Source organism: Helicoverpa zea, chromosome 29 (assembly GCF_022581195.2).
Source record: "Helicoverpa zea isolate HzStark_Cry1AcR chromosome 29, ilHelZeax1.1, whole genome shotgun sequence".
Taxonomy (NCBI): domain Eukaryota; kingdom Metazoa; phylum Arthropoda; class Insecta; order Lepidoptera; family Noctuidae; genus Helicoverpa; species Helicoverpa zea.
The window spans coordinates 3204698-3493055 of NC_061480.1; the positions used below are offsets into that span (position 1 = coordinate 3204698).

The window sequence follows — 288358 nt, forward strand, 5'->3', positions numbered from 1 at the left end:
CAATTACTCAGAGTTGGGTGGACCGATTTTGATGTTTTTAGTTTTATTTTAAAGAATCTATCTCAAAGTTAGTCTAATGTAATTTTCATCAAGATCTTTTAAGCAGTTTTTTAGTTATCATCGGTTAAAATAATCGGTTTGAATAGATCATGACTCCTTTGATAGATCATGACTATCATAACGATTTACGCCAAATGTATGGGGTTTTGGAAATATTCGACATTTTAGTATCCACAATTAACGTAACGTTAGGTTAGGTTAGTAGGTATACACCGTGACTTTTTAGTCGTCTTACAACGGCAGCCTACTTCATGTATCCAATGTAAACGTTCATATTAAAAAAAAAAAGTTATGAGATTTGAATAACTTAAAAAAAAAAAATTCATTAAACCCCAAACATTTAGAGTATGTCGTCACAGTAAAAAAATATCTATCGGATAAGGCGCTTCTGATGACACTAGGTTCAACTCTGTTGGAGTCAGTAAAGGTCCATACAAAATCATTAAACCAATTATCACTCTAACCGGTGATAACTCAAAAGTTGCTAAAAAGATCCCGATGAAAATTATATCGGACTAACGTTGAGACACGTTCTTTGCATTAAAACAAAAAAGAATTATTATTAAAAAAACAAAATACCCGACTGCACACTAAAAAAAGAGTAAAACAAGCCCCACAATAATATTTAATTTATAAATATTGATGGAAAGCATCGCAGGCGGGGACCAACAGAGGCTTATTTATAGTCATTTCGGTTGTGCACCATTTAGCAGAATTTTCGTTGGTGGCGGTCAAGGTGGTCCCCGCCTGCGATGCTTTCCATCAATATTTATAAATTAAATATTATTGTGGGGCTTGTTTTACTCTTTTTTTAGTGTGCAGTCGGGTATTTTGTTTTTTTAATAATAATTCTTTTATTTATAACTTTTTAGCTGTTTTTATTTAACGAAAATGTTGTAGATGTAGAAGACTATGTATATGTAAGTACCATTTTAAATTATTTCGACGACATTTGGCTTTAGATTACGAGTGATGTTACTCCGCAACATAAATTTACCGCCAATCTGGACTGTTGGTAGTGAAGAAGAAAAAGAATTAGGTGAGTCATTACTGCTGAAGACCGTCAACGACGTGTGCCCTTATGCGTGTGCCCGCATTCGGGCTGTATACTCGAGCATATCCCCCTCCGCACCGCGCCGCGCGCCGCATGCCAGGCCACGCCCTATCTTTTTGCTTGCTAACGCATGAGTTGCTTTGCGTTGACGCAGAATTAACATGTTCCCGTGGGAATTTTGAGAAAAAACGTATCCTATATTAATTATTACTCCCGTGATTGAAATGAATCTAATGATACCGCATACATATTTTTTTAAAGGGAAATTTAGAAAAAATATCCCGTGGGACTTTTAGGATAAAATGTATCCTATGACACTCCCGTAATCAAGACAAATCTAACGATACCTCATACATCAAAATCCATCAAGCCGTTTAGGCTACAGGAGGTCACAAAGGAACAGACATACATACATACTTACATACACTCGAAAAACATTACCCTCCTTCTTTGGCAGTCGGGTAAAAATAATCAGAATCGGTCCACGCAACTCCGAGTAATTGGTTAACAAACTTGACGTTTATTGATTATTAAGGATATTAAAATGTCGTGTATTTCCAAAACCCCATACATTTGGAGTAAATCGTTTTGATAATCATGATCTATCGAAGGATGCGCTTCCGATGACACCAGTTTCAAGTCTGTTGGTGGGTGGGGACAGGGTCCATACAAAATCCGGCATTGTCCTTTGGAATCTTAATTAGACCCACTTCCCGGTCTTCGATTTGGATGAAATTTCGCACACGCTCTGAGTTCTGATGACAATACATGACTAGTTTGTTTTTTAGTTTTTTAAACTATTTTTTTTAAGCTATTGCATAGCTTCTATCGCAGGCCTTGAGCGCGGGGACCAAATCCAGAAATTCCGTAACGAAAAAACCTCACGCTCCCCACTCCGACAGGCACGGAGGTGTGGCTTGAAGGCCGTGCATCGTCTAACGTCGTGTCAGTTAATAATTCTGTATCAAAACGAGCTGTTTGAATAAAAATATCAGTTACCTACTTAAATTATTTACTTAATTTAATGGAATTATTTATACGCAGTAGCATTTGTATGTAAAATAATGTTAAATGCTGTGTGTAGGTACTTACGGAGAGGATCACTCGTGTGGCTTGTAACACTATGTATAGTTATTATATTGTATAATAAATAATATGTAAATATACAAATGTTTTTTTATTCGTGTCTATTGAGTCAGGTCTCATCATTCTCCGAGCCCTTTTCTCAACTATGTTCCGGCGACTACGGCAACTATGTGGTCGGCTTCCAGTCTAACCGGATGTAACTGAGTACCAGTGCTTTACAAGTAGCGACTGCCCTATCTGACCTCCTCAACCCAGTTACCCGGGCAACCCAATACCCCTTAGTTAGACAGGTGTCAGACTTACTGGCTTCTAACTAACCGTAACGACTGCCAAGGATGTTCAATGACAGCCGGGACCTACAGTTTAATTAAACGTTCCATCCGACACACGGTTATTGGTGTCTAAGATATACTGGGTGTCCCAAAGTCCTTTGAAATCTAAATTTCGAATAAAATTTAAATGGCGCGCGGGAATGCCATGCGGGGTGCGGGGATAGCATCAACGGTCTTTGGGAATTCATTCGCCATTGAAAGTTTTACCGGAGCGGACCGTGGTTTTTGTGTGCGTGAGTTTTATCACAACAATGATTCGGCCACCATTGAGCGGCGTATCTTTTTATTCCTGTATTAACTGAATTTTTTATGGATGGTAATTTCTTAGCTTTCTTTAAAATGTAGTCTGTAGTCCGCTGTAACGTCGATCTGAGTGTATTTAATGCATTGGAACGCTTACGAATGGATTGAGTGGGATTTTCACGAACTGACTCTTTGCACTACGTCGATGTTGTCTTCCGTCCGTGATGTCCTTGGGCGGCCCGATCGTTGTTTATTCAACAAAATAAAATTGTAGATCCAGTCACCTCGAACTGTTGAACCCAATTTTTAACCGTTTGAACACTGGGACAGTCATTAAACGAGCGCAAATTGCGATACTCTCTTTTACGGCGCGCAATGGTGGCCGAATCATTGATGTGATAAAAATCAAGCACACAAAAACCACGGTCCGCTCCGGTAAAACTTTCAATGGCGAATGAATTCCGAAAGACCGTTGATGCTATCCCCGCACCCCGCATGCCATTCCCGCGCGCCATTTTTTTTTCGGCATTGCAGAAGTTTATTGCAGGTAGGTACAGTTTTTTTTTTTTTATTTATTTATTATTATCAATTATCAACTTACGACTATTATTACAGGAACTTATCCTAATGCAATAGCGTAGACAAATTATAAATAACATTCTAAAAAACTAATCAAAATATAATCATACCTTAAAACTATTTAAATAAATTTTATTCGAAATTTAGATTTCAAAGGACTTATGGGACACCCAGTACTTTAAGGCCTATTCAGAACGGTATTATTTGCTACCGTCTGCGGCAGAGAAAACCCTGTGGGTATGCGGTAATACCTTTACTGTTCAGACCTAAGCGGTGTTCGCTACCACCTGCGGCAGAGAAAACCCAGTGAGTATGCGATAATATTACTGTTCATGTTCGGGATGCATGCTGCTGCTCCCGCGCGGTATGTACCTCCAGCCCCGGTTCTAGGGGGGGCAAGCCGGGGCCCATGCCCCGGGCGGCAAAATCAGGCGGCTGCCTGATTTTAAATCCTACATCACATATTACCATAATATATAGTTACCTACAGGGCCGTCTTAACCTATGGTGCAGGGTATGCGAATAACCCAGCCGCCTCGGTCTCAGGGGCGCCGCGGGACGCCCCACCACCAGGAAATTTCGATGAAATTACACCCGTTTGACAAAGAAGTTCCATTGTATCATGATACTGACAAGCAAAGGTTCTAAAAAAGTCGCCTTCGCTTTCTTTAATTGATCATTTTGATTATTTTCCATTTTTAACATGATCCAAGTGAAAAAATTCTTGCTCGCTACGCTCGCGGCTACTCGTTGCTTGACAATTTACCTACTTACAGCCAATTTCTTCATCAAAAGTGAAAACCAAAGTAATGTCATACAGTAAAAGTAACGCCTCAGGCCTTTGAGGTTTCAGGCCTTTACTCTTCCGTTTTATAAATTAAAGATTTACTCTAGTCTAGCTGGTTTCTCATTCCTATAAATAAATAAAAACCCAAATGTTCACATTTCTCTTTATTTTCTTACAAAAAAACAACTAAATGTAAATTAAAGATAATATTATATTATAATAACTAAAACAGGTATCTATAACCAATACTAACGTTAAAAATCAGTCGTAAATAAATAGGAATATATGTGGTTTTCATCACATAAGTTTGCCGGTCTGAATATAGCGACTTAGTACCTATAATGGTAACTTCAATGTTACGGCCAATGGTCTAACAGCCAAGAGCCTCGAGCAACACCTCAGGAGGCTCTCGTTAGGCGGCTGGATCAAGGGACTGATTCAGAAGGCAGTACTCCTTGATACGGCGCGTATTGTGAGGAGGTTTCTGTCACTGGGACCCTAACCACCGGTACCTTGGACCCTGTGCCCGACATCGGTGGCCATCTATTTTTTAATTTAAATATTTTAAAATGTAAAAATCAATAAACGAACTTCAATATAATCATCATCATCAGCCTTTTTACCGTCCCATTTGTGTGCTGAGGCCTCTTCTCATACAGAGAAGGCTGCAAATCCACTTCCGACTTTTAGTAGGACAGATAAAATAGGACAGATTTTATATACGACGTTCTGACCGACTTTTTGGGCGTATGCGTTGCACTATTGGGTGAGCTCTATTTTTCTCCTACAAAAAATCGGTCACCGATTTATCAGACGTTGGTGGGCAGCCGAAGGAATGAGCGTTAATCACCATATACGACAGGGAGGGAGAGAAAAATTGGCGTGGCGATTTCAAACTTTGAAGTCCTATCGTTGAGTTACTAGTAGCTAACTTCGGACAAGCAGAGCTTGCAGGTCATGCTGAGTTTTATCGTAATGTGTTCAGACACTATAGCCCAGTTTCCATAAACAAGAAATAAATTGTTTTGTCTATAGTAACAACTGATCGTACCAACAAATTACGAACTCGGAACTGTAAATCGCTGGAAAATGTTTTATCGTACGAAAACAATCGGTGTTAAAAAGTTAAAAGTCTAGGTGTTCCTGAGTTAACCAGATGCGACGAGAGGGGAGCTCCCAAATGTGCAGGTTGCTGTCCGCATCACCCGCTGCTATGCGGCAAATACTGCAACATATAAAAAATAAGGGTTATTTTTCAATTTTTTTCAGTAGTTTCGGAACCTTCAGGGCAAACGAAAAACATGTTTAATCTTTTTATATATTTTGTAGGTATAGACTAGCTGTTTCCCCGCGGTTTCCCGCGTCCCGTGGTATCTACTGCCCGTACCGGGATAAAATATATGCCTATGCCTATGTTGGATATTGGTGTAAATATATGCCTATGTTACTCGGGGAGAGTGTAGCTTTCCAACAGTGAAAGAATTTTTCAAATCGGATCAGTTTACGGAGCTTTTTGGGTAAGTACAAACAATTTTTTTTTCTCTTTTTTATATAAGTATATTAGCTTCAGCTCGCGGCTTCGCCCGCGTGGTGTGTTAGTTATGAGTAGCCTATGTGTTAATCCAGGGCATCACCTATGTACATACCAAAGGACAACATTCATTTCGTACCCAAAACTGAAAGTGCCGGCCAGGAGAAAAAAATAGTAGATTCTTGTAGAGAATAATGCCCTGATGATTATTTACTATCACAAGAATTGTCTACAATTAACCCCCAGGCTGCTATTTGACATTGAAAATACCAAAAAATCCCACAATGTTCGGCCCTGGTACATTATCAGAAGGAACATGATGGGTTTAAATCAGTAAGTCTCCTCGGTGTAGCAGGAGGGGGGGACATTTTTTATTCACGGTTCTCACACTTTAAACTCAAATAGCAGTCTGAGGGTTAACCGAAGACGTTCCTTATAATACTTAGTAAAATATCTTCAGGGCATCCTCGACAAGAATCGTACGATATTTTTGCAGGGACAAGGCCTATAGAGGCTGCGGGATTGTTCGAAAGAATTACCGCGGCCCTGGTTTCCCCATGATGGGTTTTAGTCAGTAAGAGTTTGACTTCCCCATAGCGAGACGGGTCATTTGATGACTTCCCAGGTTGGGCAGGAGTCGTTTGAAGGCAGCGGCTGCCTTCTCCAGTTTGGGGCCGTAATGTAATGATCCAAACATTGTGGGATTTTTTGGTATTTTCAAAGTCAAATAGCAGCCTAAGAGTTAATTGTAGACAATTCTTGTAATAGTAAAAAATCTTCAGGGCATTATTCTCTATAAGAATCTACTATTTTTTTCTTCTGGCCGGCACTTTCATTTTTGGGTACAAAATGTTCGAGACTTGAGTGATCTCCTTTAAACCAAATCGGTCCGTTTTTGCGTGAAAGAATGACAAACATATGTACATCAGTACATTTTCACATCACAATATTTGTAGGATAAATAGTTTATAATTCTCCGTCAATACCTTTATTGTTAAAAATGGTGTTATCTCAAATCCTACTCACCCACAATGATTAACCGTAATATTAGTGACAGCACCCCCGGTGCCTGTCAACCCTTCGACCGGTAGCACCCGGCCACTGTTCAAGCTATACACTTGAAGCAGCTGACCCTGAGGCTTGGCGAGCCCTAGGAGCACCACGCACGGGTTATTCGACATCCAGGCGACGCAGGAGATGGGTGAATCGAGGCATATTACCTGGAAGATGATTATATTTAGTCATGTCACGTTTTTAAGATTACTTACCTACGTTCCTAACCGGAAGCCGACCCCAACATAGTTCGAGTTCCCAACGGCTCGGAAAATGATGATATAACTTTTCTAAGGTATAAGTAATTTTTATGTGTATCTTGGACACTAATGATTGAGTAAGGAAAACATCTTCAGGAAATCTGGACTTGTACCGTCGTACCACAAAAACTTAAACGTCTGTTGAACACTTGTCTAAAAATGTGTTGAAATAATCTATGACGTTGAAATAAGGTCTTTTTTGCAGCCACACTATTTTTAGATAAGTGTTCATTAGATGTTTAAGTTATTGTAGAAAGGCTGGTAAAGTATAAAATTGGAAACAGGGACAGTAAAAGAAGTCTGATGATCATCATCATCATAATCTGCCCAGCCAACTATCAACTACATATGTTTGGGTCGGCTTCTAGTCTAACTGCATGCAGCTGAGTACCAGTGTGCCACATGAAGCGACTGCCTCCTCAACCCAGTTACCCGAGCAACCCTGTATCTACCCCTTGCCCTTGCCCTGCCCCTTGGCTTGTTAGGACATTCTAGTTTCTGACTACCATTAAAAACTGCTAAAGATTTCAAATGACAGGCGGGACCCACCAATTTATCGTGCCTTTCGAAATACGGAAAGGTATCCTGAACACAAATGACTGTGTGAAGGTGGAAAAAAACATCTTGAGGAAACCTGGTCTTTAAAATCAGTTACCGTCCCCTAGTATAAATATATTAAATATTTAAGAGTATCAACAAACCTTCAAAGGATTAGGTTGATTAATATCATAAATCCTCAACTCCGAATCAATGGAGGCGGACACGAAAATCCCCGGCTTATGAGAACTGAATGCGACATCGATAACATAAGCCATATGACCTTGGAACACCTCATATACCGGATCCACCGTCTTCGTAGTCCCTACAGGCTGGTAAGTCTTCGTTTTGCAAAGGTAAAACATTCCTGATGAGGCTCCAACGACGAAAATATCATCTGGAACTTTTTGATCGCTTGGCCGTAACGGATAAGTCTTTATGAAGTCAAAACACGTGATATTCGGCGCATTCATGTTCCTAGAACCGTTTATAGCGTAGCAAATAACGTTTTCAAAGACCTTTTGGGTAGCGTTTACCCTCCAAACGTTGACGGTACCATCGCATCCCCCAGAAATGAGGATGTGGTCGGATGCGCCACGTCGTTTACCAGTATTCATAATGTGCATGGTCAGAAATGTATTAGCTAAGGTCGCATCAGCCCAGTAAAGCCAGTTTACTCGAGTAGACCCATGAGCCCCGGCCGGGGATGTCAGCAAAATCGCATCTAAGTTCCTCAAGTTACATAGAATAACTTCGCCTGAAGTTGTGCCGTAAGCAAGTAAGGCTGCCTCAGTAGGATGATACTTCAGCTTAGTAACACAAGTCTTTTCAGCCAAATCTAGGCTTCTTACAAAAGTATCACCCGCCGTGCGTTTCATGGTGAAAATTCTGATTAGACCATCGTCAACGCACCAGCTTTCATGCTGGTTTTTGCCTATAGAAACTGCCACGGAAGTCCCACCGCGATTCCAAGAGATATCTATGACACAACGGGATTCATCACCACCCCCAATGCCGGGCAAATCTGTCAGCTTAATCTCCTGGAAGAGAGTAGCTGTCAACACTTCTTCCTCGTCAGAATCTGAAGAATTATATGGCAATTCATTCTCAGTTTGATCTAGCTGTTCCAACATTTTGGGCACGACTTTTTTTAGAAATTCGTTCAAGCCTGGAGGTGGATATTCTTTTAAAATCTCATCTTGAGCGTTTAAGTCTTCAGCTGTAGCTAAACTCCCAGTTTCCTTGCACTCGTTTGTCTGTGAACCAACTCCGGATTCCTGAAATTCAGTAGTTTGCGTCGAAGAGTTAATTTCTTCGCGTTTACTCAACTTCACGGCGTCAAAACCGACCGCGTCGCCGTCATAACCACTGAGAGTCGACATGTTAACTTTATTTCTAAAAATCAAACGTTAAAAGTGATTTTGGAAAACGTCACGCGTGTTGGTAAACTGTCTTTTGTTGTTTTGTGGCGTTGTCATGGTTACGGTGAGTTTTTTGAGTTGCCAGCGTTGTTTTTTTTTGAAAAGGTCTTGCCTTGGTGGGGTGTAAGGGCTATTTCAGATTAGCTTTTTTTCTGCGCCTTCCTAGGTATGAAATTCGAAGTTTGATAGGTAGTTACTTATTTAACTTAGTAGCCCATAGCCTTTCGTGATAAATGTGTTAACAATGAAATGTTTGAATACGGTACAGTAGTTTCTGAGATTAACGCATTTTTAAACAAACTCTTCAACTTTGTACTTAATATGAGTATAGAATACTAGCTTCCGCCAGCGGCTTCGCCCGCGTGGTGTGTTGATAAAAAGTAGCCTATGTGTTAATCCAGGGTATCACCTATCTACATACCGAATTTAAATCAAATCGGTCCAGCCGTTTTTGCGTGATTGAATAACAAACATACATCCATACATTCTCACAAACTTTCACATTTATAATATAAGTAAGATACACGGGAATCGAACCCGCGTCGCGCAATATTTTATTATTTTATAACGAGCCCGAGGTTTCACCCGCGACCAGTTGGAACTACTGCCTGTACCGGGATCAAATATAATCTAGGTTAGTCACCCGGGGATAATGTAGCTTCCCAACAGTGAAAGAACTTTTCGCAATGGTTTAGTGGTTCCGGAGCGTTTAGATTATAAACAAACAAAAAATCCTCTTTTATAACATTAGATAAGATTGAGTAAATCTAACGTAAATTTTCCATAAAGAAATAAAACAAATATTAAATAAAATATATTGATTTATTAAAAATATCTGAGAATAATAGGTAATACATTTTAGGAAAAAATAACTATAAGCACATATAACACAGTTGTGCAACAAAAGTCCTTAAAAATTAAACTTAAATAATAATTTAAATAAATGATTTTATAATAATACTCATATAAAAGGATTTCACTTATAGCTAGATTGCCATTCGATTTTTTAATACGAAACATAAAAATAAATGCGAATTAAAAATATAAAATTATAAGTAAAATATAGCTTAAAAAGTAATCAAGTCGACCAGTTTTTTATAACATAAAATAAACTTTTTTTTTCCAAAATTATTATCATCATCATTATACACAGTATGCATTTTTTCTCAAATCACAAGTAATTTTACACAATAACAAAATAAAAAAGCAATAAAAACACAAAACGGTAATAAAAATGGCGTTCTACATTAGTTTTTATCAGAAATAGTTCACTTGACGACAATTTTACGACTGAATGAAATATAACAAGACATAAAATATGGGTTAAGTACGAATTTGTTTAAAAACATTGTAATAAGTATAAGGCTAGGCGCTGATTGCAACTTTTCGTCACCGTGACTTTTTGTCACTGTCACCGGCTGTCACCCACGGTGCGCTCACTGAATCTGTTCTTGGGTGACAAATCGCGTTCATTTTTGTATGCCGGCTGAGTGACAAAAAGTCACCAGTGAGCGGACTCCCATTGTAATGTACGTACGTGTACGCGAGTGACTGTCACGTCACTCCGGCATTGCCTGCTGCTGCAACTATTTGTCACCGTCTTATCACGTCACCATAATGAGCGCACTCAGTATAGTTTTCATTGCACTTGACTAAGTGACAAAAAGTCACGGTGACGAAAAGTTGCAATCAGCGCCTAGCCTAATATGACAGTAAAAGTTTCGCGAGGAAAGAAAGATATCGGAGATGACATAAGGCTGGTAGGTCAGGCGCCTTCTTGTAGCTCAAGCAACGTGCGGTAGCCGGGATCACTTACTACAACTAACGAGGCGTTCGGGTGCCTTGTCACATTGCCTGAGTAAAATTGTTACATCCTTTTTATCGTCCGCTGTGCTGCGGCCTCCTCTCACACGGAAAAGGATTGAGCATTAATCACCACGCTTGCTCAATGCGGGTTGCTGATTTCAGACTTTATAGTCCAGGTTTCCTCAAGATGTTTTCCTTCACCTTTTTTTCAGCCATTAGTGTCCAAGATATACTTAGAAAGTACATACAAACTTAGAAAAGTTGCATTGGTACTTGCCTGACCTGGAATCGAACGCACTCATGCTTGAGAGGTTGGTTCTTTAACCACTAGCCTCTTACCTGAGTAAAGGTGAAGGAAAACATCTTGAGGAAACCTGGACTATATAGTCTGAAATCGCCAACCCGCATTGATCAAGCGTGGTGATTAATGCTCAATCCTTCTCCGTGTGAGAGGAGGCCGCAGCCCAATACAAAGCCTGATGATGATGATGATATTAGTAACTAAAATACAACATATTTCAGCCCCGGGTTAATATTCAGTTTTCTAAATAAATGATGATGATGATGATGTCCTCCTAGCCGATTATCGGCTACGACGGCTGTTCTCACGTAAGGAGATTAGCCAACTACGCAGGACATATTATAGTGCACGAGCATTTGCGCAGACACAGGTGCACTCACTATTCCTTAACTCTCATAGCCCGATGGGACGGTAATCCGACACGACCGGAGAGAGATCAGGCGCAGGACCGACATTTACGTGCTCTCCGATGCACGGGTGTATCAATCACCAACTTCCAGGCTCCGGGCTGCTTTGTGAAAGTCTTCTAAAACCCACAAAGCGATTTCGGCCCGACTCGGGAATCGAACCCGAGACCTCGTGCTCAGCAGCCGCACTTGCGACAGCTAGACCAACGAGGCGAGGACGAGATATATAGATTACAAAAAACCGGTCAAGTATAATAAATTAAACTAAGATAAAGTAGGATGTAGAGATATGAGTACTTTTTTCTTTTATTTTGAAATTGACACCAAAAATCTTTTTTTTCAAAAATGTTACAAACAAAATCATTATTCATTATTTAACAATATTTTTGATTGAAGGTGTGAATAACATAATTTATACAAGGGCTCATTGTATGTATTGTTATATATATATATAAAGAAAATGAGAATTAGATCCCTCCTAATAAGATTTTGGTTAAAATTTTAATATTTATAAAAAAAACTTACGATTTTTTTAGAACTAACAGAAGCAACTTACAACTGTAAAATGTTAAAGTTTCAATTATTACTACTTGTCGGCCTACTGGCCTATTAATCAATTTGAATTTGGAGTACTTAAAAAGAAACATATATAAAAATGTGTTGTCTGTGATGTGTCATGTCATTGTGCTTTCATGAAAATGTATTTATAATTTTCTCCTAAATAAATATTATTGTGAATTCTAATGTGTGTTACTCTCTGGGGTGGGAAGAAGCTCTCACCAATATAAAATAAGTAGTAACTTTATTTTTCCGTTTACTTTAGTTCCTATTCGTACTTAATTATTAAAATTTCAAGCAAAATCTCTATTTCTTTCATCTCTTTTTTTTACTTATTTTTGCCTAAGTCTTAAAAAAGCTATTTCAATAATGGCAGTAAGTTTTATATAAAAAAAGTTATATAAATCAAAATTTATATTATTTACTATTGATAAATGTACTGTTAATAAATGATAATTTATCGCACCCATAAATATCAAAAGTATCCATTAAACATTTTAATTATAAAAGCGAAAAAAAATATAGTAAAGGTACGTTTTCAACGACAGTTGCCGACCGCACATGCCGTATCCAAAACGCACCTTAAAACAATTGCTGAAAAAAGTACTCTTACACATCTCTACTATAGTTCGGCCATTCAGAGAATGCGTTCCTGACACGTCGCGATTGAACTGACGACGTAACTTTGCAATGGCGTTGCAGTTACGATAAAAATATTTTTGCTGGTTGTTTACCGTTTTAACAATTGAGGAGCATTAAAACAACATTATTATATCAATAATCAATGAATGTAGTTACGTCGTCAGTTCAATCGCGACGTGTCAGGAACGCATTCTCTGAATGGCCGAACTATAATATATTAATATTAAGGCGACGAATTGGTCAACAATAATTCCATAACCGGCACGCGCATCTAAGGCGCCAAGAGGGGTCGGAGCGTCTGAGCGGGGCGAGGATAACAACACGCGCGCTAGCTTATAACTAAAAGTCGTAAGCGACAAAATGGTTTTGTAATTTTATTATTTAGAAATGATAATTTGATAAAAATTCCTTCTACAATTTTAAAGAGTATGTACAGTTATCGGCACGGATATCGGGCCATGACCTTCACCTGCGCAGAAGCGATTTACTGCCTTATTGCCTTATGCGTACGGGTGCGCAAAGCGATCCCCACTCTTCCGCCGAGAGCCCAATATCCGTGCCGGTATCTGTATATACTCAACTACTAAAAAAGTTAAGAGGCTTAAATCGGTCCCGTTTGCCCATAATATGTGAATCTCTTTTTAAAAAGAGGTATGTTTGATATATTTTTCTCTGTTATAAAAGTTACCTAATCATGTTTTGACGTGTAACAAAATAAGGTTTATATCATGAACTTTCAGGTAACCAAGTTTTGTTTTGATCCGTTTTGTATTTACTGAGAAAAATTGAGATCCTTGGCGCCAAAAATTCCAATTCGTCCTCTTAACTTAAAATAAATGAGAGCACCTAGTTAAATTACAAAAATAATTACACTATTTTGTAATTAAAATAAATATTACAATATCGGGATTATTTGACCACTTTTTAACAATATTCATCAAATCATAATCTCTATAAAACTGGATTTAATTATACCATTTAAATTTCTCGTTCATTACCACCAAAATATGAAGTTTAATCATGATTTAGAACCCAAAGTAATTAATTAAAATCCCTGATATATTGTGTTACATTATCGGTATATAAATAATACCAATTAACTCCCATAAATGGATATTATGAGTTAGTATATTCGGCCACGAAAATCAGCCAGCTGTGCAGGACATATTATTCCTTCACTCTCATGGCGCAATGCGACGACAAGCCGACACCACCGGAGAGAGATCACAAGCACCACCGACAGTAACGTGCTCTCCGGAACAGTTTTAAAAAATCATGATTTACAAGCTTTTTTCACAGATATATATATTCAACCAATACTGACGATTAATGGTCTAAAGTGGATAAAATATAAAATAATAATTATTAAAAGTGTGTTCACAAATAATGATAGGGATTCGAATGGATGCCGAGAGCTGTTATTTAAAAGACTTTCAGTTTGTTAACCGGAAAATAAGTTTCTATAATGCTATGTAGTTTTCTTAACCTAATAATTTTTTACATGTATTTTTGAAAAAAGTTAAAAAAAAAAGAAAAAAATATGTCATTTACTTACTCATTCCTACTCTACAGCAATCGAAAATTAGGAACATATAATTTTTTTTTATACCAAAGAATATTTGTTTTTTTTTTTTTGGAAAAAATAGGCAAAAATCCTCGGCATCATAAAATAAATTAGACTTAATACTAATTATATAAAATAGTTAATTCCATAGCATTATAATATTCTGGCTCGTACCACGCTGCTTTTTCATTTTCTCTTATATTATCCAGCTGAACTTCAGTACCTGAAATTTAAAAAGAAATATATATTAGTTTAGAAGAATTATACAATTTTCTATTGTCATGATATTTAGGTATGGTTAGGAATCGTAACTATGGTCCAAAGTTATATTTTCGTGCAGAGAATTTGAAAGCAAAAAAACGTGTTATAAAATAACTCTCGACAAGCAAACAAACACAATTTTTTTTAGGGATATAATAAAACGAGCGATTAAAAAAACGCTTTGCGACTGATGATGACATACTGTATTAATAACTTGAGCGGTATGAATTTGAGCAAGCGAAAAATTAACTAAACTATTATATTGATTAATAATAAAATCCAGAACGAGCTTACAAAAAGTGAATTGTGGTAAATCCATTTCATATATTAAAATTTTATCCGAGCAGTATATAGTGGCAACTTCAATATTAAGATAGAATCGATTTTTCTAAGTGAGGTTATACATAACGTACTACTAAATAGTTCACTTTGAGCAAAGTTTTGTAAGCTGCTTTATTAATGATTATTGGTTCCTGATATTCTATTTTAAGATGGCAGAATTTTGAAAACGAATCACTGCAAAACCGAGTCGACGTAGTCTTGTCTGCCCTACCCCTAGAGTGCAATTCAAAACCGCGAAGCGCGGAGGGGCGAGGCGGCCTGCGAGCTGAGGCGCAGGTAGTTTTAAAGCTCGCCGACGCGGCTGAGGCGCAAGCCGAAGCTGCGGTGGTGGGACCGCCGGAGCCCCTCAGCGCCGGAGCCGTGACAGAAGCCATGCTTGCTGCATGTTGCATTGTGCTTCCATGCTGCATGCCTGCTTGCATGCTTCGCTTCAATCCCCTTCCCTCGCTCCGCTATCCCCCGCTTACCCCTTGATATCTTAATTATACATTTCCGATTAATATTTAGGGAATGTATAGATTTCCTAGGAAATGTGTCTAATGTAATTAATTTCACACATTTTGTATTCGAAACACTTCATTTAAGATAAAATGCCGCTCAGTATAAAAAATACATTAGCCAAATATTGAAAAAAATGCAGGACGTAACGTTGACACTCAAACAAACATTAAGTCGCTCAAATATTATGAAGCTGCTCATTTTGTATTTTAAGTAACTCAAATTAATGTTTGTAAGATACTATTCTGTTGATTTTTCGTCACTTGCAGTCAGTCGCTCACTTATATAGTAATTATATAACCCAAATTAATTAATTTTGACACCTAAAATTGTAATTCACAGTCACTCGTTTAAATACTATCCTTTTTTTAACCGACTTCCCAAAAAGGAGGAGGTTCTCAATTCGGCCGGTGTGTGTTTTTTTTTTCTATGTATGTACATCGATTACTCCGAGGTTTATAGACCGATTCACGTGATTCTTTTTCTGTTCGACGCGGAATAGCTGCCAGTTGGTCCCATAGTCATCAGGTCAGGATCTGATGATGGAAACCCTGAGAAATCAAGGGCAATCTTCGAAAGTTGTAGGCATACATAGGGTAAAAACTTGACACTCAGGTGTATGCCTGAAAGCACTATTCAAAAGTGAAGGTTTGGAGCTGACCTGATGATGGAGACCAGAGAGGGTCGAGGGAACTCGACAACTGAATATGTATACTACCTCGTGTTTGGGCTTATATTATTTGTATTGACGAGACCTTTGCAACAGTGAGAATTTGGAGCTGACCTGATGATGGAGACCAGAGAAGGTCGAGAGAACTCGACAACTAATTATGTAAAATACCTCGTATTTGGGCTTATATTCTTTGTATTGATGAGAACTTTCCACTTATATGGGTAGTGACAACTATTCGTATCACTGAAAAGCTGTAAATAAAAAACTTAAAAAAAAAAAATTAAACCGACGTCCAAAAACACTAAAAAGTTAAAAAAAAACTAATTAGGTGCATCGGCCTACAAGTCGGTGGCAAAATTAACTTAGTAACATCCATTAGACACCGACTTCTAGGCCGATGCACCTAATTAGTTTTTTTTTTAACTTTTTAGTGTTTTTGGACGTCGGTTTAATTTTTTTGTAAAAAAGTTTTTTATAATAACGGTGTTAGGTATTTTTAGTTTTTAAGTATTTCTTCTTCACTGTAATGTGTGTGTGTTTCTACTATGTAATGCGCTATGCATGCCTATAACTTTCGAAGGTTGCCCTCGATTTCTCAGGGTTCCCATCATCAGATTCTAGACCTGATGACAATGGGACCATTTTGGGAAAGTATACCTTTTCAAACAAAATAAAATTGGTGTAGGTAAACCAGGGAGATACGCACAAACAAAAAAAAACAAACATCCGGAATGAGAACCTCTTTTTTTGGAAGTCGGTAAAAAGTGGGAAGTATATTAGCGAATAAGCAATAACGAATTTATCGAGATTTTTTTACAACATACACTTTGAATCGTAAAGTTATTTACAAGTCTTGCAAAATATCATAGTAGTAGGTATATAAAAACTAACATACACTACTAACTTTATCGTAGTGTATATTTAACAATATCCTGTACCGATGATAAACTGGTGACGTCATATATGTATGTTCATTATTACATGGGTTTTTATCCTAACTACAGGTCTTTCACGAAGTTCCCTCGTCATCTCCCGAGCCTTTTCCCAACTATGTTGGGGTCGGCTTCCAGTCTAACCGCATGCAGCTGAGTACCAGTGTGCCACAAGGAGCGACTGCCCTATCTGACCTTCTCAACCCAGTTATCCGGGCAACCCGATACAACTGGTAAGACTGGTGTCAGACTTACTGGCTTCTGACTACCCGTAACGACTGCCAAGGATGTTCAATGACAGCCGGGACCTACAGTTTAACGTGCCATCCGAAACACAGTCATTGGTGTCCAAGATATACTTAGAAAGTACATACAAACTTAGAAAAGTTGTTTCTCAGTTTAGGTATGTTCTCGCACGATTATATCACGTTTGCCAGAGCCGATTTTGTTGCGGTTACTAGTCATACTTATGAGAAGGTTCCAGGTAAATCATCATCATCATCATCATCAGCCTATCGCAGTCCACTGCTGGACATAGGCCTCTCCAAGTGCACGCCACTGAGATCGATTAAAATCCAGGTACATATTTGAAGTCAATTTTATTTTCTGCATTTTCTTCAAAAGTATATTATCTAAAGTCTACACTATTAACCTGTTCTACATACATATAGTATCGACCTCGCAGTTTTTCTAAAATGATTATTTTAGCGTAAAACAGACTATAACAAGCGTGCTCCACTTTCAGTTAGACTGAAATTTATCTGACAACAGTTTACACGTCTGAGAATCTAAGATTACAAGACTTATGCAAGATTTACATAACATGTTGCTTCCTAGTAAGAGTCTACCTTACAATTTATAATCTGCACTACGGATTACAAAATAGCTGAACTATCGACCCGTCTTCGGCTTCACAGGGGTATCTATATACATATACTATCATCATCTCCCGAGTCTTTTCAAAATTATTTTGGGGTCAGCTTCCAGTCTAACCGGATGTAGCTGAGTATCAGTGTTACAAGGAGCGATTGCCTATCTGACCTCCTCAACCTGGCTACCCGAACAACGCAATACGCCTTGTAAGACTGGTAGTCAGACTCTCTGTACTATTTCTGACTGGTTGTCTGTTAATTTGTAATGATTAACACACAGAAAAATTTTAATCCAAACATCTGAAACGATTTCGTAGTCTACACTAACAAAAACAAATGCAGAAACTTATACAAATAAATATCTGCCCGTATGAGCTATGTACTAACTATTGCGATTTTTAAGAACACTAGCTGTTTTCACGCGGTTTCTCTCGCGTCCCGTGGAAACTACTGCCCGTACCGGGATAAAATATAGCCTATGTTACTCGGGGAGAGTGTAGCGCCCCAACAGTGAAAGATTTTTTCAAATCGAGTCAGTCGTTTCGGAGCCTTTAGGGTACAAACAAACGTAAAATACTTTCCTCTTTATTACTATAGAATTAGATAAATCGACCTACTTAAAACAGTATAGAGTGAAGATAAATAAATAATTAATTCATAGTATTAACTGTAAAACCAGTTTTATTTTTAAAACAAAAAAAATGGTTACCAAGGTTTTGTAGCCAACAGTAGCAGTACTTATCAGTAGTCTATTCTAAATGTATATTTTAAAATTAAAATGAACTCAATACTTTAATGCACTTGTCGTTGAAGTTTATAACTCAAGATCGGTCTCACCTATCCAAACCAAATGTTTAGGCTTTGTTCGGACTATTTAATAGATGGTTTATGTGAAATTTGTAAAAAAATCTTCACTTTTTATTTTAATTTATAAGTAGCAAAAACTGTGTACCGCTAATACTATAAAATTATAAAGAGGAAACATTCTTTTGTTTGTACTCTAAAAAATCCGAAACTACTGAATTGATTTTTAAAAATTCTACCACTGAATGAAAGCTACACTCTTCCCAAGTAACACAGGCTAGATTTTATCCCGGTACGGGCAGTAGTTCCCAAGGTAAGCGGGTGAAAACACCAGATGATGATCAACAATTAATAACGCAATGATACATGACCAAAACAGCCTTAAACCCGACCTCCAAAAGCCAAGGAAATGGCTAGCCAAAATATTTAATTACTAGCTATTAATTCATACGTAACCATACCCACCGAGGCCAGCCGCGAGGCCGGTCGTGATCAAACAATTGACTGCCTACCAATCATTTTATTATCCTCTCTACAAATTATGCGTATGTATCTGATCAAATAAATATGTCGGTCATGGGTCATTGATTTGTTTGTTTTTTTCCGCCTTTTTTTGACGTTGGATAAGGTCCAATTACGGCTTAAAGGTAGAATTCCGTGGGTCGCGACAATAGTCAACCTATGAAAATGTATGGCGCCGCTGCCGAGGTCCGCGACAGTCGGCCGTACGCTTCTCAACATGGTCTAGCGCTTAATAACATCTATAGAATCTTAGTAAAACTAGAATTGAATTGTTTTTTATTTAGTCGGCAAAACTTCCTTTTGTTTTCATTACAATACAAATGCTTTTGAATCAGTATTTGGTAGTATCCTTCTTCATTTCTACTTTTTAAAGATAGTGTCGATTGGTAATCTATTTTCATTATACAGCCACAGCAGCACGTCATCCTCCTCTTCTTCAAGGATATCAATTAGCACTTAGAGGGAACGGACGAACAAAATCGACTAATTTCAAGACAATGCCGCGCGCGGTTTACGAAATTCGTCGGCCGCGCGCGACTGTCGTGGGCCTCGGCAGGGGTGCCATACATTTTCATAGGTTGACTATAGTCGCGCGCGGCCGACGACAGTCGTAGGCCGCGCGCGTCCTACGATGTCGCGATGGACGGAATTCTACCTTAGATCAGGCGCAGGACCGACATTGAAGTGCTCTCCGATGCACGGGTGTATCAATCACCAACTTCCAGGCTCCGGGCTGCTTTGTGAAAGTCTTCTAAAACCCACAAAGCGATTTCGGCCCGATTCGAACTTCGAACCCGAGACCTCGTGCTCAGCAGCCGCACTTGCGACAACTAGACCAACGAGGCAGTTATTATTTTAATATTTAGGGATTATTTGAATATAGGTACTAGCTTTTGAGAGCGGTTTCATTTGCATTCTATAGAAAAAACATTGCATATTCGGATATGAAGAAGCCTATTTTCTTTTGTACATATATAAGCTACAATACTGCCAATTTATATCCAAATTCGTTGAGCAGTTTTTTTTTGCGTGAATAACTAACAAACACACTCATGTTCCCGGGTAACTGGGTTGAGGAGATCAGATAGGCAGTCGCTCCATGTGGCACATTTGACTTCGATAAGCACTGACAAGTAAAATTTTTATTTTAGCTAAAACCTTATCCTAACTATGACAAATACTATACCGAAAACCGCAAAAAAATCGGCCCAGCTAGACGCCAGATTATCGCGCACAAGGATATGCATATACATACAGGCCAAGCTCCTTTTAATGAACTCTTTAAAGGCTAGGCAGATGATGATATTTAATCAAGGTTAAGAGTACAACACAGCAAGTTTAATCTACCAAAGACCCGAATCTACGGGTCACTAAACTCCCTAAATCAAGATCATATTTCTTGACGGATGACTCACGAATTTCTTGAAACAACCAATTTATCATGTTTGGGTATTTCCTTAATATCCCGACTCCCGAGGCATTATAAAAGTGAGGTTAACTTAACGCCGTGTTTCAGAGGGCACTATAAACTGTAGGTCCCAGCTGTCATTGAACATCCTTGGCAGTCGTTACGGGTAGTCAGAAGGCAGTAAGTCTGACAACCAGTCTTACCAAGTGGTATTGGTGTCTATTTATATCAGATAGGTAATGGACGGATAAAGTCAAAAACTACTGAACCTATTAAAAAAAATCTTTCACGGTTAGAAAGCTACACTCTTCCCGAGTAACATAGGCTATATTTTATCCCGGTACGAGCAGTAGTTCCCACGGGACGCGAGTGAAACCGAGGTAAAACGGCTAGTTAAGCACGCATATAGATAGTGTTGTGATCAAAATGCAATAAAATGCATAGGTATGCAGCATGGTATCTGCTATGGGAATGCGAGGGTGCATCGACCGATGCATATCTTTATAGCCTTTGGCACCATAAAACTAGACATTCTGGTATTATGGTGTCTATAGAAATAATAGCTTTTCTACATATTATCTATAAGAAATAGGAAATATATTTTTATTTGTACCCTAAAGGCTCCGAAACTACTGAACTGATTTGACAAAAGTCTTTCACTGTTGGGGCGCTACACTCTTCCCGAGTAACATAGGCTATATTTTATCCCGGTACGGGCAGTAGTGCCCACGGGACGCCAGTGAAACGACGGGAAAACGGCTAGTTTCTATATAAAATGAATCCCTATATTCCTTGGTCACGTCATCACGCGAGACTGGCTGGACCGATTAAGCTTACGCGGTGTCCTGCGTGAGCGACGAACGCGACGCGACGCGACGCAACACGACGCGACGTAATGCGACGCGATGCTATACGCGACAGATGTCCTACGTGATTTTGGTCATTACTTCTCAAATCATGGAGAAGTTGTGTTACAATTTTGCTTGAAAGTTCATATTTAAAGTACAGACAGCAACAATCTTCCAACTTGTTTGTACTAATAAACGATTTCTTTAATATTTATGTTTTTTTTGTCCCACAACAATCAACGCTTCTGAATAGTTCGCGGTGTCGCGTCTGGTCGCCCTCAAAACAAGTACGCGTTACGTCGCGTCTCGCCGCAGACTGTCACATAGGCCGCATGTAGGGAATTCCTTTGAGTTGATCGCGTTCGTCGCGTTCGCAGCGTCGCGTCGCGTCGCGTTCGTCGCTCACGCAGGACACCGCGTTAGAGACGGGAGAAGGAAATAGAATAGTTTTTGTCACCATCCGACTACGGGAAGCAGTTATCTCGGGACGCAGGTGAAACCGCAGGAAGAGGCTGACATTTGACTTTGAGTAGAATCGCAAGAAGCAGGTAGTTAAATCAAAAATTATCGAGCGATTTTAACCATGAGGTTCAAACTAACTATGTATATTTTAAAACTAAAGACGCACACATTAGTATGTGGTGAGAACATTGTACAATGTTGCGTGGTTCTTATAAATATTTATATTTAACTGTAGTTATACCAAACATTCAACGTCTGTAGGCAAGTGCTGTAATACATTAACTATGTAAGAAACATTGTTAAATCTCCCAAAACTTATTCATCATCTGCCGAGCCTTTCCCCAACTATGTTGGGGTCGGCTTCCAGTCTAACCGGATGCAGCTGAGTACCAGTGTGTCACAAGGAGCGATTGCTTATCTGATCTCCTCAACCCAGTTACCCGGGCAACACAATACCCCTTGGAAAGACTGGTGTCAGACTTACTGGCTTCTGACTACCCGTAACGACTGCCAAGGATGTTCAATCTCCCAAAACTATTGGTAAAAAAGTTATAAAATGACGTCCGGCTGTTCTCTCTAAGGAGATCAGCTGCGCTGCTCAGGACATATTATAGTGCACGCACATTAGCTTGGACTGCGGTGCACTCAGTATTCCTTCACTCTCATAGCGCGATGCGACGACAAGCCGACACTACCGGAGAGAGATCACAAGCACGACATTAACGTGCGACACGATGCACGGGTGAATCAATCACCATCTTACAGGCTCTAAGCTGCTCTAAGTTTCTAAAATCGAATCGAACCCAAGACCAGGCCTCTGTCACTCGACGTACTTGCGCGCGATAAATGCCTACCGCTCGCTGGGTTACCGGTAGCCCCACGCGGCTCAGGGCTTTCAACAGTCACACGCGCCGCGCGCGTTCCAATATTTATTATTTTTATTTCGTGGCATGTTATGCAGGTTATGCTGTTGGTTTTTATAAGGTTTTTTAAGCTACCTAACAAACTGATGGATTATTTTGAGGTGTGTTGGTTTATATGCGACTATTGTAAGATTTAGAAACATTTTATATTTATGAACTTATCTAGTAATTCTATTTTTTTTAATAAATTAATACTTATCTACTTTATGATTTTAACAACAGAGATCATTAGGTACTTATTTTACTTTAGATACCTACTTAGTTATATGAACTGTATTGTGAGTTTTGTAGCTCAAAACACATGTCGAGTGTAAGTAGGTATAGTTCTGGTCCAACTTAATGACGACTCGGAACATTACGCGTGTCGCTACGCAGAAACCAATTTTAGGTATGTATCAACACTCCAAAAGCCAGCTCGAAAAATAGTTAGAAACCGCCTTTGATTTTGACGAAAGCTTTACTTAAGTACTTACCTATGCTTACGTATTAGGTAATATTTAGTAATATGTACCCATACTCCATTTTAGTAGGCAATACAATAGTTAACTAAAGAAAAATATTCTTGATATTACTTTTTATTTAAAAACTCAGTTTTAAAAAAGGCTATCTTAAAATAAGCGTAACTTTGTTTTCCTACTTAAATATTAATAAATTGTAAGAAGCAACCCTAAGCACGACCACGGCACGGTTGCGGTCACTGAACTGTGCGCTATCGCATTGGAATAACAATCAAGCGCTCGAGCTTTTAAGGTTCATTTTATAACGCAGCTAGGAATTTGTAGGTAGTTGGGGAACTTGTAGGTGCTTATAACAGTAGGTATGGACTTTTTTGTATGGAGTGATTTATCTGTTACGTAGTAACTATTATATAATCTGTGCCAAGACCTTATAGACAGCAGTTGATATATTCGACAACTAGACCGAGGCGGTTTGTTTGTAGGTAAATAAGTAAATGATGATGAGTCATATTGAGCAATACATTGGTTTAATATTTATATTATTATATGCTTACAATGCCATTAAAATTGCATAACAGTATGCTGAGCCAAGATCTAATTCGATTACTACCTGTGTATTGTGACCTAGAATTTACACATATCATATTAATAGATTTGGTAAAATATCATCATCTCCCGAGCCTTTTCCCAACTATGTTGGGGTCGGCTTCCAGTCTAACCGGACGCAGCTGAGTACCAGTGTGCCACAAGGAGCGACTGCCTATCTGAACTCCTCAACGCAGTTACCCGGGCAACCCAATACCCCTTGGTAAGACTGATTGTCAGGTTTCAGGCTTCTGATTACCCGTAACAACAGCTAAATCAGTTACCGGGATAAAATATAGCCTATGTTACTCGGGAAGAGTGTAGCGCCCCAACAGTGAAAGAATTTTACAAATCGGTTCAGTAGTTTCGGAGCCTTTAGGGACAAACAGATGAATGTTCCCTCTTAATTATATTAGTACAGATATAGATATTTTAGATATATGGTAAATCCCGGAACTTTGATAAAGATAATGTATGAGTAAGTAAATCGTTTTGAAGAGGTATTTCAAAGTGGGTAATCTTCATTTCTATCTATAAGATAATATATCAAAACAAGACCTACATTTTAAGAATATAATATTAAACATGTTAAATTGAAGTTAAGCCAAATCAAAATCAAAAATCGCTTATTCAAAATTAGGCTGCAAAACAGCACTTTTCGAACGTCAGAAATTTACAAAATACAGCCCCCAAAACGCTCACCCTTCACCACTTCCTATGTGTTGTTGCTGGGAAGAAGAAGTGGCGCAACAAACTCCCCAGCAACACATGTCTGTCTGTAGGTTAGAAGAACCTTTCAAAATATACCTATACCGCGTTCGCTCCTAGGATGGGTGACCAACTACATTTTTTATTACGGAAAATCATCAAATGTCGGCTCGGGAGTGTCAGACTCTTACTGACTAAACCCGCCATGTTCCTTCTTAAGCCCGCCATGTACCAGCGCAGCGATAGTGAGCGCGAACAATCCCGCAGTCCCGGCAGGTGACCAACTATATCATGACGAGTTCCTCCGTGTTTCGGAAGGCACGATAAATTGGTCCCGGCTGTCATTTGAACATCTTTGGCGGCTGCCAAAGATGTTCAAATGACAGCCGTGTAATGGCTATTACGGGTAATCAAAAACCAGTAAGTCTGACAACCGGTCTTGCCAAGAAGTATTGAGTTGGTCGGGTAACTGGGTTGAGGAGATCAGATAGGCAGTCGCTCCATGTGGCCTGATGTGGCACACTGGTACTCCGCCGCGTGCGGGTTTACTGATCGAAACATAGTTGGGAAAGGGCTAGGCAGATGATAATATTATCATAGAAGCATGAATCTATAGACAGACGCAACGCATTTTCTTTTCAAAACCAGTTGCTAGCAAAAGTATTTTTACACCTAGAATACAATATTTTAAATTGTTTTTAGTTACAATAAGTGAGGTACGATATATTTTGCACCTGTATAAATAATATGACTTAAGTAAATAATTAGCATAATGTTTGAACGTCATCATTAACTTGCTAAGTAAATAAATATCTTGGCAACTGTTATGTTTATCGAAACTAATATTTTTTGTTGGTATATTAACTGTACAACCAGGTATGTGAACAAAAAAATGGATACTAGTTTTTTTGTGGTCAACCGTAGTAGAAGTAGTATATCAATTTATCATACTTCTATACTAATATATTAAAGTACTAGCTTCCGCCCGCCGCTTCGCCCGCGTAGAGTTCGGTTATATCGCGTTTCCAAAAGAACTCTTCAAAAGTCCGGGATAAAAACTATCCTATGTTCTTTCTCAAGGTCAACTCTATCTCTGTACCAAATTTTATAAAAATCAGTTCAGTGGTTTAGACATGAAAGCGTAACAGACAGACAGAGTTACTTTCGCATTTATAACATTAGTAGGGATTGAGGAATACTTTTCTTCCTCAGACCATTTTTTTCCGATTCCACAAAGTAAATGAAGGTGACAACATCTGAATCCATAACCATCTTTTTAGGAAACCAAAAAAAAGAGCTAACTACAATATTTTAACTCACTTATTTATAAAAAATGCTCAAAAAGATCCTGTTTAGCATCTGACGCCATTTCAATAATGACGGTAGCCGGTGATTTAAGTTTCTGAGAAACGTGCAACACATACATACATGCGCACGACTTGAGAATAACTTTGGAGCTTTGTAAGGAAAATGATCTCGGTACATTTTAACTTTTAATCGATTCAGGGTTAAGCTTATAACAGACTTTAAATCATTATTATTTATAAACGATATTTTTAGTAAAATAATTTCGCATCTGCTAAGCCTTTTCCCAACTATGTTGGGGTCGGCTTCCAGTCTAACCGGATGTAGCTAAGTACCTGTGTGCCACAAGGAGCGACTGCCTATCTGACCCCCTCAACCCAGTTACCCGGGCAACCCAATACCCCTTGGTAAGACTGGTTGTCAAACTTACTGGCTTCTGACTACCCGTAACGACTGCCAAAGATGTTCAAATGGCAGCCGGGACCTACAGTTTAACGTGCCCTCCGGAACACAGTCAAGATATACTTAGAAAGTACATACAAACTTAGAGAAGTTGCGTTGGTACTTGCCTGACCTGGAATTGAACACACACTCATACTTGAGAGGTTGGTTCTTTACCCACTATGCCACCACGACTTTTTCACGAGTATTCGGTAATATACCAATTGAAATCATTATTCGTCGGTAGCAAATCAATCATTGACAATTATTGCATATACATAGAGTTACAAACGCATAGACAAGGAAATGTAAACAATATTATACATTGAGCATGTAGCCAAAAGTATATGCAATGTTTTTAATTCATTACCGTGTTTCTTGTATGGAGATTTGCAATTCAGTTTTTTTTATATGCAAGAAGCTTCTACCGTGTCACACACAAGGGAATTACGTCCCGTATATGGATAAAAAGTAGTCTGTATGTTATTATGATTAAGCTACATTTACAGTGGCGGATTAACGTATAAGCACTACAAGCACGTGCTTGGGGCCCCTGTTCTCCAGGGGCCTCCATCCTCTGCTGGCGTTTCATTTTATACCTACCTACATTTTATCGAGATTCATCCACAATATGTCCGAATTCACAAGGCGCGAGCAGTTCGGGAATGACCCTTCATACACCCCCGCCTCTAAACTTGATTGGACGCAGTGCTGTTGATTGTTGTATGATCGCAGTGAATTTTTTTCAATTGTGCCGTTGTTATAAAATTTTTTTCGGCTTCTACTCATCGTTGGGCAGTTTTAAAAGAATTAATAGGCAACGATAGCGTGTTGAAGTCGCTATCGGACACTCGTTGGCAGTAGCGGCTTTAGGGTAGGGCGCGGTTGGGCGACGGCCCAGGGCGCCGGACATAAGGGGCGCCGCAGGCGCCCCCAACCAATCCTTGATCAGAATTTTACTCCTATTTTTGTTTTAAATTTCATCAAAGATCGCAGCTTACAAGAACTGTATCCAAATGTATGGATAGCATCAGGGCCGCCTTAACCTATGGTGCAGGGTGTGCGAATAACCCGGGCGCCGTGGGCTCAGGGGCGCCGCGGTACGCTCCTCGACCAAGAAATTTCAAATTAATTAATGTATTGTCATACAATGCCGGGCGCGTTAGATACACTACTTTTATGTCCCAAAACTGAAAAATTTTCGCGCTCGCTTCGCTCGCGGTTTCTTTACTTTACCCTTACATTTTTTTTCACATATAGCTACTTTTAATTTAATATCCCACTACACAAAAAAATTCGCGTTCCCTTCGCTCGCGGCTTCTCCACCTCACAGTCGCCTTTTATTATATATGTTAAGGACTTTTAGCGATCTAAATCTCAAAAAAGCTTTTTCGGGCTTGTTTCACTTTATAGTTGTTTTTATTTTTCAATTTTTTTTTGTCTACCCTAGCAAAAAGGTAGCGTCGTTTTTAAGTCCTTTTATTAATAAGAAAGTAACTTCTAGTTTCTATTTATGGTACTACTTTAAGTCCCAAAATTTTAATTCATAGGCGCCAACACCAACAAAGAGTTATCTACGTTTGGGCTACATTTTAAGTCATTTTTGTTTTGAGTTCTAAAATATAACAAAAAAGTTCGCGCTCGCTTCGCGCAATCAGAACCTGTGTCCCCGTGTTTTTGCATTCACCAACCAGCAATAACTTATGTACGATTGGGCTACATTTTACGTAATTTTTGCTTTGACTTGTTGACTATAAAAAAAAATCGGTCACTACGTATGTCTCTGTTTTTCGAATGGGTTTGAATTGCAGTTGGGGGCGCCGTAGAAATCTCGCCCAGGGCGCTAGTAGAGTTAAAGCCGGCACTGCTCGTTGGGAAGCTTTTTTTTTTTTTTTTTTTTATCGACGTAAAATCATCAAATGACCCCTCCCGCTGTGGGTTAGCAGCGGTGAGGGAGTGTCAGACTCTTACTGACTAAAATCGTCGTGTTCCGTCATAGGCCTTTTATGTACCAGGGCCGCGGTATCTCTTTCGAACAACCCGCAGCCCCGGCAGGCCTTGGCCCTGCTGGGCCCCGCTGGGGTTGCTGACGTCTCTTTGAGGAGCGCGTGGAACAACGCGCGCCGTCGACACGGGGTCTCGTTGGGAAGCTCACGCTGTAACTACGAGTGCAATATAACAATCATATCCGAAAATTTTGGGTGATTTAGATCAGTGGTTCTTAACCGGTGGTCCGCGGACCACTGGTGGTCCCCGGAGGCAGTCCAAGTGGTCCGCGAAGCTTTGCTTCGCGACGTTGTTATCGATCTTACGTATATATCGATCTTACTTGTCCAACAGAAAAAATGAAGGTTTGAAATGTAGCCCTTTTACGTGATTTTGGTTCTGAGTCTTAAAAAATAATAAAGATTTCTCGCTCGCTTCGCTCGCGTATTCAGAAACTGTATGTCCTCGTTTTTTCATTTGTCAACAAACAAAAAGTTAAGTACGTTTGGGCTACATTTGACGTAATTTTGGTTCTGAGTTTTAAAAAATAATCAAAATTTCCCGCTCGCTTCGCTCGCGTATTCAGAAACTGTATGTCCTCGCTTTTACATTTGTCAACAAATAAAAAGTTAAGTACGTTTGGGCTACATTTTACGTAATTTTGGTTCTGAGTCTTAAAAATAATTAAAATTTCGCGCTCGCTTCGCTATTTGTAACTACATAGGCGTCGCGCGATTTCTTGTCGGTCAATTTCTTCTACTTTCCATTCCATTTAAGCAATAAAGGGTCTACACAGGCTCAGTGCTTAGGGCCTCGGATACTCTTAATCCGCCACTGTACATTTATATATTATATGAATTGTGTTGCTGGGGAGTTTGTTCCACCACTTCTTCTTCCCAGCAACAACACAGGAAGTGGTGAAGGGCGGGCGTCTTTTGTAAATTTGACGTTCAAAAACTGCTGATTATCAGCCTACTTTGATTAAATGACTTTTGATTTTGATTATGCACATAATAGGTTAGCTACATTATGAGTTTCATCAAAATCCATCCAGTAGTTATTGCGTAAAAGAGTAACAATTTGAAGGTTGTTTAGAAAAACCTTGAAACTTGAGAGGAATTTAAAACTATATCTGTATATTACAGACTAGCTATCTCCCCCGGTTTCAGTCGCATCCCGTGGGAACTACTGCCCGTACCGGGATAAAATATAGCCTATGTTACTCGGGAAGAGTGTAGCTTTCCAACAGTGAAAGAATTTTGCAAATCGGTTCAGTGGTTTCACCGTTTACTAACAAACTGTAAAATGTTTTCTCTTTTATATATTAGCAATATAATATATTATTAAAAATACTCACATTAAGGCATCGTCTGACTTCCTTGAGCACGTATACTGCCCGCTCTGCTCAACCGCTTCCCAATCGTCTGCACATGAAAACCGATATTCTGCAACGCCTCATGATTCAAGATCTTCCTTCCATCGAATATATACGCAGGCTTCATCATCACTTCGTATATCTTCTTAAAATCTAACATCTTAAACTCGTCCCATTCGGTACATAGAACTATAGCATGAGCCCCTGTTACTGCCGAGTATGCGGTATCATGGATTTCAACGTTGCTTTTAACTTTCTCCGGTTCGGATGTTACATATGGGCTTGTGAGCTCGTAGAAAATCTGGTCCGGTTCTACTTTAGGGTCATATATGTGTAGTTTAGCCCCTTCGTCTAATAAAGTTGTTGATACATGAATAGCGGGTGATTCTCTCGTGTCTCCTGTATTTTTCTTGAATGAAAAACCGAGTATGGCTATTTTCTTGTCCGATACCGTGTTGAATAGTGACTCGATGACTTTTCTAGTGAAGCGAGCTTTCTGATAATCATTTAAGTTGAGTACTTGCTGCCAGTAAGCGGCCACTTCAGGCAAATTTAGGCATTCACACAAGTAGATAAGGTTTAAAATGTCTTTCTGGAAGCAACTGCCTCCGAAACCTATTGACGCTTCAAGGAATTTTGGTCCAATACGAGAGTCTCTGCCTACAGCTCTTGCAACCTCTGACACGTCGGCACCGGTAGCCTCACAGACGGCAGATAAAGAGTTAATACTTGATATACGTTGGGCGAGGAATGCATTAGCGGCTAGCTTAGACAGTTCGGAACTCCAAGTGTTGGTGGTAAGTATGTTTTTAGCTGGTATCCAATGCTCGTAAACCCAGCACAGCTCTTTAATAGCCTTCTGACCATCAGCAGTATCTTCACCACCGATTAACACTCTCTCGGCCTCTACCAAGTCAACGATAGCAGTTCCTTCAGCCAAAAACTCAGGGTTAGACAGAATCTGGTACTCGACACCCGGCTTAGTGTTCGCTCTCAATATTTTCATAATAATTTCAGCTGCTTTAACTGGCACCGTACTCTTTTCAACTACAATCTTGTTACTGGTAGCCAAGTCTGCGATCATACGGGCTGCACTTTCAACATATTTTAAGTCTGCAGCCCTGCCTTTGCCGTTTCCAAACGTTTTAGTAGGCGTATTGACTGATATAAATATCAAATCAGCCTCCTGTATACTTTTCGCGATGTCCGTAGAAAAAAAAAGATTCCTACCTCGGCACTGTCGGACCACATCGTCTAACCCGGGCTCGTAGATCGGCAATTTGTCGGAATTCCACTGGTTTATTCTTTCAACACTCTTGTCGCAAACAGTAACTTGAATATTAGGGCATTTCAGGGCTATCACACTACACGTAGGACCGCCGACATATCCAGCTCCCAAGCAACAAATTTTCTCGATAACCATGTTTTTACAGCAAAAAAACTGCTCACAAATGCACCAGCCACACGCTCAGACACCACGGAAGTGATTAACAACGTTCACAATACTCAAAAGCGCGATTTTATCTAATTAAAATACTATGTTTTACTGCTAGATTAGATCGACGATTTTTATCGTTCCACGTCCGTTTGGAGTGGGTTTTGTTAGAGTTTTTGTGATTAACACATGTGGCGACCAAATGTTTGGGCCGTTGGACCGTAATTAAGGCCTGAGCGGCGCTCACAAGCTTTTTATTGTAGCACGAACCGATGTGCAATCGTGAATCGTCAGCCAGCCAATATGCAGACACAAGTCAATGACATTTGCGTAGGGATGGGATACCGTACGTCGCGCGTCGCGTACATACATTCAGAATTCTTAGAATTCCGATATCGTATTGATAAAAAATAAAGTCGTAAAGATTATTTTGATTTAACTGGAGCATTTGATTGTTGCAATAAAATTTAATGGTGCAATAAAGTAAATCTTTTGTGGCTGGTGATTTTGTGTTCAATAGAGTAATTTTTTTGTAATAATTTAAAACAATAGGATGTAATTATTGCTCTTATAAACCTGAATTAAAGTTTTGCAGCTTAAAGCTACGAAATTTGTAAAGCACCAATTGTACATATTATCTCTAAGGCGGCCAACCGTACCGCATTCTGCGGGACCGTCCCGCAATGCTTGACGAAATCCCGTTTTGAAATTATTAGTAAAATAGTCCCGCAAAACCTCGTATGCGTCCCGCATGTCCCGCATCCCTATTTTTCTACCACGCTTCTTCTACACAACACCCACCTGCGCGCACGCTCAACAGTGCAGGAACACAGATTACCTATAATATAATCGTTCTTTTTATTTCTACTGAACTCGTGAGGCCTAATGATTTTGAAAATAAGACATTAGTGCATGCTGTGACACGATATTGGTAGGTTAAATTATAGCTTTTTGCTTACGGTTTTTATTTTATCAGTTCCGACCGATCATTTTTCAATGCCCCCCCCCCCCCCCCTTTTCACGAAAAGTTAAGTCCCGCATTCAGTTTATATTCGATACTAGCCGATTTCCCGTGGTTTCACCCATGTCCCAAGGGAACTTCTGCTCGTACCGGGATAAAATGCAGCTTATGTTACTCGGGAAGATTGTAGCTTTCCAATAGTAAAAATACCTTTTTTAAACTACGTTTTAGCGGCGTTAATGTTTTGTTTTGATATACAAAATAAATTTTACAACAACGTAAATTCTTATCTAACTGAAATAAACGATAAATGCATTTAAACCAGCGATATGCAGCGTCATTTATGATTATCTCATATAATCATTCATCATTATCATCTGGCTAGTCTTTTCCCAACTATATTGGGGTCGGCTTCCAGTCTAAGCTGAGTACCAGTGTGCCACAAGGAGCGACTGCCTATCTGACCTTCTCAACCCGTTACCGGGGCAATCCAAAACTGCTAGGTAAGACTGCTCGACTGGTTGTCAGACTTATTGGGGCCCGATTCTCCTAAGTTAAAAATGTCAAAATTTAATAGAAATCGAATCGCAATAGCAGTTTTAACCATATCGGGCATTCTGCTACTAATATAAGACCAATCGTATTCCAACGACATTAGATTGGTTTGCGATTGGTCTGCTATTTTGGTGATTTTGGTCAATACGGTAGTTTGCTCTACAATCATATTGCAATCGTAAATCATTTGCAGACAAAATGATCCATTATTGAATAACATAGAAGGATAAATCGTTTATTTCAAAGAAAAAATAGCGGAATGCCACATACGCTTCAATCGTAATCGAGTCGGGATTGGATCGCAGTCGAATGTGAATCGTATGTTGCTTAAGTAAAATTAGGAGAATCGGGCCCCTGGCTTCTGACTACGCGTAACTACTGCGAAAGGTGTTTAATGACAGCCATATAATTATTAATATTTAATAATTATTATATAATTTGTGTACATCACTAGCAAATTAGTCAAATTATGTCGAAAGTCCCGTAATAATTTTACCCTAATTTCAGGGAAATTTAAAACACTTTGGATACTATACCGCTTCCACGTTGTGATGACCCTGACAGTTCAAAAGCCCTGCCATGCATAATGCTTGAGAGTAATAGAAAATAAACCAACCAAATCGTTAAAAAAAAATTTTTTCAAAATGTATTCGCTTCGTTTATTACCAAATAAAAAAATCGTGTGAAGAGTAGTAGCCAGCTTTAAATTGGGAATAATCAGTTATGAATTACCTGCTGATTTACGCAATTAATTATAAAGCACTTGGTTTTATTTTTGCTGGATTTTAATAGAAATAACTGCTTCTTATGAGAATAAAGAAGAATATTAAAGAGTTTACTTCCACACATTTATTTATTTATTTATTGCAAAAATGTATACAGTTACAGAAATACATCCTTATCCTAGGTATACATTACCCTGTTAGGGCGCAGCAAATTAACTTAAAACTATCTCAATACAACATATATATATACTGTTTAATTCTTAACTAGACTTACATCTAAAAGGACAATATAGTTATTTATTTACATTATAATTGTGACTTAATAAATAAATACATACATAAATTTTCAAGTCTTACTTTGTAAATTCAATCAAAAGCTTTTTCACGTGTTATTTTAATGAAAACTTATAAAGATATCAATTATTGAAAAAAATTGGTACTTTTTTTAACCAACTTTAAAAAATATATCATTTTTATTTTTACCCCCGATGGGAAGTTGCTTTTCATTTTCTGGCAACCTCTTAAATGTCATGAAAAAATGCAGTCACACATTTACAAAGGTCGCTTTCTATACTTTTAATGATAACGAATTTTATAACATGCTCGTTATCATTGTAATCAAATAAATTAACAATAAAATTTCTTGAAGATAAGTAAAAATTTTGATAATATCTTCACAATGAAACCGAAAGATAATTTTAATTAATAACAGCGAGATTACAAATAAATTGATAGGCATCTTTATAAACGATAACATCATATAGCCATTTCCAATAATCTACTTATCTAATGTTTTGCTAACTAGAGGTAAGAATTTGACATTACTTGTATGGGGCTTATGTCAAAATGCTATCTCTAGTATGTCAAACAATAGATAGATTGAATATTGGGAACCATACTTAAGGAATTGCGAGCGGTACGATATCAAGACATGTTGATTATTATTGTATTATTATAATAGGTAATTGTAGAAAATAGTGTTATAATGAGTGTGTGTAGGACTTGCTTATCTAAAGACAATCTTAATAACATATTTTCGGATAAGAATCTTATAAGTTTACATACACAAAACCTTTTTTTAGTTTGCGGCGTCAAGGTAAACAGCGTTTCTTTGTAAGAGATACATAATCTTTAATAAATGTTACAAATTGACATTCTTAATCTTAAAAAAATATCCAATATCAATATACAAGGAAATGCCTATAGATATGTTATTTAATTTATCAGTGTACAAAATCTGTAAAGAAATATTACTTTTTTCAGATTGAGGAAAACGATGGTTTGTCGCAGTTAATGTGTAATTCGTGTTCAAATATAGTTAACAGTGCATTAAAACTAAGAGAATTAAGTGCAAAATCCGAAGAAATACTCAAAAAAACTATTAAAATTGAATCTGAACTAGAAATTCAACCACAGCCAACAAAAATCGACACCAAACACAAAAATAAAAAGGATATGCAAAATTCAAATAAAGAACTGCAGAGAAAAAATAAAAATAGCCAGCGTGTGCAGCAAAAAGTTTGCACCAAAAGGAGTTTTGATGCGAAAAATGATGATGACTTTAAAGATGAATTTTCAGTCAGAATTGAAGATTTTGAGTCAAGTAATGATTCAGATTTCATGAAAAGCTTTTTAATTGATGATTTAGAATCTATTAACAGTGAAAATGAGCAAAAAGTATGTATAGAAGACTATGAGTCGAGCGATAGTGTTGATGACGATTTTAAAAATATTATTAAAAAGGATAATAAAATTGATTGGGATGTCAAAGAAAAAGGGTTATTAGAGAAGGGGAGGAGGAAACTGTTGTGTAAGGTAGTTTTAATTTTTTGGACTCATATATCATCTGCCTAGCCTTTTCCCAACTATGTTGGGGTCGGCTTCCAGTCTAACCGCATGCAGCTGAGTACCAGTGTGCCACAAGGAGCGACTGCCTATCTGACCTCCTCAACCCAGTTACTAGGACAACCTTGTTAAGACTAGTTACCAGTAATTTTGCTTCTTACTACTGGCAGTGACCGCCAAAGATCAAAGCATTCCATTAGAACTTCTTCCCGTACCAAATCAAAATATAGCCTATGTTACTCGGGAAGAGTGTAGCTTTCCAACAGTGAAAGAATTTTACAAATCGGTTCAGTAGTTTTGTAGAATACACTAACAAAAAAATGTTACCTATTTAGAATGTATAGATAAAGTATATAACTTTATTAGGTACACCAATTTTACATATATTATATTAGTATAGAACACTATAATTTTTATCTATACTAATATTATAAAGCTGAAGAGTTTATTTGTTTGTTTGACCGCGCTAATCTCAGGAACTACTGGTCCGATTTGAAAATTTCTTTCAGTGTTAGATAGCCCATTTATCGAGGAAGGCTATAGGCGACTTTTTATCCAAGTACGGGAAGTAGTTCCCACGGGATGCGGGTGAAACCGCTGGCAGAAGCTAGTAAAGTATATAACTTAATTAGATACTTATACCAATTTTACATATATTATACTAGCCGTTTTTCCGCGGTTTCACCCGCGTCCCGTGGGAACTACTGCCCGTACCGGGATAAAATATAGCCTATGTTACTCGGGGAGAGTGTAGCTTTCGAATGGTGAAAGAATTTTAAAAAACGGTCCAGTAGTTTTTGAGCCTATTCATTACAACCAAACAAACAAAGTTTGAAACTGTAATTTTTATACAAAATATTTTAAATCCTATCTTTCAGGAGCAAGATGCTAAACTGTTGTCTTTAGCCGCAGCTCCTTACAACAGTGAGGGTCCCATCAGATGTACCTTATGTAGTAAAGAGTTAAAGAATTTGCAGAATTTCAAATGCCACGCCAAAACACATTTTGAACCACAAAATACTTGTGAGGTAAGATCGATTTGTAAACTTTTTTCACAAAATTGACGACCTCAATGGCGCAATGGTCACCATGCCGGACTGCCGTACCTGGGGCCCGATTCTCCTAATTTTACTTAAGCGCCATTCGATTCACGTTCGACTGAGATCCAATCACGACTCGATTACGATTGAAGCGTATGTGGCATTCCGCTATTTTTTCTTTGAAATAAACGTTTTTATCCTTTTCTGTCATTCAATAATGAATCATTTTGTCTGCAAATGATTTACGATTGCAATATGATTGTAGAACAAACTACCGTATAGACCAAATGGCAGATCAATCGCAAACCAATCGAATGTCATCGGAATACGATTGGTCTTATATTAGTAGCAGAATGCCCGTTAAGGTTAAAACTGCTATTGCGATTCAATTTCTATTCAATTTTGACATTATTAACGTAGCAGAATCGGGCCCCAGGTATTTAGCCGGTATCAGACAGAAAACTCTAATTGGAATAAGGGCCCGCGTATCGTGTCGCACGTTACTGTCGGATTGTATCTCAGTCGGATGTGAATCGTATGTCGCATGTAAAATTTGTAGAATCGCGCACCTGGCCCCTGATCTTTATAATATGCGTACCTATTATCATTGATTTTCATACTGATTTATGAGCCAAAACAAACTATCGGCCGACTAAAAGTTTGCAGTATGCTCTTAATAATTAAATCCCCTATTTCTTCAGGACTGTGGCAGAAAGTTCGTCAACCCCAGTCATATGAGGTACCACCAGCAACGGGTCCATGGTAAGACGAAACGGCTAGCCTGTTCCCATTGCAGCTACAGAGCCGTGGATCCTATGGCTTTGAGGGTACGTACGTCATCAGACCAGCCTTGTCCCAATTATGTTCAAAGTCAAAAAGTCGGGCCTGTGGGATTGTACGAGTGACCGCGGCGCTGGTACATGGCGGGCTTAAGAAGGAACATGGCGGGTTTAGTCAGTAAGAGTCTGACACTCCCGAGACATTTGATGATTTTCCGTAATAAAAGGCAAAGTCAAAAACGTTTATTGAATTTCGTAGGTAATAGGCTAGTTTTTAGCCACTTCCCGGTCTCCGATTAGGGTGAAATATTGCACACGCTCTGAGTTCTGATGACAATACATATTCAAATTATTATTTTTTATTCAGTAAGATATCGGAGATCCAATCTGTTAGTAACAAATCAAATAGACTTAAACCTATGTTAGTACCATTGACACACAAATTTCTTTTAGCTTTAGTTAATATTTAATAACTAATAACGACCTGGTTCGGTCGACCAGCGCACGTATGATCGGGCTATCTACGCGGGCCGCAATTGAGTGCAGAATACTGTTTCGACTGCCACGCAACATTCGCATCATTGAGGCCGATTTTTTTCGCCATATTGCGTCGAAGTTATCTGTCATAATTAGCTAAGAAACGTCATTATAAATCCAATATGGCGGCGTCCCCAAAATGGCAGACTGGCTGTTTGAAATCCACCCCCATGATATGAGTATCAAATGAAAGGGTTTGTTGTCAGAAATACGAAAAAAGTATAAAATAAAAATATTAGTTTAAAAACACGCTTTTATAAAATTACAAAACAAGTAATTCGGACATTTAGTTTGATGATGCATTTGGTCCAAAAAGAGTAAAGATAACAAAAACGCTCTACGCTTTCTTTCATCAAACTAAATGTCCGAGTTATTTTGTAATTTTTTCATATTGTTTTTAGAACCATATACGCGCAGAACATACAGGAGAAAGACCGTTTGTATGTGATGTATGCGGTGAAAACTTTCGTATGAGAGCTAACATCGCCCAGCATATGAGAATACACGGCGGAGTCAAAAACTTACAGGTAAATAATAATAATACATTCTTTATTTCAGACCAGAGATCCATACAAAACCAGCGGGGCCCAGTAGGGCCAAGGCCTGCCGGGGCTGCGGGATTGTTCGCGCGAGTTACCGCGGCCCTGGTACATACGCGGCCTACGACGGAACACGACGGTTTATAGTCAGTAAGAGTCTGACACTCCCTCACTGCTGCCAACCCACAGCGGGAGGGGTCATTTGATGATTTTTGACGTCGATAAAAAAAAAGATCCATAAAGTGTTTGTAATTTCTTATCCTAATCATCATCTCCCGAGCCTTTTCCTATGTTGGTGTCGGCTTCCAGTCTAACCAGATGCAGCTGAGTACCAGTGTGCCACAAGGAGCGACTGCCTATCTGATCTCCTCAACCCAGTTACCCGGGCAACCTAATACCCCTTGGTTAGACTGGTGTCAGACTTTACTGGCTTCTGACTACTCGTAACGACTGCCAAGGATGTTCAATGACAGCCGGGACCTGCAGTTTAACGTGCCATCCAAACACAGTCATTGGTGTCCGAGATATGCTTAGAAAGTACGTACAAACTTAGAAAAGTTGATTGGAGATTAATATTAAATACGTTTGTATGTTTTGTTTTCAGTGTGAGCGCTGTCCTGCAATGTTCCGAAGTCGGTCAGAACTGACTGGACATCAGAATAGAGTGCATTATATGATATACACGTACCCATGTTACTTGTGCACGGAATCGTAAGTAAATAACTATTTATTTATATACTAGCTATTGTCCGCGGTTTCACCTTATCCTGGTGGTACTTTTTCCCGTACTAGGATAAAATACATATAGCCTATACTGTACTATTTATTTATTTCATTCAGGCATCTAAAATCCATAGAAAATACTATACATAAAAATATAACAATCAATCATATTATATATTTTATATAAACAACTTAAATTATACTCGGGGAAACTCTAGCTTCCTCACAGTGAATTTTTCAAATCAGTCCAGAAGTTCCTAAGATTAGCGCGAACAAACAAACAAATTCTTCAGTTTTATAAGAAAAATACTCTACGTGCTACTTTTTATTCAGATTCGCGAAATAGTACCTGGTAGTCATTGGCACAATCAAGTTTTATATATTGGCGAGCCAAATGATTATTTTATATTTTATTTTTCAGTTACAAAAAGCTGGATTCTGTGAAAAAACATCTTCTGAACATACACGGGGTTCCCAGAGACCAACAGTTACCCATTAAATGTATTAAAAGGCGCCGAAGGTATGTATTGTTTATAATGTATATCGGGTGTTTCGTACCTAATCACATTAAATCCTATCATATATACTTTATGATATTCTACGGCGAATTGTAAAAAAAATAACCTAATCCATTCAGTGGTTTAACCACAGGAGTCATTTTTCGTTTTTATAATTTACAACATCATGTGTAAAGCAGAGATAAAGTTAGGAGTATCGAATGTTTTGATCAGTTGACAGCTGTCAGTTTTCAAGGGAGAATTTATGTTGTTTGTAATGACTGACTCTTATAATGGTGTTCTAATTCTCATTTTTTTTTCTATTTACTTTGTTTTAATTTTTCGTTGTGATTTTATAACTCAAGAATCGTCTCGCCTCATCTTTTCCGAACTATGTTGGTGTCGGCTTCCAGTCTAACCGGATGCAGCTGAGTACCAGTGTGCCACAAGGAGCGACTACCTATCTGATCTCCTCAACCCAGTTACCCGGGCAACCCAATACCCCTTGGTTAGGCTGGTGTCAGACTTTACTGGCTTCTGACTACCCGTAACGACTGCCAAGGATGTTCAATGACAGCCGGGACCTACAGTTTAACGTGCCATCCGAAACACTGTCATTGGTGTCCAAGATATCCTTAGAAAGTACATACAAACTTAGAAAAGTTGCATTGGTACTTGCCTGACCTGGGATCGAACACATTCATACTTGAGAGGTTGATTCTTTACCTACTAGGCCACCACGACTTTTAAAAAAAATATATTTTTTTCTTCTTAATTTCAGAAGCTGTGACAAGAGTGATTGAAACTGAATGAATAAGTAGCTACATATAAATAAAAAGTTGGTTTCTGTGAATAATAATTTGTGCATTTATTTGATCTCTTATAAAAATACAGTCATGTACTCAAATATAAAATACTTTTTATTTTTTTTGTTAACTATGAAAAAATGGCGAAATAAATTATATGTGGGTGTACAAAAATATACAGTTGTTTTTATTACTACTGTAGATAGAATCTTGATTTCAATATAAGTTTGCAGCCGATCTGATACCGGCCAAATATTTGGGGCCCGATTTTGCTAAGTTAATAATGTCAAAATTGAATCGCAATAGCAGTTTTAACCTTATCGGGCATTCTGCTACTTAAAAAAAATGGCGTCCACGGCCGATTTCATTTAAGGAGATCAGCCAGCTGCGCAGGACATATTATAGTGCACGAGCATTTGCACAGACACAGGTACACTCACTATTCCTTCACTCTCATAACCCGATGGGACGGCAATCCGACACCACCGGAGAGAGATCAGGCGCAGGACCGACATTTACGTGCTCTCCGATGCACGGGTGAATCAATCACCAACTTCCAGACTACGGACTGCTTTGTGAAAGTTTAAGAAAACCCACAAAGCCATTTTGGCCCGTCCCGGGAATCGAACCCGAGACCTCGTGCTCAGCAGCCGCGCTTGCGACCACTAGACCAACGAGGCAGTTAAAATTCTGCTACTAATATAAGAACAATCGTATTCCAATGACATTCGATTGGTTTGCGATTGGTCTGCCATTTGGTCTATACGGTAGTTTGCTCTACAATCATATTGCAATCGTAAATCATTTGCAGGCAAAATGATTCATTATTAAATGACAGAAAAGGATAAAACGTTTATTTAAAAGAAAAAAAATTGGTAAAAAAACTTTTAAGTTAAACGGTTTTATATCATAAGTGCACTGAAAAATAAAAAATAAAAAAACAGTTACTTACCTATAAACCTACGTAGGTGGTCCCGGTCATATTAGACTAAAATAAAAACGTGGGGCCCATTCCGTAACTATTGCTGTAATACTTTCTTCTAGCTAGAGGTATAATAGGTGTGGATTGCATCGACTTACTATAATCATAACTGGAGATTTTGACAATCAATAATCAGCCGTAGCGGCTTCATCAGCGAACACCGAGCTCACGATCTACCAAAGTATAAAGATATGCTTTGCCATAAGTAGGATTTCAGAGGGCCCCACGTTTTTATTTTAGTCTAATATGACCGGGACCACCTACGTAGGTTTATAGGTAAGTAACTGTTTTTTTATTTTTTATTTTTCAGTGCACATCCTACTAATATTATAAACGAGAAAGTTTGTATGTATGGATGTTTGTTACTCTTTCACGCAAAAACTACTGAATGGATTTTAATGAAACTTTACAATAATATAGCTTATACATCAGAAAAACACATAGGCTACAATTTGTAAACATATTGTTCGAAATACTAAACCTGCGCAGACGAAGTCGCGGGCACCAGCTAGTAAGATATAAAACCGTTTAACTTAAAAGATTTTTTACCGATTTTTTATTATCTAGTTTTTAGTATTTAATGAAAATGCCTACCGAATATTCTTCATTCTATACATGGGTCAGCAGCGGTGAGGGAGTGCTAGACTCTTACTGACTAAAAACCGTTCTTTTTCGTCGTAGGCCTTTTATGTACCACGACCACGGTAACTCTTTAGGACAATCCCGCAGCCCAGGCAGGCCTTGGCCCTGTTGGGCCCCGTTGGGGTTGCTGACAGTATTCTACTTGAGTAGCCCTTTCATTTGATACCCATATTGAGGGGGTTGTGGAAAAATATGTAATCCGCCATTTTGTACCGGTGGCCATCTTGGATTTAAAATGTTATATTGTATTGTCATCGGAATTAAAGGTGTGTACCAAATTTCAGATCAATCTGACAACAGGAAGGCACTGTCAATTTCTAAATTTGACCCAAGAATGAATAAATAATAAAACAAACGGGGTGAGCTAAATAAAACCGTTTAAAAAATAGCGGAATGCCACATACGCTTCAATTGTAATTGAGTCGGGATTGGATCTCAGTCGAACGTGAATCGAATGGCGCTTAATAGTAGGGGAGGCCTAGAAGGGATTTTGGGATTTACTCAAGCGCGGCAGATTAGTATATAGGGAGGTACCTATTACCCTATTTAACACCTCCACCAAATATAAGCCCTGTATATGCAGCCGCGCGTCTAGAATAAAGGATCAGATTAGTAAAAAAAAAATTATCATCTGACATTCTCCAGCGCGTCAGATTAAGATAGGGTAATTTAGTTATATGCTAAAAAGTGTATATTCCACTAATCTGACAATTTGCGATTGACGATAAGAAGTAGAAAGGTTACAAACTTGTAAAAAAAAACGTCATCTTGACTTTCTCGAGCGCGGCTATTTTTTTTTTATTTTGAAGGGAGTAATTCAACGTTCACGAAAAATATAAAATCTGACGATTCCCGTAAGCCGAAGTAAGGAAAATTAATCGATAAAGTTTAAAGCGTGCAGCTACGTGATGCCGGTATTCTCCTCCCAAGTTTCTATTCCTCTCTCTCTTTTTTCAATTCAATTCATTATAGCAATAAGTGTTAGTACATTTTGGGTCTTAAATAATCTACACTAATATTATAAAGCTGAAGAGTTTTTTTTTGTTTTTGTCTATCGTGACACCGAGAAATGCCGTTTCGTATACTTCGCCTTTTTTATACAGGTCGTGGTGGCCTAGTCATGCGGTTAACATTGGCTCTACTCTGCATAACGTGGTTCACAAATTACGCGCGTAGTGTCGTTTCATCAATGAAAGCAACTGCTATCTCTTTCTATCTGTTCTGCAAGAGTGGCAACTATTATTAGTTTTAATTTGTTTTTATCTATATCTCAGAACGGACAAACATTAGAACAAAGCTGTCATAGTAAATGTTATTCTAGTTGAAAAGACCTATCCAACGATGTATTTGACTTTGCTATTGGTGGGGTTTATCATTATGCCCAATATCCAGTTGGTACAGTACCTATAAGGTTGAAATGCAAAATTATAGTAACAATTATGAACGGGCACAGCAAGTAGTACTTAGAAGACACACTCGTAGTAGCACTTAGATATTCCTTAAAAAACTTGAGATATCAATGGATTATTTAATTTTAACTTTTACACACTTTTTGATCTATATCTCAGGACGGGCAAACGTCAACAAAGCTGTCATATTAAAGGTTGTTCTAGATAAAAGGCCTATACAATGATATGTATGACATTGCTATTGGTGGAGTGTACCAGGTTCCGTATATTTGTGTCCATTGTCCTTTATGTTTTTCATATTTATTTGCTTATAAATAAAAGTTTTGTACTTCAAAGAATACATACTGGTTTATTTACTTGCAATTTTTTCAGTTCTTCAATTTGTTAAAAGGTTTGCAAGAAAACTTTCCATTGTCAGATTAAGCGAATTCCTCCAGATAATCGTCAGATTATAAGATGATTACGTTAAGGGTACATAAATGAACCATATATATCTTAATCTGACACGCTCGAGTATTTCAAAATGGCGATTTTTTTTTGCAATTTCAAATAATGGCCACGGGTTTAGGTCACGTCTAAATCGTCAGATTATTGCATAAGAGACTTCGTTTTGGTTCACTTAACACCTCTTTTGATAATCTGACGCGCTCGATATTTTTTTTTTTTTTTCCCATTTTTAACCCTTACCTACTACCACCCCCACCATGGAAACAGTCAGATTAATATACGTATGTTTTCAAAATGACGTAGGACGTGCATGCTATTAATATCTGACGCGCTCCAGTATGTCCATGCAACTGTTTTTTTTTACATTTTTGAAAGTTTATAGCCGCTCCACCCACCGATGAAAGTGTGTGTATGTCAGGACATTTTTTTCTTCTTATCATCTAAGCTTCGCAATCTAATAGGTCTCATTGACGCTCGAGTCACTCCCGATTTAGCACCCTTGCCTCCCCTACTATAAGTAAAATTAGGAGAATCGGGCCCCTGATCTCTTCTCGGTCGTGTCGGATTGTCGTCCCATCGGGTTATGAGAGTGAAGGAGTAGTGAGTGCACCTGTGTCCAAGCAAATGTGCGTGCACTATAATAGTTCCTGCGCAGCTGACTGATCTCCTTAAATGAGAACAGCCGCCGTGGCGTGGACGCCAATATAACCTATGGATAGACTAGTTTCAGACTTACTGGCTTCTGACTACCCGTAACGACTGCCAAGGATGTTCAATGACAGCCGGGACCTACAGTTTAACGTGCCATCCGAAAAATCTGCAGGTTGCTAAGTAACAAAATGAAAGTCAACTTAAGAACGAATGTTTTATTGTATGTAGTTAGTTAGTCGGCATTGCTGAGAACGGCGCCGCTATAGGCTAAGTCCCAGTATTGTTCTACGCGATGGGACTGGAAATGTGCTCGAGCTTGCTTCTCGATCGCGAATACCTGGAGAAACAAGATATGAGATATACTATTTGTATAAACATAACAGTGTATAGAATTATGCAGGTTATTTTAAAGATAATAACAGAGTAAGCCTCTATATTCGGCCTCTTAGTACAAATATAAAAATAAGACACATTCTCAACATTTGAAATCTAAAATGAAAATCTTTAAAATTGTGTTGCTTAACCTTATGATCGGTGGTTCCACGAGCTCTTCCCACTTTGTCACTCCCCATACTACCTCTCAAAACATAGAGTTACTACCGAGTTGCTACCAGCTGCCATTCGTTGCTACCTAGCTGTTACCAAGTTGCTACCTAGTTGTTACCAAGTTGCTACCTAGTTTTAAAAGTAAAGGTGGTGTACCTTAAACTTGATGTCTCCGAAGGCCCTCTGCTTGACGGTGCCCTCCCAGACGAGGGCGCAGGAGTTGGGCACCTCGCTGCCGTCCGCGTCCTTCACAATGTCTTCTTCCCACTTGATGCGGTGTAGCATCAGTCTGCACATATATGAAATCAAATCAAATCTCTTTATTTTCAGGCTGCTTAGGCCCATAGATATATACCTTAAAGACATATAATATTATACAAACATTTAGAAAGATAGATAGATAGAACTTTTATTCACATTAACAATAAAGTAATTTTTGACGTCGTTAAAAAAAAAAAGCTCTCTCCTACACCGGATCTGCTGGAAGAAATTTCGTATGAAATAAGCTGTGCCTTTGTACTATTTTAAAGATGAAAACTTAGATTCTTTTTTTAAATGTTTTAATTTGTCGGCACTGGTTCTCTTTCCAACACATATTAGGGCTCCTCTTCTTTCTCCTTTTCTTCTGTGGGGGGAAAGCTAGTTAAGTGGTAACCGAAAAACTGTGTGGAAACCGGCTGCCATGGTATGGGCATGTGATGCGGAGGAATGAGAGTCATGCTGTGAGGAAAGTGATGAGTATGAACGTGGACGGATATAGTGGAAGAGGAGGTCCAAAGAAACGATGGATGGATTGTGTGAAAGTCGACATGGTTAGAATGAATGTTACTTGTGAGATGACGGCAGATAGAAGATTATGGAAGGAGAAAACATGCTGCGCCGACCACAAATAAACTTGGGATAAGGGCAGGAGGATGATGATGCTAGTTTAGTTATTACTGCCTCGTTGGTCTAGTGGTCGCAAGCGCGGCTGCTGTGCTCGAGGTCTCGGGTTTCGATTCCCGGGTCGGTCCAAAATCGCTTTGTGGGTTTTCTTAAACTTTCACAAAGCAGCCCGTAGTCTGGAAGTTGGTGATTGATTCACCCGTGCATCGGCGAGCACGTAAATGTCGGTCCTGCGTCTGATCTCTCTCCGGTCGTGTCGGATTGCCGTCCCATCGTGGTATGAGAGTGAAGGAATAGAGAGTGCACCTGTGTCTGCGCAAATGCTCGTGCACTATAATATGTCCTGCGCAGCTGGCTGATCTCCTTAAATGAGGACAGCAGCCGTGGACGCCATTATTATTATTAGTTATTTACAGACCTCTTATACTTGTTGTGCTGCTTGGGGCCTCCCTCGACGACCACGACGCAGCAGCCGCGGTGCAGCGCCACGGTGCCCGTCATGTGCAGCTGACAGGCGTTGGCTTCCACCTTGAACTTCGCTGATGCACACTCGAATAGGTCTTTCACTCTGGGAAGGTGGAAAATATTGTGGAATTAGGCGTTGGTTTGCGGGAATTATCCCTCACGCATATGCATAAAAGAGAAGAATTCACGCTAAATATTTTCCCTAGCATTTAATACAGAGAGTTGCTACCTAATTGCTACCAGCCATCATTGTTAGTACTTTAAAAGCTAATTTATTTTCTCGAGACACTTATCTCAGGAACTACTGGACCGATTAAAAAAAAATCTTTCAGTGTTATAAGCTATAAGCTACATTTATCCGGATACTTGAAGAAGTTCCCATGAGACGCGGGTGAAACCGCTGGCGGAAGCTAGTCAATCCCTACTAATATTATAAATGCGAAAGTAACTCTGTCTGTCTGTCTGTCACGCTTTCACGTCTAAACCACTGAACTGATTTTAATAAAATTCGGTACAAAGATAGAGTTGACCTTGAGAAAGAACAAGGGATAGTTTTCATCCCGGACTTTTGAAGAGTTCTCTTGGAAACGCGATATAACCGAACTCTACGCGAGCGAAGCCGCGGGCGGAAGCTAGTCAATTTAAAATAAAAGTAATTTCACCTGTAAACAGCGACATGTACTCCCATAGATGTATCTTCTCTTATTTTCCTATCCACCTGAAATTAAATAAATAAATACTTTTAAAACCACTAGAAAACACGCTTTTATAAATTTATATAAAACCAAAATATAACTGTGTATACTTAGAAAACTCTTTCAGTGTTAGAAAGCCGAGGAAGGAAAGATAGCGAGGCAGGTAGGTACTCACAATCTTTGTTGTGTTACGTCTCGTAAATATGGTCTCACTACAAAAACTTAAACATCTGTTGAACACTTGTCTAATAAAAAATGTGGCTGCGAAACGGACCTTATTTCAACGTCATAATCAGTTTTTTTTAGACAAATGTTCAACAGACGTTAATATTATTTGCCAATCTAAAATGAGGACTAATAAGAACTACTGTTTTGTAATCCTATCACAACGTCTATGTATTTCAATCTGAAAAACGTATAAAACACAAGAACCAGTAATTTAAATACATACCTTTTCTCTTTTCTGGTCTTTAGTGAGAGCTCTCGCTTTGTTGGCTTCGAGATGCGTTTTCTGTCGCTTCGCTATTTGCTCTCGAACTTTCGCCTCGATAGCGGTCGGGTCTTGCACCGCTTCGGTACCTAGAGCCCTCATTAAATTGGATATCCTGGAAAGAAACAGTTTTATTATTTACCTAGCCTTTTTCTAATCATGTTGGACGTGATAATGATGTCTTATTAGCCGTTTATCGGCCACGGCGGCTGCTCTTATATAAGGAGATCAGCCAGCTGTGTAGGACATATTATAGTGCACAAGCATGTGCGCAGACACAGGTGCACTCACTATTCCTTCACTCTCACGAGAGAGATCACAAGCACCACCGACATTAACGTGCTTAGTAACCAACTACGGGCTACTTTGTGAAAGTTTCTAAAATCCACAAAGCGTTTTCGTCCCGACCCGGGAATCGGACCCGAGACCCCGTACTCAGCAGTCGTGCTTGCGACCACTAGACCAACGAAATGATGATGATGATGATGATCACATACCTTAGTTTAGGCTCCGGAGGTGCTTCTAACCCGAGTCTGACTTTCTCCTGCTCCTCTTTCCATGCCTCCCGACGGCTTTGACGGCGGAGTTTCTTTCTTTCTTTCTTTGTCAGAAACACTGGCATGTATGTCGGTTTTAGAGGTTCCGCTGAAAACAAAAATATAAAATTTAAACAAAGTGAAAGTCAGACAAAGTCATTTTTTTATTTGAAACTAGCTGATCCCGCGAACTTCGTATCGTTCAAACCTTCCCTGGACCTCTACAAACATTTTAAAACCAAAATCAGCTCAATCGGCCCAGCCGTTCTCGAGTTTTAATCAGACTAACGAACAACAATTCATTTTTATTTATATATAGATAGATAGATACGTCTATGAAAGCTCTTTCGATACATCAAGCTAGTTGCAAGGTTCCAAAGAGTTGGTCTCATGGAGAAGAACCGGCAAGAAACTCCCAAATAAAAAGGCAGAAATTCATTTATTCAAAGTAGGCTAAAAATCAGCACTTTTTGAAGGTCAATTTTACAAAAGACAGCTCCCAAGAAATGGTGGAACGATTTTTCAAATTGGCCCTGTAGTTTCGGAACTTTTAAGAAAAAAAAACAACAAACAAACAAAAAAATCCTCTTTATTATTTGGTATAGAAAAACCTAATGTTAATCTTTTTTCTCGTTAACTATTTAAATCAAAAACAATAAACTAAGATTTCCCCAAAGCGTTTCTCGGGAGGATATAATTTTAAGTAGTTAATCTACATAATGTTTATAAATAATAATTTTGCTAACTTAATCTACTCGGTTTTGCTTGGTAAAATATTTTATTACAAAAAATGTGTTAAATGAAAAACCCCTCGACCAATTGTGTCCAAACTTCGCATAAACCATCTGATGATGTACTCCTAGCCGATTATCGGCTACGGCGGCTGTTCTCATTTAAGGAGATCAGCCAGCTGCGCAGGACATATTATAGTGCACGAGCATTTGCGCAGACACAGGTGCTGTCACTATCCTTCACTCTCATAGCCAGATGGGACGACAATCCGACACGACCGGAGAGAGATCAGGCGCAGGACCGACATTTACGTGCTCTCCGATGCATGGGTGTATCACCAATTTCTATCTACTAATAACTTAATAGTCCGAACAAAGCCTAAACATTTGGTTTGGATAGGTGAGACCGATCTTGAGTTATAAAATTACAACAAAAAGTGGCATTCATTTTTACATGTATATGTAAAAATGAATGCCACTTTTTGTATATGTAAAAATGAATGCCACTTTTTGTATATGTAAAAAAATTGGTAAAAAAACTTTTAAGTTAAACGGTTTTATCTTATGTGCACTGAAAACTAAAAAATAAAAAAAGAGTTACTTACCTGTCAACCTACGTAGGTGGTCCCGGTCATATTAGACTAAAATAGAAACGTGGGGCCCATTAACTATAGCTGTAGTACTTTCTTCTAGAGGTATAATAGGTGTGGATTGCATCGACTTACTATAATCGTAACTGGAGATTTTGACAATCAATAATCAGCCGTAGCGGCTTAACCAGCGAACGCCGAGCTCATGATCTACCAGAGTATAAAGATATGCTTTGCCATAGGTAGGATTTCAGAGGGCCCCACGTTTTTATTTTAGTCTAATATGACCGGGACCACCTACGTAGGTTGACAGGTAAGTAACTCTTTTTTTATTTTTTAGTTTTCAGTGCACATAAGATAAAACCGTTTAACTTAAAAGTTTTTTTACCAATTTTTTATTTTCTAGTTTTTAGTATTTAATGATAATGCCTACCGAATATTCTTCTTTCTATATATGGTTCAGCAGCGGTGAGGGAGTGCCAGACTCTTACTGACTAAAAACCGTTGTGTTTCGTCATAGGCCTTTTATGTACCACGACCACGGTCACTCTTTCGGACAATCCCGCAGCCCAGGCAGGCCTTGGCCCTGTTGGGCAACGCTGGGGTTGCTGACAGTATTCTACTTGAGTAGCCCTTTCATTTGATACCCATATTGAGGGGGTTGTAGAAAAATATGTAATCCGCCATTTTGTATCGGCGGCCATATTGGATTTACAATGTTATTGATATTACTATATTGTATTGTCATCGGAATTAAAGGTGTGTACCAAATTTCAGATCAATCTGACAACAGGAAGGTACTTACATTTGAATTACTAAATTTGACCCAAGAATAAATAAAACAAACGGGGTGAGCTAAATAAAACCGTTTAAAAATGAATGCCACTTTTTTCACCCGCATCCCGTGGGAAATACTGCCCGGGATAAAATATAGCCTATGTTACTCGGGAAGAGTGTAGCGCCCCAACAGTGAAAGTATTTTTCAAAACAGTTCTGAGTTTCGGAGCCTTTAGGGTACAAACAAACAAATGTTTCTTCTTTATTATATTAGTATAGCAGTATAGATTAATTGTAGGTCATATTAAATGATAAACTTAGTATAAAATACAGTTGACAGAGATATTTATAATAAGCAAGACCGACTTACAGAAAATATTCATAAAAAAATATTATGTCGTGTTTGAAGTGACAAAATATTGAAAACAGACTACATAAGTGAATATATAAATAAATAGAAAATGTTAATAATATACTTTTCAGTGTATATTTGTGTTACGAGTGCAATTCAAAATGGCGACTATGATCAAAATATTGTGAAAAAACATTTTGACAAAATTAACAGTGAAAATCATTTTTTTAATAACTTAAGAGAAAAAAGATATATTGCTGGATATATAGCAAGTAAAAATACTACAAATTCGAGAAGAAATAATTTATTGAAATCCGTGTCGCCCGGTCAAAACGGATATCAATATACATCCGTAAGTTTAAACAACGGAATTCCTCCCGGTTATAATGGCGCTAACAACCCGGGTAAACCCGGATATAATCAACCAAATGCCGGTTGGCCACCCGTCTACAATTCCACATGGTCTAAAGACGGAACCCCGCAGTATCAATTACAAAAACCAAACGGCGTACCCGGGTATACTTATAACACAACTACGGGCGTCGTTTACGTTAATACTCAGAACTTTACAAGTCAAAATGCATTTAAAACTAACGTGACGGGTCAACCCGGATATAATGGAGCTGTTTACCCTAATCAACCCGGATATAACGTTCCTCAAAGACCAGGCAGCAGCTTGACACCGGGTTATAGCAACGGAACACAACAGCCTGGATATAGTATGCCAGCAAGCGTACCCGGTTATAACGCACCAGGATATAATAACCCAGGAAACATACCCGGGTATGTCACGCCAGGAAACACGCCGGGGTATAATGCGCCTGGATATAACGCACCCGGGTACAAACCACCAGAAAATGTGCCTGGATATAACCCACCGGGGTATAACGCACCAGGATACACACCAGCTTTTAACGCACCCGGGTACAAACCACCAGAAAATGTGCCTGGATATAACCCACCGGGGTATAACGCCCCAGGATACACACCAGCTTTTAACGCTACCGGGTACAAACCACCAGGAAATGTGCCTGGATATAACCCACCAGGTTATAACGCCCCAGGAAACATACCTGGATATGTAACACCAGGCAACAGAACCAGCTATAACGCCCCAGGGAATACGCCCGGATATGTCACTCCAGGAAATACACCCGGATATATTGCACCCGGGTACAAACCACCAGGAAACATACCCGCATATATTGTGCCAGGTTATAACACACCAGGTTTTAACGCAACCGGTTATAAGCCACCAGGAAATGTGCCCGGATATGTCGCTCCGGGAAACATACCTGGATATAACCCACCAGGTTTTAACGCAACCGGTTATCAACCACCAGCCAACACACCCGGATACATCGCACCGGGAAACACACCCGGATATGTTACACCAGGAAGCAGACCTGGATATAACGTAACCGGATATAACGGCCAGAATTCAACGGTAAATAAAAGTAAAGTCGCTATGGACTGCAATATGTTATCTTGCGGTGCTTGTCCGGACGGCACAATTATGTGGGGGGGACAATGTCTTGATGAAAACCAACTTGGGGACAATGAAGAATAAAATATTATATTAGTATAGAAAATCTTTCATTCCTCTTTAACCAACCTCTCAAGTATGACTATGAATTCAGGTCAGGCAAGTAACAATGCAACTTTTCTAAGTTTGTATGTACTTTCTAAGTATATCTTGGACACCAATGACTGTGTTTCGGATGGCACGTTAAACTGTAGGTCCCAGCTGTCATTGAACATCCTTGGCAGTCGTTACGTGTGTAGAAATGTTTTAAAACTGATTTGGTAGTAGTAGAAACTATAGATATATCATTGGAAACGACCTTAGGTTTAGTTATCGGCACGAATCTTGAGCTCTGACCTTCACCTGCGCAGAAGTAATTTATTGGGTCCCTGTTGTGGTATGAAGTGAGGCGCGGGAGCGGGCTAATGCGGTGATTGGCCCGCAGCGCATCGCGTCATAGCCGTCACTCGGGATTGGTTCTTTGTTAATAAATCACTTCTGCGCAGATGTAGGTCAGAGCTCAAGATTCGTGCCGGTAACTGTATTACCGAATTTATATGGGATTGTAGCTGTATTTTATTTTTAAAGCATAAGACAGTTTCATTGAATTAAATTTTATCTACATTTCAGGTCTTGCTTGATAACCTTACAGAAGATAAATTTTAATGCTTTGTACAAATATAGTTTTGTCTGTTAACCTTGATAATTAAGTTCTACAGACTTGCCTAGTAACTATACCCCTCTGAAATTAGGCATAAGCAAAATATCCTGAAGTATTTAGTGACCAATTTCGGACAAGCAAACTTATTTGACGAATTTAAGAACTCAGGAAGATAGTTCTCGCCAAACTTTGACTATCTGATCTCCTCAACCCAGTTACCCGGGCTACCCGATACCACTTTGGAAGACTGGTTGTCAGACTTACTAGCTTCTACCTTCTCCGAAATTGTGTTGCTGGCGAGTTTGTTGCGCCACTTCTTCTTCCCAGCAACAACACATAGGAAGTGGTGAAGGGCGGGCGTTTTAGGGGCTGTCTTTTGTAAACTTGACCTTCAAAAATGACGATTTTCAGGCTACTTTGAATAAATGACTTTTAATCAGTTTATTAAATTAATAATCCCTACTAATATATCAATGCGAAAGTAACTCTGCCTGTCTGTTACGTTTTCACGTCTAAACCACTGAACTGATTTTAATAAAATTTGGCACAGATATAGAGTTGACCTTGAGAAAGAACATACGATAGTTTTTATCCCGGACTTTTGAAGAATTCTCTTGGAAACGCGATATATCCGAACTCTACGCGGGCGAAGCCGCGGGCGGAAGCTAGTCTAAAATAAGTATGTTCAAATGACAGTTTGGACCCAAGAACATACGTGGCCTCTGAAACACAGAGGAACCCGTCATGACAGTTACAGTCTTTTTATCGTCCCACTGCTGGGCTGCGGCCTCCTCTCACACGGAGAAGGATTGAGCGTTAGAGCTCTGCCTCACTGAGACGACATGGCGACGTCGCCGGCTACGTATCCAAGCAGTTAATATTGAAATGTATGGAACCTAACTCACTTGGCGACGGTTCCGTCGCCAAATTGGAAGCGTGGCCACGAGCTACAGTTCCCTACGTGGCTTCTGGCTACTCTGGCAGCTTGGCGACTTTGCCTCGGTTGCCACTCAAATGTACACGGTAACGTGCACCTACCTCACTCAGTCGCCAGTGTGGTCGCCAGTCAACCGCCATTTTGGACGCTTGCTTGAAATATAGTACTTATTTGATTTAAAAGAACTGACTGTCGAGACACCATGGCCACTTGACTTGGTGACCTTCGGATGCCAGAAGCAACCAGACCTGCGTCGCTGGCGACGTCGGCATGGCGTCTTGAGGCAGAGCTCTAAATCACCATCGTCTCTCTCGCCCGTCATGACAACGTCATTTTATTATAAGTATAGATGAGTATATCATGTTTCTATGAAATTCTATAAATAACAACAGTAGGGACTATGGACTGACCGCTTGCAAGAATTTATTTATCACTCTGTAGGTAGGTACTATAAATATAAAGCTGAAGAGTTTGTTTGAACGCACTAATTTCAAAAACTACTGGATCAAAGTCAAAGTCAAAAACGTTTATTGAAACTAGGCTAGTTTTTTTCACGTCAAATAATACAAATTTGAATTTGAAGATCGATTTGAAGAATTGACTAAAAGAGTTATATTTTACTGACTTAAAAGAAAGGAGGTTCTCAGTGACATGTATGTATGCAAGTATGTGCACGATTATCTCATGTTTAGCATGAACCGATTTTGATGCGGTATTCAGCATAGTATTTTTAGCCTTAGGAGAAAGTCGATGGATTATGGGAAAGTCGACATGACATAGAAAGAATGTTACTTGTGAGATGATGGCAGATATAATAGATGGAAGAGGAAAACATGCTGCACCGACCACAAATAAACTTGAAATAAATTTTTTTTCTTGATAAGTACTCCCAAAAGTAAACTTACCGATATCGTCACAAATTATGAACCTTGAATAAATACAATAATAATAAACATTTATACTAGGAATTAATTAAAAACAATGACGTAAGAATTCAGTCAATTGATAACTTTAAAGTTTACTCATATTAATTAACCAGAACTATTGTTTTAGATAAATGTACACACTAGCCGTTTTCCCGCGGTTTCACCCGCGTCCCGTGGGAACTACTGCCCGTACCGGGATAAAATATAGCCTATGTTACTCGGGAAGAGTGTAGCGCCCCAACAGTGAATGAATTTTTCGAATAGATTCTGTATTGTCGGTGCTTTTATGGAACAAACAGACATATGTTTCCTGTTTATTATATTCGTATAGATATACACGTTCATATATATAGTACATAGATTCAGTATAGTATATTTGTCGGCCGGCACACAACCTCTGTCATTGATAAATAATACTACCAAATATTGGTAGAATTGTGAACTCAAAAAACTACCAATTTAAAAAGACAATTTAAAAACATACATGGTTATGTAAAAATTGAGAATATACAAGTGTTTTAAAAACTATATAATTAGTATATTAATGTGTGAATTTTAAGTCGCTCCGTGTAAAACACTGGTACTCAGCTGCATCCGGTTAGACTGGAAGCCGACCTCAACATAGTTGGGGAAAAGCTCGGGAGATGATGGTGATGTGTGAATTTTTAAGAAAATGTGATTCTTAAGAAAGTGGAAATAAACCGTACTTGGTTATCTAAAAAACTTACTGCGTTTATATTGGATAAGCAAAAACTAAAATATAAAGGTGAACGAACTTTCTTAAAAAAAATCAGTGATGTGAAGTGATAAATTAACTATCTTTTAATATACAAAACCAAACCTTAAAACAACACTTTCTTTGTAGTTGGGTAAATACATACGGACTTATAAAAAGTGTAAATAAGAAGTTTGAACACTAATAATAAGTGTTAAAAATAGCTGCGTAGCTATAAAAACGTTGTCAACCAAATATTAGTGAAAAGAGTGTTCAAGAAAACTATTGTGTTATAGTGAACATTCATTTAAAAATAAAACAATAAGAATTCTTTTATGAAACCTACATGCTAAAATATACAGTCGAAAAAGGAGGAAGGTCTCAACTCGTCAAAATCTTTTCTAACTGTCAAAAATGATGTTCCCAATATATTTCGTAGTCGGTCTAATAAACCTATTAGCTCAACAAAAGAACTATGGCATCCAAAATCAGGACCCCAACTTCGATATTCGGGTAAGAAGAAATATACCCGGGTCGACACAAGAATTATTTAACCAACATACCATAGAAAACAGTGGGATAACCAGGGAAAAAAGGTATGCTTACTACAAGAAAACAAGGATTAACAATAACTATTATAATGGCAATAATAATTTAATTAACACGGGAAGCTATGAAAATCAAGGATATAATGAACCTAGGAATAATTATAACGAACTTAGGAACAATTATAATGAACCTAGGAACACGTATAACGGATCTAGTAATCTCAGATACAATATTTTCAATCCAAATTATAATATTCCCTTCAACAATACTAGACGTAACAACACCAACAATATTTCAATAAACAACGGAAATATAAGACCGTATATCCGATCTTATCCGTACGGATATCCGCCGGGTTACGGACCGAACACAACACCCGGATATAACCCAACCGGATATAATCAGAATATTGTAAACACACCACAATTTTACAACTATCAAAATCCAAATGGAAATAACTTCGCCGGATTTTACGGATACAGTTCTAATACACCCGGGTATAACAGAATTGTACCCGGGTATAACGTGCCTTTACCATATACTCCTAACAACACGCCTAGGATTAACAATCGGCCTTGGGAAACTCAATTAGCACCATTTCCGACAACACCAACACCTAATGTTGAAATAAACACTGCTATCAACAACAACAACAACAGATTTCAGCCAACCTACAACAATTTTAACAACATACCAACACCGTACGGACAAAACAATAACTCAGGAAATTACACACCTTTTAATACAACACAAAACAGTGGAATAAATACACCAACATTACCAAATACATATGATACCAACAATTTCAACAACACATTCGTTGATAACACTGTTGGTAACATTTCTGTTACTAATTCAACAGTAACAACAACGGAAAAGATTGTTACTTCTTGTGTTATATGTAATATACCTTGTCCAGCATTCATGAAAAGATTCGGGCGATTTTGTATAAGTGAAGATGAAGAAGAATGATTTTTAGTAATATATCCGTTTTCTCGGTTTCACCCGCGTCCCGTGGAAACTACTGTCCGTACCGGGATAAAATATAGCCTATGTTACTCGGGAAGAGTGTAGCTTTCCAACAGTGAAAGGGTATTTTAAATCGGTCCAGTAGTTTTTGAGTTAATCCATGAAAAACAAACAAAAATATGTTTTTCCTCTCTATACTAAATATTATAACTACAGATAATAAAAAAAAATTGTTTGTTTGTTTATAACTTAAAGGTTAAGAAACTCCTGTACCGATTTAAAAAATCCTTCACTGTTGTAAAGCTACTCTCTCCCCGAGTAACATAGGCTATATTTTATCCCGGTACGGGCAGTAGTTGCCACGGGACGCGGGAAAGAGCTAATATATGTATCAAAATATTTTTTTATTTGACTATAATTCGCTTCGCTAACCTTTTTTAGTTAAATCTAAAACCTAAGGTTAGTATTATAAGCTAAACAACAAATTATAGAAACTGAAAATGTTAAGTTTTACCTACAAGTTCTGATTTTAACTAACAGTACACTATTCTAATATTATAAAGCTGAAGAGTTTGTTTGGACGCACTAATCTCAGAAACGAACCGTTTTGAAAAAATCTTGCACTGTTGGGGCGCTACACTCTTCCCGAGTAACATAGGCTATATTTTATCCCGGTACGGGCAGTCGTTCTCACGGGACGCGGGTGAAACCGAGAGCAAACGTCTAGTTGATTAAAATTACTATATGTTCCACCTGTGCAACGTTATTGCGGAAAAAATTATAACATGTTTTAACCATAGTTTTCCTGTTTCTTGTTATTCATAAGATAATAATTGAACTAATTGTTAAGGTAAAATATGTAAGATATTAATTAAGAGAATAATTACTAAAATATTATTGTAAATAAATTAATTGAATCAATTTTGTGATATTCCTCGTTTTATTTACTTCCTTCAACCATACTAATATTATAATGAGGTTTTTAACTATAAAAATCAGGCTCCGAAACTACTGAAGCGAATTGAAAATTTTTTTTCACTGTTGGAAAGCTGTCACTCTTCCCGAGCAACATAGGCTACACCTACTTTATCCCGGTACGGGCAGTAGTTGCCACGGGACGCGGGTGAAACCGCGAGACGGGAAAACAGCAAGCAAGTCCGTCATTATATAGTCATTATTTCTCTCCAGTAGAAAATAACAGAAATAGACTGCATATTCTTTAATAATATTAATTTTCAAGTAAATTCTAGATCTACCGGCGCTATCGCACCGTGCAAATCTCGTCAAAAATATGGATAAAACGACTACCGTCTGACCTTTATTATCCAGTTACGCGTGTTCCGGCCGCGGCGCCGAACCTAACCTCGCGCGCGTAACCAAACCATAGCGCGAGCTAACTCGACCACAACGACATCTATCGAGCCATGAGACAACTCCGACACGGCGGATTTACCGCCCACTGGTGGCGTTTTGAGGAACTAAAACTTTGTATGGACGATTTGTAGGTAATTTTTAAGTTTTTTTTTTTCATTGATAGAATAATTTTCAGTGTTTTGTTAGTATTTTTTTTATTTGGTTTGTTATTTAATTATAGTAATAAATTATTATTATAAAAAATACTGGTTTATTTGATCTACTTTCTCTAGTGTTAGGTAATTTTATTCAATATTGTTTATTTAATCAAATGGAGAGTTTTTTTTTTCTATGAGTAATTATTTAAATTGTTATTTTAATTACAGAAAATAAATGTTAACTATATTTGACATAATATTTATTTTTCTTATTTATATTTTTTTAGTCACAGAGTATCTCAATTGGCAAAAGGCTATGTTAAAAGCTGAAAAAATATAAATAAATAACAAATTATTACTTGACAAATATGCATTTAAGCAATTTATTAATACATATTATGCATTTTCCCGAATTCCATAGATTTTTTTTTGGATTTTTCGATGTACTGTATAATGTACATATAGTGGGCTGGATATGAAACATCATTCATAATTTATATTATTACGTACAAGCTATTTTTCCGCGGCTTCACCCGCGTCCCGTAGCCGAATGGTGACAAAAACTATCCTAAAACCTTCTCCCGGGTCTAAGTTACCTCCCCTCTAATTTCAGCCAAATCGGTCAAGCCGTTTTCATGTTATGTCGTGACAACGGAAAGCGAGTTTCATTTTTTATATACAACATGTAACTTAATTAACGCACATCCTGAAATTAGTTTGTTCAGAATCGTTTACTGAATCTATTTATATCATTTTTAATATAGGTAAATTTTTATCCCAAAAATAATTAAAACTACGGAAATTATTGTCATATTAACCCTGTACAGTCAAAACAAATTCAAATAGACCGTAACTCAAAGTAATAAGACTTCGTGTATTGTCGGCTTTTTCCGTAGTTTCGTTATGTTGTGTCGAGTCGAGCGGCGCGCGGCGCGATATGCGTGCGTAGTAGTATGACCAAAAAGTTCTCCAAGAATTGGTCTAACTAATTTAGTAAATAACAATGCATATATACATGTTAAATTAAAAATTCAGTGTATGTATTATGATTATAACATAATATTCTAATTGGCGTGTTTGAGGGTGTGCGTTAATTACGTTACATGTTGTATATAGATGTATTATTTTTTTACTATATCAATCAAAAAATTAAGTACAATACGTCCAAAGTTTTAGTTCTCCGCAGCGCCACCAGTGGGCGGTAAATCCGCCGTGTCGGAGTTGTCTCATGGCTCGATAGATGTCGTTGTGGTCGAGTTAGCTCGCGCTATGGTTTGGTTACGCGCGCGAGGTTAGGTTCGGCGCCGCGGCCGGAACACGCGTAACTGGATAATAAAGGTCAGACGGTAGTCGTTTTATCCATATTTTTGACGAGATTTGCACGGTGCGAAAGTGCCGGTAGATCTAGTATTACTTGAAAATCTACTAATATAATAAGCTCTATACCTACCAAAATAAACCGATTTCCCGTAAAGAGGGTTCTCATTTCAGATGTTTAGGCTGTTTTCAAACTAAATGTCAGCGTCTATGCATAACGTATCGTAGGTTAGATGTGAACGAAAAAGTGAATATGTATGGAAATAGAATAAACTGCGTAATGTTCGCTCACTTTCAGCGGCTGACAGTCAGTTTGGTTTGAACATAGCCTAATGAATAATTTATTTTGGATTGCAAGGGTAAACTTTCCAAATGGTCCCATTGTCATCAGGTCCAGGATCTGATGATGGGAACCCTGAGAAATCGAGGGCAACTCTCGAAAGTTGTAGGCATGTATAGGGTAGAAACTTTACAATTAGGTATTTGACTGTTAACTTTATAAAACAGTGAAGAAGCAACACTGAAAAGCTATATATATATATAAAAACCGTTTTAGGCGAAAAATTATTTCTAAAAAGCATATGTAGTTGCTTTTTATTATGATTAATTGGAATAAAATTGTACACAGAATGTAATAGCCTATGTAATGGTTCTTCTAACCTACAGACAGACATGTGTTGCTGGGGAGTTTGTTCCGCCACTTCTTCTTCCCAGCAACAACACATAGGAAGTGGTGAAGGGTGAACGTTATGGGGCTATCTTTTGCTGATTTTCAGCCTAATTTGATTAAATGATTCTGATTTTAGATATTATTATAGTTCAACGCCGGGTGGGAAAAAAAAATCTTCGAAAAATTACCTTTTTTGACCACAAAAAATACGTTAACACTAAAAAATAAAACTTAGGCTTCATATTTTCAAAAAAATTGCTACAAAAACACCAAAAAATAGTAGCGTAAAGTTGTCTCACAGCTCGATAGATGGCGTTGGGATCAAGTTAACTCACGCTATGGTTTCGTTACAGAATAGTAGTAAAGTAAAAATTAACTTTTTCAGTTAAAAGAAAATATCAAGTCACACTGCGATCACTAATCCGAATTTTTGATTAGCCACAAGAGTATTTTAGTACTCTGAACCTAGATTTTTAGTAAGACCAGCTTCTGCCAACGGTTTCACCCGCGTCCCGTGGGAACTACTGCCCGTACCGGGATAAAATATAGCCTATGTTACTCGGGAAGAGTGTAGCTTAAAACTGAAGTTTGTTTGTTTGACCAGCTAGTACATACCAGGGACTACATAACCGACTACGTAATTCACTGTTGGAAAGCGGTAAACAGATAATGTTTTTTTTTTTATAAAATTTGGCAATATCGAAATAAAGGTGAAAGTTTGTATGTATGGGTAAATTTCTAGACTCTTGACCCTGTTTCACGCAAAAACGCAAAAATAAAAATATAGCCTCCTTTTAAATATGTCCTTCAGAAAAACCGCTAGAACCAGCTAGTTTTTTTTTTATATTTTTTTTTATATTTCCGCTACTTTTTCTTAAATCTGATAAAACTATAAAATCTAGTAAAATATATTCAAAAAACTTACTCGGAGGCCTCAACTGCTGTGGATGTTCAACCAAGTTAGTAATAGCGGCTTCATTTAAATTGTCCACAATATTATCCTCCCCCACATGACAGGCATCCACTCTCTGCGAGTGTGTCCGCGCGTCTGACGTGTCAGACTGTTCTGATGTCGCGTCTGACGTCTGACGTTTGTGTTCGCGTTCTTCGGGCGTCATTAGGATCACGCTGTCCCACCTGGAATGGGTTTGTTGAAGATTTTAATATGGGTCAAGGTGATTTTTTGATTTTCTGGTAAAAATTGAATTAGAATAGTTTTTTTATCACATTTTGAAAGATTTTTTTACATATTTACATAACATATTTAAACAACTTATAACTATTTAAAAAAAAGAAGGGAAAATCAAAACTAAATATCAAAAAAAAAAAATCCGCATCGCTGTCATCGCGACGAAAAGTCAGTTCAAGGATTGTGTCCAAAAGTCTGACTGCATTGCCACGTTAGATGGCAATGCATATTCTTTGACCGAAGGATAGCCCACAGACTTTGACCTTGGGGTATATACTTTTACTTTAGCCTTTCACTCACAACTCAGTCTTTAGCCTTTCACTCACGACTCAGACTCTAACCTTTCACTCACAACTCAGTCTTTAGCCTTTCACTCACGACTCAGACTCTAACCTTTCACTCACAACTCAGTCTTTAGCCTTTCACTCACGACTCAGACTCTAACCTTTCACTCACAACTCAGTCTTTAGCCTTTCACTCACAACTCAGTCTTCAGCCTTTCGCTCACAACTCAGTCTTTAGCCTTTTACTCACAACTTAGTCTTTAGCCTTTCACTCACAACTCAGTCCTCAGCCTTTCACTCACAACTCAGTCCTCAGCCTTTCACTCACAACTCAGTCTTTAGCCTTTTACTCACAACTTAGTCTTTAGCCTTTCACTCACAACTCAGTCTTTAGCCTTTCACTCTAAACTTAGTCTCTAACCTTTCACTCACAACTCAGTCTTTAGCCTTTCACTCACAACTCAGTCTTCAGCCTTTCGCTCACAACTCAGCCTTTAGCTTTTCACTCACAACTCAGTCTGTAGCCTTTCACTCACAACTCAGTCTTTAACCTTTCACTCACAACTCAGTCCTCAGGATTTCACTCACAACTCAGTCTTTAGCCTTTCACTCACAACTCAGAGTCTAGCCTTTCACTCACAACTCAGTCTTTAGCCTTTCACTCACAACTCAGTCTTTAGCCTTTCACTCGTAACTCAGACTTGATATTTAGACTTACCACTCGATATCAGGCACTCTATCAGAGTCGGGCGTGTCAGCGGCGAGAAGAGCGAGCTTAGTCGCCGACGAGATACCAGTCTTGCGAGCTATTTGGGATATCTCGTTTTGTAGCTTCTCCAGTTGAGCCTGAAACATATAATATGTGTTTTTTAGTGGGTTATTGAAACAATTCGTTTTCTATATAATGTACAATCTTTTAATGTGGGAAGCATTTACAGTTACTAGTTTTACTTCAGAATTCCTCACAAAATTCAATGTTTCAAAAATTCTCATACCAACAAAAGTCCCCGAACATTCCTTCAAGTCTCAAAAATCTACAATAGTCTCCCCATTTACCTAAAATCTATGACTCGCCCATAAAATTAAAACTTACCATTATACATGTAGTTTTGTTTCGAAGAATCGTAGAAGTCGTCGCATGTGGACTGAAGTAACTAAACCTTATTAGGTCGACATTGTTTGACAGATACTCAACCTTATTCCTATATTACCCCTTCAAAAGTCCCCAAGTTCCTCAAGTCCTCATTTCCTCTTAAAAGCTTCCAACTCCCCTAAACTCCGTCTTTTCCCTAAAAATTCGTCAACTTCCCCAAAAAGTCCTTATGCTCCCCAAACTCCCCCAATTCCCCTGCTTGTCCTCCACTCACCCAGGCCGTGGAAGCGCAGGGGGCGGCGCAGACGGGCGTGGGGGGGGGCTCACCTTCATCCTGAGCCGCTCCGCGAGCTGCACGAAGCGGCCGGGCTCGTGGAAGCGCAGGGGGCGGCGCAGACGGGCGTGGGGGGGGGCTCACCTTCATCCTGAGCCGCTCCGCGAGCTGCACGAAGCGGCCGGGCTCGTGGAAGCGCAGGGGGCGGCGCAGACGGGCGTGGGGGGGGGCTCACCTTCATCCTGAGCCGCTCCGCGAGCTGCACGAAGCGGCCGGGCTCGTGGAAGCGCAGGGGGCGGCGCAGACGGGCGTGGGGGGGGGCTCACCTTCATCCTGAGCCGCTCCGCGAGCTGCACGAAGCGGCCGGGCTCGTGGAAGCGCAGGGGGCGGCGCAGACGGGCGGGGGGGGGGGCTCACCTTCATCCTGAGCCGCTCCGCGAGCTGCACGAAGCGGCCGGGCTCGTGGAAGCGCAGGGGGCGGCGCAGACGGGCGTGGGGGGGGGCTCACCTTCATCCTGAGCCGCTCCGCGAGCTGCACGAAGCGGCCGGGCTCGTGGAAGCGCAGGGGGCGGCGCAGCCGGGCGTGGGGGGGGGCTCACCTTCATCCTGAGCCGCTCCGCGAGCTGCACGAAGCGGCCGGGCTCGTGGAAGCGCAGGGGGCGGCGCAGACGGGCGTGGGGGGGGGCTCACCTTCATCCTGAGCCGCTCCGCGAGCTGCACGAAGCGGCCGGGCTCGTGGAAGCGCAGGGGGCGGCGCAGACGGGCGTGGGGGGGGGCTCACCTTCATCCTGAGCCGCTCCGCGAGCTGCACGAAGCGGCCGGGCTCGTGGAAGCGCAGGGGGCGGCGCAGACGGGCGTGGGGGGGGGCTCACCTTCATCCTGAGCCGCTCCGCGAGCTGCACGAAGCGGCCGGGCTCGTGGAAGCGCAGGGGGCGGCGCAGACGGGCGTGGGGGGGGGCTCACCTTCATCCTGAGCCGCTCCGCGAGCTGCACGAAGCGGCCGGGCTCGTGGAAGCGCAGGGGGCGGCGCAGACGGGCGTGGGGGGGGGCTCACCTTCATCCTGAGCCGCTCCGCGAGCTGCACGAAGCGGCCGGGCTCGTGGAAGCGCAGGGGGCGGCGCAGACGGGCGTGGGGGGGGGCTCACCTTCATCCTGAGCCGCTCCGCGAGCTGCACGAAGCGGCCGGGCTCGTGGACGCGCAGGGGGCGGCGCAGACGGGCGTGGGGGGGGGCTCACCTTCATCCTGAGCCGCTCCGCGAGCTGCACGAAGCGGCCGGGCTCGTGGAAGCGCAGGGGGCGGCGCAGACGGGCGTGGGGGGGGGCTCACCTTCATCCTGAGCCGCTCCGCGAGCTGCACGAAGCGGCCGGGCTCGTGGAAGCGCAGGGGGCGGCGCAGACGGGCGTGGGGGCGGAGCGGCACGCGCGCGTCGTGCCAGCGCGCGGCGGCGTCGGGCGCGCCGGTGTCCGACAGCTGCGCGCGGAACTCCTCGCGGCGGAGGGCGCGGATGTTCGCCTGGAAAGCAGAAATAAGAAGGTCCATTTCTGAAGTAAGGCTATGTTCGAGCCAAACTGACAGCCAGTCGCCGAATGTGAGCGGACGTAACGGATGTGGCTTCACATTAGTGCCGTGAAGTCTCGTGAACGGACGTGAATGTGGAAGTAGACGCCACACATTGCCCGATTTGCTATATGACGTAATTCTAAATCCAATATGGCGGACCATCCAAAATCGCGGAGTAATTATTTTTTATGCACTTCCACAATATGGGTATTATTTCTTCTAAACCATAGCCAGCGATAGCAAAAAAAAAATCGGTATTAAAAGCAAAAAAAACTTCTATTCAAACGCTCTAAAAAGAAGAGAATATCTTTTTTAACAAATATTGTAACTATAAACTTACAATCTCATTATATAATATGTCGGAGATAGTCAATAGTACGGTCGCTGAACGAGACGCAAGCGCGCCCTCTGGCGGCGTTTCCGGTGAAACAACAATTTGGCGCGCTTGGCGGAGTCGTGGCGGTCAGCGTGGCGTCCGCGGAGCTCAGTCTTAACGCAGTCTTAGTTCAGTCTTAGTTCAGTGTTCGTTGGAGTCATCGCGTTACTGCCCTACGTCACGTCTAGTGTACCTAATGTTATTGCCTAGCGTTGTAGTACCGTTGTAGATCCAAATGTAAAGTGTCATGTGAACTTAAATTGTAACGGTTCTTCTAACCTAACAGACAGACATGTGTTGCTGGGGAGTTTGTTCCGCCACTTCTTCTCCCCAGCCAAAACACATAGGAAGTGGCGAAGGGCGGGCGTTTTGGGGGCTGTCTTTTGTTCTGACTAATTTGAATAAACGTTGTTGACCTTTTGAGTTCTGAGTTCTTTTGAGTTATCTCTTTGTACGATTACCCTAACTGATGATGACGCCTCCGACATATACTATTTATATAATAAAAAATATGTGATTGCAAAACATATTAATTATCATAATTATCATAAAATGTCACTCACCTTCAAGGTAGGAGCAACATGAGTGAGCTGCACTCTCTTGCCGCTGGTGTCCACGGTGCGACCTTCTCGGTCCAGGATGAGGGGGGCGGGACCACTGCCTGCTGTGCTGCTCAACGCGCCACCTTCACGCATATGGGGTTTACCGTTTTAGAGTTATTCGAGGTCATAAAAATTTCAAGTTGGTTAAAGCTTAATTTGACTGCCACACTCAGAGTCGTTTAATGATTACTTAAGTCACTCCTTAGTGACGGAATGTCATACAAATCCTTCACTAAGGAATGGCTTAAGTAACCATTAAATGTCTCTGAGTGGGGAGGTAAGTAGTTTAACTTTATTGAAGAAAATGTCATTTCAATTAATTGTTTAACTTTAAACTTAAGTACTGAAAAGTATTTTTTATAGATTTATTTTTTATATTTGTTATGTATTGCCAATTGCGCAGCTTAATACATAAATCAGTCTAATAAAGCAGGTATATGGTTGCCCACCCCCGTCAGAATCGGTGACCAATTTTTGTAGAAGCAAAAAAAAACGTTTGTTGTATGAAAACCCCTAAGATGTTTAAAGAGATTTCAGTATTTGTTATCATAGCAGCAACAGAATTAAATCATCTGTGAACATGTCAACTTATTGATAGGATCCACAAATGACCCTTTGGGTACTGAACCCTAAAAATAATTTAAGCAAGTATTAAAATGTATTTAATCGAGACAAATGTACCCACCAGCCAATTTCCTCTGTATCCTGGCCTGCAGTTCAGCTATCTTCCTCTGCTTCTCCAACTCTTCCTGACTGAGAGCGTTCCCAACTGAGGACATAAAACATATCATCTGTATTAACTACTAATATTATAAAGAGAAAACATTTATTTGTTTGTACCCTTCGTTTGACGACCTCTGTGGCGCAAAGGTCACCAAGCCGGACTGCCAATCTGAGGTCCCGGATTCGATTCTCGGTTCGATCGACATTTGTGTGATGAGCATGCTTGTTGGCCGTGGTCTGGGTGTTATGATATGTATTTATAAATATGTATATATGTAGCTATATGTAGTTTATCAGTTGTGTACCCATAACACAAGTTAATAAATAACTTACCCTGGGGCTAACCGACCGTGTGTGAAAAGGTGTTCCGCCATTATTTTTTTATTTATTATTTATTTATTTACCCTAATGGCTCTGAACGTATTGAACCGATTAGAAAAAAAAAATACACTGTACATAAGGATAGTACATAAAAGAAAGTACATAAGGGGCATTAGGGTAGTACATAAGGGGATGTACATGAGAATATACATAAGAGTAGTATATAAGAGAGTACATAAGGGTAGTACATAAGAGAGTTCATAAGGGTAGTATAAAAGGGACATAAGGGGCATAAGGGTAATACATAAGGGAGTAAATATGGGTAGTACATAAGGGGATCTTCATAAGAAAGTTTACATATAAGGGAGTACACATAGGGGTAGCACATAAGGGTATAAGCATAGAACATGAGTCCGTAAGTGAATATACATATAATAATGGCGTCCACAGCCGATTTCAGCCACGGCGGCTGTTCTCATTTAAGGAGATCAGCCAGCTGCGCAGGACATATTATAGTGCAGGCTCATCAGCTTGGACTGCGGTGCACTCAGTATTCCTTCACTCTCATAGCCCGATGGGACGGCAATCCGACACGACCGGAAAGAGATCAGGCGCAGGACCGACATTTACGTGCTCTCCGATGCACGGGTGAATCAATCACCAACTTCCAGACTACGGGCTGCTTTGTGAAAGTTTAAGAAAACCCACAAAGCGATTTGGCCCGACCCGGGAATCGAACCCGTGACCTCGAGCACAGCAACCGCGCTTGCGACCACTAGACCAACGAGGCAGTCAGTATACATATACATATAAGAGAACTAGCTTTTGCCCGCAACTTCGTTCGCGTGGAATAGTGACTACCAGCAGATTTTTGATTTGACCAATAGATGGCGCTATATGTCCGGAATAATTTTATTTTTATTTTTTTTTTGTAATAAAAACTATCCTATGTCCTTTCTCAAGTTTCAAACTATGTCTGTACCAAATTTCACACAAATCGGTTCAGTAGTTTAGGCGTGAAGAAAAGACAGACAGACAGACAGAAAGACAGAAAGACAGACAGACAGACAGACAGAGTTACTTTCGCATTTATAATATTAGTTTGGATAAATGAAGGCAGTACCTACATAAGAGAGTACTTAAACAGGCGTAATACTTCAGAGTTTTTGTAGCGGGAGTAAATGGGGACAAATAAATGTCTCATCACAGGTTAATAAGGGGATGCCCACAGTGCCCACTATGGCAGATCCTTGCGGCACACTGGTACTCAGCAGCATCCAGTTAGACTGGAAGTCGACCCCAACATAGTTGGGAAAGGCTCGAGAGATGATGAACTTTTGAATGGAGTTACTTACCTCGTTGGTCTAGCTGTCGTAAGTGCAGCTGCTGAGCACGATGTTTCGGGTTCTATTCCCGGGTCGAGCCGAAATAGCTTTGTGGGTTTTAGAAACTTTCACAAAGCAGCCCGGAGCCTGGAAGTTGGTGATTGATACACCCGTGCATCGTGTCACACATGCTTGTGCACTATAATATGTCCTGCGCATTAGGCTGATCTCCTTACATGAGAACAACCGCCGTGGCCGATAATCGGCCAAGATGGCACTTACCAGGCTTAGAATACAGCACAGGTTTAATGACGCTGGGCGGTGCAATGGAGCTGGTCTGCTGCACTTGGACCTTCAACTGTTGGGCTGCTGCAGCGGCTGCACTCACTCCACTCTTGTCTCCTTTCATGGCTAGGAGGGCACGTTTGCGTTCTTCGATCTCTTTTTGGGCGTTGGCCATCATTAGCTGGAAGTGGGGGGGGGGGTGATTAGAAAAGATAAAATAAGTGATTAGATAATTTTGAAAAATGTCTTGCTAATATTATAAACGTGAAAGTTTGTAGGTATGTGAAAGGAAATGAAACTGGGTGGATTTTGATGTAACTGGGCTGTGATTGTAGCTTATGTATCAGAATAGTATAAAGGCATTTAGTGGCCCACAATGTACTTCGCTACAAATAAAGTCCACCATTTTGTTTAAAAAAATGTGATAAATGAAGAACCGCTCTATCTAAAAAAACTTTACAGAAGCTGGTTATCTACAAAATGGACAAAACTGGCTTATTTTTTTTTATAGTGGCAACACTGTCAAGGTGCAGGAGATAAAGCCTGGCGACAAATAGCCAAACAGTAGTCTTAGTAAGAAGGTCACGTTTTACCTTTTGAGAACGCTAAAAATGGAGCAGCTTCCAAAAAACTGATTAAGCGGCTACTGCAGCCTAATATACTTATGGCAACATACCTTAATCCGATCAGCACTCAGCACAGCCATCTTAGACCCCACCGTCTCCCCCTCAGGCAGCACAGAGGGCACATCAACTCCATTCTTCTTCTCTTCTTTCCTATCATCTTTCGACTCCTTCTCATCATCATGGCGGGAACGCTTCACCTCCTTTAATTAACAATAAAATACTATTACTATTACAGCCTTTTTATCGTCCCACAGCTGGGCACAGGCTTCCTCCCACATGGAAAAATAAAATAAATAACCTTTTGTGGATAAGTATCAAAAACCGGCCAAGTGTGAGTCGGAATCGCGCACGAAGTGTTCTGTACCATTATTTAGAAAACGAGCAAAAGTCACGTTTGTTGTATGGGAGCCCCACAAAATATTTATTGTATTCTAGGTTTCAGTGTTTGTTGTTACAATAACAACAGAAATACATCATCTGTGAAAATTTAAACTTTCTATCACAGTTCATGAGATACAGCCTGGTGACAGACGGACAGAGTAGCGAAAACTATAGGGTCCCGTTTTACCCTTTGGGTATACTTATCGGCACGAATCTTGAGCTCTGACCTACATCTCGATCTAGAAGTGATTTATTAGCAAAGAACCAATCCCGAGTGACGTCTATAACGCGATGCACTGCGGGCCAAATACTTCTGCGCAGATGAAGGTCAGCGCTCAAGATTCGTGCCGATAACTATACGGAACCCTAAACATCTTAAGCATCATCTTCCGAACCTTTTTCCCAACTACATATGTTGGGGACGGCTTTCAGTCTAACCGGATGCAGCTGAGTACCAGTGTGCCACAAGGAGCAACTGTCTATCTGATCTCCTCAACCCAGTTACCCGGGCAACCCAATTCCCCATATCTTACCTTGTCTCTGTCACCAGAGTCATGCTTGCGTTTTTGAGACTTGGAGCTGGAGATCAGCTCTTGGGCTAAAGCGATGACTTTGTCTGCGAGTTTACTTGCTTTCTTTGAATCGATGTGAGCCGATATCTTGTCGATTATTTTTCTGCGTTCATAGCTGGAAGGTTGTGAAAGTTTAAGTTAGATTTTATTGAACTTACAATAATACTCTGGGTATTATTTGGCCTACACTATTTTTAAAAGGAATTTATAGCAAAATCAAATCCTGGTGGACCTTTGGTCATAATTAGCAATTGTCAATTCTTTCAGCCTTACTTATAAACGTGAATTAAATAATAAGTAATACTTAAGGGCTGTTTAAGAAAATTCTTACTAATAAACGTTGCTTAAGCATGTCTTAACTAACATTTAATCACTACTCAAGACTTTAAGTGGTTATTAGGTAAAATGTTGCTTAGAAGGTGATTAGAGATTTTTATAAGTAAAAGGGTTCATCTCGATTTAAAAAAGGTATATAATAATATAATTTGCAACGATGGTCTGCCAACTGATCTAGGTGGATTTTAAAACTGGTTTAATATTATTATGTATAATACTATAATAGTATAGACTATTATTAAGTTAAATATAGGTTTAACAGGAAACTGATCCCATTATAGGAGGGGAAATCCTTTTATCCTTTATATTAGTTCTATGAAAGTAACTTTGCTGCTTTTAAAAAACAAAACTATGGAACCAATTTAAATAAAACTTGCCTGAGAAAGGGCATAGGCTACTTTTTACCTTGGTGAGGGATGTAAGCTAGTATTTTTGTGAAAATAACAATAGCATGGAATTTTCGTAAATACATCAGCCAACCCTGTTGGTACAAAGGTTACTATGCCGGACTGCCAAACAGATTGGCCCCAGGTTCGATTCCCAGTATGGTCAACTTTTGAATGGTGAGATTATTTGTTGATCTGGGTGTTATATCTATACTTGTTAATATTATAGTAGTTTAGTTTAAAGTAGTGAAAGGATAACATATAATTATGATTACATGTAAATATTTACTTGTTTGTAGGTCAGTGGGTCGTCTTAGGCCTTCAATTGACCTTTTTAAAGCTTACAAAGTTTGTAATAATGCTTGTAAAGCACGTAAACTTTAGTTTTTTTACATAATTTTACTTACCCACTAGAGAGACATGATGAAACGGTAGATAGCAGCGAACTATCGGATTTTCCGATAGTCCTGTATATTGCGCGGTCGAGGGAAGACCTAAGGTCCTCAACCTCCCGCCTAGAAAGCTGTAAAGCCATGATAATCACAAAATTCACACAAAACTACGCACTTATAGGTTATGTCACTAATTTCTACTTTTAACACAAGCTTAGATAAAATAAATGGATATTATGTCAATATTTAGTGTTTTGACGAAGAATTGTGATGTATTTTTCACATTTTAGTTGGAATTAATAAGAATTTTCGTCAATTTTATATTGCAAATTCGCACTGACGTAAACAACGACCATAGAGAACGGTGTTGTTAGTTTTGAAATAAGATTTCCCACATCGCTTCCAGACAACAAGTCTATTTATTGATTCTTATCAAGTAACAATAAAGATAATTATTCAAAATCATTATAAATATCCTAAAGTTATGAATAATCATTGAGTACCTCTCCTTGATAACAAAAACTTTACCATTATTTAATGCAAGATTTAAAGAAGGGTAACCCTTGCATGTTGTCTATGGAAATTATTCATTTTACGCAGAATACGTATCAATGACTATGGTTTCGTTGGGTCATTGAACTAAACAATTGAATTTTAACTTTATTAAACTTTATAAAATAATTTATTTGAATATGTGTCTAAACTTTAATCTTGTTAAAAAAAAGTTTGATTCCAATGTAAATAGATAAAACGAAACGTATTCAGTATTGTTTATATTCTGTATCTGTGAACTAAAAATTGACAACAACGCTGCGAAAAATTCAGCTATTTACCGCTGATTTTACTTCACAAACTACATTATAAACTTCTAAACACTACACAAATACCTTAAAACACTCAATTGAAGTGCAAATCTAGTGATATCCAACAGAACACAAACATAACCTCAAAATGTCTGATGATGAGGATGTAATCTTGGTGAAGAAGCCAAAGCAGGTCCACTATGGATCCTTGGAGGAGCAGGAGAAGGCCCGGCTGGCGGCCCTGGCAGCTGCCGCCAAGGAAGGTGCCGAAGATATGGGCGGGAAAGAGCTAGGAGATATTCAAATCTCAAGCGGTAAGATTTTGTTGGTTTTGCTGCTAAAATATGATACTGAAGAATTTGCTTTTGGGTCTAGAATCTTCTTGAATATATGCCGAATAAGTTGGTAAAGTTTTGTTGTAGTAAATTAAAGGTTTAGGGGATAAATTTTGTTTATTGTTGGTGCTTGAAGATTCTTATCAGTTTGAACGGATTACATGCAAGTTAAAAATTATTATGTTGTTTACTATGGAGTAGACTTGTCTCGGCTTCGCACGGGTATAAACCTTCCTCCTGTGTCACTATCTATTTTAAAAAACCCTCTTCAAAACACTAGAAGATCTGAACTCAAAATTTCATCATCTTGGCCTTAAAAATATCCCCTGCTTGTCGAAAACCTCCCCTATGCTTGTGAGATTTGCCCACGCTCACTGCGCTGGGTATGTGTGATGGTGAATGCAATCTCCTAGCGAGATAACAAATATTAACATAAAAAGTCATAAATTCAAAGTAGGTTGATAATCTGCACTTTTTAAAGATCAAGTTTACCAAAAAATGCCTACTCTTCACCACTGTCTTCTTCTCTTATTATTGCTGGGAAGAAATAATGGTAGAACAAACTCCCCAGCAGCACTATTGTCTCTGTAAAGTTGTAAGAACTAGTTCTGTACAAAATTAAGGCATTTCATATCCCACTTGGTGCTGTGGTGGTTATGTGGCAGACATCTGTTTAAAAGTTCTTTTTGATTGAACCGCTTATTGTGCATTCATGTAATGACTACATTTAATATACATATGTAACAAATTTAAGTTATAGAGGTTTGCTTCATACCACTAACAAAGGTAATTCAATGGCAAAATGATGGGACTGCAGCATGAGTTCCTTATGGAGGTATTTCACTTAACCAGGTCCCACTTAACCAAGTTTCACTGTATAAGCATTGTAGGGAAGTAATTCTAACAAGTCATTACCACCGTTCCTCAGAATACATGGAGCTGGAAGAAGAGATGTCTCGTGACAAGAAGGCTCTGCTCGAGGAGTTCGAGAGGAGACGCAAGGCGAGGCAGCTGAACGTCTCCACTGATGATGATGAGGTAATACTGACAGATTAAAGTCACAGTTTGGGCTGTGGGTTGTTCGCGCGAGTTACCGCGGCCCTGGTACATAAAAGGCCTACGACGGAACACGACGGTTTTTAGTCAGTAAGAGTCTGACACTCCCTCACCGCTGCTAACCCACAGCTGGCGTCGTTAAAAAAATAAGGTCACAGTTTGGGACAGTTTACCAGTTTCAATCAATCAATTAAATCGTTTATTTTTATTAAATATGGGGACAAAATAAGATGTTAACATTTTACACAGAATTTCCAACATATTCTACTTTATGGCATGCAGAAGAATAATAATGCATTCGACGACCTCGATGGCGCAATGGTCACCATGCCGGACTGCCGAATTTGAGGTCCCGGGTTCGATTCCCGGTTCGGTCGACATTTGTGTGATGAGCATGCTTGTTGGCCGTGGTCTGGGTGTTACAATATATATATGTATATATGTAGCTACATGTAGTTTATCAGTTGTGTTAGCACCCATAACACAAGTTAATAAATAACTTACCATGGGGCTAACCGACCGTGTGTGAAAAGGTGTCCCGACATTATTAATGCATATTATTTATTTTTATTATGTACAAACAGAATTTAAGGGAAGGCAACAATTTCGATATTATTATTTTGATTACTTAAATATTAAAGCAGTGGCTAGTGTCAGTATGCTATTTATTATATTATCTTAAGTATGATTTAGAACATGGCCCACACTGAAGTATACAACTGACAAAAATATTTATATTGATAAAGTCTAACCAAGGGGTATTGTGTTGCCTGGGTAACTGGGTTGAGGGGGTCAGATAGGCAGTCACTCCTTGTAAAGCACTGGTACTCAGCTTCATCCAGTTATACAGGAAGCATTTTTTTTTTAACGACGTCAAAAATCATCAAATGACCCCTCACGCTGTGGGTTAGCAGCGGTGAGGGAGTGTCAAACTCTTACTGACTAAAAACCGTCGTGTTCCGTCATAGGCCTTTTATGTACCAGGGCCGCGGTATCTCTTTCGAACAACCCGCAGCCCCGGCAGGCCTTGGCCCTGCTGGGCCCCGCTGGGGTTGCTGACATCTCTTTGAGGAGCGCGTGGAACAACGCGCGCCGTCGACACGGGTCTGTCGTCTAAGCAGACAGAGGGACGATGAGCCACCCGAACTCACCGCCCACAGACCATCCGGTTATACAGGAAGCTGACCCCAACATAGTTGGGAAAAAGGCTTGGGGTATGATGTTTTCGCAAGTTGACCACATGGCTCGATAGATGGCGTTGGGATCAAATTGTATCGCGCTATGGTTTCGCTACATCCTCAACATGACCAACGTCTCGTTAAGCTCTTTATAGCAATAAAGTAAATGTATATTAGAAATACATAGATACAATTTTTGATATACTCCACGGGGATTGTGTCACTGAGTGAACCCGTTGGAGTATTATTATTTATGAAAATGAAAATTATAGTTCTATAGTAGAATGATCTATCGGAACTTCTGCCCGTACCGGGATAAAATATAGCATACTAGCTTCTGCCAGCGGCTTCGCCCGCGTGATGTGTTGATAAAAAGTAGCCTATGTGTTAATCCAGGCTATCACCTATCTACATACCAAATTTCAATCAAATCGGTCCAGCCGTTTTTGCGTGATTGAATAACAAACATACATCCATACATTCTCACAAACTTTCACATCTATATATAATAAAGCTGAAGAGTTTGTTTGTTTATTTGTTGAATGCGCTAATCTCAGGAACTACTGGTCCGATTCGAAAATTTCTTTCAGTGTTAGATAGCCCATTTATCGAGGAAGGCTATAGGCTACTATTTATCCCGGTACGGGAAGTAATTCCCACGGGATGCGGGTGAAACCGCTGGCAGAAGCTAGTTTATAATATAAGTAGGATGTTACTCGGGAAGAGTAGCTTTCCGACAGTGAAAGCAACTGAGTGTATAATTGAGTGTCTTATTGACTCTTGGATTGATCTGATGAGAGTGTATAATTGAGTGTCTTATTGACTCCCATCTGATGAGAGTGTATAATTGAGTGTCTTATTGACTCCCATCTGATGTGAGTGTATAATTGAATGTCCTATTGACCTCCCTTATGATTGATGTCATTAGGTACGTCGGAGTCTCCGGCAGCTGGGAGAGCCTGTTTGTCTGTTCGGCGAGGGCCCGGCCGAGAGGCGAGTGCGTCTGCGCGATTTACTTAGCTAGTAAGTAGATTTCAAATAAAGATAAAAGATAAAAAGTCATGTATTCAAAGTAGGCTGAAAATCAGCACATTTTGAAGGTCAAATTTACAATAGACAGCCCCCAAAATGTGTTGTTGCTGGGAAGAAGTGGCGCAACAAACTCCCCAGCAACACATATGAAGGGTCCACTGCAATAATGATTAATGTCCAAAAAAATTTTTTTTTATTCAGTAATGCCATTCGGTCACTTGACTATGTAGTTATGAAATCGCGTTTACAAACTTAGCAATATCGCTGACAGTTCCGAGATAAAACGTTTTTAATATTTTGACTGCACGGCTAGAACGGTTAACGTCACAGGCGTTCACGACAATAACGATGAATGTCCAGTCTAATGATGGTATAAAAATTATACCATCTTTAGAATGCTACATTGCTTAGTTCACTGCTGCAATCGCTTAGTATCTGCTACAGTTATATTCTCGATAAGAGGGCACTCTTACATGCAGTGCGATCGTAACATGGCCTAATTAAATCAAAAGGCTAGGATTGAACATCCTGAAGAAGAGCTGACGCGTGGCGCTCGACAGAGACTGAAACCTTTCAATGTCATCGAATGCTCACAAGATGCATTCAAGGGCTGGACTGCATTTCTGAAACCATTTTACAAAAAAACTTGTCCTTTTCCCATAAGACCTGTGCGTGAATTTAGAGTCCAGAAAGAGCACAATTACAAAAAATGGCTTATAAAGAAAGGCAACAGCTAAGTATAAAAACTAGCTCACATAAATGTCTGGAGTGGACACTGGCTCCTGTAACACAGGTGTTGTACCTAGCTCAGGAGTCAGGGCCTCATTAATTTGTAAAATATATTTATGCCAATAAAGAAATTCTATTTATTTATTTATTATATATTATTATTATAATGACTCTTGCCTCAAATGTCAAAGAATCCGAAGTCTGGACAGTGATCATTATAGTCCTGATTTTTAAAGACTTACTTAAGATTAGACTATTTTTAGTTAGTTTATAATACCCTAAGAATAATTATTTTCCAAAGATATAATAAATAAATACATAAACATTAATTTTAATAAACAACATTTCATTACCATCCGCTCCGAGTTTTTTCACACCGATTGTAAATTTAAAATCCTGTTATCTTAAAACAAAGGCCAATGGACATTCATCATTATTGCGGTGGACCCTTCATATTATGTCTGTCTGTAAGGTTTGAAGAACCGTATATGCATTTCTGTTGTCGCTATAACCACAAATACTGAAAACTAAACTGAAATAAATCTTTAAGAGTTATATTAAAAATATATGATTTTTGCTCGTTTTATACATACGGAACTTATAGTCCGACTCGCACTTGACCGATTTATAAGATAGATGCTACAATGACGTTGGGCACATTGAAAAAGTGCGAGCAATTCAAATATAAAACCCTTTTTTATTATTTCAATGGAATCGAAAATCCCCATCTTCTTTAAAGTAGCTTTAAAAGTCTTAAATCTTCACAGCCTAGGAGAAGATGCAATCCACAAGAAGCTAGAAGAAGAAGAAGCCAGGATCGAGAGGGACCGCGGCAGGGAGGGCACCTGGTACCACGAGGGACCGCCCGAGCTGAGAGAGGCTAGGCTCTGGATTGCTCGGTATTCACTGCCGAAGGCTAAGCTTAGGTACGTGTGTTGCAATAGCGAAGGAAGTGCTTACGGCACATGGTTAAAAAGTGGCCTGTATGTTATTTTGTTTCTTAGTACTCGTAGTTTGCCAAGTTACATTAAAATGATCTCAATCTCTCAAATCATCAATCCACAAAACTCTCAACATACTAGATCTCAACTGCCACCAACTTAAATTTAAGCTCACAAGCTGGCTTCTACAACAGGACTACCCAAACACTGAGGCTTTATTAACTCACATCGCGTAGTGGTAATACCCACACACACACAACCACACGAGCGCACACACACACACACACAAACACACACTCTTTCATACTCCCACATATACTCATACTATCGTACATGAAATTTTAACTCGCTAATGTCCTGGGCCTTATGACCTATGTCTACATGAATAAAACGAATATATTTATAATTAATGGCCGAATCACTGTCTCTCATAATACAGGATGTCCTAGTGTAAGAGGCAGGGTTTCAAATTCAATCTCTGAACATAGATCTATGTACTCTAGAATTAAGCTCCATATTCATGTATATTGAGTTCTCTTTCATGTATCTATATATGATTTTTTGGTTAATAAATAAATAATAAAAATAAAAAAATCCTTTAAGTTGTTTTTGCGTGAAATAAGGACAAACAACCATAAACTCATATAAACTTTCGCGTTTATAATATTAGTTTGGAAGGATTCTTTTGTGCATAATTGGAGCTCATGGCTATGCTCATCATAAGGTGTCCCTTCCACTCTGGACATCGGTATCACTTGGACGGCCGGTTTTTTAGGGTTCCGTATCGGTAAAACGAGAACCATTACAAAGACTTCGCTGGCTGTCTGTCACCAGGCTGTGTCTCAAGAACCATGATAGCACCGATGATGCATTATTGTTACCGCTATAGCAAAAAATATTAATAAATTATAATAGAATAAATACATGTTATATTTTAGGGGGTTCCCATACCACTAATGATTTTTTTTGCTCATTTTATAGACAATGCTTCGCGCGTGTAATTCGTTGTAATTCACTTTGTCTCTTTTATTTCAGGTTAAGTAAAGCCCGTGAGGAATTGAAACTAGCGGGAAGTGTCCGCGCGGCTGCTAAACAGGAGTCACAACGCAAGGCGTCAGCCATGTCCATTTATTGCAGTCAGGTGAGTGTGTTATTGACATCCAAGTGAGTTCGTTAATGACAACCAAATGTGTTAGTAACAACCAATTTAGTGTGGTAATGACTGCGGAATGAGTGTATTAATGACCTCCACAGTGAGTGTGCTAATGACCTCCTACAAAAATGGGATCAGTAAGTATATTATTACCCTAACAATGTGTGAAAATAATATGTTTTATATTGTTTTTCAGATCGGCGATACCCGGCCAATAAGTTTCTGCAGATTCAGTAGTGATAGCAAGATGCTGATAACTGCTAGCTGGTAAGTTTTTACAGTAATTTGATTCGCTATTATTATTATTATCCGTGATTACAACTGTGTCCCGTCGAAACTTCTCTACGTATCCGGGTAAAATGTAGCCTATGTTGCTCGGGAAAAGTGCAGCTTCCCAACAGTAAATAATTTTTCAAATTGTTTCAATACTTTCGGAGCCTTTATTATAGATAACTAGCTGGTGCCCGCGACTTCGTCTGCGCAGGTTTAGTATTTCGAACAATATGTTTACAAATTGTAGCCTATGTGTTATTCTGATGTATAAGCTATATTATTGTAAAGTTTCATTAAAATCCATTCAGTAGTTTTTGCGTGAAAGAGTAACAAACATCCATACATCCATACATACAAACTTTCGCGTTTATAATATTAGTAGGATATACATATACTTATGTCAGTGGTTTCATTCGCTTCTAAAAGTACATATTTCTTGCACCTGCATAAAAAATAAATTCTATATGTTATTGCGATGTGTGTATTAGCTATGTTCCTGGCTAGTCTCATCAAAATCTGTCGAACCATTACACATTTCACAAATATAATATTTTTTCTGTATTTCTAGGTCAGGTTTAGCCAAAGTATGGTCTGTCCCCGAGTGCAAAGAGTTGCAAGTACTGAAGGGTCACACTTGTAACGTGAGCGGCGCTGACTTTCATCCTAGAGCTATCATGCCACATCATTTTCAGAATAAGGTAACTTTATTTTGCAAATTATTACGCCGTTACTAGCCGTTTTCCTGTGGTTTTACTCGCATTCCTTAAGAACTTTAGTATATAATATAGGATAAAAATCCTATGTACTTCTTAATCAAGGAATATAGGGATTCATTTTTATATATAGATTAGTTGTTTTCTCGCGGGCCTACCCGCGTTACGTGGGAACAACTTCCCGCATCCGGGTGAGGATAAAATGTTTCATATATCAGTCACTTGGATCTAAGCTATCTACCCTCTAATTTTCAGCTTACTCGGTTCAGCCGTTCTTGAGTTTTTTTTATTTATTTATTTAATTCGGTTTTTTTATCCACATGGATATATCAACCCCATTGTTCTTGAGATATAAATAGTGTAACTAATACGAATCTATCAAATCAAATCAAATCGTTTATTTTGCAGAGAATATGGGTACAGATATCTAATATAATATGTACTAGTTTTCGCCAGCGGTTTCACATGCTTCCTGAAGAACCATTTCCCGCAACCGGAAAAGTAGCATTGTGTTATTCCATTAATAAGCTATATTACTGCCAAGTTTCATCAAAAACCCTCTAGTAGTTCATAGGTAAAAGAGTGACGACCATCTACACATACAAACTTTCGCACACATACAATATTAGTAAATAATATGTGGGAGAACTAGTACTAATCAACGGTAAAAAAGGACAATTTAAATATTCATAATAATTTATTAAATTAATTTACTTAAACACATTTACTAATCACAGCGAATAATTAGGCACGAAATAAATAGGCGGTAGAACAGCAATTCGACAGTACAAATAAACATGAGTAATATTACCTGACAGTTCAGAGCACTATTGCGCCGTGTCCGCAGTCGAACAACTTCTGATCTGTCGACACGTGTGCGCCCCACTTTTATACTTCGATTCGGTAGTAAGTGGGGGTAACAAGAAATCAAATACAATACCTTCATAGACCGGAAGTTGATTAAAAAAAATACATTAAACAATTTTAAAATATTAAAAACGTGTTTACTCTCACAAATATTCACTATTTTTCAGGTAACAATACAAAAAGAAGAAAACGAAACAAAACAACCAATGGAGACATCAGAAGGTACAGAAAACCCTTCAGAACAGACGTCAGAACAGTCAGAACCGACGTCAGAACCTTTTGAAACGTCAGACGAAACGTCAGACGCGTGCACTATGGCTACTTGTGCTTACGATGGCACGGTACATTTGTGGAATTTTAACAGGTATGTAAAAAGCATCTTTTGTTTTCCGAGGGAATTTTATTTAGAACATGCATAAAAAGTAGCCTAAAAACTTCCTCGGTAAATAGGCTATTTGACAGTGATATCTATTTTTTTATCGGTCCAGTAGTTCTTGAGATAAGCACGTTTAAAAATCTTCTTGCAGCAAAATGAAAAGTACGGACATAGTCACTTTCACATTTTTGTTTAATCAGTTTATTTAAAAAAATACATACAAATCTGTTGCATAGTTTTGAAGATTTAAGCGTACAAAGGATATACAAAGGACAGAAAAAGCGACTTTGTTTTGTACTATCTAATGATTTGAAATGTCTAATTGAATAACTTTCTGTTTTCCAGCGAGTCACCACTGGCCTCCCTCTCAGGGCACAGTCCGGCTCGCGTCTGCCGCGTCCACTTCCACCCCTCGGGGCGGTTCCTCGCCACCACCGTGTTCGACCACTCCTGGCGTCTGTGGGACTTACACACCGGTGAGATACCATCTGCCTAGGCGATTCCCAACTATGTTGGGGTCGGCTTCCAGTCTAAAAGATGCAGCTGAGTACCAGTGTGCTATAAGGAGCGACTGCTTATCTGATCTCCTCAACCCAGTTACCCGGGCAACCCGATACTCCGTGGTAAGACTGGTGTCAGACTTACTGGCTTCTGACTACCCGTAACGACTGCCAAGGATGTTCAAATGACAGCCGAGACCTACAGTTTATGGTGCCCTCCGAAACACAGGGCAACTCGTCATGACATGGTCAATAGGTCACCCATCCATTAACCGACCAGGCATTACTTAACGTTTAGGTTTTTTTCAAGATATTTTGCTTCACCTTTACTCTGTCATTGGTGTCCAGGAATCGAACCTACACACTCGTAATTTAGACTTGCCTTTTACCTTACCTACTAGACCAACACTAAGGCCCGGTTCTTCGAAGCTCAGTTACGTCAAGGCTAGGGCTAAATTCTAGTTACAGTAAAATTAACAGGGTTTAAATTCAAAAAGCGTTCTTGAAGTACCAGTTAGTTTAATTAATAAATTTCATAATAAAAACCGTGTGTAAATTAACCGTGGTCAAAATTAACTTCGGTCAAATTTTAACTTTAACTTTACCGTACCGTACGGACAACCGGGCCTTAGTGATTGAATGTCGCTGTTCAGTCAGCTAACCTTTTGATAGAACGGCTATACACAATAGCACTTTATATTTATAACCGCTATTGCACTTTATATTTGCCACTATTGTGTGATTGAATGTCGCTGTTCAGTCAAATGGCTAGCCGTGTCACTAACCGGCTAGTATAGTGTTGTATCCCGCAGCGACGGAGGTGCTGCACCAGGAGGGCCACGCCAAGGCGGTGTACTGCGTCGCCTTCCAGGGGGACGGCTCGCTCGCTGTTACCGGGTGAGATGACATATGCGGCTAGATTTTATACGCTATTCTTTCTTATCTTCGCGACTTTGGGCATAAAATAATTTACTTCATTTTTTTTTTTTTTTTTGTATTACTGGTTTCAATGAAAATGGAAGTCGACCCCAACATATTTGGGAAAAAGGCTTGCAGGGTGAATGTGGTTTCAATAGCTTACTTGAAAGTTTCTCCAAAGTCTTACAAATACTATGCTGACAATCGCATTAAAAGCCGTTCACCAAAACGTGAGATAATCGCATCCAAACATACATACAGGTCAGTCTGAGAGCCTCCAGTTTGAAGTAGGTAAAAATATATTGTTACCCTAATCGCAACTGTTCAACTTTTTTCTATTTTTTTTGAAATTTTTGTTTTTACATGAAAAATAAGTAGGTATACTCCATTTGTTTAAGAATTTGCTAAAAGTGTTGAATTTACAAAAACTTCTACAGAAGTACATAGAAAACAAATAAAGTATAGCTTAAAATGATGATACAATGAAGACATTATGAAGATGATTTATCTCTAGTTAAAAACTTAACCAATTTTAGTCCGGCTATCTCTCATTCCTTAACACTTACTAGCTTTAGTTAAACAGCTAGTTTGAGGTTCTTCTAACCTACAGACAGACATGTGTTGATGGGGAGTTTGTTCCACCACTTCTTCTTCCCAGCAACAACACATAGGAAGTGGTGAAGGGCGGGCGTTTTGGGGGCTGTCTTTTGTAAAGGACAATGCTCATGAAGTATGAGAATAAAACCCAGGCCCGGCGCAAAAGAAATCTAACTCAAAATATAGGTAAAAATAAGTTATTAAATATTACATAGGGGGCATCATCGAAATCAGTGGCTATATGTGTGAAATTGCTATTCGAATATTAACATCTGCGGTACATTGCTACTCGAGATTTTAGAGGTAACATAATGTATTAGTAAAAGAAACAGTAAACAGATACAGTTGTGGTTTAAGAGTGTACATAATGACATGTTTATCGCAACTTCTCCACTATTCTACCTACTTTTACAAGATAATAAGATAGAACTAAAACACGTTATGAATGTACTTTTCATTTTAATAATTAGATACGCTTAAAAGTCATCGATTCTCTATTCCTAACACGACATGATCCAAAAATGTTGCGGGATGCGCGAACTGTTCCACATGCTTAGCCTACCCTAAGTTGGGACAAGCTTGAGTCGCATCCCAAAGTCCCGAGCTGTACATCGGTATTGATTTATCTTTTTGGAGAAGCTTATTACATGCCATATTACTTGTTTGTTGTTTCAGATAGCACTTTAATTAAACTATAAGTCCCAGCTGCTCATGTTACCCCTGTAAAATCAAATAGCAATTTCACACATATAGCCATTAATTTCGATGATGCCTACTATGCAGTATATTATTACTTATTATTACCTATAATTTGAGTTACTTTTCTTTTGCGCCGGGCTTGGGTTTTTTTGAGCATTGTCCTTTGACCTTCAAAAAGTGCTGTTTAGCAGCCTAATTTGAATAAACGTATTTGAGTTTGAAAAGATACGCTAACAACTAATTCCCCCTTCCCAGTGGCATGGACGCGTTCGGTCGCGTGTGGGACCTGCGCACGGGGCGCTGCGTGATGTTCCTGGAGGGGCACCTGGGCCCCGTGCTGGGCGCCGACTGGGCCCCCGCCGGCCACCAGCTCGCCACCGCTGCTGCTGATCATCAGGTACATACATCATATTTCATAATCATCACCATCATCAGGTGAACTTATTGACTTATTTAGCTCAGGCATCTAAGGCCCATAAAAATACTATACATAAATATTATATCATTAAATCATGGATGCTGTAAACTTTGCAGATCATCTGATCATTAGATCAGAAAAATTCTTTGTCATTGCATCATCAGGTTACATACGTTGGTTGATAAAATTGGGGTAGTTTGTTCCCCTGTGTTGGGCAGTAAATTGGTAAGGGCTGCTTATAATCTTCAGAAGAATGATAATTAGTGAAGTTTACGCCCATAAATTGGTAGTTTGAACAAATTCTTGTGTGCGTTCCTGTGTAGTGTATTAGTGAATTTGCCATTTTCTATTTTCAGACGAAAATCTGGGATTTAAGACGTCGTTCAGCGCTGTACACCATACCTTCACACACGCATTTATTGAGCGGTAAGTAAATACGTCCCGTGGGAACTACTGCTCGTACCGGGATAAAATATAGCCTATGTTACTCGGGAAGGGAAGAATGTTTCCAATCGGTTCTGTAGTTTCGCAGCTTTTAGGATACAATAAAAAGGCTCTTTATTATATTAAATTAGAAATGATATTTTTAGGAACCAGAAATGTTAAATATTTAAAAAAAGACAGATCAGACGACTTATGTAGTTTTTTATGACAAATTGACTTAAAGTAACAATAATTCACTATAACCGAGAATAATTCAAAAATGTAAACAACACAAAACAAACGTAACAACACAACAAATGGATAGTTTAAAAAACTAAAAAACACGCTTTTAGCACTGAAATTAATTAATTAGATTTGTAATGACGTTTCTTAGCCAGTCATGTATTGTCATCAGAACTCAGAGCGTGTGCAAAATTTCATCCTAATCGAAGACCGGGAAGTGGGTCACATTAATATTCCAAGAATTTCTTACATAAAAAAACGTCGTGGTAGCCTAGTGGGTAAAGAACCAACCTCTCAAGTATGAGGGCGCGGGTTCGATTCCAGGTCAGGCAAGTACCAATGCAACTTTTCTAAGTTTGTATATACTTTCTAAGTATATCTTAGACACCAATGACTGTGTTTCGGATGGCACGTTAAACTATAGGTCCCGGCTGTCATTGAACATCCTTGGCAGTCGTTACGGGTAGTCAAAAGCCAGTAAGTCTGACACCAGTCTAACCAAGGGGTATCGGGTTGCCCGGGAAACTGGGTTGAGGAGGTCAGATAGGCAGTCGCTTCTTGTAAAGCACTCATACTCAGCTGAATCCGGTTAGACTGGAAGCCGACCCCAACATGATTGGGAAAAGGCTCGGAGGATGAATTTCTTACATACATAGTTACAAGTGAAGCTAATATAAGCGTGTTAAAAATATGAATATTTCTTACAGATGTTCGATACCAGAAGAGTCATGGTCACTTCTTACTGACTTCATCTTACGACAAAACTGCTAAGATCTGGTCCAACCCCGCCTGGCATCCGCTCAGAACACTCTCCGGACATGATAATAAGGTACAATAATATACTTACTTATATATTTATGTGTCAAAAATACTTATAAAGAAGGCACTGTCTGATGTTGTTTGATATTTAATGAGAACTTGCAAATTATTTTTTCTTGAAGTACTAACAATATAATTTTATCCATAAAATACAATTGGCCTAAAATGAAATAGGTAGCAATTAGGTAACAACTCTTGGTTAAAAAAACTCAATACTTTTGCGAAGTTTCTTCTCACTGGATCAAGTTGATTATGATATCAAAATGGCTGTCACCTTTAAAAATCATTATTTCCAAAACCACGAGGGTAACAATTAGGTAGCAACTATACAAGCTGTTGATTTGCATCCGTGCCATAGTCAAGGACGTAAATATGCTAATGATTCTCGACCCAAATCAACGAAAAAATGGGTAGGTAATTTTTTCATGTTTTTTTCTTATTTACGTATATCCGTCAGTGTAACCCAGCCGTACTTTAATTCGGCGCGTGTGTTACTAGCCTTACTACCGCGCTGCGCACTCACACAAACGCAAACGATACATGCGCACAAAGCATACGCAACGATCGTTCAATAAAAATCGTAGATCATCCAGCCTACCCAAATTCACCCAATCACAGTGCGAGTACTCCCACACACTCGCCTCGCCGCTCCCCGCGTGCCCTTGAAGCCGGAACAAACAAGCGCCGACGGCAAGCAAGCAGTGTGTTTGATGTCGCCGCCGCTGCTGCGTACGTGCGCTTTGAATTCCGCGACGTGTAGGTACAAAGTGCGAGATGACGGAAAACTACACGAACACGAGTTGGTGGCGATGGTCCGCCTGTATGCCATCAGTGACAACAGTGTACTAACAGCCATCCATCCTCCGAGCCTTTTCCCAATCATGTTGGGGTCGGCTTCCAGTCTAACCGGATTCAGCTGAGTACCAGTGCTTTACAAGAAGCGACTGCCTATCTGACCTCCTCAACCCAGTTACCCGGGCAACCCGATACCCCTTGGTTAGACTGGTGTCAGACTTACTGGCTTCTGACTACCCGTTACGACTGCCAAGGATGTGCAATGACAGCCGTACATACCTATGTTCCGGGAAATGTTTACCGACCGGGAACCCTCATCACGGAGGGTCATGCTGGTCATGTGACAGACTTATGTGCTAGGACCGTTAACTTAGTGCTTTCGACACATTAAAAACGAATGTGATAGTGTTATGTTAGCTGAAGGACAACCAGCTACTTCGTCGTGCTCGATTGTGCCAAGAGTGTGAAGGTGACAGCTTTGAACAGTACCTCCGGGTAACTAAACTAGGTAATTTATTTATTTGTACATTTTGTAAATACGTAGTCAGCTTAATCAATTTTATTAGTGTAAATAAGTTGATTTCTTAACCACGCCAATAATACCTACGAGCCGAAAGAATCACCTCGTGCCTACACTTAACTAACACATCTTTCAGTAATTTAATCGAAAAGTAAAAACAAAATTACTACGAAATCTTTACGCTGAATGTTAAAGCAAACCGAAAATGTTATCAATCAGCTGTTAACAGGTCAGTGAACTTTCCTTTAGCGCACTAGTATTACGTCATTAATAAGATTTCCGTGTTCCAAGGTCCTAAGACCGTTAAGAAGGAAGCAAAATTTCTAATTATTAACCAATTTAATTCAAAAATAAAAACTAAATCACTGCGAAAACTTTATGCTGAAAGATAAAGCAAAACGAACATTTTATCAATCAGCTGTTAACATGTTAGTGAACTTTCTTTCGCGCACTAGTATTGCTTATTACTGTAGTTAATAAGATATCTGTGTTAAATTTATGCTCAAAAATTAGTAAGTAAAGTAAATCGAAGTTAATGACAATAATGAAGGTGATTTTCGAAACTTTAGGTAAAATGATTGCTATCGCGTATCACTCGGTCTCGCTCGCTCGCGCGCTCGCGCTGTCATGTCGTAGATAAGACACTCACACATCGACACTCACGCACACACGTAGACATTAGTTTTCTCTGTCTACGCACACATAGCTGCCATCACGCACACACTGTGGCCGCGGGGCAATTCTGTTATGATTTGTGTTTAACCGTGGGCTAAATTCTGAAATACCATGAAATTACAACATCAAAAAAAGCAGCGCATATTAGCTTTTTCCCACCTACCGTAATTCAAATCGATTATTTACGTATTTAATTTTAACCTCCTTGACTATGGCACGGATGCAGATCAACAGCTTGTATATATATATATTCCGAATGAAAAAACGGGAATTGGCAGCCTTTGGAACGCTATAATTAAGCATAGATTTCCCAATTTCTATATGTACACATAAAAACAATTTTGTTTTATTTCAGGTGATGAGCGCAGATATATCGTATGACAATAAATACATAGCGACTTGTTCTTACGACAGAACGTTCAAACTTTGGGCGCCCGATCTTGCCTGAATTATAAATAATTATAATTATATACGGTACCAATAATGTAAGGGAAATGTTTGTTACAATGCAATAAAGACAATTTTGAAAATATTTAAAATGTTTTATTTATTTCGAATCATAGATGCTAAAACTGAAATAGATCAGGGACCCGATTCTACTAAGTAAATAATGTCAAAATTGAATCGCAATAGCAGTTTTAACCTTAGCGGGCATTCTGCTACTAATATAAGACCAATCGTATTCCAATGACATCGCATTGGTTTGCGATTGGTCTGCCATTTTAGTGATTTTGGTCTATACGGTAGTTTGCTCTACAATCATATTGCAATCGTAAATCATTTGCAGACAATATCATTCATGATGATCATTCAGAAAAGGATAAAAACGTTTATTTGAGAGAGAAAATTGCGGAATGCCCCATACGCTTCAATCGTAATTGAGTCGTGATTGGATCTCAGTAGAATGTGAATAGTATGTCATTTACGTAAAATTAGCAGAATCGAGCCCCAGTTAAATAGAACGTCAAAGAATTCTGTCTTACCAAGGGGTTGGGTTGCCCGGGTAACTGGGTTGAGGAGGTCAGATAGGCAGTCGCTTCTTGTAAAGCACTGGTACTCAGCTGATTCCGGTTAGTTGGTAAAATTTAACTACTTAATATTGACTATAATATATAAAGATATATGCAATCTGTTCTCGGATTATTTTTACTTAACTTTCTTACCATCTTCTCACACGTCATCTTATTCGGATTTGGATAGTTATGATGAAATGGCCGTCAATATTTCTAACATAGTGGTTGAACGTAATGAACTCATTAAATTGTTAAAGGCATTAGATAATAATAAGTCAGCCGGGCCAGATCGTGTGCCTCCTATCCTATTAGTAAATTGTGCTGATACTATCTCTTTGCTCATTTAAGAAGTCATTACAAGAGTGTGTCATGCCATCAATATGGAAACAAGCGTTTATAACCCCTATTCATAAAAAAGGTTCAAAAGCCGACGTAACTAATTATAAACCTATTTCTAAATTATGTTTAATAGCAAAGTTATTTGAAAAGGTTATTCACGGTCAATTATGCTGCAATGAGGAACTCATTTAATGAGTATCAGCATGGATTTGTTAGGGGTAGATCTACAGTATCAAACCTCGTAATTCTGGAGGACTACATTACTGATAACATGTGCAGGGGTAAACAGAACGATGTCTTTTACACTGATTACAGTAAATGTTTCGATAGAATCGATCATTACACTCTGATTCACAAACTTAGTTCAATGGGCATACGGGGAGACCTGCTGAGATGGTTCATATCTTACATTACTAACAGGTCACAAGCAGTTGCTATAAAAAATTACATATCTAGCTGGGTAACCGTGCCTAGCGGTGTTCCTCAATGCTCCCTTTTGGGCCCATTACTATTCGTAATCTTAGTAAACGATAGTGGTGACTGTTTCCACTCTTCGAGTTTACTTTGTTTCGCCGATGATATGAAATTTTTTACCACTATCATCTAACAACGACGTTCAGGCACTTCACGCTGACTTATTACGCCTTGATGATTACTGCGTTAAAAATATGTTAGACCTGAATCCGTCCAAGTGCTCTGTTGCCACTTTCACCAGGAAGTATAACATTATTTCCTCTCACTACACCTGAAAGGGTCAGAAAATTAACAAATGCGACAAAATTCGTGATCTTGGCGTGATATTCAATAGTAGATTGTTATTTGATGAACATGTACATAATATTGTGAAAAAAGCTTCTCGAGCTCTTGGGTTAGTGATGCGAATGTCGTCCTGTTTCAATGTAAAATATTGTTTTGTACGCTTGTCAGGAGTATATTAGAGTATGGTTCCCAAATTTGGAACCCCAGATATGATAAATACATATTTCGATTAGAAAGTATACAAAAAAGATTTATTAGATATTTATGCTACCGTACCAGGACTGAATACAGGTTCCCGATTCTCCTAATTTTACTTAAGCAACATACGATTCACGGTCGACTCGATTCGACTGATATCCAATCCCGACTCGATTACGATTGAAGCGTATGTGGCATTCCGCTATTTTTTCTTTGAAATAAACGTTTTTATCCTTTTCTGTTATTCAATAATGAATCATTTTGTCTGCAAATGATTTACGATTGCAAAATGATTGTACAGCAAACTACCGTATAGACCAAAATCACCGAAATAGCAGACCAATCGCACACCAATCAAATGTCAATCGAATACGATTGGTCTTTTATTAGTAGCAGAATGCCCGATATGGTTAAAACTGCTATTGCGATCATATTGCGATTCGATTTCTATTCGATTTTGACATTATTAACTTAGGAGAATCGGGCCCCAGATCCAGTGACTATTTTATTTTAAATTGTGCGCTAAGTTTCATCTCCTGCCATTAGTAAATAGAAGAGAAATCTCTGACATCAATGACATTATTTTTCTATTAAAGATACTAGCTATAATAATATTGACAGACCTGAACTTCTTTCAAAAATGTGTATTAATGTTCCAGCGATAGTGACACGACATTATAAACCGATCCATCTACCAATAGCATCATCAAATTATAGACTGAATAGCTTTGTGTGGCGAGCAGGAAAGTCACTTAACATATCATGTAAGTCACATGACATTGATATCTTTAATGTTAACCATGCGACAGTGAGAAGGGTGCTGAGCCGTGATTTCTTTAAAAATTTCCAACTTGATTGTATTGGATGATTGAACTTTGTAGTTGTGTATTATTGTGTAATTCAATACTTTCATGTCCGTACACGATATAAGTATCATGCATACAATAGTTTAAAAGTGGGGACCTATAATTGGCTGCATGTTACATAAATTGTCTTTGAATTATTAAATGTTACTGCTGTTGGTTCTCCAAATTTTAAATAAATTAAATTAAAATATGACTTTATCTTCATAAGGAATCGTCTAGGCAGATAATTGAAAAAAAAATAAGACACAAATTCGAAAATTTTAATAATTTTATTTTGCACGGAACCCGCACAAACATTGCAATATTACTTTATATTTACAAATTGCGAAGAGAAGTATTATCCTAAACGGAAACATTTATTTTTGAAATAACCTTTAAATTATATTAAATACCTCATTGTTATGAACTATGCTTTTTAATAAGTTTGAAAACAGATAAATTTTTAACCGACTTCAAAAAAGTAGGTTCTCAGTTTCACCTGTCTGTGTGTGTATTTGTGCGCGATTATCTCACGTTTAGACGAACCAATTTTGATGCGGTTCTCAGCATAGTACTTTTCAGACTTAGGTTATAGGCATAATATTATTTTTTGTGTAAGTCGGGTAAAAACATTATTCTATCTCTTTCAAACAACCAAGAAAGAAAGAGACAGAATTACGTTTAAAATACAAATCAATCATATTTTTACTCAATTTACTCTATTTTCCAAATTACAATGAGGTATTTTTAAATTCAAAAAGTTATTTCATGTACATCTCAAATACTTCAGGATAGTATTAAAGTTACAATGACGGAAATTTCGGCTTTTAGTCTAAAAAGACTAATTTTCGCGCACCCATCATTTTCCAAACCTCGCATCCTGAAGTAAGCAAGACATTTCATAAGATTGTATTTAAACTACAAATTCAGCTAATAGTTATTAACACAAAATTATTTTACAGTTAAAAGTGCGTAGTTGTGTCTGTTTTTGTGTTTTAATCTCGAAAACTGCTTGACAGATTTCTATACCACTTTCAACGGAATTAAACTTACAACATTTAAATTAAGAAATACTAAAAAATCTTCAAAATAAAGAAAAAAACACTCAATCGATTTAAGTCCAGCAGTTTCCTAGATAAACACTGACAAACAGACAAACCACTCACTCCAAATAAAACAATGCAATCATAAGACTATCGACAATTTATTTGTTTATTTTTTATTTAATAACTAATATTTACAAAAACTTTTTCTTTTCAACACTCGAACAATATTTTAATAATTGTTCCCATATTTTTTAACGAATTAGTTAAAAATATTTTAACCCAGAGATCAAATTGGTGGCTTTCGAGTTTATTTTAAACCATTTTTATGAAGAATTATGACTACTTCGCACACCCGGATAAAAAAGTCTATAATTATCTTCGATAAATGGGCTATAAAACACTGAACGAATTTTTCAAGTCGGACCAATAGTTTTTTCTAACAAACTCTTCAATTTCACAATATTTGTATAAAGATTCTAATACTTGAAATATGATTTACTTTCAATGGAATAATTGTTTGAGCAACACACCTTTTGCAATAGAAGAACCGTCTTAATACAGCTCTTGTCATATAACTTTGCCGCTCTGAAGTTCGCAATTTGATGACTTCGCACATGCGCAATAGTGTTTCGTTCATACATCTGTAGGTCCCGGCATTTGAACATCCTTGGCAGTCGTTACGAGTAGTCAGAAGCCAGTAAGTCTGACACCAGTCTTACCAAGGGGTATTGGGTTGCCCGAGTAACTGGGTTGAGGAGGTCAGATAGGCAGTCGCTCCTTGTGGCACACTGGTACTCAGCTGCATCCGGTTAGACTGGAAGCCGACCTCAACATAGTTGGGTAAAGGCTAGCATGAGTCACTAATAACCAACTTCACAGCGGCAAAGTTACTCACATTAAAAAAAACTCGTATACAAAAACCAATCAATTATACAGTTTAACCCCTTAAAAGTTAACTTTGAACTCTAAGCCACCTTAACTGTAATTATCACATTAAAAAACCAAGACTAGAACTAATTTTTCGTTGTAGGCGTCGCTACTCCTAGGTTTAAAAGTCCCGGGTACCTAAATTGGTTGGTCATAAGGTCTCTATACATAGCCAGCTGCCGTTGGTCCATTTGGCCCGCGATACTACTGTATAGGGCCATATAGGGGTCCATGAATGACCCCATAGGTACCGAATTCTTTTGCAAATCCATAATTTGAGCTACATTTTGATTCTTCATCGCGTTTTGAACATTTTGGTTGGGTGATTCGTCTCGAATTTGGTAGTTTGGTATATTTATAGGGGGCTTTTTTGCTGTTGTAGGGGTCGTGTATTTGGGGTAGGCCTCTTTAGGGGGTGTTGGGGTCTTTGCTGACATGAACTTCCCGTTGCTAGATCTTTTTTGAGGGGGTCTGTTTTTGCCCGGACTGGCTGCTTTGTTGACTAAAGTAATTTCTAAGTTAGACCCCACTACGGCTTTACCATCAACGAGGGTGTAATTTTTTGTTAAATTCTGCGCGGTTTGGTTCGGAGACGGTGCGGGGGGTACTCTTACTATTTCAACAGCCGGTTTCTGAGGTGGGGGGCTAGTTGACTTGCATGTGAGGTCTAAAATATCTTGAGGGGTCGTTTGCGTAGGGGGTGCAGCTCTTAGCGGTTTGACTGGGACCCCGTGTAAGACATGCGGAGGTGGCATGAAGGGGTCTTTGGGGTTTCCGTAGACAGTTTTCTCGGGTCCCGAGGTACCGAATATGGAGGAGGCTTGTATAACTTTAGGGGGTTGAATTCCATTGTTATAGTTCTGTGGTATAATATTGTACATTTGGAATAGTTGCGCTTGTGTCATGATCTGATGTTGCATGGCGGGGTTGATGATCATTGGGGGTGGTATCATGTGGGGGCTGACTCCCTGCCAGGGGGGGAGGGCGGTGACTTCCAGCCCCCGCTCCTTGAGGATGTCCAGTTTTTTCTTCTTGACTGCCTGTGGGCTTTCTGGGTACTCGTCTAGGTCGATAATTTCTGGTGTTTTAGGCTTGTATGGGACCTGGAAAATAGGAAGGTATTTATTTAGTAAATAAAATATGAACACTGTTGGTTGAAAGTCTTAGATAAATTCTACTTATATTGTAAACGCGAAAGTTTTAAAAATGTATAACTGTTGGTTATTCTTTCACGAAAAAACAATTGAAAAGATTTTTATAATACTTGGTAACCATATAGGTCTGTCAGAATATATATAGGCTATTTATTAATCTGGCTGATGGGGTCAACAAAAGCCTCATAGAAATGTATTTTTATTTCTTTTGTTTTTTAAAGCCTTTTCTTCTTAACTATTCACAACTGTCTACTACGAATTTTGAAGTTCCATTTTCTTACTATCATAGTAAAAGTAATTGTTTGTTGTTTTTAAGAAAAACAGACGTTTACATGTATTGTTAAGTATTTAAGTTTGATACTAACCTCGACAATATCATCATCGACCGCAGCATTAGTCGGCGGGTGATGTATACCGAAGTTGGTGACGGGGGCGCCCTGACCCCCTGCTGTAGGAGCTGCGGGAGCTGGTTGACTTCCCACCGGGGGCACTGGCCCCGCGCCCGCGGGAGGACTGTGGTCTGAGTCCGGTCGGAGGGGGTGGGGTGCTGTGGGGTTGGACAAAAATGATATTAAAAAACATAGATTGAGGTGTAGGTTTTTTTTTGTAATGTTAAAAGAAAATATGGGTGCTTACATAAAGAAACAGGTTATTCATATTCACTCACTTGTAAAGAAACAGGTCGGTTTCTTTATAAGTGAGTGAATAGGATTGTATTGAAATATTATACCTGCGCTGATCGGTACCTACTCGTACAGGTTTGTCTGTACCGGAAACCTGTTTCTTTATGTAAGCACCCTATGGTACGATAATTTCAAAGTAGAGGTGCCCGTGGCTAAGTCAATTGATCAGAAGGTTTAGCAAAAGTTTCGTGCGGTTCGTGGATGGGTGATCGATTCCGAAACCCAAGGAACTCACCGATCGACGATATGATGAGTTCCTTGGGTTTCGGAAGGCCTGTTCAATTGGTGGGTCCCGGTTGCCATTTGAACATCTTTGGCAGTGTAACTGGGGTGAGAGATCCCGACAGGCAGTTGTTCCAAGTGGCACACTGGTAGAAATATATTTGTCTGTTATTTATTGACATTTATTTAGTAAAACTTACCAGTTGCAGCCGCCGCGTGTGGCCTGGCTGGCTTCACTCTGACGGCGCGGAGCGAACTGCGGCCTAAGGGACGCGACTTCTGAAAGTAAGAAAAATAGAAAAATAATTTATTGACACAACACAAATAAGGGAAAACAGTACATATGTTAAAAATATGTGAGCTGTGGGGATTCCGATTAAAACCAAACTAGAGTGAATGTCAAATAGGTTAAGCTAATTTTAATTATTGCATCACCAATATTTTGAACAAGATTTTTACCCGCAGCTTCAATCGCGTCTCGCGGGAACTTCTGCCCATATCCAGAAAAAATATGGCTTTTTTTTATTCAGGGGTAGTGCTAGCTTCTCATATTTCCTCTTTATAAATTCAGTACAGATTGATAACGTGACCAATATACTCACGAGGTCGGCGTGCGCGGGCGCGGCGTGGCCGTTGAGCGGCGCCGCGCGACTGGACGCGGCCTCGCCCGCTGAAACAACGAAACTCGATTGTAATGAACGTAAAACTATCTTCCGCCCATGGTTTTACCCGAGGCTTGAAGAAATTATATTGTGTAAAACGTTGGTTTTAGCCGTCATACAGATTTTTTTGTGTACTTTCGTATGTACTCCCCCTATGTGCTTTCTTATGTAATACCCCTACACTTATCCGATACACACTTTTATGTACTTCCCCAATGGACTAGGTTATTTACTCCCCCACTTAATTGAGTACTCCTCCTGTGTTCTCCATTACATACTACCCCCATGTACTCCCCCTAGGGGTACCTACTTCCTGAATTTAATTCAATGTACCTACGTCATGTAGACTAAAGAATAAAGCACCAGTTTCTCAGCAAAAAGTGGGTTTACAATCATGGTGCGTTCTCGAAAATCTGCAAGTATAAAAACTTACTAAAATAAATCACTCACCGATCCCAAACTTCTGCGCATCCAAGTAGCTTTGACTCATATCAGTCCCCTCCTCCTTTCTCTCAAACTTCTCCTCGAACTTGACCGGCTCAATCAACTTCTCCACTGGCTTCACCGATATCTTAACGACCTTCTCTTCTTTGGGTAACGACTCGAGAAATTCCCTGTTCAATTCTTCTGCGTTCTTAACTATGATATCATCTTTGGTTGTAACTTCTCCCGTTTCGGAATCTATGTCTGCTTTGTGGGGGGGTGAGGGGGTGCGAAGGATCTTGACGTCATCGTCTCGGAGGGGGGAGTCGGTGACATCGATGGTCGCGATAGTGGGGGGGGAGTCGGTTTTGCCGTTCAGTTTGAAGGTTGTGCCGTTTCGACGCTCGTAGTTCTCGAAGGGTAGGAGGTACCTGGAAGGGAGAAAAATGTTTTAGAAAGTTGTATTGGAGGCTGTTTTACCAGTAATGTGCAAAGTAAATGTCTAAAAAATATACATATATATAAAAAGCAATCAATCAAACACACAAAATCAGCTTTATAATATTAGTATAGATAAAAAAAAACTTCTTATCAAGTGAGCTGCAGGTTTAATCACCTAACAAGCCCTAGTGTCAGAGTTTTCTTAAATACGCCGGACGGTCCCTGACGTAGAATTGTAACGACTGCTGCTGAGTAGCATTCGCGAACTTTGAGTGTTTTCCCAAATATGGCTATTTACTAGAAAACTATCTTCTTATATCGGGTGTGTCGTTCACAATCACATTAAATGAAATGCGTTAATATACTAGTTAATATATGTCGATTAACACAAACAAAAAAGAAAAATACGTAAAAATGAAAAAAATGAATTTTTCAAACAAAGTAATAAAAATGTGAGAAAATTAGAACTCCATATAAACGTCACTCATTACAACCAACTTAACTTCTCCCTTGAAAACTGACAGCTGTCAACTGATCAAAACATTCGATAGTCCTAACTTTATCTCTGCTTTACACATGATGTTGTAAATTATAAAAACGAAAAATGACTCCTGTGGCCAAACCATTGGATGGATTAGTTAATTTCTTTTACAATTCGCCATAGAATATCATAAAGTATATGTGATAGGATTTAATGTGATTGTCAACGACACACCAGATATATATAAAAATGAATTGTTGTTCGTTAGTCTGACTAAAACTCGAGAATGGCTGAACTGATTTGGCTCATTTTGGTTTTAAAATGTTTGTAGAGGTCCAGGGAAGGTTTAAACGATACGAAGTTCGCGGGATCAGCTAGTAAATTATATACTTTTTCTTTTAAACGATGTTTGGAGGTATATGAATGTGTTTGTGAATCTTTTCTTTTCAAAGAAACATTATCATTTCGAAGATAACTATTTGAAAGCAGCGATTTCTAAGTTTCGCTTCGTATTCGGTTAGTCTATGAATGTATGATCATTTTGTAATGACGAGTTACAAAAAACTTTCGGGTCCAAAGAAGGTGTATTAGGGCGAAAACAGAAACGTTCGTCGTCCCCCTCATCCCCGCATGTTGTCGCGCTACTTTTTTAGGAATCTATCAGACAGGGAGCGGTCAAGCGGTCAAGCGTTCAAGGCGTCAGTTCTACATTCGAGCTCTATGACTACTACTTACGTAGTAACTACTACTTCTACTTGACCGACGCGGTCAGAACGCCTCTTGTGTGAGTATATATCTATGTGACATAATATGACACAAAGAACGTAAAACTGACTGCTTGAACGCTTGCCCGCGTGACTGCTTTCTGTCTGATAGATCCTTTTGTTAGGTGTTTTTTTTTGTTATGGCCTCTCCGCTAGTGGTTATGTTGTTTAGTTTGTGCGTAGGGCGAGTGGGTACGCACCTCTCGTAGTGCGCGCGCGTGCGGTGCGGCGGGCGCGGCGCGAGGCGGCGCCACAGGCGGCGCGCGCACACGGCCGCGTAGCCGCCGCGCGCCGCCACCCAGCCGTACAGCGCGCGGAGAGACACTGCACATGGACATAAACAATCGTTTTTAAACCTAAAAAACCGGCCAAGTGTGAATCGGACTTGCGCACGAAGGGTTCCATACCATTATTTACAAAACCACATCTACCTGTTGCCGTTATCGATATCGAGCAAAAATGAGCAACAAAATCTCTCTAAGGAGATCAGCCAGCTGCGCAGGACATATTAAAGTGCACGAGCATTTGCGCAGACACAGGTGCATTTACTATTCCACCACTCTCATACATAGTATTTGTTCCCGTAAGAAAGTTCAATTGTGGAGACGAATTCCATGTTGACATTGACTGCCAAGTGTTTACGTGAGTGGGATGTATTGTCAAAAGTTGAAAACTCAATACTTGGTAGTATATTTAATGATACAGAAACAATAAAGATCCTATAGGAAGGCACACAGCTTATTGAATTTGAATAGTTTTAGAATATTTGAAGACATATTGCACCGATCCCAATATTGAGAACAGTGCAGAAAGAAGTATATACAATCTTCAACTTTATAAAATTAGAAGGATATTTCTGACAGTAGTTCTGGTACTCACTGGGTGTCATTGAACATCCTTGGCAGTCGCTACGGGTAGTCAGAAGCCAGTAAGTCTGACACCAGTCTAATCAATGAATATTGGGTTGCCCGGGTAACTAGGTTGAGGAGGTCAGAATGTGCAATCGCTTGTGGCACACTGGTACTCAGCTGCACTGCGACTGGAAGCCGACCCCAACACAGTTGGGAAAGGCTCGGCAGATGTTACTCACAATGCTTCAACGTGTGTCCCGCATGGAAGGGCTCGCTCCTACTCTTGTAGAACATCTTGAGCTGGTGGAGGAAGGCTCGGTCTTCGGGAGTCTGTTCCACTTCCTTGGCGTCGAGCTCGTCGTCATCGCTGACGGCTGCGGCGCCGTTGCGGAGGGAGAGGCGGCGGGGAGTCTGCGTGGAAATTGTGGTTGTAAGACTAGATGATAAAGTTGGTACATTTGAGTAGGTATTTTACTTAAGGAGAAGAATAAAAGTAATAAATAATAGGGCGTGTGTAGGGGAAACATTAGGGAGTAAATAGGGAAACTATAAGGAGAATACAACAGAGAATATACAGGGACAGTACATCACGAAGTACATAAGGGTAGTATTGTATTGCATCAGTAAAGGAGTATATAAAGGAAGTACATAAAGGGAGTCGAATGAGGGAGAGTCGAGTGACTCCCTACGGACTACATTAAAAGAAAAAAATAAGTGTGTCATTAAGTAAATAAGACTGTGGGCATACCCACAGTGTCCACTACGGTACAATGTAGATGCACAATTGACAACCATTGGGTTGCCCGGGTAACTAGATTAAGGCCAGGCAGGAGTTCTATGTGGCACACGTACTCAACCGCATTTGGTTAAACGAATCATCATACTCAATTTGAGTGAACAAATATGACATTAATAACTTACAGGAGGATCAGAAGCATTAGCCGGCGCATCATCAGAATCTGACCGGTCTGACGCTCGATCAGACGCGCGGTCAGACCTGTCGGGCGGCGCGTCGGGCGTGAGAGCGCGGCGTCGGCGCCCTCGAGGCCGCCCCTTGAGGCGTGGCGCGAGGTGGTTACACACAAACTCGTGGCCCTCCAGCTCTGGGTACTCAAATGTATCCTGGGGAGGATAGGAACGTTAAATTTTATGTAGATGATGTGTTTAGTGGTCTCATATAAGGGACAACCAGTCTTACCAAGGGGCATTCGGTTGCTCAGGTAACTGGGTTTTGGAGAACAGATAGGCAGTCGCTCTCTGTCAGCTACATCTGGTTAGACTGGAAGCCGACCCCAACATAGTTGGGAAAAGATGAATAGTCCTAAAGACGCTAGTAGAAATATACTGAGGGGATTGTTGCGACACTTCTTCTTCACATAGGAAGTGATCTAGAGCGGATATTTTTGGTGGGCGTTCCCATGCAACTCCAGCAGTAATGAGGGTACGAGAACACTTACCTTACAGTACAATATCCTGGTGTTATTAGTGGGGGCGGCGTACCCCCCCAGCGCGGCGACCAGGGAGTCTCTCAGCCAGGACGCCTGGATGCCCTCGAGCCGAGCTATCAGTGCTCTGTAGCGACAGTAGCGAGGATATGAGAACACCACCACGCCCGGAGCCTCGGCGTCTACCACTGGAAGAAGAGAAGACAGCCTGGTTATATTATTTCCGAGAAACGTTACACATACGTTCCAAAAAGTTGGTTTCATGGAGAAGAGCCAACAAGAAAACACACAGACACTTTGTAGATAGAATATTGTTGCTGGGGAGTTTGTATATAGTAAAATTGTATGGCTGCGCCCTAACAGGGTATCATGTATGTACCTCTACATTCTGTAAAACCTATGTATCACTCATGATCGCAAAAAATATTTGAAGTTTGTTCCACCACTTCTTCTTCCCAGCAAAAACACATCGGTAGTGGTAAAAGGCGGGCAATTTTGCAAACTGGACCTTCAAAACGTGCTGGTTTCTAGCCTACATTGTCTAAATTACTTTTAAGCTTACCTAAGTATTTTTTTGTAATGGCAATACTTAATACCCGTGCACATACAGAAACAAATAGACACACGCTCACCACTCCGAAAACTGCACTCAACTACGCTTCACACTAGTTTGCATGTAGGAAGTATGCGCATTATATCATACACGTATTTAATCAAATAGTCACTATTATTTACAAACATAACAAAAACATTATCAACAAATATTTTTCATATTAACACTAGCCCAAAATTTACTTGGACATTCATCACGAATAGCACTTCTCATTAAACAAATTACTAGTTTTGCTTGGGTACTCCCTATTAACATCATGCATATTTGCTTAATCCTAACATGCACAGTCACTCTATACCGCCATTTAGCACAAAAACGCAACTTTAGAGAGCTTTTGCACAGGCTAATCTTAGGGCTTCTAGCTGGCCCGATGATTGACTGACAGTTTAAAAGTAAACGGTCTGATACTATTCGATTATCTGATTACTGTAATGTGCGTACCATTTCTCTCCATTCTCAATGTTGTATAGATTTATGACAAGAAGTTTAAACTGTGTATAAAACTGTCATTTTAACTTCAAGCACTCTAGCCTTTCTCATGTTGTGAGGAAGGTGATGAGCATGAACATGGATGGATATAGTGGAAGAGAACGACCAAAGAAACGATGGATGGATTGTGTGAAAGTCGACATGGCTAGAAAAAATGTTACTAGTGAGATGACGGCAGACAGAAGAGTATGGAAGGAGAAAACATGCTGCGAAGACCACAAATAAAAAATTGGGATAAGGACAGGAGGATGACGATGACTCTTGCCCAAAGTCATTTTTTTTAATAGGCCTATGAAAGCTCTTTCGAAACGTCAAACTAGTTGCTCGGTTCCAAAGAGTTGGTCTCATAGAGAAGAACCATAGAAACTCACCTATAGCACTCTTCTCATTATCCACATCGCTGAAGTCCAGCTTGGTATGTGTCAGCGGCGCGTGACGGGGCATGTCCGTAGGTGGGGCGCACGCCCCTCGCCAGACGGCGCGGAGTCCCCACCGCCACTCCGTGCCGACGCACATCCAGGATAGCAGGTCATCAGCTCGGACTACCACCTTCTCGTTGATGGCAAGCACTTCGTCCTGAAAAGAAAGGGAAAGGCTGGTTTAGTCATGCTATTCTAGGATCAAGCCTCGTGGCTGAAAAATCTTAGAACGTTGTTCAATTTGAGCACCAGATTCCTACTTCGTGCGATCTTATTCTGGGTTGCCTTACTGTCCTAACGATAGTGCACCGTAAGAAAAACTAAGTGAAATAAAGGAAAAGAGAGTGAAGAAAGAAGTGAAGTTGTTTACGAAATAAGTATTTTTCTACTTTTTAAATTCAAGAGTTTCATTTTTATACAAACCGCGCGACTCAATGGGGCTACTTGCGCCCCATATGTCAATTTAGAATTTTAATCAATATTATTACTTAAATTTATTAAATAATAAGTATATATGTGTATTATAATAAAGTATGATATCATCATCCTCCGAGCCTTTTCCCAATCATGTTGGGGTCGGCTTCCAGTCTAACCGGATTCAGCTGAGTACCAGTGCTTTACAAGAAGCGACTGCCTATCTGACCTCCTCAACCCAGTTACCCGGGCAACCCGATACCCTTGGTTAGACTGGTGTCAGACTTACTGGCTTCTGACTACCCGTAACGACTGCCAAGGATGTTCAATGACAGCCGGGACCTACAGTTTAACGTGCCATCAGAAACACAGTCCATGGTGTCTAAGATATACTTAGAAAGTACATAATAAAGTATGATAATTCTCAATTAATAAAGAAAATACTTTTTATTAAGATTTTAATCTGTCCCTGTACAAAATTCCACCACATTTCATACAGCCATTAAAGTGTGATCGATATAAACTATACTACCTATAAACTGTCCCACATACAATACGATACTATTAAGATCATCGTTCACCAACATAACGTAAGAGACCTGCTTACCCCACAAACAGCAAGGTTGCTGATACAGCGTGTGTACATAATTAAACCCGGCACAAATAAATCGGCGCACCCTGTGAATTACGAGGGTGAGGAGGGAGGTGACAGGGATGGAGTTGGGATGGTCGAATATTTGAAGGTAAGGCATTTTTGGTGTATATTTTTTGTTATTTATGCTGGTATAAGAAGTGGTAAAAATATAAATATTATGCATTGTTGATAACTGGTCTAATTTAAATAAAATTTCAATTTTTATCATAATATTTTCCGAGTTCTGTTTTTTTTTTCATTTTTTTTTTAGAACATGACGTCAAATTTTGTCAGTGCTACAATAGCATAGCAATAATATAGCATTAGCAAATAGTGCATATATTTTTCTGTGCATATATTATTAAACTCTTATAATACATCAGTCTTATTATACATTGTTTTACATTCGTAAACAGCTGTGTTAATAATTAACACTATCATACAATACACAACTCTACAAATAAATATCTTACTAATATCATAAAAGCGAAAGTTTGTGAAGAAGAAATTTAGTTTAGAATCCAAAATTACTTTTGATTGTAATATTGTTGAAAACTTAGCAACAATATAGCTTACAAATCAGTACATAGGCTACTTTTTATCCGTCCCTGTAAGCGGGTGAAACCACTGACAGAAGCTAGTAAAACAATTACCCCAAAAACAAACACCCTTTAAAAGTCATCCCCAAAATCCGTCCCTGCCCCATTCTAAATGAAGGTGGGGAGCCCACCCCCCGGGTTTGAACTAAAATTGCTTTCGAATAAGTAACCGGGACGGTATTCGGTGAGGGGGGGGGGGGGCGATATCGTTGTAATGTGGCAACCATATCGTGCGGGGAAACAGCTGATTTTGACAGTTAGACTTTTTTGTAATGACGTCATTGTTGAGTTTTAAAATCGATTTTCTTTTTGTTTATTTGGTCTTTATTGATTTGTGCTGTTTGAAAAGGGAAGTTTATATGTATGTGAAGTAGTGAGTTCGAGTGTAGACGAGACTGTGGTAAATTATTAGTAGTTTTTATAAAAAGAATAAGATTAATTAATTACCTAATCAAAAAAGGGAGCCTATAAAACTCTAATGGGTTAGTATCCATCCAACATTGAAACAATTTTTCGAATTGGACCATTACTACCAAGTCCAAGCAAACAAATTAAAATAAAAACAATTTGATGTTCATAAAAGACACGAATATTTTATATACCTATGGTATATAGTTTATAACTATATATACAAATACTAAATAAAATGTATAGTTGAAATATGTACAATTATACAGCTTAATTTAATTGATCTCGTCTATGTACCTAAGACTATAAATAGTGTTAATGTTTGCATGCCGAATGACAAAATGTGTCTGACCTTTATTATATTTTTGGACCTCTGTATTTACCCATATTTGCAAAATAAATTATATTCTATTCTACGGAATTTCCTTCCAGAATAAAATCCTCACGTCCTTGAGAAAATATTCCAACATGAAGTACTTAGGTACATATTTTCATTATAACATAGAATATTTCAGAATAAGCCTTCGTTCGTATAAGAATGTTTTAATAAAAAGTAATTTGTAAATTCATGTTAAGGCGAGGAAGTGGTCAACAATAATTCCATAACCGGCACGCGCATCTAAGGCGCCAAAAGGGGTCGGAGCGTCTGAGCGGGGCGAGGATAACAATACGCGCGCTAGCTTATAACTAAAAGTCGTAAGCGACAAAATGGTTTTGTAATTTTAATATTTAGAAATGATAATTTAATAAAAATTCCTACTACCATTTTAAAGAGTATGTATATACTCAACTACTAAAAAAGTTAAGAGGCTTAAATCGGTCCCGTTTGCCCATAATATGTGAATCTCTTTTTAAAAAGAGGTATGTTTGATATATTTTTCTCTGTTATAAAAGTTACCTAATCATGTTTTGACGTCTAACAAAATAAGGCTTATATCATGAACTTTCAGGTAACCAAGTTGTATTTTGATCCGTTTTGTATTTACTGAGAAAAATTGACATCCTTGGCGCCAAAAATTCCAATTCGTCCTCTTAAGCTTTTTTCTACGGGTTTGCTCGCATTTTTTAAAAATAGGTATGTTTAATTCATTACCAGTTTTTATCTGTTATCCTATATTGTAGCATCTATCTTTACTTGTAAGTACCTATACTAAAAAGAAAATATTTTTGTTTGTATGTTTTTACTTTAAAGGCTCTGAAATTACTGAAGAGATTCGAAAAGTTATTTCGGTGTTTCATAGTACCTACATGCGTCAAAGAACGCTAGACTGTTAATCGGGGTGCGCGGAGTAGTTCCCACAAGCTAAGAAAAAGACGATATTTTTCAAAACTCATGATAAAGTAGTAGCATTCTTGCCAAAAGCATTCTTACCTAAACTAATTTGCATAAAATTCTTCTCGATTCACTCATATAACATTAAAACTTATATGTATTTATTAGTTCTTTTCGTTCGTTCAAAACATAGACAAAAAACTTACACTAACATTCGTAACATTTTTCCTCTTTAACGGAACCCTAATACAAACCAACAAAATGTATACAGAACCCGATTCCTAGCGAGACATGCACGGTGTACATTTACAATTAAATTTACCATAAACTTGTGTGTGTGCGTCTTGTATCTGTGTGGGTAAGCATGTGTGTGAATATAGGGTGTTGTGTAGTGGAAATGTTGTTTTAATGTGTTTTTGGGGTAATGTGTGGGTGAAAATTGATTTTAGAGTTAATATACAGCAATATATGTAAACATTTTTTTTAGATACTCTGAACTAAATAAGATCAATTTTAGTATTTAGCAAAATTAAACCATAAAATAAAATAATTTTTATTTTTGTCTCACAAGTAAGTACTTCTCTCACAGGGCAGGTGAAACCTCATTACAAACTGTATAAAAAAAACTATACTAAAATAATAAATAGGAAATTTTTGTTTGTTTGTTTGCACCATAAATGCTCCTAAACTTATGAACCGATTCGAAAAATTCATTCACTGTTGGAAAGCTACACTCTTCCCGAGTAACATCCAAACTAATATTATAAATGCGAAAGTAACTCTGTCTGTCTGTCTGTCTGTCTTTCTGTCTGTCTGTCTGTCTGTCTGTCTTTTCTTCACGCCTAAACTACTGAACCGATTTGTGTGAAATTTGGTACAGACATAGTTTGAAACTTGAGAAAGGACATAGGATGGTTTTTATTACAAAAAAAAAAAAAAAAAATTATTCCGGACATATAGCGCCATCTATTGGTCAAATCAAAAATCTGCTGGTAGTCACTATTCCACGCGAACGAAGTTGCGGGCAAAAGCTAGTAGGCTATATTTTATCCCGGTACGGGCAGTAGTTGCCACGGGACGCGGGTGAAACCGCGGTAAAACGGCTAGTGCTAAATAAATAAATATATGTTTTTTTGTATTTCAACGTGACAATGTCTTTATTCTTATCGAGATAATCTCAAAAACTGCTATCTGCATCAAATTACATCACGTTTTATTTTAATTGCGAATCAAGTATGATTAATGTGCTATTTGTTTATAAAACTAACTATTTCCCACGGCTACACTCGCATTCCCAAAAAAACTATTTCATAAACTATTTCACGACTTCTTTTGTATTAGTATAGTTTTCAAATTCGGCGCAGATAATGTAATAATTCTCCTTTGCATTAATTTAGGTTTAATTGTTTGCAAGAAAGCGCAAATCTCGGGAACTACTAGCCCAATTAAAAAAAACAGTGTTCGATGGCCCAATGTTCTAAATAGGCCATCGGCTAGGTCCTACCGGCTAATCCGGGTGTGCGAGGTCCAACGGGACGGTACGTTGATAGATATATACCCCGCAAAAAAGAGTATATATTTCATCAAAATCTGTTCACCCGCTTTACCTACCGCTAAAACAATGACAAATAATACACAAAGTAATGTTTTTTTCCTTTTGTCATTTACTTAATAAATTGAGACAGTTCAATCCAAGACTACCATATTATTAATTAATATATTAAGACAGTTCAATCATATACTAAGAACATTAAATAAACTATAGCCAAAAAAACATCATACATAATATAGTTTTAATACTATATTTTGGACTAAAACCACTCGATAATGTACACACACACACACATGTATGTTTATAATACGGAGATTATGCGTGTGTTGGAACAAGGTGAACTTGTACAGGGTGTTCACGTTGGGAGAAGCTGTTTTTACCCGATTGCGAAGAAAGGTTTTATGTTTGTGGTATTTAAAAAAAGTGATGGGATTGGTAATTGGTTGTTAGTGGTGTAACTGTTCACATATACACGATTTAATATGATTTGACATTTTGGCTATTAACTTGAAGTTTGTCAAAAATAAGCTATGTACGTCTATTTATTTAATTTAAAAAAGTTTATTTTTGGATAGGGTGCTGATTTATGAGACCCACCGAATTATCAGCTGACTAATAGTTTGCAGTGTGCGACGGATCTATCTAACCTTTACAAAAAATTATAAATGAGTTTCTTTGTCAGGCTTTCACGACATAGCGGCAGGAAAAAATGACTTTGGCATGGAGATACCTAATTGGTCGTAGAAAGGTGTTTTTTTTTATAATTAAAAAACAGACAAGAGTAGCAAAAAATAAATTTCACTAAAAAAAAAAAAAAAACAAAATATGCAAAAAAAGCACTAAAAACAACTTAACCTCCTCACAACACGCTGTACACACGTCACATGTGACACACACACTACCACACGTACAATTGATAGCGTTCGTCGGATCTATTCGGTGCAACGCCCCGGTTTTAGGATGCTTACACATGGGACAACTATTGGTGGTTTGCAAATAATTTTGGATTGTTTTTTTTTTAATAATAGGGAAAAAAAATATACGGGATATTATTTATTTACAGCAAAAATATAAACAGAGTTATTTACAAGAATATAAAAAAACGTATATGCCTAGATATAAAAACACATGGTTTCTCATAAGATTTATTTATTGTTGTTTATTTTTTACTCATTATTATTTAGATATTGTCACCAGTCTAACCAAGGGGTATCGGGTTGCCCGGGTAACTGGGTTGAGGAGGTCAGATAGGCAGTCGCTTCTTGTAAAGCAATGGTACTCAGCTGAATCCGGTTAGACTGGAAGCCGACCCCAACATAGTTTGGGAAAAAGGCTCGGAGGATGATATTATTTAGATATTGTATAATCAACTAAGAAAACTGCTGCTGTACTCGGTTACTAACTTTCGAGTTTTTAACCTTAATAAACTTAAGAAAGGGAGTTCTGAATTGGTTGTTCTGATCTTGATGCGGTTTTCAGCATAGTATTCGTTTAAGGAGAAGGTTTAAAGTATTGTTATTGAAGTCGTAACGTTTGTATTTTGACAACTTTTTCGTTTTTTTTTAACTACAAAATTAAATGAATTTATTAAAAACTGAATTTCCGTATTTTTTTTCGTTTTTATTAAAAACTGATTTTCCAATTATACACCTTATTATACAATAATTAATTAATTTGGGCCTAACAGATTACATTCCATTTCCTGTCCATCAACATAAAATATTAATTTTTACTTCGAAACACGTTTTATAAGGTCACTCTGATATAGTAAATGCCGGGGGTCAATAACTAGTTTAAATATTACGAAAGAAAACAGTTTTTTTATAGACTTTACGTATTTTTTTTTCTTTTTTACTTCTAACCGACGTCATAATTTTTTTTTATTGCATTTATAAGCAGGTGGAATAAAGTAGGTCTGTATTAAAAAAAAAAGACTCGAGTTCTTGATGGATTTTCTTTTGACGTCATATTATACTGTTTTACTTAGAATAAGCAGGTAAAATAAGGCAGGTCCGATCACTGTTGCCATGTGTAACTTACATAGACGACTCCTAAATTAACACAAAAAACTTCTTAAGCGAATTATTTTTTTCTTCTAAAACTTTATTTACCAAAACAACTACGCCATTTGTATCCATTCATTGTAATCTATCTTTTTAATTATTTTTTTAAATTTAATTATTTTTGTCAAACTCTACATAAAACAAAAATATTTTAAAAAACACTTATTTTAGTAAAAAGCAAAAAAAAAACTCTTATAAAATAAAATGAATTTCCAAAATAAATCGTTTATTACTACTATACTACTTAACTTTGTACATAATTTTACAACATATATTAGTAAAAAATCCGCTATTAAAGTAAAAGGCTTAACCTAGCAGTGTGCACTCGGCCTAGCCGACATAAATTCTCAATAACACGAAATGGCGGCGCGGGGCGCGGGGCGAGGGGGAAGCAGGGACGCACTCTAGTGCGAGTTGATATTATTATTATTTGTGTAGCTATTGTTAATTTTTTTAAAGATTTTTTTCTTAGTTTTTTTCAAGAAATATTAATGTGGAAGGTTTTTTTGTTACACATTTTTAAAATTATGTTTAATGTTTTTTTTACAATGATGTATTTTTAATTATGCTCAATCCTTCTCCCTGTGAGAGGAGGCCTGTGCCCAGCAATGGGACGATATAAAGGCTGTAACATGTATTTTTAAATTAATTTAAGTGACTGAAGTAGTCACGCACGTTAGCAAAGTTATCGTTACAAAAAAGCTAATTTACAAATAAAAAATACGAGCTGCCTGGACATTTACAAAAAAAAAAAAATACGTTTTTTATACAATTTTTAAAAATAAAAAAAAACAGTGAATTTGCTGAAACAGATATTAAATTACACTGTCTTAATAAAAAGTGATCGAAACCAAAAAGAAGAATTCTTAACGCGTTTTAGTTAGAGACATAAAAAATGTTTTTTTTTTACCGACTTCCCAAAAAAGAGGTGGTTCTCAATCCTTTACAATCCTATATTTTGTTAAGTCACATACATAAGTAGGTGAACTCTATCACAATTATTTCAATAACCGGTTTCATACTCCAAGGTCAAACGTGATATAATATTATTATCATCATCACGGCTTACTGCTAATTAATATTTAATTACTACGCTATGCGACTGTCGATTGCCTATTCTTTTGTAATTTATTATATTTGTTTGTGGAAAATAATATACATAGAAAAAAATATTTCATTGATAACTTACTATATAAAACACAAGCAATGTTGTTGGCAGGCAAATGGTAGATTATAATAGGTCTTTGATTTTATTTCACACTAGTTTTCACTTCGAGAGGAAACTACTTCCCGCAGCCGGGTAAAAAGTAGCCTATATGTTTTGCTGACGTGTTAGCTATATCACTGCCAAATGTTATTAATATCGGATAAGCCGTCTGAGCGTGAGGAAGTAACAAACGTACTTTTTTTTTTGGTATGGCATCTCGCAGTTCAGCCTAGGAGGCCGTGTACTGCTTAACCGAACTTTTAAACAAACATACACACAAACTTTCACTTTTATAGTACAAGTGTTCCGGTGTGACATGTAAAAATTCACCGTTTTTTTATACTTATGCTACACAGATGGACAGACGGTCAGTTTTATTAAAATAATAGTGAAGATAAGATTATACTTATCCAAGTTTCCAGCCACGAAAAAATTCACACATCTCAAAACTGATTATATTAGTTGATATTATAACAGAAATAGTTTACATTTACGTCACACAGATAACACAGTTCCTGAATACATATATCTTCAAATATTATTTAGACATGTCAAGTTACGTATACGTATATTTTATTTTATTTTTGTTTAATTATTATTAGACTAGCTTTTTTCATTTTTCACCCGCATCCCATGGGAACTACTAGTCTTAGCGGGATAAAATATAGCCTATGATAATCGGAAAGAGTGTAGCTTTCAATGAAAGATTTTTTTAAATCGGTCAAATAGTTTTTGAGTTTATTCATACAATAAAAATTTTCCTCTTTAAAATATTAGTATTAAAGTATAAATAGATATTTGTATAGTTCTCACCAGAAAAAAACCTTGAATGCACAACAAATGGGCACAAAAATTATGTAAATAAATAAAAAATGTTCCGAGCTATTAATTTCTAGATTAGCATACATAACTCGTTTTGTATATTTATCTAGCCTCTTTAGGAATAAATATAAAACTAGTCTTAACACACAAAATACTTATAGGTTGTTTTTTTTTATTTCATTTAGCATTTTTTCAAAAAAAAAGATTAACTTCCCCAAAATTAGCCAGTAACCATATTTTAGTCAAGAACCAATAACCTATATCCATGCCAAATTGAATCTCAATCGATTCAGTTATTTTTATTGTGAAAGCCTTTTACTTTGATAATTCAAAAATTGACAGATTCAAGTCTCAAAGTATAAAACAATACCCAAAAAAACGAAAAAAAAAACTAATATGCAATTCTAACATTCAAAACTAAAAAAAAAACAAATAAGGAATTCAAATTGTCAAATTATTTATTATTCTAAATTAAAAAAAACACAATTGTGTCTAAATCAACAAATTCAAGAATCAAAACCCGACACAAAAACAAAAAAATACAAAATTAGAATAAAAAATTAGTAACTTCATAATCTAAAACTCAAAAAAACACGTTACCAAGTCCGTTCCTTAAGGAGAGCAGTGAAAGATGAGAGTCGGGTCGTGTACGCCGACCGACAATCTTAATACTTGCATACTTCACTTACGTAATCATAACCCTTTTATTGGTTTCATTTAGATTTGTTTGTCTACGCAAGTAAATAAAAAAATAATTGTCTGTTTTAATTATTAAAAAAAAACTACATATTTACAAAAAAAAACGCGTTAAAATATTTAAACAAGAAAACGACCTAAAAATTAAACCGTCGCCTAAGTCTGACAAATACTATGTTTAAAACAGCATCAAAATCAGTTCAGTCAAACGTGAGATAATTGCGCACAAAAATACAACCAGAGAGGTCCAATTGAGAACCTCCTTTTTTCAAATTGGGAAAAAAGTATTTGACCAACTGCATAGTATTGTATAATGTCTTCCACTGGCAGATATCTAATGTAAAAAGGAGTAACTAAGTCTATCTATTATCCAGGTGCGGAAAGTAAGTGTCTCGGGACGCGTGTAAAACAGCAAGCAAGAAGTAAATGTATTAATGTGATCCAAGGAAAAAATATTATTTTTCTGACCAACACATTTGTCGTTCACTGGAAAATATTAATCATTTACAAAATTATAATTACATTCATTTTAAATGCAAATTAAAATCTGGGAAAACCAATTAGGACTTTCTTCAACCGTATTAAAGTAATATTTAACTTTTTCAATATTACAATGTGGCGTATCTGAGTTTGTTTGTCCGTAAACATGTAATATACACACTCACTTTCCTATTTATAATACAAACTAGCTTCCTATACCGTGCATCCGGATTTGCAAGTAAAATAAGTGTATTTAAAAGAGCCATTAGTAGTGTGCCTAATTTTTAAAGTTTTATTATGTTTTTACTCAATTTATTTTATTTTTAATTACTAATTAAACATTTAAACATACTATTACTATTTAAACATTTATGGCCTTACTACTAAAACTTAAACCCCTGTTTTACACTTGTCTAAAAAAAATTGGCTGCAAAATGAACCATATGTCAACGTCATAATTTGACATTTTTTTAGACAAGGCATAAACTGACGTTTAAAAGTTTTTGTGGTAAGACGGATACCGTCTTACCACAAAAAAATTTTTTTTAGACAAGTGTAAAACAGGGGTTTAAGTTTTTGTCGTAAGGCCCATAGTGTTTAACTCCTTTATTATACTTACTTGAACAGCCTAAAAATAATGTTGAATCTACCTTTAATTTGAGAGCATAGACTAACTGTTGTTTCCCTTATATTTAAGATTGTCTGTATGTATATTAGTTGGTAAGCCTTAATAAATTACAACAAATAAAAAAGTAGCCTATTTCCTTCCTCGATAAACGGGCTATCGAACACAGTTTTACTTTCTAATATTTTATCTATATGTTGTATTGCTTACTAAAGACATGATTTTGACATTAGCCCTATAGAAGTAATGTCAAATTCCTATCTCAGTAAGAAAAAACAACATATAGAATACTAGCTTCCGCCCGCGTAGAGTTCGGTTATATCGCGTTTCCAAGAGAACTCTTCAAAAGTCCGGGATAAAACTATCCTACGTTCTTTCTCAAGGTCAATTCTATCTCTGTACCGAATTTTATTAAAGTCAGTTCAGTGGTTTAGACGTGAAAGCGTAACAGACAGACAGACGTTTTACTTTCTCATTTATATTATTAGTAGGGATTAGAAACAGTCGTTAATAGGTCCAGTAGTTTTTAAGATTAGCACATTCAAATGAACACTTCAAGCTTTTTAATATTAGTATAAAACGACGAAAAAAAATATAATTAAGACCCATTTGTAACTTCTTCAAACTATTCAATACCAATAATTTAAGAAATAACCAACTACCCATGCTAAGCACGCGAAGATAATTATTTCGTCCAATAGATTAGTTATAAAAACATATTAATAGTTAGTTACACGTACGTCTTTTAGATTTGACCTCTAAAACCAATGTTTTCCAAGTATTTTGTAGTTTATGTGTATCTATAACGAAATAGTAGTTAGATGTTATAAAAGAAAATAAAATATCAATTTTAATCTTAATACGAGTGTAAGATACATTGCTGCCTAATTTCATCAAAATCTATTCAGCAGGTGGTAAGTTGTAATCTCAAACACCTGGACGAAAAAAAAAACGGTTTTTTTTCCAGATACAAGATAGAATTTCATCTCAATCGCTGCAGCCATTTTACCGTGAAAAAAAATACCAACACATTTTTTTTTCATCTTAAAACGCTTTTTAATTTTGTTTTTTTTTAGTATTTTTTTTTTTTAATTTTAACTACAAATAAATGTCGTTTTTTAACACCTACATCTTTAAATAATAAACTCCCAAACCCTCTACAAATTGCCAAAATCTCAAAACACCAAAAAAATCCATATTTTTCTCTACCAATAAACAAAAAATACAAAGTATCAAGACTATACTCTCCAAACAACAAGCTCACGAACTTTCTTTGCAACCCAAAAGGTTATAAGAACCCCATACTATACAGTTACAAAGTTAATTCTCAACCTTAATACTTAGACAATAAGGTGTAAATTACAAGAGTTGTTTGTTTAAGTTATTAATAAAATACTAGAGTTGGAAGATTAGGGAATCGGTTTTTTGTAGATTTTTATTTTTTCGTTAGTTTTGTGTTAAAGTAAATATGTGTGTGTGTGTGTGTTATAGGGTTTTGAGTTAGAATGGTATACGTATTAGCAAAAGATATTGTTGTTAATAGATGGTAATAAAGTTTAGTTGGTACATGTAAATGTTTTACAAGGTAAAAATGTTGAAAAAACTCTTTGGATATTTCATTGCTTTTATGCTGAATATTACCTTTGTAAATTCTTTATTTCCTGTCTTCTTTCTTTATTACGTGTGTGTACAAACATTGAAAATAAATAAATAAATAAGGTACCTTCGTACATGATAAATTGGAAGTCGATATCTTAAAAACTGTAAAAAATCCTAACTTTATCTTAAACAATAATTCTTTTGTTATTTTCACAATTTAAAAGTATTTGACACACACACAACTACTTACCACACCCGAAAGTACTTTCTTAGGTACGAAACTATCTTTGTACCAAACATTTAAATCGCTTCAGCAGATTTGGCATGAAAGCACAACAGACAGTTATATACGCATTTATAATATTCAATAAGGATCTCTGGTAAGGATAGATACAGTATTTAATCAAGTAAAATACCTACCGTCTTACCACAAAAACTTTTAAACGTCAGTTTAAGACTTGTCTAAAAAAATGTCAAATTATGACACGTAGTAACTATTTAGTAATCTGTGTTATGACGTTGACATATGGTTCATTTTGCAGCCACAATTTTTTAGACAAGTGTAAAACAGATGTTTAAGTTTTTGTAGTAAGGCCACTAAGGTTTAACAAGTAAATCTGTAACTTGTGGTAAAATAAAATATAAAGCCGGGACCCCTCTTAGTGAGAAGCCCTTCAATACCACTCGTGTATACAGGCTGATGTTTTTATTTATTTTCCTTTTTTTTTGTTAACATATTTCCTCGTGTCGTCTGTTAGATGAGTTATTTAAAAACTTGTGATACTTGGTTGTTTTTACTGGTTCATATCAAATATTATGAAGGTGAAGAAATTTTTCCAGGCGCTAATCTCAGCAGTAACTATTGGACCAATTTGTTTTTTTTTTTTCAGTTTTTGCACATATGTATTGAGATTACTAAATAGTGAGAGTTTCAGTCCATTGAGTAAAGTTACAGGCTTGTTATCCGGGTGCGCTAAAAAGTTCCCATAAAAGTTACTGGTTGAAACATTGTAAGAAAACATATCAATATTTAAACATTACAGCCATATTTCAAAATTATAAAACAATACACAATACATAGTTTTTATCAATTTGTTTAAATACAAAATTGATGACTGAACGGAAACTAAACACATCAGTTACATAATTTTTTTTTCTAAAAAAAATCTTTTAAAAAATCTAAATCGCTTTAGCTTATGTTTTGCGTCATACGTCTAGCTCTTCTATTATTAGTTCCCCAATCGATATAGCGAGTTTAAATGTGACAGTGTGCTGCGAGCGGCTCGGTTAAATACCCGACTTGGAAGAGAGGGGTTATGATTTTATGAATAACTGTTTTTGTAAACTGTAGTGTAGTTTGTTGTGGAAATACAAAGAGTTATTAAGATATTGAGTTAATGACGAAAAAAAAAGAATTAATTATTGAAGAGTTGTTTTGTCATAAATTGTAATAATTAAGCACTTAATTAAAAAAAAAAAAGTAAAATAGGTAATATTTTGGTATTTTATTTTTACTACAGGCAGGGTCTATTCATCTGCTATACGAAACCAATTTATCGGTGCTTTACATTTTTTTTTCTCATCGACTTGGTTTAGAGTTATATTAAAAAGTAAAATTAAAAAAAAATACAGAAAAAAAAATACAAGAAATGTACTCATTGTTAACAGCCACTCTCTTTTTTTCAAAAACCACTTCACTTAAAATATTTATTTTTCACAGACAATCGTTAAAGAAATAAAAGCATAATTGATATCAACTATACTATACACAGAATATTCTAGACTCTAACCTCTAGCCAGGCGGTATTAATAATAAATGAATCCTATTCCGAGAAGTAGGTTACATACAGGGTGTTCACGTGTCACAGCAACGTTTGAATATAACTACAGCTATTAAAATAACATTTAACTACCAATTCTAATTAATTAAAATCACTTTTTTTTGTATTTTTTTTTTCTTTGTAAAAAAAATACGACCTGTATATCATCATTATCTGCCGAGCCTTTTCCCTACTACATATCTTGGTGTCAGCTTCCAGTCTAACCGAATGCAGCTGAGTACCAGTGTGCCACGAGGAGCGACTGCCTATCTGATCTCCTCAAAATAGTTACCCGGGCAACCCAATATAACATTCAACTACCATTTGGATTGCAAAAATTTAAATGTAAATTACTGTTTTCTAACAATAATACAACCTGTATATGAATGCAGAAATGATAAGCGTTTTGATAACAGTCTTATCAATATAAAAAGATGATTAAATTCACTACGGAATTAAGTACATATTTTCAAATGACGTCAGACACAACTATGGGAAAAGATGACATGAAAAAATTTAGGTAAGAAAGGAGACAGTCATCATATTTCTTTTGAATAAAATATACATTTTTCTTTTAAAATCGGTTAAAGAATATCCCTCAATAGTAAATGTAAAAGTGAGTTTTCAGGAAAAACCTTGTAACATAGGCTATATTTTACGGGCAATAGTTCCCACGGGATGCGGTGAAACCGCGGGAAAACGGCTAGTACATACATACTAAAGGAACACAGACGAAGTTGTGGACAAAATCTAGTCAACATTTTAACACTACACATATAATTTTAATGTTAATCCTAAATAATCCCTTACAATAGTAATCAACATACATCCTACACCCATGGGAAAGGGGGGGTATATACCCCCACCCCTCCTCTCTCTATAGTAAGTGTACTTACAGATTGCAAACTTTTAGTCGGCCGATAGTTTGCTTGTGCTTATAAATCAGTATGAAGATGAATGGAAGTACACACGTAACAATGATCAGAGGTTTGATTCTGCTAAGTTATAATGTGAAAATTGGGTAACAATTGAATCTCAATAGCAGTTTTATTCTTAGCGGGAATTCTGCTGCCGAAATAAGACTAATTAAAACAAAAAAAATGCGGAATGCCACATACGCTTCAATCGTAGAGTCATGATTGAATCTTAGTTGGATATCAATCGTATGCCGTTTAAGTAAAATTTGCAGAACTGAGCCCCAGGTATTTGTCCGTCACCAGATTGACTAAAAACTTAATTGCATGAAATTTTTCTAAAAATATTTTTTTTTTAATCACTGGTTTGACAGTCGGCCGACTATTTCATCTGTAGTGTGTGCGTAGACTAAGGGGGAGTGAGTGGGGGGTTTTGACGCACACATTCGTATAGGTTTACCTGGAACACCTCGTTAGGGCTTACATTAATAATTGTTCAATCTATACCTACTAATATTATTGAGAGTATTTTTAGTTTGTTTGTTGGTTTGGGTTCGGAACTACTGTACCGATTTGGCAAATTCTTTCTCTGTTGGTAAGCTACACTATACCCTAGAAACATAGGATATATTTAATCCAGATATGGTACTTAAGCGGGATACGGGTGAAACCGCGGAAAACAGCTAGTGATGGATGATAACATAAGTTGTCTGTTTTTTACTAATTTTCGCGAGCGGTTTCACCCGCATCCCGAGCGACCTACTTCCCGCAACCGGATAAAAAACCTATATTATTTTGATACATAAACAAGCTTTATTACTACCAATTTTCATCAAAATCCATTCAGCAGCTTAACCGTAAAAGATTACCAACCATCTTCATTCTTACATCAATAATCATCATAAATTCAATTCATATCACAGAATCAAATCAGTCGAACCCCGAGTAGCACCGTGGGCAGAGCCTAGTGTTAACGAAACTAGTGCACCACCCACGCTTGGCACAAATGGTCAATTTCCTCTCATGATCCCGTCATGTAACCGCATTATAAGACTATTACTGCTTAGATCACACCCATAGAACAATAACATAGTTTAAGAACCATCTGACTAGCCTTTTCCCAACTATGTTGGGGTCGGCTTCCAGTCTAACCGCATGCAGCTGAGTACCAGTGTGTCACAAGGAGCGACTGCCTATCTGACCTCCTCAACCCAGTTACCCGGACAACCTAACTTCTACCTTTTGGTGAAAGCGACGATCTATTCAGTAGTGTTATTGAGAATACCGCTGAACTAACATCCAACCTAATCAAGGCGAATTGCGTGAAAACGCCTGAACCGATTTGAATGCTACTTCTTTCACATACAAGCTGGTATACCAGCAGAGGTTCTTACAAAAATTCACCAAAATCAGCCACACCGTTTAGAAATTATCAGCTTTTTCATATTTATTCATAGTACAAGTATCAAGACTGTTCAGTCGCAGTACAATCGATGTAATATCGTGTCTACGAAGCTGCAGCAAGGTTGTGTAAAGGACGGAATCATACATTTTATATGCTAGCCAAAATGTTGAGCTTTCTTGGTTTTACTTAGCAAATTACATTATGTAGAATCTTTAAAAATGATTTTTTTTTTGCCAATAGAGGTAAATGTTTTGCAAAAAATATTAGAAAATATATATTTGTCTATCTGTAGTTCTTTCAAGCTAAACCTATTGATCCGGTTTAGATGAAATGTACTAAAATAATCTAGAGCCTGAGAAAGGACTTTTCTCGAGTCGCGGGTAGATATACAAGCTGTTGATTTGCATCCGTGCCATATTCAAGGAGGTAATTATGCTAATGATTCTCGACCCAAATCAATAAAAAAATTGGTACGTAATTTTTTTTCTTTATTTTTTTTTCGGAATTCCGTAAATATCATCTAGCCTTATTTAAACTTGGTGCGTATGTTACTGGCGTTAAAACCGTGCTGCACCCTCACACAAACGCAAACACAAAGTATACGCAACGATTATTCTTAAATTTCATTCATAAAATTGGATTACTTCGGAAATACCACGACATAACAATGACAAAAAAAGCAGTGCATATTAGTTATTTCCCATCTACTGTAATTCCAATCGATTATTTACGTATTGTATGTCCTCCTCCTGAACTATGGCACAAATGCAAATCAACACCTTGTATACAGTCAAGAAACTGATCTACTAAATCTGTATTTAGACAGACCAGAGGATACGAGTAAAAAACAGAATATAGTAAGAATTTTTATTTTAGTAAAAGTAATTACTAAAAATTCTTAAAAATACAAAAGGATGATATTTAAATGCACTAAAACGCAATAGAATTTCACCATAAATCATTTAGGTATTACTAGAAAAGTGCGAACTATCAAACAGTAATTTGCTCCATATTATTAAAATTTCGAAGAAAACATCTCATTTCCGACATTAACCGTCTTACCACAAAAACTTTTTAACGTCAGTTTAAGACTTGTCTAAAAAAATGACAAATTATGACGTTGACATATGGTTCATTTTGGAGCCACATTTTTTTTAGACAAGTGTAAAACAGTGGTTAAAGTTTTTGTAGTAAGGCCATAAAAATTCAGAGAAAATGCAATAGGTAACTAGGTGGCTAAGTAAATAATAACCAAATGAAGAGTTTCTAGAAATTATCTAAAATATCTAGAACTTTCTTCCACCTCCGGTTTCACTCGCTTCCTGTGGGATCTACCTACTCCGTACACCCGGGTAAAAAATAGCCCATTTATAAATGAAGTCTATAATTTCATCGATAAATGGGCTATTTTTAACACCTAAAGATTTTTTCAAGCCGGTCCAGTAGCTTCGGTAGTTCTTGAGGGAACAACTTCCCGCAAACAGATAAAAAAATTGCCTACATTTTATTCCAAAGTCAGGGAAGCCGTTTTTGCGTGAAGAACGAACAAATACATACACACTTAAACACTTTGTCTTTCATAATAACTGTGATATTGTGATGTGATACTATATATATTTTATTGAAATCTAAAAAATATTTTTAATATTAGTATTACGTAGGGTTAGGAAATCTATCAATTATTTTTTATATTTATTTATTTACACTATATGTATATGTCACCGTAAGATTACAAACATCGTTAGATTACAATCTATCTCGAGAGATTGTAAACTGTCGAATTATTGTGAACCGTAACATCTGATAGCAATTTAACGCATTATTTTTCGCTATATTATAATCTATCGATGAGAAATTGTCAAATTGTCAACTGTCCGAAAGCTCTCCCTGATTGGTCAGTCTTTTTGTAAGATCGACCAATCACGACCAGCCGTTCTGTTCCCATGGAGTTCCCGTATACTTTTATATAACTAATTCTAAAGATATAAGTTATTTTCAACAGGAAATCAATTTATAATCACGAAAACACAGTTGTTTACACAATCGACAACAAACGAAATAAACAAACAAAATGGCGGGAGCGGCGGGGGCACATTACGTTCTACCAATCAGGGCGCAAGATGCATTCCGTTCTACGCCAGTTGACAATTTGACCGCTTTACATTGATAGATTATAATATAGCGAAAAATAATACGTTAAATTGTAATCAGATGTTACGGTTCACAATAATTCGACAGTTTACAATATCTCGAGATAGATTGTAATCCAACGATGTTTGTAATCTTACGGTGACATATATACAAACTTAAACTACTTATCTTTATACAAAACTAAAAATGAAATACACTATATTTTTGTTTTTAACTTCTAAAGTTAAAAAAAAAAACATAAAACTTAGTAAAGTATTAAAATAAACTAAAACACAGCAAGTATCAAGTCAGTTCTCGCTACACCGGAATGTGACGTCGCACCGCTTACGAAACGTTACACCGCCACCGAGGACGGAGGTAACTGCAAAATTTGTAACTATAGTTCGGCCATTCAGAGAATGCGTTCCTGACACGTCGCGATTGAACTGACGACGTAACTTTGCAATGGCGTTGCAGTTACGATAAAAATATTTTTGCTGGTTGTTTACCGTTTTAACAATTGAGGAGCATTAAAACAACATTATTATATCAATAATCAATGAATGTTATTACGTCGTCAGTTCAATCGCGACGTGTCAGGAACGCATTCTCTGAATGGCCGAACTATATGAAGTTTATTTTCTATTTGTTAAGAATTACTTGTGTTCTTGTGTGGCACTTGCTTTTAATATTGAGGAGGAAACTATTGAAAATATTACTAAAAATATTGAAAATGATCATTATGATGTAAGAAATATTCTGGTGGTTTTTACCAGATTGCCAAGAAGGGATTTTTCACGCGTATTTTGTTTAGCTTATATCTAAAGAAGAAAACCAGAGATACTGCAGCCCTTTATAGTAAGTTCAACTCAGTCTTGCGCGCGGCTTTATGTGTGGGTAACCCTTGTACATACACAGTGACTTTGTGTGCGTGACAAGAGGTACAGTCGGGTACAAATACAGTTATTTAGGGGTTACGGCTGTTTAAAGAAAAACAGTTATTACGTAATTTAATGTTTATTTATTTATAATGATTCTGAATCGCTACTTGAAAAATCAAATAATGAATTTTTGGATTTGCTACTCTCACCGAGGTAAATTATAAATTTTGACTCCATGTCAAAATGTCTATAATATTTTTCTTTTGTACATGTCGACAAGTATTACCCAACATCCCTTCATCAATATGACTTAAACGTTCATTTATGAGTTTCATTATTTCCGTCTTATTTTGGTCGACATTATGCGAAGCAATATTATTTTTTAAAATTCCTCACACATTTTGTTTACATTATTATACTAGATTATACGTCTTTTTACATTCTTAGTCCACACTTTTATTTATTGTCCGCGTACCCCGAGATCTAGAAAATATGTAAGGAGTATTTAATTCATCTTAGATATTTCACCTCATTTATTTCTTAGATACTGTCAACGTCAATTTGAAAAAACTTATGAGAAAATAATGAAAAACTGTAAAATGTAATAATAAAAAGCTTTGAATGTTGTTTCATTTTTTGAAACGCTACCTGACTCCTTAAACATTTTCTCCGTGAAGAACTAGACATTTTCGTAAACGACTGTACCCATAACAAAAAGCGATAAGAACACGTCATGCTCGGACGACGTCACTGTCACACGAATGAAAGTTGTATATTTACAAGCCGACGCACACATAGGGCCGCGCGCAAATCTAAAAAAAAAAATAAAAAAATAAATAATTCTTTATTGACATAAAATTGTGAACATACAAACACTTACAAAATAAAAAATAAACAGAGCCCAATAAGGGAGTAACGCAATATAACACAATATGTAGTAGGTATTTGTTTGAACTCTGGTACCCAAGGTAAGATTTAACTTGTATTATGGGTACCAGTATTCTCACATTTAGTTGTACACAAAGTTACATTGAATGCATCAGAAGACGGTTACAAGTGCGTGCGTGTTTATTAATTGTAGACTTCGTTTGTATGTATGTGTTTGTGTTGTGTGTGTTATGAGTGAATTTATGTGTTATGTAAAAAGGAGTGTAGGTGTATGTTATGTAGAGAATGTGTGTATGTGATATTTATGTTATGTGAAATGTAATCTGAGTTGAACTATCTATACAAATATGTATGTATGCAGCTCTACACATGTAGGTACAAGTACTCTAGACATAAAAACTATTTTGAACCATATCAGTATTATTTACTAAACTTTTTTGAACCATATCAGTAATTTTTAAGGCTTTAAATTTAAAATATACGTAGGTAATCTTTATTTATGGTGTTGATTGAATAGATAGTGACAATGCAAAAACAACATTATTAGCAATATCAGAAAAATCAAGATATTTCATTAATCCCGATTCTGATTAAACTTGCCACACTTCTTCTTCTTCTTCTTTCGAGTCGATACTTGCCACACTATGCAATATGGGGGGATGTAGCAAGCCTTCTCGTAGAGTGTCACCTATGCTCGGGCCCTCCCCGTGAGTAGCGGCATACCCGTATGCCGTGAAACCAATTGCTACACCACGATGACTTGCCACACTTATTTAAAATATCTACAAGAATGAACAAGTCATATCCTGTTATCATAAATGATTCAACATTTTTTATTTGAGTTTACAAAACCATAAAATGTTATCTTAACGTTTCTACAATTAAACTTATACATAGTAAAAAATCCCCAATCTTAACATGTTTGGCAGTCGTTACGGGTATTCAGAAGCCAGTAAGTCTGACACCAGTCTAACCAAGGAGTATCAGGTTGCCCGGGTAACTGGGTTGAGGAGATCAGATAGGCAGTCGCTCCTTGTAGCACACTGGTACTAAGCTGCATCCTGTTCGACTGGAAGCCGATACGAACATAGTTGGGAAAAGGCTCGGTAGATGATGATGGTTAAAATTCCCCAATCTACGTAAAAGTCTGCAATATACCACCAAAAAGAGAAAAAAAAAGTAAAAATTAAAGTTACACAAATATGCATTAGCTCAGTTTTGCGGCTGCGGCGTTCTAGCCGGCGAACATTCGACCGAGCAGGGCTGTCAGTATACTAAACATTATATTTAGTTTATTAAATTATTAGTTTTTAGCTTATTTTTTTAATTTGTTGGCATTTATGAGTAAAGCCAATTTATGATAAACTAGCTTCCACCGGCGTTCTGAGAAAACTTGATTTCGTACATGGATAAAAAGAAGCCACATCTTCAAGAGGATTTTGTTTTATTTTTGTTTGTTTGTTTGTAATGGAATAACTACTGGTCCGATTTTAAAAATTCTATCACCATTAGAAAGCTGTATTATCTGCGGGAAACATAGGTTATTATAAGCTGCATTACAACCGAATTTCATGAAAAATCTATCAAGAAGATTTCTCGAGGAAGAGGAACATCTACACAATACACACATTTCGCGTTTGTATTATAACTATGTATTTATTTATTTTATTTACTAGGTTTACTAGGTCAGAAATGACAAATACACAACACAATACGGATGCCTTTTTACTCAAGGCTTAGTTAAAATGACATAGTAAATTATTTCACACATAAATAGTTTTATCTAACACCTGATATATTGAAGTAATGATTCAATACTTGCTTTTAATATCATCATGAAAAACATTTTAGTGTCATCATCAGGTAAAACTTGTTGAGTTCCGTACAAAATACGTTTTGAGTTCTTTTATTCGGACTAAAATATAGTATATGTATAGTGCAGTTTAGTGTCATAATTTATAAAAGAAATATAATTTAATGTTGAAAACAAACTCGACAATAATTTAGATAATCATTTGAAAAAAAATGAGACAGCTTCGGAGATGACTTTTTTGTTCATTGAGTACTTTTTTTACTTTTTTTCTAAACCAAACCGCATTTAAATCAGTTTATTAATTTAGACATAAAAATGCTACAGTCAGGGTTACTTTTGGGGTTTATAATATAAACTTTATAAGATATACTTTGTAACACCTTAATGTACTGTATTCTGACAAATAAATCTATCTTTATCTTTAACCTTTTTTATATTGCTACTGTAAACATCGAATAAATTAAATACTTATTCATCACGGAACAAATTATTTCCGAAAAATGAAAAATAGCCATTTTAGCCGCAAATTTTCACTCACTGACCCCTAACAACTGACAAAGCAATATTTTCGGCTCAGTCAATACGAGGCATATTCTTATCAGTCATTATCACGTACATAACTCGGCTTATCATACGTTCAGTTGTGTCGGCTTAAGATAATAACATAGACGTGCACTGTTCACTTATCTTTGTTGGTATATTAACCTTTTTTAGGGTAATATGTCTTGGGTTGAGTATTTTTTATGCAATGGGGAAGAGGAAAAAAGTATGTATGTTATGCCAATCTATACTAATATTAATAAAGAGGAAACAACTTTTTTGTTTGTTCACTAAAGGCTCCGAAACTACTGAGCCGATTTAAAAAAAATATTTCACTGTTGTAAAGCTACACTCTTCCTGAGTAACATAAGCTATACTTTATCCCGGTACGGGCAGTAGTTCCTACGGGACGCGGGTGAAACCGCAGGAAAATAGCTAATTTTTAAAATGAAAAATGGATCGCTTAAGTTATCTATTAATTAACGTCATGTAAGGTAAGGTATAAAGGTCGCCGTCGACGCTGGATGCAGGTCGCTTCCAACAGGTATCTGTGGAGATCAAAGGGGGAGGCCTATGTTTAGCAGTGGACGTCCTATGGCTGAGATGATGATGATGATGATGATGATGATGAAGGTAAGGTATTCCTCAAAAATATTGATTTTGTAATACCTAACACCAAACCACTGCAGTTTTTCCTGTTGGTTATTTCAATTTTAATACATGCATACATATAGCTTCACATGCATTAGGTATTACAATTTGATCAGGATTTCCCTAGCAGACTATTGATTTTCGAATACATTAGTTGAAATCCGTGATATGATTTTTAAACCATCTATCACTAGCACTACTAATTTTGGCAAGAAAAAAAAACAAAAACATTTAATAAGAAACCGGCATTAAAAAAAAACAAAGCCGTATTCCAAAAAAAAATGGGTACGCTTCCGGTAGGCAGCGATGATATTTTTTTCGATTTTTAATTATTACTTTTATGTAATGTTACATAGTTACTTTGTATATAGTATTCATTATGAACATAAAAATATGAAACATAAAAAATATTAAAAATAAAAAGTAATAATAATAATAACGTGTTCGTGACAGCCCTGAACACCACGGTAAGTATGCGCCCGATATTTTTTCACAGCTAGAACAAAGTCACTGTGGAGTCGACTTGTACTGTTTTATTTTAATTTTATTATATTGACTAACTTTTTTATGCGGTTTCACCCGTGTTATATCGAGCGTTAAATACCAATTTACTTGGTTTCATTAATGTGAATATCTAATGGTTTTAATTGTTTTTTGTTTGCTTTTTTTGAAATCGCAATTTTTTACAATCAATCGGTTCAGAGCCATTTTGAATTATAAATTAAAAAAAAAGAAATAATAGCAAAAGTGTAAAGAAAAATGTATAAGCAACATGATTTTATGTCTCTCAAAATGATATATCATGAATGTAGATAAGATTACGCTTTGAAAGTAATTACAATTATCGTAAATATATGACATCCGTATTATGATATTATCTGCGTGAAAGGGTTATTCTGTTTAAAAACATTTTTTCAAAGATTTGGTTTTAAAACTGTGAAGGGCATAGTTGAGGACTGCCTCATTAATTTTATCGTACAAAAAGTGTTGCTTTTCAGCCTACTTTGAATAAAGTTTTTGATTTTGAATAGGAAGAAAGATACATAGCCTATAAACACAAATGTAAACACACTTATTAATCAAATTGTATTTTTGACGCCAATTCCTAATGTTACTAAAAAAAAAACACCGGACGAGTGAAACCGTGGGTAAACGTCAAGTCAAATTATATTTTAAGCAGCAATTAGGATTTTTTTGATGTTGCTTATTAATTTTACGCTGTATAATTAATTATAACATTATTTGTAGGTATTTATTTATGCAAAAATGAGTATTTTGTTAAATGATAAATATAATAAAGTCATTCCTAATTCTCTCACAAAAAAAAAACTTTCACAAAAAATCACAACACACTGTCTACTCTATTAATTCCTATGAACATCTTGTCTCTCGCTCACACTCGTGAAGGGCTAAACAGCAGTTTATGTAAGTAGCCAACCATTTTTATTCTTTTTCATTTATTTTCATAAAATGTCAATCGTTCGTTTTTTTTGTTGGAGATAATAATTGATTGAGTTTTATTGGATAAATTACTTATATTGTTAATCAATAGTTTTGTGTGGTTACGTAAAATATGTTAGAAACTCCTCCTTTAAGTACACAGTCGGGTAAAATAAAATGCTGGCTTTAAGTTTTAATTTTGGCTGGTTTTAAGTTCATTTGATGGCTTTTAATTGTTTATCCCTACTAATATTATAAATGCGAAAATAACTCTGTCTGTTAGGCTCTCACGTCTACACCACTGAACTGATTTTAATAAAATTTGGTACAGAGATAGAGTTGACCTTGAGAAAGAACATAGGATAGTTTTTATTCCGGACTTTTGAAGAATTCTCTTGGAAACGCGATATAACCGAAATCTACGCGGGCTACGAAGCCGCAGAAGCTAGTATGATATAAAATGCATACAGCACATATTTTCGCCTTTATAATATTAGTATATGTGAAGTAACGAAGAATGATTTTCGTGTAAATAATGTTGGAATATAAACATACAAGTTTATTTGTTGTTTTATAAGGCCATTGGTATGCAATGTTCGTTTGTTAGCAATACAATGTTTAAACAGTGTCTTTTGGGGGAAACACAGAGGAAACTGATTGACTGGAAGGAAAAAAAGTAATTTTAGATTTTATTACACGACTTTTAAAACTCGTGGTGGCCAAGTGGGTATAGAACCAACCTCTCAAGTATGTGTCGGTTCGATTCCAGGTAAGGCAACCACCTATGGAACTTTTTTTAAGTTTGTATGTACTTTCTAAGTATATCTTGAACACCAATGACAATGCTTCGGAGGGCATAAGTCTCGACTGTCATTTAACATCCTTGGCAGTCCTTACGGGTAGTCAGGAGTCTGAAAGTCTGACAACCAGTCGTAACAAGGGGTTGCCCGGGTAACTGGGTTGAGGAGGTCAGATAGGACAGTCGCTCCTTGTGGCACACTGGTACTCAGCTACATCCGGTTAGACTGGAAGCCGACCACAACATTGTTGGGAAAAGGCTCGGAAGATGATGATGATAGCCAACTTCATATTTAAAATAATTTGACTAGAACAGTTTAATACCGAGTGAAATAGAACCACAGTTAAGTATAACAGTGCAAACGCAACACAATGGGCAGTGATTGAGACAAGCCACTGTTATCAGTAGAATATAAAACCTTATCAATGAGGCTAGTGCTCGTATGTAGTACAGCAAGCTTGCTGCATAGTGGGAGCGATAATATACGAGTAAAACTAGCTTTGACCAACTATGTGGCTGTCAGTGTTCTCGTTCACAGCTGAGTACCAGCGCGTCATATGGAGCGACTGACTAGCTCACCTATCCTATATTGTTACTTCTTCTTCCGAGCCTTTGGGTTGGCTTCCAGTCTCACCGGATGCAGCTGAATACCAGTGTTTTACAAGGAGCGACTGCCCTATCAATGGCTGATAAAAAGGTGAAGGAAAACATTTTGTAGAAACGTGGACTATAAAGTCTGATATCACAAACCCGCATCTCGCAAGCGTGGTGATTAATGCCCAATCCTTCTCCGTGCGAGAGGAGGCCGCAGCCCAGCAGTGGGACGATAAAACAGGCTGTAACAGTAACCCTAGAGGGTCTGGAATCACTGAACAGATTTAAAAATTATTCCACTATCCCTAAGCAACATAGGCTACATTTTGTCCGGTTACAAGAAGTAGTTTTATAGTGAAACCGTGGGCAACAGCTACTAAGTTACAAATAAATTCTTCACTAACAACAAATAAACGCTAAATCAGACAGATGACTTCCGACTCGACACTTTAAGTATCGCCATTAAAACATAATAACATACAAGACTAATAGGATTTGAAGAAAAAACTTACAATTGTAGATACAAAGCTTAGAGGTCAAAGTTTAAGGTTTCTCTGACCATGAAGTGGACCAATTTAGGTACGGACAGAAATATAATATACATATAGGTATATTGTACAAGGCTATTGCAGTGGCTTCACTTGCATACATTAAGCATGACGTAAATCATATCATATAAACTTTTATAAACGTGAAAGTTTGTAACAATGGATTTCTGGGTGTTTGTTCCTCTTTCAAGCAAAAACTACCGTATGGATTTTGATGAAACTCGGCAGTAACATAGGTTGAACATCAGGACAACCAAGCCTGTTTGGCTCAAAACGTAATTTTAATTATCTGTATTTTTATTGTACCTACATTCAGTGTTAATAAATAATTATGTTACATAAAAATTTAGGTAATTTCAAAGCTAAGTCTAGCGATGAAAATCTTGCAGTGTCCCACAAGCACAACCTTAGTAAACCAATAAAAAATCTAAATCTACCTCTTACGGTTATTTCAATCATAATAATGTGTTTGTTTTCTGTAATATCACGACTTTTCAATATTGGTTGTAAGCAGTCAGCTGCGCAGGACATATTATAGTGCACAAGCATTTGCGCAGACACAGGTGCACTCACTATTCCTTCACTCTCATAGCGCGATGGGTCTATTTGAATAACATCTGCCTAGCCTTTTCCCAACTATGTTGGGATCGGCTTCCAGTCTAGCCGGATGCAGCTGAGTACCAGTGTGCCACAAGGAGCGACTGCCTATCTGATCTCCTCAACCCAGTTACCCGGACAACCCAATACCTCTTGGTAAGAGTGGTGTCAGATTTACTGACTACCCGTAACGACTGCCAAAGATGTTCAATGACAGCCGGGACCAACAGTTTAACGTGCGATCCGAAGCACAGTCATTGGTGTCCAAGATATACTTAGAAAGTACATACAAACTTAGAAAAGTTGCATTGGTACTTGCCTGACCTGGGATCGAACACACTCATACTTGAGAGGTTGGTTCTTTACCCACTAGGCCACCACGACTTTGTACCTAATACAAGTTATTTCAAATTGCTCTTAGTAAGTAGAACAGTTATTCGGTTGCCATGACAACGCGGCACGGCGGATATATTTTTAGAAAAGGATTTAGAGACGACCTCGTTTGTCGATAAAAGTAAATAGGGATGTGTAATGCCGATAAATAGTGTTGTTTTTTTTTATCGATTTTTTCTTAGTGAGGTAGTGTGTTTTGGGAGTGTTATTTTTACGTTTAATTATATTCAAATTAAAGGTTTAAATATAAAGTAAGCTATATGTGAATAGCTATATAGTGTAATAGCTCTCGCAACTTATTGCTTATTGCTATATAGAGATTTAAAAGAACTTACGATAATGTTCAATCCGAAAAGAACGCCACCTAAAGCTGTACTGCGATCGGAGCAATCGACTTCAGAGCCGGACTTAGCAAAAATATCTAAAACACCATCGGAATATGAGGTGACTGGTGCGAATCGTAAACGTAAGCAGCCGGAGTGCGAACACGCTGAACAAATAGCTACTATGGATGCAAATCTGACGAAAACTCTAAGTGAATGGAAGGCCAGTTTAGATGCTAACTTATTAGTTATTAATGACAATATAAAAAGTATAAGGGGCGACTTAGAGACGTACATGAATGAAATAAAGAAAGAAATGGACTGTCTTCGCTCTGAAAATATCTCAATCAAAGCAACCGTGTCTAAGTTGACTGAGGAGGTTTCTGAAATTAAATCATCTTGCCAGTTCATCTCAAACCAATATGACGACTGTCAGAAGAAATTTCAAAGCTTGGAAGAAAGTACTCCACTTCGATGCGAGATAAAAACCCTTGAAGCCAAAATAGACTACTTGGAGCAGCAAGCTAGAGAGTGTAACTTGGAGATATCTAATGTTCCGGAACGGCGGGAGGAAAATTTATTCTCTATTTTGGAAGAAATCGGCAAAAAGATTGATTTGGCTATACCACGTGAGGAAATTACTGCCATACACAGAGTGCCTCATGCGGCGTCTAGCGAAAGGCCTAAAAATATAATCGCTAAGTTTAAGACACGTTATCTAAGAGACAATATACTAAGCGCCTACCGACTCAAAAAAGGTGTCATCTCGACTGACTTAGGCATTCTAGGTGCACCCCGTACTGTATATGTGAACGAGCACTTGACTCTCCATAAAAAACAACTGCTGCGAGAGACACGCGAGGTGGCTAAGAAATATAATTACAAGTTTGTATGGGTCAAACACTCTACTATCCTTGCTAAACGATGTGAAACCTCTCCTACCATAGCCATTAAAACCAAAAACGATTTATGTAAAATTACGACTAGCAATATTAGTTAACCAACTAATTTCTTAGTTTTAATATTAATACTTGAGTACGATGTATTACGATGGCTGCTAACAATACTGATTTTTGCATATATTATCAGAATACTAGGGGTTTACGCACAAAACTGAACACACTTTATATGAGTATATTAAGTAATAGCTTCGATGTTGTTATTTTAACGGAAACATGGTTAATTCCCACAATAAGCAACAGCGAATTCATTGATGATCGCTACGTTGTCTTTCGCTGTGATCGTAACAGAACCGCAACTGGTAAACGTGATGGGGGTGGTGTGTTAGTTGCTGTATTACGAAAATATAACCCTGTTTGTGTTTCGTTTCAGTCACAAAATTTTGTCGAAAAACACTTTGAACAAGTAGTTATAACAATACCTAGTCATAATAATACTGCTCAAACTCTTATCAGTGCTGTGTATATTCCGAATAATTCTCAACTCGCAGTTTATAACATGCATTTTGATCTAATGGATAATTTAATTAATTCAGGTAACTTTGATAATGTGTTGTTACTCGGGGATTATAACATACCGATGGCCAATTGGATGAGACCTCATTCTGATTTTAACTATTTTACTTGCACGGGCAATTCTGCAATCTGTAATCGCCTAAGGAACTTTATGACTGTTCACGATGTTCTGCAATATAATCATCTAACGAATACATATGGACGAACCTTGGACCTTCTAATCGCTAATACTAACTGCTTTGTGTACAAACCTAAACAGGACTTGGTCCAAGCGGACAATCACCATCCTCCATTTTACACTCTCCTTTCACTTAATATAAAATTAACTCGCTTACGTCCTCTAAGCACGCCTAGATATAATTTCCGTAAGGCTGACTACATTCTTATTAATAAGGACATTGATAAAATTGATTGGGACTTAGAACTGGGAGAGGGAACACCGGAAAAAAATGTTGAAGTCTTCTATGATCACTTGTATGGTATAATCAAGAACCGGGTCCCGCTCTCTAAACCTAAAAATTCTAAATTCCCTGTCTGGTTTTCCAAGTCGCTTATACATATTTTTAACTATAAGAAAAAAGCATGGACGAAATGGAAAACATACCAAAATATTTCCGATTATGAAATATTCGCTCTATATAGAGAACGCTTTAAATCAGAGTGTATCAAATGTTACCGTACCTACATGAATAGTGTTGAGGATGGTATTCCCAAAAATGTCAAACACTTCTGGGCGTACATTGCTGGTCGCAAAGGCAAATCCGGTATTCCGTCCAAAATGTACTACAAAGATGAAACAACCAGTGACCCTATTAGAATATGCAACCTCTTCTCATCCTTTTTCCAGTCTGTCTATGAACCATCTAGTCTAACACCAAACTGGAGTCCAGGCCCAGATCAGTCTGATGTTAACAATACATCTCTCTGTAACTTACATTTCAGCCTATCGTTAATTTGTAAACAACTACAGATGCTTGACATAAATAAGGGACCTGGACCGGATGGCATACCCCCATGTTTTTTGAAATGGTCAGCAAATACATTATGCAAACCTCTATATAAAATCTTTAATCAGTGTATCAGCAATGGTTCGTTCCCTTCTGTCTGGAAAAAGGCTAATATTGTCCCCGTCTATAAAGGAGGTCCCAGACAAAACATTGAAAATTATCGGCCAATTTCTCTTCTGTGTTCATTAGCTAAAGTATTTGAAAAACTTGTTCACCATGAGATATATCCATTCGTTCAAAATTGTATAATTTCGGAGCAACATGGTTTTGTGAAACGCAAAAGTACAGTTACCAACTTGATGATTTTTACTTCCCACTTGTTTAAAAATATAGACGCTAGAGCCCAAACGGACACTATTTATACTGATTTCAGAAAGGCTTTTGATAGAGTCGATCATAAAATACTTTTGAGCAAAATTTCATTCAACGGCATAAGGGGCAACTTATTGCGCTGGTTCATGTCATACATTAGTAACCGCAGTCAAACTATAGTAACAAACGGGTACCATTCTAATACATACTTGGCAACATCAGGAGTTCCACAGGGATCAATTTTGGGTCCTCTAATGTTCATCATTTACATTAATGATATCTGTAGCTGTTTTAAGAATTGTAACTTTCTGTTATATGCTGATGACCTCAAGATATTTAAAAAAATTACATCCATCAATGACTGCTACCTTCTTCAAGATGATCTTAATAGGTTATCTAACTACTGTATTGAAAACAAGCTAGAATTAAGCATCACAAAATGTAAACATGTACCTTTCTCCAAAACCAAACAAACTATCAACTATAATTATAATCTTTGTGGTGAACTACTTCAAAAGGAAACTCAAATTTGTGACCTGGGAGTGCTTTTAGACAGCAAACTCCACCTTAATTTACACATCGAAAAAATTGTAGCCAAAGCCTTTCAAATGTATAATTTTGTTATGAGGTCCTCTTCGAATTTCAAACGACCAGCCACATATCTACATCTTTTCAACTTTTTGATACGGCCACAAGTAGAGTATGCGTGTATGATATGGGACCCGTATTACGCAAAATACGACCAAGCATTGGAAAGAATTCAGCGCAAGTTTCTGAAAGCTGTACAGTTTAAGTGTCGGTTGGGGCGTCTGCCGTATGATGAGTCACTGCAGAAGTTTAAATTATTAACGCTACACTCCAGGCGTCTCTTACTTCAAGCCATGATGCTCCGTGGACTGATACATAACAGGTTTGATTGCCCTGAACTTGTAAATAATTTGTGTTATGTCGTGCCTCGAACAGTAATAAGACGAGGGGTACGCGCTTACCCGGTCTTTGCTACGACTACCTGTCGTACAAATGCGGGTGAGCGGGCGCCTCTACATAGATTAGTTAAGTTGTATAACCAACATTTTGTAAATATAGATATTTTTGCCTTATCTCATAATGTATTTAAAAAAGAATTAGTTAACACACTAGCACTATATAAATTAGTATAAAGTTTGTTCATCCATACTTGTATGCATGTCCTAATCCGACTGTAATATGTGGAAACGTCGTTGACTGTACGTTAACCTAATTTTATTGTAAACCTAGATATAAGAAACAATGTACAGTTGTTTGTTTTTCCCTAACATAATAAAATAAAAATAAAATAAAATGTGAAATACCTCAATAAATCAGCTGTCTAAAACTGAAATATTATTTTTAATCGGGTCAGTATTGACAGTATTTCCTGAGATTAGCTAGTTAAAACAAAAAAACGATTATCCAGCTTTATAATACTATACAATAGTATAGTTTTACTCTGGATTCAAAGCATATTCCTAACGTTATTGTCAATAGTTTATATCTTGTTCTGTAACAATGGTTATGAAAAACATTATTTTTACTGAAAAACGCAAAAACATACATGCAGCTAGCCTGAGTACCTCCTTTTTTCGAAGTCGGTTAAAAACTGCTGATATTTGTACTGCTATAACATTTTTTAATTACATTCTATGTACCTACCTATTATTTTTTTCGAGTTCCATACAACATACGAATTGTTCTTCAAATAGGTATTAAAGTGAATCACTAACTGTTCTGAAGCAAGTTTTAAATACATCTGTACTAAGAAGCTGCGTGAATCACCGCTTATAATAAATTAACATTTCACTATTTTTAGTTTATCTTTAGTTAACATCTTATTTACACTTATTTTACATCAAAATTAGTATCAACTAGCTTCTGCTAGCGGTTTCACTCGCGTCCCGTAGGAACTACCGCTCGTACCGGGATAAAATATAGCCTATGTTACTCGGGAAGAGTGTAGCTTTCCGACAGTGAAAGATTTTTTCAAATTAGTTCAGCAGTTCCGGAGTCTTTAGGATATAAAAAATAAAATAAAAAATCCTCTGTCTAACTGTTATAGTTCGTGCGAAACGACTCGGAACAACGCACGAAAGTTATGCACATACGTAGTGCACTGAAGTTAGTTGCGAGACGCCATAAAGTCTGGCAAAAGCAATATCCTCGGTTTTACAAGCTTTTTTTTTCAAATAATGATTCCACATTTGCTAGATTAAAAACTGCGTACTTAGAAATTGGCTTCTGACAGGTCAAAACAAACTAAATTTCATCCAAAACAATTCAGCCAAGAAAGCGTAACAAATAAAAAGACCTTTCACATTTTAAAAATCATAAATATAATCTTACTTATTGTCAAAAGATACAATTCAAACTATTAGTAGACTTAAAAATAAAACTATTTATAATGTATATGAAATAATATAAATAGTGAGGCGAACCCTGGTTGCGAGCATATAGCAGCCGGTAGAGAAATTACCCCGATTGAACATTGATATTTATGCGCCTGAGCCGAGCAGCTCGAGCAGCTCGAGCAACTCGGAGCGTGAGAAAATATAATATTACGTTTTTTCTAGTTTTTACATTTTTTTGCATATTTTTTTATTATTATTATTTTTTTTGGTTTTCATAAGTCATTTATAAATTAAAAATGAAGGCTTTAATCTAACTAAAGATACAATAAAAACTATGCGTAAATGTAGTTTAAAAAAATAAATAATATAAATAGTGAGGCGAACCCTGGTTGCGAGTATATAGCAGCCGGTAGAGAAATTACCCCGATTGTACATTGATATTTATGCGCCTGAGCCGAGCAGCGATGCAACTCGGATCGTGAGGGATATTATTTTGTGTACGGTGGTTTTTTATGTTTTTTTCTTATTTTTATTAGCTTTTTTTGGAAGATTATTGTAATCTAACGCAAAGAGAGACTTAAGCACGTGTGGTTTTCAGCACAGTCTTTGTCAGACTTACGAAGTTTGAGGTTGTTTTAATATTATTGAAGAGGGTTTTTATTTTTTCTACAAAATAGTTAATTTATAAAATAAATTGCGATTATTGTCATCTACATGCGAAACACGTTTGTTTTTTCATTGTCATCTCATGCAATTCCATATTTACTACTTAACCAAAAAACATCGCATAACTTACAAGTTTTATCTGTAAATACATTCATAAATAAATGTAAATTACTCAAGAAAATAATGAAGCATAATTTAATTACGTAAGGACATAATGATCCACATTATGAATGTAATGACTCATTGGGTATTTATAAACAATAGTAAATAGTAATAAATTAGAGGGCCTCATTAACATATGTAGGAATGTTAATCATTGTCATATATATTTATTGTAAATGAAATAAATTAACTATTGCTATTATAATGGTTGTTACTGCTGCCATTATAATTTAGAATTTTTATTTTGCACTGGCATTAAATGCCCAATGTTGCTTTGCGACAGGGTCCACAATTGTCCTTAGCTATAAACCTACTGTAATACCTTGTCAAAAAACTTGTGGAACGCAAAAAAAAATATATTATTGAATATATGAATATTCATTTGAAATAAAATAGATATCTTACTGATTTACTAGATTTTACCCGCGGTTTTGTGTACCAAATGTCCAAAAAAAAGATCAATATTATAAGATTTTTAGATAAGAAAGTACAGGGCGAGGGATTATTGTTATCTGATAGCGATAAGAGATAAAATGATAATTAAAAGTCAAAATACAATCACGGAACCATGATTTGTCTTTTATGAACGATAAACTGAAACAAATAAAGTGTAAATAAAAATGCTGCATTTTTTGCCGACTTCCCAAAGAGAATGATTTCAATTCATCGCGAACTTTGTTTATTTTTATTTTATTTAGTCTTGTCGTAATACATACAAAGTATATTATTAAAAACATACTTTACCATACCACTTAAAAATTAATATACCACCAATCTATGTTACCAAAACTACTAAAATAACCAAACCGAGTTACAACGCTACACCACTCATGCTACCATGTTTAATATACGCACACATGCAAACGTAATTTTACGGTCACCACTACATACAGAATACGCCCGCATTACTTTGAGCCTTAACTTCATAGTATTAAGGTTGAATTTCCCTTGAGACGTGAAGATGTTACGTCATAATGTTTTCAATACGCCTTGTAGGGGCGACATACTTTAAGCGATTTTGAGTTTTGTTATTATTTTTGTATTTTTCGAATGTCATTTGAAAGAAATAGTTTATAGGTGTAAATGTATAGTGAAATCTACGAATAGGTATAATATCTTTGTAATATAGCTGTTAGTATGTGATTTCATTGTCTTACTATTACTGAATTATCATCATCTGCCCAGCCTCTTCCTAACTATGTTGGTGTCGGCTTCCAGTCTAACCGGATGCAGCTGAGTACCAGTGTGCCACAAGGAGCGACTGCCTATCTGACCTCCTCAACCCAGTTACCCGGGCAACCCGATACCCCTTGGTGAGACTGGTTGTCAGTCTCGCATGCGTCTTACTACTCTAATACTATCAGCCGAATTAAAGACGAAAAATATGATTTTCGGTGGACAAACCCACGGTTCAGACGTAGTATACAAAATAAGCTAGTAACAAGGTCATTGACCCGCATAATTAAAACTATCACATGTATGAGAGAATGCTATCCAATCACACATGTCGGTTTGAAATAGTCACATTTTAGCTCGGTTTAGCTATCAAATGGAATAGTTAATTTATTTACTAGTAAATACTATCTATACTATTATAATAAAGAAAAATTAATTTGTATCGCACATATTAAAATTATGTCCGTCGTACCACAAAAACTTTTAAACGTCTGCTGAACACTTGTCTAAAAAAACAGATTATGACGTTGAAATAAGGTCCGTTTTGCAGCGACACTTTTTTTGACAAGTTTTCAACAGATGTTTAAGTTTTTTTAGTAAGGCCGTGTTAGTTTTCTAAAAATATAGTAAACAAAGAAGTCAAAATAGACAACAAAGAAGAAGACTGAAGAGGACGAGTGAAAGTCAAAGCGAATTCGGTAGAGTCGTTTTAAACATTGGACAAATTATATTACCAGACACAAATATTGATAAAATTTATTTTCTAAAGACAACAGCAGTGGTCACCTTATACGTAGTTGGAAAAATATATGGTTTGTATGATTAAAGTCAAAATCTACTTATTGAGGCTTTATCAATACCAAAAAGTTATTTAAATATTTATTTCTATACTTAAATAATAAATGTAGCGATGATTGGTATAATAAACAGGCACACAGATAGATCGTGGCAGGGTTAAGTCGCGATTTTAATCGGTCAGTGAATGGATGGGTGACCACACGAGGTAGGCGTGTTTTGGACTGGGTAGGCAGCCATTTTGGATTTAAACATGAGTTTAAATGTTACCTACAGCAATAACCAGGCATTATTTTTTTTTCGCCCTTTTTTTGTAATTTTACAAAATTATTTTTTCGATTGTTTACTTAACGCACATGGATAAAAAGTTACCTATTTGTTATTCCGATAAATATACTATAATGCGAAGTTATATTAAAATTCTCATAGGTACATACCTACTTTTACGTTCAAATGTGATATCAGTAAGAATAACACAAAGTTGAAATACACCTTTCCGTAAACGGTCAAAAATAAATCTAAACACCCATAACACAACCAAATTCTAATTTTAACATTCATTATCTCAAATAAAAAGACCATTTCCAAAATATCAAAAAATTCATAGTCTCCCTACTTGAAGATAAAAACAGTCAAATCGTGATCTGAATCAACAATACAAGAAATTTTCCAAAATAAACCTTATTTCTATAGAAATAAAGTCCAAAATATAATAAGTTGGTAAGTCTATAGTGTATTTTGAACTCTATTTTATATAAGTTAAGGTTGATTTTCGTATGAAAGTTAAAGTTTGACGTAAAATCGTCAATTACCTTCCTTTAAGCATTTTTTGTTGTTCGGTTTATTTTTAGTAGATTTTGTTTTATATAGTATTAATATGTTATTATTTTCTTTGTTTCACTGTTTTAGCGGTTGTTAAGGGTTGTTAAATACCTTGGAAGCTATAAATAACTGTTTAGGCAAAGATAAAACATAATGAACTGTTTGCCCCGGTTTCGCTCATACTACTTCGCGCATACGGTTAAAAAGTTGCTTACCTAAAGTACCTATCTACATATTGTATATTCTACTAGCTTCTACAAGCGGGTATTTGTACCCTAAACGCTCCGAAACTACAAAACCGATATGAAAAATTCTTTCACTGTTGTAAAGCTACACTCTTCCCGAGTAACATAGGCTGTATTTTATCCCGGTACGGGAAGTAGTTCCCACGGGATGCGGGTGAAACCTCTGGCAGAAGCTATTTACAGACAATTATTATATCATTCATATTTTTTCCTAACTATTTGACCTTAGGATAAAGGCAAGAGGATGACGATATTTTATCTAAAAACATGGACGAAACCGCGTGTCAAAGCTAGTTAACAAAGCAAAATGCAGTAGTATCAAGTACTACTCATCTACACTTTGACATGAATACATTTATGTATTATTAAATACTATACATTCTATGTACAATTTCCCCTAAAATACGACAACCCCCAAAAGAACCAACCTCTCAAGTATGAATATGTGTTCGATTCCATGTCAGGCAAGTACCAATGCAGCTTTTCTAAGTTTGTATGTACTTTCTAAGTATATCTTAGACACCAATGACTGTGTTTCGGATGGCACGTTAAACTGTAGGTCCCGGCTGTCATTGAACATCCTTGGCAGTTGTTACGGGTAGTCAGAAGCCAGTAAGTCTGACGCCAGTCTTAAACGTTAGTATTGTGTTGCCCGGGTAACTGGGTTGAGAAGATCAGATAAGCAGTCGCTCCTTGTGGCACACTGGTACTCAGCTGCATGCGGTTAGACTGGAAGCCGACACCAACATAGTTGGGAAAGGCTCGGGAGATGATGATGACGAGGCAACCCGCGTGTCAAACCTAGTTTACAAAGCAAAATGCAGTAGTATCAAGTACTACTCATCTACACCTTGACATCAATACATTTATGTATGTGACGACCACTCGGTCATTATTTATACTTTAGAAACATATTTTTTTTGTATTCACGTGTATTGTATTTCTTTATTTTAAGTAAGTTTTGTAAAGTGATTAGTATGTCAAGCAAACAAAAGCTTAAGCTTTATAATATAAATATTAGATTTTATATAATAGAACACTTTTGTGCTGAAGCGTACAGTTTGAGTCAGCCAAGTTATTCCGATACACCTAGTGGGGTGGCCGGGAGCGATAGCAACCAAATAAGAGACAATATTATATTTAAATAAATTATATCATAAATTGGTCCATATTTGTACATTGCATTAAATTATAATTTAAAAAGAAGGTTTAATATACTACTACTATACTTGGCTATTTGTCAGGATGTAAAAATATCCTAGCTAGAATATTCTAGCTTCAATAAAAAAAATACTACCTCTATAACAGTCTCATTTTCCTTAATCGTTATGAAGTTTTCCTTGATCGTTGGCTGTCACAAAATGTAGAAATAATTGCTCCCAAATAACGATCCTGCAATAAATGTTTATTCTTAGCTTTCCCTGAATCACTCAGTTAAAGCAAACACATCAAATTGCTAAATACAACCAAATTCATAAATTAAAATCCCTAATTTAACACCTGAGCCAATTTAAAATTTTTGAAAACCATATCTAAGAGCCACAGCTAGTAAATCGCACGCAAATCGGTTCATCCATGTAAAAGCTACAGTGCCACAGAGACGCACAGAGTATTCGAACTTTATAAACTCCTCTTTTTGCGTCAGAGTATCCCTACTAATATTATAAACGCGAAAGTAACTCTGTCTGTCTGTCTGTTACGCTTTCAAGTCCAAACCACTGAACTAATTTTAATAAAATTTAGTACAGAGACAGAGTTGGCCTTGAGCAAGAACATAGGATAGTTTTTATCCCGGACTTTTGTAGAATTCTCTTGGAAACGCGATAAAACCGAACTCTACGCAGGCGAAGCCGCGGGCGGAAGGTAGTAAAAAATAAACAATCATTTTTTGTTTTTAAAATAATAATATTATTTTGTCAACTGTACGTGAGCGAATACAGCTGACTTCGATTCGTACGGCTCACGGAGGCAAATAACAAAAAACTGAAAGTATCGTCCTACACAACAAGACTTTCTTCATAGGACATATTTTATATTATTGTATTTTACTAGATATTAAGTCTAAGTCTAGATATAGATATAGTAACAAAGTCGTGGTGGCCCAGTGGATAAAGAACCAACCTCTCAAAGATATGTGTGGGTTCAAAGTATATTGTCATTTAACATCCTTGGCAGTCGTTACGGGTAGTTAGAAGCCAGTACGCCCGACACCAGTCTAACCAAGGCGTATTGGGTTGCCCGGGTAAATGGGTTGAGGAGATCAGATAGGCAGTCGCTCGTTGAGGCACTCTGGTACTCAGCTGCATGCGGTTAGACTGGAAGCCGACACCAACATAGTTGGGAAAAGGCTCGGGAGATGCTGTTTTCAAGGAACTTATCTGAAACGGTGCAGCTCACTTTCTAATTTACTAGTTTCTGCCCGCGGCGTTTCCTGTATTCTAATCAAATAAAACTGGTGATTAACTTTCTAGTGGTGATTTTGGAAAATTACAAAATGCCATTTATGATAAGTAAATAAATAAAATAATTTAGGACCTCTAACTTACATACACTTTCAAACTGTCAAATCAATTTTTAAGTTAGTCATTTAGACAAAAATATTATACCTATCCTATGCTTTAGATTATGGCCGAATACCAATTTATTTTTAAAACTCTACTAAAGCATTGCTTAAACAAAACTACTGCTTTACTTACCCGACTGCGCCAAAAGACAGTAATGTTTTTAAACCTAGTAACAAAATTACACGTTGCCTACCTTCCTGCCTACCTCAGCCCATTCAACCGTGAAGGTAACTTCCACGTAAAACGATTAGAAACAGCCGTTTCGTAGGAAAAGCGTGCATACAGACTGACACTTTCTCTTTTTATTATTATTTGATGGATTACTAGTTTTACCAGCGGGTTTGGTCGCGTGGGAACTTTAAAAAAATTATATTATACAAATGTTACAAAATATAAGAGTTAGTTTGTTTGCACGCGGTTATCTCAGGAAATACACGATTTGAAAACTTATTTCAGTTTTAGATAGCCCATTAAACAAGGAAGGCTTATAGCCATGTTTTATCCAGGTGCGCAGAATAGCTCCCACAGAACTCGGGTAAACCCTGTAGCAGAAGCTGATTAAAATTAATATTTGTTTCTTTTCTTTTTTGTGCTAAAACGGCTGCACAGATTTCGTAGAAATTTGGCAAGGAACTAAATAATACACCAAAGAAGAATAGGCTACATTTTAGCCATCTACATAAAGATAGTTCTCATACAAACCGAGTAAAACCACGGGCGGAAGCCAGTACTGTCACGGTAAAGTCCTAAAAAGGTTGATGACACTAACCTGCTTGGTTCTCATAATATCAGTCATTGTTTTGAGTTTTAATTACCGTTTTTTGTGAATGAATTCTTTGAAAAACCTAATGTTAGGGTTTTAGCGTATCTACATATTTTAGTCTCATTCTCTGTAGGTATATGAAATTTCATATCAATCAGTTGTTAAGAGGAATATTGCCTCTCGTCTCCAACAGGTATCTGTGGAGATCTAAGGGGGAGGCCTATGTTCAGCAGTGGACGTCCTATGGCTGAGATGATGATGATGATGAAGAGGAATATTATACAAAGAAACAAACATTTTGTATAATATGTTAAACGACAAACGTTAGTGGTTATGTAGGTACTAAAATTCCGATGGTAGGAGAAATAGTCCTGTTCTTTTAGCCGACCGCGACGATGAGTTATGATTTAACCCACTTCCAAAAATGGAGTAATTTAGATAGGCGAAAAACATTAAGAAACAGTTTAAACTTTTAAAATACTTGGGAAAATATATTTAACCGACCTTCACAAAAAAGGAGGTTCTAATTTCTATCAAAAACTACAAAAGACAAGCAAACCCGGGACTCACACGGCACATACAAAATTATTCTAATGTTGGCATCATTAAAAAATATAATCTTTGCAAGTTGGCAGCCCTGCGAGCGCCGCGTCACTGGTAAATAATTGCTTAACTGAGAAACCGTGGAGACGACTTGTTGCTATAGTTTTTTGTAACAAAGGATTTTTTTTGTTAATATTTTTAACACTAAATTAAAAACTATGCTTCATTTGAGTAGGCGCTTAACTTAATGTATACCCATATTAAACAAATAAACTACTGCTTAAAATAAATATTTTTAAAGAAATTATTATTATTGATTTTTTTTCCTGAATTTTTAAATAAAAAGTCAAGATTGTGAAGTGTCTACTTAAATGAAGTATAAGTTCTTGCCCCTGTGTGTATTCGTGATAAACTAAAAGGCTACTAAACTAATACAAAGCAATACTACAAATATTTTTTTAGGTTAATATAAGCCAAAAATAATGACAACCCATAAAACTACTGCACGGATTTTCATGCGGTTTAAAGTTATACATATGTAGATTGAAAAAAAAAAAACATAAATTGACCTACAAAACTTAAAACTTTAACTTTATCTCGTTATACAAAAAAAAATATTTCAGTTTATAGAACATACATTGTTATCTTAGCGATTATTTAATGTACCGACGGGGTAACAGCTGTTTTGAGTCATTTCAGCTGATAAAGACTGCTTCGAGATTCTTCGACTGTGTAGGTATAGACGTAATCCGATTATATTGTTAATGCTTTAGGGAATTTCTAGATTCTAGCCTGTATTTAGAACTAGCTTCAGCCAGCGGTTTTTTTTTACATACCCGGATAAAAACCCTATAGGTATCCTAGTTAAATTAGTTATTAAACAAGAGAATTCTTCAAAAGTCCGGGATAAAAACTATCCTATGTTATTTGTCAAGGTCAGCTCTATCTCTGTACTAAATTTTATTAAAATCAGTTCAGTGGTTTAGACGTGAAAGCGTAACAAACAGAGTTACTTTCGAATTTATAATATTAGTAGGGATTTAGTACTATCTCCCCCCAGCGGTTTTACCCATGACCTGCGTGAACTAAAACTATAGATAGTTACCTACACAAACCCGGATAAAAAGTCTATAGCTATCCTTGTTAACTGAGCTTTAAACACTAGAATAAATAGACAAATTGGTCTAGTAGGTCCTGTATATCAGGAACAGGGTGTATATTGCGTTCAAACAAACCTTTCAGTTTTTTAATAATTTTTAATTTCAATTTAAAATGAATTCGGAATGGATGGTATTACTATGAAACAAGCAGACAAAGACACAGTATTTGTATGTATGTCATGATTTTTTTAAATTAATGAACTATGTACATACAAATAGGTACAAAAGAATACAACAAGCAGTTAATCGCTTGTCTGTACCTAACGGGTCGTTATCAGTTATTTACATCCACAGTGAACTCCGATTAGATAAACTTATACCTAGGGACACTCCAAACTAGAGATTATTGCCAAACTTTAGGTATGTTCTTGGATTTTATTATAAACTAGCTTTTAGCGCGGTTTCATACAAATAAATAAAAATGTAATAAAATATTTTGACAAATATTTGTTCCAATATGACAGCACAAACATGAGCTAATTTAAAATTAGACTTTTATTATAATTACTTTTTGATCAATGTTCATTCCCTCTGCGTACAAGAAGAGACTTAATGGCTGGCAATGATGATGATGACAGGCAAAGTCGAAAGTAAAGACTAGTTAGATCAATTAAGAAATAGTTTCCTCTAAATTCTAAAATACCTAAAAAGCTCATTTAAACATACAAACACATTTTTGACAAAAAAAAATCCTTAAACGTTTTTTTTTTTTTCAATTTTCCTATTTTGATTGCATTCTAAATAACATGACTATGCTATTTTCCGCTTAAATTAAATGAGTTTTATAACTTAAGGAAAATAGGCATGCATCGACATTAAATACATTACCTTTTTACCTAATTCAAGTTTTATATGCCTACAGGAAAACACGTATTAATACTTCAGCTTACACTACTAATCTAAATAAATCACACTAGAATGTGTATTTAAAATATTAGGGGAGCCCATTTTGATGCGATTTTCGGCATAGTATTTGTCAGATTTAGGAGATTTAGGAGCCGTTTTTTTAGAAAAATGATTTTCGGCATAGTATTTGTCAGATTTAGGAGATTTAGGAGCCGTTTTTTTTGAAAAATGATTTTCGGCATAGTATTTGTCAGATTTAGGAGCCGTTTTTTTTTTGAAAAATGATTTTCGGCATAGTATTTGTCAGATTTAGGAGATTTAGGAGCCGTTTTTTTTTTTTTAAATTATTTTCGGCATAGTATTTGTCAGATTTAGGAGATTTAGGAGCCGTTTTTTTTTGAAAAATGATTTTTAGTAACCTAAACATAAAATGATATAACACATATTTGTAATACTACAAAAAGTCTATGTTTACTATAAAGGCGAAAGTTTGAGTTTTTGAAAACATTTTCAATCAATCAATCTTAGCATGTTTTGCTAACCAAAATAAAATATTTCTAGTACAAATACGACTCCTTGTATTTCGTTGTTTCAAAGTCGTCACATGCGACTCTCCGGTCTAGTGTATTGTGTACTAGCGCAACCTGTCTTGATACTGGCTGCCTATTATTATTATTTAATAATAAAATATTTCTAGTTCAAATACGACTCCTTGTATTTCGTTGTTGCGAAGTCGTCACATGCGACTCTCCGGTCTAGTGTGTTGTGTACTAGCGCAACCTGTCTTGATACTGGCTGCCTATTAATATTATTCTTTGTTTGTTGTTTTTTATAAATAAATGAAGGATTGTGGTAGGTCGAGGCGTTAAACGATATTAAAATAATTATTGTTATTAATATTCATTTTTTTTATAAAAAAAAATCATAAGTATTAATTACTCATTAAGTTGTCTGTACAGTAATTCATAAAAAAAACACGAACCTCATTTTTTGAAGTTGGTTAAGAGATATGAAGAAGATTATAGTAGCACACCAACAAACAATCTTTAATTTTAAAATTATATTTAAGTACATATATTTGATTACTTTTATCGTTCAATAATTACACACAAAGGATTGATAATTATAAAAAAATAAAAAGTCTTTTGTTTCCAATGGTACATCAAAAGAAACTTGCAAACATGTCAAGGTTACTCTCATAAAAGTTACTAAATAAATATAAAAGGTTTACCAAAGTCAGCGCAAGTATTTATTTGTGTAGTTTATTACTTAACAATATAATAAATAAACTACAGAGCTTATAAAAGGCGTTATAACATTCACGGTAATGTTATATTGTTACACTATATTACTAAAGATTGAATTACTATTCGCATATCATCTATCTATCTATACTAATATTATCAAGAGGAAATATTTTTTTTTATAGCCTGAAGGCTCCAAAACTACTGAACCGATTTGACAAATTCTTTCACTGTTAGAAAGTTACACTCTTCCCGAGTAACATAGGCTATATTTTATCCCGGTACGGGCAGTAGTTCCCACGGGACGCGGGTGAAACCGCAGGCAAACAGCTAGTGTAGAATATCTTTATTTCCAGTTCAATATTTACTAAAAGGCACACAAAACTACAGAAGATGTTACTATTTAAATAATAAGAAAAAAAAAACAACATTCCAATATGTATTTTCTGACGAATACAACTAAAAAAAAATACCAAAATTGGGAATACAGGCCAAAACTCTTCGGTCGACGTATACCAAATCCCCATACCGTACTACAGTATTACTTTGTAAGCGCAAACGAATCTCACGGTTACGCCGTTGGCATAAGGGCGAATATTCCGTGCATGTATACGGCAATAGGTATGACTTTGTGGTACAAGGTAAAACAAATATATTCTAGGTAGATTTTTTTTCTTTGTGTTTTTAAATAAGAGCTGCTTTTGGGTTATATTAATGTTTTTTAAACGGTTTTATTGTAAGTTATAATAATTAAGATTTTGACTTTATCACATATTCTAAAAGAAAGTCACATGCCGCATGTTTCTTCTAACCTACAGACAGACATGTGTTGCTGGGGAGTTTGTTGCGCCACTTCTTCTTCCCAACACATAGGAAGTGGTGAAGGATGGGCGTTTTGGGGGCTGTCTTTTGTAAACTTGACCATAAAAAAGTGCTGATTTTCAGCCTACCTTGAATTAAGCACTTTTGATTTTAGTTTATATTCGCAATTAACGCGAGAATTGTTTAAATAACTAAGAGGAAAACATAAATAAATTCTAACCTTTTCCCCGAAGGATAAGTCTCTTAATTTAGAAAATTATTGAAATATTTTGCCAAACTAAGAACCCCTCTTTTATGAAGTCGGTTAATCACAAGATATAAGTACCTACCCATAGTTGAAGTGCACAGGTGTAAATTAGTAATAACATAAATTATGTACTTTTGAAATATCACATTTTACTGTACTGATAGCACATATGCAAGACGTGGTAGATAACGGAGTTTCAATTATTTATTACTACTAGTAAAGTTGTTCCCTGCGGTTTCACCTGAGTCTTTCAGAAGTAGGTACATTAGTAGGTCCCCCACCGGGGGAATGGACGCCATAGATTCTTAGACCCCCTCCACTCAGGGGAAGGGCATGCGTAATAGCATTTTTTACTCAGCGACAAGAAAAGAAAAAAAAAATGTATAAAATAAATATAATAAAAAATAATAATATTTTGTATCTTAATTGATCCATAATATTTAATAGGAAACAAACAAAACACTTTAACAATGTAATAAATAATTAACATAGCAATAGAAATAATTACCATTTAATGAAGTACCACTGAGTCACATTTATGTACATTCCGGATTTGTGGTAATACCCAAATGATTTATTTATACATATACCCAAGTATAATAATTAATTATATACATACATATTATTATACACAGCCGTTTTCACGCGGTTTCACCCATATTCCGTAGAAACTACTGCCCGTACCGGGATAAAATATAGCCTATGTTACTCGGGAAGAGTGTAGCTTTACAACAGTGAAAGAAGTTGTCAAATCGGTTCAGTAGTTTCTGAGCCTTTTGGTTACAAACAAAGAAAAAAAAAAAGATTAATTTTTATTATATTAAGTGTAGATATACATTATGTTTATCTAAAGACTTTCTTATTTATCGAAAACACAATAAAAGATAATAAAGTAGGTACTTAGGTAAACCAAAAATCTTTCGTCCATTCTTCGGAATCAAAGTTAATTTGATACGTAGAACAAACAAAGGCAAATTGTTGGTTTTTAAGGAAAAACAACGAAACGTTTAGTTTTCCTGATAACTGTGGGTAAAGTGTATCTAATCAATTATATACTGTGGTTCTATATTAGACGTCTCGTTAAAACTGCAATGCGAGATTATTTTTTTTACCTTATTTTTTTGACTAGCTTGTAACCGCGGTTTCACTCGCATATATCCTCCTTCCTCGATAAATGGGCTATCTAGCATAGTTTTTTAATTATTGGACCGATGGTTCTTGAGATGAGTGCGTTGAAGCAAACAAACCTTATTTAAGATTTTTTTAATATTAGTTGCTCGGTTCGTTACATAGTTTGTAAGTACAATATTACAAACACAAGTCTTGTTGCTCGAAATTAATGTTTTAAATTAAAAAAAAGGTATCACATAAACCTACCTACAAAAAAAGGCCACATCTTCATTACAACGATAGTACCAATCAACAGAACCTTAAAAAGACAAATCTTCACCTCGAAATAACTCTTACAAAATATTAAACTGCTTTTCTAAATAAAATAAATTTCGAAACTCGCTCCCGCCACCGCCTATAACAAACGCCATACACGAACAGTAATTTCATCCATGAAATAGTTGGCGTTACCAAATAGGGATTAGAGGGAGACGGCAACATGACGCGCGACGAGTGCGAGCGAGACAGAGCATTTGCGTTCCGAGCTCTCTCGATTTCTGAGCTTCGCTTATTTTAAGCGAATGTTTTTGTACGCTGGCTATGAAATTGTCGGCCGACAGTTGCACGATTTATCAACATTTTTTTTGCAGAATATAATTTATTCAAATTTGGCTGCAAAACAGCACTTTTTGAACGTCAAAAGTTTACAAAAGACAGCCCTCAAAACGCCCGCCCTTCACGACTTCCTATGTGTTTTTGCTGGGAAGAAGTGGCGCAACAAACTCCCTAGCAGTACATGTCTGTCTGTATGGTTAGAAGAACCTTTCAATTCTTGAATCTAATCAAAGTCTTCAGTCATCACCAGATCTTTGTAATGTGCGTACTACCATTCATCTTCATACTGATTTTTGAGCCCGAACAAACTATCGGCCGACTAAAAGTTTGCAGTCTGCGGGTACTATTAGGGGTAAGGGTGAACTCTAGTCTTTGTTAATGGTTCTCTATGATAATTGGGTCAATTTATTTTTAATTTGTTCGTTTTTTGTGGTTTTAGCGATGACTATGAAGGGAGAAAGTGATCGGCTATTAATGAAATATTTATTGCAAACAGAGGTACTTTTAACTGAACCGGTTAAGCATTTTGCGACAAAATAATATGCACTTATTTACCTACATTGATACATACTATCGAAAAAGATTACATTTATACGCTTTAAAATGTTTCTATTCGAAGAAGTAAAATAAATTATCGTTATCCTTTGGGAAAACACTTTTCTCTGAAAATCAAGTTAAACACAAAGTGTAAAAGATTACATGGGCTTGATTTTTCCATTAAAATATTTCTATACAAACGAAATCTTTCACAATAGGCATGATGACAGTAATCAAAAATCATTAAAATAATATATTTATTAAATTAAACTTGAAGCTTGGAATATAAAACGCGCATTGTTTTCTTTATTAATAATGTGATTAATATGTATTTTTATAAAATAAAATTACGAAATAAGGCAATCCGCCATGATATCTTGAACACCAATCAGAGCTCGTGACGTCATCTCTGAAAACAACTCGCGCGAAAGCGCGCGAACGTCACATTTCCTTATTGTGAACTTCCACTGCGATCTTTGTTTTTAATTAATTGTTTATAACACGAGTTATGGAGCCCGGATTTATCAAGGCAAACAGCGCTAATTTGCCTAGAATGGATATATTATGATATGGGAGAGTTTTTGGCATCAAATAAAGATTTTTGTTCAGCTGAATTTAGAAATGTTAAAACTTCCATGTAAGTATACTAGTTTAATTAAAAAAACTTCCATTTAAGTGTATTAGTTTAATTAAAAAAACTTCTATGTTAGAATATTAGTTTAATTAAAACAATTTTAGTTATAAATAATTCCTTAAATAAACACATACATATAAATACATGATATGAATAAAATGCGTAATATAACAGCAATGAGAGATGAAACCTAACCTCGAAATAGTTATTTACATTATAAACTATGCTAGAATCTAGAGAACTATGTAATAACTTACATCAAAGTGATCTTCACAAAAATAAAGTTGTACCCTGGGCAATATTGCTTTTGAATCTCGCCTTGCAAGTTTAAGCCACTTGTTTCGTATTTTTTTATTGTGAAGAACTTACACAAATAACTTATCAGGAGTTGTTTTGAGATGTGTTCTTACACTGGGGGACCCCACAACACCTATGCACTTTCGAATTCATATTTAATAACACAAAAAACTTAATTATTGCACGAGCGTTGTTTACTTGCGTCTTGTAATTTCAGTCGTGACGTCACAAGTGACGACATGACACTGACAAGCGTTTTCGCGCCGGATTCAAAGTGGACAGAGAAAAATGCAATTATTTGATAAAAAAAACTTCGCATTTTCTTAAAATTAATAATTTTTCATATAAAATAGACGTATACCTACATCATACAAAGGAATTTAAAAATTTGTCATCATGCCTATTCAACTCACAAACCGTGAGGACTGCTGATCAAAAAAGGTTCCTTTTTTCCTATTATTGTACCTTTTATATATTTCATCTATCCATATATTTCAGGCATCAAGACCCCATCAAGACCATATCAATATGTACCTATCCAAAAACTGCCTAGTACAGTCAACTTCAGGTCAGTGGTAACAGTTTTATAGGAAAATCGTACTTATTACTATTGAGCTAAGTTGCATGACAGTTACCACTAATGTGCAGTTTACTGTACATAAGGTCTTCAATCTGACTCACCTCGCCATGCTGGTTCCTGCCTTCGGGCGTGTTCTCCGGGAGGAAATACAGCCGGAGGCTCACCAGGGTCTGGTCTGATACCCTGTCCGTCCATAGGAGCTGGAGTTCCCCTGTAACAAATATGGTGAATAACTGAATTAGAATCTAGTAGAAGCTGAAGAGTCGTGAAGAGTTTGTTCGATGCGCTGATCCCAGGCACTACTGGTCTGATTTGAAATATTCTTTCAGTGTTAGATAGCCCATTCATCTAGGAAGGCTATAGTCGACTTTTAATTTGGGTGCGTAGGGTAGTTACCACAGTAAGCTGGTTCAAAATAATCGAAAAACTTATATCCCTTCGTTGGCATTCGAGTAAAAAACTTCTTCATATAAGAGGGGTCCTCTGTTTGGTATAGACCTCTGTTATTGTCAGATAAAGATAGCGGAGGAGCTATCCTATAACACCTATAATATCAATATTAGTACATAAATAGCCCACTTGAATTTCCAAAACACCCATTTATTCCTCACAGCAACAAAATTGATATTTATGGAAACCAGCTCCGAATCTTGCCAGACCTTGACGAAGAAGAAGTCGCCTATTGCGATGATCTTCTCCGAGGGTCCCGTGACGCGCAGAGCCTTGTAGAACGTGTACTATCCATGCTGACCACATGGAGCTCCCACCCAACAGACCTTATAGAATATACTCCTTACCTATAGAAACCAGCTCCGAATCTTGCCAGACCTTGACGAAGAAGAAGTCGCCTATTGCGATGATCTTCTCCGAGGGCCCCGTAAGCCGCAGAGCCTTGTAGAACGTGTACTGTCCATGCTGACCACATGGAGCTCCCACCAGCTGCAACAAACGAGACTCACATTTAAAAAAAGAAAGAAAGAAACATTCATTCGCACAACACAAGACAAACAGGAAAACATCTTGAAGAAACCTGGAATTTAAAGTCTGTAATCGCAACCCAAGTCTCGGGCACGTGATGATTCGACGCTCATTCCTTTTTTGTATGAAAAGCCTATGTCCTTCAGTGGTACATTAAAAAGACTGATAATGATGATCTTAGGTTTAGAAAGAACTAACATAATCCGTCTAGATCGTATAGGCTGTGTCATAGATATAAAGGATAGGATAGTAGATAGATTTTGGAGAAACCAAGAGTCAATCAGTTGAGTGACTCTTAAGGTGTGGTGTGAGTAAATATTAGAGTTGCCACGAATAGTGATTTGGCCGAATACCGAATACCGAATATTCGGCAGCACTGTCGGCCGAAGCGCCGAATATTCGGTGCAAAAGAGGTACATGTTGTTGAGCACGTGCCGCGCCGTGCGTAGGTAAACAAATGAATTGCTGTGGCAAATGAGTTGGATTTTTATTTGAAAACAACTCGCCTAGATCGGAAGGCTGATCCTTACAAGTGGTGGTCAGCAAACGAAAAACAGTACCCATACCTGTCAAAATTCGCTTAAGTTATTCTTTCTTCTCCAGGGAGGGAGTAGCGTGTATAGTGAGAGGTTATTTTCAGAAGCTGGTATCATTTACGATGAAAAACGTAATCGTTTCTTACCAACAAATGCTGAAAAGCTTGTTTTTATTCATCACAATTTACCACTAATAAATTTTACTTCCTAAAGTGTTTGCGTACTGTTTTTTTTTTTTTTTTTTTTTTTGTAATAAATATAAATTATCAAGAGTAATATGTCGTCTTTTTTTCATGTTTTGATATTACGTATTAGTAATAGTACGTATTATTCGGCCGAATACCGAATAGTTGCCGAATATTCGTGGCATCTCTAGTAAATATGACCTGCTTTCCTCAACTTTGATATAATAATCGGCACGAATCTTGAGCGCTGACCTTCACCTGCGCAGAAGTAATTTATTGGGTCCCTTTTGTGGTATGAAGTGAGGCGCGGGGGCGGGCTAAAGCGGTGATTGGCCCGCAGCGCATCGCGTCACGCGGGATTGGTTCTTTGCTAATAAATCATTTCTGCGCAGGTGAGGGTCAGCGCTCAAGATTCGTGCCGTTGATTCTATCGGTATTTGTGGTGCTGCAAGCCGCTCGCGCGTGGAGCGCTGTAAGCTCGCAGTAACCCGCCGTGTGGCGGTTTCACTGCGAACATAAAGGCGGCTCGCAGTGTGCTCGTGAGGACCGTGGACGAGCCGTACCCACTTGCAGGTTGATACCGTATCTGATACGTTACGTGCTACACTTCTAAGTGAGTACCCAGCTTACCATTAAAATATTGTTTTGCTGTTTTTACGTTTGATACATACGGGGCCACTACTGACCATCTATCAAACGGTAGTAGAGTCCTAGAATATCAGGTCTTGGTTCATAGGATTATGATATCAAAGCAAGGGATACTCCTATTTGTCGATGGCACTATCTATGGCCTAAATTGAATTGGTCCTGTGTCCATGGCTTGTATGGACCTAAATACGGTGGTTTGAAGGCAATCTGTGCATTTGATCCTGACGTTTGTCTGTTTAGTAGTAACGATAAAATGGCTGACTCGATTAAGACAGAATATTACAAAAAAAAAGAGTTCCGTACAATCCAAACTAATATTCTATACTAGCTTCTGCCCGCGACTTCGTCCCTTATGCCAGCGACTACGGAGTCAGCAAAATCAAAGTTCCTGAATAGTCTGATATTGAATTTTAAGGGCCCGTTGACTTGAAAACAACGGAATACTTACGCATAACCATTAGAAACGTTCCATATATTTAATTTTTGTACTTTAACGGCAAAAGCACAGCAGACTAAACAAAACGCTGAGAACTGAACCGCAATAGACGTGGCCACAGGAATAAAAGTAGTGATTCTAATTAGTCCGCATTTAAGTTGTGTGTGGCAAAAATATTACACGTATTATTACGTAAAAAAACATTAAATAGATGACAGTCGTGGTGACTTAGTTGAAGTCGTGGTGGTTTAGTGAGTAGAGAACCAATCTCTCAAGTATGAGCGTGCGTCTTTGATTCCAGGTCTGGCTGGCAAGTGCCTGCCAATGCAACTTTTCTAAGTTCGTATGTACTTTCTACGTATATTTTGGATACCAATGACCGTTATTTGGAGGGGATGTTAAACTGTAGGTTCCGGCTGTCATTGAACATTCTTGGCAGTCGTTATGGGTAGTCAGAAGCCAGTAAGTCTTACCAAGGGGTGTTGGGTTGAGCGGGTAACCGGGTTGTGGAGGTCAGATAGGCAGTCGCTCCTTGTAAAACACTGGTACTCAGTTGCATCGTGACTGGAAGTCGACCCTAACATAATTGGGACAAAGGCTCTTGAGATAATAACGACAATGAGTTCTCCAGGGAGAGTATACTGTCCCCCATCTCCGGCCGGTCGGAGTGAACCATGACGGGGGTAGGTCTCACGCCTCTGGCTTGGCTTGGCCGTCTAGAGTGGAGTCGCGTCTAGAGTGGGGGCTCGTAACGCCACGTCTAGGTATGTAAAATTTGTACTAAACAGTGACGAAGTTCAAGCGTTGTTGTATCTTCGTTATTATTTGTTTGTGAGAGAGAGAAAAGAAAAATACGTGTCCATTATTTTAGGGTTATCTAAAAGACGGACTAATTACTTTTTTTGATTCACCATACCTATTTCATAACATTCATTTCTATACATTTCAAGTGTAGTATTGCTCTTGAAGTTCCACATCAGGTGTTCCAGATCTTCGATGTTTATACGTCAATAGAGAGTGCTTATCAGATTGAACCACTTTTGCTAAAACGTCATATCTTCATATGCTATAGTCTAGCTGGGCCCCTGGAGTTCCACATCAGGTGTTTTAGATCTTCAATTTGTATAAGTCAATAGAAAGTGCTTATCAAATTGAACAACTTTTGCTAAAACGTCATACCCGTATATGGTAAAAATCATTGAAATCCGTTCAGTAGTTCGGAAGATTAGCGTGTACAAACAAACAGACATACAGACATACAGACAAACAGACAGAATTTTTTTTTTGGTTTTGTGCTCCATTACTGTTTCTAAACCCCCACCCAACTATTATTTTTTTCATATATTCAATGTACAGACACAGTTTTTTTACAGATTTATTATATGTATAGATATATTTATGGATATCGAGCAAAAAAATCACGTTTGTTGTACGGGAGCCCCCCGAAATATTTATTTTATTCTAGTTTTCATTTGTCGTTATAGCGGCAACAGAAATACATCATCTGTGAAAATTTCAACTCTCTAACTATCACGGTTCATGAGATACAGCCTGGTGACAGACGGACGGACGGACAGAGGAGCGAAAACAATAGGGTCCCGTTTTACCCTTTGGGTACGGAACCCTAAAAAACTAAGTTAAAATACTAAGTTTTGTTTAAAGTTATAAATGTTTTGTACGCCTGACATGGCAAAACATATATTGAAACTGTAAATGATATTGTAACACCTTTGTAACATATGTTTTTTAACTAATAAATTTATCTTTAATTTGTTTCAGGCATAAGTTTCTTCACACGACAAAAACACAATACCCCTTTTTTACAATCGAGCAAAACAGAAGCGTTTTCAATAGCCATAATCATGCCTGGCCGGCTTCCAACAAATCGATGCGATGTGGAATAAACGATAGCTATTTGTCATCATCGTAATTAATGATCGACTTACGTATATTAACTAGGCGGTTCCACCTGCATTTTAAAATTCACTATATCTTTAATCTAGTCGGCTTTTTAGGGTCCTGTACCCAAAGGGTAAAACGGGACCCTATTGTTTTCGCTCCTCTGTCCGTCCGTCCGTCCGTCTGTCACCAGGCTGTATCCAAGTCAAAGTCAAAGTCAAAATCATTTATTAAAGTAGGCTAATACGATTAGCACTTTTTAACGTCAAAATTTCACAAGAATGACAGCACCCCCAAAACGCCCCCCTTTCACCACTTCCTAGTGTATCTCATGAACCGTGATAGTTAGAGAGTTGAAATTTTCACATATTTCACGTATTTCTGTTGCCGCTATAACACCAAATACTGAAAACTAGAATTAAATAAATATTTTAGGGGGCTCCCATACAACAAACGTGATTTTTTGTTTTATAAATAAAGGTACGGAACCCTTCGTGCGCGAGTCTGACTCGCACTTGGCCGGTTTTTTTTATATTTTTTAAAGCTAGTCGGCTTTTTTATTAGTTAGGTAATTGAAATATTTACATTTTAAATTTAATTATATCTATACACTTACTTATTACCTATAAATCAATTTAATAAAACTTAGTTATAATGCATCAAGCGTGCCCAAGAGAGAGAAATAGCGATCATAATTTTTGACCCCATTTGAACCAATATTTTTTAATATAAAATTCAATAAATAACACAAAATTATTTTGAATAAAATGCCTACTTCAATAGCTTTGTTCTAACTTAGTAAAAACTTTAGACAACTTGTAAAAACTGAGACTCTGATAACCTCTTTAGAATCTGTTCTTTATGTAGCGTTGGTATAAAAATTAGGACACATCATGGAAATAAATAAATTGAATAATCTGTTGGTATTTTATGCTATAGTTCGCGATATGATAATCTCCCTAACAGTTCTAATTTGTCCTTGCCAAGACAACTTTGACTTCATCCCTACTAATATTATAAATGCGAAAGTAACTCTGTCTGTCTGTCTGTTACGCTTTCACGTCTAAACCACTGAACTGATTTTTATAAAATTTGGTACAGATATAGAGTTGACCTTGAGAAAGAACATGGAATAGTTTTTATCCCGGACTTTTGAAGAATTCTCTTGGAAACGCGATATAACCGAACTCTACGCGGGCGGAAGGTAGTAAAAAATAAAGAGGCATAGCGACGATAACAATTTAAATGTATTAATTAAAACAATATTATGTCATCGTAAATTATATAGGCACCGAGAAATACTTAGCAACAATCAATTTAAAAAATAAAGTTTTTCGGTTATTTTTTATATTAAACAAGATTAAAAAAAAAAACTGTTAAACCTCAAAAAAAAGCTCTGATTCCATCAATTATAAGATTTCCTACAAACAGGTTGGTGAGGTTAGTAAATCAGCAACCATCAAAATGAAAGGTTCTTTTCCTAGAACCTTAAGCCAGGAGTTTTCAGCGGATTTTCTGAGAAGACATGCTATGAAATCTAAGAAACACTTAGGAACTGTTTTGCTATTGAAATTGGATAAAATAAAATTATTAAGGCTTCAAAATTTAAAATAGATTGACACATTTGTTTTTTTTTACCGACTTCTCAAAAAGAAAGAGATCCTCAATTTGTTGGATATTTATCTTAATTATTAAGTGATAAAACATAGCATATGTAACAAGTTGAAAAAAATAAGAAAAAAAAACATCATTTATAAACGATACTGCGTATTTCTCGCGGTTTCATCTTTTTGCGGGAAGTAGTTCCTTCGAAACGCGAGTAAAACCGAGATCAATAACCATAGCATAAATATATTAATATTATGTGTATGAGTCAATCAAAGCTGTGGGAATCTGATGACATAATAACTACTTAATATACACAATATATGTATGTAAATATTCAATAACAAGAAATATTTTGTATAATTTACTTAATTACATTATTGATTTGAACTAACTAGCAACTTTTTCCACGCATGGATAAAAAGATTTTATGTTCTGCTGACTTAAGTACTGAGATAACATATCAGCAATAAGCTATATTTCCGTAAAGTTTTATTACTACTGGTTTTTAAATGAAAGAGTAACTAAGTAACATCAAAACTTTTCACACACAAATAAAATAAATTACTTTCCACGCATGGATAAAAACTGGACTATAAGTTAGTCGGCTACATGAGGTATATTTTAATTGGAAGTTTAAAAATAATCCATCCAATAGTTTTAGCGTAAAAATAATAAATAAATACATACACCCCTACAAACTTTCTTTAACAATAAAACTCGCAAAACCTTTTCCGTGAACCCCAATAGTTAAAATTAAACTACAATACACACCCAATTCAATCTTCAACCAAAAAAAAAGCAAAACGAGCAAAAAAGTCGAAAACAGCAAAAAACCTTACACGCTAACTGTACCAAGAATTTCGAATCCAAATCAATAAGTATAAAATTGCTTCGCTAGACAGAGAGAACGTCATACGAGAGACAGAGACGGGTATATGTCTGTCAGTTGCTCCGTGAACGATGGATTTGGTAAAATATGGTCAATCTATTTACCCTTTATGAAATTGTTATGTTCGGTTGTTAAGTGACAATTCGATTTTTGAGAAGTTTACCGACTGCGGGAGGAGAGGTTATGTTTTACACGTTTTTTAAACTTTAGTAACTACGTTATGTTTAATTGCCATTTAACATCCTTGGCAGTCGTTACGGGTAGTTAGAAGCCAGTAAGTCTGACACCATTCTAACCAAGGCGTATTGAGTTGCCCGGGTAACTGGGTTGAGGAGGTCAGATAGGCAGTCGCTCCTTGTGGCACACTGGTACTCAGCTCGACACCAACATAGTTGAGAAAAGGCTCGGGAGATGATGATTATGTACACCAATTAAAATAGGGAACTATATTTTTGGTCACCAAAATTTATATTTGTCATCAAGTTGTATCACCTAATAAATAGATCTATCGCCACGAAATATTTTCGTTCTCAGATAAACAAAAAGTGTTCCCAGGTATGAATTACCAAATTATTGTTAATATAATGTGTAAAATATGAGATGGATTACCAATAAAATTGTAGTGCATTACATGAATACAAACTTCGTTCTTATAATAATAGTTTTATTACTTAAATAATAGCTTGGTGCTCAAAATGGTAGATCTGTCACCAAATAAATCGATTAATCGATCCCTGACTGCGATTCCTTTTTATTTGTTATTTTGTCACCAATACAGTAGTTACATTTTATTTCGTTCAGTTATTAAAATCATGTATTCGTTACCAATTTAATACATCAGTTTATAATTTGAATGAAAATAGGTAAGTTCAATGGGAAGAAGAAGGGAAGGTAGATAAATTGGCGCGCTTTCGGGCGTCAACGAATGGGTTGTATTGTAGGAACGATCATACGATGCGCGGCGCGGGCAGCGAGATGCAAGTTTACTTCATTCGCGAAGATTACCTTCATTGTTGTGGGTTCATTTTATTAGCCCCCCACCAGAAGCAAAAAATTTACTTATCGGCCAGAAAAAAAAGGGGGCGCCCTTCAAAATCCAAACCAGCGCTGATTATTCAGTGATTGTTATTTTTAACAATAAATATTGATTATTTTGATTTTAATTAAGTGTTTTATTTACTATTCAGCTAGAAATTTAATTTAAATATATTTATACTACCTGTGGAAATTAAGACCCTTGGGGAAGGCATATGGCCAGTTAACTAGTAGACTGTTTTGGTTGAAAGGATGATGACGACTACCCTACATTTTTAGACCTTCATGAAATTTTCTAGTGATATAATATATGATTTATTGGTGATCTCTTTAAATTAGTTTGCTTAAATACTATTAGGACAAACCTATTATAATACATACAAAACCATTTATTTGGTACTTGACCCCATATCTCCATGATTTTCGGTAATTTATTGTGGAATTGATTTTATATTGTTTGGTGACTCATTTTGGTGACAAATCTACTATTTTGAGGGCAAACCCTATTATTTAAGAAACACAAAATGAATTAAATTGGTGACAGCTTAAATCATACCCATTAAAATAAAACAAAACTACTTAAATATTTTCAAGTCGATGACACAATGGGCGGTCTTATCGCTAAAAAGCGATTTCTTAGACAACCTTTGATTATACCTGTAATTCCCGGGAAACTGTAATTCAATTGAAAAATAAAGAAGTCTAGGTGTATATCCGTCCCAAATTACATCCCAATAAATACAGCAGTTTACGTATGATTGCGTAATACACAGACATGGTAACTTTCACATCCATACTAATATGGTAAAGCTGAAGATTTTATTTTTTTAGTTTTTTTGGGAACGCGCTAATCACAGGAACCACTGAACCGTGTTTAATACTAATTACAGTGATCGATAGCCCAAGTGTGCGAAATGGTTCCCACGGTATACGCAGACGAAACCGCAGGCGGAAGCTAGTTTGTAACCTATTGGATGTTATGTTTATTTCTTTTGTTTTTACTGTTACAGCCTTTTTCTCGTCCCACTGCTGGGCTGCGGCCTCCTCTCACACGGTTGCTGATTTCCGACTATATAGTCCAGGTTTCCTCAAGATGTTTTCCTTCACCTTTTTATCAGCCATTGGTGTCCAAGATATACTTAGAAAGTACATACAAACTTAGAAAAGTTGCATTGGTACCTACTCGCCTGAACTGGAATCAAACCCACACCCATCATACTCGAGAGGTTGGTTCTTTACCCACTAGACCACCACGACTTTTTTGATTGTTTTTACTATCACAAGTAAAAGTTGAATGAACTGGTTTCGATGTAATTCGGTACGAACACGTCCCGAGGGAACCACTTCCTGTATCCGGATAAAAACTATCCTATTTCTTTCCTAGGATAACAACAAAAGTATGACTAACAGAAATAAATGCATACTAGGATTAATTAGGTAGATATTTCTCATAAGCAAGACCTTGCCTTTATTTGTACTTATTTTTGAACTTTAAATTCTGACACTTTCGCGAATATTAGACATTTGAATAAAACTACTTTTACGGATAACTGCGATAATTACTAATTAATTTTACTTAAAAATTTTTCAGAGAATCTTATTTTTATACGTTTGCATTTTTCTTGGAAAAGCCAATAAAAAATGACCTAATTACTTTTATTTTACGAATTTAATCTCCCTAGACAAATAAATAATGAAACTAAATAAAAAATCAATATGTTACCACCAAAATTATAAGACAGGTACTCTAAAAACAATATTTTTAACTTAACAGTACTTACTTAAAGTAAATAAAATCAAATATTTTAACCTTTGGCATATAATGCGAGTAGCTAGGTAGAGTGCGAGGGAGACAGACGTAGCGGCATCTCGCTCGCACTTCAGGCTTTAACAGTGTACGACCGTGAACCAATGTTTGGTTCAGGGCTGGCAATAGTTAACCGATTGTGTTGAAAAGGTGGTATTATGGTTTAAATTTTGGACTTTACATCTATAGTAACATAATGAAGAGGTAAAAAGTTGTTTGGGTCCTAAAAGGTCAGACACTATTGGAGTGTTTTGAAAAATTCTTTCACTGCTGTAAAGCTACACTCTTCCCGAGTAACATAGGCTATATTTTATCCCGGTACGGGCAGTAGTTGCCACCGGGACGCAGGTGAAACTACTAGTCTTACTATAAAAAATTATTTAGTTTTAGATAGTCTATTTAGACCATCTAAAACTAAATAAATTTTTAAAACGGTCCATTGGTTTCTGAGATTAGCGCGTTTAAACAAACTCTTCAGCTTAAGCTTAGGCCTGGTAAGCCAGGGAAAAAACGTTAAACAGTACCTACATAATTGATTACTTAGTATTTAAGTTTTTTAATCAACAAAAAAACCCTGACGTGGCTTTCAGTGAAGCATAATTTAAATAAAAGTAAATGAACGATAAACTTCAAGTCAATTAACTACTTCATCAATGTATCAAACTTGATAACAAAATAATTTACTTTCAGTTCTTTAAAGAATAAGGAGAGAATACGTTAATATTCCTACCTTTCTTTCTAATGATATAAATGCGCAAGTCAATATTATTTCGATTTAAAAACAAATACGAACATCTGAATACCTCATCTTTATTAGAAAGTCGGTAATAGTTATTTGTTATACAAGAGTGCAAAGTTGCTTTTTAACCGCGGGCTCATTTTTGATGACCGAGCAAGCGAAGGATTCTAAAATTGAAACACGAGCGTAGCGAGTGTTTCAATAATTAGAATCCTGAGCGATAGCGAGGGAATCAAAAGAGCACAAGGTGAAAAATCTTTGCACTCGAGTGCAACACGTAACTTTTCATCCCACCTCATCGAGGAAATTACTAAATGCAAAAAACAAAATGGCGCGCACATACGAGTATCAAATTAAAAAGATATACATACCTATTAAAGTTAACATATTTGAAAACTCACTTTAAAAATGAAACGACGTTAAAAATCTGTGTAAAAACAATAATAAAAAATACTTAATTAATTGAATAATTATTTTAAGCAGTATTTTATTTATTTAATATGTATTTGTTTGAAAAGTCTTATCAAGATTGTCACAAATGGAGTATTGCACACGATGTTCTAAATTCAAATCACTTTGCCGCTCTAGAGGATAAAAACGACTTTTGCGCTCAGATATCAAAGGGTAAAACTACTCTTTCCGAGATGGTGGGATGAAAAATATTTGGCAACAAAGAACACGGGCTACTTTTTCTTCGGAAGTAGCCATTTTTAAATAAATAGTCGAAACGGCAAATTTTGTCAATTTCTTATAACATATTAGGTAATAAATAGGATAATAATTAGATCAGGCATAAGGCAATCCTTTTAAAATACACTTTAAAAAGTTAGTTAAAATAATATTTACTCCACAAGTGAATTCACAGTATTTTACGCAAAGTAACCGCTGTAAAGGTTGGTTTATTGATTCAACACTTCCCGGAACTGTACCAACTCATCTCGATTTAAATTTAAAAGCTTTATCGAAGTATTAAAAAGCGGTAAAGTGCATGTCGGACCATCTATACTAAATATAATAAAGACGAATATTTTTTTTGTTTGGACCCTAAAGACTCCGAAACGACAGAACTGATTTGTAAAATTCTTACACTGTTGGAAAGCTACAATCTTCCCGAGTAACATAGGCTATATTTTATCCCGGTACGGGCAGTAGTTCCCACGGGACACGGGTGAAACCGCGAGAAAACGGCTACTAGACTAAAAAATAAAAGATTTAAAGATAAAAAAGTTATTCAGAGTAGGCTGAAAATCATCACTTTTTGAAGTTAACAAAAGACAGCCCCCAAAACGCCCGCCCGTCACCACTTCTTTTTTTGCTGGGAAGAAGAAGTGGTGGAACAAACTCCCCAGAAAGGATGATGGGTAAAATTGGCCGGTATATCCAATAAAAACGATTCGCATATCAAATGATAGCTTATACCCTAAGCTTCATTTTTTATTATGGGCAAAACATTGTAAACCACCGGAGAACGAAGATATGACACTTGATAGCATAGGACAGCCTAAGGACTTGAACCACTTCATTTTGTATGGGAGGGATGTTTAAGTACATTATTATTGTCAATAATTGTCAGAACGAGTCGCAGAAGGTGTCTGTGCCCATATTTTCCAAGTTTATTGAAAAAAAAAAGATTATTTAGCATTTAGTATTTACAACGTATGGTGTACGTATTCCGCCGTTCTGGTGAGTCTAACCGGCATAACCAATGAAAACCATTTGCATATCAAATGATAGCTCATATCCTAAGCTTCATTTATTATTATGGGCAAAACATTGTGAACCACCGGAGAACGATGATATGACACTTGGTAGCGTAGGACAGCGTATGGACTTGAAACCCTTCATTTTGTATGGGAGAGATGTTTAAGTGCCATTATTATTGTCCATATTAGTCAGGGCGTATCACACAAGGTGTCTGTGCCCATATTTTCCAAGGTTATAAAAAAGATTATTTAGCAGGTATTACCTATTTACAACGTATGGTGTACGTACTCCACCGTTCTGGTGGCTCTAACCGGCATAACCAATAAAAACAATTCGCATATCAAATGATAGCTGATACCCTAAGTTTTATTTTTTATTATGGGCAAAACATTGTAAACCACCGGAGAACGAAGATATGACACTTGATAGCATAGGACAGCCTAAGGACTTGAACCACTTCATTTTGTATGGGAGGGATGTTTAAGTGCATTATATTATTGTCAATAATTGTCAGAACGAGTCGCAGAAGGTGTCTGTGCCCATATTTTTCAAGTTTATTGAAAAAAAAAAGATTATATCAAATGATAGCTAAATGATAGCATATCCTAAGCTTCATTTTTTATTATGGGCAAAACATTGTGAACCACCGGAGAACGAAGATATGACACTTGGTAGCGTGGCACAGCGTATGGACTTGAAACACTTCATTTTGTATGGGAGAGATGTTTAAGTGCCATTATTATTGCCAATATCAGTCAGGACGTATCACAGAAGGTGCATGTGTCCATATTAAAAAAAATACAGGCAGCATTCACAACATAAGGTGTACGTATTCCGCCGTTTCAGTGAGTCTAACCGGCATAACCAATAATATCCATTTGCACATCAAATGATAGCTTATACCCTAAACTTCAATTTTTGTTATGGGTGGAACATTGTTAACCACTGGGGAAGGAATATATCAGTCCTGTAAGCCTACGACTGCCTATGGAATTAAACCACTTTGGCACGTATGGTATATAAAGAAAACCTACCTATCTTCTTATTATAAATAACGTAGCTTTTCCACCACTGAAAGATTTTTCAAATCAGTTCAGTCAAGTCCGTAGCCCATTTCATGCAAATACTTGTCGTGAGTACTTGCATGACATCATCTAATGGCCAGGATAATACATCTTGCTTTGAAATATAATCCTATGGAATTGGAGGTGTGCTGGCATCAAGCTATCATCATCAATGACTGTCGACTGTCCTGGCTAACAAGCCTGATGTGCCATATGATGAGAACTCTGTGAAAGCTGATAAACAACTTAAATAACTTTAGTCTAAGAATACTGATTAAAACCCTCATTTATCTTTGCGGACCTGACCACCCGTGCGGTTTTTTTAATATATTATTATATTCAAAGATAGAGTGATTGAAGAGGTAGGTTTGTATGTGTAATAACATCCGTTAAATAGTGAGTAAATTCTGTTTTCCCGTGCGAAGCTGGGGTGGGTCGCTACTTTTCTAATAACTCGACAACCCAAGGCCGACTATCCTGGTGCCGCAGAACGAGGAAATGCTATCTCCAATAATGGAAATAGTATACGGTGGTAGAAGTAAAAGTTTATCCGTCTTACCACAAAAACTTTTAAACGTCAGTTTATGCCTTGTCTAAAAAAATGTCAAATTATGACGTTGACATATGGTTCATTTTGCAGCCAAAATTTTATTAGACAAGTGTTAAACAGGGTTTAAAGTTTTTGTAGTAAGGCCCTTTATGTTTTGTTTTGCTATTAAAACAATTATGCGTAGTTAAGACCGATTTTTATTGATAGTCTACCCTAGGCTTATTTAAAAAAGTGATAAGTTGACGAAAATACATCATACAATGAATTTTTCTAGTATGGATTTTATTTTAAACAAAAAAAAATCGGTGCAAAAAGTATAACTCTTTTGTGCCCGACTGTACTTATTTCCGGTAGATTCTTGACATGAACCGTTTTATTTCAGTAACTATAGGGTATAAGCAATAATATAATATTCATTAGAACTTTATTGGTTATCAGGCCAGGGTTCATACAAAATTGCCCATCATCCTTTAGAAAATAATATACTTTAACCCCTCTGCTCGACAAGATTTTGACATATGACTTTACCGTTGATTCGGCGGGATATTTTGAATCGCGACATGGAAGTCAAAAATTTGTACTAACTTTCAACACATGAATTCTAAGTCCGTAATGCCTGATCAGAAGTATTTTAACTATAACTTTAGAGCTCACTTATTTGACAACAACGTGCAAAGGTCAAATGGGGTCAGTTAATTCAGAAAAAGATAATAATTACGGTGTTTTTAAGTCTATCGAAAAGTTAGGCATTTCAAATTTGGTGAAAACTTACCAATAAGTAATCGCATCACTTTCTCAAACACAACACAAACGTCATATTTATAACATTTTCAATCCGTTGCAATACATTTCGTGCACTTATTTATGTTCAATAACTAAAAAATCAGCACATAAAATACACAATAAAAATGAACAATTTACAAGATCAGTCAAGTCACAGACAAGTAGAGTTTGGAATGGAGTATTTTTTTTTTTCAATCAGCGGTGTGCATTCGATACCTAAATCGGAAATTTATTATAAACTAGCTTCTGCCAGCGACTTCGTCCGCGTTAGAGTCGGACTTTGTGCAAAGAGAGGAAGAAATAATAAATACCAGCCCCTCCAATTATCTAAATCTATGCGTACTTACTGCTACTTTAAGTAATAAAATGTAAACTATTAATAATTTGTAATTTGAACGAATATTTAAACACGAAAATAACTAATAGGTACCAACCTATTTTATAAAATAACAACAAAAGAAAGTTAAAAATAAATTATTTAAAACCTAAAAGTCGCGCAATAAGGTTGAACGCTCTGAACGTCTATTCGCATCAATCGCACCAACAGCCAAATATTGTATGAAGCTCGCGCAGCCACCGCGCCGCGAGTCGCGTCGAGCGCGGCGACCGTTGCACAAAAATGATTCTTATAGCGTACGTGATTCAGTATTCGCGCGCGGTGGCTTATTACCGTTTTTCATGTATAACTTTGGTGTTTCTTTACCGATTTAAATCATTCTTTTTTTAATTAATAGATAATACTGTTAACTATGTTTAATTAGTGTGAGTGAGAGTGTTATAAACGAAATAGTAGACAAATATAATCAGAAAGCTCCGAACTGCTAAGCTACCGAGAGTTTTACGTGTTATTGTGAGTGAACCATAAAAGATAGTCATATGCTGCCATGGGATATTTTTTACATAATTTTATGAAGAATATTTCCGTCGTACATGGTTTCTGTGTAGCTGTAACCATTAAGGCTGCACACGCGACGGAAGCTTAAAAAATGGAGTAAGTTCTCCCATTTTCCCAACATTTACCTTCACTGCTCTGCTCCTATTGATCGTAGCGTGATGGAAAGTATCCAATAACCTGCCCAGGAGTATGAAGAATATTTGTGCCAAGTTTCATTAAAATCCGTCCAGTAGTTTTTGTTTCCATAACGAACATACAGACAGACAGACAGACAGACAGACAGACAGACAGACAGACAGACAAAAATTTTACTGATTGCATTTTTGGCATCAGTATCGATCACTAATCACCCCCTAATAGTTATTTTGGAAATATATTCAATGTACAGAATTGACCTCTCTACAGATTTATTATAAGTATAGATAATCGAATACCAATTTTATATATACCTATTTTTTAATAGCAACGTATTTCAATTTTATTTATTAATTTTAAATTATAGGTTCAATTTGTTTTTGTTGTTAAGAAAAAAGATATTTAAGTTTTTAGCATTAAATTTTTATATGTATTATTTATTTTGGTGTTGCGTCATTCGTAATAATTTTTAACTTTAATTGAATTTTTATTACCTATTACGGAATTTTAATTTATTCTTATATTATTTCTCAACAATTCTAACATTTTTGTTTCGGCGGAGGGTATGCGGATGTTCTGAAATATAATGCAATTTGTAACTACCAAAGGTATGTACTTATTTGATGATGAGAAACAATAATAATAATTGATTGATTTGCCCCGCAGGGCATCTGAGGCGGATGACGGGGAGTAGCGACCCCGCGGGGCTATATATCCGAGTGCTCCAGGGAGAGTATACTGTCCCCCATCTCCGGCTTGCCGGAGTGAAGCATGACGGGGGAGAGGTCTCCCGCCTCTTGGCTTGCCTTCACCGGCCGGTCAGAGTGGAGTCGCTAGAGTAGGGTTAGCAGCCCGCTCGGAGGGTAGGTGCCTCGTGGTAAGTGGCGAGTGGGCCGGTGATGCTGGACCCACAGGGAGCGCGTGATCTGCGTTTAAAGTCCGCCGAGGTATCCTCACCCTTCAGCCGCTCATGTACCTGTTGCCCTCTTGTTGCGATTTAGCGACTGATTCCCGGGGGCCCAGTAAGTGAGTTGGCGAGTCTCCACCTGCCATTTTTACGTGTATTTATTACATTGTTATCGGCAGGTGCCATAGTTCCCGTAGTTTCCCCATTCCTAGTCCACTAGCATCCCATCACAATAGCCCAAGTAGTTTTCATCCATAGTTAGCAATAGTTTAGCACAGAACCGGGCATTGTCCTTGGGTATATTTCTATAGTGTATACAGGGATAATCGTCGGTTTTGTATCACCATTTCATTAAAGTTGTCTCAAAAGGGCTTCAGCGTGTTGGCTTCGGCCCCACGTTCGCCTTCCAAAAATCCGGGACTCTGTAGTCCCGTGGTCGGTTAGAGACATAATAATTGATTGATTTTAAAGTCACCAAATATTTTTAACCGAATCCCAAAAAGGAGGTGGTTCTCAATTTGGATGTTTGTTTTTGGTCGAAAGGGTATATTCCCCATATTTGTTATTAGGTCCAGGATCTGATGATGGAAACCTTGAGAAATCGAGGGCAGCTCTCGAAAATTGTAAGCATAGATAAGGTTATAACTTGACACTCAGATGTATATCTGATAACACTATGAGACAGTAAAGGTTTGGAGCTGACCTGATGATGGAGACCAGAGAAGGTCGAGGGAACTCGACAACCGTACTTCTCTCGTCTCCATCTCCTTCACTGTTGCAGAGGCCTCGTAAATACGAATAATATAAGCACAAACACGAGAAAGTTTAAATATTCAGTTGTCGAGTTCCCTCGACCTTCACTGGTCTCCATCATCAGGTCAGCTCAAAGCCTTCACTGTTGAATAGTGCTACCAGGCAAACACCTGAGTGATAAGATTTCAACCTATGTATTTCTGCAACTTTCGAAAGTCGCCCTCGATTTCTCAAGGTTCCATCATCAGATCCTGACCTAATGATAATGGGACCACCTCGGAAGTACACGCTATCAAACAAAAAAAGAATCATCAAAATCGATAAATAAATGGCTGAGTAATCGCGTAACAAACATACAAAAAAAAAACGGTCGAATTGAGAACCTCCGCTTTTTGGGAAGTCGGTTAAAAATAAGTCGGCGGCGGCCATCTTTCCATCTTGGACCAGCTTTCGATGAACAGCGAACTATTTGCCCCTTCAAACAATAAAATCGTCATAAAATTTTGCGACAACTACACCTAACTACGGCTCTCGTCAAATAGCTTTGCCGCTCAGTTAAAAAGTTGGAAGTAACGAATCGCCATTAAGTTTGGCAGATCTACAGGAATCCTGCACAAACACCCGAAGAATAAGTCTTCATTTGCCGTCTTCAGAAACCCTAAAAACCGAAGATTTTTTTTATTCCGGCTACAACGTATTTTCTACCACTGATTTTCTAGCATTTTTTTCAAAATAAATTAAGTCATTTTACTTTTCCTAATTTATTTTCAGATTATGGTAAGTATACAAAAGTGCAATTTAGTAATATTATAATATCAAATAATATAAAATTATTAAATCGATTCTTTATTTTAACGAATCGGATCATTCGATGCAAAACTTCTATCACCGTCGCCATCTTGTCTATGCGTCTTCAAATTTAAAAAAACAACTAATGTAAACAAACATGGCGAGTTCGATCAGAATTCCCGGTAATTACGATTGGATTTTAAAAAGGTATATTTCTAACGGGATGCTAAATATGAAAGGTTTGAATGCGTAATAATAATTTAAATTTATTTAGTTATTTTATTTAGTACTCACAAATGTGGTTTGATTGGAAAGAAAAAAAATATGAGCGTAAATAATTAGGAAAGTGTATGACTGATTCGCAGACCCCAATTGGGGTCTAAACCGAGCTTACGGTGACATTGATGTTCAGACCCCGATTGGGGTCCGCTACGGATTTGACGGTTAACACCTCCTTCTTTTCGTGAAATTGGTTAATATAAATATATAAGTGTGTTGCCAGCCCTATTGCGAAACCCTATTCTCTAATGTAACACCCGTATATTGGTTTAGGGATCGCTGGCCAGCACTCCTCAAACTTTGTACAAACAAACATTATTATATTGATCATATTTAACGCAAGTTCACGTATTTTTCATTTAGTATCCCAATATTCTATGTATGTGTTCATCTACTTAATAAATACAATTTTGACATTAGCTCCATACAAGTAATTTCAAATTACTATCTCTAGTAAGCAAAATAACAGATTTAGATAGGATATTGGGAAATACTTAGAAAAAAAAAACAGAAATTCAACTGTACAATGTTTTTTTCATTGAGTATCTGTGGACTTATGTGACGTTTAATAATGATAGTGAAGAGCACATACTTTTTTAGTGCGTGAAAAAATATCGATAAAATTGAAACACATACTAGGGTCTATTTTTTTATTTTTTATATCAAATTTTATTTAGGTAGGTATAAGTTTTTTTTTACTATCTATTTGCGCATTTATTTCTACTCAGATTTAATTTTATAGTTGAAGTCAATGTTTTACTAAGTTTAAGTTTTTCTTAGTTTAACAGATTGAGGATCAAGACAGTCCCCTGCAGGTACAAGCTACAGCTTAACGTTACATTTGTGTACAAAATAATGACGCCGGGGGGGGACTCAGCAGTGACACTCAAACTTCTCTAATATTGTACGTTTTTTTTTAACTTTATTTATTCTTGGTTTACGATGACATTTTTGTTTGAAAATGCAGTGTGCTTACTGTTTCAAATGTGAGTGGGGATTTTTTTGATACGCATTTATTTATGGGCATGTATGTTTTTTCCTCAATCATACTTTTCTGTCATTTGAACATCTTTGGCAGTCGTTACGGGTAGTCAGAAGTCTGACAACGAGTCCAGTTGCCCGGGTAACTGGGTTGAGGAGACCAAACGGGCAGTCGCTCCTTGTGGCACACTGGTACTCAGCTGCATCTGGTTAGACTGGAAGCCGACCCCAATATAGTTGGGAAAAAGCTCAGGAGATGACACCTATGACATAGGTCTGATATATTTTATGCGGTTATGGGAAGTAATTCCTCTATTTGAGTAAAACTGCAAGCGGAAGCTAGTAAAAGATATATTAAAATTATTCGCGAGTGGATTAATAGATAAGTTTACTGTATACTTACATAATAAAATAAAAATATGAACTCTGCATCTAAGTTTACTGACTTCCTGACTGGTATTAAGTTTAGATGAGAAAGTAACTGCTTGATTTTTTACTTTTTAAATTCATATTAGTAGACGGATTAAGTTGAGTGAGAAGTAACTAATTGATATAGATAGAATTAATCCTTAAATGCGAAAGTGGGCCTGTTTTTTTTCTGTTACGCTTTCAGGCTAAAACAATTGAGGTGAAACGGTCATAGGAATAGACGAAATCTAATAAATGGACCTGTCAATATGGATAATAAACTGCGAAAGACAGTTATAGATCAAAAACATTTAACCATAATCCTTTTGATAGATTTGTTAGTTTATTTTTGTTTCGATTAATTCCATTCAGTAACAAAGCGCTGTTACACTAATGAATGGACAAAAGGATTGTATGGAAGCGATGGATAGTCTATTAAAATACAAATTCCGTGCGAAAAGAGGACAGTGCAATTCTCTATGGTTCTCTCTTTCACACTAGAGTCAGAGTAATATTATTAGTATAGATATTATAATAACACTGGAGAAAATAGCACGAGGGACTTTTCACCCCTTTAATTCGGGATATTAAAAAACAATATCATGATAATCGCGTTATTAAGGCGAAAGTTTATGAGTGAGTGTATGTTTGTTGCTTCTTAAAGCCAAAACGGCTGACCGGATTTTGCTGATAATTTGTAATAATAATACAGCATTTAATCAACTTTTATCCGGATTCGGGAACTGGTTTCCTCGGGAAGCGGGTGCTGACGGAGGATAATAAGGGTTTATAAAATACTCCTGTAAACTGATATTAGCCAGAAGCGAGCGGTCTCAGCAATTAGTGGACACAATTAACCCTGAGCCGCAATTATCAGGAAGTACAGAATCTTGTAGAAGAACTACTCTTGGGGATTTCCTATCTATTTATATTCTGCTGCATAAGATGCATTTAAATGCAAAGGTTTGAGTATCTTTAGGCCTTGATTTCATAAATTATCACAGAACGTGAGTTTAGTAAGCTAAAATGGTTGAACCGACTGAGACGAAATTGGTATGGCAATAGATGGCCCAGGTATATCCGTCATATTGGCTTCATTTTACCCGGGTTCGGAAATTAATACACGTAGCCATGGGTAAACTCGCTAGATCCTTCTCTGTGTCTGAGGAGGCCTATGTCCAGCAGTGGGACTATAAAAAGGCTAATGATGATGGTGGGTAAAATGTAGTCCTATACGTAAAAGCTATGTCTGTTTATTTGTAATATTGTTTTGTCATGTATGTTAAAATATGTGAAAATCTGTGATTTTTGGTTACTTTAACGAGGAAAAATACCTTAGCAACGAGTAACCACTAACCAGTAATTATTGTAACGTCCTCAGTTTTGTTTATAACTAAGTCCAGTAGAGCTAGGTTTTCATCACTGTCGCCCACAGATTATGATTAATACGTTCACGTCATCGCCAGTGTGTCTGTCGTGTGTTGCCAATTTTGTTCAGTGCAACTGTTCTTAAATGTTTTTTATTTTTGTGTTTCAGGGTTCCTTACCCAAAGGGTAAAACGGGTCCCTACCGTACTACTTCTCATTTACTTACTAGTAAGACTTGGCTGTCCTGTCCATTTGTCCATCACCAGTAAGTAGCTCACGAACCGTGATAGCTAAACGAAAGAAATTATCGCAGATGATGTATTTTTGTTGTCGTCATAACAAATACACAGAAAACTATGTACACTAAACTCCCACGTAATTTTTTTTGCACGTTCTATAGGTAGCGCTTGGCCAGTTTTTTTTCGTGTTTCTTTGTTGCAATAGTTGTGTTGTTCTAGTGCCAACTTCCATGGGTTATACTACATTATAATCTACAATAGTTCTCAATAAATAGAGAAAACATTTTCATGTTTGTTTGTAGCTAAACTCCGAACCTATTTGTAAAATATTTGGTGGCAGGGAAGATCTAGTTATCAATACTTATACATACAGTACTATATGTGGGTATCTAGAATACTCTTAACGCGATATCTTGGACATTAAAACGTTAGGTATTTCGTGATTGAAGTAAAAATAACATTTTTGCGCCATATTTTGCAACAGTTATCAAATTGCTATCATTAATTAGGAGGTATTTACTTTTTTATTCAAGATGCTATATAAAACTAATTTCGAAAAAAGGAGGTACTACCTACTCAGTTTGACCTGTAATGTATGATTGTCCGCAATTACCTCAGTTCGAAACGAGCCCGCAGTTTCACCCTTGACCCCGGAAAAATATACCGTCCGTCTCCATGGTACCTATATCCGAGCCAAATTTCATCACAAATGGTTCAGCCAATTCAGGTTTAAAAAAATAAACAGATAAAAGTCACACTAAAATATATTTCTTTGATCGTTGAGTGGAAACCTGTAAAATGTAGCTTTTGACTGCTTTTTTTTTCAAAATATGACCACGGCCCAGCTGTTACCAGACCAGTTTAGTTCAGTTTACAATTTAAACATAAGTATTGTATTATACGTTATCAGAGTTATTACGAATGGAGCCAATTAAGGCCATTTCTGGCATACAGTAGCATCAATTTAATTGTTTCTAATTTGGTAACAAATATTTTACAAGAAAATCAATTATTGTAGCTAAACTAGTTTATTTATTTATTTTTAACTGCCTTCCCTAAAAGAAGGCTCTCGACTCGACGTTGAAAAAATACAAATTTTTCAACTAGCTGTTTCCCGCGGGTTCACTCGCTTGTCGAGGGATTCTCTTCTTGTCCGGGATAAAATATAGCCTGTGTTACTCGGGGATAGTGTAGCTTTCCAACAGTGAAAGAGATTTTCAAATCGGTTCTGTAGTTTTTCTCTTTATTGAATTTGTATGGATTCGTCATCTTTTTTGATAAGATGCGTCTCACTTTTTTTGCAGGAAAAAATGGTTTGTAATGCCAACCAATGGCCCCGAGGTAGTGACGTACCGTTGTTAATGATATATCGATATTTAAATAAAATTAAAACTACTTTTTTAGCATAAAAGATTTCCATTTCGTTTCAGTTAATTGGCAACACAATACCGCAGTAATTCCCGTAATTACAAACCTAATTAAACCATCGTTATCTTGCTTTAATAACATGTTAAAACTTCAGAATTATTGATTGAATGAAGTAAAGTATCGTCAAAATTTTAATTTTAAAAACATCTGCTTTGATACATAATAATTTATGCAAAATTAGGAATCATAATGTGTTTTAAAAACGATTAAATTTCATCACACTACACGTTTTCTCGTGGTTTCACCCGCGTCCCGTGGAAACTACTGCCCGTACCCGGATGAAAAATAGCCTATGTTACTCGGGAAGAGTGTAGCTATCCAACAGTGAAAGAATTTTTCAAATAATTTCATTCGTTTCGGAGTCTCTACGCTATAAACAAACAAATATTTCCTCTTTATTATAGTACTACAGAACGTATTACACTTTGTTTCGTAAGAACTGTCAACTTTAAACTGATAACGACTTGTGCAATCAATTTTAATCTTTATCACTTCCACATAAAGACGTCATTAGCTTGTGACGAATAAACCGTTACGTAAATAAACGGAGATACAGTTTCTATTTTTTGTTGCTAAGGTTAAATTTAACTAATACTGCAATGCGGTTCCGCTTGCACTATTTTTTGTACAAACCACAGAGATGTTTTTCAGCGCAATAATAATATTGGTAGCACTTTTATCTTTTACTAACATAAACACGATGTAGGGCCGTTCTCCATATTCAATCTATCTGTTGATTTACTTACTAGAGATAGGATTTTGATATTAGCTTCATACAATTAATGTCAAATTCCTGCCTTCAGTAAGAAAAAGAACAGACACCTAGGTGGAATATTGGGAACAGCCAAGAGTTTGTCTGTTTGTTATTAGTCAAGTAGATTGAAAGTTAAGGATAGTTTTAATAGTAAATACCTAGTATAGAAAAATAATCAGATTACTGTTTTCAGTTTACGTCCGGTCTAATGAAGATAACAAATAAAAGACAAATAGACAAAAACATCATTACTTTGATAAGATTTTCTGAAAAACAGATAAACGATTATCATAATCCCTACTAATATTATACTAAAAATACATATGAGGTGTGTCTGTTCATCAAAAATTTAAAAATACCAAAATGGAGCCATTTTTTTTACCGAGTTCAAAAACAAGAGTTTGACTTGTATGTATGATTGTGCGCGATTATCTCTCGTTCGGCTGTAGATATATTGATGCGTTTTCAACATAGTATTTGTCGACTTATTAAGATTTACTTTTCAATTTAACAATTATTGAAGAGTTGTCGACAAGTGCTACCAAATGCCACAACTAGTGTCACTGACAAACAAAGCAACAAAACCCGCCACATGGCCAAACAAAAAGAAGCCTCCTCAACAGTTTATTTAACGTAACAATAGCTCAATAAATTTAACTAAACGCCAGTAAACCAGTCGCAGAGTGAGACAGTGAGATACGCTGCATTTTATTATTAGATGCTCTAATTTAGAGTTTATGGGTCGTCGATTACTTAGAGCTATTCTTGCTCTGCGTTGGCGGATGTGTTCAAAATGGACAAAAATGACCACATGTGTGTACTATGTAACAACTATACTAATATAATAAAAAGGAATATTTTTTTTTTGTTTGTTTGTGCCAAGAAATCTTCGAAACTACTGAACCGATTTCAAAAATTCTTACTCTGTTGGAAAGCTACACTCTTCCCGAGTAACATAGGAGTATATTTTATCGCTGTACCGGCAGTAGTTTGCACGGGACGCGGGTGAAGTCATAAGAAAACGGCTAGTATGCAATAAAAACAAATTAGATAACAAGAGAATAGTTTTTTTTGTGGACTTGGCCGATGATAAAAGATTTATTTTTAGTTCTAGTTAACCTACACTGATGATTTTTACGACAGTGACTAATTTCACGAGAAAAAATAACGGAGATATCGTATTGTGATGTTTAAAGACAAAATTACGTTAAAAAAACAAACAATACGAAATAAGTAAACAAAAAATTGTATATTTAAAGTTAAGCAAAACTAATCTTTATTCCAAAGAAAAGTATTGATTTGAGGATAATACGTACACTTAGAAGAGCAAAAACGTCTACTTCGCGTACGTGACACGTATGTATGTATATTGTACCTATGTATATCTATAATATAAAAATGAATCGCAAAATGTGTTGGTAAGCGCATAACTCAACAACGCCTGGACCAATTTGGCTAATTCTTTTTTGTTGTGTTTGTTATTGTCAGGAGAAGGTTCTTATGAAAAACAAAATAGGGTAAAGTAGAGAAGTCAGTTGACGGGAGCGAAGCCGCGGGCAAAAGCTAGTTGTATATACAAAAACAGTCAATCTGTCGTTAAAACTTTATTTAGGCAGCAATTTAAATATTCAACACGAGATGACCTACTCAGCTGTACAAAAATATAACGCAGTCGGCCGAACAAAAATAAACACAATTACGAATTTGTATAAACTTACATCTTAAACAAAGTTCAAAATAAATTATAAAAAAAAGACGAACAGGTAATGTTCTTCTCGTTAATCTGAAAAATACTATGCTGAAAACCGCATCAAAATCGGTTCAGCCAAACGTGAGATAATCCCGCACAAATATACATACATACTTACGTAAACAAACATACAGGTCAAACTGAGAACCTCCTTTTTTGAAGTCGGTTAATATCTCTATAAGTTATATTACGTGAGTCGGTAACTACCAGCTTACATTACGTACCTAATGGATCTTTGTCATTATAATTTAATTAATTATAATTCAAAGCAAACAATTAAAATAAATTAATAGTACACACTTAAAAAAAGACTAATCGACAACACAAAAGTAATGAAAAAAAATATAAATGAAAAAAAAATCATAAAAATGTCGAAACTTAATTGAAATTTCGAAACGTCGATATCGACAATTGTATTATTGCGCCACATCACTAGTGCTTGGTGATATGGCGGACGGCATACGGAGCGATTAATAACTAAAAATAATATTTTCTTTACTACCTGATAATCTAAAGATTTAACTAAACAAATAATCATTTTTAATCGATTTCAAAAAAAGGGGGGTTCTCAATTCGTCGGGATCTATTTTTTTGTATGTTCACCGAATATTCAAAAATGCCTTGTCAGATTTGCAAAACATATTTTTTTTATAAAAAAACGCGCTCAGTAAGAACTCTTCCTAAGAATAAAAGACAATGGATGACGTCACATCTCTCGAAGTATTTTGACTGCCAATAATTATTATTACCTACCAACACATAAAATGGGAGATTTAATTACACATTCATGTATTTAAATCAATCATTCGTAATGAAACAATCAAATTATGCAAATTAAGTAAATAAATATAAAAAAGAACATCTATTGAGTATCGACTCGCGTGTTTGCTTTTTAAATCACAGACAATAAAGAGGTAAAGGTATAAAAAATCATACAGCCATACCTTGAAAGAAGGTTTATCCATTTTTACAATCCGATACACAAAGGATAATCTGTATCACATCACTGACACACACATTTCTATTGAAAACAATTTTAAAACAATGATGATATTAAATGCATTCCTATTTTAACGTCACTTTACACATTGCACTAATATTAACACAACATAGAGTTTTTATTTTCACTAAACTAACTAATATTTTTAGTAACAACCCCGCACTACCTATTCATTTAATATTTACAAAAAAAAACAATCAGCGATTTCCGATTTTCGAACACGTCCGTAACGAATCACCGATCGTGATAAACCGAGATAAATATTACACAAAAATTTTACAATAATTATTACTTATTGATAATTTAACTATGACTTTTCGGTTTGAACACTTCACACAATCCTTTTGGTGGTTATTTAAGTAGGAATTTGAGGAATAGCACTGTGATTGATGGTGATATTAAGTAGAATGTTTTGGTAATTATAAATATAAGTGGACAATAAAACAATATGGCGTATATCGGGTGAATACGAGCGCGCGTCGAGCACGCGGCCACGTCGGTACGCGGCCTCGCCGTATCTGTGTGTTCCGTCCGATGCTCTTACCCGCTCACACGTTCACGGCAGGGCTGTGAGAAGTAATTTTTAATTTTAATAATATTTTATTTTGGAAATAATTGAAGACATATGTACATTTTTGAATACATAATTATAGGTATGAAATTTTCTGGTTATTTTGTTTAGACAGTATGATCATTTAAGTAAATGCAAATTAAAATAGATTGGTGTTAAACAGGTATTGAAGAACTTAGTTAAATTCAATGAATTACTATTAAAAATAGCTCCTAAGTTTCTATTCAGTTTTTAAGTTTATAAAAAATACAAGCTTCTAAATTGAGAACCTCCTCCATTTTTAGAAGTCAGTTAATAAAAAAGGGGCATTTTTAACATTTCAACTATGTGATGTGTAGCTTATTTATATCTCTTTAGTATATAAATTCTTTTTATGCTCAAAAGTTTCAAATTATAACACTGTTTGAGTCGTATACGGTCATTATTAAAAAAAAAATAAAAGTCAACTTTTATTTATGACTTTTAAATAACAATAATAACTTTATTTACTAACTTTATGCATATTGAACATTAATAAAACTTCAAAAATAACAAAAAAATATTATTTTTCACACAAAAATATATTAAAAATTAATGCCAAATATCGCGAGACAGCCCTACACCCCTACAGAGAGACTCACTCACACTAGCGCACCGGTTTCTATACATATTTTTTACGTAAATAAAGATTGTCATAGTACAAGTAAGGGAAACAGATTGTTAAAATAAATTCTTTTTTTGCTATATTTTTGGTTAGGAATTAAATAAAATGCTTATTTTTTCTTTAAACTGCTATTTTTTTCCTTGGTGCTGAATAAAACATAATTATATTTAATTCAATATACAGATTCTATTGATATTTTGTATCAAAATAAATGAAAAAGAAGTGAAAAATAGAAAATAATTTCATTGTGAAGTTCAAACTATCTCAATAACTGAAATTATGTTACTATATACTGTATTTTAAGTACCTAAGAATTAAAATTATGTTTTTTTGTTCGGCTATTTCAAAATTATTTTATTTCTATCTTTTCTGTGAATCGTTTAGGACTTTAAATAAATGTAATAATGCTGCATTCACACTTTTATTAATTCTACATTCTATTAACGTACCAAAAATCTTCCGAATTGAGAAACTCCTCCTTTTTAAGAATTTCGGTCAAAAATATTCTTGACATTTCATCTGAAAGCGTTGCGTATACTACATTCTCATATTATAGACTGTCCGGTATTTTAGTTAATTTATTTTTAGCTTAGCCTATGGATTTCCGCAAAATGCCATTGAAGTGCACACGGACTACGATTTCTAATCCATTTACTATTAAATAAAAACAATTAACGAAGATATTAATACATTATTATCAATTTTACTGTCAAGAAAACAAAATTTGATGCAAAATTTCAATATGGCTGCGCCGATTCCAAATTCAAATAGCTTCGGATTTTCGAATCGAAAGTTAGGTTTTGAATGTTGGTATCTTGTTAGGTGGAAACGGAAAATAAGTTGACATTTTGATTTCGATTGAATAACTTTGTAGGTGTGTTTGACCTATAACAAGGTCGTTTCTAGACTGTGTGTAAATAAAAGATGAATTTCAAAATATAACTCAAAAGTAAAAAAGATGACTTTTTTTGTTACAAAGATATTTTTGCGTATTTTTAACCATTCTGGAGATTTACGTGCATACAGCTCTCGTCATTTGCCTTAACCGGTGTGAAGTTGGCTACTAATGATTGCAAAACAAGCAAAATGGATATCATTTGTATCAAATAGCTGATTTAACAGCGGCAAACTTTATTACAAGAACTATAGAGTAATTTTCATACATTTTGGCTACAATAAACTAGAAAACAGCAATCTATCGATTAACTAGCCGTTTTCTGCGGTTCCACCCGCGTCCCGTGGGCACTTCTGCCCGTACCGGGATAAAATATAGCCTATGTTACTCGGGAAGAGTGTAGCGCCCCAACAGGGGAAGAATTTTTCAATAGTTTCGGAGCCTTTAAGGTACAAACAAGTTAGTTTCCTCTTTATTATATTACTTAGATTTATTTGGTTCATTGACAGCGTTTTGTGTCGGCACCGAAATTCAAAATGGCGTCGATTGTTTGCCGTTTGAGTGTAAACAAGTCTTGTAAACAATGCCTATATAATGATTGGTATGGTGGCTTGGAGAAAGGTAAACAAAAAATTGTCATTATTACCTGCAATTATATTATGCAATAGGTGTCTACTTATGTTTTTTTCAAAGTCAAATATCTTTATTCTGTGTTCTGTAGGTTACAAAGGTTTTTTACGTTATTTTTTTATATAAGTCTTTAAATAAGTGTGAAAATTGACAATAAATATTATGTAATCATGTTATTCTCGTCAAACTAATGTCAGAGTGAAGGATGGCTACACTAAGGAAGTTAGTAGCGGGACGCCATTAAGTTTGGCGACTCCAAAAGAGATTCTCAATTTATCGGATTTTTTTTGGAAGTAAAATTGATCATTCTATACTTACCTGGATTCAATTTGGATGGTTGTTATCATTTATTTATCCGACCTACGCAAAGGAGGGTAACGTGTCTACGTAAATAATAATGAAAACATAAAACACATTACCAATATTATTTATACAAAGAATATGATAGTGACTTAAAGATTTACACAGATGTCCCAATAAAGGCAAAAATATTATTATACATTTAAGGAAAACTACTTGTATTAAATAATATTCAAAGAACAGTAGGTATTTTAATAAGGTAAAAATGTAAAGCCATGGCAGGTTATAAGCCGTGACATAAAAAAAAAAAAAAAAAAAAAAAACAAAGAATTATAGGTAAGTAGGCAAGTAAACCAAGTAACTACACGAATTTTCCGTTAATTTATTTAATAGAAAAAAAATATATGTTGCCATACATAGCAACGGTTAAACAAACATTCGTTCTTCTTTTTTATTGTTTTTTATTCCTCTTTATTTATATTTAGTATAGACTAGTAAAGACCTCCTCAACCCAGTTACCCGGGCAACCCAATACCCCTTGGTTAGACTGGGGTCAGACTTACCGGCTTCTGACTACCCGTAACGACTGCCAAAGATGTTCAACGACAGCCGGGACCTACAGTTTAACGTGCCTTCCGAAACACAGTCATTAGTAAAAAAACAAAGGTATTCATAATATTTGAAGACCTAACATTATTCCTCCTTTGATAATATCTACAACCTTAAATTAAAGAAAAACTACAAAATAAAAAAACTATAAAATATTGAATATAATTGAAACGCCAAACTACACGTAGTCTGTACTCTGTCAGTACACATTCATTTGCTGAAGCAAGCGGCGTACGGGTCAGTGTTCTCACACTACGCGAAAATATTATCACGAATTTGTACATTTATTTGTAAATTTTTCAAGTTTTTTCTATTTTTTTTAAGTTTTTTTATGGCTTTGTTATGTGTAGGGTGAGGGTTAGTGTGCAGTTTGGTGGTAAAAAAAATTTGGTAGTTTAAATTCATGTTGAGTGGGAGAAATTGTCAATTGAAAGCGTTTTTGTCATAAAATCAAGTTTTTTTGAGTGTTAATTTCTTGGTTCTTATTTTTTATGCATATAAACGTGAAGCTTAACATATTTATGCGGTTTAAATAAGTAAAAAAATATTTTAATTTCTCACCTTTTTCAGTATTTTTTTAGCGATAAAAAATACTCACCTAATAAATCACCCTTAACTAAACACTACAACCAAATAAAACTTTAAAAAAGACCAAAAAAACATTAAATTTTGCCCTAAAACAATTGTTTGAAAGTAATAATAATAATAACGTGGCTATAGATAATATTTCGCGTAGTGTGCGCGCGCCGCGTGTCGTATCCATTTGGTTGAAATTGCTGTTTAGTCTGCGTACAGAGTCTGTTACTTACGATGTAGGTATTTTTAATTTATTTTTGAATAAATTGTTGAATAAAGCTAAAAAATAATAATCAAAATTTAGATTGTCTAGGTAGTAGGGTTTTATTTGAAGGAAAATATCTTGATAGGATTTCGTCTTGAATTTTTAATACTGGTTAAGTTAAATTTAAGTCATCATTTACTAAGCAGTATTTATTTTATTATACGTAGTACCTATAGCAGTAGATATCTAAAATAAATAATTACTTATTTCAATGTCTTGAAAACGTATCTTTTATTATTATTGCTAGCTTGAGGCATCGGTCTCAAGGTGCTCAGCGCATCCGGATAAAAATACTTCTTAAATGGGAAATCTATTGAATTAAGTGAAAGAATTGTTCAAATCGATATATATGCGAAAACCGATATAAAAATATGTTTATTATTGAAATACATAATAATTTACGGCACAAAACGTTAATAATATTGAAAAAGAAATGAAAAAAAAATTAAAACTCTACAAATTATTAATTTAAAACTATAATCTTATATAAGTCTAAAACAAAACTTAAAATGTAAATAAAACAAACAGATACATAACCAAACAGGAAACAAGCAATAAAGCCAGCACCTCTCACTGCGCGGTCGGGTAAGAAGGGTATAAACGGAACTCATCGGAATATATTCTGTAAAAACTGAACAGAGGGAAACGTGGAGACGAATTATATTTATTTTCTAATTATTTTATTGTTTCTTATATTTTACTTACTCGTATTTTTTTATTATTACTATATTAGTAGATATAATGAAGGCGGAAATATGGTTTTTATCAAGATTATGTAAGTAGTTCCTTGAAGGGTTATAAAAAATGTTTGGAGTTGCTTTTAAGAAAGTAAAACTATTGAAAATGATGGTTGGTATTTCATACATTACGTATCTACCTAAGTTAAAATAAACAAAAATAATGAAACCGACTAATAATGCAACTTTTCTAAGTTTGTATGTACTTTCTAAGTATATCTTAGACATCATTGACTGTGTTTCGGATGGCACGTTAAACTGTAGGTCCCGGCTGTCATTGAACATCCTTGGCAGTCGTTACGGGTAGTCAGAAGCCAGTAAGTCTGACACCAGTCTAACCAAGGGGTATCGGGTTGCCCGGGTAACTGGGTTGAGGAGGTCAGATAGGTAGTCGCTCCTTGTGGCACACTGGTACTCAGCTGCATGCGGTTAGACTGGAAGCCGACCCCAACATAGTTGGGAAAAAGGATAATGAAACCGACTTTAATATTATACCGGAAACCTCCTCCTAAGTCTGACAAATAATACGCTGAAACGCCAAAACCTACATATATACATACAGATCAAATTGAGAACCTCCTTTTTCAAAAGTCGGTAAAAAATCATAAATCTTTTAATATTTTCTGTATTCAAATGCAATGCATAAGAAACAAATCAACACAAAACCAATAAAATCTATCAAAAATCAATACAAATTAAATACTTGAAAGAAAATATATTTATTTTCAACCCTCTCCACAATTTTCTATTCTCCCGTACCCTCGGAAAGGCTCTGCGACAAAACTTTTAATTATATACCTTTCTCTTTCCCACTCCTTTGTCTGCCTATCTCCGTCTCTGTCGCACTCAGTCTATCCTGCCGTCTCATTTTGCATGTAGAATTTTATACACTATAGTTTTCGACTCGGGTTTGCCTGCTTTTTTTGAGTATTTTTTATTTGTTGGGTAAGACAGATAAGTTTTTGTGTAAATATGTATGTTGTTGAATGTAAATATTTAAGAGATATTGGATTTTTTCTTGTTTTTCTTAATTTTATTTGTGAAATACCTAAATGTTTTTTGGAGACATAAATGTATAAAATTTGCGGATTTGTAGTGTTTTTTTTTGCGATTTAGAATTATTATTTAGTTTTAATTGTTTTTTACATCGTCTTTCTTATCCAAATATATAAAATAATGGTGGTTCTTATTTGTATTTAAGCAATGTTCGATTGTTAAGTACACATATTTGATATATTAAGTTATTTTTTGAAAAAAAAGAATTGCATTCTCTTTTCTATATATATAAAAATGAAACCCGCTTTCCGTTGTCACGACATAACATGAAAACGGCTTGACCGATTTGGCTGAAAATTAGAGGGGAGGTAACTTAGGCCCGGGAGAAGGTTTTAGGATAGTTTTTGACACCATCCGGCTACGGGACGCGGGTGAAACCGCGGGCGAAAGCTAGTTATTAATAAAGCTCAATAAAATAATAGTTAAAAAACTACAATTATACTTAACAATTATTATTTTTTGAGCTTATAACGTAAATATTTATCAATACCCAAAATATTTAACCAAAAAACCAACCAAATAGATTAAATCGAAAACAATTTTAACCAATTTTTGACCTTTATACAAACTTTAGTTAGAAAGATATGCTCACTCAACCTTATCATACCGTCACAAATAACACCACTCCACTTTATTTTCTTAGCAATACGGTTTAATATCGCATGACAAGAGTATTGTCAACTGCATCTGACTTTGTAAAGAGTGTAACACATTAAATATTTTGCATGTGTGTGTTTAGTGTAAGTGTGTGTGTAAACCGGAATATTTTCCCTTAATGTTGGCAATAGTATGGATATTACTTTTTGTTTTTATTTATTTTTTTGTGAGGTAAGTGATTGATTCAGAATAATTGTTATTTTACTAGCGTGGTTTCACCCGTGTTCCGAGATAACTGCTTCTTGTAGCCGGATGGTGACAAAAACTATCTTATGTCCTTCTCCCGGGTCTAAGCTACATACCCTCTAATTGTGATCTTAAACGGTTCAGCCTATTTTGAGTCACATAGTTAGGTATAAATTCTTACTTGTGTAATTAGACGGATTCCAATGTTCGAAAAATCTTCTTGGAAGTGGGATAAAAACACAAAAGTCCTTTTTGGGAAGTCGGTTTAAAAACATATACCTAAAGAAATTATGACCATTGTGTAACACAAAACAGATAAAAATGAGCCTGATTTCTCACTTTAAACAAAAAAACAATACCTACCAACTTTATAAAATAGTCATAAAAAAAACATATTTCAAAAGATAAAATCCATAGTAATACTAAAACAAATTAAACTAAACTCAAAATAGAGATCCACGTAGTATCAACAACAGAACAGCGTTGACACACACACACACACAAACACACATTACATATGTGTGCGTCACGGCTAGAGGTGCAGAGTTAAAAATAATATAGATTGCACATTTTTATTTTGAGAAGTTATATTTTTATATGTGTTTTGCAGTTACTAATAAAATCAAGAGGATTTTTTTTTTTGTGTGTTTGTAGGATCTAAACTAGTGAACCGATTTGAAAATCTCTTCCCCTGCTGGAAAGCTACACTCTCCCCGAGTAACACAGGCTATATTTTATCCCGGTACGGGCAGTAGTTCACACGGGACGCGGGCGAAACCGCGGATAAATGGTTAGTGTGTGTATATTTGTGTTGGTACTATATTTGTCATGATGTAGTGTTTTATGTTTTTGTGCGAAAAAAGTTTTATTTGCTGTTGAATACAGTTGAAAATGCATTATTTTGATTGCTTTTGTCTAACGGCGATGTATTTTAATAATATTGAAAAAAAAAAATTTCTTACTTTTTGTCTTTAAATTAATTTTAATCGTAGATAAAGACTGTCTATTTTTTGTTTTTAATGTATCTAACTACCATTCAATATTGTCGCAGTGACGCATAGTCATCAGTAGAATAGACATAATGTACAAAAATAGTGACTTATTCTGGGGTAATTCGTTCTAATAACCTTAGAAATTGTATATTTTAATAGTTTAAATCCTAATTCCACACCATACCTCAACGTCATTGGTTATTTAATACTGTTTGGTAAGTCATTTATGTATAAAATAAACATGAAAGGGCCCAATACACTGCCCTGCGGTACTCCAAATAGGACTCTACGTTCGATGGACCTAAATATTTCTTCGCGCTTATTATGTCTGTTAATTTTAGTTATTTCAGTTTTTTGTATTCTATTTTTTAGGTAAGATTCGAGTAGACTAAGTATATTGCCTCTAATGCCGTAGGCTTCTAGCTTTGCTATTAGGGTGCAATAATGTGCATAATAGTTAGTTTAAGAGTTCACTCTATACATAGTTAAGTCTGTTCGCAGTTATAGGACGGAGTGCCGTACCGTCAATATTGTTAAAAATATGATAATTCCATTCGATAACCAATGAAAGATACTAGTTACTAGATAATGTATGAAATCGCCAACAAATTATGTCAAATGTATTTTGTTACCTAGTTTTTTGAGTATTAATCAAAGGTTTTCTTTGTTATAGGTAAGTAGTAAAAATAACACAGGAAAATAATAAGCAAACAAAATACATAAAATATATATACAAAACATCCGATTTAAAGAATAAGTATTGAATTTTAGAACCTCCACTGTTTTGGGAAGTGTCGGATGTTAAATAAAATTGATTTATCAGGGTTAAAAATAGCAATTGTGCTACAAAACTGCACTTTTTCATGTATAAACTAAAAATATAACTGAGTCATAATTGCCAAAAACGTTGAAAAGGACACGAATATAGGTACCCATTATGTATGTACATAAATGTGTATCTAGAACGCTCATTGTGAGAGCTCAAATTCAATCTATCAGATAACAAAAATATCGACTTATTTGGTGGCTATCAGGTATCTTAGTACCTATAAGTATGTAAAAAAATAAAATAAAAAAGATGTTAAATCTATTAATAGTTTACATTGACAAATCATACCTATTATGTCTCGAAGTTGAGAAGAACTATTTAAATGGGTTTTGAAGGTTTTTGATTACTCCAAATAAACATTATTATAGACAAAATATATTACATTAATTATAGATCAATTTATAATAGACATCTGGTAAAGATCGTGCGTTTAATCAAAACAAGCCACAGTATGTAAAAAATCAATGAAATATGACTGTCCTTTTCTAAATAAGTTCATCTTAGCTGAATCATACTAAACATGCATAGGATAAGTAAGTACCTACATGCTACTTTTTATCCGATTGAGCGAAGTAGGTACACAGTTCAGGACGCGGTTAAAACCGTGAAGAACAGCTGGTCAACTAATAAATTAATATTATAACGAAGTTTTTTTTTGGTTTGTTTGTACCCAAAAGACTGCGAAACTACTGAACCGATTAAAAAAATATTTCACTGTTGGAAAGCTACACTCTTCCCGAGTAACATAGGTTATATTTTATCTCGGTACGGGCAGTAGTCCCCACGAAAGCGGGAGAAATCGCCAGAAACAGCTAGTATTTAACACATAAAACTTAAGATTACAAAAAAAAAGTAATTATTTAACTCTACAACTGAAGTATTTCTGGTTAACAGTTCGTGATGGTAATAATTAACTTTTTTCTTTAAAACCAGCTAGAAGGTCAAGTCTCAATGCTCCTTCACACTTAGTTAAGTTAATCATTCATTAATTGTTTCTTTTACATCAGTACTGAACTAAGTAAAAGTAATTCTTGTCACCCAAACACAGCCTCAACTCATCATCTGCCTAGCCTTTTCTCAGCTGAGTACCAGTGTGTCACAAGGAGCGACTGCCTATCTGATCTCCTCAACCCAGTTACCCGGGCAACCCTATACTCCTAGGTAAGACTGGTTGTCAAAACTGGCTTCTGACTACCCGTAACGACTGCCAAAGATGTTCAAATGACAGCCCCAAAACCGGTGACCTACATACAAACAAATAATATATGGAGTAAAATCGTTTATCTAATGGTTTGTTGCCCAGCGATGGGCTAAATACAAATTTATATAAGACCTTGGTACCAGAGTTTAGCCACAACGCAATGACACATGGTTAAGGTGCGTACACCATGGATTTTTAAATCAATGGAGCTAGAAGATTTTAAAACATAAAAACCCTTTTGTAAAAAAAATGTGTATAATTTTTATTTTATTTAAAAGTATTACTAGCCGTCTACTAGTCGTTTTGCTGCGGTTTCGCCCGCGTCCCGTGGGAACGACAGCCCGTACCGGGATAAAATATAGCCTATGTTACTCGGGAAGAGTGTAGCGAACCAACAGTGCAAGATTTTTTTAAATCGGTTCGGAAATTTCAGAGCCTTTAGGATATAATAATGTAAAAAGCAATGTGAAAAAATACTTAATAATTAATTACAGTAAAAACGAAATAATAACTGTATTTCAGTTCACTGTTTTTGAATAAAAAAATAAGCTATATTAATATGGATATGACAAGACAGCAAAAAAAATTCTGTCTCCAACCAAAATTTTTTGTTCAAATATTTTTATCGATATTTTTCAACTGATACTTATAACTTGTTTTCTTATCAGTTCACTGATAATATGATTAAGATAAAAACCCGTAAGATACTGTATTATTCTTGTAGCTACGTGTTAAGTTTAAATAGCGACGACCTGTGGTGTTGCTCTTTTTAATGCACATGGAAAATTATCTTGCTTAGTCCATAGGTATATGTATATTAAATGTGTACAGAACTAATTTTTGTATATTAAATATATTGAAAAAAATCTGAAAAAAAAAACATTTTTTATAGTTTTTACAAACGAAATCACTTTTTCGTCAAATAACTTTGCCGGTCTTAAGTCATTCATGTAATAATAATAATAAGTCGCCATAGGCAATCCTTTCATTAAAAAATTCTGTTTTGCCGTCATTTTTAGCGAAGTTGAGAGAGGAAAAGTTATTTGGATCTTTTACGAAATAAATACTTTTTTTGTGATACATCTAGAGTAGGTTTACTATTTCAAGGTATCTGCTATTATTCGGTGACTTTACAGAGATTTACAAAACCCTTTTTTTTGTAATTTTTCCTTATAACAGTAATATCTACCTACCTACACTATAGATGTTTCTTTATTAACTTCTTAAAGACAACGTAAACAAATGCCAATTATAATAAAAACCGTGCTGTTTATAATTATAAGTCGAAGAATAACTGATTATTGTGACAATAATCACAATAATGTTTGGACCGGTGTGCACAAGACTTATCTCTGCTAATAATAATACTAGCGCAAGCTTGGCTAGGGATGTGTGCGAGCGCTTGTCGATGGAAATGTCGATAAATTGGGATGATATTTTTGTTTTGTGATGTTGAAATAAGGTGTGTTGTTCGTTTTGATTTCGCTGTGAAGTAAGTATAACGGTTTATTGAATTGTTTATTTTTAAATTGTGCTGTGAAAGCGAGATGTTTGAAGTTATTGTGAACTATTGAGATAGATATATACCTAATGAATTAATTCGATGACTAAATTACGATCGGAAGTCGAGAAAATACGATCAGACGAAATCATTTAACTTTTGCAACTGTTACTTTAAAACTAGATGTTCTTTTACTGAACATCATCAATTTACTTTAAATACCTAAAATTAAACAGTATAAGTATCACATTTTACTAGTAAATTAATTACATCATTTGCAAATAGATTGTCATATATTATCTATTTTTTTTTTAATTGTTGCAAAAAAGTCATAAAAATCTCTCGAAAAAAATAACCCTACCGCAACAACATATCGATATAACTCCCATACACCACATCTCTACTCACCGTATCCATTTAGTTTGACAAGCATTCGGTTTCATATGTCCGTTGTGCTTGTGTGCGTGCGTGTGTGCACGTTGCGTCTGTGTGTGTCAGGGCTGTTGGTTACGAGTAGGTAATTAATGTAGGAATAAGTTATTAGTTATGAAGTATTCGTTTTTAAAGGTAATTTTGAGAAGTATTATTATTGTTTGTTGTGGTTTATTTAATATATTAATACAGAAATTATACCTACCTATTTCAATGTGAAAACCGATATGAAAAATTATTTCAATGTTGAAAAGTGTTGTTGTCGCGAGTAACATAAGCTGTATTTTATCCAGGTGCGGGAAGTGGTTCCCAGTGGTAGGAATAAATAAGTCGTGTAGAAGTAGATCAATTTTAGAATACATAAGTATGGACTTAGGTATGTATTTTTATATAACTTTTACTTAACCCTGAAAAAACATAATACATTAGGAATGGCTAGACTAAGTATATATAGCGCCGAACTTGAAATATTTAAAGATTTATAACATTTTTGCTCTCCTATCTGAAGCTTAAGCAAAACTAATTGACTACTAAATCACTCTTTATTTATAAAACTATCTGTTACAACACCTCATTCTAAAAATAAGTACCTATTCATAAACAAAACAATTTATTCGACAAAAATAATTATTATTAATAATCTCTACGTTACCACTGACAACCCTAGGTTTTAAGACCAACAAATTACCTGTGTGTGTGTGGGCGTTGCGTAGCGACGCACCCACACAAGCACAGACACGCACACAGACGTAGCGAGCGATAATTTTTATGGTTTAGTAACAAATTTTCAATATACAGTCAGTTTTGTTGCAATAGTTCAGTTGTTAGGATTCTGAGTTGTGGCTCGTCTTGTAGGAGGTTTGATGCACGGAAATGTATTTTAAGAACGGTGCCAAGCGATGAGGAAGACATTTTTAACTTAAATCATTAGTTACAAGGTTTTTTCTTATGTGAATATGTACCTATATATCTATTCAAATACAATTAAGAGGAAATACTAGTTTTTTTTTGTTTTTATCTTAGCCTCCGAAACTACTGAACCGATTTGAAAAATTCTTTCACTGTTGTAAAGCTACACTCTTCCCGAGTAACATAGGCTATATTTTATCCCGGTACGGGCAGTCGTTCGCACGGGACGCGGGTGAAACCGCATTAAAAGCTAGTATGAGACAAATCTTTAGTTTTGTAGGTAAAGTCTGTTGTAAGTATTATCATCTTTGTTCAATCCAATATGTATATCTTGAGATTCTTTCAAAATAAATCTTGGTAAACTATATATTTCTTCGTGTATGGAATGCACCTTACTTCCCTAATACGATGTACCCCCTGACAGAGGCCCTTGCGCAAAAACCACCCCTTTCCGGGGCAGAGGGTGTCGCGCGTGAACAAGTAAGAATTGGTTCAATAATCGAACATTATATTAAATAATAATGTGTGATTGATTTGATTGTTAAGATTGTTTATTATTAAATAACTTATTGATGAATAGGGAATTAAAATTAATTAAAATGAATTAAATGTAAACGCACTATAATTTTATAAAGATGAACTATATAAACATGTTTTTTAAAAGAGTGTTCGTAAACACGTACAAATTGATATAAAATTTGGCATGAAGATAGGATATTTTATCGCGTTTCGCCAAAAACAGTTTACTTTGGAGTCAGTAGTTATTTAACGTGAAATACTAGGTATGTGTATTCGGAACTAAGCGAAATTTTATAATCTTGTAATACTTAGTTATCATAATAAAAAAAATGTTTGTTTTCCTTTTGTTATACTTATTTTATTATCTCTTAACAGTAATAGACATACACTATTAATCACTAATTAAATAACGAAAAAATCTTAAAAAAACAAACAAGAGCCTAAAAACACACACAAATGCTATTTTTCTAAAAAAAACACTCGCACACAAAGATAAATAATTCAAAATGTTTTTACAAAGATGATTTTTTTTGGACAAATTCGTAAAAAAACATAATAATCTAAACACTGTAGTATATGTAAGGACATCTAGCTGGCGTAATAAAAAACGGGCTACGGCTAACTGGGAAACTTGGGTAAGTATTTTTTATAAAAATTGAAGATCTTTTGTTTGCTTTTTTGGTTTAATTTTTATATTTTGGTGTGGTAAATTGGTGGAAAACTAAGTTTTTAGGCATTTCATTATTATTTTTTATATTTTACAGAGATATAATGAGAGTAACCATTTTAATAAAATAAAATAAAAGCAAAGGCGCGGAAGATATGTAAGTAGGTACTTTACAATTGTTTTTGTTGTTATAGAGTTTCATTACCTATTACGTATATTATATAACGTTAAGGTTTTTAATACACATAATAACATTAAAAAAACAACCAGTGATGAGATAACCTATTAAGAATGCACAACAAGAAGAAAAATAGATAAACATGTGTTTTTTTAATAATCTACATTAAATAATCTCTTAACACCGTAAATAACCACAACGTACTACTTATCACATAGTTATTTAGCTACATTATTTTATTAGAAAAAAATACGTACAAATTCTCACATTTACCATCATAGTCAGTTTTGTCAACAGGCGACAACGACCCTAATTCGTGAGTTGTCTATGTGTGCGTGTGTATCAACACAGCTGTTTATGTGTGCGCGCTAATATACCCGTAGGGTTGACGCGACAACTATTTATTATTTTTTAAAATCTTAAGGGTGTTTGTGTAGTTTGAATTTGTGAATTTTGGCTGTAGTTTTAGGATTTAGGCTAAATAAATTGAAGGAGGAATTTATTTTTAGTTATGGCTTATGTTTTTTAAAGGTTTATTTTATATGAAGAGGAAAGCGGATCACTATTGTGTAAATGTACATATTCCTAAATATAAATAATACAGAAAATAAATAAGTATTTTAGTGAGTATTTTCATGTTTATTTAAACTTCTTTCTTCTTCTTTAATATTATTTGCACTAACATAGTCAAACATCAATTTAATTTAATAAAAAAAAACACTTATCAATACCTACTTATTTCACTAAACCTAACAACAAAGACGTTATTTTTATTTGGCTTCAATAAAAAAAAATATACATGACTTTCATGAATTTAAAAAACATTTTCTATTGTTTATTTATCTACCACTATATCTACCACTAAATTGAAACCCTAAATTACCAAAAATCTTCAATATAATAATAATAATAACTGTTGCGCACAGCCCTGCACAGTTTAGTTTGCATTCCGCTCGCCGGCACTCGCGTACAATCAAGTACAATACCCGAGAGTGGTGGATAAACGTGGATACTACTGGCTTTTGCTTTAGTTTCACCATTTTTAGGCAATTTTTTAATAATTGGGTAGTATAATTAGTTTTTTTTTGTGTTGGGAAAATAGATAAAAATAATTTAAAAAGAAAAAATATTGAAAAAAAGATGAAAAAGCTTTTATTTTAAAAAAATCTACGAATTTATCGCTTAATTTTAATTCCAATTACCAAAATATTGGAAATATACATATAAGTTGTATTGGTACTTTAATTCATAATATACATATAGGTATTTACATAAATACGCACCTAAATCTTTATAAAAAAATATCTTTTATATCGGGAATAAACGTGTAAAGTAAGTAGTAATGGTCAATTTTTAATTATCTAACGTTATATGGAAAAAGTTATTTTTAATATTTTTTTCTACACCAAAAAGTGATTTCAATTAAATTAATTGTTTTACTAGGATAGTTTTTTTTTGTGTTGTAAATATCTATGTATATAACTATGTAAATAAAGTTCTCTTAATATAAATAAAACCAAAGTCATTAAATTATAATCAATTTGAAACTCTGTATTAACCTATTTCTCAAAAAAGAGGTAACTATGGATAAAAGTTAAAGTTTTTGATAATTTCCCATAACACATATTTAAAATTCGTATTTAACTAATAAAACAATAACATTTCGACCAAAAATTAAATTCCCACAAAAACAACCACATCCATACAAATCTTTCCCCCACGCACACAGCCACAACTCACTCACACACCCTCACAAACTGACAGCTTATATATTATGTAAGCTTACACACACTACTACACTACGCACACACGCAAGCATAAAGTTTTTAATTTTAAAATCGTACCGCACGTAAGTAGCCGAGTTGTTATAAAAATCTATAGAGTCGTGGCTTTGTTTTTTTTGACTTTTTGATTTTATTGAAATTGGCTGTCATTGAACATCCTTGGCAGTCGTTACGCGTAGTCAGAAGCCAGTTAGTCTGACACCAGTCTTGCCTAGGTGTATTGGGTTGCCCGGGTAACTGGCTTGAGGAGGTCAGATAGGGCAGTCGCTCCTTGTGGCACACTGGTACTCAGCTGCATCCGGTTAGACTGGAAGCCGACACCAACATAGAACTTGGGAAAAAGGCTCGGAGGATGATGGATTTTATTGAAATTGAAATGTTGTAGAATATCATAATACCTAGGTTTAAAATTAGATCATCTATAGATACTATTGTAAAGGGAAAATTTTTATTTTTTTGTATTTTTAACCGACTTCGAAAAAAAAGATTCTTAGTTTGATGCATGGTTTAGATTTGGGAAAACTTGCAGGTATATTGAAATCGGTTTTAGTTTTTTGTAAAAAAAAAAAATGTTTGCATTGAATATTTTCAAAACTGAACAGACTTTGTATTTGTGATAAAAAGTACACGTATAAATAAGTAGGCTAAATATTATAAAGAAATTGTCGAGTCAGTACAATATCTTACTAATTACTACCTTATTAACTTTACTTAAGAAGGTCAGGGACAAAAAAACAGCCAAGTGCGAGTTGGACACAGAATACCTACCTGAAAAAATATATATTTGTTACTATATAGCCGACGTTATTAAACTGAAGCTATATACTTTTCATTTATTCTCAGTAAAAAAATACTTGTATTAAAAGAACTTTGATTTTTTACCATATAAATAATTTTATTTGCTACTATTAAATGAAATATTAGAAAAAAAAACTCAAAATAAAAAATAAATAAACAATCGGTTTCCATGGAAACAGTGTTCTAGTGAATTCGTCACAAGACAGTCATATATTACATACTTACATAATATAACTATAGTATGTACATATATGTATTATCATAACAAATTATAATATTATTTACAGTCAAGTACGAGTTGTTAACCGACTTACAAAATGGAGATGATTACTTGAAATGTCTATCTTTTTCGCAAGTTTATGAAGCAAAAAACGCGAATGAATCGTATGAATGTTTTAAAGATGATTTTTTACTTCTATACAACTTATGCTTTCCAGTAAAAACTGTCACAATACATACTAATAAGAAAACTAAATGGTTGTCTCGTGGAATAAAACTATGTAGTAAAAAACAGAGACAACTACTTTGGGCATATAGGCTTAACCCCGATATGAAAAATAAAGTAATTTTTAAAAAATATTCCCAACTTTACAGGCGTATCATAAAACTTACTCAAAAAGCCCAAAATAATCACCACATAAGTACTTCACAAAATAAATCTAAAGCAGCCTGGCAAGTGATCAATAAATCAAAACACAGTTTACCACAAGAACCAATTCTAAGTATTAAAAATAATAATAGGACTTTCTCAGACCCCCTCGACATTGCTAATGAATTTAACCAATACTATATTGAAGTAATCGAAAACAATATTAAAACAAAAAATAATAAACCAAATAATACATTTCATCTTAAAGATAATCCTTCATCACAATCCTTATTTATGTTACCAGTCACATGTGATGATATAATCAAAATCATTAGCAGTCTTAAAAATACAAGTACCGTTGGTTATGATAATATATCAACCAAGGTAATTAAAGAGGTTAAATATATAATAGCGCCACTACTTACACATATAATAAATCTGTGTATCTCTGAAGGCATATTTCCAACTAGTCTAAAAAAAGTAATAATTAAGCCTCTTTACAAAAAAGATGACAGGTCCGATTTAAAAAATTATAGGCCAATTGCAAAAATTCCCATTTTTTCAAAAATAATTGAGAAAGTAATATATAACTGCATATATGCCTATTTTGAAAAATTCAAACTATTTTGCAATGAGCAAAAAGGATTTAGAAAGAATATCAATACCAATATGGCGCTATTCGATCTACTATCAAGTGTCCTATCATCTGTTGATAAAAGAAATCGAGTATGTGCTATATATACTGATATGACGAAAGCGTTTGATTTTGTAGATCATAAAATTTTACTAGAAAAGTTATACTGTTATGGCATCAGAGGAAATATCCTTAAACTTATAGAATCTTACCTAAGTAACAGATTGCAATGCACAGAAATTTCTAGAATTTGCCCTGTTACCAAATTAGAAACAATATATACCTCTATAGCAAGACAAATAAAATATGGCGTACCTCAGGGTAGCATCTTGGGACCCCTGCTATTCTTAATATACATAAACGACCTACCTAAAATGATAAGTCAAGAAATGGTGCTTTTTGCTGATGACAGCACGGCTATTATAAAATGCGACAATCCAAATAATTACCAAATTGACATAAATAATACTCTTTCTAAAATAATTAAATGGCTTATTGACAATAATCTAGTAATTAATCTAAATAAAACCAAAATTATGCACTTCCACCAACGGCTAGTTAACACTCCAGTTGATGTCACCTATAATAATATTAAAATAGAAGAAGTCAGCAATACAAAATTTTTGGGTGTTACTATTGATGATAAGTTAACTTGGAAACCGCATCTGGAAGAAATTTGCAAGCGATTGAGTAAATCAGCGTACCTTTTATTTCAACTGTCAAAAAAAGTGAACACTGAAACACTACTAATGGCGTATCATGGATTGGTATCCTCGGTTTTGCGATATGGTGTAATTTTCTGGGGACAGTCAACAAACCGGGAAGTCGTGTTTAGGATACAAAAGAGGTGTGTAAGGTCAATGTTTGGCCTAAAAAAGACAGACAGTTGCATTCCATATTTTAAAAAATATAATATTTTACCCTTCCCAGCTTTATACATATTCGAAACAGCATTATTTGTAAAAAAAAACCCACATTTATTTCAAAAACTGGCTACAGTAAAGAAAATGCCGCTACGTGCTCAATACCTCAACACATTATGCCATGTCAAATGTAAAACAGCACTAATGAAGAAAAGTTTTTTTGGCATTGCTCCCGAAGTCTATAATAAAATACCTGACGCGATTAAGCGTATGCCAGTATTAAAGTTTAAATGTACCCTACACCAGCTACTGCTTAAAAAATGTTATTATAGGCTAGATGAGTTTTTAAATGATAATTTTATCTAACATTAAGTATTGTATTTTTTGTAATGCTAAATTCATGTTTTCTTTTTTTACATGTATTATAATTGTATATTAATTTGTATGTCATTGTTGACAAAACATAGCGCACTTTATTATTTGTAAGACCTATATAATGTTACACCTATGTTTGACAAATAAAACATTTCTGATTTCTGATTTCTGATTTCTGATTTCTGAGGATGTATTTAAAAGGTTCATCTATACTAATGTTATAAAGCTGAAGAGTTTGTTTGTTTGTTTGTTTGAACGCGCTAATCTCAGGAACTACTTAACTTCAGTGTTAGTGTAGCCCATTTATCGAGGAAGGCTATAGGCTACTTTTTATCCCGGTACGGGAAGTAGTTTCCATGGGATGCGGGTGAAACCGCTGGCAGAAGCTAGTCAGTTATAAACAGAAGATAAGTTGTAGCTACAATTTTGTGAAGGGTAAAACAAAAAATAAATACTAGATCGTGTCCCTGACTTCGTCTGCGTCTAAAAAATTGGATCTAAAGGTACTCCATTTGAGTAGGTTTTTAACTAAAGGTAAGCACTTGATAGGACGCTACACAAATACATATTAAATAAATAAAGTACTGCTTAAAATAATGATTCAATTGATATTCAATAAGTCATTATCTGACTAGCCTTTTCCCAACTATGTTGGTGTCGGCTTCCAGTCTAACCGCATGCAGCTGAGTACCAGTGTGCCACAAGGAGCAACTGCCTATCTGATCTCCTCAACCCAGGTACCCGGGCAATCCAATACCCCTTGTGCCCTTGGTTAGACTGGTGTCAGGCGTACTGGCTTCTGACTACCCGTAACGACTGCCAAGGATGTTAAATGTCAGCCGAGAAAATATCGAATTTAAACATAATTTCCGAAGTGAAGAGCTAAAGTTAGTGTTTTTTAAATATAAATACAAACAAACAAAAAATCTTTCCTATTAGTAGTGTCGTGAATACAACTAGTATGTACTCGTGTTGTGGTAGTGTGCGTGAACGAACGTATGTATGTGTGAGTGGGCTGCCTACAGTTGTGTTACGGACAGTTTTTGAGAGTCACTCGTTTTGTAAAACGGCTGGTGGTTAAAAATTGTCTTTTTTTTGTAGGTAAGCTATAGGAATTGTTTGTAAATGTGGATTGAATAAACAGTAACGTTAATAATTAGTTGTATGATTACAATTAAGACTTTATTTGCTATCTGTATAAATTGGACGTAGTTATGCAGAAACGTTCCAACCCACAAGTCACCCGAAATCGAGTTATTGTGATTGAACAGCCTAAAATTTAGCATATGGTTATCTAAACTCAATATAATTCAACAATAAAATCTCTAGTACCTTTACTAGTTAGAATAAAAAAGAATACAACTAAAACGCGTAAATGCTTATATCTCAAATTCAAGTTTAATTTGAAATATAAGCATTTACGCGTACAGTGGGTTGGAACGTTTCTGCATAACTACGTCCAATTGGTTAATGTATCCAAATATACTGCTTCCGTAATTTTAAGGGTTGAATCTCGCACTATTCTTCTTACTTTCGTCTAAATCAATGTAGCCGTTTTACTGTGAAAGTTTTACATTCAGTTATATTTTAATTTACTTAATTCAATTAAAAATCAAGATTTTTCGGTTTCACCTGCGTACCGGGGGAACTACCCTCATTACTAAATAAAAAAAACTCCAGAGCACTGTCTGTGCTAAAATTTCATCTCACATTGACCATTTTTCAACGGTTTTATTTATTAATAAGTAAGATAATAATTTTAAATAAAATAGTTTAGTAACTTCAACACAAGTCTGACTAGTGAACAGTGCCGGCAACTTCAGAAAACATAACATCCATTTTGCTGATAAAGTATTCACTATAGCGTATTTATACTTGTATGTTGGTATTACTGTTCGCATCGGCTTACACGGCGGAAAGGATAATAATTTATATTTTACTTGGGTATTTTAAAATTAATTGTATCTGAATCTGTAGAAAAAATGTTTGTAAACGTAAATACCTACTTAAATTAGATATAATTAAAGGATATGTAAAATTTTTAAAGTTATTTCAACGTTTTTAAATATTTATTTATGAAAAAAAGAAGATTTAGATTTTACGTTTTAGAAACGTTAAGAAGGTACATAAGTACCTAAGTTCACCGTAATACAAAAATATTACAAAAGCATTTTACTATAAAAAAATAAATAAAGTGTCGTTCTTAATTTCACTCATTGTATTTACAGCTTGGCAAAAAAGAGTGTGGAATAAATGAGGTCAGCACTATCGCACCTGTGGCAACCCGGAATACTACGACTCACAGATTTTGATATTTGTTATTTTTGGAGATATTCAATCCTAAGTAGGCGATGTCAATGGGACACTTCAATGTCCAGTATTAACGATGTTAACAATTTTTATTTGATTTTGATTTTTAGTTCCAACTGTCACCGCGTCAGACTCTTTTTTGCCAAGCTGTACCTGGGTATGTAGGTAAGTACCTAATCTTTTCTTAGTTACAAATGTATGTGAAGTGGGTAGGTACTTACCTAACATTTTTTTTATTACTGTTGGCTATGTGCCTAAACAATAAGACGCCAAATATTCAATATAAATAAATTGCAAATAGATTTTTATGCTGTTGTACAAAATAATACCCTCAAAACACCTACATTTACTAAACAAAAATAAAATAAAAGTCAATATTGTATCCGCCCGCCATGTAAACCGACTGCGGCCGAGCGATATCCGAGTTTGTCAACATTTGATGGTTGGTTTCCAGGAATTTGGTCCAAATCAATAAGCACTAGCGTTGCACGTGGCTTCTCTTTGATTTCATACATATTTAACTAAAATAACGGTTTTGGGGGCGCAAGGAAACACTATTTAAATGTCATCCTGGCATTTTTTTAAATATAAATGTAGACAGATAAGCAGAGATATTCCTCTTAAACTGATGCTAGGTATTTTTATGTTCATTTAAGTCTAAAGGCAAACAATAAATAATATTTAACTACTTAATCTATCATTGTTTTTTATTAAAATGAAAGTCCAACGTGCATTTCACAGCCATTAAAGATTAGAACAACAAAGTAGAAAAAGATAATGAAACAGGCAGCTTTGTGTACATTTTATCCTGCTTTGCGGTCAAGGTTCTTTGTAGCTATGGAAACAAATAACTACAAAAACGCTTGCTTTGTAGAAAATCATCCGGAAGCCATAATTGGTGTTACTGTTCCTTACACTGCCATCTAGTGTCGTAATTACGAAACTGATTGAACTAGTTTCGTTTACTCTATTGATAGATGTCGCTGTACTGATTCAAGCGATTGTAGCTTTTCAGCGAGTAGAAGTTATTTGATTTGGCAAGACTATAATAACATGAATGATGTTTTTGTACTATTTCAAGTATTAAGACGTTTTTAAGACCTTTATTTGACTGGGTTTTATCAATAATTCTTTTTTCTTGAATAAGCTAAGACTTGGTCCGTCTCAAATAGTCTGGAGTGGTATAAGTATTAAAGTAATAATTTGTTACATATTAACCTGCTAAATAAAAAAGTAAAACGAATGTTTTGGGTTTAGGTGCGTTCTAATACCTTAGTCTATTCCAAGTTAGTGATTTAAAAAACGCGGAAAGATTTAAATTATTTTCTGTAAACATGCACCATAACATGTCCAAATGAATTCATACATTTCAAAATTTATAAAAAATACATAATTAATGAAAGACATGGACGCAGTCACTAACATATTCTCGAATGTAATAACAATTCATTGAAAAATAATAAATATCAGAACGCAACCCAACGTCCCACTTAGATTTGTCAAACTCATCCGGCCATTATCTCAAAAACTGTAAAACTTGCAAATATTCGCAATAATATTACAGTGCGCTAATGCTATAGTGTGAAAAATATATATTTACGTTGTAAAACGTAGTGTTTGTTATATATAATAGTATACAAAGCCGCCACCGTGGAGCCTCACATAAGCGGTAAGACAATTGTTTGTTATTGTTGTGTTTACCGATTTTTCCGAAACGACGTTGTGTTATTTTTATATTTTTTGCATTTTATTTGCGTTATAACCAGTCAAATACGTGTCTAAATTGATGAATAAGTCTTTATTTTGCGTGTTAAACCTATAAAAGACTTAAATTAAGGAACTTTATTATAATTCCTTAGTTTAAATACGGCGTTGAAAAAATATTAATTTATTAAGAAATTAAAAGTGATTTTCTCATTAAAAAGATATAAAATCTTGTTTTGAGTCATGTTTAAATATTTGGTCAGTGGGTCGTCTTTACCGGCTTATAATAACAGTGAAGAGAAACTGCAATTATTCTATTTTTGGTCTACTAGTTAGTTACATCATTACAAAATGCATATAATATAATAAAATAAATACTTAATAGTTTGTAAAGTAAACCAAATAAGACAACCCACTAACCCAAAATCGTCATCTCCCGAGCCTTCCCAAAAAATGTACCTAGTGGGAGGAAAATAAAAAAAATCTATTATTATTCCCAACTATGTTGGGGTTGGCTTCCAGTCTAACCGGATGCAGCTAAGTACCAATATTTTGCAAGGAGCAACTGCCTATCTCCTCAACCCAGTTACCTGGGCAACCCCCTTGGTTAGACTGGTGTCAGACTTACTGGCTTCTGACTACCCGTAACGTCTGCAGGATTTATTTAGTACAAGAGCTGTTTATAAATAACCCATATAATGTATTTACACTTTTTTAATTTAATGTAATATTAATTCAAAACAATAAAGAGACAAGACCTCATTGGCCCAATGGTCAGCATGACAAACTTATGGTCCTGGGTTAAATTCCTGGTATGGTAAACATTTGTGCGATGAGCATGCTTGTTGGCTGTGGTCGCTTGCAGCATGCTTGTAGCGCGGCTGCTGGGCTCGAGGTCTCGGGTTCGATTCCCGGGTTGGGCCGAAATTGCTTTGTGGGTTTTCTTAAACTTTCACAAAGCAGCCCATAGTCTGGAAGTTGGTGATTGGTTCATTCACCCGTGCATCAAAGAGCACGTAAATGTCGGTCCTGCGCCTAATCTGTTTCCGGTCGTGTAGGATTGCCGTCCCATCGGGTTATGAGAGTGATGGAATAGTGAGTGCACCTGTGTCTGCGCAAATGCTCGTGCAGTAGTATAAACAGTTATTATTATTCCAGTGGACATGTGCACCCCCGACTCGTGGCGCGGGGGTGTGGCACGGTCGCCCTCGCACGAGTCCGTCACCACCGACCTGTCTCTCTTCAGCGTCTCGTCAGCTGCATCTGATGCCAGGGTGCTGAGGTTGCTGGCTTGTAAGGTAACAGCATTTTCATCTGCTAAAGACATACTGCCTTTAAAGTTAATAAGTGTTTGTAAAGACCTCTATGAAATATAATGATTTGACTTTGACTAAATGGTAAATTTTTCAATCATCAGCTAATGATTCTGGGGAATAAATATGGCGTTTTGTTGCACATTCTGTTAATTGCATTCTCAAAAGCTGTCAATAACATATACTACAGATTAATTAATTAACTGTTATTATTATTTGTACTCAATTTTTTTAAGCGACAGTTTCAATACTAGATAACAATCAAGATTTACCCTTAAGTGCCCACTCAAAGGGAGTAAAGGTACAAATTTCTTTTGTGCTTTGATATTTAATAGTAAAAATGTATTTTTGCAGGCAGGCCAGGGTCCAGACCCGTCGCTCCGAGTGGCCAGCCCCAACCCAGATAGTAAAGCTTTAAAGTAAGTACTTCACTCAATTTCAGTTTGATTTGAAAAAACATTTCATCAACCAGTTTCACCAAGGGGTATTGAGTTGCCTGGGTAACTGGGTTGAGGAAGTCAGATGGGAAAACACTGGTACTCTGCTGCGTACGGTTAGACTGGAAGCTGACCCCAACATAGTTGAAAAAAAGGCTGAAAAAAAGACCAAGAAATGATATTAGATAGTCCAGTTATCGAGGAAGACTATTGGCTACTTTTGTTTGTTATATTTTCAGCCCTTGCCTTACAATAAAGTTCCTTTTATAATTGGCTTTTATTTTTTGATGTTTTCAGAAGACCGTCATCCTCCCTCCCACTAGCAGGCACAGACAACTGGCGGTCCCTGCTGGCGGGCTGCGCAGCCCTGTGTGCTCAGCTAGGCCTGCGCCGGTCCTTCAGCGCCGCCGACGTGGCCAGCTGCCGGGAGCTGCAGCAGCCGCTCAGGAGGTATGAGCTTCCTGTCTCCCGCTGTCCCGCACAGACAACTGCTCAGGAGGGTACCTGTAGGATGCACAGGATCCAATGCTGTTGGAGACCCTAGGCACTGACCACTGGGGCTTAGAAGGTATATGGGTGCTACAGGGTCACTGGTGTATAGGGTCGTTCCGTTCCGTGACAGAGCGGTTGGCTATTGAGGGCCCGCTTTGCGTCTACATTTGTGACGATTCTCCAAGTAAAATTATATTATATTCTATACAGGGATATAAATTTGTAAACTTCCATTTTGATTTTTTTTAGTAATAATTATAGATTCAATAAAACTAAACTAGGTAATAAGATAATATGTACTGCAAACCTCTCCTACCTCTTTATGCTGTGCCCTACCGGGTCCATGTTGCTTCCAATATATTGTTTAAACTTTATAAAAATACCACCTGTATAACATATGGAACGCAAATAAAGAGTTGAGTATTGAGTATAAATTGATCTAAATTATATAGGTTTATTTATACAGGGATGGTCTGCAATAGCAATGTAATGTTTATGTATTGTTGTGTATAACTTGCAGCGCGACGTCGGAGGTGGGTCTGTGCGCGGCGCTGGAGGCTCTGACCCTCAGCGCCGCCTCGCGATCCTGCAGCACTTGGGTCGCTGGTGAGTTACCCTATGCAGTCAGTAATAGATAGCTGTGTTGCTCTTGCTGGGAACTTTGTTCTTCACTGTTTCTTCTTTCATTTATTTATTTATTTGTTTAATAAGGTACACCAACGACATTTTTACGAATTAAATTATTTAAACTAACATTTATCCTTCCATACAGTGCAAAAACGTCACTAAAAGATATACCTTTATATAACTTTCCAAATTAATGTACACAATACATTAATACATTAATTTGTAAAGTTATACAACATGTAACGTAATTAACGCACACCCTCAAACACGCCAATTAGAATATTATGTTATAATCATAATACATACACTGAATTTTTAATTTAACATGTATATGCATTGTTATTGACTAAATTAGTTATACCAATTCTTGGAGAACTTTTTGGTCATACTACTACGCACGCAAATACCGCGCCGCGCGCCGCTCGACTCGACACAACATAACGAAACTACGGAAAAAGCCGACAATACACGAAGTCTCATTACTTTGAGTTACGGTCTATTTGAATTTGTTTTGACTGTACAGGGTTAATATGACAATAATTTCCGCAGTTTTAATTATTTTTGGGATAAAAAATTACCTATATTAAAAATGATATAAATAGATTCAGTAAACGATTCTGAACAAACTAATTTCAGGATGTGCGTTAATTAAATTACATGTTGTATAAAGGTATATCTTTGAGTGATGTACACAACATTAATTTGGAGAGTTATAATCATACTTATCCTATCTCATCCTCTATAAGTATATCATACTTTCCAGTCATAACATCAACAGGAAGTGGTGAAAAGGGGCGTTTTGAAAAGTAAGGGGGGGGGGGGAGTGTTAAAGACTAGCCTACTTTCAATAAACGTTTTTGATTTTGGTTTTTGATCCTAGGTACAAACGCATCTGTACAACACAGGTCAAAAAGACACAATTTTTTAATATTTTTTATCAACTTTAATTTGAATAGTCACTTTACTAAAAATATACAATTTTGATATGATTTTTTCCCAACTCCCATATTAACAAGCCGCAAAAAATGCATGTCAATTCAATCATAATAATTACATCATTATTTCAAACACTAATTTTTATTTATTTATATGTATTTCAGAAAAAATCTTATCAGTTTAGTTAAGCGCCTACTTAAATGAAGTATAGACGTCATGAACTTTATATTATATACCAAAAAAAAAAGACAAAATTATAAGTCATTTATTCAAAGTAGGCTGAAAATCAGCATTGTAGGTCAAATTTACAAAAGACAGCCCCCAAAACGCCCGCCCTTCACCACTTCCTATGTGTTGTTGCTGGTAAGAAGTGGCGCAACAAACTCCCCAGCAACACATGTCTGTCTGTGTGGTTTGAAGAACCGTATACAAAATATATTAAAAATATCAGCTATAGCTTTAGCAATGTTCCCAATAGATAGGGTTATATGTGGGTACTGTATACGTGTTGCAGTGGGCGGGTCGCAGCTGCCGTCGCCGCAGCGCTCGCACCCCGCGCCCGCGACAAGGCCGCTGCCGACCGATAACAAGAAGGTAGCCCTATCTAGTCATTTTATAAACAGGGAATTTCAAAAAATCGTTCACTTCTGAAAAGCTACAGTATCCCCAAGTAACATAGGGTATCTTTTGTCCGGGAACAGAAAGTAGAAACTACTTTCTCACGGGACGCGAGAAACAATGGGTCATAATGAATTTCATTTCATGTAATAATTTTGCTAACCCTTATTTCAAACTTTGTATTATGTAGCTACCAACAATGTATTTGGTCTAATTTGAGCTAGAAAAAGCAAAAATTAACTATTGTCAAGTTTTTTATCGATACCACGAAAAACAAAAGTTTATATCCATCAGTCACCCTCCAAAATTAACCCTATATACTTTCTGAAGATATCTACATAAGTCTGACATGTTCTAACCCCGTGTAACAGGTCCGACAGAGCTACATAAAGCGTCGGCTTCTGACGACATACCGCGCGCTCGAGCGCATGTCGCAGTCAGACTTCAATCTCGACAGACTCGAGGTAAGACTAGTTCTGTCTGACATTTAGATTATGTGTTTAATTGATTATTTTCTTATGCATTTCTGTCATTAAGTTTCAGCAAATTTTTTTTAGCAAAGTTTTAGCATTTTTTTTTAATTCTCGGTCAGATTGAAGTTGTTCGATTGAATGGCCATTTTAATTGAACTAGTTGAGTGCTACAGATTCAGGCTCAGTTTCACCGATAGATAGTGTGATAATTTATAGTATAATTATGAAGTTGTTTTGAGAAAACTGACGTTTTTAAGAAAACATATTTTCTTTTGTTTTTCACAGAGTATGTACTTATGTGTGATGAAAGGTGCCCGTTTTGGTGGGCTTTCTTTTGTTATCTTGACCTTCAAAAAGTACCTACTATTTTTTCAGCCATCTTTAAATAACTTTCTTTTATATACATATGTCTGTATCCCCCAGGCGGCGGCGGTGTGTGCTGCGGGCGCGACGCTGTCCGTGCCGCCCGCTAGACATGCGCGCTTCGTGCACCCGGGTATGTAGCACCTTACAACGTATATCTTACAGTTTTAAGGCTATTTTTTAACTTCAACTTGTAACTATGTATGTAAGAAAATCTTGGAATCTCAATTTGACCCACTTCCCGGTCTTCGATTAGGATGAAATTTTGCACACGCTCTGATTTCTGATAACAATACGTAACCAGCTGAGAAACGTCATTACGCATCCAGATAATACAAAATTTTTGTGCGTGCTATAAGCGTCTTTTTTAAAGTTACTACTTTTTACTTATGTACTCCGGAAAACCACTTTCCGGAATCAGGCAAAAACTGACTATCCTATTTCAAGTTCTAGGCTCTTTGTTCACCAAGTTTCAGTGATATCAGTTTAGTGGTAGTGTGAAATCGTGAAACCTAGAGCTTGAGACAGAAAACTTTTTATCCGATTACATTTTTCTAAAAGCAATTCCCAAGATCATTGGAAACAGCTTATTTAAAACCATCCATTTATTATGATACCACTACAATGACCAACCGTACTGATTGCATGTTATTTTATTTTATTTCTCTTAATTTTTTCTCTGTTTCAATAAACACACTCCTACACATAACTCAAAACATACCTAAAGAAAAAAGCAGGACTTTTTAAATACATATATTTTCTACATTTGCTTTGTAAGTCCTCCGTTTAGTATGACGTTTTTTATAAAGTCCCTTCGATGTGATGCCTCTAGAAGCGGCCCACCTGGCCCTCACAGCAGCAGATCTAGAACGCGAGCGTGGTCGACCTCTGTCGAAGTACGAGCGCAACATGATGATCTTCAACTGGCTGCACACGCTCGACGATGCCGCGCCCTTCTAGGTAGCACAGGCGTTGTATATCCATGGTGTTTGAGTACGGAGGCATTGATTGAAGGTAGGTTTTCAAAAAAACAAGGTCATCTTTGGGTAATTTCTGGATTTTTGAGGTCATCTTAAGGTAATTAATGGGTTTTCGGGGTCATCTTAAGGTAATTACTGGCTTTTCGGGGTCATCTTAAGGTAATTTCTGGATTTTCGAGGTCATCTTTGGGTAAATGATGGGTTTTCGTGGTCATCTTTGGGTAAATGATGGGTTTTCGGGGTCATCTTAAGGTGAATGCTGGGTTTTTGAGGTCATCTTAAGGTGAATGATGTGTTTTCGGGGTCATCTTAAGGTAATAACTGGCTTTTCGGGGTCATCTAGGTGAATGTTTCGACTGGAAGAGAGAAATTAAAATATTGTAATGTATTTTTTGGATGTTTGATTTAATAATTTCTTATGTTGTCTTTAACATCAAAAAATACTTTATTACCCCCAAAGAAAAACTTATATAAAATAACAGGCAACAAAAAACTTTTTCTATTGGATTTCTCGCTCATAGTCAAATGTCTAGAAATTATAGAACGCTACCTTCAGTCAATTCCTCCTATATATAGGAAAAGTAATTTGAGTTATATAATACAATGTGTAACTAAAATAATATTTGAACTGTACCTATATTTAACTAAAATTATTTTTAGTCTCTTTTGGTATTATTTTGTTTACTGTTTTCATAAAATAACTAAGTCACTCCTAATTTAAGAGTGACATATTTATTATTTAAATAATTTATATAAATAAGATTTTAGTTACACATTGTATATAAAATTAAAGAATATAGTGTAATGTGGAATTATATTGAATAGCTCTATGCTAGTCAGATGTTGATAGTTGGCGGTATGTTCACCAATATACAGTATATAATTAATATATACTGTTATATATATATGTATGTATATATTTGTTACTGAAGGTTACGGATGGCAAGTACTTTTAATATTGAAGATAAAGTATATAATAATAAAAGTATATAGTGGCCTAGTGGGTAAAGAACCAATCTCTCAAGTATGAGTGTGGGTTCGATTCCAGAGTGCTGATTCCGAGTTTTGTGAGCGTTCGCAACTCGATACGTAATTATAAGTCTATTGAAATAAAGAGTCGTATGCTACTCACATGATTTAGATATTACATGTTCATTCATTTTGCCGGTTAATAATGCTTACACTCGCAAAAGTGAGCTGAAGTGTTATACGACCAAGTACCGATGACAGACATTATTAGAGAAACAATTCTATGATAAGTGCTACGTGATTCAATGGTATTATAATCTTCACATCGAAAAAATTTACTTGCAAAACTCGCACTAGGCACTCAGGTCCAATGCAACTGTTCTAAGTTTTGTATATACTTTCTAAGTATATCTTAGAGTCACCCTGTATAATTATGACGACGAGCAAAAGGCCTAATTGGTAGATAATTATGTTAAGTAAATTGTGTATGAAATTAGTATAATTTTGGCGCGGTAGTTCCTACCATGGGTAATCTTTTAACTAACCGTGTTCTTCCGTGTTTAGGAAGGCACGTTAAAATGTAGTTAAATTCGAGTCCTGACTCTTTTCTAGTCATCTTTGGCAGTCTTTACAGAAGCCAAAAGTTTGACCACCAGTCTTACTAAATGGTAGTGGGTTGCCCGGGTAACTGGGCTGAGAAGATCAGTCGCTCCTTGTGACACACTGGTACTCAGCTGCATCCGGTTAGTCTGGAATGTAGAAATAATTTTCCCATTAATAAAAAACTATTCTACATTATTAAGAGTACTTTCTGTCCGTAGGCCTCAGCGGATCACCCTGTATAATTCAATAGAAATATAATATAATAGAGTTGGAATACAATACGTTATATATTGAAGTGATCAATCAGAATTGCATTTAAAAATAATCATAAATAAATATATATAAAAACAGCTCTAGTCAAGTAGCTTTGCTTGTCCGAAGTTGACTACTAATGACTTCGCAATAGTCAAAAAGTATGAAAAAAAAATGACTAGCGGAGATGTCATAACGCAATATCTCCTAAGAAAGTAGCGCGACAACATGCGGGGCGAGGGACGAACGTTACTAGCGCAGCATTATTTTCAAAATAAAATCACCAATCAATCAAGACCAATCTTTGACAGATTGGTTTTGATTTGACAAGGCACCCGAACGCCTCGTTAGTTGTAGTAAGTGATCCCGGCTACCGCACGTGGCTTGAGCTACAAGAAGGCGCCTGACCTACCTGCCTTATGGCATCTCCGCTACCTTTCCTTCCTCCGCGATCATATGACAACTTCGGAAAAGAAAACTTATTTGTCGAGTACATTATCAATGAAACATTTATATTGCCTACACAGCTATACTGAATTACATATGGGCATAAAACAATAAAAAAATACCAATATACTTAATACACAACAAAGGTGAAGAAAGAAAAATAGTTTCATTGTGTTATCTTGTAATGCAAGACGAATATATAAACTTTTATATATTTGGCAAAAAAAAAATATATGAAAGCTCCATTCACATCACAAAATACTATATATTAGAGTCATAATTATATTAATAAATAAATAAAAATCATTGTAAATAATAAAGTTGGTATGTAAACGTGAAGTATCATGACACACATATCCGATGCTTGTATCCAAAATTATATTATAAACACAATTGGAAAAATTGTTCAAGAGAAAATTACACTATCCGTCGTACCACAAAAACTTTTAAACGTCTGTTGAACACTTGTCTAAAAAAAACCTCTGATTATGACGTTGAAATAAGGTCCGTTTTGCAGCTACACTTTTTTTAGAGGAGTGTTCAACAAATGTTTAAGTTTTTGTAGTAAGGCTGTAAATGTTTAGTCCAGTCCAAAAATCTTTTGGTTTGACTAGAGACTGGTAACTTGGTTGATTTAAATAATGGTAACAGCTTATTAATATAATCTATTGATGTCCTCCTAGCCGATTATCGGCCACGGCAACTGTTCTCATATAAGGAGATCAGCCAGCTGCGCAGGACATTTATAGTGCACGAGCATTTGCGCAGACACAGGTGCACTCACTATTCCTTCTCATTTAACAAATTGTAAACATTCTGACAACATTTTTGACAATACCTAAATCTTATATCAGTTGGTCTTCAGTCTTTTCATACATAAGATTCTTGGTCTAGTCATAAAAGTTCTGAATCGGATCTCATCAAATTATTAGAGTTAAAAAAAAACAATATATAAAACATAAAATACCCACAGTTGCTTCCAGTTCCTAAGGGTACGATTTGAATGCTAGCTACCGACTGCTACTGCCGATCTCACTTGCAGTGACTGCATGAAGTCGGCCCTGGTACATAAAAGGCCTACGACGGAACACGACGGTTTTTAGTCAGTAAGAGTCTGACACTCCCTCACCGCTGCTAACCCACAGCGGGAGGGGTCATTTGATGATTTTTGAAGTCGTTAAAAAAAGCTGCACTATTGGGGCTTGATTCTGCTAATTTTACTTAAGCGTCCAACTATGATTCAATCACGACTCAATTACGAGTGAAGCGTATGTGGCATTCCGCCATTTTTCCTTTTAAATAAACGTTTTTATCCGTTTCTTGTCTGCAAATGATTTACGATTGCAATATGATTGTAGAGCAGACTACCGTATAGACCAAATAGCAGACCAATTAAATGTCATTGGAATATGATCAAGCTTATATTAGTGGCAGAATGCCCGCTAAGGTTAAAACTGCTATTGCGATTCAATTCTAACCTATTGTCACATTATTAACTTAGCAGAGTTGAGCCCCTGGCTCTGGTTTGATGTATTTACACGAAACAGTTTTGGATCGAAGCGGCAGCAGCACGTGCAGTCGCCCTCAGATATCGACCGATTTCATGCAGTCGCTGCAAGTGCAGTCGGCAGCTGCAGTCGGCAGCTAGCATTCAAAAGGTACCTTAAAGATATTTATAACATTAATAATTGGTGATTTTTAGGTTTGAATCTCAATTCTATGTTATTTATTGATTGCTATTAATTTTAAGAGGACTATGTTTTGCCTAATTCTTTAAATTATGTATGTTATTTAATCTAAGTGAAGTAATGTCTTACAGTGTGTTGCAAAACAATCTAACACTATTTTGAGATTGTATGTATGTAAGTGCGAAATTTTTGCAAAATAATGTACCTATGAGTATTAAAATAAGTCTAGTCTGATTATAAGTTACAAATGTCTTTCTTTGGATGCTTTTTGTCTATTTTGGTCTGATTTTGAAAATAATTTATTTTGAATTGGTTTTGTAAAGTGATTTGACTTTTGAGAGTGAATAAGACTAATTGCTGTTTGAATTAGAATAGATGTTTTGTGTGTTGTTGCGGTGGAAATGGGTCATTTTCTCTTTTTTCTCACTTTGCTCGAAATTGCGCAAAACTTTCTCAATTTTGCTCAACTTGCGTATTGTTTTAAATGTGAATTAAACAGAGTAACAAACTATGTAAAGTGGTTATAATAAACTATCTTAATCAGTATTGAAGCTTTTTTTTCACCTTAAATGGCCTATTTCCACCCATATACCATAAATTGAAAAAAAAAAAAAAAAACTCAAATACTATATTATGATACCCAATTTAAAACATAGGACATACGCCAGTAATGGTGCCACAAATATATATTAATAATTATTTATCATACAAAATCGTGGGTGTCTCAATTTATTTCTATATGCACAACTGATCTATTTAACCAAAGGTAAGCCCAACCTTCCATTAATATTGTAAAGAGGAAACAATTTTTTGTTTGTCTGTACCCGAAAGGCTCTGAAAATACTGAACCGATTAAAAAAATTCTTTCACTGTTGGGGCGCTACACTCTTCACGAGTAACATAGGCTATATTTTATCCCGGTACGGGCAGTAGTTCCCACGGGACGCGGGTGAAACCGCAGGCAGAATCTAGTTATCCATATTTTGTAACTCCTTTGGTTAAATAAATGATAATTTATATGTTCATTCCTTCTCTGTGTGAGATATGCCCATCAGTGGGACAATATTTGGGACTTGTACCATAGTCATATAATTTATATGTACACATAAATAAATATAGAACTGTTGGTCGATTGAAATAATATGATGTTTATTATAATTATTAAGTATACAGTAAAAAGCTGGGTGCATCGTCGTCTTGTCTTAGATATTCTTTAATTTAAGGTTTAAAATAAGAATATTTAAAAATGTCTATTATTAATTTATTTTATTGTTCCTATGTAATAAAATAAAATAAATTACTTTAAAGCTGACTTGATAAATTAAATAGGTACATAATTTGTAAAATAACTTTGTCGATCTGTTGGTTTCTATGTAGCTATTGCAAACAGTCAAAACGCTATTGCACTTGTTCAGGAATCATCAAATGGCTAACTTCAGAGCGGTACTTTACCGCTCATTTCACGACATTCTTGTTTCTGTAATTTCTAGTTAGTTTTGTATTTTAAAAAGTGTTATATATCAGTTTATTACAGTAAACTGTTGAGATGTAGGCGACGGTGCACCCTGCGTCACTCAGCAAGCATTCCATATGCCTGTAAGATAGAGCCGTATTTGTAAATGTTGGATAACATTAAATAAATGTAAATTATTGAATATTTGATGTTTTATTTATTCATTATTGTCTGAACTATTTATTTACTACATAAATTCTTTCCCAACGGGCCTAAGGCGAAAAACAAGCAATTCTTTCCCTCCGGCTCCAAAAGATTTTAGGTACAGGCAGCGCAGAAATATAAGGACATTAATTTTATCATAAGGTTTAGGTATAAAATAAATGTACACATTATCACAAATTACAATTTTTCGTTTTACTTTAACAACCTTTTGTGCTGAAATCGCTGATCCACTATCATCAAACTTGTTTCCGAACGAAAATAAAGTTTGATTGCCACCAGCCTTTTATAAAATTCATAAGCTTGAAAAAAAAAGAAAATCCATACCTAATTTTCATATTTTGCTAACGATACACAAATCTTTTGGAGCCATATTTTGTTGAAGCCGTATGAAAACTTTGCTAACAGAAAACAATGGGTCGGAGTAAATGGGAACTAGCCGTATTTACACCAGGGGCCCGATTCTCCTAAGTTAATAATGTCAAAATCGAATAGAAATCGAATCGCAATATGATCGCAATAGCAGTTTTAACCATATCGGGCATTCTGCTACTAATAAAAGACCAATCGTATTCGATTGACATTTGATTGGTGTGCGATTGGTCTACTATTTTGGTAATTTTGGTCTATACGGTAGTTTGCTGTACAACCATTTTGCAATCGTAAATCATTTGCAGACAAAATGATTCATTATTGAATGACAGAAAAGGATAAAAACGTTTATTTCAAAGAAAAAATAGCGGAATGCCACATACGCTTCAATCGTAATCGAGTCGGGATCGGATATCAGTCGAATCGAGTCGAACGTGAATCGTATGTCGCTTAAGTAAAATTAGGAGAATCGGGCCCCAGTTTTTTTTAATACAATTTACCAAATTAAGTAAATACATAATTATAAAGCTGAAAAGTTAGGTTGAACACGCTCAGCCATAGGACGTCCACTGCTGAACATAGGCCTCCCCCTTAGATCTCCACAGATACCTGTTGGAGGAACTATTGGTCTGATTTTATTTTAAGTACCTGTCTGATGTTATCGAGACAGCTGTTTTAAGCACGGGACGCGGACGAAACCGTGGGATACAGCTATCTAGTATCTATCCATACTCTATTTGAGAATGCACTTAAGCCTCTATCCCACTGGCACCTTGCTTGAACAGGCGGGTTAAGCTAGCCATCGAGGTTAATTATTGGATGGGTGGGGTTAAGCAATGTTGTCGAGGTTGCTTTTTGGATGGGTGGGGTTAAGCTAGCCATCGAGGTTACTTATTGGATGGGTGGGGTTAAGCTAGTCGTCGAGGTTGCTTTTTGGATGGGTGGGGTTAAGCAATGTAGTCGAGGTTGCTTTTTGGATGGGTGGGGTTAAGCAATGTAGTCGAGGTTGCTTTTTGGATGGGTGGGGTTAAGCAATGTAGTTGAGGTTGCTTTTTGGATGGGTGGGGTTAAGCAATGTAGTTGAGGTTGCTTTTTGGATGGGTGGGGTTAAGCAATGTAGTCGAGGTTGCTTTTTAGATGGGTGGGGTTAAGCAAGTTGTCGAGGTTGCTTTTTGGATGGGTGGGGTTAAGCAAGTTGTCGAGGTTGCTTTTTGGATGGGTGGGGTAAAGCAAGTTGTCGAGGTTGCATTTTGGATGGGTGGGGTTAAGCAATGTAGTCGAGGTTGCATTTTGGATGGGTGAGGTTAAGCAATGAAGTCCAGGTCATGGGCGTAGCCAGGTTTGGGCTCAGGGTGGGGCAGCAGTCAACCTATCCCCGGGGGAGGGCGGAGGCCCTCCGATTTTTTGTACCTTGAGCCGTTAATCTCAAGCTTGTTAATCTCTTAATTTGAGAGGTATATTTTCAGGTACACAAAATAAACAATCACACACAGGACAGATTTTATAGTTTTATTTATGAATACTTAATGAAAATAATCAAAATTAAAAAAAAAAAACAAGTAAACAATACAAATCGCGCCACGAGCCATAGAAGATTTTAGTCTGCGCTTCGCGGGGCGCGGGCGAGTGACCGCGCGGTGATGGACGGCTCGGCTCGCTACGCCACATAGCACCTATTCTTTTAGGGTAGTGGTTCTTAACATTTTAGTCATGAGGGACCATTTTACCAAAAGTTTGTTATGCCGGGGACCACCTCATTGGTTTGCCTAAATTGAGGGTTCTTTGATAAAGAATATAAGCTCATTTTATAATGATTAGCACTCATTTCTTAATTATTTAGCAAAAAACTAAAAGTTGCAGATTTTAATTTAATGAGATTTTTGTAACAGCATTGTCTTTACTAACTTCTGATTCTTCTCTATTCTTTTGTAAGTAAGCAAATTCAAAGAAAGACAAATATATGCTTATGTAGTTTCTAAATGCGTGAGCGAAGCGAGCGCGAATTTTTTTTTCAGACTCAAATAAACATTACGTAAAATGTAGCCCAAACGTACTTAACTTTTGTTTGTTGACAAATGCAAGAATAAGGGCACATAGTTTCTGAATACGCGAGCGAAGCGAGCGCGAATTTTTTTTTTAAAGACTCAAAATTAAAATTACGTAAAATGTAGCCCAAGCATACATTTTTTTCTGTTGGACAAGTAAGATGGATATGTATGGGGGGGGGGGTCCGGACCCCGAAACTTAACTTATATACGTCCATACGAAAACCCCTGCTCACACAGATAAGTCGATAAAAATAAAGTTAGATAACGTATAGCAACGTTGCGAAGCAAAGCTTCGCGGACCACTTGGAATGCCTCCAGGGACCACCAGGGGTCCGCGGACCACCGGTTAAGAACCACTTTTTTAGGGAATACGGCTCGCTTTCAAATGACGCGCGCACCGCGCACGTTCGGGAACTCGAGCGTGCATTTTGTTTTGATCGCGCTCTTAAGTCGACAATTTTTTTTGTGCAATAACTTACGGATAGTATGATTGTTGATGTTGTTAGTTGGAGTTAGTAAAAAAAACATTGTTAATAACTTCCCTGTCCCATGAGTCATAAGCGATACACACCGATTGTTTAACTATTGGGTCTTGTTCGTGGACAGCGAAGTGGTTAATCAGACACCTTATAGGTCAGAGCCAGGGCCCAGGGTGGGGCAAGTGCCCCAGCTTGCCCCAGTGTGGCTACGCCCATGGTCCAGGTTGCTTTTTGGATGGGTGGGGTTAAGCAATGTTGCCGAAGTCCCTTTTAGAAGCAGCCCGTAGTCTGGAAGTTGGTGATTGATTCACTCGTGCATCGGAGAGAGAGCACGTAAATGTCGGTCCTGCGCCTGATTTTTTTCCGGTGGTGTCGGATTGCCGTCCCATCGGGTTATGAGAGTGAAGGAATAGTGAGTGCACCTGTGTCTGCGCAAATGCTAGTGCACTATAATATGTCCTGCGCAGCTGGCTGATCTCCTTAGGGTCAATTCCCACTGAAAGAGCAGCGGCCGGCAGCGGCCGTAAGAGCACGGACAATGTAAGAGCGCGGCGCCGCGCTCGCGCTCAATCACTTGCATTTACGGCCGCTGCCGGCCGCTGCTCTTTCAGTGGGAATTGACCCTTAAATGAGAACAGCCGCCGTGGCCGAAATCGGCCGTGGACGCCATTACAAGTCGTCAGGGTTGCTTTTCAGATGGAAGGGAGATTTCAGGATCAAGTAAATAAAATACAGATGCTATTTCCAAAATGATTTATTCATTTTGAATCCTTGGTTAACAAAAATTAAATCAAATTTTATATTACACGAAATGTACAGAAAACGAAGTACTTTTACAATACAAGTTAATATTCGGTTTTTCAACCAAAATATAAAATAATTTGTCAATTTTATTCATCTAAATATTTAATATAGTCGAAGATAAGATACATATTTTACTAGATATTTTGAATAACAATTTCCATACTTACTCTAATTTTAGTATTTTTTTTCAATTTTCAACTACCAGCCAAAATACGAGAAATCAGGGGCATCATAATTCAGATATTTCTAGACAGTATTGTTACAAAAAATATGCCCATTTACTTGAGGCAGATTTTTCAATCAACAGTTAATTTCTATCTGAGGAATAAATATTTTATTCTATTTTTATGTATGGCAATCCATGTCGATGCATGACAAGTGAAATGAGAAGCAAATAGTGATTCATCATCATCTGCTTAGCCTTTCCCCAACTATGTTGGGGTCGGCTTCCAGTCTAACAGGATGCAGCTGAGTACCAGTGTGCCACAAGGAGCGACTGCCTATCTGACCTCTTCAACCATGATTTAAATATAGCAGTTTGACATACTTTCTTTACAAAAGTAGTCAAATATCATCCTCCGAGCCTTTTCCCAATCATGTTGGGGTCGGCTTCCAGTCTAACCGGATTCAGCTGAGTACCAGTGCTTTACAAGAAGCGACTGCCTATCTGACCTCCTCAACCCAGTATCCCGGGCAACCCGATACCCCTTGGTTAGACTGGTGTCAGACTTACTGGCTTCTGACTACCCGTAACGACTGCCAAGGATGTTCAATGACAGCCGGGACCTACAGTTTAACGTGCCATCCGAAACACAGCCAATGGTGTCTAAGATATACTTAGAAAGTACATACAAACTTAGAAAAGTTGCATTGGTACTTGCCTGACCTGGGATCGAACCCGCGCCCTCGTACTTGAGGTTGGTCCTTTACCCACTAGGCCACCACGACTATGGTTGGTCCTTTACCCACTAGGCCACCACGACTATTAGTAAAAGTAGTCAAATATATTCTTCAGATAAAAGTTAACCGACGATTGAAAAGTCCGTCCTCAATAACTTACTACTAGTTAAGAAAGTGTCAAAATATCGAAACACGAAAAGTACCAAGGATTTTAATTTTAGTACACATATTTTATTTCTTATTATTTCTAGATAAACTAAAGAATCGCACCAAAAACGTTACATTCCCATCATTTTGCGAAATTAACAGTGAACAGGATTTTTGACTAGTTCTTAACCGACTAAGAGGAGGTTCTAAGTTTGACCAGTATGTAAGATTACATATATGCATCATACATACATGCATACATATTTTGATGCGGTTTTCAGCATAATTGTTATATTTAAAAGGTTTTTGGTAAATTATTGAAATCGGTTTTTAAAATTTTTACTACAATGATTTACAAAAGCAAAACAGTAACTTGAAAACTTATTTTCATATTAAATTATTAATATTACATTGACCAATAACTTTTCTATTTCTTTGGCACTTGAACATTAGTGTCTAGAATTGATCAATTATGAAAGAATAAGAATTTATGCTTTTTAACCAGTTTCTAAGTACTTTAGTCTACTGTTTATTTTCATTTTAAAAAGAGTGTCTATGGAGTTTCTTGCCGGTTCTTCTCCATGACACCAACTCTTTGGAACCGTGCAACTAGTGTGACGTTTCATAGGAGCCTGCAAAGGCCTATTTGAAATAAAAAACATTTGACTTGATTTTAAGGGAAAAGTAGAGAATAGTACTCAGAAACCGGCCTTTAAAACAAGATTTCACTGCAAGTTCGCAAAATATGGTTAAATTTCGATGAAAATTACATATTTTTCTTTTTTTTTTTACTTTAAATAAATATAAATAATGCGTGGTATGTACATTGGGAATGAATCCATTGTTATTTACGTTACTTTACATGAAATGCAAGTAACGTTGATGTTGTTAAAGTATATAATAATAATTCGGATTTTTCATACATAAGATGTTCACAAAAATCTTATTTTTTTAATGAAAATTCTTCAAACAAATCAAGTTTTTATGCATACAATATACTGTGAAACAGAATTCGCTTATTTTTTATACAAATATTGTGAAAAAAAGTGCTATTGGAACTTAATCTTGTAAATTAAGTCTGTATTGAAAATTAACAATCTGTGAATAAGAATAATGGCGTCCTGTGATCAAAAAAGGCGCCAAAAAGTACCATGGAGTTTTGTAGGTACATTTTTAGTTATTTTTATTTTTTTCCGTAATTTTGTTCACTGAAACTAATGATTGGTTTGTGTATTTTTTTACAAACATTAATTCCAGTTGTTTTTATTTATTTATTTGTGCGAAAGTGTGCTGTGGAGTTCAGTAGTTTTGGAGATTCATTCGAAAGGGCAGATGGATTGACAAACAGCCAGCAATGTGTACGAGGACGCTTGCTTAGCACCCGCACCCGCACGGCGCGTGCGTTAATAATATACATAAAAAATATATTTAACCATTGTATATTATTGTATATCGGAGTTCGGCACGACAGAAACCTATGTTTTTTGTATATCTATAACAAAAATATTGTACCAATTAATCAAAATAGAATGATCTGGCAACACCATTCAAAAGAAGAATCAGTATTGCCAGTGTTTTAGAATTTAGATTGGCAATTCCACGCCCAAATACAGCTAAGACAACTGTCTATGGTCGTGGTATTGCCATTTAATATGTTTACAAAGAACACACCATTCTGTCATACGGAACTTAACTATTGTACATTGTGGAGGATAAGGGGTGAATCCGGGGGGAGGGGGGTGTATATGTGTGTATAAATATATCTTCTACTAACTAGAGGTGCGCCGTGCGGTCAACTTAAACTAGTGCGGTCACTTCAGTCTTATAATTCGGTCTGTCGTCGAGTGTGAACATGGCTCAGTAATTTAGGGTGTATAGTGAGTAGTATAAAGTTGGATCTAAAATTATTGAGTGTATAAAATCGTGCGGAGAATTTCGAAGTTTATACCACTCGCTATAGAATTTTTACTTTAAAAATTTGGTCAAAACCTGCCTAATAATGTATGCCATTAAGTCAACTCGAGGGCGACAGGCCACGGAAATATTGTCGTCGGCTCTTACACATTGCAAGGCGGTTTCTTGGTTGCGCAGAGCGCTCGGTTGGGCCCGCGTGGGCCGGGGCAGCACGCGGGTACTGTGTAAACGGACTTATACTAACTTATGACTAACAGGTCTTGGTGGTAAACTTCATAAAAAAATAATGAAGAGCCATGGCCCAGAAGTATTAATTAGGTGCCAAAAGGCAGTAGTTTATAGTCCAGAAGCCAGATTTTGCCAAAATCAAATCAGTCATCCATGGATGGTCTTAATATTGAATTTGGATTGTAGAAGAGATACCTACATATTGTTGGGTCAAATGTGAATTTTTGGCCAGAAACTTATCATGGATGGTTTTAATATCGAAATTGGATTGTGGATCGAGATCTTTTGGGAATCAGAACTGCATTTAGGCAAAGATCAACTTTGAAAGATTGGGCGAGCTATTGGGATGACTTTTTGGCTTTTTGATAACCAGATCTAATTGATATTTTGAAATAGACAATAACAGGTTTCAAAAACTTGTATATTGTCAGAAAATAGTGGCTCTGCCTTCAATATGCTTGTCAGTAGATAGTTTTTATGAAGTTTAACAACAAGATATGGCATTTTAAAAGATATGGCTGTAAAAAATATGGATATTAAGTCAACATTACAGAGAAATGGCTTTAAATCTTTTACCTTTTCAAAAATTTTCAAATTTATGAATGAATGAATGAAAATTTTGTATAAGATGTATTTTCACAGCCATATTTCCTAAAATAGTTCAAGAGATTGGAACAATAGTTTAACACTTAGTCTATGTAAAAAAGTTGATAAGTAAACTTGGTTTTATATGAACATTCTTATAGTTTATAGTTATTGTTGTATGTATTGTGTAAAGTTTGTATAAAAAACGTGTAAAAACTGTGATGTATATGGTCAAATTATTATGTTTATTAAAGATGTTATATGAAATGGAATAGTTTAGTTTTGTTTTTTATTCCCGATTTAAGAAACGAAAACCATTTTGATGGTAAGCGAAAAATGTTTAAGTTTATTATGGGCCAATTGTCATCAAATGAGCGAATTCACTCTAACCGCAACCGCAAGCTATCAAATTCTTTTAATGTAAACAGATGCAGAGGATTTTATTCGGGGTTTAATTTTTCGTTATCCTCTAGAAGGCTCAAGTATATTTTTAGTAAATGTTGTAATTAAGCTTAATTCATATGAAAAGAAATGTAAGTATACTCTTGCTCTAGCTTATTAGAGTGGGTTTAGGTCAAACAAACAAATAATAGTATATTTATTTATTTGGTCTAAATCCTCCCTAAAAATATTGAAAAAGCTAAACTAAAATTAAAATTTAACTTCAACCAACACAACTCAACTCCTTGGTATGTATAAGAATAATATTTAGAATTTGCACATGTTTTGTGTTGATCATGATTCACATGAAAGTTGTCTGACCAGGAGACAGTTAAATTTGACCAGTAAACATGTTTTTAAGCTTGTACGCTCATTGTTTGGGACCCCTACCTTACTTCCCGGTAACTGTCATGATCAAGGGTGCTCCCGGTAAAAGAAAACCGGTTACAATTCAATGCCAAGGGGGATCTTGAGAGTTTTGGCCGGATGAGAGAAAGCAGATAATGGACCTCAGGAAATGGTAATTTTAGTCTCTGGGATAGTATCTGCAATGTTCCCATAGATTTTTTAGGTTTCTCAAGATCGGAAGTTCTTTTTGAAAGTTAAAGAAATGGTTTAAGTTTTTATTGGGGACAATCTTTAAGCTGCAGTTTAAAAGGCCTTTGACTGCCAAAAAGTTATCAACAATAATTATGAGAAACTGAAAATCTATTGTGTTAGACTCTAAAAGACACAAATCCCTTTGTCAATTGTAAATCTATTAATAATCCATTGTTTTAAATTTACCAGTTATACTGGCTATGGACTGCACGAGGCATCAGGCCGAGTAGGCCTATTTAATGTAAAATAGGCTTGCATAAGGCCAAATTCACTTTCAAAAAATATGGTTAACAAATGCAAGCCTACTATGCCCGCTAACTTTTCCGCATAAAACGGATAAGTTTATAAAATTAGTCCTAAATAATAAATAACGTTCATATAAAACCAAGCTATCAAAAATATCACATATCAGCCTTATAACTAGAACAGACCAACATGGTAGCGAGGACTCGCTGCGCGCTCCCTGCCTTCATGCAACGAAGTCTAGCGGCCGGTTGAACCCGCCCTTACGGTTCATATACTGTCTGTACTTACGTTTCAACACCACATGGACGTCGCCTTCAACATTGTCCTCAACTTTCTTCCCTTTGGTCGTGTCGAAGCCACAGAACCCCATAACTTTTAACATCTCCTGTTCTTCAGGAGTTTTACCTTCTAAATCTGCAGGGGTGACTATCGGACGCTCGCCGAAAGTTTTCTTCGGCTTGACGAAGGACGTAGACGGTCCAGGGGACGTGGAACGGGAGCGGCGGCGACGCGGCGAGGGGCTCCGGCGACGGTCCGGGGAGCGCCGCCGGCGGTCGAGAGAGCGGGAACGGGACCGGGTGCGAGGTCTCCGCCTCTCGCGGTCCCTATCTCGATCTCTGTCGCGGTCGCGATCCCGGCGCCTGTCATCGCGACGCCGCGGGCTGGGCGAACGACCCATGTTAACCTATACAACCAGATATCACAGTAAATACACATGATACGTAAAAGAAAACAATAAATAATGTAAGAAAGAAGTATGCAAACAAGTATTTACCTCAGTTTTAAGTCAACAGTTTTAAAATTTTACAAAAACAAAAAGTAACAACAACGCACAACTTAGTCCAACGCCATTTTGAAAGTGAATGAATGAAATGAACGAAAACGCCGAAAGATTGATTTCCCCCTCCAAACCATAATTTGCGTTTAGTTATGCACTGCACATGAATTGTTCACTAAAAATAACAGCTTTATCCACGACTGTTAGTGCGTTAATATTATATAATATAAGTTTTTTTAAATTAATAATTACTTTTTGCAGTCAATATATTTTTCTTTCTTAATTCTAGATCAGAATACTTTATTCCTAAAGTGATGGCTACTAAACGAAAATTACGTTTCATTTCAAGTAATGAAATTGTATCGTCTGCAAAAAATAGGAGATTTAATAATTTCACGGTTTCTTCACTTATTACATTGATCTATATTATCAAAGAAATAATTTAAAATTGAAATTCAATCACAACACATCATTATTCAAAAACAATTTATCAAAACTTATAAAAGTTCTGCGTGTACAGGAACAAAAAAACAAGTGTTGTCACTTTACCAAAAGTGCCCGACTTTATGGAATTTCCGCTGTCTCCCAGGTTGGAAACAAAAAAGAATAGGTCGTAAATGCAAAACATAATCAAAAATGAAAAAGCAGAACCTGTGATTTTGACAAAAGGTGCACGAGCACCCAGCATATGAAGGTAACCTGCGAGCGTGTGTCATTTTCATCATTCAAGTCACTTTCAAAAATCAATATTGTAAGCTGCTACCTTTTGAAAAGTAGTATTTCTAAAGTAAAATCGTTAAACATTTGTGAGTCACATAAAAAAGCAATATTTCTTGCTTTCAAAATAAATTGTCGTAGTGGAAGAGCTTCCTCCAAAAAAGGTGGTAATTTTACTTTTTACGTTTGCAACCCAATAGACCCCAGCGCCATCTGAAGCGTGGCTTCCGATGTCAGTCGACAGCAGCGACGCTACGGCGAAAAAACGAAACTCGCGCCGACATCGATCTACTCCGGTGGCGTGTTACAGAAATTCTTTTTTACGAACGAATTATTGAAATAAACGCTCCACGCGTAATGTCGGTAGTGCTGGTGCTTTGAAAATTGACGAACAACGTTTTGTGCATGTTATTTTATATAATGTTACCTCGTTTATGTGCTTAGTGTAAGTTACAATAGCTATCCGATAAGTGTGTGAAGTGACTCAAAAATCGAGATTTTAACGCGTCTTGGAGTTCTGCCGGTGAGTATTGCGTGTGTTCAGCTTTCTTTTGTGCACATTTGTTTACATTTACATTAAGAACGCGGCAGTTTTATGTCGGAATGCGTTTTTTTCGTCACCCGCGTTAGGGTGTGTCTAGTAATGCTAATAGGAATTGGGTCGGATTTTTTTTAGATCATACTGTCTACAAACGTATCTTTATCGGCGGTATCGGTTAATTAGCGTGTTTTGCGATAATTTTGGTGCATTACACACAAAAGATATTGCCTCGCGAGAGGTCAATCTTACAAAATAGGTATGTTATACAAATCACTTAAAATACTTGATCAAACACAATATAATCGTGTTTTGTAACATTGATAAGTCTTAGAAGTGAGTTTTATCCGTTTCTTTTGGGCGTGACTCTAATCAATTACATTATTATCTCTTCAATAATGTGAGCTGATGTCACCGCGTAGGATCGGTACTATATAACCCGACCGAGTGTGATAGACCATGCGTATTACGTGTTGTGTGCGTGACGGAAGTGTGTTTCAATTTGGTCGGGTAACCGGGCCAGTTGATGTCGGCCAAATTATGGGCGATTGAAGCCGCTTAAGATTTTTCGAAGTGATTAAGGGTCAATTCCCACTGAAAGAGCAGCGGCCGGCAGCGGCCGTAAGAGCACGGAAAATGTAAGAGCGCGGCGCGGTGCGGCGCCGCGCGGCCCGCCGCGCTCGCGCTCAATCCCTTGCAATTACGGCCGCTGCCGGCCGCTGCCGGCCGCTGCTCTTTCAGTGGGAATTGACCCTTAATGGCTCAAGTGATTTTTATACTGGTTTTATTCATTCACGTGTCTCGGGAATATGTTTAGCTGTCTTTATAAACGTGAATGTAGTTACACCTAATTAGGTATGCAGGAGTTTTAATTAGTGAAGTAATTGAGGTCTAAAGGTTGAACAATGGGGTGATGACTCTAGATATCATTCTTTAAGTTTTTGCTGAAATTTTTGACTTAGAATAAGTCACAAAATGTTTATTATTAAAAATACCTGTTAATTACAGTTCTGTTGCACAGATTTGAGTGAAATTCCTCACATAAAATTAATGTCAAATTCAAATCATCTGCCTAGCCTTTTCACAACTATGTTGGGGTTGGTACATGGAGCAACTGCATATCTGATCTCTGTAAACTACATGACTCGGTCAGTGTGTTGTCTTAGGGAATTCCCTTGGTAACACTAGTTCTCAGACTATCTGGCTTCCGAGTACCCCTGACAACAACTAAAGACTCCTAGTCAGTTCAACACAAATAAATTTCAAGGAATTTTCAAAATCGGTTAGGTAGATCCAGAAATTACTGCCTGCAATCTTTAGGTCTTTCAATAAATAACATATGAAACTCAAGTCTTATACAATATTTGCACAAAAACACATACTCTTTGCAAATCTCCAAGTGGCAGTTGCTTCACCCAGTTTGTAAGATTAGATAACAAGTTCAGACAACTGATAAATTCATATTATTTAGATATTTAATAACATTTCATACTTGCTAGAAGGTTTTGTTAAAATATAGTCACTGCATCTTCTCTCTTTTGCCATCCAGAACATGTCATCAAGCTGTCATTGAACATCCTTGGCAGTCATTACGGGTAGTCAGAAGCCAGTAAGTCTGACACCAGCCTGAATGGCATCCAACGTAAATGTTGGCCATAAGGAGATCAGCCAGCTGTGCAGGACATAATGTAGTTAGTGCGCATTAGCTTGGACTACGGTACACTCACTATTCCTTCACTCTCATAGCGCGATGTGACAACAATCCGACTCCACTGGAGAGATTAGGAGTATCCATGACATATACATGCTATCATGACACCTAATTACATTTAAATTGGTTGAGCTATTTACTGTGTTAACTTATTAATCATTGATATGTAACTCATTAGCATGTTACAAACTTAAAGAATTCAGGTAACATGTAGCTGTCTCATACTGAATAGATTTTGGAATCAGTCCAATTTTTTCTCTAGATTTTCCATCACAGTAAATATATTTTGTCCCTTCTTCAAACAAATCATCATCTGTCTTGCCATTTTGCAACTATGTTGGGGATCAGCTTCCAGTCTTAACCGGATGCAGCTGAGTACAAGTGTTTTACATCAGTAAATGTCTATCTGACCTCCTCAACCCAGTTACCCGGGCAACCCAATACCCCCTCGATAAGACTGTCTAAGATGTTCAAATCATAGCAGAGGCCTACAGTTTATTGTGACTTTCGAAGCAGAGAAAATGGTCACCCATCCATTGAGCGACTGCACCAAGAGTTGCTTACCCTTATGAACCATTGATACGCGGCTTTGACTTAGTCACAAACTCAATTCATATCTATAAATACTATAACTTAATAGATAAAATCTCATTGGAATATAAAGTTTGTGCTAAATAATAAAATTATACAGCCTACTTACCATAGCCTATAAAAGAAAAATAAATGATTTGTCATCACATGAGTAATACCAGCGTAAGTAATTAGTGTCAGGTTATTGACCTCTACATAATTATAGGTAGGTACGTATCATGTGGTATTTCATTCATAGTACTAACACATAGGCTAGTCGTAACAATATACATATTTTATGACATAAAGGCCTCTAGAATGTAGATATATTCTTGCCAAGGTGACCAATTTAAAAGTGCTAATTGACCAAATACTAGGTGTTTCCCTATGGATTTACTTGCATCCTGGGGAACTTCTTCATGTACTTGTAAATATGTATAGCTCAATACAAATTCAAAACTAAAATGTTCTTTTATGAATGTAATGTAGCTCTGGCTTTCCCTGGTGTCTTGTGGACTACTTCTTGTAACTGAATAAAAGGTAGTCTAGGACATTTATAAAACTATATTACTGCTAAGTTTTATTGAAATACGCCTGATAGTTATTGTGTGAAGTTACAAACATCTGGACATCAGCACCTTTCATATTTTTTGTATAAGTGTGATATTAATATTTTGAAATACACAATACTGGCATATTGATCTAGAAAAACATGAAAGTTCTAGACTAAAACACTGATAATGATTATCTGCATTGAATTACATACACTGCAATGTGGGTTAGTTTATTTGTGTCACACTTTTATGTAGATATATTTAGATTGTATAAAAATATAGATACAGTACCTATTGTACTATATTTCTGTACCATATTTATATTTACCTGTTTTTTTGAAACAATAGCATATCAATTTAACTAACGCCTGGCAGCTATTATGGGTAGTCAGAAACTAGGAATTCTGACAAACTTACTGAAGGTTGTGTTGCCTGAAGATGTCAGATATTCAGTCATCTTGTGTAAGTCACTGGACCTGCTGTACCTAAAAGTGCATGTTAAGCTTGTATGCACTATATGTGGGGGCTTGTTATTAGCAATGTGTTAAACTATTGTTACTATCTTGTCATGTTATTAGACTGTAAGCCTTCCTAGAAAATAAATGTCCTAAATAAATAAATGTCCTGTGCTTGATCTGTCTCTGGACTTTGAGAGTGAAGGAATAGTGAGTGCACCTGTGTACAAGCAAATGCTTGTGTGCTATAATATGTTCTGTGGGCTCATGTTTGGACTTGTTTATTACTCACTTTTTCTTCTTCTTTCGTGTCGATGACATATCTTATATGTATTGAGACTACACTTTGTCAGCCCAATATCAGCCCTGCAGCATATCAGCCCTGCTACAGCGAAAGCACGGCCCACGGAGATTACTCACTGTTGGTTTGACTATAAACTCAAAAGGAATTGATGTATTACTTTGACCATGGTCAACTATCACTGTAACTATTAATCGTTACGTAATGTACACTGTATAAGGGCGATTCTCTGTAAGCTCGTAATCGGCTGTCCGGACCGATTTTTTCAATAAATAGTTTAATTCTTATTTAAAAAATCACATTTTATGAAACTTTAACCCTGAAGCTTCACGGGCCCTTTGTTTTTATAAACATAATTACTTTAATTTTTTTTCTATACGTTTTAAAAGCTCGAAAAATACAGTCCCCTGGCTGTCCCTTTCACTGCATTTACACCTAGAAATGCGATTTCCGAAAAACTTGATGAAACTACATTCACTTGGCAGTTAATATCACAAACAAAAATAATGAAATTATATTATTTTCGTAAAACAAGCACTCATTACAACTTTATTCATTTTAATAAACTCCTGTAAACTTTGTCCTGAGAATTTTAATACAGTCCCCTGCCAAAAATTTAAATCAATATTTAAAAAAAACTATAATATTTTACAATCGTTTTATTAGTGCAACGAAATGCAATTGTTGTGAAGTTGGCAAACTAATCAAATGCGGTAACGATACGCCATTCTGTTTAATGTTAGAGCGTCATTTGTGAGGTGAACAAGCGTTTGGGCCGCTACCTCACACAGGCCTCTGGTAAATAATTGTATGTAATTTAATTACTTAAATTATCTCTATTTATAGTTAATTGTTACATTATTTGTGCCTTAATTGATCGGTAGGTTCTTAAAAAACTATAAGACATCGGTTTCATAAATATTGTGAAATCTAACTGAAATACACAGTCCTCTGGCAACAGTCCTTTGCCAAAAAACGCAACAGGGGACTGTTTAACAAAACAGGGGACTGTGTATTCTGCGTATTGGTTTAATAGTTTTCATGAATTGTTTGTGTAAATGTATTCGCTAGTCTCTTTTAATAATTTAAGAATCAAACTATCATTGCATCGCATTATTTTTTTCCTTTATGAACTTGAAATATATTACACAGGCTGATCGAACGCACGTGATATGGCCCCTAAAAAGAAGAAGCTATGCCGAGAGGAATTACTACAAAAAAAGAGAGAAGCAGCGCGGCAGGAGCGACTGCCCTATCTGACCTCCACAACTCAGTTACCCGTGCAACCGACTTTTTTTAACGACGCTAAAAATCATCAAATGACCCCTCCCGCTGCGGGTCAGAAGCGGTGAGGGAGTGTCAGACTTTTACTGACTAAAAATCCGTCGTGTTCCGTCGTAGGCCTTTAATGTACCAGGGCCGTGGTAACTCTTTCGTACAGCCCCGCAGCCCCAGCGGCCCTATGCCCTGCTGGGCCTAGCTAGGGTTGCTGACATCAACTTGAGGAGCGCGTGGAACTACGCACGCCACCAACACGGGTCTGTTGTCTAAAAAGACGCAGGAACGATGAACCATCCGAACTCATCGCCCACAGACCCACGCCTACGGTGGCCGGGAGTCGTCTCGCGCAACCCGGCGCCCGTGGTGACTACCTGGTCCAGCCGGGATGAGAGATGCGAACTCTGTCGTTCCGCCGCCTACTTCTCGAGCATGACTGCTTCGCAGAAGGAGGCGACGGCATCCCATTCCTCTCGCCCCGGACCATGGCCTGAACCAGGGCCGGACGCCCTCGACGAGGATCCGGCGGTGTCCTTCCCATGCAGGGCACTCCTGGACTGTGAGGTCCACCGTGTCCTCGAAACTGTCCGCACAGTGGTGACACCCGGGCGCCACCTCACGACCGATTCGATACTTCCCAAAACAACCGTGTCCGGTGAGGACCTGCGTCATGCGGTAAATGAGGGCGCCGTGACTCCTCCCGAGCCACTCCTCAAAGAGGTCCCCGCTATGGTGGCGTGCCCTAACCCTGTACCCCTTAGTTCGACTGGTGTTAGACTTACTGGCGTCTGACTACCCGTAACGACTGTCAAGGATGTTAAATAACAGCCGAGACCTACAGTCTAACGTGCCATCCGAAACACAGTCTCTGGTGAAAGTACATACAGAAAAGTTGCATTGGTACTTGCCTGACCTGGAATCGAAGCCGCGCCCTCATAATTGACAAGTTGGTTCTTTACCCACGAGGTCTACCACGACTTTTTGGCCGGCGACGTCATTGGTAAGCAGTTGAAAGAAATGGGTTATCAAACCAAACGCTCAAAATGGCGAAACACGTCTTTGTATAGTTCACAGCCACATAGACATGAAGCTCAGCGCTCTTCATACTGCTAACATATTAACTTACAACAATCACCAGGAGTTGCTGGAATATCTATGTTGCGACGTATCTAGATCTATGTCGTGTCATGCTTGCGGTAATAAAACCCCAAAATATATGGCTTTTGATCATAGAAAAGTCATAAAATGTGGGTTTCTGTTCACATTCAAAACAGTCCCCTGATGCCTCAAACAGTCCCCTGTCATGATTTTTTGGAAAATCGCTAATAACTCGGAAAATAGGTACAAATTCAGTGGGCCTCCTTGTCTAACTAAATGAATAGTTAATTTTCTTTGGCATAGGACTAGGTTTTTTGTCAAATTTAAAAAAAAATTGCCAGGACAGAAATTGTATGGAGCTGAACGAGCTTACAGAGAATCGCCCATAATCACATTGGATCACCCCAGACACATGTGTCACACAATCATGTATCAATTACATTGCTTATCGGTGCACCTCGGCCTGTAGTCGTTATGTCACTCTGTGGATACAAACTGTTATCTATTGCTATAGGTTAGTCTAGTATTGCTAACTAGTTATAGCCCTCGACTTTATCTGCGGGATTGTTCGGCCGCTGGTACATGGCGGGCTTAAGAAGGAACATGGTGGGTTTAGTCGGTAAGAGTCTGACACTCCCGAGCGCTGTACACACAGCGGGAGCCGACATTTGATGATTTCCCATAAGAAAAGCCCTCGGTTTCACCCGCCATTTAAGTGCTTCCCGCACTGAGATACAAAGTAGCATATGTCCTTTCTCAGGCTTTAGACTACCTACCTAACTACCATTAAAAGCTGAATATTTTTTATTTACAGATTACAAACGAAACGATAAAGTATCATAGTCCAAAAACTATATTTTTTTCTTAGTTCAATTAAAAGGCGATTCATTTAACCAAACACCTACTTAATTCCAAAACAGTTAACGTTACGTTAACATTCGTCAAAATACCTCATCAACAGGTCAAAAGCTTACAGTTGAAACAATACAGTGAGTTAAAATCGCGTCACCACTAACTAGTAAACAGAACCGGTCTGTCTGTCCGTCAATTTGTCTACATAATATTTGTCATGCGTTTCTCAGAAAGGACAATGCTATTCTTTGTATGGAAGTTGGGCTCAAGAGTTGCCCACAGTAACTGCATAGTGTATTATGTTCCCTAGGCTTATAATAGGTTCCAGACCGAAATATTTCGAAATCTATCCCGGGAGTCCTGAGAAAAACTGGTTTGACTCATAATCAATATTACGAAAAACATCCTTACGAACTCTTAACTATTCCACTTTTATTACCTTAATTGAAATGCATTATAATATTAATCGACAAATACGAGGTCGAGGTACCTATTGAACGAGAATTTTTTTTACCGACTTCAAAAAATGGAGGAGTTTCTCAGTTCGTTTGTATTCTTTTTACGTAAGTACGTGCATATTAACTCCGTCGTTTACCAACCGATTTAAACAATCATTTTATTGTTTGAAAGGATTTACTTTCCAAATAGTTCCTTTGTTATTCGGTCCAGGGTCTGGTGATAGAAACCTTAAAACAATAGGGAACTCTCGGAAATTGTAAGCACATATCGAATAAAAACTTGTCATTCGGGTATATGTCTCCGACACCACAAAACTGTGGAGGTTAAGACCTGACCTGCCGATGGAGACGACAGTGAGACGAGGGAACTCCTCAACGGTAACTATTTACTACCTCGTGTTCGAGCTTATTTTATTCGTCCTGATAAGATTTTTCCATTGCCATTACGGATATTAATTGCATGACGCTACACGAACTTAGGACTGATTGTAGTAGATAGAGACTGAAAAGCAAGAGAAACAACAATTACCTTTAAACGTCTATTTCTGTTATTTTATCCTGTTAACAGTGAAACCACTAACTATCTGAATGTTATTTCAAGAAAAGAAGGTTGTTAGGTTTGTGGCTGCTTAAAATGGCTAGCTAACAATGGCTGGCTAACATGAGAACCAGTTTTTCTCGGGACCTCTCTGACCGATTTCAAAAATATTTGGATTCCGTCTTAAGAGTGAAGTAAAGAACCTATTCTAACCATTCCCACTACTGGGCAAATGGCTTGGGCTTTATAAAGTGACTGTTCAAGTTTAACGTTATAACCGGTTTTTCTCGGGACCTCTGGGACCGATTTCCAAAATATTTGGATTTCGTATTAACAGTGCAGTAAAGAACCTATTTCGACCACTTTCACTACTGGGCAAATGGCTCAGGCTTTGTTAAGTGACTATCTATGGAGAACATTTGAACCGGTTTTTCTCGGGACCTCTGGGACCGATTTCAAAAATATTTGGATTCCGTGTTAAGAGTGAAGTAAGGAACCTATTTTAACTATTTCCACTACTGGGCAAACGGCTTGGGCTTTGTAAAGTGACTGTTCAAGTTGAACATTAGAACCGGTTTTTCTCGGGACCTCTTGGACCGATTTCCAAAATATTTAGATTTCGTGTTAACAGTGCAGTAAAGAACCTATTTCGACCACTTTTACTACTGGGCAAATGGCTCACGCTTTGTTAAGTGACTATCTATGGAGAACATTTGAACCGGTTTTTCTCGGGACCTCTGGGACCGATTTCAAAAATATTTGGATTTCATGTTCAGAGTGCACTATGGAACCAGCTGGAACTACTCCCACTGCTGGGCAAACTTTGAGCCCAGACCCTGGCATTGTCCTTTACTGCTTTTCTTATGTTTGCCTGTTTAGTTTGGGCGTTTTCTCTGAAATGACGAGCTCATATTTTATTGATGTCTTAAGAAATACTGGTACTCGGCAAATAAGTTTGCATGGTGATGTATAAAGATATTTATTTCTGTTCTTATCTCCAAAACCCTAAAATTCGGTTTGTCCAGCTTTCACGTCAAAGGACCATGGGCAAAAATGTATGAAGCCTGGGCTCACCCACCAACAGAGATGAGACCACTTTGAATATACTTGTAAAGCAGTAAATATAAAGATTTAAACTCATTTTTGCGAAGAATCCATGGGGTTATTTTGCTATAAATATTTTTCTCCGACCATAAATAAACTAATATTCTGCAAAAAGTAGTGCTGTTATGGCAGTGTAGGTTTTGTTATTGAACACCTTTAACTAGTTTTAATTCCAGGTTTAATGTATACATAAAAAAAAAAAAAAAACAGCTGCTAACAGTTAAAATTATTTTTGTTAACATTTCAATCAATATCAATAATAATGTCGTCTAAATATCCTGCACGTGGATTAAATTGTGAGTGCCTGCCTCACCCTAGACACCATATTATTGAAATGATATGAGCACAACTTCCTACTGAGCGTCTACCTGTTAGACACGAGCAGTAATACTGAGCGATGGCATCTCGACCCATTTCGTTTCTGTTAACCAGAATGTATACCTACGTAATATGTAAACCTATTTAGGTGCATATCTTTTTTTAGGGTTCCGTAGCCAAAATGGCAAAAACGGAACCCTTATAGTTTCGTCATGTCCGTCTGTCCGTCTGTCACAGCCGATTTACTCGGAAACTATAAGTACTACAGTGATGAAATTTGATGGGAATATGTGTTGTATGAACCGCTACAAAAATATGACACTAAATAGTAAAAAAAAGAATTGGGGGTGGGGCCCCCCATACATGTAACTGAGGGATGAAATTTTTTTTTTCGATGTACATACCCGTGTGGGGTATCAATGGAAAGGTCTTTTAAAATGATATAAAGTTTTCTAAAGAACATTTTTCTTAAAGTGAACGGTTTTTGAGATATCAGCTCTCAAAGTCGTAAAAATTATGTCCCCCCCCCCCTCTATTTTTATAACTACGGGGTATAAAATTCTAAAAAAAATAGAGGTGATGCATGCTAATTAACTCTTTCAACGATTTTTGGTTTGATCAAAGTATCTCTTATAGTTTTTGAGATAGGTTGATTTAACTGTAATTTACGGAACCCTTCGTGCACGAGTCCGACTCGCACTTGGCCGGTTTTTTTGCCATGGAATTGAAGGTAGTGCCCAAAGTAACAATTTTAGTACAAACAAAAACCTTCACAACGGCATATGCTATAACTCCGTTGGACAATGAGCCCAATTTGACTCATGGTCCTTTACTGCACCGATTATGAAAGGTTCACAAAAACTGTAAAGCCTAAAAAAATACATAGTTAAGGTATGATTCCGAACGACGCTGCACGCAGCAGTGCTGCCGCGACACTACTGGTCCCCGTACAATTTCTATTGGCTTATATGAGATTACATTTCGATTTAGGCAACAATGTCGCGGCAGCAATGTAGCGGCAGCACTGCTGCGCGTCAGTGTCGCCCTATCGCCGCGACAGACCAGTAGTGACGCGTCTGCCGCCGCAGCAAGAGCACCTACTTGAATGTTGACACGTAAATTGACAACAAAAGGATGAATTTCTCTGACTCAGACTTCTTCCTCTTGCAACAGTATAAATAAAAGTTGGTCATCAATCGACATCTTGTCAACTCTAAGTAAACTTACGAATACACAACAACGCATCACCACGAACAGAGCGACACTGCCGCGTTGCTCGGAATCAGCGCGGCAGGCAGCACTGCTGGGCAGCACTGCTGCGGCAACACTGCTGCGGCAACACTGCTGCGTGCAGCGTCGTTCGGAATCATACCTTTATGATGCTACTTTTTACCCCATTACGGAAAGTGATTCTACCTAAACGTGGGTGTAGCAGCTAGTTTAGAAACAAAACTCCCTAGCTATATTTAAATGTCACTAGACAACTTGGGTGTCATTGACCCATAATGTCTAGTCCGTGGAGAAGAAAATGACTAGCGGAGGTGCCATAACAAAACATCTAAGAGAATAGCGCGCTAAAATGCGGGTGAGCGGGGAACGAGGAACGTTACTGTTAACACCATTATATGCCTTCTTTGGACCTGAGCATTTTTTTGTAATAGGTACCAAAAATCATTGACAGTCCCGAAAAACGCTAAGTTAGTTCACTCGTAACTGATCGTTTTGGTCATGCCCACTGTATGAATTTGTCCTAGAAGACCTGTATCAAGGCGTCTCCGCTCATTCTTCCTTACTCCGTGGTCTAGTGTCATACTAATGACAGCTTAGAAAAGCGTGCAGAGTAGTTTTTTCATTATGTACTTGAGAACAATGGCTACGATGAGATTAAGCAAAAAACTGCTTAAAATTTTAAGCTTTTGAGGCGTCATATCACGCGATTTTTTACCGTTTATTTTGATCTCACACAGAAGAAGTTATAAGTCTTTTTAAGATGTAGTCAAATAACTATGCCGTTGTGAAGTTAGGCACAGTTGTTTCTTCTAACGAAAGCAGGTAAGCCACACTTGTGTGTGTAAATGTACATGCACATAGTGTTTGTATGACTCGGCGACTCCACCACTACTGAGCGCTCACGAGCTCACACATACAAAGACAATATGCAGATACATTTACACACACACAAGTGCCTATGGCTCAAAAATGCTAATGGCTCAAATGGCTGATTTCATAGAAATTCCCCAAAAGGCAAGAGATCAAAGTACCCCTTACACAGCCAATTATAAATCAAAATAATATGACTTAAAAACATTTTATTGTCCCTGTCTAGACATTTATAGTGCGTGTTGGCCGACTTCCAGACTGAAACTTAGACTCAAACTTAGCTATACAATGGGCACTCCTTAAATTATTACTAGACAATGCGTTGTATGTATATCTAGCTTTCAAATCTGCATTGATATGGAGAATCTCGGAAAACGATGACTCAGGTAGAAAGTTGGATGATGGTACAAAAATTGTGGATTAGAAGACAGTATGGTTTTAGTAAGTCATTAGTTCCACTGTCTAATATTAATATTATGAAGAGAGTGAACCATGAACATTTTGGGGAACTCTGTATTATCTGACGAGAAATGGTTACCAGGTGACACTCAGATAAAATACGTTTTTTTTTGTGAAAGTATGAATTTAGGTCCCATGGGTATATATAATACAGCCGGATAAAATGTAGCCCTTTCTCGGGCCCCAGAGTCCAGGCTATCTGTGTACCAAATATCATTTAAATCGGTTCTACAGTTTGGACGTGAAAGCTCCACAGACAGAATTACTTTCCCATGTATAAGGATAAGTATTATAAATCTCTAATGTTCTCCAAGATTTGTTTTGCAAACAAATTACCCAATAAAACAACTTTAAAGCCATTCACAATATATGGAACAATTAAATCCAATCCAAATTATTTACTGCCCAGAACTTTTAACCCCTCCCATCGAAACCAGACAGCTAGTCTTCACGTAAAACTAGCGCTCATACTTACCGATACCCATACACTGTGCTATTGAGAGAGCTATATAGTGTGTGTTCTGTGAATAGGCGCGGTGACGTCACTGGCGAGATGCCAGGGAAAACTTCGAGTGGGTAACTGGCTGGAGGGGCATTACTGTTAAAGGTGTGAGAATCGCAGTCATAGTTTTATACATGTGTGCGTCAAGTTTACGTTTGTATTTGAGGATTACGTCGTAATAATGTGATCCCAAAACTATTTTCACAAACAAAATATATAAGAACTCAAATACTCCTAATTCTGACAAATACTATGCTAAAAACATCGTCAAAACTAGTTCAGCCAAACGTGAGATAATCGCGCTCAAACATATGTACGTCTATACATACTGAGAACCTCCATTTTCTGAAGTCTGTCTTACCTGACCAACTGGAGACGTTACGATACGTTCCCCTCTGACATATGGTCTACTGTACATGTGTGTTTAGGAAATGTGTTTGTCGTGTAGGTGCTATAAAATGCACGAGTGTGAGTGGCAGTGAGTAAATTAGCATACTCTTTCACATAAAGATTTATGCTCACGTCGTCTCCTGTTGGTTCGATACTCTAAGTTCGGAAATAGGCGGCCTAGTCATCACCGTATGTTTATGCGATGCATGCCACTGAGTACAGGGTATGTATGGTGAAAAAACTCCCATGTTTTTGTTTTGGCCTCTCTTTCGGGGGCAGGTGGTCGTTTTATGGGGTTGCTACATCCGTTTTTGGTTACAATCACAACTTTTAAGGGTGCGTTTTACCAACCGTGAATGCCGATTGTACAGAATGATAAAGAATTTGAATAGGTGGGTATAGATTTTATACTATGGTTAAACCTACCTTATAGTACACTTTATCGGTGACTAGCAGTTTTTGAGCGGATTCACCCGCGTCCCGTGGGAACTACTGCCCGTACCGGGATAAAATATAGCCTATGTTACTCGGGAAGAGTGTAGCTATCCAACAGTTAAAGATTTTTTTGAAGTCTATTCAGTAGTTTCGGAGCCTTTAGGGTACAAATGAACAAATATTGTTTCCTCTTTAGTCGTTTTTGAGTTTTTCGCGAACAGACAGACGTAGTAATTTTAGTATCTATCTATCTATAATAACTGTTTCTAGAAAGACCATTAAAGTTGTAATGTTCAAGGCTTTCATAGTAATAAGCAAGTTTATCGCTGTTTTGTTGCTATATTCGATCCGGTACTTTGTACGTGGTTTATCTGTTTGACACTGAATTTCTATTCAATAGTGAATCATGATTCAATGCTAAGTACTTTTGTTCTTAGACACTTTAATGTACTAGCGATCCGCCCCGGTTTATCTAGCTAGGAAGAGGTACATATATGCTACTTTTATCCGGCTGCGCGAAGTAGTTACTATGGGACGGGGATTCTAGTCTGAGTCTGAGTAATGAGTATCTGACTTCCTCAACCTGGTTACTATGGCAACACGAAAGACAGTTGAAGACTTTGTTTTCCAATAAGTATTGAAGTTCCAATATGTTTGGGAAGTCAGACTTCCGTAGAAGTTGTAGAGGTCATTAGTCACAGTTTGTGGGTGTGCTGACTACCGGCACGCGTCAATATGTTAGTGTGAAGGGTGTCAGCATAAAAATAATGGCTTTAAAACTGATGTAAGCTTGGTGGCTGTTCTCTAAGGAGATCAGCTGCGAAAGTCATAATACAGGACATAAGCGTTTGCCCAGACACAATTGCACTCTCTCACACACAAGTCCTTAGTTAATATAGTAGGTTGTCAATCCGACACCACCGGAGACTGATAACAAGTGTACGTATTCCACACTTCGGATTGCTTGTTTTTTTTGTAGACCGCAATCGGCACGTAGTATTACAAACAGTGTATGGCTCGAAAGAGTGCAAATAGAAAAGTATATCTACAGGATGAAGACCTGCAAATCATTGGGATATAGGCAAGGGGAATTATGACGATTATGGAAAATATAATATTCTTTCTCATAAACCTCTATAATATTTGTGCACACAACAGGTCGCAGGGTCTAATCCCCCTCAGACTTGCAAAAATAGTTACCCAAGTGTGCAATAAGCGGTACCGTTACGCAAGCGAGCTTTTGAAGCTTTGCCATGACGCGAACTCGGGCCATACCGGTTTGGTTAGCCTTGGGTGCTGTGGGAGCGATACTGGAGATTGTACAAAGCTATAAGTTGGACGTAGAAATGTTGAAAGCTAGTTTATGTGTTGTGAAGTGGTTTCTTAGGATTAGTAGTTTAAAACTCTGGTCTTATTGTACACTAGCCGTTATAACGCAGTTTCACTCGTGTCAAGTGGGAACTACTGCCCGTACCGGGATAAAATATAGCCTATGTTACTCGGGAAGAGTGTAGCGCCCCAACAGTGAAAGAATTTTTCAAATCGGTTCAGTAGTTTCGGAGCCTTTAGGGTACAATAAAATCAACAAATAATATTTCGTCTATCATATTAGTATACATTACTTTTGTACTTATACTTCTTCTAGTTCGACATATAATTATTATTTAAACTACTTATTAAACAGATATCACTGAGATCTAAGGGGGAGGCCTATGTGCAGCAGTGGACGTCCTATGGCTGAGATGATGATGATGAATCCACCTTTATCCTTTCCCTGGAACTTACTACCATGTAAATCTCTCTATCGCTTTATACCTCGGTGGAGTGACCACCTTATATCAAGATACATCTGTACACAAATATATATACACTTGTATAGGATAGCTCTTATATAATTACTGTAAGTTTTATTGCCTAAACCCACTGGTTATCTGTGAACCTAGGCGTATTTGTGCAAAGCTAGGAAGTTTTAATTTACATTCCTCTAGCTGGGAAAACGGTTATTTCTTACATTAGATTCGTAGCTATAGGTATTCAGGCAGATTATATCTTTTTTGAGTGAAAGTCTAAATTTTTTGGTATATTTTCCTTATAGAAACGATTGTAATAATTTTATAGAAAGCAGTATATCAATTATCTATTTGAGTAGTTTTGTAATTTGTCTGCGCTTAGTTCATTTCAGATTTGATAGATTTTGCTTGAAAGCATTTTATTTGTAGCAGCTATACTTCCTTAATAATCGAATGTTTCAATCAATTAAAACCGAGCTTCTGTCTCCGAAAGAGTCATGAGAGACTAGGGTTGATTCTCATTAGGAACGACGGCTTCGACAAAAACGTGAACCTTTGCAATATGATAAAAATAAGTTGTCTCATAAATATTTTAAGGCAATCCCTAGAAAAAGCCCGTTTTAAGCAGTCAACCTCCTTGGAAGATCCAAAAATGTCGCACACAAAATAATAATCGACTGGTAGACCCTATTCATAGTCAACATTACTTTTAAAATACTCACCCATCGATAAGATTAAACTCAAAAAGAAACATATCTGCACATATCTACAGCATGACTAATAGTTAGCTTACAGTGTGCACATAGCTACAGACGACCGGTTTCGTATCGATAACGTTGAACTTTTAGCTGTTGCTTAACCCGCGGTAATTGTGCAAAAATCCAAGAGGATTTGGATGGTAGAAGGCAGAAGACAGAAAGTCTGATGACCAGTGTTGGTAAAACCAAAGTTTTGAGACAACCAAGACAACCAAGGGTCTTACCAAGGGTATGGGTTGCCCGGATAACTGGGTTGAGGAGGTCAGATAGGCAGTCGCTCCATGTGGCACACTGGTACTCAGCAACTGTTTATAGCAAAACCACTAACTACAGATTTCAATAACCCATCTCTATATGCTGCTTTGCTTACTAAAGATACCATTTTGACAATTGTGACAAATTCCTATCTTTAGTAAGAAAAGTTACAAATGGATAGGTTCTTGATATCTGCCGTAAGTTTATTTAGATGAAAACTGATATGGGCATAAATAGACGCCTGAAAAAGGACATGTGTGTTCGGTACATGAAATAGTTCCTTTGGTTATAAAACCGCATTCAACATCTACTTTACATCACAAAGTAAGATTCCTGCCTTGATTTAGAAGCTGCTCTTAAGACTCTCGTGTCCAAATTCCCGTCTCATTAATCTTCAAGATACAATGCATCAACGGCCAGCTCTTCCCTCCCACTCTTTCGCAAACATATTTGTACCTGTCTCTTTCACTCAGGATTTCGTGTAGCCGGTTTTGGATACCATAAAAAAAGTAACCGTCAAGTTTCTTTTGGTGTATATCCTTGATAAGTAAGTATATGTTTAATGTTTAGACTAGTTTTTGTAAAGGCTAGACTTTAAAAGGTGTTTAGCTACCGTCTTTTTTAAATTACGTTGATGATCTGTTTAGTTGAGATAAAAAATGGATTGAGTGTCTCGTTCTTTAACCGATTGTAAAAAAGGGGTGTAAATTGTAGGTTCGACCGCTGTATATGTCCGTCTGTCTGTCTATGGAAATGTAAGTCTGTAAAGCCTGGGATAAATTCTCTTTCCCTAATTTAAACTCTATTTCGAGGCCCGCATCACAGACATACAGCGATCACACAAAGATTTTCATGTTTTAAAATGATTATCCTAGTATCCTAACTACTTTCTTCTAATATTATAAATTCAATATCTATGTATCAATTCTCTATTTGAGTAGTTTTGTAATTTGTCTACGGTCGGTTTCATGGGTGTTTGATTGTGTTTCACGCAAAAAATACCGAATAGATTTTAATGAAACTTGGCAGCAATATATCTTATGTATCAGATTAACATATAGACAATGTTTATCCGGATAAAGGAAGAAGTTCCTCTGAAACGCGTATCAATATAAAGTCCTACCACAGCTTCCCACTTGTCGGAATTCCGGTTGTGCCGAAGTCGGTTACCTACATAATGGGTGCTATTTATAGCGGCGTCTAATGCATGGCGTTCTATCGCCTCCCCATGGTGGAGCGCACGTGTATGGGAATCGTGAATATGTGTATGAACATGGTAGAATTTGATAGCAATCTTATGTACTTGTTATGTAAGAGTGCCTGATAAATGTGGCAATATTGATTTTTCTCAAGGTTCAAGTAATTTTGGTGATAGCAGAAAAAAAATCATCGTTCATGATTGCAACTCATCAATTCAAAGAGTCGGTGGTCTTTATAACTTTAACATGGCTTAGCCGATTTTGATAAACAATGCCTAAGAACAAACTAGAACACAATTTTTTTTTTCGAGGAACTGTTGGTCCAATTATAAAAGATATGTCTTTTGATGCTTTTTTCCGGAAGTGCGGGTTCTGCACGCTGGCAGAAGTTTATATATCCCCAAAATACTAACAACTAACAATATTCCTTCTTTCTCAACCACAATCAATCTTCTCAATCTTCAAAAATAGCTGCACAAATGATCACATAGCAGCCACATAATGACATAAGCGCTGGAACATACCAATTGATCTCAAGGTCAGCTCCATTAGATCATATTTGGAGAGACCGTTTATACGTCTGACTACCTTAATACGTGGAGTAGCTGTTGGGTAGATTATTGTGGAATTCTGACTGGTTTTTGATTGGTGGATTTTAACTAGGGATATCGTCTGGGTAGCCTTTTCCCAACTATGTTGGGGTCGGCTTCCAGTCTAAACAGGTGTAGCTGAGTACCACTGCGCCACAAGGAGCAACTGTCTATGTGGCGTCCTTAGCCCAGTTACCTGGGAAACCTTATACTCCTTGCTTAAATTGGTTGTTAGATTTTATGGCTTCTGACTACCCGTATCGACTGTCAAAGATGTTCAAATGTCTGCTCGAAGCCATCAATAATATACCTTATGATCGATATATATAGCGATGCAACAACTAAGAAACTCCTGGCACATCTGTACATTACTTAAACTAATACATTCATATTACAAAAATGCGATGCCTTTTAAGTTTTGTTTATATTCTGGCAAATACAAGACGAATAGAAAGTACACAATAACTAAATACAGATACAAATCGAGTTCGAAGTACAAAACTTATTGCCAAGTATTTCTACTATCCCTACCAACAGTATCTATATCAAGTCTTTCACAAACGGAGATAAGACAAAAGATAAACAATTGATTCCCGCATATTGCAGACAACAGTCGGCCGACAGTTTCTTAAAGAAAATCGTAGATTCAATGAAAGTTTCTACTGTTTCTAGTCAGTCTGATACCAACCAAATACCTGACCTTTGTAATGTGCGTACTACCATTCATCTTCATACTGATTTATGAGTTCAAACAAACTATCGGCCGACTCGACTGAAAGCTGAATGGAGTTTGTTCCACCACTTCTTCTTCCCAGCAAAAACACATAGGAAGTGATGAAGGATGGGCGTTTTGGGGGCTGTCTTTTGTAAATTTGACCTTCATAAAGTGCTGATTTTCAGCCTACTTTGAATGACTTTTTATTTAAGATGGCACTGTGTAATGTTATCCGTATAAAAAAAGAATCTTTCTTTCATGCCGTGTTATAAAATTTCCTCTCTAATAATTATCAGTCTTGAGTCATAAATAAGTGTGGGTGATTTATAAGAATGTGACCTACAGGTCAATTGATAACCGACGACAGTAACTATTGACAAATTACTCTCAATGGGCGAAGACAGCGCTGATTTACTTCACATATATTATCTAGTTTATGAGGAGTGACTGGCTAAGTTACAGCTGTGCGTCAAGCAACTCTTGGAACGGTCGGTATGTGGATGGGTGACCATCTCCGTGTTTAAGAAGGCATTATAGTGGGTCCTCGTTGTCGTTTGAACATCTGTGGCAGTTGTTACAAGTAGTCAGAACTAGGAAGTTGGATAACCACTCTTACCGAATGGCATCAGGTTGCTCAGATAACTGTGTTGAGGAGGTCAGATAGACAGTCGCTCCTTGTAAAACAGTTGCATCCAGTGAAACTTTAAAATCCAGACTTATGCTGCCTCAAGAAAATTATATATTTTAAGAGAAACTACTACATGCAACGAAATAAAAATACATCATCATCCTCCTCAAGGCACAATATATATATCTCTACAGCAAAACTCATCTAAATCCATTCACTACTTCATCGCCAAAATACAAAATTACCATCCCCTTCAAAACCCTTACTAACAATAATTTTGTAGTCATTCCGTTATGACATAACGTCAGAACCACGTATTCTATGAAATGTAACAGTTTATCAGGACTCCAAGAATACGGGCAAGTGGGGCGGACACTTACAGATAAGATAGCCAATCGGTGCTGATAGTATGTATGGTGACTGTGATCGTTGCCGGTATAAGATTGGAAGACTTAAATGGGATTTTTGTATGGGGCAGAATGGGGTTGGAAAGTGTAGGAAGAGTGGTATTGTATGAGTCACGTTATTGAAGATTACCTGTTGTCGCTGATCTTATGCGACTTCTGAGGGAACTACGTAAGCGTAAGTGAGAGTTTCGTATCTATAAAAAGAGTTACAAGATCACGTTTGTTGAATAGGAGCTCCCTGAAATATTTATTTTATTCTAGTTTTCAGTATTTAGGATATAGCGGCAAGACACAATTTCTGAAAAATGTTAATGTCGATCAATTACGTTTCTCGAGGCACAGCCTTAGTAAAATACTCCTGTTTTACCTTTTAGGTACGGCACCCCAATAACTTATAACTTTGAGACAAAGTTCAAGTACTTTTCGCAGATTCAAAATTACTTACAGTATGGCTTAGATTTATTTCGTGTATGGATATACGATCTGTCGTCTACATTGCTTTTACATGTAATTTATTAGTTTGTTTGTTTGTTCTCTTTTATATCCAGCTAAGCAAAAACAACGTACTTACGGCCGTTCCCAATATTCTGTGTATCTGTTATGGACCAAGTGATAAATTGGGCAGTATACATAATGCCCGGTCATTATGAATAATGCCCAATATGAGAGTGCAATTTGATAATAATTATTAAAATAATCAAATTGACCGGGCACTATACATATTGCCCGTGACCGTTTGGGCAAAGTAATACAAACATATTTAATTTCATTTTTTTTATTGTTATTGACATTTAACTTAAAATAAATTAAATATTAAACCACTTAAATAATCAGCCTCATGATTTGGATTAATTATGAAGGACTTCTGCCTTAAAAATTCACTAGATTTTGCATTTAAAAGTTAAGGAAAGTCATATTAAAAACATAACATAAAATATAATTAAATTTAAAACAAAAAATTTACAACATATCTTTGTTTTATACAAATGACTTATTATTATAAAACAAAATAAACTAAAGTTTAAGCGATCGGACTCATTATTTGGCATAATTAACTTTTATTATTTAGCTTCTCTAAATAAAAGTCACATAGAAAATATAATTAAAATAGGGTGCTATTTAAACAGGCTTCTTTTTAATATCATTACTCGCCCCCAAAAATGTATGTTGCCTTCTAAATTACTAAGTCAGCCACAATTAAATTTGTAGCATGCTAAAGTAAACTTCTGAAATACTATTAAATGACATCATAAAATATATTTATTTAGCTTCTAATTTTTTTACTCAGTACGTTTAAAATATAACACATCCCATATCAATTGACAGAGTGATGGAAGTAAGCATGCAACATGCAGCAAGCATGGCTTCTGTCACGGCTCCGGCGCTGCGGGGCTCCGGCGGTCCCATGCGAGCTTAACGTGGCAGATGGTTTTCACGCTCACCACCGTAGCTTCGGCTTACTGGCCGGCTCAGCCGGCCAGCCTCAGCCGCGGCAGCGAGCGCTTCAACTACCGCGCCTCAGCTCGCAGGCCGCTTCGCCCCTCCGCGCCTACGCGGTTTTGAATTGCACTCTAGGGGTAGGGCAGACAAGACTACGTGGAGTCGGTTTTGCAGCGATTCGTTTTCGTCACTAAGTTCAGTTTTTAATACAATGTTTTGAATCCAAATTAAATTCTACCATAAAAAAAAACGAGCCAAGAAAAATGAGATCAAGAAAAACGAGGCCGAGTTAGTAAATTAGATGACAATTGTCCAATAAATAATTTTGTGGCTAGACTTATAATTTCCCATTAAAATAGAACATATAATTTAAAACAATAATCATAAAATATGTAGCAAGTAACATGATTTATTTATTAGAACATCTGCCACCCTCGCACCGCATAAAATATAGCTTCATTATCAAATTGCCCAACTATCATGTAGCAATATAATAATGCCCGTGCAATGTGATAAATAATGAAGTTAAGATAGTTATTAATCACTTGGCCCGATAAAGCTAGACATTATTCATAATGCTCGGGCATTATAAATAATGCCCGAATTAATCACATGGTCCATAACATATCTGTTGTTTCTTACTAGAGATAGGAATTCGACATAACTTGTATAGGCCAACCCCAACATAGTTGGGAAAAGTCTCGGAGGATGGATATATAGGGCGAATGTAAATATTCTATCTCTAGTAAACATTTCAAAAGATAGATACAATATTGGGAACGGCTGTTAATCTTTTTGTTTTACTTTTCCTTATGAGAAATGTGTTATTGGCTCTGTCTCAGATAGTTATTTTTATTTTATGATTCGACTTGACCGTTCAGTGGGAATTACCAGTTTACACATGGATGTTAATAAATATAAATGTGATAGATATTGAAATAATTTGCGTTTTTTTTTTTGTTTAGAGTTTTCTGGTGGTAATCACTTACCATCAGCATATCTTTCTGATCGTTTAACTTTATAAAATTATACATTATGTACTCCATTTTTTTCCAAATTGCAATATTGAAGAAATATATTATTCACGTACTTAAATTCCTACTCGTCTCTCTGTTTTTATCAGGTATGCATTACCTAAAATTCATTTGTATGGTTATGGTTCTTCAAACAGACAGACATGTGTTGCTGGGGAGTTTGTTCCACCACTTCTTCTTCCCAGCAAAAATACATTGAAAGTGGTGAAGGGCGGGCGTTTTGGGAGCTGTCTTTTGTAAATTTGACCTTGAAAAAGTGCTGATTTTCAGCTTACTTTGAATAAATGGCTTTAAATTCGAGTTCTCTCGAATGAAATATTCATAGAATGACCGACAATAGTACGTTTTACCCTACATATGTTTTACCTGAGTTATCAATAACTCAGCCTTATCAATGTAGAATGTATTTCGTTACAATTCGTGTAAAGTACTGCAGCTTTCTTTTGTTTAATGTTTGTATAAGATAGCGGAGTTTGATAGCTGATATGATATGTGTGCATGTTGATATGCAGTAAAATGACGAGGTTCTTAAAACTGTACCTAACTAGAGTCCACCAGTATTTTCATCCACTTTCTGAGAGAAATGGTAGCGGTGCATAAAGTGTCCTATTTATATATATATTATAAGCTGTATTACTACAAAGTTTAATCCAAATAGGCAGAAAAACGCAGATACACAGACTTTCGCTTTCATAATATTAGTCGGATTTTTCCTTATTTAGCTTTTGAAAGACGCTATCAGGAATAAGCTCCATGTCTATACTAATTTAATAAACCTGAAGATTTTGTTGAAACGCGCTAATCGTGGAAAATTCTAGACTGCTTTTAAACATTCTGTGCTAGATAGCCCCTTTGTCGAGGAAGTCTATAGGATACTCTTTTTATCCGTATGCGCGAAGTAGTTTCCACGAGACGTTAACGGAAGCTAGTCCCCATTATAAAAGTAAGTACTTCGCTGCAGAAACTCTTACACAGTTTATTTTAACATGAGTTCAGTAATAGCACCGAAATAGATCGCAAGGCCATCTCTATATGGTGTACTAATTAGTACAGCAGCCCGCCATTACGAACGACTAGGATTTTTGCACGATAAAATTATAAAGAGGATGTTTTATGTTGTACCACAAAGTCTATTGGAGTATTCTTTCACTGTTGGGAAACTACATTATCCTCGGGTGAAATAGGCTATATTTTGTCCGACTGTAGGAAGAAGTTTGCTGCCATTTGAACTTTCTTTGGCATTCGATACGGTTGGTCAGAAGCCAGTTTTACCTAGGGGTATTGGAATGCCCGGATAACTGGGTTGAGGAGATCAAATAGGCACTCGATAGGCACTCGCTCCTAGTGGCACACTGGTACTCAACTATAGCCGGTTAGACTGGAAGCCGACCCCAACATAATTGGGAAAAGGCTCGGCAGATGATGATGATGGGAAGAAGTTGCCTCGTGACGCTAACGGAAGCTAGTCTTCTCTGAAGATAAATACAGTTATTTGTCGCTATGTAGTTTGTCGGTCCATTTCCCAGCAACAAAACATAGGAAGCTGTGAAGGGCGGACGTTTCAGTACAATTCAGCACCTGTTATTTTATCTATCATTAGCTGTTCCACGCGGTTAGAATCTTATAGATAGACATTCTGTCTGGCCTTTTAAAGTCACAACTTATTATCTCGATATTGAGACTAAAAACTACATAATTTCAGCTAGGAAATCATGTGGATGATGATTTCCTCCTAGCCCAAAAGTCGTCCACAGCGGCTGTTCTCATATAAGGAGATTAGCCGGCTGCGCAGGACATATTATAGTGCACGATTATTTACTAGCTAGGAATTACAGTACTTGCTCACAGCTGTACTAGTAGTAACACGGGCCTCCCGAAACCACTAGCATCCGTAGCTACTGTAACCAGGCAATCAGGTGTACGGCCGTCAGGTCAAATCCCCCAAACGTAGCCTAGTAAATCCGACACGGACGATCAGAAATATATGCACACTCATTCGACTATCAAGGTTCATGAAACACCAAAAAAAATCTAACAATGACTCATTATCACTGCGGCTTTTTATTCAGAAGTCATCGGTTCTGTTCCAAATGTTCCGCGTGACGTCACTGGGGCGTCAGCCGCGGCCGTTCGGCTATGTTCGGGCTACTTCGGCAATGTTCGGGCTGCGCAAGAGTTTGTTGTCGTGCGATGTTTTTTGTGAAGATGCGTTTCTGCGAATTTGTGTCTGAGTGTTTGGGTGACTTGTTTTTATTTTGGATTTGTACGTTTGTCATAGATTTATTTGGGGTTTCGTACAATAGAATAGTAAACAATGTAAGGTGAAATACGGAAGTTCTTTTCAGGTGTTATTCTGGTTTAAAATCGTCGAAAAAAATACAATTTTCGAGAAGTGACTGTCTAACTGGCTTGGCAAATATAATAAAGATCTAAGGTTTGATTGCTTGTTAGAACAGAGAAGTTCATATTCTGGTTTTCAAGAGAGGAATAACAATTGATTTAGTTTCGCTAGGAAGCCGGTAAACTTAGCCTGGGGCAGTAACTAGGGATGTGGTTAGATGACCTTATGAAAGCAGTTTTATCCTGTCCTTTTTTGAATTAACGGGAGAGACATATGTATGTATTCTCAGCAATAAGATTAGGAAGTCATAAGCTGATCGACCAGGGAAATAGCTAGGCAGATGATGTAACACTGATCCAAAGTACCAGGCTCTCATAAACCGAAACAGGTTCTGCTATATTCGCATAACCTTGAGCGAGTACAAATTGTACTGACTACAATATCATTATTGTACGAATACTATACATAATGTGGGGCTGAGATAAACAAGTATTTTGTAATGGCTGGTAGGCTGGGCCTCTGGCTAAATGGCGAAGTAATCAGACCGAGGTTTTTTTGTACTATTCGTCATTTAATGTAATGGGGGGTTCTTGACGTCAATTTTGTTTTTGTGCCTTGAAGAGCACGTAATTGTACTCCGATGGTGTCAAATTGTCGTCTCATCGGACACCAGTGTCTGTGCAAATGCTTGTGCACCATGATATGTCCTGCGCAGCTGGCTAATCTCCTCAGGAAAACAGCCGCTATGGCCAATATTTTGCCCCAGATTGAATTAGTGAAACTAGTACCCTGACAAATGTAAAAATTACAAATTAACTCTCGTGTCTGCCATGCTTTCATGCCAAAACTACTGTAACAATTTTAATGTAACAATAATAAGCCTAGAGCCTGAGAACGAACATAGATGGGAAAAGGCTAGGCAGATAAGTCTGTGTATCATGATATCTATTATCTAGGAAGGAGTCTTCATGTCAAGAGTAAATAGGTAACTTCTAAACAAGCGTGGTCCACCTTTGACCACATCTTTGCTTACCATCACGTAAAAAAGTAGTTAAACAGACTTATTCAGGCAAACTAACCTATAGCATTAACTCCTAAACAAATGACCCACCAATGATGAGTGACTGAATGACGTCATCAGTGAAAGTGACGGAGGAGTTAGCCTACAAATTGTCTAATCACCGTATTGTTTAGAGAGCGAGTGAATCATTGAGTATTGCGATGCTGGGTCGGTGCTAATGAGCGAGTGAATTAGTTAGGTCTTAATTTGTTTAGCTACGTGTAATGTTTGGTTAAGATCTGTAGTTAAAAATTGAAAAATTATAAGTATGTATATACCTTGTTTTATTTATTTATTTAACAGTTTGTGTACACAATTACATAAAACATAGACAAGAAGAAAAATTTAAAAAAATTACAAAGGCACAGCTTATTTCATAAGAAATCTCTTCCAGCAAGCCAGTCATAGGAAAGTTGGAATAAAAAGAGAAACAGATAGACTGTGTAAAAAGAAAAGAAGTGTTTTCTTCAATTAGCTGATCCCCGTAGTTTTTTATAAGTTCCAAGGGAATGAATTCCTGCAAAGCATAGCATAGTATACTTAACCTGAATAAAAAGCTGCAAGCTTTCCTCCATAATTGAAGTATCTTAACTTTGGAATTGAATCAGTAGTTCCTGAGATTAGCGAGCTCAACCAAAATAATTTGTTTTCTTTATTTTTAATGATATTTATTAACTTATATGTCTGTTTGTTACAGTGTTGTGCATGATTCCAAGAGGAGAGGGTTGCTACAGCTCTTAACGGTCTTTTGGGTGAGTACCTCTTCTTTTGCACCTGGCTAACATTTACTTTGAGAAAATCGCGATCGGAGTAGTCGAATACAGAAATCTTTTACTTTAGATTATTAAGGGATTGTTCACACCAAACGTATTGTCCGCCGCTGACTGTGAGTATACTCACTGTCTGCCCCAGTGTGAACGTCGACTCAATCTGCAGTACGCGTACTCACCAAGCCGACAATAGGCTATAGCGTACGATGCGCTACATGTGTGAACAAAAGAATAGGCTCTTGTAGGTTCACACTAGATGCGTACGCTGAGCGGCTGACTATTCTACTACACATAAAAGGGCTCAGTATTTGAAGTTGCACTTAGTATTTTATAAACGATAAAACTAGCGTAATTTATTTTTTCAAATCAGACGTTTTACTGATATTTCAATTAAATGATGCGCATTCAGATAGTTGCCATTTGCGAAGCTCTAGAGGAAGACGAAAATAATAAAAAGAAGAGATTGTGGGTACATCCCTTTTTGAAGAGATGTTTTCTTGGTCAATTTCATACTTTATATTTCGAATATAGACTTTATCCAAATAAGTTCAAGAAATATTTTCGTATGACAGTAAAACATTCGATGAGTTACTATCTTTAAGGGATTGTTCACACCAAACGTATTGTCCGCCGCTGACTGTGAGTATACTCACTGTCTGCCCCAGTGTGAACGTCGACTCAATCTGCAGTACCCGTACCCACCAAGCCGACAATAAGCTATAGCGTACGACGCGCTACATGTGTGAACAAAAGAATAGGCTCGTGTAGGTTCACACTAGATGCGTACGCTGAGCTGACTATTCTACACATAAAAGAGCTCAGTATTTGAACCCCCCAATCTTCATACATAACAGATGCTATGTCTTCCCAAGCGCATCGTAAGTTTCTATCACTAAATTCTTCTGAATTCGCATTCCAAATTCATTCTCTAGAATGTACTTCTGCAATAAACTTTTCGGTGTCGAACATCGCGAGGTGTCACGTGTCACGTCTGTCCTCATTGAAGTTTGTTTCTCGAGTGTATTGCGGCAGAGGCGCGCGGCGGTGCGGGCGCGGCGGAGCGGCGCTATTCGGCAACTGCGTCCGCGTAGCCATTCCGCGTCCGCCGTGCATAGTCGCGTAGTAAAATAATCGGCCACTGAGAGTCAGCGACAACAGACGACGTAATAGCGTATAGTCGGTTCGGTGTGAACGACAATTTCAATATATATGGAAAAGCAATAAACTGCGTAACGCGCGCTCACAGTCAGCGGCCGACAATACGTTTGGTCTGAACGATGCCTAATACGTTTAAGTTTATATAAAAGGGACACTAATTATCGACGTGCTGTACCGAGGCGCGGCGGTGCGTACGCGGCGGAGCGGCGCTATTCGGCAACTGCGTCCGCGTAGCCAATCCGCGTCCGCCGTGCATAGTCGCGTAGTAAAATAATCGGCCACTGAGAGTCAGCTACAACAGACGACGTAACAGCGTATGGTCGGTGTGAACGACAATTTCAATATATATGGAAAAGCAATAAACTGCGTAACGCGCGCTCACAGTCAGCGGCCGACAATACGTTTGGTCTGAACGATGCCTTATTTATGTATTGAGGTAGTTGCATTGCGTATGCACACAATATTCCTTTTATGGTATCTTAACACACAATATTCCTTTTATGGTATCTTAACTACTAACTTTAGATTTCCAACTTAAGCGGTTTGAAGTGTATGCTTGGATTTTTATAAACCACACACGCCATGTATGTTAAGGAATCGATTTACGACTGTTCCTCAATATTCTATCTATCGTTGATTCGCTTACTTGATACAGAAATGTGATATAAGCCTTATACAAGTCTTGTAAAATTCTTATCTCTAGTACCTAAGCAAAACCACAGAAAGAATTTTGGGAGCGGTCTTAACAATACCGGTTTAATACCTACTAAAGTACCTAAAACTGACTCAAAAAAGGAGGTTCTAAGTTTCTACTGTGAGAACCTCCTTTTTCGAAGTCGGTCAAAAAACAATTGCATCATAACTCCCCATTACAAACATCGAAATCTAAATGATTAGCCCGCCAATCAAACAGACGAGCTCAAAGATGATTGACGTCCGTTACAATCGGCGCCCGCGCAGCCCACACGCAGCTATCGATGTAATTCTAACGTCTTTTATGTAGATATGGTGTTTTGTGAGAGTGGTTTCAAACTAGCAGATTTTTAACGCGCGATAATAAGTACTGGTTCGAACGATGATGGCGTGAGACGGCGCGTATTGAAAAAATATTTAGCCGAATGCGATATCATTGTAAGACACAAGTAGTTTTTTTTTAATTAACAGAAAATGGCCTAAGACTTAGCTTTTATTGCAATATAGCTTCTGCCAGCGGTGTCACCCGCATCCCGTGAAAATCTCTGCACCCGGATAAATAGTAGTCTATAGCCTTCCTCGATAAATGGAGCTATGTAACATGGAAATAATTTTTCAAATCGGACCACTAGTTCCTGAGATTAGCGCTTTCAAGCAAACAAACAAACTCTTCAGCTGTACAATATCAGTATAGAGGTATAGCTGCAGGAAATGTGGGCCCATTTGTGCATTTTTGAGGAGATGCTTGTATGTGTGAGGATATGGTTTTTGAAGTGGTTCATCTCTATGTGATCGACGTATCCCATACCGGTAGTTTATCTCAAGACTTTGTAAGACACTTTCCGTCTTGCGAGTTTCGTATTGGTGTTTTGTAAAAACTTGATCTCTTGTACTTCCGTCTATGCTGGGGTCGGCTTCCAGTCTAACCGAATGCAGCTGAGTACCAGTGTGCCACAAGGAGCGACTGTCTATCTGACCTCCTCGACCCAGTTCCCCGAACAACCCGATACCCCTAGGTAAGACTGGTAGTTAGACTTTCTGGCTTCTTACTACCCGTAACGACTGTCAAAGATGTTCAAGCAACGTGCAATGATAGGTAGTCTATTATACACCACTTTAACTACTACATGAACATCTTTGGCAGTCGTTACGGGTATCAAAATGAAATGGCTAGACAGATGGCTTAATATTACTCAAATAACTTCTACAATCTACATTAAAGTTTGTATAAACCCATTTTGACTATCAGAAAACTAGCACTGAATATAACTGCATTCATAAACATAGTATTGATTGCGTTTGCCGACAGACTGGCGACGGTTCATAGAATATAGAATTGTGTTGTAGACGCAACGTTCAGTTGTTTCATTGGTTATTCATAACTTGTCGGTGTTTGGGGTTTAATGAGATGTCGTGTTTGTGTGCAGTGATTTTGAGGATGGTTAGAGTTTATAAGTTATGGGATAAAGTAGTTGGTTTATAGTTTTGACTGTAGCAGAATACGTGTTATTTATTTTGTTTTGAAAGGGGTAAAGGCATAGGATTCGTCCGTCACGGTTCGAAGGAAACTTGATATTATCCCACTTTCTTCTCTCTAGAATCACTCAATTTGAAGTGCTGTGCAAACATTATTCTGTCACTGATATACTTACGTATGTAAATAGCTGCAATGGCACGACAATTAGAAGAAAGGCTTGAAGTTAAGTAAAGTTTGAGTAATTTGATATTTAAAAACCTAACTTACACATTCATGCATCGGTTATTAAATTATGATTTTGTTCTGCCTCACTGTTACAATCATTTTTAAAAATATTTTTATTACAAACAGTATGCAATTGTGGAGTTCATGTCGCATCTGTTACTAGTCTACTCTTTGGGCCACTCCCCTCTGCATTTCCTAACGAGGCTTGAAAGTCAGCGAGTTTTTATTGCTCGCGCTGGGGTGAGGGTAGGAATAACATTTATTATGCCGAGGGTACGTAGAACTACCTGTACACTTACAACTTAGAGCGGTTAAACAACTGGATACGCCTTTACCGTGCACTCTGTCAAAAGCATGATTTTGTAGATGTGTGCGTTAAATTTATGCCTGTGTGAGTGCGTGGCTATGTAAAAGATTGGCAGTAGTATACCTAAAGCTGTATCCTAAGTCTGACAAATACTATGCTAAAAAAATCGGTTCAGCCAAGCTTGAGGTAATCGCACTCATACGGTCAGGTCCGTTCAAATAGACCGGGTCGGAGAGCAGAGCAAATTCTTAACACGTTGAAAATTGAGAACTTAGTATTTGAAGTAAGGTTTATTATTGCATGCGCACTGATTTTGTCATTGAGAATGCTCGGATGCGCTCGGTGTGAAATAATAAGAGGAGCCGACCGGCTCCGATCGTGTATTTTTTCTTGATGTTTGGCTCCGTTTGCATGCTCTTTAATGCTCGCGCAGCCGATCGGCTCCGGTCTGTGTGAAAAGAAAAATGCGCGCCGATAATCTCCGACCCGGTCTATCTGAACGGACCCTCATGCTAACACAGGTCGAACAAAGAAGCTCCTTTTTTTAAAGTCGGTTAAAATGTATGGAAAGCCAGCAATATTTGTCGTTTTACTTCGTCTCCCGCCCTTAAATTGGCAGACTTTATCGCATAGAGATTTGTGCTCATGTCCGATCCAGTTGGTTTAATAATCCAGGACTACAAATGACATAACTTGGTATGCCTAAAGCTAGCTTGTTTTCCTGCGCAGTACATATTCTACTAACAAAATCCGTCTACCGCGCAGTCAGACTTCAGACGCGTCTGACTTCGTAGTGAGATGCAATTAGTGAAGTTAAGTGTCGTTTGAGTGTTGGCATGTTAATGCAGCCGTGTTTATGTACGACTGGCTTCTGAAGTGGGTTAAAGAGTTTTTAGTAGGTATATTGTGGTTCAGTAGTTGTTTCTCTGCGGTTTTGGTTGTGTACCGTGAGACTTAATGTTCTTAAAAGAGTTCCTATGGAGTTTCTTGCTGGATCTTCTCTATAAGACTCCTTGGAACTGTGCACCTAGCTATTGACCTTTCGTGGTAATCTGTACCTAATAAGTCTATGTGAAATAGAAATCTTTATCTTGACTCTCACTACTTCGCGTGGCGGAATAAATAGATTATAGCCGTCGCCGTCGTCAATAAATGGGCTATCTAACAGTAAAATAATTTTTCAAATCAGACCACTGGTTCCGGAGACAGAATGCTCGAACAAAGTCTTTAGTTTTATAATATAAGTAAAGAAGAAATTGTAACTGTCTCAAAATACTTAGTGCCACGGGCACTAGGCCCAGAATATATTAATTATTCAATTAATTAAACCTCGTCACACAATTATCTCACTGACCTTACAATAAATAATGTATCAATTAACTTACGTAACATAATAATGTCATAATCGTAAAATTAATTACAATCATTAAACGCTTTTAATTACCACTCCACTACTGTATTTAAACTTAATAGCTGACGTAAAGAAGTCCGCTCCATCCGAACGACGAGCGATGAATGCTCAATTGTGTGTTCGGAATTCAAATTTTCTTATTACGAATTACCCGTTTATTTCGTAAATAGAACAGGGCGTGTTCTGTTTATGAGTTTTATGTGTTTTGCTGTGACGCGGGTATTTGAAGATTTTATTTATTGGTTGGTTGCATTGATTTTGTGTCAGGAGATTATTGTACCACATGCATGTATGTATGTTTGGTGCATATCAGCATTATATAAACCTTTTTACTGTCCCACTGCAGGACATAGGACTGTTCTCATATAGAGAAGGAATGAGCGTTAATCACCATGCTTGCTCAAGGTGGATTGAAGATTTCAGACAAAGGTTTCGTCAAAATATTTACCTGCACCCTTTACTCAGTCATTGATGGTGTCCACATTTACTTAGAAAGCACTTGTATATATCGTAGGAAAGCTATATCGGTACTTACCTGATTGGGAATCTATGAGAGGCTGGTCCTTTAAAAATTGGGGTACCACGATCACGAATTCTGCATCAAAAATATCAAAACAGTTCTAATTTCCGTGATGCAAATAAACTGTCCCATATCAGAAGGAAATGTCTGTAATTAATTCACAAGAATCAAATGCTCATTTATAACTAAAATATATGATGTGCGTGCAAGCGTGGATCCTGCTGGCTCCCGTGGTGAGTTGTAGGAATAATATATGTTGTTTAATGATTGCATCGGCGGTCTAGTTGTTTCTGGGTTTGAGTCCCGTGTTGGATATAGTGGGAGGTTGATAGTTGTTTGAATGCTTTGAATAGTAAATGAGGATGCTTATGGTGGCTACTGGTTCAAATTAAAAATGTGTTATAGTGCTGAATAGCTTGTCTATTGAAGAGTAGCTTTCGCCAGGAATCTGTGCCTTGCTCTATAAATGGGTTTTCTAACACTGAAAGCAATTTTCAACTCGGTCCCGTAGTTCCCTAGTGGAACTCCTGAACAACCTCTTCAGCCTTATAATACCAGTCTATGCAGAAGACAGCTGCCTTTTCCATAAATGCCAGAAGTAGTGATTCGCCCGCGCAGAGTTCGGTTATATCACGTTTCCAAAAGAACTCTTCAAAAGTCCGGGATAAAAACTATCCTATGTTCTTTCTCAAGGTCAACTATATCTCTGTGCCAAATTTTATTAAAATCAGTTCAGTGGTTTAGACGTGAAAGCGTAACAGACAGGCAGACAGAGTTACTTTCGCATTTATAATATTAGTACGGATTCATCGCGAAAACCCGCTACACCACCATAGACCCACATGCGACTAATGACCCACACTGCACGGATGTTCAGCTCCGCTGCCGAGAGGGGGGGGGGGTACATCCGTGATGTAAATGAACGCGTCCTGCCAACGCGGTTCCTGTGCGTCTGTGTGTGTGTGTTGCATAATTTGTGTTTGTGTGGTTTGTACTGGTTGGAAATGATGACCTAGTGTTAAAGTGGGTTGGGTTGTGGTTTTGATAATCTTAATTATTTATTTTTTTAAACATGTGTATACAATTCATATGCTAGATATTGGAAAAAAAAATCCTCTCATGTTAGCCTTATATTATAGCTGCGTAAGATTAGTATGGTAAGAAACAAAGCGTGGTTATTGGAGTAACTAGCAGACAGATATGGTTATTAGGAAGAAAGTGTTTGTGTCTCTGTTAGTGAAAATAAAGCTCAATAATTACTTGCCAATTTCACTGAAAGATCGGCTCAGTTACGGTTCGTTCGGTGGGACTTAGGTGAAAATATGAGTCCCAAATAAAATGTCTACTTTCATGCATTGGACGTTTTCATTTACAATCGCTAAATTTTCTCTTATGGAGAGCAAAGCATGGGGACGATTTGCGTAATTTCAATAGTAACTTGTCATAAAACAGAACTTCATGCACTAGTTGTAAGGTTCTAAACCCGGACATTAAGTATTAGTCACCTTATCAGAATTATGTCAACATTGTGCAGTCTTCGATTTTATCTCACACGTCCTTGACGAACAATTGAGTAAAACATCTGCAACGTAATAAATACACATGCAAATAAAAACACATGTTATATTAAGCAATAGCCAAAAATAACCCAATGGAATACATCATTTGCAATGCAAAATATATCTGTTTAGCAATTCGCGTCATGTTGAAATACGGTTTTTTGAAAGAACTGTTAAGAGGTAGTGAGGCTCGTATGGCTCGTGGCTACATAGCAGCTACACAGATCGATCATATGGTTAATCAACTTTCCTGGATGGGTGACAATCTATGACATAATGAGTTCTTCCATGTTAAATTCATCTTTGGCAGTCGTTACGGGTAGTCAGAAGCCAGTAAGTATGACAACCAGTCTTACCAAAGGGTATCAGGTTGCCTAGGTAACTGGGTTGAGAATAGATAGGAAGTCGCTCCTTGTGGCACACTGGTACTCAGCTGCATCAACCCCGATTTAGTTGGGAAAAGGCTTGTCACAAATGATGTTAAAAAATACTGGAAGCACATGTTTCTGAAGTCGGTTAAAAAGATGTTTGTTTTCCCCATAAAAGAGAATAACAGTATGAATAAAGAAAGTGTTATATAAATAAATTAGAATAGATTATCCGCCCTGCTGTGTGTACCCGCGTTATCTTATGAATATGTTAATAAATTGTCACTTGACGAGGTCAGGTCGCACTCACAGCGGGGAGCGGGGAGCGGTGAGCGGGGATCGCTATGTAGTTTCTATTGTTTATTCATCAGGGATTGTAAAGGGGAAAGAGGAGTTCGGATAGTGTGGTAATAAAAAAAAGGTAATGATGTGTAGAAGGTATCATATGAATGAAACGGTGGACGCAAGGAGAGAGAGCTCACTATCCAAGAAAATTTTGTTTGAGAGATAATTTTTATAAGAAGGGGAATGCGGAAAACAAATTACGCTTACCACAAAAAAGTTAGAATTCTAATACTAAATGTTGCAGTAAAGTAGCCTGTTAATTTGTGTTTTAGTATGTCATAGTTTTTAAATATATTTTCTGCGAAAGTATTGTTGGTGTATTTTCTCAAAACGAAACTATATGAACAGTTGAATCAAAGTACTTATGTTGAATTAATATGCAATTGGTACTTGATCTATATTCCGTGGCGCCGACCTCTATTGCATTGCGCTGAGATAAGATAAAGGCTTGTTAAGATAACCATTCAAGGTCACATACCACGCTGGGAGAAGTAGCTTTGAGTATAAACTGGAGTAAAGCTTTTTGGTTTTTATCCTAAGAAAGTAAATACACGGTGAAATTGTAAAAAGTACATTTCTCGTGAAATAATTGGCTCAGAGCCCTAAATAGAGTGTTTTTTGTACATTTAGAATAGCGTCACAGTAGCCAATTTCCGTAGTTTAAGCAGAACAGAGAATGTCAGATATTTACTGACTAAAAGCTGCCCTTGTAACGTGCAAACCTTTTAGCATTCTAGCACCCTTATTATTTTCAGTAACTCCAATTTATTTCACCATAGTCTATCAACCACAATATAAATCCTTGACAAACAGCTCACCTACTAAAATCATTAAACCAATTAACACCTGTACACCACTAAACCACTTCAACTTCCGCTTCTCGCTGACAGTGGGACCGCGCCCCACGCGTTAAACCTGACATTGACACGAATTGTCACTATGACATCACTCGCGACATGACATAATGTCCACTGGTATATTATGTTCTAACGTTAGATGAAACTTGCTGTGTATTGGCAGTTTTGAAGATCTTCGCACACAGCCCAAAGGCTTTGGGGAGATGTCGGTCGTGCTTGTGATCTCTCTCCGGTGGTGTCGGATTGCCGTCCCATCGCGCTATGAGAGTGAAGGAATAGAGAGTGCACCTGTGTCTGCGCACGTTTGTGTCTTATGCTTCTGTCTGACGTACTCTGGACGCCAATATTCTTGTACCCTACTCCAAAGGACGTGGTATTGTTGGAAAGAGTATCCGCGACATTGCGTGGCAACAAAAGGGCAGTCAAACGTCAAGAAAGAATCCTAAGGTTCGGCGCCGATTTACCAGCACTTATCTTCGCTGTTCATTCTGGCAGCAGAAACATTGAAGCTGGTATATATGGTTATAGCAGTGTAGCTGGTACCAGAATCTACCAGCGGTCTTCCTGTATAGGGCCTAATATTAGTCCAGTGGAAAACCAGCGTCAGGCATTTGCTGTCTGACATAATGCTGAATTGGACCTATATGTATATTTGGTACATTTGGCTCTTTTTTATGTACTTTTTCCTTTATTTGTATTGTGTTGTGCCAATTCATGTTCTTTCTTTTTTAACGAATATTAGTGCGAATGAAAGCTTTCGTAGTTATACCGACGCTACACTAACCTCGGCGATCAACCGGACGGCGCGTGCGCATAAAAAGTTGATAGAACAACATCGGCATTGATACAAATTCACACTAACACGGCTGACGTCATCCGTTGCATTGTAGCGAATTGTACTTACATGGATGATGGCTAATAGTGTTGCATATTGCATAGGTGTGGGTACTCATATGATTCAAATGATTTTATGGGCAGTAAGAGACGCTGTCTGTATAGAAGTGAGCCGTTGAGTTTATGTTTATTTATGGACAAAAAGCATAATAAAACTCATCGAATAAAGTATTAAAACTAAGTTAACAATCATGCAACCCATACAATTGTCCAAGTTAACATAGATCATCATCAGTTTTTTTATAGTCCCACTGCAGGACATAGGCCTCTTCTCATACAGAGAAGGAATAAGCGCCTGATAGGCAGTAGCTACTCCATATAAAACACGGATGCCGACCCCAACATAATTGGGACACAAGGCTAGGCTGATGATGAATCTCTGAATAAAAAACTACATTCTCGATAAATTCACAGAAAATAGAATAATTTGTCCTATTTAACAATTGACAACGCTACTAGACTTATGTCCAACAATCTTTCGGTCTTAAAAAAAATCGGGATCCTCTTTATCCGCAAAAATCTCCCACTCACTACTTATTCGCACAGGGCCAGCCGCCCAGCTGATTACGGCCGACATTGACATTAATTGACACCGTGACGTCATAATGTCGCGTCACGGCCCGGGACTTGTGTCTCCAAGTGGACATGATAGAACACGGAGTAAGGAACGATGAGCGAAGATGCCGTAATGCAGGTAGGGCCTACAGACCGACATGTGTTGCTGGGGAGTTTGTTGCGCCACTTCTTCTTCCCAGCAAAAACACATAGGAAGTGGTGATGGGTGGGCGTTTTGGAAGCTGTCTAATGTTAATTGTTGCCTTTCAAAAAGTGCTGTCTTGCAGCCAAGTTTGATTTCTGATTTTGGCAGGCGCTCTCTTCTAACTCAAATTCGCACGTTGGGCATGACCAAAACGATCAGTTACGAGTGAACTATTGAGGCGTTCGGAATCTTTGAGTCACCTCGTCAACTATTTTTGGTGTTACAAAAAATGGTGGGGTCCAAAAAAGGTGTATAAGGGCGAAGACAGAAACGTTCCTCATCCTTCGCCAACCGCTCACCCATATTTTGGCGTGCTTCTTTCTTAGGCGATTTTCCGTTATGGCACCTCCGCTGTTTTGTTCTCCGTGGCTTAAATACACCTACGGGAAAATCTCTGATGAGGTCATGAATGGTTAAGGAAAGTTTGAGAACACGGAGTTAATGAATATGACTGTCTTTATTATGCGAAGGGGCATCGGGTTGCCTGAGTAACTGGGTTGAGGAGGTCAGACAGGCCTGTGGCACACTGGTACTCAGCTGCATCCAGTTAGACTGGCTTATGATATAAAAATAACTGTTACCCCCACTGTCTTGTCTATGGAGATGTTATCAGGCCCAGCATAATAGTATATAAGAAACTGCCTCGTTGGTCTAGTTGTCGCAAGTGTGGCTGCTGAGCACGAGGTCTCGGGTTCGATTCCCGAGTCGGGCCGAAATCGCTTTGTGGGTTTTAGAAGACTTTCACAAAACATCCCGAAGCCTGGAAGTTGGTGATTGATTCACCCGTGCATCGGAGAGCACGTAAATGTCGGTCCTGCGCCTGATCTCTTTCCGGTCGTGTCGGATTCCCGTCCCATCGGGCTATGAGAGTGGAGGAATAGGGAGTGCACCTGTGTCTGCGCAAATGCTTGTGCACTATAATATGTCCTGCGCAGTTGGCTTATCTCCTTACATGAGAACAGCCGCCGTAGCCGATAATCTGCTAGGAGGACATCATCAATCATCATATTATAAGAAACTAGATTTCCGCCCGCGGCTTCGCTCGCATCGACTTCGGTTGGTATGTCGTATTTCCAAGAGAACTCTTCAAAAGTCCGGGATAAATATTATCCTATATTCTTTCTCAAGGTTAACTCTATCTCTGTACCAAATTTTATTAAAATCAGTTCAATGGTTTAGACGTAAAAGCGTAACAGACAGACAGACAGACAGATTACTTTCGCATTTATAATATTAGTAGGGATTATTGATGATTAGAAAAGTAGATTGTAAGCTGAATAACATGTTTTGTGGTTGTTTACTTGCCAAAAAATTACGAAATAAAATTTATTTCGATCAGCACCATCTTCAGATTCCAATTTTATCCAATTCAGTAATTTTGCCGTATACATATAGACAAACTTACAAACCCAAATTAATAATATAAGCAAGTATTGAACTTTAGAGTCGTGATAGGTCTTCTAACGTATGATTTATTCACAATATTCGTGACGTGTTGAAATTCGCATACATCTGAATCACTCGCTAACTAGCGTCAAGGTTTGTTTTGGATTTGTTAAGGAAACTGCTAGCTGTGGTTACGTAGATTTAGTTGGTTATCTACCTGATAATGTAGACATTATTAATGTACTAGGTTTTGGGCTTCTGTTTTATCAGAGTTCCGTGGGAACTACCGCCCGTATTGGGCTAAACTAAAATATAGCCTATGTTGCTCGGGAAGAGTGTAGCTTTCTAACAGCGGAAGAATTTTTCAAATCGATTCAGTACTTTCTTAAGCCTTTGGGGACCAAACAAAGAAACAAAAAATGTTTCCTCTTTATTATACGTATGGTATGTATAGAAGATATATTTTTCTATGTGACTAGAACGGTACATTGTAATTAATATTCTATTCAGTTTTTAACGAAAACAAATCGTTAACCTAACGATGTGTGAACTCGAACCCTTTAAAAACTTAGTTCGTCACGGTTCAGGAAACAGATTTCGTCAACAATGTTTTGTCTCTCATTTGTACCTTTCGACTATATCATTAAACTTATTTATATCAATTCATACTCCTTTTGTTTTACCCCAGTTTATTTCTCTTTCTCACGCTTCATGTAACTCTCTGGGAAAATACAAAACAATTAAAGAGTACCAAACTGCAAACTTTTAGTCGGCCGATTGTTTGTTTGGGCTCATAAATCAGTATGAAGACGAATGTATTACGCACATTACACAGATCAGGTATTTAGCCGGTATCAGACCGACTGAAAACTTTGATTGGAATCAAGATTAAAATGCAGACCAGCGGGTCAATCGTCGGCCGACTGTTTAGTGTCCAGTGTGTGGGTATAATTTAAGGCTTTTGTTTAAAACGAAGTCGTCCAAATGTAGACTGTAGTTGTTTGACCCAGATAGTAAATTAGACTGTGGTTTCAGCTTTCATTTTTTGGGTTTGTACACCAAATTGCTTTTCTGTGGTTGAGTGGATTGTGAAATTTTTGTGATGCTCTTGTTTTTTTGACGTGTATTTGCAAAATATTTCGCTTTTAAAATGCAAACAAGGGACATAGCTGCACTGGATCTTCTTTTCTGCACTGGATACCTGTGTCATTCCAATATCTCTTTTAAGTTTTAAAAATTAAACATAGCAGTCCGGAGTCTGCAAAAACCTTTTTTTAAGATGGAAAAAATCATCATATGACCCCTCCCGCTGTGGTTAGCAGCGGTGAGGGAGTTTACTGAAAAAAAATCCATCGTGTTCCGTCGTAGGCCTTTTATGTACCAGCGCCGCGGTAACTCTTTCGAACTGTCAGGCATCCCCGGTGATAAATAAAACCTTAAGTATAGATAACAGTACTATATACAGTTATAATACATACAAAAGAATGCGTTAAATAATACATGAGTGGTAATGCTAAGTAAACATCACCAGGTATGCAGGTCTCATAATATTAGAGCATCGGTTGTGTAACGTTTAGCTGTATGTCGCGATGAGCTGACACGAGACACCGAGGAATGGTAGAATGGAGTGCTAATGTGTCTTGATAGGTGTGGTAGTGTCGTGTTTTGTAGATAAGGGAGTCGAAAATGTGATCTATACTAATATTATAAAGAGGAAAACTTTGTTTGTTTGGTTGTAATGAATAGGCTCAAAAACTACTGGACAGTTTTTAAAAATTCTTTCACCATTCGAAAGCTATATTATCCACGAGTAACATAGGCTATATTTTATCCCGGTACGGGCAGTAGATACCACGGGACGCGGGTGAAACCGCGGGAAAACGGCTAGTACTAAATATAAAGAAACGAATAGAATATGTATGGCGGTTTTAGCTTTACTTAATAGTATAAATTCGAAGCAGGTCTGGTGTCTAGCTTTCACACCAAAACTACTTGTCAATTTAAATTAATTTTGGCACCTAGTTGGTCTTAAGCCTGAGAAAGGACATATGCTACGTTTTATCCTTGTGCAGAAAGTTGTAGTCTTTTGGAGAATCAATCGCACTGCGGGGCACAGCTATTCTTCAAATACCTGAACGTAAAAAAATTGTCCGTTTGTATCTAATGTACACCGATATAAAATGTATAAGACCCTTTTTACCAGAGTTTGAAAAGAGGGATAGGCGAAAAGATAGAGGTCTGGTCAAAATTCATATACATACATATAAGATTGTGAATGAGAATTTTAGGCATCGCTTCAGGGTCCAAACACAGTGCCACTCATAAGCCCTGAAAAGTGGGACACCGCGTCGGAACTGGGACATCTGGACACGTTACATGATGTAATACAGACCCGTGAGACTGTGGGTAAGTGACTGCATTAAGTGGTTGTGATTATGATTATATAAGTTGTTGGTAAGAGCGGTTATATATGCAAATGAGTTTCTTCATGCATTTGGGTAAAAGTCCCAAGTTCTGGTTATTATGTCATGTTAACCTACCTAATATCAGAAATAGATTTTCCTTAGGAACTAGACTGGTTGAAATAACGTTGTATTATCTTCCACTAGCCTCTACTAGCGGTTTCACTTTCGTTCCTTGGGAACTACCACATGTCCCCGTTAGTCCTATAGCCTTCTTCGACGAATGGGATATCATCATCCTCCGAGCCCTTTTCCCAAACTATGTTGGGGTCGGCTTCCAGTCTAACCGGATGCAGCTGAGTACCAGTGCTTTACAAGGAGCGACTGCCCTATCTGACCCTCTCAACCCAGTTACCCGGGCAACCCAATACCCCTTGGTTAGACTGGTGTCAGACTTACTGATCCAAAATATAATATTTTTTGAAGTCGGTTCGCATTGCGCTTTCAAGTAAACAAATAGATTATGACATTAGTACAGATTGGTATTATAACTTCACCTACTTACTCATCCATGGCAAGGAATACGAATGGTTTGTTTAATCTACTAATAGTATTGACTCGTACTAAGATGGCGTCGCACGTACCTTCGTGTTTATCCACGTGTGTTTAATGACATATCGTTGCATATACCATTGCATATGGTGCCTTGAACCTGCTGGTAACCTGGTACGATGTTGCAGAGTTGCTGAGATGGAGAGGCACGTTAAATTTGTGGGTCCCGGTTGTCATTTGGGCATCTTTGGCAGTCTTTACGGGTGGTCCAGAGCTAGAAAGTTTGTTAACTTAGGGGTATCCAAGCTACAATGAAGTTGGAAGTAATTTTGTTTGTCAAGCTTTGACGGTAAAACGACATTCGACATTCGATGAAGAAGCCAGAACGTCTGACAACCGGTATTACCAAGGGGTAACTGGGTTTTGGAGTTCATATAGTAGACAGTCGCTCCATATAGCACATTGGACCTTAACAGCATTCGGTTATGTTGGAAGCCGACTCCAACATAGTTGGGGAAGGCTAGGCAGATGTTGATGACCCACGGTGTAGTACTCATCCCATAGCTTGATTTGAAGACGTAAATATTTGCCCTTGTACAGCAATGCTTTGTGTAAACTGTGATGAAATAAGCATAGATCTACCTTTGCAGTGTCATATCGAAATATAAACAGTTCTCGATTATTAACTTCGTCATTCATAATAATGGCGCCTAGACCAATTACAGGCCACGGCGGCTACTCTCTCTAAGCAGATCAGTCAGTTGCGCAGGACATATTACAATGCACGCACATTTGCTTGGACTGCGGTACACTCAGTATTCCTTCACTCTCATGGCGCGATGCGACGACAATCCGACACCGGAGAGAGATCACAAACACGACCGACATTAACGTGCTCTCCGATGCACGGGTGTATCAATCACCTCGTTCCAGACTCTGGACTGCTTTATGAAAGTTACTTAAACTCGCTATATATTAATTTACTATCTATACATCTTTCCTAAACATGAGTAAACACACATGTCTAAAGCTGTAAACCTACATATCCCAATAGCATAGAAAGGACAATTTGAGCCTTATAACTTTAGATTTACGATTGAAAATCGCGTGCTTTGTGTCAGGTGGTACCTATTTATCGTACCGTCTTATGCGCGTGCGATTCGCGCTTGCCATTTTATGGGCCCTTTCAGGAAGATGCTTGTGTTGTACGTATTTATATTATTTTATAGGTATTTCACAGGTCATTGTCCTGTAATAGTTTTATTGAGATGGCTGATGATTTTGATGTTATAAATGTGGTATGTTCGCAAATTCATTTAATTCCTAAGATTTGGTCAAGTGGGGGGGCAGGATTTTTTGTAAGAGTTATTGTGGCCTTGTAACACAAACAGCTTACAAAGGATTGGAGGATGTGGGGGTTTTGACAGAAAAAAGTTATTGATAAAAGATGACGCAAAGGTGTGATAGAAACTATAGTGATCGATAAGTTAAGGAAGATTTTATTCAGAAGTAGCCAAAGAGTAGATACTATAAATAAGCACTAAAATATTATAAACCACGGTTTCCGCCGCGTCTGTATACTCTTTGCCATACACTCATAACCTACTGAACAATCTTTCACGTGTTTATAGAATAACTTTTATGCTCTGAACTCTCTATTCCAAAATGCTCAGTTATACTATATCTCTACTTTATATAATAAAGAGGAAACATGTGATTTCTGACACTTACGCGAATATTAGACATTTAAATAAAACTACTTTTACGGATTTTATCGCGTTATATTAATATTATTTAATCCCGACGTTTCGGATCCTTTACAGCATCCATGGTCACGGGCAGACGCCCGAGACCTCTGCCCTCTGCGAGACCTCTGCGGAGATGTCTGCCCGTGACCATGGATGCTGTAAAGGATCCGAAACGTCGGGATTAAATAATATTAATATAACGCGATAAAATCCGTAAAAGTAGTTTTATTTAAAGGAAACATGTGTTTGTTTGTACCCTAAAGGCTCCAAAACTACTGAACCGATTTGAAAAATTCTTTCACTGTTGTAAAGCTACACTCTTCCCGAGTAACATAGGCTATATTTTAGGGTGCGTCCACATCTGGCGAATGCGCCGCGAATGTGCAGCACGCGAGCCGATCGCGAGCTGTCCGCGAGCTGCGCGCGTGCATTTTTGTTCGTGCGCCGCTTCTGCGCCGCCCGCGCGCAGCTCGCGCGCGACCTAAGCGCCGCACGCGAGCGGCGCGCAGGCGGCGCGCGACGTCTGCCATCTTCGATAGTACTGAGCCAATATACGGAACTGTAAGGGCGAGAACTGATTGCGCGCAGATCGCGCGCCGCTCGCGCGCTCTATACGAGCCTTGCGTGAGTTGCGCTAAAGAGGCGCACCGAACTATTGCAGTGACTGCACGCGCGCAGCTCGCGGACAGCTCGCGATCGGCTCGCGTGCTGCGCATTCGCGGCGCATTCGCCAGATGTGGACGCACCCTTATTCCCATACGAGCAGTAGTTCTTATGAAACCGCGGTACAACGGCTAGTATTCTATATTCTTCATGCTAGAATTCCCTTAAATAAGGTTAGCAGTACTCCCACAAGTAACTGTCGTATTAGAGCGAAATTAACATAATATTTCGCGTGACACCGCTCGCCCGCCCAGTTAGAGGCGTGATGCGGAAGTTACCCTTATTGTGTAATATCATGCTATACTGGCTTTTTGTAAGTTGGTTGTACGGGGTATTTTGTTGCTAGTTTTATGGGAGATTATGTGTGTAGAATTGTTTGGTAGTTGCTGTGTCTTAGGGAATACAGCTGTAAATGACTGTAGCTGGAATCTATGAAAAATGTTATCTGTAAGTTAAGTGTGTATAAGACATCTATATCATTATTAAAAAGATCTAAAACTCGCACCCGTAAAACTTCAAGATTGAAGTTTAAACTAATATTATAAAGCTGTTTATATCAAACTGGACTGATTAGAAAAATACTTTCCGTGTTTCTCTGATAGCTTAGTTGTCAAGAAAATATCTACAGGCTGCTTTATATCGAGACATGGATGAATATGCTTTCGATAGCTATATAATCAATAAAAATATGCGAGATAGACGACCTTACAATCAATTTTATCTAACGGTATACTTTCTACTAAAAGGATAAAGACATCTCAACCAAAATCGAAGCTGACCTTTCTCCCAACCGAAAATAGAGACGCATTTCCTTCCACATCACCACACAAGTACCTCTATATCCAGCTACCCTCACCGCTGCGTAAATAACTGACCTATATCCTACCCCCGGAATTGGGGTACTAGCGGAGACAAAGCCTTTTGTGTGCCGTACAAGTACTACCCTGCCTTTTGTGATAACCAGTGTGTTTGTTTGAAGATTTTGAGGAAGAAAGATGTGTTTCTGTTACCTATCTGATAACAAAAAAATACTGTTACTGTTACAGCCTTTTTATCGTCCCACTGCTGGGCACAGGCCTCCTCTCACATGGAAAAGGATTGAGCATTAATTAAAAAAAATACTGAAAAATATTATAGGAAGATCCTATACGTTCGTACGCCGGTTATAGCATTGAACTTAAATTTTTATGCTTTTTGTAACTTATTAACAAGAACAGAAAGTCTGCTTAAAAAAATACTGTTTATTTCGGACCAGTTACATCCATAGTAGGTTACTACAAATCTTATATTAAAATTAGTAGCTTAGACTCAGTCCAAACTATGGGGTTCCACTCTTTCTGGATGCAGCTGATTAGTATTTTTACTGAGCCTCAGTTTTATTTGACCTTTTCAACCCAGAGTTACTGTATCTAATCCAATATGCAAACTAATTAAATACCCCACAATCTAATTCCTTTTCACTAGCAAACTACCCTCATTCTACCCCCAGTACATTGAACGCTAGTCGCAATAACCCGGCCCCACGTGGGCGCCAGCAGTGCCGACGAATCAATACTACCCGCACGCGTCCGTTCTGCGTCAACTCGGAAGTTAGTTCCTTTGTTCTTTTTACGTTGAGTTTTTTGGTATTTTTGTTATCTATATACTAATGTTATTGTTTGTTAGATAGCCCATTTGTCAAGGAAAGTTATAGGCTGCTTTTGTCCTGATGCGTGAAGTATTTCGTGTAGGGTTTTGACTTTTATCTGACTCCCTCTCCAGATTCGTTAGATCCGAGTAACTAGCTTGACTTTTTGTAATAAAGGTCTATATATGTTTATACATATAGAACGGCTGAACCGATTTGGCTGAAAATTGGCAGGGAGGAAGTTTAGAGCCAGGAGAAGGACATAGGAGTTTTTGTCATCTTTCGGGAACGGGAAGCAGTACCCTCAGGACGCGGGTGAAACCGCGGGCGGAAGCTAGTTTGAAATAAAATAAGGACTGTCTTTGACCTAGATACAGCAAAAGGTAATTTCTAAAAAGGTGCAATCAATGGTCAAAAGACAGCATTCCAGATTTTCTCTTATCACGTAATTTTCTGCAGGTAATCAAATACGATTTGGTGAATAAGCAACTAGAGATAGGATAAGCTTTGTAAATAGAGGAGAAAGAACAATAGTGATAAATAAGGGTGACATAATGGACGGTCTTATCTTAATCTATGATTGCTTTGTAGCAATCTTTTGGACGCTTAGCAAAAGATAAACCTACCTTGTACACTTTATTTTATCTGTAACTAGGCAGGAATTAGACTAGCTACAATATAGCTATCTACATAAGTGATGTACCTACGTACTAGGCAATTTTTTTTCTTTACCAAAAGTGAGAGATATATTTATTTATTTAACTATGTACACAGGAAACATATGGCAGAGGAGAAGTAATGACATAAAATAGTACAAAGGTACTGCTTACTTCTAATTTATATCTTACCTACATATTGCATTATATTGAATTCGTTTTATTAATTACAATTACTAGACCTCATATTCTTAGACACACATTTAATCACACAAGTAATATTATGTATGTAATGTCGTGTATACTAAAATCAGTCCCACGTCGGGCGCCAATAGTCCGGCGCTAGGTAATCAATATGGCGCGCTATGCGTACAGTCGCTGCCGTAATGCGAATGCCGCAACTCCCCGGCAGATTACTTTGTTTTCTTTGACAAGGAGACAACAGTAGACATCCTTTAATGATGGCAGGGAGACAGTGGTCTTAACTTCAAACCTCAAATATTTATTGCGATTATGAGTGTTACATAGGTGTTATAGAATGTAGAGGTACATACATGATAGGTACCTTGTTAGGGCGCAGCAATACAATTCTGGGTTATTAACAGCCTTTTTTTGTACGCCACTTCACATAAACCATCTACTAAGTATGACGACCTCGATGGCGCAATGGTCACCATGCCGGACTGCCGAATTTGAGGTCCCGGGTTCGATTCCCGGTTCGGTCGACATTTGTGTGATGAGCATGCTTGTTGGCCGTGGTCTGGGTGTTATAATATATATTTATAAATATGTATATATGTAGCTATATGTAGTTTATCAGTTGTGTTAGCACCCATAACACAAGTTACCTAATTAATAACTTACCATGGGGCTAACCAACCGTGTGTGTAAAGGTGTCCCGACATTATTACCTATAAAAAAAAAAAAAAAAACTAAGCAGTTCGAACAAAGCCTAAACGTTTGGTTTAGTTAGCCAGTTCCCGAGTTTATACAATTACAACGAAAAGTGACATTAATTTTTATATAGAGGTATATAAATACGTACATAGATATTGAATCTCTGTCAGTGTGAAAACGAGGGAAGAAGTAGAGCCAGAACATTTTCGCAGCATTTCTTCACCAAATTCAACACAAATAACAACCATCTTCAGCTTTATATCCATACTAGCTGGTGCCCGCGACTTCGTCTGCGCGCGCAGGTTTAGTATTTCGAACAATATGTTTACAAATTGTAGCCTATGTGTTATTCTGATGTATAAGCTATATTATTGTAAAGTTTCATTAAAATCCATTCAGTAGTTTTTGCGTGAAAGAGTAACAAACATCCATACATCCATACATACAAACTTTCGCGTTTATAATATTAGTAGGATAAAATATAACAAATGACAATCACCCGGGCGAGCCACCCGTACACCGACCTCTCCGACCTTCGCACGAGGGTAGTTCGTGACGTCATATTGAGGGGTGCGTTTCTCAGAAAGCGTTTTATTAGTTTTCTTTGTGGTCGGTGTAGATGGCAATTTTGGTAGGAATTTTAGGGGTTTTTGATCTTTAAATTGATAGAAAATAAGCACCTTTTGCACACTCTTTTAGTCATATGCTGACAGAATTTCTCTCCATTTTAGTATGTATCTGCAATAAATATCATATTGAAGTGTTATACACACTTTTACACTTTTTTACACAGAACAATGAAGGAATGCTTCTGTTTACCTACTTAAAAAAAAAAAACTGGACTTGGTGTTTTGGTGAATTTCCACGGGAAGCCACATTGCAATTGGTAGCTAAAGCCAGTCAGTCATATTTTCCTTCATCATGTTTTTCACAACAAAATTAAATTACCATTATATTCTGGCTCCATACTGTAAGCCATAAAGGAGACTCCCATGGCAACACAATGCCATGTAGCTGTATGGTGGGTGAGCCCATCGATTGATTCGCGCCCAGGGTGACGTCACTGTCGTGCTTACAGGTCTCTGTAGAATGGGTATGGATTTTATATTACGAGAGGAGTTTCCATGTGTAGGGTTAAGTTAATGAGATTTAGGTTTTTAGTATTGGAGATGAATGAATGGTGGGATTTTAGTGATAGTGATTGATTTTATTATAAAATCAATTTCTGCAATAAATTCGACTACAAATGCTTTCTAGATGATAAAAATGTACGTATAAAAACACAAGAAAGCGTCAAAGGAGAACTGTTTGAAAAGATACCTCAGGAAGCAAGAGTGAAATTGAATGAACTGAAATTTCTTAAAAAAAAAAAACAAGGATTTGAAGTGAATGATTTTTAATAGAAATATGTACGATTGTGAGAAATCCATATAACTTTACTTGGCATTAGTCAAAAAGTATAGAACTCTGATCGCTTTAACGCACCCTGTGCTATCTATATCATAGGCCAGGGTGGCGAACCTTTATTGAGTTACGTGCCAAATTAAATAAAAAACAATGATATTATAGAGGCGTGCCTTTATGACAAATAGTTAACAAGAAAAGGTAAAAGATTATAAAGAAGGGAATTGTCTTTGATTTGCAAATTTTCATAAAATCTTTTAACATTAATGCTCAGATATCTTAATAAAATAGGCTCCGTTTGGAATATGGGAAATAGTTCCTATATGATCCGATTGATAACACGAGAAACATTTAATAGTAGGTTATTAAATAAAATTAATTGAAAATTTAATAAGAAATCCTACATCCTACATCCTACATCCTACATATATTATAAACGTGAATGTTTGTGAGAATGTATGGATGTATGTTTGTTATTCAATTACGCAAAAACGGCTGGACCGATTTGATTGAAATTTGGTATGTAGATAGGTGATACCCTGGATTAACACATAGGCTACTTTTTATCAACACACCACGCGGGCGAAGCCGCTGGCGGAAGCTAGTTCAAAATAATGGTGTGCCCAAATTATTTAACTGCGTGCCACTACGGGCACCCGTGCCATTGGTTCGCCATCCCTGTCATAGGCAATCTATAAATCAAGTACTTAACTATTCCTATCAATCTAACACCCAAAACCCATGAACCTTACGCTTGAAATACCACAGCTACACCGTACCAGAGTTCATAACCCCATACCATACGTTAATTAGCGTAATATTTGGCTCGAAGCCACCGTGACTCACGAGTGAATAGACCATTCATTGGAGCTGTTGGCTCGACTCACTAGCAGGGGTATGCGAATTTGTGCCACAGAGTACCCACTGTTTTGTACAGGATAAGCAGAGTTATCTGTTGAAGGCATTTTTGAGAGATCTAGTCTTTGAAATTCCCTCAAAATCAGTCTGGAAGTCGGTGATTGATACACCCGTGCATCGGAGAGCACGTTAATGTCGGTCCTGCTTGTGATTCTAAATTCTTAATACTTATGACACTATAAAAGAAAGCTATTAACTAAGTAAATAGTATAGGTACTATCTTACATTAAACGCCTTCCTCTCTTCTATCTTGCTGTGTTCATCATCCTCCGAGCCTTTTTCCCAACTATGCTGGGGTCGGCTTCCAGCCTAACCGGATGTAGCTGAGTACCAGTGTGCCACAAGGAGCGACTGCCCTATCTGACCCCCTCAACCCAGTTACCCGGGCAACCCAATACCCCTTGGTTATCTTGCTGTGTCCATCAGGGTCCATAATTGTGACAATCATTTTATTATATATTCTCCACCTAATGTACACTATGGAATCCAATAAACGATATGATATAATCTCTCCCCGTGGTGTCGGATTGTCGTCGCATCGCGCTATGAGAGTGAAAGAATGGTGAGTGCACCGCAGTCCAAGCAAATGTGCACTAACTATAATATGTCCTGTATGGCTTATCTCCTTAACAATTCGCCATTATTATTATTTTCAAAAATGTCTTGCAACAACCGTTAATGCAAAAATGATGCAAGCAGTCCAACGTAAGTTCCTCAGTTGTTATTTCTTAAGCAAATGTACTTTACTCCTACACTTACAAGTAAGGGCCTGTGACTCACGGGGCGTTGACCCCGGCGTAGGCGCACGCCGGCCAGCCTTATGTCACTGTACAAGTTATACAGAAGTACCAATACTTCTTGTAGACAAGCGAATATGAAGAAAGTTAATTAAATTATGGACAGTAAAACGAAAGTTCTTTTAAATATTATAATTTATCTTCTGGTAAAAACTGCTTTTTTCTGCCAAGTTTTGTCGTCGCAATGTACACGATCATAATAATCTACCTATTTATGTTCATACTAGACATAGAATATTGTCACATTCAAATAATGTCAACTTTCTATATCTAGTAAGAAAAATAACAGATAGATAAAATATTGGAAACCGCCGATTAACAATGATAGAATATGTGCCATTCAAGTGATAGACATGATAAATGGCTCAACGAATTTTAAGGACCCCCATTTGAAAGTGATCTTTTGTCGATTTTCTATAACTTACATCCTTGTTATGAATATTTAGGTGATCTTCACACTGCCCCGCATCACGCTGCATCTTGCGTGTCGACGCACCTACGCGCGTTCCTGCGGGAGTGCAGATCTGCATCATCGTGCGGGTTTTTCACGCACTCACGCGCGTAGGTGCGTTTCGTAGATTCACGCAAGGCGGCTTCCATTTTCAAATATACTCGTCACGCCCATTCAAAATCACGCGCGGCAATGCGGGATTCAGTGTGCCATACCTTGCGTCTCGCCCCGCACCTACGCGCGGGGGTGCGTGTTTCTCCGCATGTATGTGCGTGATCCGCATGAACGCGCGTGGATGCATTTTCAGTGTGTTGGACTATGCGTGTTTTCCATACAAACGGAGATATTTCCATACAACGGAAAAAAACGCATCCACGCACTACGCTGCATCATGCGGGGCAGTGTGATAATCGCCTTAGAGTAGGCCTTCTGCAAGTGCTGTGTAGTGACCCGATATCGAAATGTTTCCTCGATCGCCTATAGTTAAGGTCCCGGGGTAGACAGGGTTCTTGCTCCCGATTGCACTATTGCACTTTTACATTTGCAATCTGATAAACTTTGCAGAATTTTACGTAAATGATGTATGAGTAGATGTGTGCTTAAATACCCAATGCACTCTTGGACGCAAAGCCTAACTGCGATTTGTTTAAACGATTGGATGAATGTCTAGACATGGTGATTAGGTAGGAAAGTAGAACTAAGCTAGATGCGGGTGGGTGAATGCACCAAAGCTATTGAATAATAGTGTTCATCAGCCTTTTTTTATCCAACTGCAGGGCCTTATCACAGACTTTTAAAGGCCAGCTTTCTTCAAAAAAGTATTCCTTTACCGTCAGTCACTAATGTCTAAAGTTCTTCATAACTCAAAAAAAATATATTGATACTTGCTTCGCTTCCTGGGTTTCAGAATGCTTATTGGCAATTCCGAAAAAATATTATGTCTATCTTTTGTTTTATACTAACTAAGAATTTGACATTCCTTGTATGGGGCTATTGTCAAAATATTATCTCTACACACACATACATACATACTTAGAATACACATGCACACATATATAAAATATCGGGAAGGCCTCTGCCTCGAATTTTGCGGGCAGCGGGGCGGGGCAGCGGCGGCGGCGCGGGAGCGGCAGGATCTTACGCGTATATTCATATGGACCGGCCCTCGAATACAGCGGCGCGGCGGCGGGCAACGAGCGGTGCGCTCCAGTCAAGCGGTGACCGCCCGCGTTGGGCATCTGCATTGTAGGCATAGTGTTATACATTTTTTTGTGACGTATCAAAATGTGTTCGGACGTGCAAGAGCTAATTATTTCGGCCATCTTTGAGAGGACACCCATATGGAACAGCAAACACAACAGAACACAACACTACACTGCTATAGTGCCGCGCGATCTGCCCGCTAGTTTCGAGAACACGTATCCGTTGCCCGCCCCGCTCCCGCGCCGCCGCCGCTGCCGCCCCGCTGCCCGCAAAATTCGAGGCAGAGGCCGAACGGTTGTAGTTGAACTGTTTACTGTAATTTAAAACATTGATACTTACCTGATCTGAAATCAAATCTACTTGACGCTGACGCTTTACAATTGAGCCACAACCACATATAACTTGAATTATCTCAGAAAAGAGCTATTTCACGCTATCCCTGACACTTCAGTACTTCACGTCACCAATTAGTTACACATAGTAATTCTCTCGTCGAAGTTATTACGTGATAAAATGTAACGTAAACAATGCATTTGGGGCGTGTTTCCACTGTCTCGCGGGATGTTTGTGACGTCAGGAGTGGACGATAATATGTCGCATCTTGCTATATGGAAGTATGTAATGGAATAGCATTTTCACAAAGCGTAAGGAGTTATCTATACTAATATTATAAAGCTGAAGGGTTTGTTTGTTTGTTTGTTTGAACGCGCTAATCTCAGGAACTACTGGTCCGATTTGAAAAATTCTTTCAGTGTCAGATAGCCCATTTATCGAGGAAGGCTATAGGCTACTTTTTATCCGGGTTCGTGCAGAGGTTTCCACGGGATGCGGGTGAAACCGCTGGCAGAAGCTAGTAACGATATATTCAGCCATCAGTTTTATTTAAAGACTGGTGTTTGCAGACCACTCTGATAGACCCGAATTGTTATATCTGCTTAGAATTTGAGGATCTTCTTCAAATCTGTGCGTCGTATCGGTGACCTTACTACCCGACTGCAGAAAGGGCGTAATGCTTTTACTAAAATTTATACCTGTCGGTTCAAAAGTGACTGATCATGAACTTATTAATGATGGAAACGAACCACTAGTAACACATTAACTCCTTACTACCCAGATGACTCTCTCCCGATGAAAACATGTTATTACAACGACAGTGCGCATTAACAGCCTGTCCAAACAAAAACTTTTACCATCCCTAAAAGGAATTTTAATAAATTCCAACAAAAAAAAAAAACTACAAGAATTTTATTAAGACCAACCGTAGACACGACCGAAATAGACGACTGCCGAGCGTGGAATGCGCTTCCGCCAGTTCCAAATTTAAAATTTTCACCAATACTCCTTGTTGTTTACTTTTTTTTCGTTAAAGGGCGACGAGAGCGCATATTTACGGCGTAGGCCTGCCAGTTGATAAAAAGGTTTTATTTTTGATGTTGCCAGTAATATGATATTTCGTTTAATGTATTATTTTAGGCGGATATTAGAGGTATGATTAATTGGTTCCGTTATCTAAGATTATTTCGTATTATGTCACATGATTTTCGTTGTTTAGTCTATACTAATATTATAAAGAGGAAAACTTTGTTTGTTTGTTTGGTTGTAATGGATAAACTCAAAAACTACTGGACCAATTTTAAATATTCTTTCACCATTAGAAAGCTTTATTATCTGCGAGTAACATAGGCTATATTTTATCCCGGTGCGGGCAGTAGCTCCCACGGGACGCGGGTGAAACCGTGGGAAAACGGCTAGTATATTATAATTATGTTTTAAATGGTTGGTTTCTGTAACCTGTCTATATCTGTTGATTTGTAATTATGTATGTAGATTGAATTTTGACATAGCACTATACAAATAAATATGTCTTTCAATATCGAATCGCAAAACCACGGATAGATAGGTCATATGTTATAGCAATCCGCATTTAAGTAGTAGATAAATATTTTTGGTATGGTACTAAATTAATATTATCCTCCATAACCAATCGAAACCAGCAGTAATTTGTCAAAATATAATTTTCCTGTTCTGTCTCAGATCACTTAATAGTTAATTCTCGTTATAATGTAATTTATGACTGAACAGTATAGAATTGAATTTGATCGCTTTCGGAAGCTTATTGCTATTCAATTATGTGGTCAACCGCAATAAATTATATTATCTACTAGCGAGTCGACCCGGCTACGCTTGTGTGTATTGTATTACATTATCCTTACTGATAAAATATATACCTAAAAAATAACTCGGTCTGTGTGGCTTTCACGTCAAAAATACTGTATCGCATTAAATGGGTTTACAATCTAGCCTAGAGCCTGATTAAGGACAAAAGTTATTTTTTATCTGTACGGTATGTTGCATGCTAGGGACACGGGTGCATCCCGAGTAACTAGGTACTATTGAATACCACTAATTTTAGTAGCACAGTTTTGGTGTTACTCATTCTGAAGTTCTACCAAGCAAGGTGCTTTGTAAACAGTGAAGAAGCGTGCTTAAAACAGCAACAATATTAGCGAATTACCAGAAAACAAAAACCTACATTTCTGGTCCTACGTCATCCTAGTAATTAGCCTCTGTCAATTATCTGCTAAACATAGCCCTCTGGTTAGACTTGTAAAAATAACCAGACAAGCCGCAACCTTTAAAAACCTAACACCATTACTACAATCAATATAAATATACTTATAAAAAAACACACACGTACAATGGACCGTTGTCTGTCAAATATGACTTACTGTCAGTCACGGCCGGAGGTCAACGACCGGACGGGCGCCATGTTTAATTTCACTCAATTGTTGGACCCGGGGCCCGGCGCATTGATTTGTGTGAGGCCTGTTCTTCTTATGTGGTGATTTTGTGCAGGTCATAGGTAAAAGAAGACTAGACCATACTAGTATTGTTAACGGCTGTCATTTGAACATCTTCGTTAGGGATAGTCAGAAGCCAGTAAGTCTGTCTACCAGTCTTACCATAGGGGCATTAGGTTGCCCGGGTAACTGGGTTGAGAAGGTCAGATAGGCAGTCGTTCCTTGTGGCACACTGGTACTCAGCTGCATCCGGTTGGACTGGAAGCCAACCCCAACATAGTTGGGAAAAAGGAGATGATTGATACTGAAAACGGTAAAACTTCCTATGTGTTTTTGCTGAGAAGAAGTGGCGCAACAAACTCTAGCAACAATAATCTTCCTAGCCTTTTCTCAAGCTACATTAGTTTCAGCTTCCAGTCTAACCATATGCAACTTCGTACCAGTCTTTCAAACTCCCCAGCAACATGTCTGCTCACCTTTCTACCTCACAGACTAGCCAGACTCGAAGGTGCAGCGTTCGGATCGATAACAGATTACAACTATGTGGGCCACGCGGGGCTTCCCGGGTCGGTCACGGCCGGGGGTGAGGAGGGAGGGTCAGACATGCGTCCACAGACAGTTGTAGTGACCGGTGGGCGTTTGTGGCTCTTTTTGGGCTGCTATTTTGGGAAATATAGTTAAAACAAGAGACGTGTCCTTATGAAACTTAAGGATCTTGCAAATATGATTCTATGGAGAAGAACTGGCAAGAAACTCCATCTTACTCTAGGACTGAAAATGATTGGTTTTCAAACTATCATGCTGCCTGCAATAAGGTTGTGTTAGAAGATAGGCGTTAATTATTCTTATTAATTTTAATGCCTACTCTTGTGTAGAAGTTATTTCTTGAATTAAAATCGATGAGATACAATTCTTGACTCCAATATCAAATATTGTTGAAATGTCACATTCCTATAGTAACTTTCCATTTTGAAAGTTCTTATAAGCTCTAATTCACCAATTCTAATTATTCCAACACAAAGGTTTCTATACTTTTACAATTTACATCATAGACGTAGCGCAAACCATTACAGAATCAGTTGCGTAGGCAACTCACCATGATAATACCCCATAATTATATATCTGTGCTCTTGTACGCGGAAATACACAAAAAATAATTACGACGCCTTCGAGTATTAACCAGTTTTTTAGGACGGTTAAGGGGTTCAAATACTTGTTTTATAGTTAGCAGTTGAGATAGTTGAGGAGATGTTAAAATTGAATCATCATATTTCTGCCATTTATCCTTATGTGTGATGGGCTCAGTGTGTCTTCTTCTTCCATACTTCTCTGTTTGACGTCATCTCACAAATGATATTTTTTCCAGCCATATACTCTGGTACATTGTAAAGTTTTGTAGCACAAAATGATGTTTGACACTGAACCTACTTCGCGTCTATAGATTTTGGACACATCTTCATAACACGATTCCTAAGCTTCGTGGTTCGTCGGCAACATTAATTCATCATCATCATCATCATCATCAGCCTATCGCAGTTCACTGCTGGACATAGGCCTCTCCAAGTGCACGCCACTGAGATCGATTTTCGGCTTCTCGCATCCAGCTCCTACCAGCCGTCTTGCGCAAGTCATCACTCCACCGTGCCTGAGGACGTCCTTTAACATTAATTAAGTTTTCCAAATATTTTTTGTTTATATGACCTCGAAAATAGGATTTGACAAATAAGATTATCCTCTGCCCTATTTTCCTTGACAAAATGTGGCTTAGGTGTATTTAGCTACGCCTATGCTTATCCCTTCTGGGGATATATGCGAGATAATCAGTGTCCCGCTGTGACTTGAATCTTCAAAGTAAAATATTCAGTAATGATTACATTCAGCGGTTGTATACAGCGAGCGGAAATTGACTGAATAGTCTCGTCCTATTGTACCTCGTGCACTCCGCCCGAACGCAATTGTACAACGTTTTGGACACCTACAGACAAACTACGGAATAAGTAGACCTTTTGGGAGATTAGGCAGAAGTATATGATGCTGGTTTTTGCGGTTTTATTGTATTCTGGACTTTCTTCATGAATGTGCCTTCATGAACCTATCCTATATCCATATCTGGCAATTATTTTCATTCCAGACTTTATCTGAGTCGGCTGACCATCTTCGAAAAGTATCTTATATTACGGCATGAAAGTTTTACCGGTTATTTATAAAGTCTCTGATAGCCTATCAGGAATTTATCTGACAAACTAAAACTTTAGTTTCACAGGTCTCGGATAGCAATGTCTGGCAGAAATTATAAGCAGCCTTTATCTGACAGTATCGAACTAACACTTTGTCGGTAACCAGTGAAATCGGGCTAACGTATTTTCTTATATACCAACTACAAATAGAGATTTATATATTTTGCAAAATACAATCCCTTAAAAACATTACCGCTATTGTATGGCTTTAAAATCAAACCTAAAAGGATCTACAACTAAGCACAAAACATCGTCCCTCGAAACATCTTCAAAGTCAATGAATCACATCCGATATTATATTTTGTTTTGTCACCTGATCCTCTCGAACATACGCAGACTTGCGTGGGCTTTAGAACAATAACTCGTAAGGTACGTCTAGCTCATGGGCAGCAGTTTATAGCCTAGGACGAGTCAAGGGCATAGTGAATTGTCGGCACACACTAAAAGTTGGTTTTATAGCCGTGTAGGTGAGAAATATTGGACAATGTCATTGTTGATCGTTGGTGTCGTCTATAGAGGCGTTATGGAGGCTTTTTCTACACTAAATTAATGCCAGCGATTATGGAGTCTCGTAGGAAATACTTCACGTACCTGGATAAAAAGCCTATATCTCCCCAATAATTGGGTGGTCTAACACCAAAAGATGTGTGTTGATTTGAACGCAGTAATCTTAGGATCTACTAGTCTTTCTCCTTTATAAATAAAAAATCTGTCAAAAAGTCCATTTATCGAGGCAAGCCATAGGCTCCTTTTATCCAGGTACGCGAAGTAGTCTCCTTAAAACTTCTAACGGAAGTTAGTACATAGGAGGATAAAATATTCAGTCCAATAGGCTAAACGTATCGTCCATTAGATTTGAATAGCCGGTACAATGACTAATGACCGACGGATCGGGCGAGCGCGGGCGCATCGATTTGGGCACGCCTTGTGACTGCTTGCAAATGGTGTCATTATGAGGTTTAGGAGTTGCACGCGAAATGGGTTGTTGTTAAGTTGCCTGTAATGATATGTAAGACCTGGATGATAGGTAATTTATGGCATATGCTAAATAAAATGCTTTTCAATTATGATATTTTTGGGGTAGAGGTGGTTGATATGCGAAATTGTCAAGCTCTTCTTTATGTCCCCCGAAATCTTCGGTTCTGACTGTCCAAGGCAGTCATATTTGTTCGGCAATGTGTCTAACTCTTTATAATGTGGTTAATTTGATTTAATTATTGTGATGAACCACCTACGAGCACCAAAGACCACCGGCATTAGATAATTTTGATCTGTAATTGTTGCGGTTTTGAAATCCTACACTGATACCACAAAAGCAAATTACATAATTATGAGATGATACATAACTTTTAGACATAAGATACCTGAAGGTTGCAGTGTCAACGGTAACTGAAGTTTACGGGGTTGTACGAAAAGAGGTTCTGTATTCGGCCCCCGTATAGTTGTACTTCCTTGATACAAAACACCTATTGTTCCAATTTGATCGGTCTTTAAGAACAATCTACTAATGTTTCCGTCTCTCCTCTCTTCAGAAATCATCAGCGTGCCGTCCACAATGGCCGACACAGACACGGAGCCGCTGGCGAACGGCACGGCAGCGCTCTCCATGGAGGAGGAGGACGAGAGGATGAAGCAGCGCCCCGCTGACATCGATGCGGTGAGTACCAGGACCTGGTGCCTGGTCCCTTAGCACGTGTGTGGTAGATGCCAGTAGTAGAAGCAGTTGTCGTTAAGGTGAGAGGTTCAAAAGGGGTTCTGAGAACACTGACGTGACAGTTTGGGTTGCAAGGTGTTTCTCCCCGGTTCTTCTCCGTAAGATTTAGCTTTTTATAAGAGCCTGCAAACTATATTACTTTTGGATTTAGCTATACGATACCGACAGACACTGCACACCAAAGTGTTGGACCAATTTCTCTTAGCTAATCAAAGTCATGTGTATAATTTTATTTATTTATCTCAGGCATTTAAGGCCATAGAAAATACTATACATTAATATTAAATCATTAAATGCTTAGACATATTTTATATAAACAACTTAAAACTGCGAAGCGATGCGTAGCTTTCCTCGGAACCTCAGATAGACGACTATAAATTTACCCATTTTATTCACGGGATATGCAGTCTTCTAAAACTCTTTTCTACCTTGCAGGACGTCCGCGAGATGGAGCGTCGCAAGCGCGTGGAGGCGCTGATGTCGTCGAAGCTGTTCCGCGAGGAGTTGGAGCGCGTGCTGGACCAGCAGATGCACGAGGGTAGCGACGCGCCGCTGCTGCAGCGCATCCGCGAGATGGTGGGGGGACGCCTGCATAGTGGCAGCATGCGGGTAAGTGAAAATACCAACTATTTTTAGCAAAACTGCCTTCACGACTGGACTCCGGGTATGGCCGGTAAGTCGCAGGCATTACGTATGCTTCGACAAATATATTTTTTTTTCTGTTGGGAAATCATTATCCGATGGTAAAAATCATCATATGACGGCTTCCGCTTTGAGTTAGCAGAGGGTGAGGGAGTGTCAGGCTCTTACTGACTAAAACCCCATCGACCCCCAAACGCGCCTACGCAGCAGTAGCAGCCATCAACAAGCCCGCTGTGACGCAAACAAAGCGGGCTCAGGCAAAAGGGGGTAAACAAACCCGTGGCACGTCGCACTAACGTAGATTTGAGCAATTTAGCTGGCCAAAAGTCTTTTTTTTTTAAATAAAGGTTATCATCAAATTGTGGGTAAAATGGAAAGAGGAATACCCCAGCAATAAGAATTTACCACATCTACCTACCAAACATGCGATATGCGCTTGCACCAGGAGTTGGAACTTGACCTTAGTGCAAATTTTACGTTATACGTTTTTAGAGATCTCGGTAGACGGTATTAAAGAAAAATTATTTTTGTGCTATCTAATTGATATTAAGCAACTATTATGATGGATTCGAGTTGTGTAGGTAACAGTTATTATATTTTAATATATTTTAAGTGTGATCACTTAATTTTTTATAGTATTATTTCAATTTTAAAAGAGGGTGTGTAAGCAAAATATTTTTTTAGTAATTTTCTTGTTTAAACACAATTTTGTTATATTATCGCGTTCGACCGCGTAACATTTTTTTTAGTTTTAGATATTTGACATATTAAACTAGCTTACGACATATTTTTTGGCTGCGGATAGCTGCGGATGTCCGACTTACAGGCTTTTTAAGATTTGAAGCTCATACAAAAATAAAATACTTTTTTCTTTAAAATGTCACAAAGTGCATTTTTTTTTGTTTTGAGTACCTCTGGCGTAAAAATAGTGACCCTACGTTATATTTACAATAAAATACAATAGCAAGATCTGACTAATTTGGAAGAAAAACTAAATTACCTAGGAAACTAACTTTTGACCTATTAGGGTGACACGCCTGATAATATAAGCAGTTTTAAACAAAGATTTGCATATTTTAAAATAGCTACGAAAGTAAAAAACTGAAACTGTAAAAAAAATCCTTAAAACTAATGAGAATTGGTTAAGCAGAACATTTGAACGCCCGACAAGTGTTGGAAATCGACCGGGGCGGCCATCTAAATCACTTAAAGATTGTAGTGAGAGGACTAAACGAAGGAAAACTAAAGAAATACGAAACTGAAGAAATGTGACCAACAAAAAAAAAACATCAAAACAAGATTATTTTGCCCTGAAACAATAAAATATGCTACTACCAGCTGAATCAAACACAGAGTCTGATATATCAGAGGCAGAAAGTGAGGAATAAAAAAATATTAATTTTTTTTTTTACTACATTACATATTATTTTGAAATAGATATAATAAAAAATATCATAACTACTTTTAAAATTAAAATATATGATACTCTACATTAAAAAAAAAATAGTTACGGTTTTTTTCAATAAAACATGCTTATTATCAAAATACAATGCTTAAATAAAATAAATAATAAAATAATGATAAAATAAAGATAGAAAAAACGAAATACATTGTAAAATATTTTTGGCCGCCTAAATTGGTCAAATCTACGTATGTGCGTCGCAGCCACAGACCGGTCCTAAGAAGGACACGTGCGACAAGGATGGCTTCATAAAGGTAGAAAGGAGAAAAAAGAAGCCACCTTGTAGGAATCAGTGCGGTACCGCACAAACTGGACCCAACATCCTGCTGCGTCCTGCAGTACCAACGACGCAGTTGTACGTGTCCCGTCTACATCACACCACGACGGTGGAGTTTTGGCCGATGGGTGTCGCCTTTCGGAGGTTCCGAGGCAGGCTACGCGACACCTCGCAGCGTAACACGACGCCGACGCTTCGTGTACATTAGTTTTTAAGTTATTTATATATTATGTATTAGTGTTTTATAATTTAATGTTATTATATTTAAGTATTGTATTTTCTATGGGCCTCAGATGCCTGATGCAAATAAATAAATTAAGCCCTTTATGTACCAAGGCCGCGGTTGCTCTTCAGAACAATCCCGCAGCCCCGGATGACAAATATACCTGAAGATTAACGAAAGGTTTACAGGCAGATGCTGGATGCCTTAAATTGTAGACCGAGTAGTCGTAGTGCTAAGTAGTAAATAAGCTCCTGGTGGTGAAGAAAGTGCAGACATTTTTTCTGATTGATGCTTTAGTGCGTGTCTAAATTCTCCGTCTCTTCCTCCAGGGTCCCGCCTGCGTGCTCCCCATCAACGACATCCGCGGCATCGAGGGCGTCGGCTACGAGAAGGGAGAGAAGATCCTCCGCTGTAAGCTGGCGGCGGTGTATCGGCTCGTCGACCTGTTCGGCTGGACGCAGTGTGAGTATTGTGTAGCTACGAGCAGGATCCAGAAACACGTGATGATGTCCTCCTAGAGGACAATGGTTTACGGCGGCTGTTCTCATGTAAGGAGATCAGCCAACTGCGCAGGATATGTTATAATGCACAAGCATTTGCGCAGACACAAGTGCATGCACTATTCCTTCACCCTCATAGCCCGATGGGACGGCAATCCTACACTACCGGAGAGAGATTAGGTCAGGACCGACAATAACGTTCTTTCCGATGCACTGGTGTATCAATCACCAACTTCCAGACTACGGGCTGCTTTGTGAAAGTTAAAGAAAATCCACAAAGCTATTTCGACCCGACCCGGGAATCAAACCCGAGACCTCGAGCACAGCAGCCGCGCTTGCGACCACTAGACCAACGAGGCAGTCACTCTGGGTTTCCCTTCGAAACGCATAAATCTTTCGCCTTTTTGGAAAAAGCAAATAGCATCGATGTGGGAAGATGTTGCACCATTTCTTCCTCCCACCAAAAACACATAAGGAGTGGTTAAGGGTGGCCTTTCTTATGTAAAATTTTACGCTCAAAACGTGATTTTCAGCCTACTTTAAATAACTTACTGATCCCTATTCCAGCGGGCAACCACGGTCAGATCACGGCCCGCCTCAACACGGCAGTGGAGTCTGTGCTGACGACGCCTCGAGGGCTGCTGCCGCACGAGGTCACCGCCTCCTCGCTGGTGAAGGTCGACATGCAGGGCTGTGTGCAGGACCAGGGGACCACTAACTTCCCCGTTAATGTTGAAGGTATGTTGATTTTACAATAGGTAGTTTTTTATCGGTAAATAAGAAGAATAGTGTCAGGGTTTTGTCAAATCTGTTTCTTATATGTTTCGAGTGATAAACAGCGACAAAACAGTATGTATTTAGCATGATATAAGTTGTTTTTCGTCTGCGTCACAACTCTCCGACCCTGACGACCAGGGATCCTGACGTAGACTGTTTTTCGTTATATTTGTCACATATGGGTAAAGTTGAAGATTCATCATTTTTTTTTTATCCTTTGGCAGTATATGTCTGACTTTATTTGATGTCGATTACTGTATTATGTGATGTCTTAACCTGACCTATATTCTCTTCGCGCTCCTTAGGCTTCGCCCTCCACGCGGCGGTTCACGCGGCCCGGCCTGACATCCGCGTGGTGCTGCACGTGCGCTGCCCCGCCGCGCTCGCCGTGTCCGCCACCAAGCGCGGCCTCCTCCCGCTGTGCCACGAGGCCGCCGCCCTGGGGCCCGCGCCCCGCCACCGCCCCGCCGCGCCGCTCGACGACGCCGAGCGCGACCTGCTGGTCAGAGCGCTGGGGCCCAGTGCCAAGGTCAGTACCACGAGCCGCCGCCCTGGGGCCCGCGCCTCGCCACCGCCCCGCCGCGCCGCTCGACGACGCCGAGCGCGACCTGCTGGTCAGAGCGCTGGGGCCCAGTGCCAAGGTCAGTACCACGAGCCGCCGCCCTGGGGCCCGCGCCCCGCCACCGCCCCGCCGCGCCGCTCGACGACGCCGAGCGCGACCTGCTGGTCAGAGCGCTGGGGCCCAGTGCCAAGGTCAGTACCACGAGCCGCCGCCCTGGGGCCCGCGCCTCGCCACCGCCCCGCCGCGCCGCTCGACGACGCCGAGCGCGACCTGCTGGTCAGAGCGCTGGGGCCCAGTGCCAAGGTCAGTACCACGAGCCGCCGCCCTGGGGCCCGCGCCCCGCCACCGCCCCGCCGCGCCGCTCGACGACGCCGAGCGCGACCTGCTGGTCAGAGCGCTGGGGCCCAGTGCCAAGGTCAGTACCACGAGCCGCCGCCCTGGGGCCCGCGCCTCGCCACCGCCCCGCCGCGCCGCTCGACGACGCCGAGCGCGACCTGCTGGTCAGAGCGCTGGGGCCCAGTGCCAAGGTCAGTACCACGAGCCGCCGCCCTGGGGCCCGCGCCCCGCCACCGCCCCGCCGCGCCGCTCGACGACGCCGAGCGCGACCTGCTGGTCAGAGCGCTGGGGCCCAGTGCCAAGGTCAGTACCACGAGCCGCCGCCCTGGGGCCCGCGCCCTGCCACCGCCCCGCCGCGCCGCTCGACGACGCCGAGCGCGACCTGCTGGTCAGAGCGCTGGGGCCCAGTGCCAAGGTCAGTACCACGAGCCGCCGCCCTGGGGCCCGCGCCCCGCCACCGCCCCGCCGCGCCGCTCGACGACGCCGAGCGCGACCTGCTGGTCAGGGCGCTGGGGCCCAGTGCCAAGGTCAGTACCACGAGCCGCCGCCCTGGGGCCCAACTAACCACCAGGCTATAGTCGACAGCAATTTTGAAGATTTAGTAAAAGGAGGCGACAGAGAAGCAATACATCGAAAGTGTCATCATAAGTATAATTAGTAACTAACTTACCCAAATCAAAAACAAAAATCATTCATTCAAACTTGGCTGGAATGGGGAGGAATTTACAAAAGACAGCCCCCAAAACGCCCTCCCTTCACCACTTCCTATGTGTTTTTGCTTGGAAGAAGAAGTGGCGCAACAAACTCCCCAGCAACACATGTCTGACTGTAGGTTAGAAGAACACTAAACGTTGTTCATATAACCAATATCTATGTCTTATTAATTTAACATGACTGTCATCTCCAGGTGCTGATCCTCTCCGGTGCTGGTGCCCTCTGCTGCGGCGGCACTCTTGAAGAAGCATTCTTCCTCGCTCGCAACCTGACGGCGGCCTGCGAGGTGCAGTTGCGCCTGGCCGCTGTGCCCGCTGACGACCTGCAGCTGCTTGAGCCGCAGGAGATTCACCAGGTTTGTGGCTATTTATTTGTTTAAACTTATAGGAAATAGGACTATTTGATGCTCCCAGGGCCCCGGTATCACCCTGAAGCTTCTTAAGACATTACATCTATTACAAGTATTAGTTTATATAGTTTAATCCATGTATGTTAGTATATTTTTTTTTATAGAAAATAATGTTAAGATGTGTGCATTTTCTTACACTCTATAAGAACTACTACTTAGGGTATAAGGCAAGTTCTACTCGTTCTTGTTCCCCATGGTTACAAGTGTCGTATCTCCCACAGATCTACGAGAGCGTGCACAAGCCCCCCGGCGACGCCCACAAGTGGCGCGTCGGCGGCGAGGAGTTCGAGGCTCTCATGCGCATGCTGGACAACGCCGGCTTCCGCACCGGGTACATCTACCGACACCCGCTCGTCAAGGTAAGTACACATTTCCCCGCAACTGGGTAAATAAATAGTAGCGTAAGGTCCATTTCCACTAGGCCCGCCGGGGCTGCGGGATTGTTCGCGCGAGTTACTGCGGCCCTGGTACATAAAAAGCCTACGGCGGAACACTATGGATTTTTAGTCAGTAAGAGTCTGACACTCCCTCACCGCTGCTAACCCACAGCGGGAGGGGTCATTTGATGATTTTTGTAATCGATAAAAAAGTTCCATTTCCACCAAATACGTAAATGGCCATTTTCAACACATGCGACAAAGAGTGTGCTGAGTATAAATGTGGAAGGATAGAGAGGCAGAGGTAGACCAAGGAAAAGATGGATTGATGCACAGTTTTAGTGGGGGTGTTGGGAGGAGAAGGATGGGAAGAAGGAAATATCCCAAGCCTGTTCACACACAATACCTGCTGGAGTTGAAAATCCCATCATTTTCTTGTTAATAATTAATGTTTTTGTTTAGAACGACGTGCCTCGTCCTAAGAACGACGTGGAGGTGCCGCCCGCCGTCTCCTCGCTGGGCTACCTGCTGGAGGAGGAGGAGCTCTACAGGCAAGGGTCAGTATACCGTCCACCTTTCGAGAGAACTAGTCCTCGCACCCGGATAAAACATTACATATAAAAATGTTGCAGGGGATCAAAAGTGTGTCCTCCTTTCTAGAGTCTAAGCTACCTCCACATGTGATTTTTCAATCAAACCAGTTCAGTATTTATTGTTGTACAAGTTGTACTTATTTCTCTTCCCCCCCTTCAGGTTATGGAAGAAGGGTCAAGGCAAGACTGGCGAGCGCACTCGCTGGCTGAACTCGCCCAACGTCTACCAGAAGGTCGAGGTGCTGGAGACCGGCACCGCGGACCCCAAGAAGATCACCAAGGTAGAGTACCTCAGGCTCGAGGCCGAGTAGATCGCGGTATATTGGGGAGCAGACCGCGGTATACTGGGCAGTAGACAGATTTATACTGCGGAGTAGACCGCGGTGTACTGGGGGGTAGACCGCGGTATACTGGGGAGTAGACCGCGGTGGAGTGGAGTCCAGTCTGATGATGGTGTTCTTAAGGCTTGAGGGTAGTTGACTATTTTTCAAAATTAACACATAATGACACAGTCAAAGATATTTGTATGACAACCGGGATAAAATATCACAAGAGTATTTTTAGCTGATTTCTTAAATGTTAATAGTGATAAATAGTCAACAACCCTGTTTGAATGGAAGAATTAGTATGAAGATATTTCACGCCTTCTTAAAACGTAGATCGAAAAATAATTGGGTATGAGGTAGCGCAACCAATTAATTTAAACCTAGATTTCTGAGAATACTGCAATAATTCAAATGGAAAGTCATAGTCTTGATCACTATACATACGTTTTCATTTGACGTCAACATTGTCATTCAAGGTTAACATTGTCATTCAAGATCAACTTTGTCATTCAAGGTCAACTTTGTCATTCAAGGTCTAACTTCGCCAGATGTTATAACGTCTTTATTTTGATTGACAATAATTCACGACCATAATAACAAGACTCAGAAATCTCAGGTTTTTTAGAACTAACATCAAACTATGCCGAAATAAAAAATCGTTGTTCCATCCTCTTAAATCGATTTCTCTTCATA

General features: G+C 37.3%; 9 protein-coding genes across 20 annotated transcripts in view; 4 read left to right on the forward strand and 5 right to left on the reverse strand.

Annotated features, from left to right (window-relative positions):
- Positions 1-4716: 4716 nt before the first annotated feature.
- Positions 4717-9034, reverse strand: LOC124644126. The gene is made up of 3 exons (XM_047183350.1): positions 7687-9034; positions 6699-6892; positions 4717-5366 (listed from the first exon to the last, which is right to left on the reverse strand). Exons 1-3 carry the CDS (start codon positions 8902-8904, stop codon positions 5267-5269), a joined length of 1512 nt encoding a protein of 503 aa, XP_047039306.1. The 5' UTR covers positions 8905-9034; the 3' UTR covers positions 4717-5266.
- A 4745-nt stretch (positions 9035-13779) lies between these two features.
- On the reverse strand, positions 13780-31435 carry LOC124644134 (UDP-glucose 6-dehydrogenase). 2 transcript variants are annotated; one of them, XR_006986012.1, is made up of 3 exons: positions 29607-31435; positions 14333-14444; positions 13780-14289 (listed from the first exon to the last, which is right to left on the reverse strand). XR_006986012.1 is itself a non-coding variant. In XM_047183365.1 (2 exons), exon 1 carries the CDS (start codon positions 31045-31047, stop codon positions 29608-29610), a length of 1440 nt encoding a protein of 479 aa, XP_047039321.1. In that variant the 5' UTR covers positions 31048-31432; the 3' UTR covers positions 14332-14444; position 29607. The 2 variants fall into 2 exon arrangements, 1 of the variants encoding a protein (XP_047039321.1); XM_047183365.1 differs by lacking the exon at positions 13780-14289 and having other exon boundaries at positions 14332-14444; positions 29607-31432.
- Positions 31436-34157: 2722 nt separating this feature from the next.
- On the forward strand, positions 34158-40242 carry LOC124644274 (zinc finger protein 37-like). 4 transcript variants are annotated; one of them, XM_047183542.1, is made up of 8 exons: positions 34158-34261; positions 34564-35115; positions 36024-36173; positions 36887-37012; positions 37903-38028; positions 38645-38751; positions 39185-39283; positions 40042-40242. In XM_047183542.1, the coding sequence occupies exons 2-8, from the start codon at positions 34594-34596 to the stop codon at positions 40061-40063; spliced, it is 1152 nt and encodes a 383-aa protein (XP_047039498.1). In that variant the 5' UTR covers positions 34158-34261; positions 34564-34593; the 3' UTR covers positions 40064-40242. The 4 variants fall into 4 exon arrangements, with proteins under 4 accessions (XP_047039498.1, XP_047039496.1, XP_047039499.1 ...); XM_047183540.1 differs by lacking the exon at positions 34158-34261 and adding an exon at positions 34262-34396; XM_047183541.1 differs by lacking the exon at positions 34158-34261 and adding an exon at positions 34268-34396 and having other exon boundaries at positions 40045-40242.
- Positions 40243-44397: 4155 nt separating this feature from the next.
- Positions 44398-71139, reverse strand: LOC124644029 (U4/U6 small nuclear ribonucleoprotein Prp3). The gene is made up of 15 exons (XM_047183205.1): positions 70786-71139; positions 69618-69771; positions 68754-68903; positions 68075-68258; positions 66109-66192; positions 65385-65506; positions 64212-64397; positions 62236-62363; positions 60970-61181; positions 47776-47923; positions 47240-47393; positions 46756-46811; positions 46047-46196; positions 44900-45032; positions 44398-44534 (listed from the first exon to the last, which is right to left on the reverse strand). The coding sequence occupies exons 1-15, from the start codon at positions 70911-70913 to the stop codon at positions 44430-44432; spliced, it is 2094 nt and encodes a 697-aa protein (XP_047039161.1). The 5' UTR covers positions 70914-71139; the 3' UTR covers positions 44398-44429.
- Positions 71140-71506: 367 nt separating this feature from the next.
- On the forward strand, positions 71507-87365 carry LOC124644030 (U4/U6 small nuclear ribonucleoprotein Prp4). The gene is made up of 14 exons (XM_047183206.1): positions 71507-71887; positions 72837-72946; positions 75071-75165; positions 76671-76829; positions 77880-77985; positions 78194-78264; positions 78839-78968; positions 80018-80214; positions 80572-80702; positions 81539-81623; positions 83196-83337; positions 83715-83784; positions 84732-84853; positions 87189-87365. The coding sequence occupies exons 1-14, from the start codon at positions 71722-71724 to the stop codon at positions 87279-87281; spliced, it is 1677 nt and encodes a 558-aa protein (XP_047039162.1). The 5' UTR covers positions 71507-71721; the 3' UTR covers positions 87282-87365.
- Positions 87366-90262: 2897 nt separating this feature from the next.
- On the reverse strand, positions 90263-176773 carry LOC124644341 (AT-rich interactive domain-containing protein 5B-like). The gene is made up of 13 exons (XM_047183650.1): positions 176192-176773; positions 150498-150639; positions 149802-149911; positions 100560-100764; positions 99099-99274; positions 98563-98763; positions 97881-98052; positions 96991-97114; positions 95132-95535; positions 94622-94689; positions 94220-94298; positions 93480-93661; positions 90263-93063 (listed from the first exon to the last, which is right to left on the reverse strand). Exons 1-13 carry the CDS (start codon positions 176210-176212, stop codon positions 92047-92049), a joined length of 2901 nt encoding a protein of 966 aa, XP_047039606.1. The 5' UTR covers positions 176213-176773; the 3' UTR covers positions 90263-92046.
- Positions 176774-199439: 22666 nt separating this feature from the next.
- LOC124644153 lies at positions 199440-206924 on the forward strand. Its single transcript, XM_047183390.1, has 9 exons — positions 199440-199622; positions 200816-200955; positions 201325-201389; positions 201705-201857; positions 202420-202505; positions 203977-204056; positions 204452-204544; positions 204977-205049; positions 205749-206924. The coding sequence occupies exons 2-9, from the start codon at positions 200821-200823 to the stop codon at positions 205874-205876; spliced, it is 813 nt and encodes a 270-aa protein (XP_047039346.1). The 5' UTR covers positions 199440-199622; positions 200816-200820; the 3' UTR covers positions 205877-206924.
- Positions 206925-216302: 9378 nt separating this feature from the next.
- On the reverse strand, positions 216303-220975 carry LOC124644006 (U4/U6.U5 small nuclear ribonucleoprotein 27 kDa protein). Its single transcript, XM_047183182.1, has one exon. The coding sequence runs from the start codon at positions 220971-220973 to the stop codon at positions 220518-220520; it is 456 nt and encodes a 151-aa protein (XP_047039138.1). The 5' UTR covers positions 220974-220975; the 3' UTR covers positions 216303-220517.
- A 1039-nt stretch (positions 220976-222014) lies between these two features.
- LOC124644004 (protein hu-li tai shao) overlaps positions 222015-288358 on the forward strand; it is an 87303-nt gene continuing 20959 nt past the window's right edge. For 4 of the 8 annotated variants that reach the window (XM_047183177.1, XM_047183179.1, XM_047183178.1 and 1 more), the window contains exons 1-11: positions 222017-222312; positions 248365-248419; positions 280286-280410; positions 280903-281076; positions 283401-283533; positions 284139-284309; positions 284654-284877; positions 286154-286315; positions 286591-286728; positions 287209-287303; positions 287500-287620. In XM_047183177.1, coding sequence (XP_047039133.1) covers positions 280309-280410; positions 280903-281076; positions 283401-283533; positions 284139-284309; positions 284654-284877; positions 286154-286315; positions 286591-286728; positions 287209-287303; positions 287500-287620 — 1320 coding nt within the window. In that variant the 5' untranslated portion in view covers positions 222017-222312; positions 248365-248419; positions 280286-280308. Of the gene's footprint in view, positions 222313-248364; positions 248420-280285; positions 280411-280902; positions 281077-283400; positions 283534-284138; positions 284310-284653; positions 284878-286153; positions 286316-286590; positions 286729-287208; positions 287304-287499; positions 287621-288358 lie in introns of all 8 variants that reach the window. The other 4 variants (XM_047183174.1, XM_047183176.1, XM_047183173.1 and 1 more) reach the window with 2 other exon arrangements.

Bases quoted from the DNA above. Each gene is read 5' to 3' on its own strand.
- LOC124644030 (XM_047183206.1), top strand. From the start codon at position 71,722: ATGTCTGATGATGAGGATGTAATCTTGGTGAAGAAGCCAAAGCAGGTC. The intron at 75,166-76,670 runs GTAAGTAGATTT...AAATCTTCACAG, and splicing joins CTGCGCGATTTACTTAGCTA to CCTAGGAGAAGATGCAATCC. The intron at 78,969-80,017 runs GTAACTTTATTT...ACTATTTTTCAG, and splicing joins CACATCATTTTCAGAATAAG to GTAACAATACAAAAAGAAGA.
- LOC124644274 (XM_047183540.1), top strand. From the start codon at position 34,286: ATGAGTGTGTGTAGGACTTGCTTATCTAAAGACAATCTTAATAACATA. The intron at 38,752-39,184 runs GTAAGTAAATAA...TTTATTTTTCAG, and splicing joins TGTTACTTGTGCACGGAATC to TTACAAAAAGCTGGATTCTG. The intron at 39,284-40,041 runs GTATGTATTGTT...TCTTAATTTCAG, and splicing joins TGTATTAAAAGGCGCCGAAG to AAGCTGTGACAAGAGTGATT.
- LOC124644134 (XM_047183365.1), bottom strand. From the start codon at position 31,047: ATGGTTATCGAGAAAATTTGTTGCTTGGGAGCTGGATATGTCGGCGGT.
- LOC124644153 (XM_047183390.1), top strand. From the start codon at position 200,821: ATGTGCACCCCCGACTCGTGGCGCGGGGGTGTGGCACGGTCGCCCTCG. The intron at 201,858-202,419 runs GTATGAGCTTCC...TATAACTTGCAG, and splicing joins CTGCAGCAGCCGCTCAGGAG to CGCGACGTCGGAGGTGGGTC. The intron at 204,057-204,451 runs GTAGCCCTATCT...CCCGTGTAACAG, and splicing joins TGCCGACCGATAACAAGAAG to GTCCGACAGAGCTACATAAA.
- LOC124644341 (XM_047183650.1), bottom strand. From the start codon at position 176,212: ATGGATAAACCTTCTTTCAAG. The intron at 97,115-97,880 runs GTGAGTAACATC...GTCCATGTGCAG, and splicing joins GGGACACACGTTGAAGCATT to TGTCTCTCCGCGCGCTGTAC. The intron at 95,536-96,990 runs GTGCGTACCCAC...TCTCCCTTCCAG, and splicing joins ACGCGCGCGCACTACGAGAG to GTACCTCCTACCCTTCGAGA.
- LOC124644006 (XM_047183182.1), bottom strand. From the start codon at position 220,973: ATGGGTCGTTCGCCCAGCCCGCGGCGTCGCGATGACAGGCGCCGGGAT.
- LOC124644126 (XM_047183350.1), bottom strand. From the start codon at position 8,904: ATGTCGACTCTCAGTGGTTATGACGGCGACGCGGTCGGTTTTGACGCC. The intron at 6,893-7,686 runs GTTTGTTGATAC...ATCATCTTCCAG, and splicing joins ATCAACCTAATCCTTTGAAG to GTAATATGCCTCGATTCACC. The intron at 5,367-6,698 runs GTGAGTAGGATT...TATATGTTGCAG, and splicing joins ATTACGGTTAATCATTGTGG to TATTTGCCGCATAGCAGCGG.
- LOC124644029 (XM_047183205.1), bottom strand. From the start codon at position 70,913: ATGGCTTTACAGCTTTCTAGGCGGGAGGTTGAGGACCTTAGGTCTTCC. The intron at 62,364-64,211 runs GTGAGCCCCCCC...TATATGTTTCAG, and splicing joins CGGAGCGGCTCAGGATGAAG to GCTCAACTGGAGAAGCTACA. The intron at 47,924-60,969 runs GTAAGTTTTTTG...TTTTGTTTTCAG, and splicing joins ACAGCAGTTGAGGCCTCCGA to CGGAACCTCTAAAACCGACA.